Here is a 288,358-nt window from a genome sequence, read left to right as displayed (position 1 = left end):
TCTTCAGCATCTCATATGCTGTACGTAAACCACCCCGAACCCCTCGATTTGATTCCAGTCTCTCCCTACATCCAGGTTATCTCATATGCAGTATGTCAACCACCCTGAACCCCTCAATTAGATTCCAGTCTCTCCCTCGCTCCTGGTTATCTCATATGCTGTATGTCAACCACCCCCAACACTTCGATTAGATTCCAGTCTCTCCCTCGCTCCTGGTTATCTCATATGCTGTATGTAAACCACCCTGAACCCCTCGATTAGATTCCAGTCTCTCCCTCCCTCCAGGTTATCTCATATGCTGTATGTAAACCACGCCCAACCCCTCGATTAGATTCCAGTCTCTCCCTCGCTCCTGGTTATCTCATATGCTGTATATAAACCACCCTGAACCCCTCGATTTGATTGCAGTCTGTCCCTCACTCTTGGGTATCTGATATGCTGTGTGTAAAGCCTAAACCCCTCGATTAGATTCCAGTCTCTCCCTCACTCTTGGGCATCTCATATGCTGTATGTAAACCACCCTGTACCCCTCGGTTAGATTACAGTCTCTCCCTCACTCCTGGGGATCTCATATGCTGCATGGAAACCACCCTGAACCCCTCGATTAAATTCCAGTCTGCCCCTCACTCTTGGGCATCTCATATGCTGTATGTAAACCATCCCCAACCCCTCGATTAGATTTCAGTCTTTCCCTCACTCCTGGGCATCTCATATGCTGTATAAAAACCATCCCCAACCCCTCGATTAGATTTCAGTCTCTCCCTCACTCCTGGGTATCTCCTATGCTGTATAGTAGCCACCCCGAACCCCTCGGTTAGATTACAGTCTCTCCCTCACTCCTGATTATCTCATATGCTGTATATAAACCACCCTGAACCCCTCGATTTGATTGCAGTCTGTCCCTCACTCTTGGGTATCTGATATGCTGCATGTAAAGCCTAAACCCCTCAATTAGATTCCAGTCTGGAACTCACTCCTGCGGATGTGTTATTAGATCAGTGAAGTGATCCTTGTTGGATGATAGACCGAAGACAAGATAAACTAAATGGTCAAATGTTACATTGGGAGCAGGAACACAGAAAGCTGCTGTTTCATTTCTGTTCTGTTACATATCTCCAGGTTTCAGATTGGGGCTGAATTTCTGTCACAATGGGGAAAATCTCAAAAGCTGTTTACTGTCCTGCTTGAATGCATCATCATCACATGAATTCCCTTGCAAGATAGGAAATGGAGACAGCTTCTGGAAGGTGTCTGTATCTGTGTGTGTGTGTGTGATTCTATCTGTCTGTGTATGTCTGTTTGTGTGTGATTCTGTGTGCATGTTCAATGTTTTATATATTTTCAAACTGCATTGATGTTGCCAGTCTCTCTTGCTTTTCCTTATTTATTAGCTCAATGTCATCGTTTTGCTGATATAAAATGGTGGCTGTGGACAAATCTAAAATGTCTGCCTGACTGATTTGTGTCAGGAATACTTTCAGCAAGGGAGAGGGGGCAATGTGTCAAAAGCCATTTCCATTCATTGATGCTAGCAGAGATAGGGAATGGAGACAGCTCTTTGAAGGGGATTAAAATGCATATCCCAGAACCTGTTTGCAGTGAATGCGGAGAGACAATGTGACATTCCAGTAAAGTCTGCCTTACTTTCCAAGCTCCTAATATATGAGAGAAACATAATATACAAAACCTGAAAGAGCTCAGCAACTGAATTGTAGATTTGCAGCGTTTGATCAGGCTAGGCTAGGCTAGGCCTTATCCCAAATTGAAGGGTTTCTCAAATCCAACACTGACCTTCTGTGGGTTTAAATTGGGAACCCATTGACTAGATTCCAGGCTGTAAATCAATCCGGGCTATCTTTTTATTCTGTACATAACCACACTGAACACCTCGATTAAATTCCAAGCTGTAACTCACCCTGGGCTATCTGTTATTCTGGATATAAACCAGCCTGAACCCCTCAATTAGATTCCATGCCTTAACTCACTCTGGGCTGTCTGATATTTTGTATATTAACCACCCATTAATTTGATTCCACTTCATGTCATGTTAAGCTCATGTTGCCAACACAATCTCATCTCAATAATGATCAATGTATCACGGGTCCTCCTATCTGCTGGCACTACCATCATGTTAACTTACTGATGTTTACGTACATGATCAGCTGTAGCATCTGAACAATACTGTTTCAGAATTTCTCATCATTTTACACAGAAACTTTCAGCTTTTTCTATTTTTATTGCAAATCACCTTCCAGAATATTCTCTTACACCTGCCAATGTTTTCAATATAATTCACAAAACACTGACAGCAAAGTAGATGACATGATGGGATGTAGCAAACTGTTACACTCAGTACCTTCATGTTGCAATGTAATAATATCCAGTCAGAAACCTGCCCTGGGTCAGGGACAAAACCTCCCTGGGTCTGGAAGTGGGGACTGGGCAGAGAACGGGGTTTTCGTCCGTCACTGAGTTAGTTTGGAAATCTGTGCTGCACATGTACATTTCTCCACATTATATTCAGTTTCTATGTGTGTGGGTGTGTGTGTGTGATGGAGAGAGTTTAAACAGAGTTTAACTCTGCGTCTCTGCTGAGGGATTCCCTGTCCTTCAGACAATTGACTGCAACATCATAGAAAGTGTGGGTATCTGCCTGCTTCTCTCCTGTCTTTCAGAACACATGGAAACCTCCACATGCAGCAGTTGAATCCTGTCTGACTCAGCTCATTGTTGAGTTGGTCCCTCACTATTGGGCATCTTATATACTGTATGTAAATCACCCTGAACCCCTCGGTTCGATTACAGTCTCTCCCTCACTCCTGGGTATTTCATATGCAGTGTGTAAACCACCCTGAACCCTTCGATGAGATTCCAGTCTGTCCCTCACTCTTGGGTATCTCATATGCTGTATATAAACCACCCTGAACCCCTCGATTAGATTCCAGTCTCTCCCTCGGTCCTAGTTATCTCATATGCTGTATATAAACCACCCCAAAACCCTCGATTAGATTTCAGTCTCTCCCTCACTCCTGGGTATCTCTTATGCTGCATGTAAACCACCCTGAACCCCTCGATTAGATTTCAGTCTCTCCCTCACTCCTGGGTATCTCATATGCTGCAAGTAAACCATCCTGAACCCCTTGATAAGATTCCAGTCTGCCCCTCACTCTTGGGCATCTCATATGCTGTATGTAAACCACCCTGAACCCCTCGATTAGATTTCAGTCTCTCCCTCACTCTTGGGTATCTCATAGGCTGTATATAAACCATCCCGAACGCCTCCATTAGATTTCAGTCTCTCCCTCACTCCAGGTTATCTCATATGCTGTATGTAAACCACCTTGAACCCCTCGATTAGATTTCAGTCTCTCCCTCACTCCTGGGTATCTCATATGCTGTATGTAATCCACCCTGATCCCCTCGATTAGATTCCAGTCTCTCCCTCGCTCCTGGTTATCTCAAATGCTGTATGTAAACCACCCCGAACCCCTCGATTAGGTTCCAGTCTCTCCCTCACTCCTGGGTATCTCATATGCTGTATGTAAACCACCTTGAACCCCTCGATTAGATTTCAGTCTCTCCCTCACTCCTGGGTATCTCATATGCTGTATGTAATCCACCCTGATCCCCTCGATTAGATTCCAGTCTCTCCCTCGCTCCTGGTTATCTCAAATGCTGTATGTAAACCACCCCGAACCCCTCGATTATATTCCAGTCTGTCCCTCACTCTTGGGCATCTCACACGCAGTATCTAAACCACCCTAACCCTTCGATAAGATTTCAGTCTCTCCCTCATTCTTGGGTGTCACATATGCTCTTTGTAAACCACCCTGAACCCCTCGATTAGATTTCAGTCTGTCCCTCACTCCTGGGTATCTCATATGCTGTATGTTAACCACCTTGAACCCCTCGATTAGATTTCAGTCTCTCCCTCACTCCTGGGTATCTCATATGCTGTATATAAACCACTCCGAACCCCTCGATTAGATTTCAGTCTCTCCCTCACTCCTGAGTATCTCATATGCTCAAAATAAACCATCCTGAACCCCTCGATTAGATTCCAGTCTCTCCCTTACTCCTGGTTATCTCATATGCTGTATATAAACCACCCTGAAACCCTTGATTTAATTTCAGTCTGTCCCTCACTCTTGGGTATCTCATATGCTGTATGTAAACCACCCATAAACCCCCGATTAGATTCCAGTCTGTCCCTTACTCTTGGGTATCTCATATGCTGTATATAAACCACTCCGAACCCCTCGATTAGATTTCAGTCTCTCCCTCACTCCTGGGTATCTCATATGCTCTAAATAAACCACCCTGAACCCCTCGATTAGATTTCAGTCTGTCCTTCACTCTTGGGTATATGATATGCTGTATGTAAACCACTCTGAACCCCTCGATTAGATTCCAGTCTGTCCCTCACTCTTGGGCATCTCATATGCTATATATAAACCACCCCCAAACCATCGATTAGAGTTCAGTATCTCCCTCACTCCTGGGTATCTCATATGCTGTATATAAACCACCCTGAATCCCTCGATTAGATTCCAGTCTGTCCCTTACTCTTGGGCATCTCATATGCTGTATGTAAACCACCCTGAACCCCTCGGTCAGATTACAGTCTCTCCCTCGCTCCTAGTTATCTCACATGGTGTATGTAAACCAACCTGAAACCCTCGATTAGGTTCCAGTCTCTCCCTCGCTCCTGGTTATCTCATATGCTGTATATTAACCACACCGAAACCCTCGATTAGATTTTAGTCTCTCCCTCACTCCTGGGTATCTCATATGCTGTATGTAAACCACCGTGAATCCCTCGATTAGATTCCAGTCTCTCCCTCCCTCCAGGTTATCTCATATGCAGTATGTAAACCACCCTGAACCCCTCGATTAGATTCAAGTCTCTCCCTCGCTCCTGGTTATCTCATATGCTGTATGTAAACCACCCCGAACCCCTCGATTAGATTCCAGTCTCTCCCTCGCTCCTGGATATCTCATATGCTGTATATAAACCACCCCGAACCCCGCGATTAGATTTCAGTCTCTCCCTCACTCCTGGGTATCTCATATGCTGTATGTAAACCACCCTGAACCCCTCGATTAGATTTCAGTCTCTCCCTCACTCCTGGGTATCTCATATGCTGTATGTAAACCACCCTGAACCCCTCGATTAGATTCCAGTCTGCCCCTCGCTCCTGGTTATCTCAAATGCTGTATGTAAACCACTCCCAACGCCTCGATTAGATTCCAGTCTGTCCCTCACTCTTGGGCATCTCATACGCTGTATCTAAACCACCCCTAAAGCCTCGATTAGATTTCAGTCTTTCCCTCACTCCTGGGCATCTCATATGCTATATATAAATCACCCCCAACCCATCGATTAGAGTTCAGTATCTCCCTCACTCCTGGGTATCTCATATGCTCTAAATAAACCACCCTGAACTCCTCGATTAGACTCCAGTCTGTCCCTCACTCTTGGGTATCTGATATGCTGTATGTAAACCACACTGAACCCATCGGATAGAATTCAGTCTCTCCCTCACTCCTGGGTATCTCATATGCTGTATGTAAACCACCCCGAACCCCTCGATTAGATTTCAGTCTCTCCCTCACTCCTGGGTATCTCATATGCTGTATGTAAACCACCCTGAACCCCTCGATTAGATTCCAGTCTGTCCCTCACTCTTGGGCTTCTCTTATGCTGTATATAAACCACCCCCAACCCCTCGATTAGATTTCAGTATCTCCCTCACTCCTGGGTATCTCATATGCTGTATATAAACCACCCAGAACCCCTCGATTAGATTCCAGTCTGTCCCTCAGTCTTGGGTATCTCATATGCTGTATGTAAACCACCCATAAACCCTCGATTAGATTCCGGTCTGTCCCTTACTCTTGGGTATCTCATATGCTGTATATAAACCACTCCGAACCCCTCGATTAGATTTCAGTCTCTCCCTCACTCCTGGGTATCTCATATGCTCTAAATAAACCACCCTGAACCCCTCGATTAGATTCCAGTCTGTCCTTCACTCTTGGGTATCTGATATGCTGTATATAAACCACCCCCAACCCCTCGGTTAGATTACAGTCTCTCCCTCACTCCTGGGTATCTCATATGCTGTATCAAAACCCCCCCTAACCCCTCGATTAGATTTCAGTCTTTCCCTCACTCCTGGGAATCACATATGCTTTATGTAAACCACCCGGAACCCCTCGATTAGGTTCCAGTCTCTCCCTCGCTCCTGGTTATCGCATATGCTGTATATAAAGCACCTGAACCCCTCGATTTAATTCCAGTCTGTACCTCACTCTTGGGTATCTCATATGCTGTATGTAAACCACCCATAATCCCTCGATTAGATTCCAGTCTGTCCCTCACTCTTGGGTATCTCATATGCTCTAAATAAACCACCCTGAACCCCTCGATTAGATTCCAGTCTGTCCCTCACTCTTGGGTATCTGATATGCTGTATGTAAACCACCCGAACCCCTCGATTAGATTTCAGTCTGGAACGCACTCCTGCGGATGTGTTATTGGATCAGTGAAGTGATCCTTGTTGGATGTTAGACCGAAGACAAGATAAAGTAAATGGTCAAATGTTACATTGGGAGCAGGAACACAGAAAGCTGCTGTTTCATTTCTGTTCTGTTACATATCTCCAAGTTTCAGATTGGGGCTGAATTTCTGTCACAATGGGGAAAATCTCAAAAGCTGTTTACTGTCCTGCTTGAATGCATCATCATAACTTGAATTCCCTTGCAAGATAGGAAATGGAGACAGCTTCTGGAAGGTGTCTGTATCTGTGTGTGTGTGATTCTATCTGTCTGTGTATGTCTGTTTGTGTGTGATTCTGTGTGCATGTTCAATGTTTTATATATTTTCAAACTGCATTGATGTTGCCAGTCTCTCTTGCTTTTCCTTATTTATAAGCTCAATGTCATCGTTTTGCTGATATAAAATGGTGGCTGTGGACAAATTTAAAATGTCTGCCTGATTGATTTGTGTCAGGAATACTTTCAGCAAGGGAGAGGGGGCAATGTGTCAAAAGTCATTTCCATTCATTGATGCTAGCAGAGATAGGAAACGGAGACAGCTCTTTGAAGGGGATTAAAATGCATATCCCAGAACCTGTTTGCAGTGAATGCGGAGAGACAATGTGACATTACAGTAAAGTCTGCCTTACTTTCCAAGCCCCTAATACATGAGAGAAACATAATATATAAAACCTGAAAGAGCTCAGCCACTGAATTGTAGATTTGCAGCGTTTGATCAGGCTCGGCTAGGCTAGGCCTTATCCCAAATTGAAGGTTTCTCAAATCCAACACTGACCTTCTGTGGGTTTAAATTCGGAACCCATTGACTAGATTCAAGGCTGTAAATCACTCCGGGCTATCTTTTTATTCTGTACATAACCACACTGAACCCCTCGATTAAATTCCAAGCTGTAACTCACCCGGGGTTATCTGTTAGTCTGTAAATAAACCAGCCTGAACCCCTTGATTAGATTCCAGACTATAACTCACCCTGGGCTATTTGTTACTCTGCATATAAACGACTCTGAACCCCTCAATTAAATTCCATGCCTTAACTCACTTTGGGCTATCTGTTACTCTGTATATAAACCACTCTGAACCCCTCAATTAGATTCGATGCCTTAACTCACTAAAATAACTACATGTTATTTTGTCTGTTAACCACCCATTGATTTGTTTCCACTTCATGTCATGTTAAGCTCATGTTGCCAACACAATCTCATCTCAATAATGATCGATGTATCACGGGTCCTCCTATTTGCTGGCACTACCATATGTTAACTTACTGATGTTTACGTCTCTCCCTCACTCCTGGGAACCTCATATGCTGTATGTAAACCACCCCGAACCCCTCGATTAGATTTCAGTCTCTCCCTCGCTCTTGGGCATCTCATATGCTGTATGTAAACCACCCTGAACCCCTCAGTTCGATTACAGTCGCTCCCTCACTCCTGGGAACCTCTCATGCTGTATGTAAACCACCCCGAACCCCTCGATTAGATTTCAGTCTCTCCCTCGCTCCTGGGTATCTCAAATGCTGTATGTAAACAACCCTGAACCCCTCGATTAGATTCCAGTCTGTCCCTCACGCTTGGGCATCTCATATGCTGCATATAAACCACCCCCAACCCTTCGATTAGATTTCAGTATCTCCCTCACTCCTGGGTATCTCATATGCTCTAAATAAACCACCCTGAACCCCTCGATTAGATTCCAGTCTGTCCTTCACTCTTGGGTATCTGATATGCTGTATATAAACCACCCCCAACCCCTCGGTTAGATTACAGTCTCTCCCTCACTCCTGGGTATCTCATATGCTGTATCAAAACCCCCCCTAACCCCTCGATTAGATTTCAGTCTTTCCCTCACTCCTGGGTATCACATATGCTTTATGAAAAGCACCCTGAACCCCTCGATAAGGTTCCAGTCTCTCCCTCGCTCCTGGTTATCGCATATGCTGTATATAAAGCTCCTGAACCCCTCGATTTAATTCCAGTCTGTACCTCACTCTTGGGTATCTCATATGCTGTATGTAAACCACCCATAATCCCTCGATTAGATTCCAGTCTGTCCCTCACTCTTGGGTATCTCATATGCTCTAAATAAACCACCCTGAACCCCTCGATTAGATTCCAGTCTGTCCCTCACTCTTGGGTATCTGATATGCTGTATGTAAACCACCCCGAACCCCTCGATTAGATTTCAGTCTGGAACGCACTCCTGCGGATGTGTTATTGGATCAGTGAAGTGATCCTTGTTGGATGTTAGACCGAAGACAAGATAAACTAAATGGTCAAATGTTACATTGGGAGCAGGAACACAGAAAGCTGCTGTTTCATTTCTGTTCTGTTACATATCTCCAAGTTTCAGATTGGGGCTGAATTTCTGTCACAATGGGGAAAATCTCAAAAGCTGTTTACTGTCCTGCTTGAATGCATCATCATAACTTGAATTCCCTTGCAAGATAGGAAATGGAGACAGCTTCTGGAAGGTGTCTGTATCTGTGTGTGTGTGATTCTATCTGTCTGTGTATGTCTGTTTGTGTGTGATTCTGTGTGCATGTTCAATGTTTTATATATTTTCAAACTGCATTGATGTTGCCAGTCTCTCTTGCTTTTCCTTATTTATAAGCTCAATGTCATCGTTTTGCTGATATAAAATGGTGGCTGTGGACAAATTTAAAATGTCTGCCTGATTGATTTGTGTCAGGAATACTTTCAGCAAGGGAGATGGGGCAATGTGTCAAAAGCCATTTCCATTCATTGATGCTAGCAGAGATAGGAAACGGAGACAGCTCTTTGAAGGGGATTAAAATGCATATCCCAGAACCTGTTTGCAGTGAATGCGGAGAGACAATGTGACATTCCAGTAAAGTCTGCCTTACTTTCCCAGCCCCTAATATATGAGAGAAACATAATATACAAAACCTGAAAGAGCTCAGCCACTGAATTGTAGATTTGCAGCGTTTGATCAGGCTCGGCGAGGCTAGGCCTTATCCCAAATTGAAGGTTTCTGAAATCCAACACTGACCTTCTGTGGGTTTAAATTGGGAACCCATTGACTAGATTCAAGGCTGTAAATCACTCCGGGCTATCTTTTTATTCTGTACATAACCACACTGAACCCCTCGATTAAATTCCAAGCTGTAACTCACCCGGGGTTATCTGTTAGTCTGTATATAAACCAGCCTGAACCCCTTGATTAGATTCCAGTCTGTCCCTCACTCTTGGGCATCTCACATGCTGTATGTAAACCACCCCGAACCCCTCGATGAGATTTCAGTCTCTCCCTCACTCCTGGGTATCTCATATGCTGTATGTAAACCACCCTGAACCCCTCGATTAGATTCCAGTCTGTCCCTCACTCTTGGGTATCTCATATGCTGTATATCAACCACCCCGAACCCCTCGGTTAGATTGCAGTCTGTCCCTCACTCCTGGGTATCTCATATGCTGTATATGAACCACCCTGAACCCCTCGATTAGATTCCAGTCTGTCCCTCACTCTTGGGCATCTCATATGCTGTATGTAAACGACCCTGAACCCCTCGGTTAGATTACAGGCTCTCCCTCACTCATGGGTGTCTCATATGCTGTATATAAACCGCCCTGAACCCCTCGATTAGATTCCAGTCTGTCCCTCACTCTTGGGTATCTCATATGCTGTACATAAACCACCCCGAACCCCTCGGTTAGATTACAATCTCTCCCTCACATCTGGGTATCTCATATGCTGTATATAAACTACCCTGAACCCCTCGATTAGATTTCAGTCTCTCCCTCCCTCCAGGTTATCTCATATGCTGCATGTAAACCACCCATAACCCCTCGATTAGATTCCAGTCTGTCCCTCAGTCTTGGGCATCTCATATGCTGTATATAAACGACCCCTAACCCCTCGATTAGATTTCAGTCTCTCCCTCACTCTTGGGTATCACATATGCTTTATGTAACCCACCCGGAACCCCTCGATTAGATTCCAGTCTCTCCCTCGCTCCTGGTTATCTCATATGCTGTATATAAACCACCCTGAACCCCTCGATTTAATTCCAGTCTGTCCCTCACTCTTGGGTATCTCATATGCTGTATGTAAACCTCCCATAACCCCTCGATTAGATTCCAGTCTGTCCCTCACTCTTGGGTATCTCATATGCTGTATATAAACCACTCCGAACCCCTCGATTAGATTTCAGTCTCTCCCTCACTCCTGGCTATCACATATGCTCTAAATAAACCACCCTGAACCCCTCGATTAGATTCCAGTCTGTCCCTCACTCTTGGGTATCTGATATGCTGTATGTAAACCACCCCGAACCCCTCGGTTAGATTTCAGTCTCTCCCTCACTCCTGGGTATCTCATATGCTGTATGTAAACCACCCCGAACCTATCGATTAGATTTCAGTCTCTCCCTCACTCTTGGGTATCTCATATGCTGTATGAAAACCACCCTGAACCCCTCGATTAGATTCCAGTATGTCCCTCACTCTTGGGCATCTGATATGCTGTATATAAACCACCCCCAACCCCTCGATTAGATTTCAGTATCTCCCTCACTCCTGGGTATCTCATATGCTGTATATGAACCACCCTGAACCCCTCGATTAGATTCCAGTCTGTCCCTCAGTCTTGGGCATCTCATATGCTGTATGTAAACCACCCTGAACCCCTCGGTTAAATTACAGTCTCTCCCTCACTCCTGGGTGTCTCATATGTTGTATGTAAACCACCCTGAACCCTCGATTCAATTCCAGTCTGTCCCTCATTCTTGGGTATCTCATATGCTGTATATGAACCACCCCGAACCCCTCGGTTAGATTACAGTCTCTCCCTCACATCCGGGTATCTCATATGCTGTATATAAACCACCCTGAACCCCTCGATTAGATTCCAGTCTCTCCCTCCCTCCAAGTTATCTCATATGCAGTATGTAAACCACCCTGAACCCCTCAATTAGATTCCAGTCTATCCCTCACCCCTGGGTATCACATATGCTTTAAGTAAACCACCCTGAACCCCTCGATTAGGTTCCAATCAATCCCTCGCTCCTGGTTATCGCATATGCTGTATATAAAGCACCCTGAACCCCTCGATTTAATTCCAGTCTGTCCCTCACTCCTGGGTATCTCATATGCTGTATGTAAACTACCCATAAACCCTCGATTAGATTCCAGTCTGTCCCTCACTCTTGGGTATCTCATATGGGGTATATAAACCACTCCGAACCCCTCGATTAGATTTCAGTCTCTCCCTCACTCCTGGGTATCTCATATGCTCTAAATAAACCACCCTGAACCCCTCGATTAGATTCCAGTCTGTCCCTCACTCTTGGGTATCTCATATGGTGTATATCAACCACCCCGAAACCTTCGGTTAGATTACAGTCTCTCCCTCACTCCTGGGTGTCTCATATGCTGTATATAAACCACCCTGAACCCCTCGATTAGATTCCAGTCTGTCCCTCACTCTTGGGCATCTCACATGCTGTATGTAAACCACCCCGAACCCCTCGATGAGATTTCAGTCTCTCCCTCACTCCTGGGTATCTCATATGCTGTATGTAAACCACTCTGAACCCCTCGATTAGATTCCAGTCTGTCCCTCACTCTTGGGTATCTCATATGCTGTATATCAACCACCCCGAACCCCTCGGTTAGATTGCAGTCTGTCCCTCACTCCTGGGTATCTCATATGCTGTATATAAACCAGCCTGAACCCCTCGATTAGATTCCAGTCTGTCCCTCACTCTTGGGCATCTCATATGCTGTATGTAAACCACCCTGAACCCCTCGGTTAGATTACAGTCTCTCCCTCACTCCTGGGTGTCTCATATGCTGTATATAAACAACCCTGAACCCCTCGATTAGATTCTAGTCTGTCCCTCACGCTTGGGTATCTCATATGCTGTATATCAACCACCCCGAACCCCTCGGTTAGATTACAGTCTCTCCCTCGCTCCTGGGTATCTCATATCCTGTATATAAACCACCCTGAACCCCTCGATTAGAATTCAGTCTCTCCCTCACTCCTGGGTATCTCATATGCTGTATATACACCCTGAACCCCTCGATTAGATTCCAGTCTGGAACTCACTCCTGGGGATGTGTTATTGGATCAGTGAAGTGATCCTTGTTGGATGTTAGACCGAAGACAAGATAAACTAAATGGTCAAATGTTACATTGGCAGCAGGAACACAGAAAGCTGCTGTTTCATTTCTGTTCTGTTACATATCTCCAAGTTTTAGATTGGGGCTGAATTTCTGTCACAATGGGGAAAATCTCAAAAGCTGTTTACTGTCCTGCTTGAATGCATCATCATAACATGAATTCCCTTGCAAGATAGGAAATGGAGACAGCTTCTGGAAGGTGTCTGTATCTGTGTGTGTGTGATTCTATCTGTCTGTGTATGTCTGTTTGTGTGTGATTCTGTGTGCATGTTCAATGTTTTATATATTTTCAAACTGCATTGATGTTGCCAGTCTCTCTTGCTTTTCCTTATTTATAAGCTCAATGTCATCGTTTTGCTGATATAAAATGGTGGCTGTGGACAAATTTAAAATGTCTGCCTGACTGATTTGTGTCAGGAATACTTTCAGCAAGGGAGATGGGGCAATGTGTCAAAAGCCATTTCCATTCATTGATGCTAGCAGAGATAGGAAACGGAGACAGCTCTTTGAAGGGGATTAAAATGCATATCCCAGAACCTGTTTGCAGTGAATGCAGAGAGACAATGTGACATTCCAGTAAAGTCTGCCTTACTTTCCAAGCTCCTAATATATGAGAGAAACATAATATACAAAACCTGAAAGAGCTCAGCCACTGAATTGTAGATTTGCAGCGTTTAATCAGGCTAGGCTAGGCGAGGCCTTATCCCAAATTGAAGGGTTTCTCAAATCCAACACTGACCTTCTGTGGGTTTAAATTGGGAACCCATTGACTAGATTCAAGGCTGTAAATCAATCCGGGCTATCTTTTTATTCTGTACATAACCACACTGAACCCCTCGATTAAATTCCAAGCTGTAACTCACCCGGGGCTATCTGTTAGTCTGTATATAAACAGCCTGAACCCCTTGATTAGATTCAAGACTATAACTCACCTTGGGCTATCTGTTACTCTGTATATAAACCACTCTGAACCCCTCAATTAGATTCCATGCCTTAACTCACTAAAATAACTCCATGTTATTTTGTATATGAACCACCCATTGATTTGATTCCACTTCATGTCATGTTAAGCTCATGTTGCCAACACAATCTCATCTCAATAATGATCAATGTATCACGGCTCCTCCTTTCTGCTGGCACCACCATATGTTAACTTACTGATGTTTACGTCTCTCCCTCACTCTTGGGTATCTCATATGCTGTACATAAACCAGCCCGAACCCCTCGGTTAGATTACAATCTCTCCCTCACATCTGGGTATCTTATATGCTGTATATAAACTACCCTGAACCCCTCGATTAGATTTCAGTCTCTCCCTCCCTCCAGGTTATCTCATATGCAGTATGCAAACCGCCCTGAACCCCTCAATTAGATTCCAGTCTCTCCCTCACTCCTGGGTATCTCATATGCTGCATGTAAACCACCCATAACCCCTCGATTAGATTCCAGTCTGTCCCTCAGTCTTGGGCATCTCATATGCTGTATATAAACCACCCCTAACCCCTCGATTAGATTTCAGTCTCTCCCTCACTCTTGGGTATCAAATATGCTTTATGTAACCCACCCTGAACCCCTCGATTAGATTCCAGTCTCTCCCTCGCTCCTGGTTATCTCATATGCTTTATCTAAACCACCCTGAACCCCTCGATTTAATTCCAGTCTGTCCCTCACTCTTGGGTATCTCATATGCTGTATGTAAACCACCCATAACCCCTCGATTAGATTCCAGTCTGTCCCCCACTCTTGGGTATCTCATTTGCTGTATATAAACCACTCCGAACCCCTCGATTAGATTTCAGTCTCTCCCTCACTCCGGGGTATCTCATATGCTCTAAATAAACCACCCTGAACCCCTCGATTAGATTCCAGTCTGTCCCTCACTCTTGGGTATCTGATATGCTGTATGTAAACCACCCCGAACCCCTCGGTTAGATTTCAGTCTCTCCCTCACTCCTGGGTATCTCATATGCTGTAAGTAAACCACCCTGAACCCCTCGATTAGATTCCAGTCTGTCCCTCACTCTTGGGCATCTCATATGCTGTGAGAGAGAGAGAATGCGTGTGTGCAAGAGAGAGAAAATGCGTGTTAGAGAGAGAGAGAGAGATTGCGTGTGAGAGAGAGAGAGAATGCGTATGTGAGAGAGAATGCGTGTGTGCAAGAGAGAGAAAATGCGTGTTAGAGAGAGAGAGAGAGAATGCGTGTGTGAGAGAGAGAGAATGCGTATGTGAGAGAGAATGCGTGTGTGAGAGAGAATGCGTGTGTGCAAGAGAGAGAAAATGCGTGTTAGAGAGAGAGAGAGAGAATGCGTGTGAGAGAGAGAGAGAATGCGTGTGTGAGAGAGAATGCGTGTGTGAGAGAGAATGCGTGTGAGAGAGAGAAAGAGAAAATGCGTGTGAGAGAGAGAGAGAATGTGTGTGTGTGTCTGAGAGAGAATGTGTGTGTGAGAGAGAATGTGTGAGAGAGAGAATGTGTGTGTGTGAGAGAGAGAGAATGTGTGTGTGAGAGAGAATGTGTGAGAGAGAGAACGTGTGTGTGTGAGAGAGAGAGAATGTGTGTGTGAGAGAGAATGTGTGTGTGAGAGAGAATGCGTGTGTGAGAGAGAATGTGTGTGTGAGAGAGAATGTGTGTGTGTGTGAGAGAGAATGTGTGTGTGTGAGAGAGAATGTGTGTGTGAGAGAGAGAATGTGTGTGTGAGAGAGAATGTGTGAGAGAGAGAGAATGCGTGTGTGAGAGAGAGAATGTGTGTGTGCGAGATAGAATGCGTGTGCGTGTGAGAGAGAGAATGAGTGTGTGTGAGAGAGAATGCGTGTGAGAGAGAATGTGTGTGCGTGTGAGAGAGAGAATGCGTGTGTGAGAGAGAGAATGTTTGTGAGAGAGAGAGAATGTTTGTGAGAGAGAGAGAATGAGTGTGCATGTGAGAGAGAGAATGCGTGTGTGTGAGAGAGAGAATGTGTGTGTGCGAGAGAGAATGCGGGTGCGTGTGAGAGAGAGAATGAGTGTGTGTGAGAGAGAATGTGTGTATGAGAGAGAATGCGTGTGTGTGAGAGAGAGAGAATACGTGTGAGAGAGAGAGAATGAGTGTGTGAGAGAGAGAGTGTGTGTGAGAGAGAATGCGTGTGTTTCGAGAGAGAGAATGCGTGTGTGCAAGAGAGAGAATGCGTGTGTGAGAGAATGCGTGTGCGTGTGAGACAGAGAATGCGTGTGTGAGAGAGAGAGAGAGAGAATGCGTGTGCGAGAGAGAGAATGCGTGTGTGTGAGAGAGATAATGTGTGTGTGAGAGAGAGAATGTGTGTGTGTGAGAGAGAATGTGTGTGTGAGAGAGAGAATGTGTGTGTGTGTGAGAGAGAATGTGTGTGTGTGAGAGAGAATGTGTGTGTGAGAGAGAGAATGTGTGTGTGAGAGAGAATGTGTGAGAGAGAGAGAATGCGTGTGTGAGAGAGAGAATGTGTGTGTGCGAGATAGAATGCGTGTGCGTGTGAGAGAGAGAATGAGTGTGTGTGAGAGAGAATGCGTGTGAGAGAGAATGTGTGTGCGTGTGAGAGAGAGAATGCGTGTGTGAGAGAGAGAATGTTTGTGAGAGAGAGAGAATGTTTGTGAGAGAGAGAGAATGAGTGTGCATGTGAGAGAGAGAATGCGTGTGTGTGAGAGAGAGAATGTGTGTGTGCGAGAGAGAATGCGGGTGCGTGTGAGAGAGAGAATGAGTGTGTGTGAGAGAGAATGCGTGTGTGAGAGAGAATGTGTGTGTGAGAGAGAGAATGCGTGTGCGTGTGAGAGAGAGAATGAGTGTGTGTGAGAGAGAATGTGTGTATGAGAGAGAATGCGTGTGTGTGAGAGAGAGAGAATACGTGTGAGAGAGAGAGAATGAGTGTGTGAGAGAGAGTGTGTGTGAGAGAGAGTGCGTGTGTGCGAGAGAGAGAATGCGTGTGTGAGAGAGAATGTGTGTGTGAGAGAGAGAATGCGTGTGTGAGAGAGAATGTGTTTGTGAGAGAGAGAATGTGTGTGTCAGAGAGAGAATGTGTGTGTCAGAGAGAGAATGTGTGTGTGTGAGAGAGAATGCGTGTGTGAGAGAGAGAATGCGTGTGTGAGAGAGAGAATGTGTGTGAGAGAGAGAATGTGTTTGTGTGAGAGAGAGAATGTGTGTGTGAGAGAGAGAATGTGTGTGTCAGAGAGAGAATGTGTGTGTGAGAGAGAGAATGTGTGTGTGAGAGAGAATGTGTGTGTGAGAGAGAATGTGTGTGTGAGAGAGAGATTGTGTGTGTGTGAGAGAGAATGCGTGTGTGAGAGAGAATGCGTGTGTGAGAGAGAATGTGTGTGTGAGAGAGAATGCGTGTGTCAGAGAGAGAATGTGTGTGTGAGAGAGAATGTGTGTGAGAGAGAATGTGTGTGTGAGAGAGAGAATGTGTGTGTGAGAGAGAAAGCGTGTGTGTGAGAGAGAATGCGTGTGTGAGAGAGAATGTGTGTGTGAGAGAGAATGTGTGTGTCAGAGAGAGAATGTGTGTGTGAGAGAGAATGCGTGTGTGTGAGAGAGAATGTGTGTGAGAGAGAGAGAATGTGTGTGTGAGAGAGAATGCGTGAGTGAGAGAGAATGTGTGTGTGAGAGAGAATGTGTGTGTCAGAGAGAGAATGTGTGTGTGAGAGAGAATGTGTGTGTGAGAGAGAATGTGTGTGTGAGAGAGAGAATGTGTGTGTGAGAGAGAAAGCGTGTGTGAGTCAGAGAGAGAATGTGTGTGAGAGAGAGAATGCGTGTGTGGGAGAGAATGCGTGTGTGAGAGAGAATGCGTGTGTGAGAGAGAATGTATGTGTGAGAGAGAATGTGTGTGTCAGAGAGAGAATGTGTGTGTGAGAGAGAATGCGTGTGTGAGAGAGAGAATGCGTGTGTGAGAGAGAATGTGTGTGTGGGAGAGAATGTGTGTGTGAGAGAGAATGCGTGTGTGTGAGAGAGAATGCGTGTGTGAGAGAGAGAGAATGTGTGTATGAGAGAGAGAATGTGTGTGAGAGAGAGAATGTGTGTGTGAGAGAGAATGCGTGTGAGAGAGAGAGAGAATGTGTGTGAGAGAGAGAATGTGTGTGTGAGAGAGAATGCGTGTGTGAGAGAGTGAATGCGTGTGTACAAGAGAGAGAATGCGTGTGTGAGAGAGAGAGAATGCGTGTGAGAGAGAATGCGTGTGTGTGAGAGAGAGAATGTGTGTGTGAGAGAGAGAGAATGTTTGTGAGAGAGAGAATGTTTGTGAGAGAGAGAGAATGCGTGTGCGTGTGAGAGAGAGAATGAGTGTGTGTGAGAGAGAATGCGTGTGTGAGAGAGAGAGAGAGAATGCGTGTGCGAGAGAGAGGATGCGTGTGTGAGAGAGAGATAATGCGTGTGTGAGAGAGAGAATGTGTGTGAGAGAGAGAGATAATGCGTGTCTGAGAGAGAGAATGTGTGTGAGAGAGAGAGATAATGCGTGTGTGTGAGAGAGAATGCATGTGTGTGTGAGAGAGAGAGAATGCGTGTGTGACAGAGAGTGCGTGTGCGTGTGAGAGAGAGAGAATGCGTGTGTGAGAGAGAGAGAATGCGTGTCTGAGAGAGAGAATGTGTGTGTGAGAGAGAGAGAGAATGCGTGTGTGCGAGAGAGAGAATGTGTGTGTGCGAGAGAGAGAATGTGTGTTCGAGAGAATGCGTCTGTGTGAGAGAGAGAATGTGTACGTGAGAGAGAGAATGAGTGCACAAGAGAGAGAATGCGTGCGTGAGAGAGATTGAGTGTGGGAGAGAGAGAGAGAATGCGTGCGTGTGAGAGAGAGAGAATGCGTGTGTGAGAGAGAGATAATGCATGTGTGAGAGAGAGAATGTGTGTGAGAGAGAGAATGCGTGTGCATGTGAGAGAGAGAGAATGCGTGTGTGACAGAGAATGCGTGTGCGTGTGAGAGAGAGAGAATGCATGTGTAAGAGAGAGAATGCGTGTGTGAGAGAGAGAGAATGCGTGTGTGACAGAGAATGCGTGTGTGTGTGTGAGAGAGAGAATGCATGTGCGAGAGAGAGAATGCGTGTGTGAGAGAGAGAGAATGCGTGTCTGAGAGAGTGAATGCGTGTGTGAGTTGGAGAGAATGCGTGTGTGCGAGAGAGATTGCGTGTGAGAGAGAGAGAGAGAATGCGTGTGTGCGAGAGAGAGAATGTGTGTGTGCGAGAGAGAGAATGTGTGTTAGAGAGAATGCGTCTTTGAGAGAGAGAGAATGTGTTCGTGAGAGAGAGAATGAGTGCACGAGAGAGAGAATGCGTGCATGAGAGAGAGAATGAGTGTGGGAGAGAGAGAGCGAATACGTGCAAGAGAGAGAAAATGAGTGTGCAAGAGAGAATGCGTGCGTGAGAGAGAGAATGCGTGCATGAGAGAGACAATGAGTGTGCGAGAGAGAGAATGCGTGCGAGAGAGAGAACGCATGCGAGAGAGAGAATGCATGCGAGAGAGAGAGAATGAGTGTGCGAGAGAGAGAATGCGTGCATGAGAGAGAGAATGAGTGTGTGAGAGAGAGGATTCGTGTGTGTGAGAGAGAGAATGCGTGTGTGCGAGAGAGAGAATGTGTGTGTGCGAGAGAGAGAATGTGTGTTAGAGAGAATGCGTCTTTGAGAGAGAGAGAATGTGTTCGTGAGAGAGAGAATGAGTGCACGAGAGAGAGAATGCGTGCATGAGAGAGAGAATGAGTGTGGGAGAGAGAGAGCGAATACGTGCAAGAGAGAGAAAATGAGTGTGCAAGAGAGAATGCGTGCGTGAGAGAGAGAATGCGTGCATGAGAGAGACAATGAGTGTGCGAGAGAGAGAATGCGTGCGAGAGAGAGAACGCATGCGAGAGAGAGAATGCATGCGAGAGAGAGAGAATGAGTGTGCGAGAGAGAGAATGCGTGCATGAGAGAGAGAATGAGTGTGTGAGAGAGAGGATTCGTGTGTGTGAGAGAGAGAATGCGTGTGTGCGAGAGAGAATGCGTGTGTGAGAGAGAATGCGTGTGTGAGAGAGAGAGGATTCGTGTATGCGAGAGAGAATGCATGTGTGAGAGAGAGAATGAGTGTGGGAGAGAGAGAGCGAATGCCTGCGTGAGAGAGAGAATGAATGTGCAAGAGAGAATGCGTGCGTGAGAGAGAGAATGCGTGCGTGAGAGAGAGAATGAGTGTGAGAGAGAGAATGCATGCGTGAGAGAGAGAATTAGTGTGCAAGAGAGCGAATGCGTGCGTGAGAGAGAGAGAATGAGTGTGTGAGAGAGAGTGGATTAGTGTGTGAGAGAGAGAGAATGCGTGTGTGCCAGAGAGAGAGAATGCGTGTGTGTGAGAGAGAGAGAATGAGTGAGAGAGAGAACGCATGTGTGTGCGAGAATGTGTGAGAGAGAGAATGCGTGCGTGTGAAAGAGAGAATGCGTGCGAGAGAGAATGCGTGTGTGAGAGAGAGAATGCGTGTGTGTGAGAGAGAGAATGAGTGTGTGAGAGAGAGAATGCGTGCGTGAGAGAGAGAATGTGTGTGTGAGAGAGAGAATGAATGTGGGAGAGAGAGAGCAAATGTGTGCGAGAGAGAGAGAATGAGTGTTCAAGAGAGAATGCGTGCGTGAGAGAGAGAATGAGGGTGCGAGAGAGAGAATGCGTGCGAGAGAGTGAATGTGTGCGTGAGAGAGTGAATTAGTGTGCAAGAGAGCGAATGCGTGTGTGAGAGAGAGAGAATGAGTGTGCGAGAGAGAGAATGTGTGCGAGAGAGAGAATGCGTGCATGCGAGAGAGAATGAGTGCGTGAGAGAGAGAATGAGTGTGGGAGAGAGAGAGCAAATGTGTGCGAGAGAGAGAGAATGAGTGTTCAAGAGAGAATGTGTGCGTGAGAGAGAGAATGCGTGCCTGAGAGAGAGAACGAGTGTGCGAGAGAGAGAATGCGTGCGAGAGAGAGAATGTGTGTGTGAGAGAGTGAATTAGTGTGCAAGAGAGCGAATGCGTGCGTGAGAGAGAGAGAATGAGTGTGCGAGAGAGAGAATGCGTGCATGAGAGAGAGAATGAGTGTGTGAGAGAGAGAATGTATGCGTGAGAGAGAGGATGCGTCTGTGAAAGAGAGAGGATTCGTGTGTGAGAGAGAAAGAATGCGTGTGTGAGAGAGAAAGAATGCGTGTGTGCGAGAGGGCGTGCATGAGATAGTGTGTGCGCAAGAGAGAGAAAATGTGCGAATGTGAGTGAGAAAGAGAATGAGCGCCTGTGAGATATGATGTCCTCATGCATGAGAGTGTGTGTGAGTGCTAGAAAGAAAGTGTGAAAGTGAGAGAGGAAGTGTGTGTGTATGTGAAAGAGTGAGTGCATGCGAGAGTGTGTGTGCGCATGTGAGAGAGAGTGTGTGTACAAGTGAACGAGAGTGAGTGCGCACGTGAGAGAGAGGGCCTGTGTGAGAGACTTTGCAAGTGTGTGTGAGAGAGACAGTTTTGGAGAGAGAGAGAGTGAGTGTGTGAAAGTGAGCATATATGAGATGGTGAATGTGAGTGTGTGGGGGTGCGTGTGTCAGAAAGTGTGTATGCGAGTGTGTGTGTAAGGGTGTGTATAACTGAGAGAGTATGTGGAAGCGAGTGTGAGAGAGAGTGGAGAGAGAGAGAATGAATGAGTGAAAGTGTGTGTATGTCAGAGAGACAGAGAGAGAGTGTGCGCGTGTGCATGTTTGTGTGTGAGTGTGAGAGAGAGATTGTGAAAGTGCGTGTGAAAATGTTTGCAGTGTGTGAAAGGGCATGTGTGTGAGGGACTGAATGTGGTGTGTGAGGGTGTGTGTGCACACGTGTGAGAGTGTGAGGAAATGAGAGTGAGGGACAGTGTATGGTTTGTGGATCATTACTGGGACAGGGACATAAACACATGGTTTATACACAGTTACATTATGGAGGGACAGCACTGACACGGAAACTGGGCACGCCGATGGAAACACACACACCCACCCACCCACCACCCCCCCACACAGAGGCTTGGTCTCACTCTCTCTCACACACACACAGAGGCTTGGTCTCACTCTCTCTCACACACACACAGGGGTATGGTCTATCTCTCTCTCTCTCTCACACACACAGAGGCATGGTCTCACTCTCTCTCACACACACACAGAGGCATGGTCTCACTCTCTCTCTCACACACACACACAAGGCATGGTCTCACTATCTTTCTCACACAGAGACATTTCTGTGACGATACTTGAGCTCAGACCCTCACTGACTCTCCCCCCCCCAGACTAAATCTGTGCACAGTGCCCATGTCCTGTGTTGGGGTGTGTCTGTGTGCCGGTGCCTGTATGTATGTGTGTATGTCGGTCTGTCTCTGTATGTGTGAGTGTATGTCTGTCTGTGTGTGTGTGTGTGTCAGTGTCTGTGTGTGTGTCTGGGTGTGTGTGTCTCTGTGTGTATGGGGGGTGGTGAAGGCAGGGGAGCTGTGAGGGTGAAATGTGGGTGTTGAGGGGCAGGCACATGATCTATGATTTAAATTCACAAACTCTGCCAATATGTTTGAGAAAGGGAAAGGAAATAAAAGACTCAAAATCAAGTTAGAAATGGCTGGATGTAGAGCAGGGCAGGGAGAGACAGACAGAGAGAGAGAGAGAGAGAGAGACATACAGGGACAGAAAGAGAGAGACAGAGACACAGAGAAGAGAGAGACACAGGGACAGAGAGAGAAGACAGAGAGACATAGAGAGAGAGAGAGAGTGGGACACACAGGGACAGAGAGAGAGAGAGAGAGACACACACAGGAACAGAGAGAGAGAGGGACAGAGACAGAGAGAGACACACACAGAGGCAGACAGACAGGGACAGAGACAGAGATTAATTCTAGGAATCACACATACAGCAGGAAAATCCCAAGAAAACCTCAGCAAATATCCCTCTCTCCATTCCCAGCCCTGTGTGTGTGTGTGTGTCTCAGGAAGCCTACCTACAGTCAGGCTCTGAGACGCGAGTGTGGGAGTAATCTTTAATATTTTCAAACTGCACTGACACAGCTTCAATAAAAAGGGAGTTGTAGCAACTGGGAAAGATGACACTTTGTTGCCCCCGAATTAACATCTCCGTGGGCAGCCAGATCCCACCAGGCTCCTGTCCTGGGAATTAACATCTCAATCAGACAGAGCCCTCCCCAGGGAGCAGACTGACAGACAATGGGACGAGTCAGAGAGGGCAGGGGTGGGCTTCACCAACCCCTCACCCAGAATAAATGTGTGTAAGGAATTGGTCAGATTCATTCTCCAACCCTGTTCTCTCTCTGTGTGGGGAGTGAGCAGCTCTCCCTGTCTGGCTGTGACTGTGTGACAGTGTGTGTGTGTGTGTGTGTGTGTTTAATAATGTTTCCAGCCTCTGGTTAATTGCTTTCTTATGATTTGTTTGTATTTTGATGTTGCTGTGAGGTTATGAAATGCATTGGGGATGGGAGAAGGGAGTTGGTGGGATTGTGTTTAACCTGGGATCTTGCTGTGTAATTTTGCATCACACTGCTCTCGCTCCCCCCCCCACCAACTCATCTCTTCTTTTTTTTATCCCGAGGAACTTTTGTTGGGAAAGCAGGAAAGTGAAGATCCAAAATGCCTGGGGGGCCAGGAAAGCCTTGGACCAGAACAACCTCCAGAGGGCAGGTAGCACAGGCCTGAGGCCTGTTGGCCAGGCTGCAGCCCGTGAGGCCCAGGTGAGTGGGAGGTCTGTTTCTTCCCCCCCCCCCGAGGTTTCATCTCCTCTGGGGGTGGGTGGGTGGGAGCTTGGTTTGTCGGGGCCTCTGGTTAACTGGGGCCTGTCAGATCACGGGTTCGAAGCCTGGGGTTAAAGTCACCGGGGCATCGGTGACACAAACAGGTGAGACCCCCAGGATCTGGGAGAGGGGACTCCCTCGGGAGGGAACTCTAACCCAAAATATCTGACCCTCTGGAAAGAATTGTCACCCTCTCAGAGGAAAGTGGGTCATAGAGAGGGCAGGATGACCGAATTGGACACGGAGAGAAAGAGAGTGAGAGAAAGAAATGGAGAATGGTGAGAGCAAGAGAGAGGGGGGGGGGGGGGCAGTGTGAGATTGGGGAATAGCTGCAATATTGGATTCTGGGGTGACAGGAAATAATTAAACTGGAAATAAAAACCATCAGATTATCGAGCTTCTGCAGCACTGTCACTTGTGGGATCTTGCTGTGCGTCAATTGCCCTATGCTACCGTTGCAGGCAAGTGAGTGGTTTTAATCAGCTAACCCGTCATTTCAAAAACTTTTCAACATGAAAACTCAACTCATCACCCGACGTGTTTGTGTTTGGATGTTGCTGAGAAATTGCCTGTCTCACAGAGAGGGGAAAAGCTGGGATCTTGCTGTGCTATCTCCCTGTGAAAGATTTTCCTGCTCTGCCTCTTTCCTCCCAAAGGGATCTTCCTGGCCAGCTGAGGATTTGAAAAGTGAGAGGGGACAGAGAGAGTGCGACAGAGAGTGGGGACAGAGAGAGGTGTACAGAGAGCTCGGGGAGATAGAAGGCATCAGAGAGTGGGAGGACAGAGAGTTGCGGAGAGAGAGTGGGGGTACGGAGTGTGGGGACAGAGTGGGGGACAGAGAAAGGGGGTTCAGAGAGGAGGGCCACAGAGAGAGGGGGACAGATAAGACGGAGGGACAGAGAGAGGGGGACGGAGATGGGGACAGAGAGAGGGCGGACTGGGGGACAGAGAGAATGAGAGAGGGGTCAGAGAGAAAGGGGCACAGAGAGAGAGAGAGAGGGGACGGAGAGAGAGGGGACAGATAAAGAAAGAGGGGACAGAGAGCAGGGGACAAACAGAGGGGACAAAAAGAGTGGGACAGAGAGCGAGGCGGTACAATGTGAGGGTGACAGAGAGAGGGGGACTGAGAGAGAAGGTCGAGAGAGATAGGGACAGAGAGGGTCGGGGGGCACAGAGAGAGGTGGATAAAGAGAGAGAGGGGACAGGGAGAGTGGACAGAGTTGGGGACAGAGGGGGGAACTGAGAGAGGGTGACAGTGAGAGAGAGAGTACAGAGAGACGTGAGACAGAAAGAGGGGGTCGGGGAGGGCAGTGAGAAGGGGACAGAGTGATCGGGCACAGAGAGTGGCGACAGGGGGGACAGAGATGGGGTGGACAGAGAGGAGGGGGAGAGACCGGTGGGGACAGATGGAGGGGGGCAGATAGAGGGGGGCCAGAGCGAGGGGGCCAGAGAGAGGGAGGACAGAGAGAGAAGGGGATAGAAAGAGGTTTGGACAGCGGGGGGGGACAGAGAGAGGGGGACAGAGAGAGGGGGACAGAGAGAGAGGGGGGAAAGGGAGAAGGGGGACAGAGAGAGGGGGACAGAGAGAGGGGGGGCAGAGAGAGGGGGACAGAGAGAGAGGGGGAAAGGGAGAAGGGGGACAGAGAGAGGGGGACAGAGACAGGGGACAGAAAGAGGGGACAGAGATAGAGGGGGTAGAGAAAGGAGGACAGAGAAAGGGGACAGAGAGAGGAGGACGTGGTGTGTTGAGAGTGGGGTGGAGCAGAGGTGGAGACAGAGAGGGTGGACAGAGTGGAAGGTACAGAGGGGGGCCAGAGCGAGGGGGCTAGAGAGAGGGAGGACAGAGAGAGGGAGGACAGAGAGAGGGAGGACAGAGAGAGAGGGACAGAGAGAGGGGCGGGACAGAGAGGGGGGTGCAGAGAGAGGGGGAGAGAGAGAGTGGGGATAGAGAGGATTGGGACAGAGAGAGGGGACAGTGAGGGAGGGACAAAGAGAGGGGCGGGACAGAGAGAGAGTGGACAGAGGGAGGGGCGGGACAGAGAGGGGGGTGCAGAGAGAAGGGGAGAGAGAGAGTGGGGATAGAGAGGATTGGGACAGAGAGAGGGGGAGACAGAGAGTGGGGATAGAGAGGATTGGGACAGAGAGAGGGGGAGAGACAGAGTGGGGATAGAAAGGATTGGGACAGAGAGAGGGGGACAGAGAGAGGGGTGACAGAGGGAGAGGGACACAGAGAGTTGGGAGACAGAGAGGGGAGACAAAGAGAAGGGGATAGAGGGAGAGGGGGTACATAGAGAGATGGGTGACAGAGGGGGTACAGAGAGAGGGGGCAGAGAAGGGGTGAGCAGACAGGAAGGGTACAGACAGGGGGTAAAGAGAGGGGGTACAGGGAGAGGGTTAATAGAGAGGGGACATAGAGAGAGGGGGGACTGAGGGAGAGGGACAGAGAAAAGGAGGACAGTGAGAGGGGGACAGAGAGAGGGGGGACAGAGAGAGGGGGGACAGAGAGAGGGTTGGACAGCTGGGGGGGCAGAGAGAGTGGGGACAGAGAGAGGGGGCCAGAGAGAGAGCGGGCAGGACAATGGGGACACAGAGAGGGGGACAGAGAGAGAGAAGGGGGACAGAGAGAGGGGCAGGACAGAGAGGGGGGTGCAGAGAGGGAGGACAGAGAGAGGGAGGACAGAGAGAGGGAGGACAGAGAGAGGGGGGACAGAGAGAGGGGGACAGAGAGAGGGGGGACAGAGAGTGGGGGGACAGAGAGAGGGGGGACAGAGAGAGGGGGGACAGAGAGAGGGGGGACAGAGAGAGGGTTGGACAGCTGGGGGGCAGAGAGAGTGGGGACAGAGAGAGGGGGCCAGAGAGAGGGGGGACAGAGAGAGGGTTGGACAGCTGGGGGGGCAGAGAGAGTGGGGACAGATAGAGGGGGCCAGAGAGAGAGCGGGCAGGACAATGGGGACAGAGAGAGGGGGACAGAGAGAGAGAAGGGGGACAGAGAGAGGGTTGGACAGCGGTGGTGGAAGAGAGAGTGGGGACAAAGAGTGGGGGACAGACAGAGAGGGAAGTGACAGAGAGAGGGGGACAGAGAGAGGGGAACAGAGAGAGGGGAACAGAGAGAGGGTGGATAGAGAGTGAGGGGACAGAGAGCGCGGGGATGTAGAAGGGGTCAGAGAGTTGAGGGACAGATAGAGGTGGAGAGAGAGAGAGGGGACAGAGAGTGTGGACAGAGTAGGGGACAGAGAGGGGGGACAGAGCGAGAGGGGGACAGAGAGAGGAGGCGACAGTGGGAGAGGGGCAGAGAGAGGGGAACAGAGAGAAAGGGGAGTACAGAGAGATGCGGGACAGAAAGAGGGGGTCGGGGGGCAGAGAGGGGGGATAGAGTGATGGGGGAAAGGGAGAGGGGTGACAGAGGGGGGGACAGAGAGAGTGGGACAGAGAGAGGAGGGCAGAGAGAAGGGGGACAAAGCGAGGGGGACAGAGAGCGGAGGACAGAGAGAGGGAGGACAGAGAGAGGGAGGACAGAGAGAGGGAGGACAGAGAGAGGGAGGACAGAGAGAGGGAGGAGATAGAGAGGGAGGACAGAGAGAGGGAGGACAGAGAGGGAGGACAGAGAGAGGGAGGACAGAGAGAGGGAGGACAGAGAGAGGGGGGACAGAGAGAGGAAGGACAGAGAGAGGGAGGACAGAGAGGGGAACAGAGAGAGGGTGGATAGAGAGTGAGGGGACAGAGAGCGCGGGGAGATAGAAGGGGTCAGAGAGTGGGGGGACAGATAGAGGTGGAGAGAGAGAGAGAGGGGACAGAGAGTGTGGACAGAGTAGGGGACAGAGAGGGGGGACAGAGCGAGAGGGGGACAGAGAGAGGGAGGACAGAGAGAGGGAGGACAGAGAGGGGGGACAGAGAGAGGGAGGACAGAGAGAGGGAGGACATAGAGGGGGTACAGAGAGCGGAGACAGAGAGAGGGGGGACAAATAGATTGGGGACAGAGAGAGGGGGGGAGAGAGAAGAGGTCAGAGAGTGGGGACAGAGAGTTGGGGAACAGAGAAAGGGCGGACAGGGAGGGGGCGGAGCAGAGGAGGGACAGAGAGAGAGGGTACAGAGAGAGAGGGGAGGACAGAGTGAGGGGGACAGAGAGATTGAGGATGGGGTCAGAGAGCGAGAGAGGGGATGGGGGGACAGAGAGCGAGAGGGGACAGAGAGAGAGAGAGAGGGACAGAGAGAGAGGGGAGGACGGAGTGAGGGGGGACAGAGGGGGGGACAGAGAGAGATTGAGGATGGGGGCAGAGAGAGCGAGAGAGGGGATGGGGGGGACAGAGAGAGAGGGGACAGAGAGCGAGAGGGGACAGAGAGAGAGGGACAGAAAATGGGGGGACAGAGAGGGGAGATGGAGAGAGCGTGACAGAGAGAGGGGGTACAAAGAGAGGGGGACAAAGAGGGGGCAGAGAGGACAGAGAGAGGGGGGACAGAGAGAGGGGAGACAGAGAGGGGGGACAGAGAGAGGAGGACGGGGCAGAGAAGTGAGGATAGAGAGAGGGGGCAGAGAGAGGGGGCAAAGTGAGGTTAACAAAGAGAGGGGAACAGAGAGAGGGGAACAGAGAGAGGTGACAGAGAGTGGGGGGCAGAGAGCGTGGGGAGATAGAAGGGGTCAGAGAGTGGGGGGACAGAGAGGTGGAGAGAGAGAGGAGGACAGAGAGAGTGGATAGAGTAGGGGACAGAGAGAGGGGGACAGAAAGAGGGGGCCGGAGGGCAGAGAGAGGGGGGACATAGTGATGGGGACAGAGAGAGAGGGGCGACAGAGGGGGGACAGAGAGAGGGGGCAGAGATGGCGTATTAAGAGAGAAGGGGGAGAGAGAGGGGGTGCAGAGAGATGTGGGCAGAAGGGCATCAGAGAGAGGAGGCAGAGAGAGGGGGACAGAGAGGGGGGCAGAGATTGAGGGGGTAGAGAGAGGGGGACAGAGCGAGGGGTGGCAGAGAGGGGACAGAGAGAGGGAAAGAGAGGGAGGAAAAGAGAGAGGGAAGACAAGAGAGAATGGGGCAGAGGGTGCGGACAGAGAGAGGGGGTCAGAGAGAGTGAGGGACAGAGAGAGGGAGGACAGAGAGAGGGAGGACAGAGAGAGGGGGACAGAGAGAGGGGAATAGAGAGACGGAGACAGAGAGTGGGGGCAGATAGAGCGAGAGATGGGATAGAGAGAGTGGGGGGAGAGAGAGAACGGACAGAGAGAGGGGGATGGAAAGAGGGGGCAGAGAGAGGGGTACAGAGAAAGGGGTACAGACAGATGGGGACAGAGAGAGTGGTCAGAGAGAGGGAGGACAGAGAGGTGGGGGACAGAGAGAGGGGTACAGAGAGATAGGTACAGAGAAAGGGGAGCAGACAGAGGGGTACAGAGAAAGGGGTACAGAGAGACGGGGACAGAGAGAGGGAGGACAGACAGAGAGAGGGGGGACAGAGAGAGGCGGACCCAGAGGCGGGTCAGTGAGAGCGGATACAGAGATAGAGGGGGTAGGGAGAGGGGGACAGCGCGAGGGGTGTCAGAGGGGGGACAGAGAGAGGCGGACCGAGAGGCGGGTCAGTGAGAGGGGATACAGAGATTGAGGGGGTAGGGAGAGGGGGACAGCGCGAGGGGTGTCAGAGGGGGGAAAGAGAGAGGGGGACAGAGAGAAAAGGGGACAGAGGTCACGGACAGAGAGAGGGGGAAGAAGAGTGAGGGACAGAGAGAGGGGGGTGACAGAGGGGGGGAATCAGAGAGGGGGGTGACAGAGGGGGGAACAGAGAGGGGGGCAGGGGGGACAGAGTGAGGGGGACAGAGAGAGGGAGGACAGAGAGAGGGAGGACAGAGAGTGGGAGGACAGAGAGTGGGGGCAGAGAGAGCGAGAGAGGAGATAGCGAGATGGGGGGTGTGAGAGAGAACGGACAGAAAGGGAGGGGGACAGAGAGAGGGGGAGATAGAGATGGAGACAGAGAGAGGGGTACAGAGAAAGGGGAACAGAGAGAGGGGGACAGAGGGAGAGGGATACAGAGAGATGCGGGACAAAGAGAGGGGCGACGAGGGGCAGAGAGAGGGGAACAGAGAGAGTGGGGCAGAGAGAGAGGGGGAATAGAGAGAGGGATACAGAGTGGGGCCAGAGGGGGGACAGAGAGAGTGGGGGACAGAGAGGGTGGACAGGGAGATGGGGCCCAGGAGTGCAGGGACAGAGAGTGGAGGACAGAGAGATGAGGTTCAGAGAGGGGGACAGAGAGAGGGAGACAGACAAAGGGGGGACAGAGAGAAGGGCAGAGCAGAGGAGGGACAGAGAGTGGGGGACAGAGAGAGGATGTTCAGAGGGGACAAGTGCGAGAGAGGGTACAGAGAGAGAGGGGAGGACAGAGAGAGGGAGGATAGGGGTGCAGAGAGAGCGAGAGAGGGGATAGAGGGGGGACAGAGAGAGAGGGGGACAGAGAGAGAGAGGGGACAGAGAGTGAGAGAGGGACAGAAAGCGAGGGGACAGAGAGAGTGGGACAGAGAGAGGCCGTACAAAGAGAGAGGGACAGAGAGAGGGGGACGGGGGGCAGAGAAGTGGGGACAGAGACAGGGGGGCAGAGACAGGGGGGCAAAGAGAGGTTAACAAAGAGAGGGGAACAGAGAGAAGAGACAGAGAGTGGGGATAGAGAGCGCGGGGAGATAGAAGGGGTCAGAGAGTGGGGGCACAGAGTGAGGTGGAGAGAGAGAGGACAGAGAGAGTGGACAGAGTAGGGGACAAAAGGGGGGAACAAGAGAGGGGGAGAGAGAGAGGGGGCAACAGAGAGGGACAGAAAGGGGGCGTCTCGGATGGCAGAGAGAGGGGGAACATAGTGATGGGGTACAGAGAAAGGGGCAACAGAGTGGAGACAGAGAGAGGAGGCAGAGGTGGGGTGTAAAGAGAGGAGGGGGAGAGAGAGAGGGGTACAGAGAGAGGGGGACAGAGAGAAGGGGACAGAGAGAGGGGTCAGAGAGAGGGGTCAGAGAGAGAGGGGTAGAGAGAGGGGGACAGAGCGAGGGCTGCCAGAGAGGTGACAGAGAGGGGGGAGCAGAGGGAGGAAAAGAGATGGGCAAAAAGAGAGAGGGAAGACAGAGAGAAGGAGGGCAGAGGGCGCGGACAGAGAGTGAGGGACAGAGAGAGTGAGGGACAGAGAGAGGGGGGACAGAGAGAGGGGGACAGAGAGAGGGAGGACAGAGAGAGAGTGAGGGACAGAGAGAAGGGAATAGAGAGACGGGGACAGATTGGGGGGGCAGAAAGAGCGAAAGATGGGATAGAGAGAGTGGGGGGAGAGAGAGAACGGACAAAGAGAGGGGGACGGAAAGAGGGGGCAGAGAGAGGGGTACAGAGAAAGGGGAACAGACAGATGGGACACAGAGACGGGGTCAAAGAGAGGGAAGACAGAGAAAGGGGTACAGAGAGATGGGGACAGAGAGATGGGGACAGAGAGAGGGGGAACAGACAGAGAGGGGACAGACAGAGAGGGGACAGAGAGAAGGGGGACAGAGAGAAGGGGGACAGAGAGAGGGGGACCGAGAGGGGGGACAGTGAGAGGGGATACAGAGATAGAGGGGGTAGAGAGCGGGGGACATTGCGAGGGGTGTGAGAGGGGGGACAGAGAGGGGGAACAGAAAGAGGCAAAGAGAGGGGGAAGAGAGAGGGAAGACAGAGAGAAAGGGGGACAGAGAGCGGGGGGACAGAGTTAGGGAGGACAGAGAGAGGGAGGATAGAGAGAGGGGGACAGAGAGAGGGGGACAGAGAGACGGGGACAGAGAGTGGGGGCAGAGATAGCGAGAGAGGAGATAGAGAGAGTGGGGGGTGAGAGAGAGAACGGACAGAGAGGGAGGGGGACTGAGAGGGGAGACAGAGAGAGGGAGACAGAGAGAGGGAACAGAGACGGGGGTCAGAGAGACGGGGACAGAGAGATGGGAACAGAGAGAGGGGGACGGAAAGCGGGGGCAGAGAGAGGGATACAGAGAAAGGGGAACAGAGAGCGGGGAACAGAGAGCGGGGGACAGAGAGAGGGAGGACAGAGAGAGGGGGGACAGAGAGGGGGGGCAGAGAGAGGGGGGACAGAGAGACGGGAGGACAGAGAGAGGGGGACAGAGAGACGGGAGGACAGAGAGAGGGGGGACAGAAAGAGGGAGGATGGGGTGCAGAGAGAGTGAGAGAGGGGATAGAGGGGGACAGCGAGAGAGGGGGACAGAGAGAGGGGGACAGAGAGAGTGGGACAGAGAGAGGCCGTACAAAGACAGGGGGACAGAGAGAGGGGGACGGGGGCAGAGAAATGGGGACAAAGACAGGGGGGCAGAGAGAAGGGGGCAAAGAGAGGTTAACAAAGAGAGGGGAACAGAGAGACGGGAACTGAGAGAGGGGTTAGAGAGCGCGGGGAGATAGAAGGGGTCAGAGAGTGGGGGCACAGAGAGAGGTGGAGAGAGAGAGAGAGAGAGAGGGGACAGAGAGAGTGGACAGAGTAGGGGATAGAGAGGGGGAACGAGAGAGAGGGAGAGATAGAGAGGGCGACAGAGAGGGACATAAAGGGGGGTCGGAGGGCAGAGAGAGGGGGGACATAGTAATGGGGGATAGAGAGAGGGGGACATAGTAAGGGGGGACAGAGAGAGGGGGCAGAGATGGGGTGTAAAGAGAGAGGGGGAGAGAGAGGGTGGTACAGAGAGAGGGGGACAGAGAGAGGGGGACAGAGAGAGGGGGACGGGGGGGCAGAGATAGAGGGGGTAGAGAGAGGGAGACAGAGCGAGGGGTGCCAGAGAGGTGACAGAGAGTGGGGACAAAGAGAGGGGCGAAAAGAGAGAGGGAAGACAGAGAGAAGGGGGGCAGACGGCGCGGACAGAGAGAGGGGGACAGAGAGAGTGAGGGACACAGAGAGGGAAATAGAGAGATGGGGACAGAGAGTGGGGGCAGAGAGAGCGAGAGATGGGAGAGAGAGAATGAACAGAGAGGGAGGCGGGGACAGAGAGAGTGGTAGATGGTCAGCAATTCATTCATTCATTCTGCAATAATTACACTGACCCAGGGTCACGTGGGAGATTGGGGAAGGCAGAAAGAGCTGTGGGATCGTGCTGTGCTTTTGGTGCCACTGTTGTATTTTATTTCAAATTGATTGTTTTTTATTTCTCAGCGTGTTCCCCCCCCGACCCCCCCGCTCCCCCTAACCCTGGGGGTGAGCAGGAGATAGGATCCAGGAGCTGAAGCTCGGGACGACACAGAGACAGAGAGAATTAAATCACTTCTGCCGCGAGGAATCATCACACACAGAATAATCAGAAATTGTCCTGTCTCCTTGTCGTTCATTTACACACACACACGGGGACAAGAATGGTGGGGTTCAGGCTGTCTCTGGGAATTTTACCACAAGGCGGTGTGTTCTGGTCTGGACTGGGGGAGACAAAAGGGTGGGGGGATGATGTGGAGGGGGAGCTGCTGCACAGACTGATCCCATAGGTGTCACTGCCTCCGTCTCTCACTCCAGCTTCAGGGACTGAGGGAGGGGTGGACGGAGAATGGGGGTGTGAAGGGGGTCAGACAGACAGACAGACAGAGAGAAGTGAAAGAGAGCACTGACTATCCCAGTGGAAGGTTCGTTGGTTTAAAATGGATTTGAGGCCTGGGGTTAAAGGACCCGGGGCCTTGGGATTGTGACACAAACTGGTTACACCCCCAGGGTCTGGGAGGAAGGACTCCCGGAGGAGGGAATGAATACCTTAACTCTCCAAAGCCCCATTCTAATGTCAGAGTCATGTGCATAGGCCAGGGGGCTAAAATGTGAGAAATCTGAGAGACAGAAAGATCTTCGAGATGGAGACAGTGAGGCGGGGGGGGGGGGGGGGGGGGGGGGGAAACACAGAGGAAGAGATTTCTGAGATAGAGGGAGAGAGGGGAGGAACAGAGACATCTCAGAGATGGAGAGAGTAAGAGGGGGAACAGGGAGAGTGGGGGAACAGAGAGAGGGAGGGAAGAGAGAGAGAGATCTCAGATGGAGAGAGCACAAGACGGGGATCAGAGTGCGCAGGGCACAGAGAAGGAAGGGGGAAATGTTTGGAATTTGTACAACAGGAGGATTGCACCCTCTTGTCCAGGAGACAGCATCAAACCCTTAACCAGCATCAGGGACACACACCATCTGTCTGCGGTTACCCGGCTGCTCGTGGGATCTTGCTGTGTGTGTTTCAAGCGAGCATCTGGTTAAAAACTCAATGGTGATCTTTATATTTCGATGATGGAGATGCCGGTGTTGGACTGGGACAACACCAGGTTATAGTGTAACCGGATTCTCCAAAAGCTAGTGTTGTGTGATGTTTAATGTTATATATCGATATATATAGACACAGAGGGAGGGGAGGAGGGGCATGTGTGTTTTGGGGGGGCGTTTGAGGGAGGGTCCTGTTGGATTGGGGTGGGGGAGGGGAAGTCGAGGGGAAAAGCTGGGATCTTACAGTGCTATCTCCCTGTGAAAGATTTTCCTGCTCAGCCTTCCCACAAATGCCTCCCAAAGGGATCTTCCTGGCCAGCTGAGGATTTGAAAAGTGTGTGTTTGGGAGCAGGAAACCTTCAGACAAGAGCTTCCTCCAGAGGGGGGAACGCAGTCCTGAGGCCTGTATGATTGGGGAAGGCAGAGAGAGCTGTGGGATCGTGCTGTGCTTTTGGTGCCATTGTTGTATTTTATTTCAAATTGATTTGTTTTTATTTTTCAGTGTGTTTCCCCACCCACCCCCCGTAACCCTGGGGGCGAGCAGGAGATTGGTTCCTGGAGCTGGGGTGGCGGGGAAGGAAAGGCGGGGGGGGGAGGAGAGGCGTGGGGGGGAGGAGAGGCGTGGGGGGGAAAGGCGTGGGTGGGGGGGAGAAGGCTTGGTGGGGGGAGCAATGCGTGGGAGGGGGGGGAGAAGAAATGCGTGGGGCTTCCTCCAGAGGGGGGAACGCAGTCCTGAGGCCTGTATGACAGGCTGCAGCCTGTTGGGCCCAGGTGAGTTTTGTCTGTGTATGACCCCGAGGTTTAATCTCCTCTCTCTGGGGAGGGGGGCTGGCTTTTACCGGGACCTCTGGTTAACCGGGTCCTGTCGGATTGGGGCCTTGTCATTTTGGAACAGGTTTGAAGCCTGGGGCTAAGGTAACTGGGGCCTTGGGATCTGACACAAATACGTCAACCCTTGACCAGCATCACCCACGATGTGTGCGGGGTTAGATTGCTGCTTGTGGGATCTCGCTGTGCGTACGTGTTTATTAATGTTTCGAGCCTCTGGTCAACTGCCCTGCGGTGATGTCTGTGTATTTTAATGTCACTGGGATGGTCAGCAATTCATTCATTCATTCTGCAATAATGACACTGACCCAGGGTCACATGGGAGAGTGGGGAAGGCAGAGAGAGCTGTGGGATCGTGCTGTGCTTTGGTGCCATTGTTGTATTTTATTTCAAATTGATTGTGTCTTTTATTTCTCTGTGTATCCTGGGGGGGGGGAAACAAGGCGGGGGGGGGGAAACAAGGCGGGGGGAGAAACAAGGCGGGGGGGAAAACAAGGCGGGGGGGGAAACAAGGCGGCGGGGGGGGAAACAAGGCGGTGGGGGAAGAAACAAGGCAGGGGGGGAAACAAGGCGGGGGGGAACAAGGCGCGGGGGGGAAACAAGGCGGGGGGGAAACAAGGGGGGGGGAAACAAGGCGGGGGGGAAACAAGGCGGGAGGGGGAAACAAGGCGGGGGGCCCTCTTTCTGTCTTTCTCTCTGTCCCCCTCCTCTCTGTCCCCCTCTCTCTGTCCCCCCTCTCTCGCCGTTGCCCTCTCTCTATCCCCTCTCTTTCACCCCCACTCTCTCCGTTGCCCTCTCTCTGTCCCCTTCTCTCAATGCCCCGTCTCTCTCCATTGCCCTCTCTCTGTCTTCCCCTCTGTCCCCCTCCTCTCTTTCCCCCTCCTCTCTGTCCCCCTCTCTCTGTCCCCCCCCTCTCTGTTCCCCTCTCTCTGTCCCCCCCCTCTCTGTTCCCCTCTCTCTGTCCCCTTCCTCTCTGTTCCCCCTCTCTCTGTCCCCGCGCTCACTCCGTTCCCCCTCTCTGTTCCCCTCTCTCTGTCCCCCTCTCTCTCCTTTGCCCTCTCTCTGTCCCCACTCTCTATGTCCCCCCTCTCTGTCCCCGTCTCTCTGGCCCCCTCTCTCTCCGTTCCCCTTTCTCTGTCCCCCTCCTCTCTGTCCCCCTCCTGTCTGAGGCCCTCCTCTCTGTCCCCCCTCCTCTCTGTCCCCCCTCTCTCTCTGACCGCTCTCTCTGCCCCCTCTCTCTGTCCCCCCATTCACTATCCCCCTCTCTGTTCATCCTCTCTCTCTCCCCATCTCTCCCCTCCCACTCTCCCCCCACTCTCTTGCCCCCTCTCTCTCTGCCCCCTCTCTCTGACCGGCCCTCTCTCTCTGTCTCCCACTGTCTCTCCCCCTCTCTGTCCATTCTATCAATGCCCCCGTCTCTCTCTCCGTTGCCCTCTCTCTGTCCTACTCTCTGTCCCCCTCCTCTCTAACACCCTCTCTCTGTCCCCCCTCTCTCTCCGTTCTCCTCTCTCTGTCCCCCTCCCTCTGTCCCCCCTCTCTCAATGCCCCCCTCTCTGTCCCCCCTCTCTCTGCACCCCCCTCTGCCCCTCCTCTCTGTGCCCCTCTCTCTGGCCCAAAATCTCTCCGTTCCCCTCTCTCTGTCCCCCTCTCTCTGTCCCCCTCCTCTCTGTCCCCCTCCTCTCTGTCCCCCTCCACTCTGTCCCCCCGCCTCCGCTCTGCCCCCCTCTCTCTCTGCCCCCTCTCTCCGTACCCCCACTCACTGTCCCCCTCTCTGTCCACCCTCTCTCTCTTTCCCCTCTTTTTAGCCCCCTCTCTCTCCCCATCCCTTCCCTCCTTCTCTTCCCCATTCTCTTGCTCCCCTCTCTCTCTGCCCCTTCTCTCTCTGACCGCCCCTCTCTCTCTGTCCCCCTCTCTCTCTATCCCTCTCTCTCCGTTCACCTCTCTCTGTCCCCCGTCTCTCTGTCCCCCCTCTCTTTGTCCCCACTCTCTCTGTCCCACCTCTCTGTCCCCCCTCTCTCTGTGCCCCTCTCTCTGTTCACCTCTCTCTGTCCTCCCTTTGTCTGTCCCCCTCTCTCTGTCCCCTCTCTCTTCCTTCCCCTATCTCTGTACCCCCCTCTCTCTCTTCCCCTCTCTCTGTCCCCCATCCCCCTCTCTCTGCCCTATTCCTCTCTGTCCCCCCTCTCTCTGTACCCCTCTCGCTCTGTTCACCTCTCTGTCCCCCCTCTCTCTGTGCCCCTCTCGCTCTGTTCACCTCTCTGTCCTCCCTCTCTCTATCCCCCTCTCTCTGTCCCCCGTCTGTCCCGCCTCTCACTGTCCTCCCCTCTCTGTCCGCCTCTCTCCCTGTCACTTCTCTCTCTGCCCCCCTAACTCTGTCTCCACTCTCTCTCTGTCCCCCTCTCTGTAGCCCTTGCTCTGTCACCCTCCTCTCTGTTCCCACTCTCTCTGTCCTCCTCTCTCTCTGTCCTCCACTCTCTCTGTAACCCCTCTCTGTCCACCCCCTCTCTCTGTCCCCACTCTCTCTCTGTCCCCTATCTCTGTCCCCCTCTCCCTCTGCCCCCCCTCTCTGTACCCCCTGCTCTGTCACCCTCCTCTCTGTCCCCACTCTCTCTGTCACCTGCTCACTCTGTCCCTCCCTCTCCCTCTGTCCCCATCTTTCTGTCCACTCCTCTCTCTCTCCCCTCTCTCTGTCCCCCTCTCTCTGTCCCCCTCTCTCTGTCCCCCCACTCTCTGCACCCCTCTCTCTGTCCCCCTCTCTCTTCCCAATCTCTCTACCCCCTCTCTCTCCCCTATCACTCCATCCTCTCTCTTCCCCATTCTCTTGCCCCCTTCTCTGTCTGTCCACCCCGCTCTGACCCCTCTCTCTGACCGCGCCCTCTCTCTCCCGCTTCTCTCTGTCCCCCTCTCTCTTTCCCTCTCTTTCTCTGTCCCTCCATCTTTCTGTCATCACTCTCTCTGACCGCCCGCTCTGACCCCCCTCTCTTCCCCCTCTTTCTTTCCACCCTCTCTCTGTCCCCCTCTTTCTGTCCACCCATCTCTCTGTACCCTCCTCTCCCTCTGTCCCCATCTCTCTATCCACCCCCGTCTCTCTTTCCCCATCTCTCTCTTTCTCCCCTCTCTCTGGCACCCCCTCTCTCTGTCCCCACTCTCTCTCTGTCACCCTCTCTCTGTCCCCTTCTCTTTCGATCTCCCTCTCTCTCTGTCCCCCTCTCTCTCTGTCACCCCTCTCTCTTCCCCTCTGCAACCACACCCGATCCCCTCTCCCTCTGTTCCCTCCTCTCTCTGTCCTTCTTTGTCTGTCCCCCCATTCTCTGACCCCCGCTCTGTCCCCCTCTCTCTGCCCCCTCTCTCTCTGTCCCCCTCTCTCTGTGTCCTCTCTCTCTCTCTGTGTCCCCACTATCTCTCTGACCCCTCTCTCTGTCCCCCTCTCTCTCTGTCCCCACCCTCTCTCTGTCCCCTCTCTCTGTACTCCTCTCTCTGCCCCCACTGCGCCCCTCTCTGTGTGACCCCCACTCTCTCTGCATCCCCCCCAACGTCTCTCCCGCTCTCTGTCCCTCTCTCTCGTTCACCCTCTCTCTCTGCCCCTCCTTCTCTATGGCCCCCGCTCTCATTACGCCCCATCTGTCACCCTCTATCATTCCCCTTCTCTGTGCCCCCTCTCCCTCCCCCTGTCCGCCCTCTACTACGCCCCCGTCTCTCTGTCTCCTCTCTCTCACTGTCCCCACTCTCTCTGTCCCCCTCCCTCTGTCCCTCCTTCCCCCTGTACCTCCCTCTGTTACCCCTCTCTCTAAGTCCCCTCTCTGTGTACCACCTCTCTCTGTCCTCCCTCTCTCTCTGTCCGCCTCGCTCTCTCCCCTCTTCCTCTGTCCCCTCTCTCTGTCCCCTCTCTCTGTCCCCTCTCTCTGTCCCCTCTCTCTGTCCCCCTCTTCCTCTTTCCCCTCTCTCTCTGTCCCCTCTCTCTGTCTCCTCTCTCTGTCCCCCTCTTCCTCTGTCCCCCTCTCTCTCTGTCCCCCTCTCTGTCCCCCTCTCTCTGTCCTCCTCTCTCTCTGTCACCCTTCTCTCTTCCCCCTCTGCCCCCCTCACTGACCCCCTTTCCCTCTGTTCCCCCTCTCTCAGTCCCCCTCTCTCTCTGTCCCCATTCTCTCTGTCCGCCCGCTCTGTCCCCCCCTCTCTTCCCCCATCTTTCTTTCCACCCTCTATCTGTCCCCCTTTCTGTCCACCCCTCTCTCTGTCCCCTCGTCTCCCTCTGTCCCCACCTCTCTGTCAACCCCCTCTCTCTGTCCCCACTTTCTCTCTGTCCCCTATCTCTGTCCCCCCTCTCTCGCTGTCCCCCCCTCTGTACCCCCTGCTCTGTCACCCTCCTCTCTGTCTCCACTCTCTCTGTCACCTTCTCACTCTGTCCCTTCCTCTCCCTCTGTCCCCATCTCTCTGTCCAACCCTCTCTGTCTGTCCCCCTCTCTCTGTCCCCTTCTTTTCTGTCCCTCCCTCTCTCTGTCCCCACTCTCTCTGTCCGCCCCCTCTGTCCCCCCTTCTTTCTTTCCACCCTCTTTCTGTCCCCTCTTTCTGTCTACCCCTCTCTGTGTATCCCCTCTCTCTGTCCCCCCTCTCTGTCCGTTACCCTCTATCTGTGCCCCCTCTCTCCGTTGCCCTCTCTCTGTCTCCCTTCTCTATCCCCCCTCTCTGTCCCCCTCTCTCCGTTCCCCTCTCTCCGTCTCCCCCTCTCTGACCTTCTCTCTCTCCGTTCCCCTCTCTCTGTTCCCCTCTCTCTATCCCCCTCTCTCTATCCCCCTCTCTCTGTCCCCCTCTCTCTGCCCCCTCTCTCTGTCCCCCCTCTAACTTCCCCCTCTGCCCTACTTACCCCCTCTCCCTCTATTCCCTCCTCTCTCTGTCCCTTTTTCTCTCCTCCCCCTGTCCCCCCGCTCTCCGCCCCCTCTCTCTGTCCCCCTCTCTCTGTACCCCTCTCTCTGTCGCCCCCTCTGTCCCCACACTCTCTGCCCCCAACTCTCTGCTCCCCTCTCTCTCTGTCCCAATCTCTCTGTCCCTCCCTCTCTCTCTGTCCACCTCTCTGTGTACACCTCTCTCTGTCCCCTCTGCCGCCCTCTCTCTGTGAACCCCACTCTCTCTTCCCCCCCACACCCGTCTATCCCGCTCTCCCGCTCTCTGTCCCCCTCTCTCGGTCCCCCTCTCTCTCTGCCCCTCCTTCTGTCACCCCGCTCTCAGTCCACCCACTCAGTCCCCCTCTCTCATTCCCCCCTCTCTGTCCCCCAATCTCTGACCCCTGTCCCCCCTCTACTGTGCCCCCGTCTCTCTGTCTCCCCTCTCTCACTGTCCCCTCTCTCTGTCCCTCCTTCTCCCTGTACCCCCCTCTGTCACCCCTCTCTCTGTCGCCCTCTCTCTGCCCCCCTCTCTGTCCCACACTCTCTGTCCCCCCTCTCTGTCCCCTTCTCTCTCTACCACCTCTCTCTGTCCTCCCTCTCTCCGCCCTCACTGTCCCCCTCTTCCTCTGTCCCCTCTCTCTCTGTCCCCTCTCTCTGTCCCCCTCTCTGTCCTCCTATCTCTCTGTCACCCTCTCTCTCTTCCCCCTCTGCCCCTCTCGCTGATCCCCTCTCCCGCTGTTCCCTCCTCTCTCAGTCCCCCCTCTCTCTGTCCCCCAATCACTCTGCCCCCCTCTCCCTCTGCCCCCTCTCTATCCCCATCTTTCTCTGTCCCCCTCTCTCTCTGTCCCTCCTTCTCTCTGCCCCCCACTCTCAGTCTGCCCCCTCTGTACCACTCTCCCTGCTCCCCATGTCCCCCTCACTCTGTCACCCCATCTCTCTTTCTCCCTCTCTCTGACACCCCCCTCGCTGTCCCCCTCTCTCTTCCCCGCTCTCTCTGCCCCCTCTCTCAGCCCCCCTCTGTATCCCCCCCTCTGTCTCCCCGTCTCTCTGTCCCCTCTCTCTGTCCCCCACCTCTCTGTTCCCCTCTCTCTGTACCCCCTCTCTCTCTGTTCCCCTCTCTCTGTCCCCCTCTCTCTGTCTTCTCTCTTTCTGTCCCCCTCTCTCTTTGTCCCCCTTCTCTCTGTCCCCCTCTCTCTCTGTCCCATCTCTCTGTCTTCTCTCTCTCTTTCCCCCTCTCTCTGTCCCCGTCCCCTCTCTCTGTCCCCCCACGTTACCCCCTCTCAGTCCCCCTCTCTCTGTCCCCCTGTACATCTCTCTCTGCCCCCCTCTCTATAACTCCCCTTTTTCTGTCCCCACTGTGTTTTCCCCCCTCTCCCCGCTCTGTGTTCCTGTCTATCCCCTCTCTCTCTCTCTCTCCACCCCTCTCTCTGTCCCCCCTCTCTCTGTCCCCCCCTCTCTCTGTCCCCCCTCTCTCTCTGTCACACTCTCTCTTTCTGTCCCCTCTCTCTCTGCCCCCCTCTATCTGTCCTCCCTCTCTCTGTCCCACTCTCTCTGTACCCCCGTTTCCACCCTCTCCCGCATCTCTCTGCCCCCTCTCTCTGCCCGCCTCTCTCTGTCCTCCCTCTCTCTGTCCCATTCGGCGGCACGGTGGCACAGTGATCAGCACTGCTGCTTCACAGCGCCAGAAACCTTGGTTCAATTCCTGCCTCAGGCGACTGACTGTGTGGAGTTTGCATGTTCTTTGTGGGTTCCTCCGGGTGCTCCGGTTTCCTCCCACAGTCCAAAGATGTGCAGGTCAGGTGAATTGGCCATGCTAAATTGCCCGTAGTGTGAGGTAAGGGATAAATGTAGGGGTATGGGTGGGTTGCGCTTCGGCGGGTCGGTGTGGACTTGTTGGGCCGAAGGGCCTGTTTCCACACTGTAAGGAATCTAATCTAATCTAGTAATTCTCTCTGTCCCCCTCTCTTTGTTCCCACGCTCTCTGTGCCCCTCTCTCTGTGTCCCCCTCTCATACCCTCCCTCTCTGTCCTCTGTCCCCCTCTCTCTCCCGTTCTATCTGTACCTCTCTCTCCCGTTCTCTCTGACCCCTCTCTCGTTATGTCCTCCCCTATTTATCTCTCTCTCCCTTGCCACTCTCTCACTCTCGATCCACCTACCTGGGTCTCTCTTTCTCCCCACTTCCCTCTGTTTCTCTCTGAATAAATATCTCTCCCTCCTGCCCCTCCCTCCCTCTCTGACGCAGTCTGTCTCCCTGACGCTTCCCTCTCCCTCTGATCCAGAGACTGGGGAGGGGGTAGTGGTTGGTGCTGTGGCTGCATGTGGTTGGAGGGGTGGTTGTGAGATGACAGAGAGATGTAGGAGATGGGAGGAGGGGGGAAAATGGTGTAGAGACGGAATCGCGGGAGGGAGGCAGAGACGGCAGGAGAGAGAGAGAGTTCAGAGGAGGGGGAGAGGAAAGACTGGAGGCAGTTGGAGTGGGGGAGAGGAAATGGGGAATCCAGTTTGGAGTGGGGGAGTCAGAGGGAGTTAAACCCAGCTCCTGAGCTCAGGGCGCGTTGCCTTCCCCTTCCCTGAGGACCAGGACTTGGGGCTGAGTCTGTCTCTCTCCAGCTCATTTTCTCCAACAGAAAGACACACAACAACATCGGTCACTCTGCTGCCCGGCACGCTTTAATCAACATTTTTATTGTTTACAAATGGAACTGATGGATACAGTCAGTGGGATGGTGCCTTTTCTCACTGGCCCCTGAGTTGTGAGAAACATTGAAATGTTTCCCTGTAACCCCCCTGTGGGATAAGGATGGACAAACCAGCGCTACCCTCAGTCTGTTACCATAGCGACAGGCTGCTCCATCGCTGAAACACTGAACTGAAATGAGAAAATCCCGGATGGATTGATTAATGAGGGAATTTGATCGATGGATGGATTTGGGTGAAGGGATATTTCAGCACATTCTTCAGCTGCTGCCTGAACTTAGTCTGGGTCACGGCATAAATCGCGGTGTTTGTGCAGCAACTGAGGAGCTGCAGCATGAAGCCCAATTCCCCCACAAAGGAATGGAGATACACAGGGGTATCCACAATATACCACATCCGTCTCCATATAGAATACAGCATTAACGTTGACCATAACAGGATGAAATTGGCCGAGATCACGAACAGTAAAATGATGGATTTTTTTCGGTTTCTCATTTCTGTGTCAGTCTGAGCTTCCCCATTGGTGTGAGTGCGGAGTCTCCTGCGGGCTCTGCTGGTCACTACAATGTGTCTGACGGTGAGAACATTGAGCAGCAGAATCAGGAGAAATGGGACACACGGGGTTAGAATGTGGTGGAGGAACTCGATTGTGACCCAGACAATGGAGGATACAACAGCGACTGTTACATCACAAAACCAGGGGGCGTTCACCAGCCAATACCGAGCCGTGAGCATAAAATACCAGGAAATGTTCTTTAAACAGCTCAGCACAGTCACTGCTCCCAGAACCACAGCCGCCGTCTTCTCACTGCAATATTTACTTTTCAGCTTCTGGCAACAAATGGCCACAAACCGATCAAAGGTGAAAGTGACGGTGAACCAGACAGAGCAGTCAGTGGCTGCATAAAGCAGGACGGCGTGGATATTACACACGAGGACGGAGTACAGGAAATAAAACTGTTCCCGATAAACAATGGGAATGTGTCTCAGGATCAGGTCGAGGATAATGACCAGGAGATCCGCCGCTGCCATGGCCCCCAGGTAACGTCTGACACATGGAGACAATCCACAATCTTTATAAAGCAGGATGTAGATGGTCACTACGTTAACTGTGAGGAAGGAAAACAAACCCATTATCCATCAGCCTGGAGGCAAAGGGACCCGTTTGATCGGGGACCCAGTGAGATTTTCAAATGTGTCCCTGTATTCAGAGATTTATTAAAATAATCGGAGTTGGAGTAACAAATGGGAAGATCTGAATTACTGACAAAAAAGTGACATAAACCACAAGAAACCATCCCTCCCCAATCACACAGAGACACATCCATAAGGACAGATGGTTTCTAGAACATTCCCACACACTCGATCACTCGAGAGCAGACACAGTTCACTCCTTCCCAGTTCCTAATACGGAGGGTATCCTGAAGGATTCTGTCCCAGTTTCCTGAAGACAAACAGAGTTTGGGAATTTCTCTATTTTGGTCTAAATTGTGTTCGATCCTGTGTCGTGAAGAAATGTAAACACAGGGAAAACGCATTCACTGCTTTAACGGCCTGAGGGGCCTTCGGAACAGTGTCTCCTTCTACCTGGAACGGGATCTCTTCCCTCGGGATCTTATCGTTTGTTCAATTCACTGACGTCCGGCCGTTCACAAACAATGTCCGGGATAGAACGTTCCGGGGAATGTCAGTTGTAGAATGTTGGGGACAGAACGTTCCGGGGAATGTCAGTTATAGAATGTCAGGGACAGAACGTTCCGGGGAATGTCAGTTATAGAATGTTGGGGACAGAACGTTCCGGGGAATGACAGTTATAGAATGTCGGGGACAGAACGTTCCGGGGAATAACAGTTATAGAATGTTGGGGACAGAACGTTCCGGGGAATGGCAGTTATAGAATGTTGGGGACAGAACGTTCCGGGGAATGTTAGTTATAGAATGTCGGGGACAGAACGTTCCGGGGAATGACAGTTATAGAATGTCGGGGACAGAACGTTCCGGGGAATAACAGTTATAGAATGTTGGGGACAGAACGTTCCGGGGAATGGCAGTTATAGAATGTTGGGGACAGAACGTTCCGGGGAATGTTAGTTATAGAATGTCGGGGACAGAACGTTCCGGGGAATGTTAGTTATAGAATGTCGGGGACAGAACGTTCCGGGGAACCCCTTGACCTGTCCACCACCTTTCCCCCCTACCCACCCCACCAACATGATGTACTGTACCTGGCCACACTGTAACATTAATGTGGTGAGAGACGGAGGGTTCAATCACAGGAATGGGAGCTAAAGGCATTGCCAGATCAGCTGAAAGGGTTAGATATACCACATTCTCAATCCACCGCACAGAACCAGCCCAGACACCATACACCCAGAGGGGTTATCTGTTCACCGTGGAACACTGTGCAGACCAGGCCAGTGTCCTGCTCAGTACAACCCAGCAATCTGTCCAGATTCATCCATTGCACTGGTCAATACAAGCCATCAATCTGTCTAGAGTGGAACACTGCACAGACCACAGCAGTTCATTGATCTATAAACCCGGATTAGGTATCTATCCGTCACGGGGAGTTGTGCAGATCACAGCAGGGCACTAATGTGTGAACCTGAAACAAATATCCATCCAGCACGGGGAGCTGTTCAGACCACATCATTGCATTATCTATAAACCAAAACCAGATAGTCTGACCAGCACAGTGACCTGTGCAGTGATCACCTGGGAATTAATCTGTAACCCAGGAGCAGTTACCCTCCCAACATGTAGGACTGTGTACACCAAACCAGGACATTCATCTGTAACCCAGGAGCAGTTACCCTCCCAGCATGTAGGGCTGTGTACACCAAACCAGTGCATTGATCTGTAACCCAGGAGCAGTTACCCTCCCAGCATGTAGGGCTGTGTACACCAAACCAGGGCATTAATCTGTAACCCAGGAGCAGTTACCCTCTCAGCATGTAGGGCTGTGTACACCAAACCAGGGCATTGATCTGTAACCCAGGAGCAGTTACCCTCCCAGCATGTAGGGCTGTGTACACCAAACCAGGGCATTGATCTGTAACCCAGGAGCAGTTACCCTCCCAGCATGTAGGGCTGTGTACCCCAAACCAGGGCATTGATCTGTAACCCAGGAGCAGTTACCCTCCCAGCATGTAGGGCTGTGTACCCCAAACCAGGGCATTGATCTGTAACCCAGGAGCAGTTACCCTCCCAGCATGTAGGGCTGTGTACCCCAAACCAGGGCATTGATCTGTAACCCAGGAGCAGTTACCCTCCCAGCATGTAGGGCTGTGTACACCTAATCAGGGCATTCATCTGTTACCCAGGAGCAGATACCCTCCCAGCATGTAGTGCTGTGTACACCAAACCAGGGCATTGATCTGTAACCCACGAGCAGTTACCCTCCCAGCATGTAGGGCTGTGTACACCAAACCAAGGCATTTATCTGTAAACCAGGAGCAGTTACCCTCCCAGCATGTAGGGCTGTGTACACCAAACCAGGGCATTGATCTGTAACCCAGGAGCAGTTACCCTCCCAGCATGTAGGGCTGTGTACACCAAACCAAGGCATTTATCTGTAAACCAGGAGCAGTTACCCTCCCAGCATGTAGGGCTGTGTACACCAAACCAGGGCATTGATCTGTAACCCAGGAGCAGTTACCCTCCCAGCATGTAGGGCTGTGTACACCAAACCAGTGCATTGATCTGTAACCCAGGAGCAGTTACCCTCCCAGCATGTAGGGCTGTGTACACCAAACCAGGGCATTGATCTGTAACCCAGGAGCAGTTACCCTCCCAGCATGTAGGACTGTGTACACCAAACCAGGGCATTGATCTGTAACCCAGGAGCAGTTACCCTCCCAGCATGTAGGGCTGTGTACACCAAACCAGGGCATTGATCTGTAACCCACGAGCAGTTACCCTCCCAGCATGTAGGGCTGTGTACACCAAACCAGGGCATTGATCTGTACCCCAGGAGCAGTTACCCTCCCAGCATGTAGGGCTGTGTACCCCACCCCAGTGCATTGATATGTAACCCAGGAGCAGTTTCCATCCCAGAATTTCGGACTGTGTACCCCACCCCAGTACATTGATCTGTAAACCAGGAACAGTTACCTCCCAGCATGTACGACTGTGTACTCACCCCTCTGCATTCCTCAGTAACACTGTGTTAGATCCCTGCTCAGTGTGGGGAAACTTGCAGCCCATGCTGTGAGTGACAGGTTGTGCAGCTCCCACCCAATTACAGCTCCACATCTCCATTGTGCCCTGACAAGGGGTTGCTGTGGGTGTGGACACACCACAGGACTGTATACACCACCCCAGTGCATTAGTTGCCAGAGAGAAATGGGGGGGAAATCAGTTTAAATATCGATGAGCATTTGTTCTGCATCTTTGTAACTGGAATTAGTTTCAACCGAATCTATGACTCATTGGGCAGATTCTAAGAATAATTTATCTTTGTTTGACTTTCCTTGAGTATGACAGAGGGATCGTCCACATGACGCTGAGCTACTTTCCTGATGCTATCGTATCGAACTCACCTCATTAACTCCCCCCCCCCCCCCACCCCATGGTGTCACCCTCATTCAATTCCTGCCAGATTCTCCCACCCATCATGACTGGAGGTACTCACCATCGCCTGGGTGACCCTGGATACTCCGTGATCCCTGACACTGGTGCCATCTTTAAAAGGCCAATGGGCACACGGTTGAGCTTTCTCAGTAAGGAGCTGGCCTGAACAGTTTACCCCGAGCATGACAGATAAGGGGCAATTACACCACAATTAGTCGACAGGAGCACGGAGGTCCTGGTGGATGCCTAGCAATCGAGGACAAGAATCACTAATCTTCTCCGCTCTATCAGGATAAGGGTCACCGTATTCTCTCTGCTCCTTCACACTCACTGTACATCTGTTATAGCACGGACCCCCAAACAAGGTTCATGTTCCACCACTGTCACTGCTGTATGCAGCACCTTCCCCCTTTCCGTCTCTGTCTCTGTCTCTCTCTCTCTCTCCCTCCCTTCACTTTACCCCCCGCACACACATTCATAACACTGTGGACTGACTCCCTCCGGCACCTCACCTTGACCCCCTCCCCACCTGCACCAGCACTAACAGCAGGGCCACCCAAACGCACCCTCCCTCTCTCCCTCCCTTTCTCCAATTTCAGGAGAAACAGTCTGGAATAGGACAGGAAGTGCCTATCCGGGTGGTGGAATGCCCGATATCCGCTCCCCCCTCCCCCCCCCCCCCCCCATTGTGGTGAGGACCCTGGTATGAGCCGGAGAGCACTGGGCTGCCTCGTGTGGAGATTCTGAACCATCCACGTCCCACCGACCGAGTAAGGAGCAATGTTCAGTGAAGGGTAATTCTCACTTTAAACCCACTGGCAGTTCCGTTTCCCCCCAGCACAACTTAGAAGCCGTGGTCCTGATGCCATCTCCCTTTTGTGTCGAGCTGGTCCAAATGGAAACCCCACGGTCTCGGTGGACAGGAGGGTGGGCTCACAACACATCGTCACCCCCACCTCCCAGGAAGGTGACTCCTTCCTACACCTCCCCCTGTAAACAGCTCAGATACTGAAACTAATCTGTGACAATTACTGCTCTGCCCACCTGTCCTGACATCTTCAACAATCTGTGCTCATATACACCCAGCGCTCTCTGCTCCTGCAGCCCCTTTATAATGTCACAGCCTGCTTTAAACTGCCGTTCATTGTCGTTCCTACCGAAGTGTATCATCTGACACTGCTCTGCACTGATCCCCATCTGCCTTACACCTGAACACGACACCAACGTGTCACTGTCCTGTTAGAGTTCCACACTCTCCTCCATAGACTGCAGAGTTCTTCCAGGTTCGGTGCCATCTACAAACATTGAGATTGTCATAGTGTCACAATCCCCATGTAACAACTGAAATCCTGCCCCACATACACGAATGTGAGCAAGTGAAATACTGATATATTCCCATGGACAGAGTCGAATAATGACATGCTGTCAATGGAGCAACAAAAATCCTGCACACACCAGACGGAGCAAATGAAATATTGACAAACCACAGAGCAAGAGGAATCCGGATAGGTTCCACTTATCGATATTCATCAGGGTATAATGCGATGAAGTTGAAAGCGTGTACTGTACCTTTCAGAGAGGGTGAATGCCGTTCTGAACGGAGAGCTTACAAGCTCCTGTGATACGAGAGGATGGCAGACCCAGAAACATTATATTGCTATCGAGCTGGAGTCGGGTAATAAGCAGTTAAGAGAAAGGGGGTCTCAGTGTTGTGAATAGTTGATGTAAAATGTTCACTTTCAGAGAGAAAAAAATAAATTGATGTTTTTATTTACACAGTGGGATTTGGCAGACCTGTCCCTCATATTTTAACAGTTTACAAAGCAAATTGAGCATTTCTTTATGTTTAGTTTAAATTACCAGATGAGCTCAATGTTGTGTCCAAACAATTGCTGTGCGTGTATCTGTGTGTCTCTGGGTGGGGCAGGTCTGGCAGTCTCTGTGGTGCTTAAAGTGATGCAATGTCACCCTCTGCTGGCCTCCCCACGCCACTGCACAGGCATTGGCAGAGGGTGAAAACCAACAGGGATTCATTCAGAGATGGGGAGGGAGAGGGCAGCTGCTCACAGCACCATCCAAACTGATGTCTTATCCATGTACTGATCTAAATGTCCTTTAAACGTTGTAACTGTCCCTGCTTTCACCACTTCCTCTGGAAGTTCATTCCACACACAAGCCAGCTTCTGTCTAAAATATTTACCTCTCATGACTTTTGTAAATCTTTTTCCTCGCACCTTAAAATATCCCTCAATTTTGAATCCCCAACTCTAGGGAAAAGACATCAGCCCTTCAGCTTATCTGTACCCCTCATTATTTTATAAACCTCTGTAAAGGTACCCCTTAGTCTCATACTCTCCAGTGAAACGAGTCCCAGCCGACCCAGCCTCTCCTTATAGCTCACTCCCTCCTTTCCCAGCAACATACAGATTAATCTGTTTTCAACCCTCTCCATCTTAATAATATCAAGGTCAGTAATATCAAAGTGAACAGTCAAGGTGTTTTCGAAGGGTACGGGAAGTCCAAAACTAGAGGGAATAGGCTTAAGGTGAGAGGGGAAACATTTAAGAGTGACCTAAGGGGCAGCTTTTTCACCCAGAGGGTGGTGTGCCAATGGAATGAGTGGGCAGGGTGACCAGACTGGACACAGTATTCCAGAAGAGGTCTCACCAATATCCTGTACAACCACAACATGACATCCCAATTCTGATACTCAAAGGTCTGACCAATGAAGACAAGTGTGTTAAACACCTTCTTAACCACACTATCTGTATGAGATGCAAATTTTAAAGAATTAAACCTGACAGCTAGGTCTCTGTCCTACAACACTGCCAAAGACCCTACGTTTAATTGTATAGGTCCTGCTGTTGTTTGATTTACCAAATCCAATACCTCACATTAATCTAAACTGCACTCCATCTGCCACCCCTCAGCCCAGTGAGTGATATTACTGCCACCTCACCCTCCCCCTTCAATTTTAAAATGCCCATCCCCCTCTCCAGGATTCCTGCACACTCCGGCCTTGATTTTCACAAAGACCCTGAGCTTGGTTTGCCTTGTGTGGTTAGGGCGAGGAGAGAGAGATTGCTGACACAGTCAGTGAGGAGGAGAGGCTGGACAGTAATCAGCGGCCTGGTGTCATTTCATTTTAGGAAGAGGGCAGTCGCACGTTAGAGGTGGGTAAGGGTGATCGGTGTGTTGTGACCAGAAGTAAAGCTCTTCCTTCGTCTCTGGTGTTCAGTAATAAATATCTACTTGAGACCCTTCATTGGGCAGATTGTGTCAGCAGGATTTCTTTTTCTCATATTGCAGACCACAGACAATAGCAATTAAAGATGTTTATAGTTACTTTTGATGGCACAGCACATACACTCAATATCCTACAGTTGAGACAAATGTCTTGCATTTGTTTAATAATGCAAAGTGTTGTTTGTAATTCAGTAATGGTAACCTGATTATAATAAATCCACACCAAGCTGAAAGCGGGCACTAAAATATGAACCAAAATCTGGGTATGGTAGTGTGGTGGGTAGTGTCCCTGTCTCTGAGCCAGAGCTCTGGATTTGATTCCAATTCCTGAAATTGTGTGGTAGTGTTCCTACGTCTGGAATAGAAGGCCTGGATTCAAGTCCTGCCTGTTGCAGAGGTATGTCCCAGCATGTCTGAACAGACTGATGAACAAACCACAGAGGAGAATAATGTTACAACTTTATGGGTATTGCAGAGTGATGCTAGTATCCCAACCTCATTGCACAAAGGTCTAGGTGTAAAGCTCACAGAAGTGCCTCATGATACATCTGAACAAACTGAATAAAATTGACTTAGAATTGTGACTTGATGGAGAAGGAAGGGGTGTCAGTATTGAATTTCAGAATTTAGGCCCAGGATAACTGAAAGTACAGCCATTCGTGTTGATTGGGGCCATATTTCACAGCAGTAACGGTTTATAAAATCAGAATGGTCATGGATAGGGTGAGTAGTCAGGGTTTTTCCCAGGTTAGGGGCGTCTAAAACTACAGGGCATTGGCTGACAGTGAAAGGGGAACGTTTTTGAAAAGGCCTAAGGGGTACCTTTTTACGCAGAGGTTGGTGTGTGTATGGAATCAGCTGCCAGAGGAAGTAGTGGAGGCTGGTACAAATACAGCATGTAAAAGGCATCTGGATGCTGACAGACCTGCAAAGCTTTTCCAGCAATTTATGCATTTCTTTAAAAATGCATGCATTTTAAATTAGGAATTCTGAATAAATTAAACATTTCATTTTTTTAATGACGCGGGGCTACGTAAACATATTTCAAATCGGCCGAGACCATTTTCTGCTAAGAGTATGGCTTTGTGTATGACAGCAGCAATGATGCAACAACATGGAATAGGGAATGTGATGGAGACATAGTTTGGATCATGTACAAGGAGACCTCACATGGTCCAGTTTGGGAGAGGATGACATTATTGTGTGACTCAGCTCAGAGAGGGAGAAAATGTAATCTGTCCGAGAAGGAATGACCTATTGTCCTCTCTCTCCTTCATTGTTCCTCATCACAGCAATGTATACGAGCTAAAAAGAACTCTTCAGTCATCGTTACCATTCTTATTGGAACAGAATCCCTGCAATGTTGAAACAAGCCCTTCGGCCCAACAAATCCATACCAACCTTCCCAACACATTCCCCTATAGTTATCCCAGACTAATGCACCTAACCTAGAAACCCACAGACAATTTGGCATGATCAATCCATCTAACCTACACAGTTTGAGCTGTGGTAGGAAACGGGATCACCCATTAGAAGCTCACACAGACAAGGGGAGAATGTGCAAACTTCACACAGACAGTCACCCAAGGTTGGAATCGAACCCAAGCCCCTGGTGCTGTGAGGCAGCAATGCTAACCACCATGCTACCCTTTGGGTGCTCCCTGACCCGAATCCATTGGAATCTACTCACTGCCGAAAGCAAATGGAATTCAGCCAAATCCAACTCTCCCAGGTTGGAATCCCATTGCTAGAAGCTGTGTGAGTACAATATCTTTCGAAGCAGAATGACTTTTTGGAAAATCTTGCAATTTTTCCTTTTGTCATGAGTTACAATAATATCTGGGCAAAGTTCTTTCAAGTTAAAGTTGCAGAGATTTTGTTTATATATGTGTGTGTGTGTATGTGTATGTGTGTGTGTCAGTGTTTTTAGAAAAGGAAATATTGATTATATATTTTCAACACCCAAACATGCATCTTTCCATCATAGTTTGAGTAACATTGCTCTGGATCAAAAACGTGCTATTTGAGCAGATTACAAAAACTAGCTTGACTTGTTCCTAAAATTGACCCTCACCCAGTCTGAGACCGATATGATCGGCCATGACACCAACCTGGTTACATTTAACATCTGTTGTGAGCAGTGCAGGAGTGGGATGAGAAAAGCAAACAGTGACCCAAAAAGCCGGGGAACTATAGACCGGTGAGCCTGATGTCAGTGGAGGGTAAGTTGTTGGAGGGGATTCTGAGGGATAGAATTTACATACATTTGGGAAGGCAAGGGCCAATCGGGGTACACAGCGTAGCTTTCTGCATGGGAAATCATGTCTCATTAATTTGGTTAAGAGGTAACAAAGAAGATTGATGAAGGCAGTTTGGGTGACATTGTCTATATGGACCTCAGCAAGTTGTTCATTTAAAGAACAAAGAGCAAAGAAAATTTACAGCCCAGGAACAGGCCCTTCAGCCCTCCAAGCCTGAGCCGATCCAAATGTACTGTCTAAATCTGTCGGACAATTCCTAAGGATCTGATCCCTCTGCTCACTACTTACTCATGCATCTGTCCAGACGCATCTTAAATGAATCGACCGTGCCTGCCTCTACCACCTCTGCTGGCAACGCGTTCCAAATGCCCACCACCCTCTGTGTGAAGTGCTTACCGCGTGTATCCCCCTTAAACATTCCACCTCTCACTATGAAAGCACGACCTCTCGTGACTGAATCCTTCAACCTGGGAAACCGCTTGTCTCTATCCACCCTGGCTATACACTTCATGATTTTGTAAACCTCAATCAGGTCCCCCCTCAATCTCCTTATTCTCGTGAAAATAAGCCTAGCCTACTCAATCTGTCTTCATAGCTAGTATTTCATTCTGATGAGTACACTAATGAGTAAGGTTCGGTCACTTGGGATACAGAAGAAGCTAGTTACAATTGGCTTGAAGGAAGAGGGATATTTTTCAGACTGGAGGCTTGTGAGCAGCAGTGTGCTGTAAGAATCCGTACTGAGTTCACTGCATTTCATCATTTATGTAAAGGATTTAGTTGTGAATATTGAGGACAGAGTAAGTTTGCAGATTATATCAGAATGGTGGTTTAGTAGATTATCTCAGAGTACAACGATACCATAAATAGATGGGACAAAGGTGCAAGGAGTGACAGATGAAGTTTAATTTAGATAAATACGAGGTTTTGCATTTTTGGAAAGCAAATCAGGGCAGACATTATATACTTCATGGTCAGGTCCTGGGGCGTGTTGTGAAACAAAGGGGCATAGGGCTGCAGGTGCATTGTTCCTTGAAAGTGGAGTCGCAGGTAGACAGAGTGGTGCTGAACACATTTGGCACATTTGCCTTAATCAGTCAGAGCATTGAGTATAGGAGTTGTGGTGGTATGTTGTATCTGTACAGGATGTTGGTGAGGCCACTTTAAGAATACTGTGTACAACTCGGTTTTCTGCAGAAATGACTTACACATATGTTCCAGGACTGGAGGTTTGACTGCAGGGAGAGGCTGATTCCGTTGAGGTGTTTCCCCCCGGAGTGTCAGAGGTTGAGGGGTAACATTACAGATGTTTATAAAACCAGCAGGGGCATGGATATTCTGAACAGCCACGTTCTGCTCCCCAGGGTAGGGGAGTCCAGAAGAAGAGGGCATAGGTTGAAGGCGAGGGGGATTGATTTAGAAGAGACCTGAAGATAAATGTTTCACACAGAGAGTGGTGTGTGTACAGAAAGTGCTGTTCGGGGAAGTGCTGAAGGCGGTTACAATCGCACATTTAAAAAGTATCTGAAAGAGGAGGGATATTGGCCAATTGCTGGCAAATGGGACTGGATCAGATTTGATATCTGATCGGAGTGAACAGATTGGACTAACGGGTCGGTTTCCGTTCTGCATGACTCTCTTATTCTATAAGAGGGATGATGAAAAATTCTAAAAGGACCTTTCAAGTCGGAAATCTCTTCACTGGAAGTTTATCGTGCCTCTATGTTCACATTGATTGAAAGATGCTTTAGGTAAATATTTGGTAGAGAAGTGAATAACGGATAATAGGATATAGACAAAAAAGTAGGCCCCAACCTGATCAGCCACAATTTTAGTGCCTGGTGGAGAAGGGTCAAAATGTCTAATGACCCTCTCCTGCTCCTCAGTCCCATTTTCCTGTGTTCCATTCAGCCCCGCATACCTGCTGGACAGGAACAATTGGAGGCCACTTACTCCTATAACATGTTGCACTGAAACAGAGGAGACCATTTGGCCCTTGAAGACTGCCCCACATGTTTCGAGGTGATTTGGGAAATATAATTGGAAAACCCAGGCACGGGTATGAAAGAGGCCCCTCATCTCTCTTTACAGAGCTTCATTTGTTGGTCATGTTGTAGACCCAGATTCACTGTGAATACAGCCCCCATACCTCACTCAGCGATGGCTCACAAAATCCTCTGGTCTCCCTGTCTGCAATATTCAAAAACATAACATTCAGGAAAATAACACCCACTAACTTTCCAATAACAGAATGGGCGAAGATCAGATACAGGGGCAGGTCGTTCACTCCCCAAGCCTGCCTTGCCCTTCACAAAGATCATGCCTGATCTGCTCTTGGTCTCAAATCCTCTTCCATACCCAATTCTTCATAGCCTCACCTCTCTGACAGGTCAATATCCAGTACCTCCTCTTCAAATAATTTCAGTCATCTAACTCCCCGAACACTCTTGAGACGAGAAATCCTGACATTCAATCCCATCTGTTTAAAGAAAACACTTGCTGCTCCTATACCATGGCCTATTCATATGAACAAAAGAGGTTGAGACAAGGGTTCAGGTACAAATGACTGGCCCTGAGACCAAGGCAGTGGTTGCCTTCTATTGACATCAAGGAGCTTAACAAAACTGGACTTAATGGGAATCAGAGTAAACTCTCCAGTGTTTGGAGTCAAACATGGCACAAAGGAAGATGTTCATCATCTCCGTCCTGTGTCAGCTCTGTGGGAGATCCTCAGGGTAGCTTCCTCTCCACAAACAGCTTCAGCTGCTTCATCAGTGTCTACCCAGCCCCACCCTCCCCACCATAAGATCAGAATGTGGAGATGGTCACTGAAGATTCCACAATGTTCAGAACATTTTGTTGCCCGTCAGCTCCTGAGCTGGTCTGTGTCCATGAGCAGCAAGACCCAGACCCCATTGAGACTTGTGCTGTTAACGTGTCTGTAACATTCGTGTAACAGCACTGCCTGACACTGAACATTGCCACAGTGAAATAGAGTTCATTCAGCAACTCACGCTGGTTTCACAGGAATATGGGGAAGCCATTCAGCCCATTGACACTATTGGAGAAGAACAGGGACAGCCTGTTCATTGCCTCCAACCTATTACTCAGGAAGAGAAGGAGTCTAGTGTGATGGACCACACAAGAGCCCCTCGACAATATTTGAAGGCGGTAGCGTAGATTCTAATGTTTTCTTATTTTAAAGGGAATGTAAAGGGTCTGTTCCAGATGCAATGTGACAGGTCAAACTACTCGGTGTGAAGCTAAACACTATTTATTTAAACACGAAAGATAAAATGAAAGCAAAGAAAGAGGAAATTAGAATAACTTAATTCTATTGGACAAGTTTACAGAATGATTGATCGTGGAGCTATTACTAATGAACTGGCCCGATACACGAAAATCCCATAAACACAGCCCTTGGCAAAACTGAGTATTCAGTCACAGATTGCCACAAACTCAAAGATCCTAATCTGTGAGAGCTGGCCACATCCATTCAGGCTGCACTAAAATAAACACAAGGCCTCCCTATCTGTTTACTCAGTGGTCTTAACTAACCAGCTTGTTAATGATCATTCAATCTCTCTCTTGAAAGAAACCAGGACAAAATAATTCTTAAAGCTGCAGCATCATCACACTTGTCAGTACATCGACCTATTAAACAGGAACCAGGGCTAACCAGTCAGGCCCTTGGCCCTGTCCAATTGAACAAGGAAGAAGTCATTCAGTCCCTTGAGTCAATTACACAGAAACAGAACGAGGCCATTCAGCCCCTTGAGTTACTTACACATGAACAAGAGGAGGCCATTCAGCCCGTTGAGCCACTTATACAGGAACGGTAGGACGCCATTCCCACCTCAATGCACTTACACAGGGGCAGAATGAGTTAATTGATGCTGATTCTGATGAATTGCTTATGCCCAAAACGTCGATTGTCTTGCTGTGCTTTTCCAGCAATTGATGCTCTACTCTGATCTCCAGTATGGGCAGCCCTCACTGTCTCCTAATAGATGCTCTAACATGATGAACAACTGGAGCTGAGGCTGCACAGACAGGCTGCTCCATGTTGTTCCTCCTGGATCCATTGCTCATGACACACACGTGGGACTTTAACATGGTTTTCTCGCCATGAGGAGTGAGGAGGGAAGCCATATGTCTTGTGTGAAGTCTCAAGAAGGCAACTTTCATTTCCGAGAAGACAGCCTGCTGTTCTTTATGCAGGACGGAAGCTGATGGGAATGGCTACCTGTTTCAGATGAAGGGTATTGTGGCTGCTGTTGGGGATTGTGAGCAACCTGACGTTCAGTACAGGGTTCACACGCCGACTGCACATTAACTGGGGACAGTTAATCTAGGCATATAAACTATTAGGAAAGTCACGTTAGACCGATGAATGGACTCACTAAGTTCAAATAATGCTGATATTATTCATGTTGATCTTGTCTAGTGCACGTCCAGTTCCGTGTAACTTGTGTGCCTGACTCTGTCCAAGTCTATGTCCACCCTATGATCTGTCTGGCCATGCTTACGATGACCTGTATCCACTGCTCATAAATAAAGTGTTTCCCTGTACTGAGGTACACGTGGCAATACATCAAACCAATCAATCCTGGGTAAAGCATGGTATTTCTCACCCTATCAATGTCTCTTTTGCAAATAAGTGATCGCTGCCATTCCTCGTGTTTCAGCGTCACCATTTCTTCATCCCTTACATCTCTACAGGTTAAACACTTAGCTTCTTCACTCTATCCTCATGTTACCATCACCCGTGTCTGTGGTAAGGAGATCATTCCTTACAAAGGAGATCAAATCTCTAGAGAGTGCCCCAAATGCTCTCTCAGCAAGACTCTAAAACTGCAGGAAGATGGCTTTACTTATGTTCTCGAATCATCATAAAATGAAGGACAGCATACCATTGACTGTAGCCATTACCTACACAGGGTTTGATTCGGAGCAGTCAGCATAGATTTGTGAGTGGGAGATCATGCTTCCCAAATTTGTTCGAGTTCTTTGATGAAGTGACCAGGAAGGTTGATGAGGACAGAGGGGTAGATATAGTCTCTATGGATTTCAGTAAGGCCTTTGATAATGTCCCACACGGCAGGATGCTCTGGAAGTTTCCATCACGTGGAATGCTGGGGGAACTGGCCAATTGGATACACAGTTGGTTTGATGTTAGAAAGCAGAGGGTTTAGTGGAAGGATGTTTGTCAGACTGGAGGCTGGGTCCATTGTTGTTTGTTATCTATGAATTGGTTGTGAATGTACAAGTTATGATTAGTAAGTTTGCAGATGACACTAAAGTAAGTGGGAGCATGTTCAGTGAGGAAGTTTATCAGAAATTGCAGCAGGACCTCACTCAGGTGGGGAAGTGGGCCGAGAAATGGCAAATGAAATTTAATATAGATGCGTGATGTCTTACATTTTGGGAACTCAAAGCAAGGGAGGAGTTTCATGGTGAATGGGAGGATCTTCAAGGGTGTAGTGGGCAGAGAGACCTTGGGGTTCAGGTGCACGGTTCTCTGAGAGTGGAGCCACAGGTAGACAGGGCAGTGAAGAAGGCATTTGGCACATTGGCCTTCATCAGGCAGGACATGGAGTACAGAAGTTGGGAATTTATGTTGCAGTTACACAGGACTTTGGTAAGGCCGCACTTGGAGTATGATGTTCAGTTTTGTCACCTTGTTATAGGGAGGACGCTATTAAATTAGAAAGAGTGCAGAAGAAATTTTCAAGGATGTTACCAGGACCCAATCGTCTGAGTTATAGGGAGAGGTTGGACAAGCTCGGACCTTTTCTTTAGCATGTAGGAGACTGAGGGAGTCCTTATAGAGCTGTATAAAATCACGATGGTAGGGTTAATGCTCTCAGTCTTTTTCCAAGGTTTAGAGAATCGAGAACGAGAGACGATCAGTTTAAGGTTAAAGGGGAAGGACTAACAGAGAATCTGAGTGACCACTTATTTACATAAATGGCTGGTGTACGGATGAGCTGCCAGCAGATGTGGTTGGGGGGTACATTAACAACATTTCAAACGCAGTTGGATAAATATGTGAATAGGAATGGACTGGAAGGATATGGGCCAACTGCAGGGAATTGGGGTTAGCGTGGATGGACATTTACAAGCTGGAGTCGAACCCTTCAGTTAATTAAAAACAAACACCCAGAAAAGCTCGCCTCACCTCGTAATCTGTTAAAATATGAGTGACACAGATCACCGACATTCCACGACTTATACAAAAAATAACAAGTTAGTTTCTTAACTTTAATAGTGAACACTAAACAACAACTATTCACAAATACAAGCCCCTCTTTTCTTAGCTACTTACTATCTGACTCCGACTCTGTAAAAAATTCTGTTCCAACAGCCCACATATTAAACATTACAATCTCAAGACCACACAGTCTCTATCTTCCCCGCTGTGTTCACTCTTCCAGCTGCTGATCAACGTGGGTCATTTTTTATTGCAAGTCGGTTTGACATGAACATGTATCCTTGAAAGAGAGTTTTTAAGATGGCCAGTTAGCACTCCTGCTCTATAGCAGTAACTCTGCTGTTGGATGGCAGTGGCTCTCCCTCTAGTGTTCAAATGCTGGGTTTATATACTCCCCATGATACAACAATTCTCATAATTTGATTGCTTTCCAGGTGTATAAACAATAATATTCAAATTCCGTTGGCTTCTGGTATCCTGACCATTATTTAAACACTTTGGTTGTGTTTGAATTGTTGTCAAAACAGCAACCAAAACTCAGGTATCCATTTCACAGCTAACTGTGACATAAGGACAAACTGACATTTAGCTGGCATCTGTGCTGTACTTTCTATTCAACAAAACCCGTTCTGTCTTAAAGTGAGCTGACATGCTTTCTGCTTCATAAGACCTCCCTCCTTCAGAAAAAAAAACATCAGAATGAAAGGATGGCTTTGTTTCTTTTCTTCTAATTCTTAATCCCATTATTATGAAATACAAAAGTATTAATCTCAGTTATATCAATCATATTAATCTTACACACCTATATAAACTGGAATAAGTCAAATCTTATCTAAACTTTGTCCTTTAAATCCACGATAACACATCTGCTATCACATTTTAAGACCCACAGCATGTACATTTTGTAAGTTTAAAGTCGGTGTGATAAGACTCCAATGAAATGATCTCATATTCTGGTCTTTAAATACTCCAAAAAACGCGAGAGGTTTGTCGTTGTCCACAACCATCTCCGACAATTTATTTGTCACATAAACATTAAAATATTGTCAGGTCAGTGCGAAACTTAATCATCCTTTTTCAATAATGGAGAATGTTGTATTTTTCTTTCTGGTGGATATTGCGTTTTTTCGACAAGTAGCCAATTAGCCATTCAATTCCATCATCATCTTCCTGTATCAATACAACTCCAACCCCTATATCCCTAGAAGCAAATAGAATTTTGAAAGGGTTTCAAAATATTTGGTGTCGCTAAAACTGGTGCGGTGATTAATCCTGCTTTAAAATTCTCAAATGCCTCCTGGCATTGTTCTGTCCTCCACAATTATGTTTCCTTCTTTACTAAGTCCATCAGTGGTGCCAATACGCTGCTGAAGTTTGGAACAAACTTCCGATCGAATCCACTCAGTTCCAAAAATCCTCTTTCATCGAGGGTGGTCGTGTAAATTCCTCAAAGCCCTTTGTCTTTGTGTTCCATGGGGTCAACCTTCCATGTCCAATGTAATGTCCCACGAACGTCACCTCTGCCTTCGCGAATTCAGTTTTCTTTAAGTTTATTACAAAGTTTGCTTCTTGTAAATGTTCAACATGCTCTGGCAGCTGCAACTCGTGAGCTTTCAATCACTTGCTAAAAATCACTACATCATACAGATAAACCACACAATTTGTCCATCTGACCATAACTCTGTTCCTGAGTCCCTAAACCTGGCATTGAAGGGGATTCCTATCACTGGTGACAATACTAATACGTCACCCCCACAGGAAATCGTCAAAATTTCAGAGTTTTTATCTGCCACGTACTTCATTCTATACTGTGCCCTTCAGGTGTTGTTTAGCTAACTCACCTACTCCATCTAATCTCTCCCTCACCTCACATATATAATCCGAGTGTGAGATCTCTGACTTCGGTCCTGTCAATTTATATTCAATTAATTCCAAAGAACCTCTGACTTCAAATATTAACTCAAAGGAAGTAAACTGAGTAGATTTATTTGGGGCAAATAATTTTTGTCTAATGGCAAACAATTTAATGAGACACCTTCATTCCAATCATTCCGATAATCCTGACAGTATGCTGTTAATATGGTCTTCAGCGCCTGATGCTAACTTTCCAAGGGTGCCTGGGATTCAGGATGGGACATCCTTGATTTGAAGTGCTGTTTGCCTAAGCTATCCATGACTTCCTTAAACTATCCATGACTTCCTTGAACAGCTGAGCGGTAAAATGAGACCTTGGTCTGACTGTATCTCTCTGCGGAGCACACAGTGAGTAAAGAAAGCTACCAACTCCTCCACCTCCCTTTTTACCTTAACACTCCATAATAGTTAAAAATCACACAACAGGTTATAATGCAACACTTTTTATTGGAAGCACACTAGCTTTCGGAGCGACGCTCCTTCATCAGGAAATTGCACAATCACCTGATGAAGGAGCATCGCTCCGAAAGCTAGTGTTCTTCCAATTAAAACTGTTGCACTATAACCTGGTGTTGTGTGACTTTTAACTTTGTACACCCCAGTCCAACACCGGCATCTCCGAATCATGACTCCATAATAGAATTGCCTCTGGGAATCTGGTAGACACATCCATTATGGCTAGCAAATATTGGTTTCCACTTTTATTTTAAATAGGGGAGCTACACAACTAATCATAACCCACATGAAATGTTCTTCGAATGCAGGAATTGGTAACAAAGGTGCTGGCTTTAGTACTGTCTGTGACTTCCCTACCATTTAGAATGTTTGACATGTACGTCAAAGCAAAACCACGTCCGTGTGCATTCCAGGCCACTAGAAATGCCTCTGTACCTTAGCCTGAGTCTTCTGTACACCTAGGTGACCCCTTGCAGTTAGTTTATGTGCTACCCGTAACACTTTACGCTATTCCGAAAACAATGTGATGCACTTCGGCCCATTTCCCTTCTGCACTAACCTATCGGGGTCTCCATTTTAATTTTAGCATTCTATCTTTAAGTTAATAACGTTTGACAATATATTTTGATTCCTTTTTTTGTGTGTGTGCATGTGTATGTGTGTGTATATATATATATATATATATATATATATCTGTTGTAAGTCCATTAGCCTTTCAGGACTAAACACCCCTGCCTGATCCTCTGCCTGATCCTCTGCCTGTTCAGGGTTTTCTCTGCACCGTGACATTAAGCAGGGTGTCAGTTCACTGAGCATCATCTCCTTTGGCTTTTTATTTTGGTTTTCCTTCCTCCTCTAACTTATGACAGTGGAATTGCAGATTAGATTACAGATTACATTACAGTGTGTAAACAGGCGCTTCGGCCCAACAAGTCCACACCGACTCGCCGAAGCGCAACCCACCCATACCCCTACATTTACCCCTTACCTAACATTAGGGACAATTTAACATGGACAATTCACCTGACCTGCACATCTTTGGACTGTGGGAGGTAACCGGAGCACCCGGAGGAAACCCACGCAGACACGGGGAGAATGTGCAAACTCCACAAAGACAGTTGCCTGAGGCGGGAATTGAACCCTGGTCTCTGGCACTGTGAGGCAGCAGTGCTAACCACTGTGCCACCATGCCGCCCACAATCTTGTTACTATACAGTCTGGAAAAATCCTGGGTATTTTTCTTTTAACTCCCCAATTCCCTTGTTTTCCTTTTGCCTTCTCCAACACAAGGGGTGCCATGCCCAACTTGGATCCTGTTAAATCGTTCACAAGAACAAACTGTATTCCTGGAAATGACACTCTGTTACTCACTGTCACTGTTACTTCCCCAACCTTGATTTGGCATTCCAACCTGATGTTACACAAGGGAATGCTTAATTTCTAACCCCATTCCACAAATTGTCACGATCTTGATTAATACGTCAGAAAGAGTGAAAATACTTTCATCTCTCACTATTAGAGGCCGAGAGAAAGTGAGGGCTGCAGATGCTGGAGATGAGAGTTGAAAAGTGTGGGGCTGGAAAAGCATAGCCAACCAGGCAGCATCTGAGGGGCAGAAGAGTTGACTTTTCAGGCATAAATCCTTCTCAGGAAAGTGGGGGATGGGGTAACGGAGGGGGAAGGGGGCCGAGAAATAAATAGGAGGGTGGGGGTGGAGCTGGGTGTAAGATAGCTTGGAAGGCGATAGGTAGAGGCAGGTGGGGTGTGATGGTGTTAGGTCGGACAGGAGGGTGATAGGACACCTATCAGTGGGAGGACAGCTGGAACCCTCAAACGAGAACCATCATCAACGTTGACTTCACCAAATTCCAAATCTCCCCTCCACCAACCTCTCCCAGATCCAACCGTTCAACCTAGCACTGCCCTCTTGAACCGCCCTAACTGGCCAGCTTGCTTCCCACCTACCGACTCCATCCTCCTAACCGACATATCATTATTACTCCCACCTACATCTTCTTATTGCCTTCCCAGTGACCCTCCCACAGGCCCAGCTACTACCCTCGTATTTATCTTTCAGCCCCATTGTCCCCCAACCACATTCCTGACGATGGGTTTCTGCCTGATATTCGATTGTCCTGCTTTTCGGATGCTGCCAGATCTGTTGTGCTTTTCCGGAGCCTCACTTCTCAACTATTAGAGACTGAGCAGATCCCATATCTCACAAAATTATAACTTCTTGTCCTTCTCCCCCTGATCTTTCTGAGTAAACTTTATCTACAGAGGTGAATTCTTTATAGCGATCAGGTATTGACTCCATACCCCGCCCCTGCCTTGGCTGTATACTCTCCTGCAGCTCCTCGGCTCTACTTGGGGTCTCCTTTACCAGTTTCACTAATGCCACTGGGCTTAGCCTCTTCTACCACATCTTTCCCCAAAATGCCTTCCTTCAACGACCATCACAGTGTGTCCCAGCTTACTGCAGTGAAAACACCTTTTCCCTGTGCCCTTCTTAAACCATCGGCACTGTCATTTTATGTGTTACACTGCCTTATACTGAGAACACCTGAGGCCTTTCACCTCCTTTCAACCCCTTTGGGCTTCTTTTTTCACTTGTGGTAAACTATTGTGCGCTACTGTTCGCTTTGTAATGTGTGATCTTCCCTTCTCCCAATTTCTATCCCTCATAGCATGAAAATTCTCCTGGAAGCTAAATTTCATCTCATGCACCAATGCATATTTACCTGCCATTTCTGCCGCGCTTTCACTTCTTGAACTTTCTGTTCGTGCACATGAAATCTTACCATCTCTGGAAGTGAGTCTTTAAACTTCTCCAGCAGAATAATCTCCCTTCGAGCCTCACAGGTCTTATCTATTTTTAAGTCCAACACCCAACTATCAAAATGACTGTAGTTAATTATTTCAAACTTAACATAAGTCTGACCAAGTTCCGTCTCAATTTTTATGAACTTCTGTCTATGTGCTTCTGGTACCATTTCATAGCCAATCAAAATAGCCAATTTGACATTTGCATAATCTCTTGACCCCCCATCTGACAGTGCTGCACATGCCTCACCAGCTGTGCCCACCAGTTTAGTCTGAACTAGCATTACCCGCAAGTTCACTGGACACGTCATCTGCCGAGTTATTTTTTTCAAATGAAATAAAAAAGGTTTTGACATTTTTCTCACCGAAATATGGCAAAGTACTAACATAGTTGTATACATCCCGATGTTCTCCCTTCATCTCCATCCTGTTAATTTAACTTTCTTGTCTAATTCACAACTTCTAAATCTCAAATTCTCTCTCTCTTTCTTTTTCCTCTCCTCTTTTTTCTAACTCTGTTTCCGTCTCTTTCTTTATCTTCTAACTTCAGTTGCCATATTTGCAATTTAAGTTTTTTCTAACTCTATTGCACTTGTCTGTTTCTCTGATACATCAATGTGCTTGACCAACTACATTATAATTTCAGCTTTCCTTCTGTCCGTGGTTAAACCCAATTCCAACCTATTTGCTAATTCTAATAAATGTCCTGCTTCAGTCTTTCTCAACTTTCTTGGCAAATTTGGGAACCTCTTTAGTAATGTTAAGAGCCATTTCCCTCAGTTTTAATTTAAACAACCACCAGTAAACAAAATTAAACAGATTTTCCGACCGGTTTTATTTGAAGAACTAGGTCACTAATTGCAACGTGTTGGAATTTGCTGGGACATTTTGTACCCGAAATCTGTTCAAATCTACTCAAGTCCCTTATGGCAGGGCCCTGAACTGTGAAGACATCTATGTCGAGCACTTCTGTTAATTAAAACCACAAACCCAAAAAAGCTCACCTCACCTCGTAATCTGTTAATACATGAGTGACAAGGACTCCCAAATTCAACTATTAAAAGAAAAATAACAGTTTGCATGTATGCAAGTTAGGTCGCTGTGTTTGAAGGTTTGTTTTCTGATGATTCGACACTATGACTAATTAACATCATCAGTGAGAGTCTCTGCTGAAGCGCTGGTGGTATGTCGCGCATCTCTATTTATAGGTCTTGGGTTCTTAAGAAGGGTGATGTCATTTCCAGTTCTTTTGTTTTACAAGAGAAGGTAGATAGGATCTAAATTGATGTGTTTATTGACGGACTTCTGGTCAGAATGCCATTCCTCTCAGAACGTCCTTGCATGTCTTAGTATGTGCGTGCGTTGTCCCAATCAAAGTGGTGCCCTTCTTTGTCTGTATGTATGAAACATAGTGATAATGGGTCATGTCTTTTGGTGGCCAGTTGGTGTTCATGTATCCTGGTAACACGACAACAGGACAGTTTCAATGGCAGAAAAATGATTTTATACTCACTGTTTAATTAATGTGTTGTGCAAATATGTAACATTTTTCATATGTGCACAATACATTCAAAATGAACAACGGAGACACAGTTAACTGAAAGTGATGCATATGATGTATAAAATTTATAAAACATTAAAACATCATTTGATTCTCATCTAAAATGATATGTTCCCCTTCTCTCAACGTTCCCTCCTTTTCTGGAATCCTCTACTCCAATCTCTCACTCTTATCAGGATGTGTATTATAAATTCTTCCTTCTGGTGTCCCAGCTTATTTCAGTTAATTCCCTTTCTACCAGAATTCAATATATTGGCCTGTTGGGTACTTTCCAAAGCTAGTGTCTGTCACATTATTGGAGATAAAAATTCTGGCATCAGACCCAGCATTTGAACATATTGCTCTGTTGTACATGCACTGTACATAGGACCACAGCACACAGGAATTGCCAAAACATTGGGGGATGTTCATCTCCTTTCTTTCGATGATCTAGTTTTCTCATATTTCACATTTCATCATCTATGTTGTCTCGTTCTTTCTCTCTTTGTATCTAGTTAAGAAATTTACCAATTATTCTTTGCGTCCCTTCTCTCAAAGCTCCTTCTTTAGGTTTATATCTATTGCTCTCTTCTTGATGTAATGTGATTATAATTGAGCAATGTAACTAAAAAGACATTTGGAAGGAGCTGGTCACAGTCAATTGGAAGGGGAACTGAGCAGGGCAGACCATGTAACAGCAAAAGCTGGAATTTCTGGGGATATTTCGGAGGATATCAGAAATTCTCCCAAAGGAGATGAAACATACTCATGGCAGGACAAGGCAGCCATGAGTGATAAGGCATCAAACCAAAAGAAGAAACATAATATGTGGAGCTTGTTCAAGGAGCAACTATTGAGTGTCCTTGATAATTATGTACCTGTCAGGCAGGGAGGAAAGGGTCGTGCGAGGGAGCCGTGGTTTAATAAGGAATTGGAATCCCTTGTTAAATGGAAGAGGGCGGCCTATCTCAAGATGAGACGTGAAGGTTCAATTGTGGCGATTGAGAGGTATAGGGTAGCCAGGAAGGACCTGAAGAGAGAGCTAAGAGCAGCAAAGAGGGGACATGAAAGGTCCTTCGTCGGTAGGATTAGCGAAAACCCTAAGGCTTTCTATAGGTATGTTAGGAATAAAAGAATGACTAGGGTAGGAATAGGTCCAGTCAAGGATAGTAGTGGGAAGTTGCGTGTGGAGGCGGAAGAGATTGGGGAGACACTGAATGAATACTTTTCTTCAGTATTTACTCAGGAACAGGGCATTGTCGTCGATGTGAATACTGAGTCACAAATAAGTAGAATGGATGGCTTTGAGGTATGTAGAGAAGAGGTGTTGGAAATCCTGGAAAAGGTGAAAATAGATAAGTCCCCTGGGCCTGATGGCATTTATCCTAGGATTCTCTGGGAAGCAAGGGAGGAGATTGCAGAGCCATTGGCCTTGATTTTTATGTCCTCTTTGTCGACAGGAGTAGTGCCAGAAGACTGGAGGATAGCAAATGTGGTTCCCTTGTTCAAAAAGGGGAGTAGGGATAACCCTTGTAACTATAGGCCGGTGAGTCTCACTTCTGTTGTGGGCAAAGTCTTAGAGAGAATTGTAAGGGATAGGATTTATGCACATCTGGATAGGAATAATGTGATCAAGGATAGTCAGCATGGTTTTGTGAAGGGCAGGTCGTGCCTCACAAACCTTATTGAATTCTTTGAAAAGATGACGAAGGAGGTTGATGAGGGGAAAGCGGTAGATGTGGTATATATGGATTTTAGTAAGGCGTTTGATAAGGTTCCCCATGGTAGGCTACTGCAGAAAATACGGAGATATGGCATTGAGGGTGAGTTGGAGGTTTGGATTAGGAATTGGCTGGATGGAAGAAGACAGAGGGTAGTAGTTGATGGCAAAGTTTCTTCATGGAGTGCCGTCACTAGCAGTGTTCCGCAAGGATCTGTTTTGGGACCATTGCTGTTTGTCATTTTTATAAATGACCTGGAAGAGGGGTTAGAAGGTTGGGTGAGCAAGTTTGCGGATGATACGAAAGTCGGAGGAGTTGTTGACAGTGAGGAAGGATGTGGCAGGTTACAGCAGGATATAGAGAAGCTGCAGAGCTGGGCAGAAAGGTGGCAAATGGAATTCAATGTAGCTAAATGTGAGGTGATTCACTTTGGGAGGAATAACAAAAAGATGGGGTACTGGGCTAATGGTCGGATACTTGGTAGTGTGGATGAGCAGAGGGATCTTGGTGTCCATGTACACAGATCTCTGAAAGTTGCCACCCAGGTAAATAGTGCGGTGAGGAAGGCATATGGCGTACTGGCTTTTATTGGTAGAGGAATTGAGTTCCGGAGTCCTGAGGTCATGATGCAGTTGTATAAGACTCTGGTGCGGCCGCATCTGGAATATTGTGTGCAGTTTTGGTCGCCATACTATAGGAAGGATGTGGAGGCACTGGAACGGGTGCAGAGGAGGTTTACCAGGATGTTGCCTGGTATGGAAGGAAGATCGTATGAGAAAAGACTGAGACACTTGGGGCTGTTTTCATTAGAGAAAAGAAGGTTTAGGGGTGACTTGATTGAGGTGTACAAGATGATTAGTGGGTTAGATAGGGTTGACAGTGTGAACCTTTTCCCGCGTATGGAGTCGGGTATTACAAGGGGGCATAGCTTTAAATTAAGGGGGGGTAGATAGAGGACTGAAGTTAGGGGTAGGTTCTTCACTCAGCGAGTTGTAAGTTCATGGAATGCCCTGCCAGTAGCAGTGGTGGACTCTCCCTCTTTATGGGCATTTAAGCGGGCATTGGATAGGTATATGGAGGATAGTGGGTTAGTATAGGTTAGGTGGGCTTGGATCGGCGCAACATCGAAGGCCAAAGGGCCTGTACTACGCTGTATTGTTCTTTGTTCTATGTTCTATACAATGTGGTGAAGATGATTGGGAATCCAGAGAATGCATTGGCTCTGAAACTACATAAGGCTGACATCACTGACACTGCAGAGCTCTTAATCATGGTCAGGGAGAGAAAGAGAGGGAAAGGCATTCACTTTAAACACAGAAGATGGTATTACTAAGGAAAAAGATTCAGATGAATTAAACAATTGAATTAAAATCAGTTAATTGGTTTTGCAGAATGTGTCAGATTGAAGGCATGACCCGGGGATAGACCCTCAGCAGAATGAGAGTATGAAAATGGAAGTATTTCCACATCAGAAACCAGAGTAGGTCAGTGAGTACAGGGCTGATGGGTGAATGGGTCTCGATGTGAACTAAGGGACAGACAGCAGAATTGCATTGCAGGTATTGCAGCTCAAAACTGCGTATTTATGTAGTGCTGTAGACTACAGCAGCAGGAGAAGCAGAACAGCATTCAACCACAACCTGTAACATTTAGCCTCGAATAATTTCCTCAGTCTGCCATTGCCATCAATACGATCTATGTTTCAGTAATGACTGTGGGTGAACATGACTGGATCAGAACCACGTGAACCTAAACCTGACGCGAACCCATTAAAGCTACCACACTTGACTAACAGATCTGGTCGAAGCTCCGCAATCCTGTCACATTCTGTCATAAATGGTGATGAATGATTAAACAAATGACTGGAGCAAAGGGATCCACAAGTATCCCCATCCTCAGTAATCAAACAGCTCTGCACATCAGTGTAAAAGACCAGGATGTGGTAGCTGCACCAACATCAGCCAGAAGTATTGAGTTGATGAACCACCTCACCCTCGCCATGATACCCACAGAATCACAGATGCCAGTCTTCAACCAAGTCAATTTGCTGTATGTGACATGAAGAAACAGCTGAATACAGTACGTACGAAAAAGACAATGGGCCCTGACCCCATTCCTGCAATAGGACTGAAGACTTGTGCTGCACAACAAGCCGTGTCCCTGGAGAAACTGTTTCATTCCAGCTCCAACTCTGACATCGCCCTGGCAATTTGGAAAATTACTCAACTATGTCCAGTTCCTAAGAGGATTATAATTACAATCTGAGCAGTTACCTCCCCCTCAGACCCACCACGACAGTCACATTGGTGGGAGTTCTTTTTGACAGAGTTATCAAACAGCACAGAAATAACCTGCTCAGTATGATTTCAGATAGGTCCCCGTGTAGAGATGGTGCTGCTGTGGAAAGGTCACTGGATTACTAATCCAGACCAGGCTAATGCTCTGGCAGCTGGTGTAAGTTAAACACAATTGACAAAATATTAAGATGCAAAATCTGGTGTCCGTAAATAATGACCTTCAAGTCAATGTCGATTGTAACCACCAATTTGCTTCACAAATGTATTTTCAGAAAGTGAATCTCCCGTGCTTTCCTGGTCTGGCCTAAACGTGACTACAGACACACAGACATGTGGTAAACCTTTCAATGGTCTCTGATTCCGCCAACCAGGACATTCTATTGTATCAAACTGTTCCGGGGTCTAAAGGATAAAACCGAAAGAACACCCGGGCCCAGCCTCAGTATCGGAAAAGACAATGAGAAACACAGTCCTGTTGACCCTGCAGAGACCTCCTTCCTAATATCTGAGAGCTTGTGACAACATTTACAGACTACATAGAAACATCGGGAATGGAGTAGGCTGTACAACACATTGAGCCTTCCCCATTCCAGTTCATGTTCAAACATCTCCACAATGCACTATTCCCACACACTGTACACATCCCTTAATGTGTTTAACCGTGGGAAGCGATAAAGTAGGAAGTGCAGTAGTCCATTTGGTCTGTCGAGTTTCCTACCCAATTCAATATAATGATACCTGACCCTTTATTTCCATATCGTTCTCCTTCTCTCCCACCATTCCTTTACTGTCTCTACGTCCGTATTTATATTCAGTGTCTTGGCTTCCAGATTCGAGTGCATTCCCCAGGTTCACCAGACGCTGAGGGCAGACATTTATTGTCATCTCATTGCAGAATGGTCTGTCTGTACCTAATACTGTGGACCCTTGTTTTAGACACCAGAGCCTGGGGAATTATTATCCCTGCTTCCAATCCGTCTCACCCTGTCAGAGCTTTATATATCTCACTGAGATCTCCACCCATTTTCCTAAACCCCATGGAATACAGGCCCAGTCGCCCCAAACTCTGCTCCCACAACAAGCCTGTCATCACAAAGATCGGTCTGATCATCTTTCACTGCACTCCCTCAATGTCAGGTTTGTCCTTTATTAGGTACTGAGACCAAACCTGCACACAATACTGCACAGTGTTTGAGACGGGGTCTCAACAACACTCTGTACAGCTGCAGTTAGACACCCTTACTCCTGGATTCAAATCCCCCTGAAATGAAGGTCAGCACATCATTTACCTTCCTAACTGCTTTCTGCTCCTGCAATATTGCTTTCAGTGACTGGTGTACAGGGAGATCGAGATCCTTTGCAATGTTGCAGCTCCACACGTGGTTGGTCTATGTACACTGGGCAGCGTGTGAATGCCATTCCCAGTGTTGACTTCTGGCTTCAGACCTCACTGTGCTGCAGGGACCTCGGAGGTCTGCGCAGAAAGAAACAACAAAAAGGAGCATATGTCACTTTTTAGATCAACATGTTTCAAACAATCCCTTTTCAAATGAAAAGCTGCCAATCTCTTGTTCCCACCAATGGGGAACACTATCACCTCTACCCATATTGCTCTCCATCTGACACATATTTGCCCATTCACTCCACTTGCCTTAGTCACCTTAAAACTTTTTTACAACCTCCTCACCCACTCGCAATGCAATATCCTTTAGTTTTCTCAGCAGGTTATGATATATTGTATTTGATTCCCACAACCACATTTTTAATGGATATTGTGAACAGCTGGTACCCGAGCACCGATCCCTATGATACCTCAGCAACATTCCTCTGTTAAAAAAAATCTGTTTTTTCAATTTATTTATTTCGTGAATCTGGTTGTGACTGGCTGGGCCATCATTTATTGCCTGTCCCTGGTTGCCCCTTGAGAAGGTGGTGGTGAGCTGCCTTGTTGAACTGCTGCAGCCCACTGTGGATTCAGTGATAGTAACACCATTGAATGCCAAGGGACAACGGTTAGATTGTATTTTAGTGGTGATGGTCACGATGTGACAATTGTGTTACGTGAATATTACTTGCCACTTTTCAGCCTGGATACTGTCCAGATCTTGTTGCATTTGGACATGGACTGCTTCAGTATCTTAGGAGCCACAAATGTTGCTGAATATTGTGCAATCATTGGCAAACATCCCCACTTATGACCTTAGAATAGAGGCAATGTCATTGATCAAGCAGCCCTGAAGATGTTTGGGCCTAGGCCACTGCCCGAGGGACTCCAACAGACTTGCCCTGGAGCTGAGTTGACTGGCCTTTATCAACCATGACCATCTTCCTCCGTGTCAGGTATGATTCTAACCAGCGGGGAGTTTGCCCCTGATACCCATTGATTCCAGTTTTGTTTACGCCCCTTGATGCCACACTTGGTCGAAGACAACCTTGTTTTAAAGGACTGTCACTCTCACCCCACCTCTGGAATTAAGCTCTTTTGTCCATGTTTAACCAAGGTAATGAGGTCAGGAGCTGAGTGGCCCTGGGGCAGCCCAAACTGGGCGTCATTGACCAGGGTATTGCTGAGCAGGTGCAGCTTGAAAACACTGAGACATTCCACCACTTTACTGATGATCGAGAGTAGACTGATGGAGTGGTAATTGGCCGGATTGGATTTGTTCTGCTTTTTATATACAGGAGATACTTGGGGTAATTTCTCACGTAATCGGGGAAATGTAATTGTAACTGTATTGGAACAGCTTGGTGAGGGCAGTGACAAGGTCTGGAGAACAACTTTTCAGTACTATTGACAGAATGTTGTCAGAGTATGTATCCTCTGGTGTATCCAGTATCTCCAACTGAATCTGGATATCGCGTGGAGTGAATCAAATTGGCTGCTGGCTGGTAAGTGAATTGCTGAGGACCACTGGAGGAGGCTGAGGTGCATCATCCACTCAGCAGTTCTGACTGAAGATTGTTGTGAATGCACCAGCCTAATCTTATACACTGAAGTGCTGGGCTCTTCCGTCAGTAAGGATTGGGATACTCGTGGAATCTCCTCCTCCAATGACTTGTTTAATTGTCCATAACTATTCTCATCTAGAACTAGAAGGACTGCAGAGCTTAGATCTGATCCGTTGCTTGTGGGATCACTTAGTTTTGTCTATCACTTAGTGCTTATGCTGTCTGGCGCACAAGTAGTCCTGTTTGGTGACTTCATCAGGCTGACGCCTCATTGTAAGGTATGCATGGTGCTGCTCCTGCCCTCCTGCACACTCCATTGAACCAAGGTTGATCCTCTGGTTTGATGGTAATTGTTGTGAGGGGGATATGCCAGGCCATGAGGTTGTGATGGAGTACAATTCTGCTGCTATTGATGACTTGCAACACGTTATGGAAACCCAGATAGATCTGTTTGAAGTCTGTCCCAGTTAGCACGGTGATAGTGCCACCTATGCTGGTGGAGCTTATTCTCAATGTGCAGGTGTGACTTTATCTCCACAATAACTATGCAGTGGTCACTCTTAACGATAATGTCATGGACAGATACTTCTGCAACTGGCAGATTAGTAAGGCTGTGGTCAAATATGGATTTTCCCTCTTGTTGGTTCCTTCACCACCTGCCGTAGACCCAGTCTATCCGGTATATCCTTTAGGACTCGGCCAGCTCAAGCAGTAATTCTGCTGCTGAACCACTCTTTTTGTGGACATTGACATCCCCAACCCAGAGTACATTTTGTGCCTTTGCCACCCTCAGTGCTTCCTCCAGTGTTGGTCAGCTTGGAGGAGTACTGACTCATCAGTTGGGAGAGGCTGGTACATAGTAATTAGCAGGAGGTTTCCTTTCTCATGTGTAAACTAATGCCATGAGTCTTCCTGGGATACAGTTCACTGTTGTGGACTCCCAGAGCAATTCCCTTCCAACTGTATCCCACTGTGCCACCACGTCTGCTTTGTCTGTCCTGCTGGTGATATCCGGGGAAGGTGATGGGGTGTCTGGGACATAGTCATACTCACAGAATCAGACCTTAAATACCAGGTCAGGCTGTTGCTTCACGTGTCTGTTTTTTTCTATTCACTGTTTCCTGCCAGCTGTCCCATTCTAGAAACATGGCCATATATTCGCCCCAATCCACTAAGATTTGATTTTGCAAACTAGGCTGGGAGATTTATCAACATTTTTCTGAAAATCCACGTGTTTTACATCAATTGTTTCTCTTTCATTTGTCTCCCCGTCAGTTTCTCAAATATAATTCCCATTTCATAAATCTATGTTAGTGTTGTCTATGACCATTACCTTCAGTCCCAATAATTTCTCCCAAACAATTTACTTACTATATTCTGTGTTTCATGTACTATTTCGTTTTTCCACACCATACTTGGTTTTCCTGATATTGTCAGAAAGTTCTGTGAAGACAGAACTGAAGTTGTGGATTCATAGTTTTGCCATTTCCCTGTTTCCCATTCTCCATTCTCTGGTTTCAAACTGGAAAAAAATCTGCACTGTTTTCTCATACTTCTCACATTGATATCATTTGACAAGCTATAACAGTTCACTCATATAATCTTTGTGAACATTATCTTTAGAAACCCACCAATTCGTGTCTTAAGCTGCTCATCTCCTCATCATACACTCACAGGAGCATAGTCTCTATACCAACAGAAATACAGCACGATCTATATTAGTACCACTTTCCAACACCAGGCCCATAGCCTGGAATGTTATGAAACTTCCAGGTACTTTTAACGGTTGAGAGGTTAGCCGTGATAACTCCCCTCTCAGTAAGTACATTCCAGACCTCAACACCCTCTGGGTGAAAAAAAGTAATCTTTAAATCCTCTCTGAATCTCGAACCCTTCACTTTTAGATTAGATTTCTTACAGTGTGGAAACAGGCCCTTCGGCCCAATAAGTCCACACTGCCCCGCCGAAGCGCAACCCACCCATATGCCTACATTTACTCCTTACCTAACACTACGGGCAATTTAGCATGGCCAATTCACCTGACCTGCACATCTTTGACTGGAACTCCCAGAGGAAACCCACACAGGCACGGGGAGAATGTGCAAACTCCACACAGTCAGTCACCTGAGGCGGGAATTGAACCCGGTCTCTGGCGCTGTGAGGCAGCAGTGCTAACCACTGTGCCACCGTGCCGCCCACATTAAAAGTGTGCTCCCTGGTTCTTGACCCTTTGTCTAAAAGGAACAGCTGCTGTCTATCCACCCTGTCCATGCCCCTTGTTAACTTATCCTTCTGAATCACATCCCCCGCAGCCTCCTCTGCTCCAAAGTAAACAACCCGAGCTTATCCAGCCTCTCTCCATAGCTGATATGCTCCATCCCAGGGATCATCCTGGTGAATCTCCTCTGCAACCCCTCCAGTACAATCACATCCTTCCTGTAATGTGGCTCCCAGAACGACATACAGTACTCCATCATGGACTAAACCAAGCCCTGTATAGCACTTATAATCTACTCCCTGATTAATAAACGCTACACCCAAGGTTCAATTCTTAACGAGTCCATTACCCTGTTCAGTCACATTCAGGGATGTGTGGAGAAACACCCTCTGAGCTCCCTAGTGTGCTGCCAATCATTGTGTACACCCCATGTCTGGTTCCTCCTTCCAAAGTACATCACCTCATATTTATCAGGATCACATTCCATCTGCCATTGATCTGCCCATCTGATCATTCCACTTGTATCTTCCTGTAAAATCAGAACTTCCTCCTCACTGCCAACCACCCGGCCAATCTTTGTGTCAAACACAAACTTACTTATCACAACTCCCACCCCTCCACCCACCCCCCCTCCCTCTCCAGATTCACATCTATACCATTTATGAATGTTACAAATAATAAGGGACACAACACTGATCCCTGTGGTACACCAGGGGACACTGGTCTCCAGTCACACAAACAGACTTCTCCCACCACCCTCTGCCTCCTGACACTAAGACAATTTTCGTTGTAACTTGTCAAGTTATCCTTGATATTGTGAGATTTTACATTATTTTTTCAATTTTCCATGTGGAACTTTGTCAAAGGCCTTGCTGCAAAACTAAATAAGCGACCTTCTCAGACTAATTCAATCAAATTCATTAGGTGTGACTTCACTCTGATAAAGTCATAATGATTATTCCTGATCAAACCTTGCGACTCTGATTGGACTTCGATTTTCTCCTTCTCTATTTTCTCCAGTAGTTTCCCGAACAGTGATCTAATACTTGCTCATCCGTAGTTACCTTGGCAAATATCTACCACCCTTACTGTGAAGTGGAATCATATTAGCTGCTCTCCAGTCCTCTGGCACCTCCCCTGTGGTCAGATTCCAATTAAAATTTCTTCCCTTGACTCCAACAGTGTCCAGACCTGCGGATTTGTCCAATTTTATACCAGACAGAGCCTCAAACCCCTGCTCGTATTTTACATCAATGTCTTCAAGAGCTTTCCAGTCCATCTTCTTGAATTCTGTACCTGCATCCTCCTTCTCCCAAGTAAAACAGCTGTGATGTTTACATGTACCAATCTATCAATGTTCTCCAGGTTGACGCACTGATTGCCCCTTTGGTTTCTAATGGACACTAACTGTTTGCTGATTATTCTGTTCTACTTGTCCGTGTAGAATACCGTGGGATTCTCCCTAATATCGCCTGCTTGCACTTCTCCATGTCCCTCTGTTATTCAGTCCCCTCTATGTTTCTAAGTTTCTAAGTTTCACTACAATCACCTCTCATCTTTTGAAACTCGAGATCACAGACTGAGTTTCCCCATCAGACAATCTTGCCATTTTATGGATTAGTCTGGAGAATACCTTTTGCAGTTCCTCTGTAGTCAGTATATTCTATCTTAGATTGGGACTCCAAATGGTACGCAATACTCTAATTTCAGTCTCAGCAACACTCTATGCAGCTGGTGCATGACATCTTCTATATTGCAATTACATACACATGAATGTTAACCTAATTTTTCATTTCCTATTTGCAGGCGTTCTTCCTAATTCCTTTCACTTTAACTTTTCTTATGAAGTTAGTGGGAGAGTTCTTAAAAAAGACCCTCCTGAATATCCAACCATACGTTATCCATTAGCTCCTTGTTGCCTACGTCCACAAGAATCATCTTCAAACCGTTCCAAAAAATGTTTGCCACGTATGGTTTTCGTTTCATCGATGCATGATCATCCTCCCCAGTTTTCCCATTACCTTCTATATATCCAGTAACACGTTCTTTGTAATTCAGCCCAAGAGACACCCGACCGCGGATTACAAGTTTACTGATCTGTAGTTCACCACTCTCCATCTTCATCCGTTCTTAAACTGTTGGATAATATTTATAACTTTTGCCATATCCAGATTGGCTAAATATCGTTCAGGGATATATTGGAAAATAACATGAAAATTCGCAATGAAATCAATACGTCTATTGCTGCTTCCTCTGATATTCTTTATGAAGTACAACTGATCTGTCAGATTTATAAATACTCAATCCAGTTTTCTTTTCAAAGATGACCTCAACACTGATAAGAATGATCTTAAACTTTACTTACGCAAGTCCCATGGTCACTTGGTATTTCTGGGAGAATTTCTGGATATTCTATCTTGAAGATAGACACAAAGAAACTGTTTCTTTCTCCTGTGATTTCTCTGTTCTCTACAATAAATTACCCTGCCCGCACACACACTGTTCCATATTTGACCTTGTTTTTACATTAGTTTCATACACTGATGTACTTTCTTTTAGCAATCTTTATGTTTTTTTTAGCAGTCTTTATGTTTTATTAGCAGTCTTTATGTTTTTCTTTCGCAGTTTGTATGTTTTTCTTTTGTTTGCATGCTGTTTCGCTTTTTGATTTCCTTCTCTGTTTCTTGGCCATCCGTTGCTGGGTCCTACATTTCTCCGAATCCACTGGCCTACTACGACACTTGGCATTTTTCTAAGCTGCTTTCTTTGACCTAATAGGTAGTTAAAGGTGAGGCTGAAGGGGTTAGGTCGGAGAGGAGGGTGGACCAGATTGATGGGAAGGAAGATGAACACATAGGAATGTTCAAAAGGGGGGAGTGTGCTGAGTTGGAAGATTAGACTGGGATAAAGTGGAGTTAGGGGAAATGAGGAAACTGGTGAAATCTACATTAATCCCCTGTGGAGGGTCCCAAGGCAGAAGAACAACCTTTCTCCATCCATGCTTCGGGTGGTTAGGGTTTGGCGATGGAGGAGGCCCAGGACACTCATGTCCTTGGCAGAGTGGAAAGGAGAGGTAAAGTGTTTAACCACAAGGTGGTGGAGTTGGTCAATGTGGCTATCCCAGCGATGTTCTCTGAAATGATCCACGTGTGTCTCGCTAATGTGGAGAAGACCACACTGAGTTTAAAGGATGCAGTAGATGAGGCATTCTGTCTCCCTTCATCACCTATCACTTTCAACACCACCTTCATCTACCTATCGCATTCCTAGCTACCTGCCTCCTGCCACACCCCCTTCTCATTTACCGCTCAGCTCCCTTGACCCAGAAGCCTCATTCCTGATGAAAGGTTGTGCCCGACACGTCAATGCTCCTGCTCCTAGTACGTTGACTGACTGTGCTTTTCCAGCGCCACTGATCTCCAGCAGCTGCAGTGCCCACTTTCTCCTCACACCTTCAGGGTTTGCATGACTCAGATTTATAACAGTTATTTCAAATAAAACAAAAACTGTCGTGTACTCAAACCGCATAAAAGAAAAACAATGCATTGTGGTCACTGTTCCCAAAAGGTCCTTTTAAAGTAAAGTTTTCAATTAGCTTTTCTGATCATCCAACATCAATTTCTAAATAATCTGATCTCTAGCTCTGTGCTCAACAAAATGTTAATGCCAGCCATCTAACACATGCTCATGAAATCCATTTTTCCCAGCATTAGCATTCAGTTTGGTTAACACAGTTTAGATATAATGTAAACAGTACATTATTACTGCAGTAGCCACAATTGTGTATATCTCATTTTCCTGTTTTATAACCTGCCTAACATTTGTATTGCAGCTTTCACTTTGATATATAACTCCCATCAATGTTTCCTGCTCCTTGCTGTTTTTACGCTCCACCTTACAAGATTCTGTAGACTCTGAGTGACGTGGACTTTGGGGAGATTAATGGTAGAGATCATCTTGCCACATCATTTATGATCTTCTTAAGCATCATCGTGACATTTTCTCCAGATCTTCCGTTATGCTAGTGGAATAGAGAAGGACAATGATTGTTCAACAATGCTCTGTATTTCCCCCAGAGAGCTGAGACTGCTCTAACCTGGGTGGGAACCTTACAGCAGGCTGGTAAAGCATTGCTGCTGCTGTACAGGATCTTCGTGAGATCACATCTGGAGTAGTGTGTACAGATTTGGCCTCTTCGATGAAGAAAGGATCTTATTATCTTGGAAGCAGCTCAGAGATGGTCCCCTCAACTGATTCCTGCAATAAAGGAAGATCAGGTTGATCCAATAGCCATTGGAGTTTACAAAAATGAAAGAAGATCTTATTTCCACATAGATGACAGGAAGGAGTCAACAACTGAAGCGAATTACACAGATAATGGAGGAATCCATTCCGTTCTTCAGCCTGTTACACAGGAACAACAGAAGGATATTCAGGCCTTTGACCCTGTTACACCAGAATAGGACGAGGCTGTTCAGCCCCTGGAGCCTGATGTATATTTACAGGAGGAGGCCAATCAGCCCCTCGAATCTACAACACTGGCCCCAGAGTAGGCCATGCTGCACCAGTATCCTATTACACAGCAACAGGATCAGTCCATTCAGCCTCCTCAAGTCTGTAACATAGGAACTGAAAGCGGTCACACAGTGACTGGAGATTTGTTAAACTGGGATAACAGGAAGCCATTCATACCCACCGAGTCTGTTGCAAGAGAATTGGATGATAAAATCTATTTGAGACTTATTTCATGAGAAAGGAGGAGGTAATTCAGACACGTGTCTGTTGTATGGGAACAAGAGAAGACCAATCGCTCCCTTGGTCCCATCTCTGGGATACATGAGGAGACCGTTCAGTATATCCACCTATTATGGAGAAATATGAGAAGACCTATCAGCCCCTCAAAATGTTGCACAGCAACGGGAAGTTTCCATAATCCCCCACTCCTCTAACGCATCAACAGGGGGTGGTCAGTCTGGCCTTGGAGATGATAACATGGGAACGCCAGAAAGACTTCATCCCATCGATTTTGTACACAAACAGGAGGATGGGTCCAGTCAGCCACACATACCGCTTATGCAGCAAGTGGAGCACATCTGTTAAAACCCTTTTGCCAATCAAACAGGAATTCAAAGAAAACGTAAAGGTTTTAGAAAGGGAAGAACTTATAATAACTCAATACATTAGGGAGTAAAATGTAACAATAAAGTATTGTAATTTAAGGCAAATTATTAGAATCCATTGTTGTGGACATTTGCAAACGTAAACCACAATTCATCGGAGTCAACGTGGTTTTACAAAGGATAAATCATGATTGAAGTGTTTTCTTGAGTTATTTAAAGATGTGACAAACAAGGTGGATAGTGGGAATCCTGGAAATGGAATATATCTGGTCTTCGTGAAGGATTCAGATACATCGCTTCTCCAAAGCGTGCGTGGTAAGATCAGACAGCATCGGTTTAGGAGTAATTTATTGGCTTGGATGGAGGATTGGTTAACCAACAAAATGCAGTCAGATGAATTAATTGTGTCATTTTCTATTGGAAAATGCAATTTGTTGGGTGCAATAGATTTCAGTTCTCATGCTTCAACCATTTGTGATCGACATTATTACTCGGTTGACGGGATAGAAAATATTATAGCTACATTTTCAGATGACGCCCACATCGGTGGGAAATTACTTCGGAATGATGATGCAAGAGATTTAAAAACTATATGTATAGATTGGGTGAATGGGCAAACATTTGGCAATGAAAATTAAAGTGAATAAATTTGGGGTTATTCAAGTTGGCCAGCCTAATAAAAAGGCAAATTATTATCTAAATGGAGAGAAACTTCAAAGTGCTTAAGTGCAGAGGGATCTGGGTGCCTGCTTGCATATCACAGAAAACTTACTTGCGGGTACTTGAAGTCATGAGGAATGCAAGCATAACTTGAGCGTTTATTTGTAAAAGGATAGAGTAGAAAGGTTGCTGTAGCTATGCAAGGCGTTAGTGAGGCTGCAACTGGAGTACAGTTTGGGTGTCCTGCAGAATGAGGTATTTCCATTGGAGGCAATTCAGAAGAGCTTCATCAGACTGATTCCATATTTGAAGTGTTTGTCTTATGAAGAGAAATTGAGCAGTTCAGGCCTATTCTGTCGAGTTTATAAGAATGAAATGAGATCTCATTGAGGTCTGTAAAATGCTAAACGTAATTGAAAGTGTAGATGTGGAGTGGATATTTTTTCATGTGGCGCAATCTACAATAAGAGACTAGAGTTTGAGGATCGAGAGATGGCAGGAAAGTGGAAAAGAGGCCGCGATGACATCAGCCATGATTGTATTCCATGGCGGAGCAAGTTCGAAGGGTTGGATTCCTGACTGATGCTCCTTGTTCATATTCAGCTTTACGGCTGTGTTACACAGTAATAGGGGAGGATGATGTATCAAACAGGAAGCAGGCACTCCGGATAAATCAGTCTAAATCAGTTTGACAGAACGTCACCAGAGGAGTCACACAGTGACCAGTGCTGGGTCCTCAACTATTTACAATCGATATCAATGATCAGGAGGATGGAACAGATATAGAGATAATGAGTTTGGTCATGTTGCTGTGATAAGCAAGAGATTAAATTATCAAGAGAGGGTGGAGGGTCTACAGATAGATACAGAGAGGTAAATGCAATGGATAATAATTTGGCAGCTGCAATATAACATGATATAATCTGTCATTTCATTTACAGGAATAACGGAAGGCAGTATGTTACTGAAATGGAGAGGGATCACAGGGATTAATAATACTGTGTATTGGGGGGTTCACTCTGACCCGTTCAGACAGGGGAGGTTTTACTCAATCCCTGATTGTCTTCTCCTTGACGCTCCAAGTGACCCCATTGCTCTCCGTGCACATGGAATACTTTGAAGTGTTTGGTTGGTGATGGGGGATGCTGTTATCAAACGTGTATCAAGGGGATGGCCTTTATCCAAGATACATTCATTCCTTTCTACATGGAGATCTGAAGACGATGGGAATGGCTGCCTGCTTGTGAATGAAGTGGCTGTGGCTGCTGTCAGGACAGAGGTATTCACCAACATGATGTACTGTGATGGGCACGCTGCAAGATTAATACAGAGAGTGCTCCTTCAGTTCCTCTACCTCTCCCCATTGACACGGCTACTCCGCAGATGCCATGTACACCATCGGGAATCCCACTATACTGGATACACCCGGCAGCTCCCTGCTGAGGGAGAAACAATGTATTTACCTCACCATATATATCCTCCGTCATTGAATGGTTACATTGATGGCAACATACTGGGAGATGACGGATATGTCACCCAGTCTTGTTTGAAAAGTTCCAGAACATAGAAGCTGAATGAAACTGTGACCCGAACAGCCACTGGCAGCACCGTCCTTCCCCCTGGTGTGAAGCTGCAGGACGTGTTAACGGAGGTGACACCGCTCTGTGACCAGCTCCTTATTCAATCAGAGTCCCCTCACACTCTGCTACTGGGTGAAGTGGAGCTTGGGAAGCTGTTCTGGAAAATTCCGGGGTGGACGCAGCAGTTCTCTTTCCCCACACACACTCACTGCGTGGTTTCAGAGCCTCCCCTCTCTGCAACCTCTGCTCCATTTATTGTACATGTTGCAGACCCAGATGTTGTAACTCCAGTCCCCAGGCTCCATCCAAGAGTCCCCAGGGTCACCAAATCCTCATGTCTCCCTGAATGTCTGAGGCAGCTCACAGCATAACTTCCAGCAAACCATCCCCAGCTGCTGCACTAACCTTTCAATAACAGGAGTCAGTTAGAAACCCCTCGGCTACAAGTGTTGTGGACCAGACCAGATTCCCGCAAAATATTTTAAGAAGGCCGCTTAGACCCAAACCTTTCCTTATTTTGAATATAGATGGGAAGTGTGCTTGCCAGATATGTTGTGATTGGTCAAACAACTCGACATTAAGCAAAATATAATCTATTTAAATGCTTTAGTTAAAATACAATCAAAGAAAAGAACATTTCGGGATGACTTATATGTTGGAACAATTACACATACAATAGATACCATACCTTATTGGTATACACCGCTTGGCACAAAGATATATTCAAATACAGATTCTTACATTGTAGTTTTCTGATCCAGGAGAAATCAACATAAATAGAGATCTCAGAGAGAAAGGCAGCTAGGGAACATGTATTGAAACTTCCAACCATTCTGGGACCCGAACAGCTTCTGAATGCTGCAGCTAAAAACAAAACGAGTAAACCTGGTCTGGGAGAGCTGGCCACTGCCCTTCCATTGTTACCACCGTTTTAATAAAACCTAAAGGCTTTCTCAGTTATTAACTTAAACTGTTTTCAGACAGCAGTTCTGCACCTCTGCCTTTAAAAGCTTTCATTAAAAAAAAACCCGAAGAGAAAATAACCTTTTTACGGTGATAGTGTTCTCACAACTCCACTTTTAATAAAATGATCCATCAATATACACAAATGGATTCATTTTAGACCTCCTAATCTTCCACTATTAGTAGACTGGAATGAACATATATTATATTGACTCTGAGCATACAAATGTTCACAACTCGATTCGATTTCAGTCATTTTACTCCTGCCACAGAATGCCTTTTGTCTTTCTTCATCCAAGTCTCTACAACATGTCAAAACTTAGGTGTTCTCGCCCTGTCAACTTTATAATTTCAATTATCTAAATAAAAACGCTCTGGTATTTTTCTCCCTAAACTTCTCCAAAATCTTTAAGGGTCACGATCAGTGATAAAGATTTGTCTCATGTATGTTATTTGCAATTTAAATGCTGAAATGTTGAAACGCCAACGCCAAGCTCAAGGCCTCCTTCCCCATTGTGGAATAAATCTGTTGATGTTTCTACTGGACACTCCAACCACACGTTACATAATGGAGCACTTCTCATCTCTCCAATAGTCCTTCTGAATGACATAGCTCCTCATGTCTCAGCATAAAAATATTACATCCTTCTGTACCACTTTGTAATGTAACCGCTTCACCTGCTAATGCTGGCCTACGCCAGTAAACCTTACTCTCACAGGGATATGTTTTAAGAAGATCTCGCACATTCTTCTTAATCCCTCACAGAAACCAAACTTTGATTTCAGAACCCAATCATCATTATCAGCCATTTCAGCTTCTAATCTTGCCATAGTAACTCTCTGCTCTTCCACACGAGTTCTCACGGCTGCAGGAAGTGAATTGTTGAACTTCTCCAAAATTAGAGTCTCTCTCAGAGTGCCATAACTTTGCTCTGTTTTAATACCCTTCCCCACCTTTCAAAAATTACTTTGTTTGATTCTTTCAAACACAACGTACGTTTAACCAGGAATGCTCTTTTAGATTCCTGAAACACAGTCGGCTTTTGGCACAAGCTCATATGCACTTCAGATGGCTTTCTTCACGTCCTCCGATAGGGATGCAAATACCTATCAGCTTTGTTTGGATAAACTAAATCCACATGTTCTCTGGCCACTGCACTTGTTTTTCCACTTTCTGAAATGAAATTAAAAAGGCTCCCCCATCATTCTCATCAAATTTAGATAATGCCTGGATATATTTAAACAGATCCTGATCAGGCCTTTGGCTACTATAGGGTTGCTCAACCACACTATCCTCTAATGAAAATCCATACAAAATGAAGAGGAATTTAGAATAACTTAACTATTGTAAACCTTAACCGAATAATGGATACAGTACGTTCTACAAATGAACTGTTCAATCTATTAACATCACCTAAACACACCCCTTGGCAAAAATGAACATTCAGACATGCATTCTTGCATACAGTTCTCCAATCCAGGAGGAAACACCATCAAGTGAGGCTTTAGAGAGAGTAACAGCTAGGGATAATTTACTAAAACTTCCAACCCCTCTGGGACCCCAAGCACCCCGTGATTGTTACAGCTGCAAGAAAAAAACAAACTAGAAAGCCTGGTCTGTGTGAGCTGTCCATTGTTACTACTATTTATTAAAAACCCTAAAAGCCCCGTAAGTTATTTACTTGAGCCGTTTTCAGTAGGCACTTTGGCCTTTAAGACCTCTTACTAAAAAAAAATGAAAAACTAACGTTTTATTTAAAAAGTAACAGCATTGTCAGGCAATTTAGATGCCTGGTCCTTCACTCAGTGGGCTTGCTCGTGTTACTGATCGCAAGGTCACCTGAGAGGGACAACCACAGGTACAGACCAAGTTACAAGGATGTGTCTCATAACTTCTGAAACACACCTGCCCATGGACCATAACATGGAACATACCAGGAAGTGAACAACAGTTTGACACATACCACTTCAGTATTTCTGAGCTACACAATGCCAGCATTCGATACACTAGGGAGCCAAAACCCAAGGCCAGGGAAAGATACAGAGGGACAGAGAGATTCACATTAAAGACAGAAACAGACAATTAATTAACTGAAAAGATGTTGTGGAAATATGGGGAAAAAGACAGGGCAGTGGGACTAACTGGGGAAGTGAGACCTTCGAGAGTAAAATGACAAGAATGCCAACATTGAATAAAGACATTGTCAGATCAGCTGGAATGGTTTGTTACATCAAATTCTGAATCTGCTTCACCGAACATTACACACAACATAAACTGGGACAAGATGACAGCCCAGCGTGGACAGCTGTGCAGGCCATGCTAGTGTGTTGTTCAGTGAACTGCACTATCTGCCCAGCATAGAGAGTATTGCAAACTTTGCTATCATATGCTAACTTTCCTCGCATCAGATTACTGCTTGCAATGGGAAGGTTTGCTCTCTCTGTGTGTGTGCGCGATTGGCGTGGTTGAATGCGAAACTCACTGTTTGAGAAGGAACGCACATGGAGGAAACTTTTAAATACGAACAACTGGCAGGCTTTTTGTTAATCAACAGAGAGAACGAGGGAAGTTTCATGGACAGATGAGATAAAGTGTTTGAGAATATTAAAATAAAGTCATTGCCAGACACAACAGCAATATACATCGGCGTGCACATGAATGACAGATGGATGGGGGTTTGGTGTGAATTCGAATCAGATTTGCTTCGGCAGGTTTGAAGCCGGGAGCGTCAGCAGCAGATTATTGGCTTCATTAAGCCTGTATTTCATAGCTCAAGATTCAAACAGCAGATGGAATAAGCAGTGAGATATATTCTGGAGTGGTGAGTATTTCAAGTTAGAAATGGTCAGGACATGGTGTCAGGAATCAGCTCGTGGTCAAAGGGATCACCCACAGTTGTGACTTGTCTGCTTCAGCTGTAGATATTGGCCAGGGATGGGATGGAAACAGGGGAAGGAAGTGGAATTTGTAACCAGAGCAGTAGACGGTGACCTCTATACTCTTAACAGCAAAGGCAATGCTACAATGCATTGTGGTTCTCCCCTGAAACTGAATAGATCAACATAGAGACCCGGAGTAACACTGCCAGAGCAGAGAGCGAGACAGTAATTGAACGCATTCATTCATGTAGTTAGTAGTGGTCTGTAGAGTGAATATCTGGATTGAGAGATTCAACAGGAACAATAATAGTGACAGAAAGTGTAGACTACATGGAATAACAGTAATACAGTCATAACTGGTTTATAGAAACAAAATCTGGACAGTGACACTCACCAGGAACACCAATGATAGCCAGGAAGGGATAATAAAAATATTGAATAATGAGAAGAGCGTAATAGATCCGCAATGATAACGACAACCAATCAAATGCAGAAAGATGCCAAACATAATTGGATAAGCGACTGTCTATTGTTGGAACATGCCAGTCTAATGTTCTCAGATTCTGATCCATTGTTTGAATATTCCTGTCTAATGTTCTCAGATTCTGATCCATTGTTGGCACATTCCAGTCTAATGTTCTCAGATTCTGATCTCTCCTCTCCCTCTCTCTGGATCTGCTGATCCCGATCAGTGCTGTCGGTGATGCTCCCGCTCATGTTATGGAATAACACATTGAACGGACCCCATTTATCATTAAAAGATGGAAACCCTCTACTGGCATAATTAGAATCCATGGAGATTGGCATTAATCGCAGTCACTGAACAAATAGGCTCAGTTAACCTGTTCAAAACATCACTTTTCATTTATTAGGTTTGGATGGAATGGATGAGGGTTGCTGAGGGATGGATCATAAACCTTTCAATCTTTTAACTCTTTTTATTAATTTGTACGTGAGAGTATTAACAGGACACTGCAGGGGTCAATATATGTTCCACTCTGTTTATGAATGGAGGCAGTTATAAAATAACAGATCGGCCGCATCAAAAAAAGTCGGGTGGGCAAGTTTCTCGGTACCTGAACAAAAAGTACGGTACTTGTTGACCAGTGTGAGGCTACTCCTGGTGTTAATGCCCTGTTGTCAAATCCTTTCATAACCTTGAGACAGAGCATTGAGACTGCTGCTCAGGAACAGACCGAAGCAATTCTGTCCCTATGGGCCTCTTACAGAGGGATAAGAGAAGGCCATTCAGCCCATATTAGCCTAGTGCTACTTGAAAAGGTGGAAAGCTGGAATATTGGCACATTTTGCCGAAAGATTCATTCAAAACAAAGAGATGTGTCGCTGCATCTGTATAAAGTGTTACTGAGAGGGCACCTGGAGTACATTGTGTTGTTTGTGTTTCTGTAACTCCATCAGATACAGTTTAACGGCTGCTCGTAATCCACGGGTTGCTATCTCGTTTAATGTCTCGGATCTGTTACACAGGGTCAGGAGGAGGCCATGAAGCCTCTTGAGTCTATTTCAGAGGGACAAGAGGAGGTCATTTAGCCTTTTCAGTCTATTACAGAGGGACACAAGGAGCCCACTCAGCCTCTCGAGCCTGTTGCAGAGGGGCAGGAAATGTTTATTTAACATTCAAGTCTGTTTCGCATAAATGTTAGTTTCAAACTAGTTGTGGAATAGGAAAGACCTGATGTAAACATTAAAGTTCTAACTTTGAATAAGGCCAATTTTGAAAGTGTTAGGCGAGCCCTGTGAAAGGCAGATTGGAATACCCTATTCACAGGTAAAGGGATGGTTGGAAAATGCAAGGCCATCAAAACGTGATTTCAGAGAGTCCAGAGCCAACATGTTCCTATTAGTGAGAGGGGCAAGGCTGGTGGGTGCAGGGAGTGCTGGATGGCTAGATATATTGATGTTATGGTCAAGGTAAGGAAGGAGGCATATGTCAGGAAAACAGAGCTGAGATTAAGTGAATCCCGAGGGGAGTATAAGGGCAAAAAGTGTATTGTCAAGGGGGAAATTGGGCCAGAAAATTGTGGACATGAGATGGCTTCAGAAATAGTGTTAATGAGGCATTGAAGAAATTCTACAAATCCTTTACTGGCATAATATTAACTAGGGAGACAATAGGGCACCTTAACGGTCAGTAAGGCTACCTATGTGTGGAACCATAGGAGATGGAAGGGATACTAAACAAGTATTTTGCCTCATATTTAATGTAGAAGAGGTTACAAGAGCGAGAGAATGAAGAAATACATAGTGATAGCTTGAAAAGTATCTATATTACAAGGAGATGTTGGACATTTAAAAACATATAAAGGTGAACAACGCCCAGGGACCTGATCAGTTGTATCCCAGAATATTGTGGGAAGCGAGGAAAGAAATTGCTCAGCCTTTTGCTGATATATCTGTAACATTGACTTCCACAGATGAGGTGGCAAGAGACTGGAGAGTTGCTAACATAGTATCATTATTTCAGAAATTAAGGAAAAGCCAGGTAACTATAGATCGGTGAGCCTGACGTCAATAGTGACTAAATTGTTGGAGGGGATTTTGAGGGAAACGATGAATATGCATTTGGAAAGACAAGGACAGAAGAGGGTTTTGTACATTGGAGATCACGTCTCACTGACTCGGTGGAATTTTTTGAGGAAGTGATGAAGATAGTTGATGAAGGCAGGACAGTGAATGTTTTCTTTATGGAATTCAGTAAGAAAACCAAAATGTTCTACATGGTAGACTGGTTAGCAAGGTTAGACTGCCTGGAATCCAGGGAGAGCGTGCAATTTAAATCCAAACTTTTCTTGAACATCGGAGACAGGGTGTGACAGTTGGCATTTGTTCATTAACTTGAAGACCTGTGACCAGTGGCGCTGCTCGCAAACATCAATACTAGGTCCACTGCCTTTTGTTACTTATACAAATCATTTGCACTTGAGTATATGACGTATTGTCAGTAAGTTTGGAGATAATTCCAAATTTGGTGGTGTAGTCGACATGAAGAATGATCTCTCAGAATATAATGGGAACTTAGTTAGGTGAGCTGAGGAGTGGCAGATGGAGTTTATTTTAGATAAATGTGAGGTATTGCATTTTGGCAAGAAAAGTCAGGGCCAGACATATAGGTAGGGTCCTGTCAAAAGTTGCCAATCAAGGAGAACTCCATAGAAATTATAGAATCCCTACAGTTCGGAGACAGATTTTCGGCCTATCAAGGCCACACCGTCCCTCTAAACAGTATCCCACTGGACAAACCCCTACCCTATCTCTCTCAGCCTGCACTTCCCATGGGTAATGCCCGTCGCCCTCACATCCAAAGGTACTATGCACAATTTAGGATGGCCAATCTACCCTTACCCGTATATCGTTATACTGTCGGAGGGAAACATAGCACCCGAGGAAGCTCACACAGACATGGGGAGAATGTACAAACTCCACACAGCCACTCATTCAAGGATGGAATTAAACCAAGATCGCTGCGCTCTGAAGCAGCAATGCTAGCCACTGAGCTACTGTGTTCTCAGTTCCTTGAAAGTGCCGTCACAGGTAGACAGTGCAGTGAAGAAGGCACTTAGTGATCTTCCCTTTATTGGTGCGTGCTTTGAATCTAAGCAATTGCATGAAACGTTGCATCTGTACAGGACATTGGTTCGGCCACTTTTGTAATACTGCCTTTAATTCTGGTCAACCTGCTGTCGGAAAGATGTTGTCAAACTTGAAAGGGTGCAGAAGAGATTTAAAAGAATGTTGCAGGTGTTGGAGGGTTAGAGTTACAGGGAGAGTTTGAATAGGCTGGGGCTGTTTTCAAGTGTTGAGGCTGAGGGTGGACCTTAAAGAGGTACATAAAATCATGAGGGGCATAGAAAAAGTAAACAGTCAATGTATTTTCCCAGGATAGACGATTCCAAATATAGAATATAAAGGCTTAAGGTGAGAGGAGAAAGATTTTGAAAGGGACGTGAGGGACAACATTTTCACACAGAACTGCTGCGTGTATGGATTGAACAGCCCAAAGAGGTGGTGGAGGCAGGTACAGTTACACCGTTTGGATGGGTATGTGCACGGGAAGTGATTGGAGGGAGATGGGCCAACTGCTGGCTAGGGGGACGAGATAAATTTAGGATATTTGGTTGGTACAGATGACCAGACCCGTAGGATCTTCTTCCATGTTATACATCTCTGAGAGTCGATTGACTCTTGAGTGTTTAACATGGGAGCAGGAGGAGGCTATGCAGCTTCTGAAGTTTATCAGTCAGCGTGTTTGCTCAATTACTGACAGTCAAATACAAAAATACATCATTCACATTTTTATGGTGTTTTACAGAAACAGGAGAAAGGCTTTTAGTCAAGAAAAGCTGTAAAGAATGTGAAGAGGCCATTCAGGCCCTCAATTCCATTCCACATGAGCAGCAGGTGAGCACAGAGCTATTGGAGCCTGTTACTCTGGAGCAGTTGGAGGACATCAATTTTCACAAACTTGGGATCAGGAGGGAATCATTCAACTGCTTGAAACTGGGACACAGGAACAGGAGGCAGTCACTCAACTGCACGAGACTAGGTTAGACAGGGGATTACAGGGGATGATTGGAGTTGTTTGTTTCCAGGTAAAAGAATCTCGGGCAAGTGGGAGGGCTTTAAAAGTAAGAGAGCTCGAGTTCAAGGTTTCCATTTTCCTATGAGGGTGAAGGTTATGTGAGACTGGAAGAGAGAACCCTGGATGTCAAGAGATATTGAGGCTTTGACCAGAAAAAAGGAGGCGTGGCTCATGTTCAGGTAGCTCGTATCAAGGGAATCCCTGGAGTATTACAGGGGAGAGAGGAGATTAATGAAGAAGGAAATAAGCAGGACCATAAGGGGGTATGAGGTAGTCATGGCTGAGAAGATTAGAGTGAATCCAAATTCAGTATAGGAAAGATGAAGAGCAACTAGAGAGAGAATAGGATGCTTTAAAATCCAAAACCGGCATGCATGCGTAAAACCTCAAGAGATGGGTGAAGTCCTCAATTTCCTCTGTGTGTTTATCACGAAGAAAGACATGAAGATCTGTGACCTTTAGGAGGTTGGTTGTCATATCTTGGTACTGTCCATATCACAGTAGAGTTGCTGTTGGACATATTAGAACGCAGAAAGGCAGACAAATCTCTTGGTCCTGAACAGATATATCTAAGATCACTGTAAGGGGCGAGAGAAAAAGCTTAGGGACAAAGATCCCGGAAGACTGGGCGGTGGCAAATGTTGTGCCCTTATTCAAGAAAGGCTGCGAAGAAAAGCCTAGGAAATATGGACCAGTAAGCTTCACACCTGTTTTCGGTGAACCACTTGAGAAGTTTCTGAGAGATAAGATGTGCGTGCATTTGGAAAGGCAGAGTTTGACTTAGAGCAGTCAGCATGGCATTGTGCGTGGCGGATCATGCCTTACAAATTTTGTTAGAGATTTTTGAGGAAGTGACCAGGAAGGTTGATGAGAGCAGGGTTGTAGACATATTATATATGGATTTCAGTAAGGCCTTTGATAAGGTTTCACATACTAGGCCGCTCTAGAAGGCTAGATCGCATGGAATCCAAGATGAACTGTCAAATTAGACTGAGCTGCCAGTGGAAGTGGTTGAAGTGGGTACAATAACAACATTGAAAAGGCATTTGGACAAATACAATGATAGGAAAGGATTAGATGGATACAGAGCAAAGACAGGGAAATGGCAAATTGGTAGATAAGGTGCAATTACACCATGGTTTGTTGACAGAGCACGGTGGGCGTATTGGATGGGCGAGTACAGAGGGGGAACATTCCCATCCCAGAAGGTGCCACACCACCAGACCCGAGTTCAGTGCAGTATTTGAGGTCTGAAGAAATGTCCAGCAATACAGGATAAGCATCAATAACCTTCCCCGCTCTGTCAGGATAAGGGTCACCGCATTCTGTCTGCTCCCTCACAATCACTGTATATCTGTGATTGCAACTACCCCCGAACAAGGCTCGTGGTCCCCCACTCTCACTACTGCATACAACACCTTCTCTCTCTCTCTCCTTTGCAATACCTCCCACACAGTCATAGAATATTCTGGAGAATGCCGATTATAGAATGTTCCAGATAATGTTCCAAATATTTCCCATTTTTAGGAAAATGGTAGTGTGCCAGTGTGTAACACATAAGAGTTACTTGACTCACATTAATGATATTAAACCAAAAACAACTTCTAAACACGTCTCGTTATAAATACAATTTCGAGCAAAAAAACATTTTTACCCTCAGGCGTTATCTTGACTGTTTTCGGAACTGTACCACTTTCCTTATTATGCATGTTTCTCTTAAAATTTGTCTGTGACTGTTTCTGTCTGTAACAGTTACACAGACTCCCACTCAGTTGGCAGGACGGCAGGTTTTTGATGTAGAGGCAGAGCAACAGCGCAGGTTCAGTCCCTCACACTGACAAAGATTACCATGAAGGGGACAGTCTCTCAGCCTCACCCCATCACCCGAGATGTGGTGATCCTCAGGATAAACCACCATGAGTGGTCTTTCTAATGAGAGTTTTTTGGGACTGTATTCTATCAATGTTAGCATTTTAATTTTAAAAAAATATTTAAGAAGAGATTTTTAGTATTATAATAAACCAATAACAACACAACTCAACTAACTGAAAACAAAATAACATCCAATTTCATGTACATACAAAACAAATTAAAGCACTACACAGACAGAAGCAAAAAACAAAACTAAACAATAAATAATGAATAAATAATACAGCTCAGCATAACAAAAGGATAGCTCTTGTTCATCAAGAGCATTAACTGATACACATTTTTATGTACATAGTTCTTCCTCTCTGGGGGTGGGGGAGTTCAGACATCCATCGCAACAGAATATTTTTCCTAGCACGGAAAGTACAGAATGATAGAATATAACTTTTTTTCCCATATTCATCTGTGGAAAGTACCCTGGGCAGGCCCAGGGAAACAGAAACCAAGTCCATCTCCAATTCAGTCCCCAATACACACTCTATCACATCTGACACAGTGCTCCAATATAGATGAAGTCTGCAGCTGGACCACAAGCAATGAGTAAGAGTGCCTGTAGACATTCTGCATTTAGGACATGCTGAAGATAATCCCACTTTGCATTTTGAGAGACAATCTGGGGTCAGATAGACCCTACGAAGAATTTTCAACTGCATGGAATGGGTCCTATTACAGATCAAAATCCTTCGATCATTTTCACAAATGTCCTCCCATGTCTCCGAGGTGTTCTGAACCCCCAACTCTCACTAGCAGACATCACAACGCTGCACAGTCTCATCTGAGGGGACACTCTCCAACTAATGATAAAGGGTACTGACAGAAAGTGTATTCTAAGCAATAAGCGCCCTCTTCCCTTTATCGGATCTGTAAGAGTGTGGTAAAAGTGTGTTTTTCTTTAATCAAATCTCTGATCTGGGAAAAAAAACAGAAGAGATCTCAACTAGGTAGTCCATACGCACGAGTTATTTGATCAAATGATATCATTGTTTCTCCATCAAATAACACGTGGTGGCTCAGTGGTGAGCATTGTTGCCTCACAGCACCAGGGTCTCGGCTTTGGTTCTGGCCTTGGGTGACTGGCTGTGTGGAGTTAACATTCTCGCCGTGTCTGTGTGGGTTTCCTCCCACAGTACAAAAATGCGCATGTTAGATGAATTGGTGATTGATAAATCACCCATAGTGTTCAGGGATGTGTAGGTTTGGGCATTAATCAGGGTAAATATGGGATGGTAGGGGAATGCATCTGGGTGGGTTACTCTTCAGAAGGTCGAAGCGGACTTGTTGTGCCCAAGGGCTTCTATCCACACTGTAGGGATTCTACTAATTCTAAATCACTCAAGCAATGTACACCCCTTGCTGTCGACAATTTAAACCTGGAATCCATTATTCCCAGATGACAACCCAGTGTACCAATTACAGGGGTAAGAAACATGATTTTGGCTGTATTGCCCCAATCTGACGCATTGTCATTCATGCTTTAACAATATTGATAATTATTGGGTTATGACAATACTTCATAAATGTTGTCAATTTTGTTAAGAAAAACAGACTAATAAGGGTTCACTTTATCTGATAGGGTTCAATATCTCACAGTATTGAAGCCGAGTCCTCAGCAGCCCAGGCACTAACATAGGATAAAAAAGAGCTTAATTGATAGCTTTTATCTGGGCGATCTATTCCCCACAATCTGTGGGGTAGTTGCAATTTGGTTAGCTTGATAAAGAGTCGCTCATGCTGCCAAATAAAAGAGCTAAACCAGCCATTATGTCTCCTAAATACCTATGTGGGAAACATCAAAGGAAGCATTCACACGGGGTATAGTAAATGAGGAAGGACATTCTTTAATAAGAGCTATCCAACCACGCCAGGATATTGGAAGTGCCTCCCATCTTTGAAGGTTTTGTTTAATTTTGTCAAACAAATAGACATAGTTCACGTTAAATAAATGATCAAAGACGGACGTAATGAATATACTGAAATAGAGAACCTCGCCCCCCTCCACCCCCGTGACCATTTAAAAGGAAACCAGGATTTGCCCTCATCAGGAATTTCCCCAAGACCTCCCATAGACATGGCCTCCAATGTTGTAAAATTAATCATAGAGCCCGAAAAGGCAGCAAGCGAATTATTGCATTGCATCATGTGAGCTGCCGAAATTGCGGGATTTGACAAAAACATAAGACAATCTGCATACAACATAATTTTATGTGACTTTTATCCAACTTCTGGGGCAGGCATGTTGGGGTAATATTCCCAATTGTGCAGGATGCCACCGAATCTAAGATTGTTGCAGGGATGGGGAAGAGATCAACCCTCGTGTGCCATTCCTGCGGGTTAAAGAAGAAAATAAAATCCCTACTTGTGAGGTAGATCTGCCTCCAGACATCCACCAGCTCTAGTTCTAGACACAAATCCATTAATTGCTTACAATATAAAGAGGGCATTGGGGGACCTTTGGACATTCTGTCCATCGTGGGGCCATAAGACAGTCGAAATTTCCTTCTGCAATCATGTGCCATGATGCAAGATAAGTGAATTTAGAAAATGCATCTACCAGTATTTTAAAAGGGTGCACCGGGTGGCAATAAACATTTAAAATACTGTATTAATTCCCGTAGTTCAAGACTTTGCGATTATGATCTTTCCATGGGTGTTTCATACAATCTAGTAATTTAAATGGAAGATTCTTCCTATCCATTATGACTTTACCCCCACTCTTAGTATTAAAAGATGAGAAATAAACCCGATCGAACCCGCCCTGCTGTAACGTCAAATGTTTGTGTCATCAAGGTGCATCTCCTGCAATAGGACAACTCTCTCTTTTTTAAGATGAGAAAGTATATTTTTCCTCTTGACTGGCAGATGGCTCCCCTTAATGTTCCAGGGACACAATTTAAGCACATCATTATCCATAACACACTGCAGCAACATTTGAACTCCAGAGAATTTCATATCGAATGAGCATTAATGACAAAAGACTCATCGAACCTTAAATCTGTACAAACTAAAACTACTGCAACTCAAAGCTCTCAAAACTTTCCAAAGCTAAAACCATAAAAAAAGAACGAAACAAAATCCAAAGTACCAATGACACTTGATAGGGTTTTTACCCCCCACCGCCCAATGGGGACGCTGACGGCCTAGGTCTCTGTTCTACAACACTGACAAAGGCCCTGCTTTTAACTGTATAGGTCCTGCTCTTGTTTGATTTACCAAATCTAATACCTCGCATTAATCCAAACTAAACTCCATCTGCCACTCCTCAGCCCAGTGAGTGATATTACTGCCACCTCACCTTCCCCTCTCCAGGAGGCCTGCACACTCCGGCCTTGATTTTCACAAAGACCCTTGGTTTGCCTTCTGTGGTAGGGGGAGGAGGGACAGATTGCAGACACAGTCAGTGGGGAGGAGAGGCTGAACAGTAATCAGCGGCCTGGTATCACTTCATGGTTTTAGGAAGAAGGCAGTCACACGTGAGAGTTGGGTAATACTGATCGGTTTTTTGGGGCCAATATTATCGTCTTTTTCCGTCTCTGGTGTTCAGTAATGAAAATCTATTCGAGACCCTTCATTGTGCAGAGTGTGTCTGCAGGATTTCTTTCCCTAATATTGCAGACTACAGATAATAGCGATTAAAGCTGTTCATAGTTAACTTCGATGGCACAGCACGTACACCCAACAAGGTAAAAGCAATGACTTCAGATGCTGGAAACCAGATTCTGGATTAGTGGTGCTGGAGGAGCTCAGCAGTTCAGGCAGCATCCGAGGAGCAGTAAAATCATCAGGAAGTGCTTTTTGCCCGAAACGTCGATTTTACTGCACCTCGGATGCTGCCTGAACTGCTGTGCTCTTCCAGCACCACTAATCCCGTACACTCAACATCCTACAGTTAAGACAAATATTTTGCACTTGTTTAATACAAAGTGTTTTGTGTAGTTCAGTATTGGTAGCCTGATTATAATAAATCCACACCGAGCTGAAAGCTGACGCTTAAAATATGACCCAAAATCTGGATATGGTAGTGTCGTGGGTAATGTCCCTGCCTCTGAGCCAGAGGTCTGGATTTGATTCCTGAACGTGCGTGCTGGTGTTCCAAGCTCTGGACTAGAAGTTCTGGATTCAAGTCCTGCCTGTTGCAGAGGTATGTCACAGCATGTCAGAAGAGGCTGATGAGCAAACACACAGGAGAATAATGGTACAACTTCATGGATATTGCCGAGTGATGCTCGTGTCCCTATCTCCGGGCACAAAGGTCCAGGTGCAAATACCACAGAAGTGTTTCATAACGCACCTGAACAAACTGATTAAAACGGATTTAGAATTGTGGCTTGATGGAGAAGGAAGAGGTGTCAGTATTGCATTTCAGAATTTAGGCCCAGGATGACTGAAAGTACAGCCATTCGTGTTGATTGGAGTCACATTTTGCAGCAGTAAAGATTTATAAAATCAAAATGGTCATGGATAGGGTGAGTAGTCAGGGTTTTTCCCCAGATTGGGGCATACAAAACTAGAGGGCATTGGTTGAAATTGAGAGGGGAAAGGTTTTGACGAACCCACGAGCACCATTTCACGCAGAGGGTGTGCATGTGTAATGAGCTGCCAGAGGAAGTGGTGGAGGCTGGTACAAATACAGCATGTAAAAGACATCTGGATGCTGACAGACCTGCCGAGCTTTTCCAGCAATGACTGTATTTGTTGCAAAATGCATTCATTTTAACACAATATTCGGAATACATTAAACATTTTATTTTTTTAATGACGCAGCGATATATAAACATATCTTCAAATAGACCGAGACCATTTTCTGCTAAGGGTATGGCTCTGTGTATGACAGTAGCAATGATGCATCAACATGGAACAGGGAATGTGATGGAGACATAGTTTGGACAACGTACAAGGAGACCTCACATGGTCCAGTTTGGGAGAGGATGACATTATTGTGTGATTCAGCTCAGATAGAGAGAAAATGTAATCTGCCCGAGAAGGAATGGCCGATTACACTCTCTCTCCTTCATTGTTCCTCATGACAGCAATGTGTGCGAGCTAAAACAAAAAATCTACAGTCATCGTTACCATTCTTATTTTTATAGAATCCCTACAGTGTGCAAACATGCTCTTCGGCACAAAACGTCCATACCAACCTTCCCAGGCCAGCTCCCTTACATTTACTCCAACTGATGCACCTAACCTAGAAACCCCTGAACACTTCGGACAAATTATCATGACTAATCCATCTAACCAGCACAGCTTTGGACTGTGGAAGGAAACTGGAACAACCATTAGAAGGGGAGAATGTGCAACCTCTACACAAATAGTCACCCGAGTTTGGAATTGAACGCAAGTTCCTCGTGCTGTGAGGCAGCAGTGCTAACCACTGAGCCACTGTTATACCCTTGGGCGATCCCTGGCCAGAATTCATTGGAATCTCTCCACTGCCTAATGTAAAGGGATTTCAGCCAAATCCAACTGTTCCAAGATGAAATCCCATTCCTAGCAGTTTGTGTGAGTAGAATGTCTTCAGAAGCAGAATAACATTTTGAACAATCTCTCAATTGTTCCTTTTGTCATGAGTTACAATAATATATGGACAAAGCGCGTTCAACTTGAAATTGCAGAGATGTTTGTTTGTGTGTGTGTGTCAGTGTTTTTAGAAAGGGAAATATCGATTCTTTATTTGCAATTTCCAAACAGTTTGCCATTCATCTTTCCAAGATAGTTTGAGTAACATTGCTCTGGATCATAAACGTGCTTATTTTAGCAGATTAAAGAAACTAGCCTGACTTGTTGCTAAAACTGACTCTGACCCAGTCTGAGATCGATATCATCGGCCTTATCACAAACCTGGTTACATTTGACATTTGTTGTGAGCAGTGCAGCAGTGGGAATTGAAAAGGAAACATGACCCGAAAAGTCGGGGAACTTTCGACCGGTGAGCCTGATGTCAGTGGTGGGTCAGTTCTTGAAGGGGATTCTGAGGGAAAGGATTTACATACATATTTATGCCTGCTCCTTGAATGCTGCCTGACCTGCTGCGCTTTTCCAGCAACACATTTTTCAGCTCATACATTTGGGAAGGCAAGGGCTGATCGGGGTAGTCAACGTGGCTTTCTCCATGGGAAATCATGTCTCATGAACTTGATTGAGTTTTATGAAGAGGTGACAAAGAAGATTGATGAGGGCAGTTTGGTAGACATTGTCTACATGGACCTCAGTAAGGTGCTCACAACATTCCAATTGGTAGGCAGATGAGTAAGGTTCGGTCACACGAGATACGGAGGAAGCTAGTCACAATTGGCTTGAAGGAAGAGGGATATTTTTCAGACTGGAGGCTTGTGAGAAGCAGTGTGCTGTAAGAATCGGTACTGACTTCACTGCATTTCATCATTTAGGTAAAAGATTTAGATGTGAATACTGGGGCCAAAGTTAGTAAGGTTACAGATTACATCAGCAAGGTGGTGTGGTAGATTATCTCAGAGTACAACGAGACCACAATTAGATGGGACAAAATGACAAGGAGTGACAGATATAGTTAAATTTAGATAAATACGAGCTTTTGCATTTTGGGAAGGCAAATCAGGGCAGAAATTATACACTGAATTGTCAGGTCCTGTTGTGGATCAAAGGGACATAGGGCTGCCGGTACATAGTTCCTTGGAAGTGGAGTCGCAGGTAGACAGAGTAGTGCAGAACACATTTGGCACATTTGCCTTAATCAGTCTGAGTATTGAGTATAGGAGTTGTGGTGGCATGTTGCATCTGTACAGGATGTTGGTGAGGCCACTTTAAGAATACTGCGTACAACTCGGTTGTAGAACTGGAGGTTTGAGCTTCAGGGATAGGTTGATTAGGTTGAGGTGTTTCCCTCTGGAGTGTCAGAGGCTGAAGGGTGACATTATAGAGGTTTGTGGAATCATCAGAGGCATGGATATTCTGAACAGCCATGTTCTGCTCCCCAAGATAGGGGAGTCCCGAACAAGAGGGCATAGTTTGAAAATGAGAGGGCGAATAATTTAGAATGGATCTGAAGGTAAATGTTTCACACAGAGAGTGGTGTGTGTGCAGAACGTGCTGCCAGAGGAAGTGGTGAAGGCGGCTAGAATTGCACATTTAAAATGTATCTGAAAGAGGAGGGATATTGGCCAAATGCTGGCAAATAGGACTAGGTCAGATTTGATATCTGATCGGAGTGAACAGATTGGACTAACGGGTCTGTTTCCGTTCTGCATGACTGTCAGATTCTATAAGAGGGATGGCGAAAGATTCTGAAAGGACCTTTCAAGGGTGAATTCTCTTCACTGGAAGTTTATTGTGCCTCTATGTTCACATGGATTGAAAGTTGTTTAGTTAAATATTTGACAGTGAAGTGAGACACGGGTAATAGTGTACAAACAGGAAAGTGGGGCTGAGTCCACAATCTTAGACCCTGGTGGAGAAGGCTCAAAGTATCTAATGTCCCACTCCTGCTCCTCAGTCCCATGTTTCTGCATTCCATCCAGCCCCGCATACTTGCTGGACAGGAACAGTTGGAGGCCACTTACTCCTATAACCTGTTGCATAGAAACAGAGGAGACTATTCAGCCTCTCAAGACTGTCACACACGCTTTGAAGTGATTTGGGAAATGCAATTGGAAAATCCAGGCATGGGTATGAAAGACGCCCCTCATCTCTCTTTACAGAGCTTCCCCTCTCTGCAACTTATGCTTCATTTGTTGGTCATGTTTAGACTCAGATTCACTGAGAATACAGCCGCCATGCCTCACTCAGCGATGGCTCACAAAATCCTCTGGTCTCTCTGCGTGCAACATTCCAATACAGACATTCATGAAAATAACACCCACTAACTTTCCAATAACAGAATGTGCGAACATCAGAAACAGGAACCGGTCATTCACTCCCCAAGCCTGCCTTGCCCTTCACTAAGATCATGACTGATCTGCTCTCTGTCTCAAATCCTCTTTCATACCCAATTTATCATTGCCCACAACTCTCTGACAGGTCAATATCTATCTACCTCCTCTTCAAATACTTTCAGTCATTTTTTCTCCCCAACATTCTTGAGACGAGAAATCCTGACATTCAATCCCACCTGTTTGAAGAAAACACTTGCTGCTCCTATATCATGGTTTATTGATATGAACAAAAGAGGTTGAGACAAGGGTTCAGGTACAAATGACTGGCCCTGATATCAAGGCAGTGGTTGACGTCTGCTGACATCAAGGAGCTGAACAAAACTGGACTTAATGGGAATCAGAGTAAACTCTCCAGTGTTTGGAGTCAAACATGGCACAAAGGAAGATGTTCATCATCTCAGTCCTGGGTCACCTCTGTGCGAGATCCTCAGGGTAGCTTCCTCTTCACAAATAGCTTCAGCTGCTTCATCAATGTCTCCCGTCCCCACCCTCACCAACATAAGATCAGAATGTGGGGATGGTCACTGAAGATTCCACAATGTTCAGAACATTTTGTACCCCCTTCAGCTCCTGAACTGGTCTGTGTCAATGTGCAGCAAGACGCAGACTCCATTGAGACATGTGCTGTTAAATGGTCCGTAACATTCATCTACCATCACTGCCTGACACTGCACATTGCCACAGTAAAATAAGAGTTCATTCAGCACCTCACGCTGGTTTCACAGGAATATGGGGAAGCCATTCAGCCCATTGACACTATTGGAGAAGAGCACGGACAGCCCATTCAGTGCCTCCAGCATATTACTCAGGAAGAGAAGGAGTCTAGTGTGATGGACCACACCAGAGCCCCTCGAAAATATTGGAAGGCGGTAACCTAGACTCTTTTTTTTATTTTAAACGGAATATAAAGTGATTGTTCCAGATGCAATGTGACAGGTCAAACTACTCCGTGTGAAGCTAAACACCATTTATTGAAATACGAAAGATAAAATGAAAGCAAAGAAAGAGGAATTTAGAAAAATGTAGTTCTATTGGACAAGTTAACAGAATAACAAATCTAGGAACTATTACTAATTAACTGAACCAATATAGGAAAATCCCATAAACACAGCCCCTGGCAAAAAGGAAAATTCAGACACAGATTGTCACAAACATTTCTCTAATCCAGGAATTAAAAACAGCACCAAGAGAAAATTCAGAGAGAGTAGCAGCCAGGAGATAGTCACTGAAGCTTCCAACTCTGTGGAGATCCCAATAGTTTCTGATGCTACTTCGAAACCAAAACCCAGAGATCGTAATTTGTGAGAGCTGGCCACACCCATTCAGTCTGCATTAAAATTAACCCAAAACCTCCCTAGCTGTTTACTCAGTGGCCTTAACTAACCAGTTTGGTAACGATCATTCAATCTCTCTCTGAAAAGAAACCAGGACAAAAGAACCTCTCAAAGCCTGCAGCATCATCACACTTGTCAGCACATCGAGCTGTCAAACAGGAACTAGGGGTAACCCAATTAGGCCCTTGGTTCTGTCCAATCGGAAGAGGAAGAAGCCATTCAGTCCCTTGCGTCACTTACACAGGAATAGGAGGAGGCCATTCAGCCCCTGGAGTCTCTTACACGGGAACAGGGGAAGGCCATTCGGCCCCTAAAGCCACTTCCACAGCAACACGATGAGGCCATTCAGCTCCTTCAGTCTATTACACAGGAACAAAAGGAGGCCATTCATCCCTTAAGTCACTTACACAGGAACAGTACGAGGCCATTTCCCCTCAACGCACTTGCAAAGGGACAGAATGAGGTAATTGATGCTGATTCCTGATGAATGGCTTATGCCCAAAACGTGGATTCCCTTGATCCTCGGAGCTGCCTGACCTGCTGTGCTATTCCAGCAATCTACTCTCTACTACAACCTCCAGCATCAGCAGTCCTCACTGTCTCCAGATTGATACTCCAACATGATGAACAAGTGGAGCAGAGGCTGCACAGACAGACTGCTCCACGTCGTTCCTTCTGGCTCCGTAGCTCATGATACACACGTGGGACTTTAACGTGGTTTTATAGTGGCGAGGAGGGAAGCCATATGTCTTGTGTGAAGTCTCAAGAAGGCACCTTCCATTTCCAAGAAGCCAGCCTGGTGTTCTCTAAGTAGGGCGGAAGTTCGTGTCCTGTTTCAGATCGAAGGTACTGTGGCTGCTGTTGGGGATTATATGCAACCTGATGTTCAGTACGGGCTCACATGCCGACTGCACAATAACATGGGGATAGTTAATTTAGGCATATAAACTATTAGGAAAGTCACGTTAGACTGATGAATCGACTCTCTATGTTCAAATAATGCTGATCTTGCTCATGTTGATCTTGTCGAGTGCTTGTCTTGTGCAGTGTAACCTGTATGCCTTACTCTGTCGAAATCTATTTCCACACTATGATCTGTCTGGCCATGCTTACTATGATCTGCCTCCACTGCTCAGAAAGAAAGTGTTTCCTGTACTGAGGTACACGTGACAATAAATCACACCAATCAGTCCTGGGTAAAGTATGGAATTTCTCACCCTATCAATGTGTCTTTTGGAAATACACCTGCTACACCTCGTTTCAGCATCACCATTGCTTCGTATTTCACAGCTTTGCAGATTAAACTCTCAGGTTCTTCACTCTACCCTCATGATACCGCCATCTGTATCTGTGGGAAGGAGATCATTCCTTACAAAGGAGATCAAATCTGCAGAGAGTGTCCCAAAAGCTCTCTCCGCAAGGCTCTACAACAGCAGGAAGATGGCTTTACTTATGTACTCGAATCATCTTACAATGAAGGACAGCATACCATTGACTGCACCCGTTACTTACACAGGGTTTGATTCAGAGCAGTCACAGTAGACTTGTGAGTGGGCGATCATGCTCCCCAAATTTGTTAGCGTTCTTTGATAAAGTGACCAGGAAGGTTTGCGAGGACAAAGCTGTATATTTAGTCTCTATGGATTTCAGTAAGGCCTTTGATAAGATTCCACATGACAGGCTGCTCTGGAAAGTTCCATCACGTGGAATGCTGGGGGAACTGGCCAGTCGGATACACAGTTGGGTTGATGATCGGAAGCAGAGGGTTTAGTGGAAGGATGATAGTCAGACTGGAGGCTGTGTCCATTGCTGTTTGTTATCTATGATTTGGTTGAGAATGTACAAGGCATGATTAGTACGTTTGCAGACGACACTAAAATAAGTGGTAGCGTGATCAGTGAGGAAGTTGATCAGAAATTGCAGCAGGACTTTAATCAGGTGGGGAAGTGGGCCGAGAAATGGCAAATGAAATTTAATATAGATGTGTGAGGTCTTGCATTTTGGAAACTCAAATCAAGGTAGGATGGGAGGGTCTTAAGGGGTGCATTGGGCAGAGAGACCTTGGTTTTCACGGGCACGGTTCTCTCAGAGTAGAGTCACAGGTAGACAGGGCAGTGAAGAAGGCTTTTAGCACATTGGCCTTCATCAGGCAGGATATTGAGTATAGAATTTGGGAACGTAAACTACAGTTACACAGGACTTTGGTACGGCCGCACTTGGAGTATTGTGTTCAGTTTTTGTAACCTTGTTATAGGCAAGATGTTATTAAATTAGAAAGAGTGCAGAAGAAATTTACAAAGACGTTGCCAGGACCCAATGGTCTGCGTTATAGGGAGAGGTTGGACAAGCTAGGACCTTTTCGTTAAAGTGTAGGAGACTGAGGGAGTCCTTTTCGTGCTGTATAAAATCACGAGGGGTATGGCTAGGGTTAATGATCTCAGTCTTTTTTCCCAGATGTACAGAATTGAGGATTAGAGGGGATCAGTTTAAGGTTCGAGGGGAAGGAATAAAAGGGAACCTGAGGGGCCACTTCTTTACACAGAGGCTGGCACATGGATGAGCTGCCAGCAGATGTGGTTGGGGGGTGAACATTAACAACATTTCAATGCATTTGGATAAATATGTCGAGAGGAAAGGACTGGAAGGATATGGGCCAACTGCAGGGAAATGGGGCTAACGTGGATGGACATTTACAAGGTGGAGATGAACCCCTCTGTTAATTAAAACCAAACACCCAGAAAAGCTCGCCTCACTTCGTAATCTGTTAAAATATGAGTGACACAGATCTCCTGTATTCGACTATTTAAACAAAAGTTAACAAGTTTGTTTCTTAACTTTAATAGTGAACACTAAACATCAACTATTCACAAATACAAGCTACTTACTATCTGACTCCAACTCTGTAAAATATGCTGTTCCAACAGCCCACATATTAAACATTACAATCTCAAGACCACACAGTCTCTATCTTCCCCACTGTGTTCACTCTTTCAGCTGCTGATCTCCCTGGGTCATTTTTTTTATTGCAAGTACGTTTGCATGAACATGTATCGTTGATAGAGAGTGTTTGAGATGGCCAGTTAGCACTCCTGCTCTACAGCAGTGGCTCTGCTGTTGGATGGCAGTAGCTCTCCCATCAGTGTTCAAAATGCTGGATTTGTATACTCCCCATGATATAGTAATTCTCATAATTTGGTTGCTGTCCAGCTATCCAAACAATAATATTCAAATTCTGTTGGCTTCTGGTTTCCTGAGCGTTATTTAAACTCTTTGGTTGCATTTGAATGGCTGTCAAAACAGCAACCAAAACTCAGGTATCTATTTCTCAGCTAATGGTGACGTGTGGAATAGTTTGACCTTTAGCTGGCATCTGTGGCTTTAATTTCTATTCGGCAAAACCCGTTCTGTTTTAAAGTACCCTACATGTTTTTGGCTTCGTAACATCTCCCCACTTCAGGAAATAAAATGAAACAGCAGAATGAAAAGATGGCTACATTTCTTTTCCTCTAATTCTTAATCCCAATTTTATGAAATACAAAAGTATTGATCTCAGTTATATCATTCATATTAATTCTGCACACCATTATAACACTGGAATAAGGCAAATCTTACCTATACTTTTTCCTTTAAATCCGCGAAAACACACCTGCTATCACATTGTGGGAGCCGCAGCATGTACATTTTGTGAGTTTAAAGTCGGTAAGGTAAGACTCCAATGAAATAGTCTCATATTCTGCTCTTTAACTATTCCAAAAAATGCGAGAGATTTGTCATTGTCCACAACCATCTCCGACAATTTGTTTGTCATATACACATTAAAATATTGTCAGGCCAGTGTGAAACTTAATCATTCTTGTTCAATAATGGAGATTTTGTTTTTTTTTTCTGGTGGATATTGAGTTTTTTCGACAAGTAGCCAATTAGCCATTCAGTTCCATCATCATCTTTCTGTATCAATACATCTCCGAGCCCTATATCCCGAAAATCAAACACAACTTTCAAAGGGTTTCAGAATATTTGGTGCAGCTAAAACTGGTGCGGTGATTAATCCTGCTTTAAAATTCTCAAATGCCTCCTGGCATTGTTCTGTCCACCACAATACTGTGTTTTTCTTTAATAAATCCATCAGTGGTGCCCATACACTGCTGAAGTTTGGAACAAACTTCTGATAGAATCCACTCAGTTCCAAACATCGAAGCACCTCTTTCTTCGAGGATGGTCGTAGAAATTCCTCAAAGCCCTTCGTCTTTGTGTTCCATGGAGGCAACCTGCCATGGCCAATGTAATGTCCCAGGAACGTCCCCTCTGCTTTCAAGAATTCTGTTTTCTTTAAGTTTATTCCCAAGTTTGCTTTTTGTAATCGTTCAACATGCTCTGTCAACTGTAACATGGGAGCTTTCAATCACTTGCTAAAGATCACTACATCATACAGATAACCTGCACAATTTGTTCATCTGGCCACAGCTCTGTTTCCGAGTCTGAAATGTGGTGGTGCATTATTCATTCATATGAAATACTCGGTAAAGTTTTTTGTCATCTCAGGGATCTTTTAATTTGAAAGGGGGCACTAAACCTGGCTTTGAAGAGATTTCTTACCACTGGTGGCAATACTAATACGTCATCCCCACGGGAAATCTTCAAAGTTTCAGTGTTTTTATCTGCCACCTGCTTCACTCTATGTTGTGCTCTTCAGATACTGTTTAGCAAACTCACCTACTCCATCTATTCTCTCCTTCACCTCATACACATAATCCAGGTGTGAGATTTCCGACTTCGGTCCTGTCAATTTATATTTAATTAATTTCAAAGGTGCTCTCACTTCATGTACGAATATTAACTCAAAGGAAGTAAAGTGAGTAGATTTATTTGGGGCATCTCTAATTGCAAACAATTTAATGGGGCACCTTTATCCCAATCATTTGGCCAACCCTGACAGTACGCTGTTAACATAGTCTTCAGCGTCTGATGCTAACTTTCCAAGGCTCCCTGGGATTCAGGATGGGACGCCCATGATTTGAAGTGTTGTATTCCTAAGCCATCCATGACTTCCTTGAACAGTTGAGTGGTAAAATGGGACCCTTGGTCTGACTGAATCTCTCTGGGCAGTCCACAGTGAGTAAAGAAAGGTACCAACTCCTCCACCTCCCTTTTTGCCTTGACACTCCAATAATGGAATTGCCTCTGGAAATCTGGTAGACGCATCCACTATGGTCAGCAAATATTGGTTTCCACTTTTACTTTAGAAAGGGGAGCTACACAATTAATCATAACCCACGTGCAAGGTTCTTCGAATGCAGGAATTGGCAAGAAAGGTGCTGGTTTTATTAGTGCCTGTAACATACCTACCATTTGGTATGTATGTCACGTACAACAAAAATTAACAGCGTCCTTGCGCATTCCAGGCCACTAGAAATTCTTCTGTACCTTAGCCTGAGTCTTCTGTCCACCTAAGTGACCGCCTGCAGTTAGTTTATGAGCTACCCGTAACGCTGTACGTTACTGCTAACACAATCTGGTGCACATCGGCCCATTTCCCTTCTGCAGTAACCTATCGGGGTCTCCATTTTAATTTTATGGTTCTATCTTTAAGTTAATAACGTTCAACAATATATTCTGATTCCTTTTCTGCGCCTGTTCAGGTTTTTCCTGCACCGTTACATCAAACAGGGGGTCGGTTCATTGAGCATCAACCCATTTGTCTTTTTCGTTCGTTTTTCCTTCCTGCTGTAACTTCTGACAGTGGGATCTTGTTACTACACAGTCTGGAAAAATTCCTGGTTAATTTTCTTTTAACTCACCAATTCTCTAGTCTTCCTTTGGCTGCTCCACCACAAGGGGTGCCTATCGCACCTCGCCTCCTGCTAAATAGTTCCCAAGAATAAACTGTATTCCTGGAACTGACACTCTGTTACTCACTGTTACTGTTACTTCCCTTATCTTGATTTGGCATCCCATCCTGATGTTACACAAGGGAATGCTTAATTTCTGTCCCCCTTCCACAATTAACATGCTCTTGATTAACATGCCAGAAAGAGTGAAAAAAACTTTCATTTCTTACTATTAGAGGGTTAGAGAAAGTGAGGGCTGCAGATGCTGGAGATGAGAGTTGAAAAGTGTAGGGCTGGAAAAGCACAGCACTTTGGCAGCATCCGAGGTGCAGGGGCGTTGACGTTTCAGGCATAAATGCTTTTCATCAGGAAAGTGGGAGGTAGGGGAGGGGGAAGGAGTTTGAGAAATAAATGGGAGGGTAGGGGTGGAGATAGGTGAAAGGGAGCTTGGAAGGCGATAGGTAGATGCAAGCGGGGTATGATGGTGGTAGGTCGGACAGGAGGGTGATAGGACTCCTATCGGTGGTAGGACAGCTGGAACATTCAAACTGTACATCAACGTTGACTTCACCAAATTCCAAATCTCCCCTCCACCAACCTTTCCCAGATCCAACTGTTCAAACTAGCACTGCCCTCTCGGACTACCCTAACTAGCCATCTTCCTTTCCATCTATCGACTCCACCCTACCCTCCGACATATCACTATCACTCCCACCTACATCTTCTTATTGCCTTCCCAGTGACCCTCCCACCAGCTCAGCTACTACCCTCGTTTTTATCTTTCAGCCCCCTTGTCCCCCTACCATGTTCCTGACGATGGGTATCTGCCTGATATTCGATTGTCCTGCTGTTTGGATGCTGCCTGATCTGTTGTGCTTTTCCGGTGCCTCACTTCTCAACTATTAGAGACTGAGCAGATCCCGAATCTCACAAAATTCTAACTTCTTGTCCAACTCCCCCGTTCTTTCTGTGTAAACTTTATCTACAGAGGTGAATTCTTTAGAGAGATCAGGCACTGCCTCCATACCCAGCCCTTGCCTAGGCTGTGCAATTTCCTGCAGCTCCTCGGCTCCACTTGGCGTCTCCTTTACCAGTTTCACTAATGTCACTAGGCTTAGCCTCTTCTACCGCATCTTTCCCCAAAGTGTTTTCCTTTAACTCCCAGCACGGTGTGTCCCAGCTTACTGCAGTGAAAACAACTTTTTCCCTGTGCCCTTTTTAAACCACCAGCACTGTAATTTTATGTGTTCCACTCCGTTGTAGTGAGAGCACCGGAGGCCTTTCACCATCTTTCAACCCTCTTGGGCTTCTTTCTTCACCTGTGGTAAACTATTGTGAGCTACCGTTCGCTTTGTAATGTGTGATCGTCCATTCTCCAAATGTCTATCCCTCACAGGATGAAATTCCTGCCAGAAGCTAAATTTCATCACATGCCACAATGCATATTTACCTGCCATTTCTGCCGCGCTTCTCACTTCTTGAAATTTCTATTCATTCACATGAATTCTTACTATCTCTAGAAGTGAGTCTTTTAACTTCTCCAGCAGAATAATCTCCCTTCAAGCCTCACAGGTCTTATCCATTTTTAAGGCCAGTACCCACCTGTCAAAATGACTGGTTAATTCTTTCAAACTCAATATAAGTCTGACCTGGTTCCTTCTCTATTTTTCTGAACTTCTGTCTATATGCTTCTCGTACCAAATCATAACCAATCAAAATAGCCAGTTTGACATCTTGATAATCTCTTGATCCCTCATCTGACAGTGCTGCACATATCTCACCAGCTGTGCCCACCAGCTTAGTCTGAGCTAGCATTACCCACAAGTTCACTGTACACGTCATCTGCCTAGCCATTTTTTCAAATGAAATAAAAAAGATGTTGACATTTTTCTCACCGAAATATGGCAAGTTACTAACCTAGTTGTATTCATCCCTACGTTCTCCCTTCACTTCCATCCTGTTAATTTAACTTTCTTGTCTAATTCCTAACTTCTGAATTTCAAATCCCCTCTCTCTTTCTTTTTCCTCTCTTTCACTTTCGTCTCTCTCTCTCTGTTTCCGTCCCTTTATTTATCTTCTAACTCCAGTTGCCACATTTGCAATTTAAGTTTTTATAACTCTACTGCAGTTGCCTGTTTCTCTGATACATCAAAGTGCTTGACCAACTCCATTACAATTTCAACTTCTCTTTTATCCCTGGTTAAACACAATTCCAACCTATTTGCTAATTCTAAAAAATGTCCTCCTTCTGTCTTTCTAAACTTCTTGGAAAAGTTGGGAACCTCTTTAGTAATGTTTAAAGCCATTTCCCTCACTTTTCATTTAACCAACCACAAGTAACAAAATAAAACGAATCTTCCCACTGGTTTTATTTGAAGATCAAAGTCACTAATTGCAATGAGTTGGAATTTTCTGGGGCCTATTGTATCTCAAATCTGTTCACGTTGGTCCAAGTGCCAAATGGCAAGACCCCAAACTGTTATGACATCAATGTCGAACCCCTCTGTAAATTAAAACCACACGCCTAGAAAAGCTCACTTCACATCATAATCTGTAAAAACGTGAGAGACAGAGAACTCATAAATTCCACTAGGTGACATCATCAGTCAGAGTATCTGCTGAAGGTCTGGTGGTATGTCCCGCCTCTCTATTTATAGGTCTTGGTTTCTTAAAGTGGGTGATGACATTTCCGGTTATTTTAACAAGAGAATGCAGACAGTATCTAAATTGATGCGTTTATTGATGGATTTCTGGTTAGAATACCATTCCTTTAAGAAGGTCCTTGCGTGTCTTAGTATGTGTGTGTGCTTTGTCTCAGTCAAAGTGGTGACCTTCTTTGTCTGTATTTATGGAACATAGTGATAGTGCGTCATGACTTTTGGTGGCTAGTTGGTGTTCATGTATCCTCGTAACACGACAACAGGACAGTTTTAATGGTGGAAAAATGATTTTATATACACTGTTTAATCAATGTGTGTGTGCAGATTAGTAGTATTTTTCATATGTGCACAACACATTGTCAATGAACAACAGAGACACAGTTAACGAAAAATGATGCATATGATGTATAAAATTGATAAAACATTAAAACATGATTTGATCCTCTCAACGTTCCCTCCTTTTCTGGGATTCCCAATTCTAGTCTCACATTCTTACCAGGAAGTGTGCTCCAAAATCTTGATTCTGGTGTCCCAAATCATTTTAGTTAATCCCCTTTCTTCCGGGTTTTCAATGTGTTGGCCTGCTGTGTTCTTTCCAAAGCTAGTGTCTGTCATATTATTGGAGATAAATATTCTGGCATCAGACTCAGCATTTGAACATATTACTCTGTTGTGCATGCACTGTACAAAGGACCACAGCACACAGGCATTGCCAAAACATTGAGGGATGTTCATCTACTTCTTTCGATAATGTCGTTTTCTCATTTTCCACATCTCCATATCGATATCCTCTTTCTCATTGTCCCTTTGTATCTAGTTAAGAAATCCACGAATTATTCTTCGTGTCCCATCTCCCAAAACTCCTTCTTTCAGTTTATATCTAATGCTCTCTTCAAGATGTAATGTGGTTATAATTAAGCAATGTAACTACAAGGACATGCGGGTGGAGCTGGCCAGAGTTAATTGGAAGGGGAGCTGAGCAGGTAAGACCATGGAGCAGCAATGAGAGGAGGTTCGGGGGATAATTCGGAAGATAATACCAGAAATGCAACCCCAAGAAATTGAAACATACTCATGGGAGAACAAGGCAGCCATGAGTGATAAGGCATCAAACCAAAACAGATAATTTACAATGTGGTGAAGATGATTGGGAATCCAGAGAATTTATTGGCTCTGAAACTACATAATGCTGGCATCACTGACACTACAAAGCTCTTAATCATGGTCAGGGAAAGAAACAAAGGAAACACATTGACTTTAAACACAGAAGATGGTATTTCTCAAGGAAAAAGATTCAGGTGAATTAAACATTTGAATTAAGATCAGTTAAATGCTTTTGCGGATTGTGTCAGTTTGGAAGCATATCCCGGGGAGACAGACCCTCGGCAGAATGAGAGTATGAAAATGGAAGTATTTCCACATCAGAAACCAGGTTAGGTCACTGACTGCAGGACTGATGGGTGAATGGGTGTCAGTGAGAATTGGGGAACAGGCAACAGAATTGCATTGCAGGTATTGCAGCTTGAAACTGCGTATTCATGTAATGCTGTAGACCACAGCAGCGGGAGAGGCAGACCTGCATTCAACCACAATCTGTAACTTTTTGCCCAGGATAACACCTCAGTCTGTCATTACCATCAACACCATCTATGGCTCAGTGACGAGTGTGGGTGAACATGTCAGAGTCAGAACCACATGAACCTTAATCTGATGCTAACTCAAAGTTTGAATGAAGATTTGTACAAAATCCCATGCAAGGACTGCACAAAACACTACATAGGGCAAACAGGAAGACAGCTAACGATCCGCATCCATGAACACCAACTAGCCACGAAACGACACGACCAGCTATCCTTAGTAGCCACACACGAAGACGACAAGCAACATGAATTCGACTGGGACAACACTACCATTATAAGGCAAGCCAAACAAAGAACAGCCAGGGAATTCCGAGAAGCATGGCCCTCATCCACAAACTCCATCAACAAACACATCGACCTGGACCCAATATACCGGCCACTACAGTGGACAGCTGAAACTGACAACCAGAAGCGGCAGGGACAGGCCACTATAAATACCGGAGGAAACACCACAGAACCGCTTCACAGGAGGCTCCCAAGCACTGAGGATGTCACCTAAACAGGGGATGAAACGTTTGCAACAAAAATTTCGAGCTCGGCGAACAGAACCACAACAACTGATGCTAACTCATTAAAGCTACCAGACATGACCAACAAATCTGAACGAAGTCTTGCAGTCCTGTCACATTCAGTCATAAATGGTGATGGATGATTAAACAAATGACTGGAGGAGAGGGCTCCACAAACATTCCCCATCCTAAATAATGGAACAGACCTGCACATCAGTGTAAAAGAGAAGGATGTTTTATCTGCACCATCTTCTGCCAGAAGTGTTGAGTCGATGATACACCTCACCCTCATTATGATGCCCACAAAATCACAGATGGCAGTCTTCAAACAATTTGATTCGCTGCCCGTGACATGAAGAAACTGGTGAACACAGTAGATACGACACATGCAATAGGTCCTGACTCCATTCCTGCAATAGGACTGCAGACTTGTGCTGCACAACAAGCCGTGTCCCTAGGGAAGCTTTTCCATTCCAGCTCCAAGTCTGACATCTCCCTGGCAATGTGGAAAATTACTCAGCTATGTCCCGTTCCTTAAGACGGGACTAATTACAATCTGACCAATTACCACCTCCTCAGTCCCATCATGACAGTCAAATTGGTGGGAGTTCTTTTTGACAGAGATGTCAAGCAGCACAGAAGTAACCGTTCAGTGTAGTTTCCGATAGATCCCCATGTGGAGATGGTGCTGTGGAAATGTCACTGGATTATTAATCCAGACAAGGCTAATGCTCTGGCAGCGGATGGAAGTTAAAGACAATTAATAAAATATCGAGATATAAAATCTGGGGTCAGTAACAATGACCTTGAAGCCAATATGGATTGTAAACAGAATTTCCTTCTCCAATGTACTTTTAGAAAGTGAATCTCCCGTGATTTCCTGGGCTGACCTAAAAGTGACTCCAAAGACCCTGACATGTTGTAAACATTTCAATGGTCTCTGAAATTGCCAAGCAAGGGCACTCATTTATATCAAACTACTCCGAGGTCTGAAAGGATGAAACCGGACAGAACACCCGGACTCAGCATCAATGTCGGAAAAGGGAATGGGAACATAGTCATGTCGACCCTACAGAAACCTCCTTCATAACATCTGAGAGCTTGTGACAGCATTTACAGAGCTTTCCCATAGACTGCACAGAAACATCGGGAATGGAAAACACATTTAGCCTCCCCATTCTAGTTCATGGAAAAAATCTCCTCCATGCACTTACCCCACACGATATACATATCCATTAGTGTGAGTAACCTTGGGAAGCTCTTAAATAGGCGGCGCAGTAGTACGTTTGGTCCATCGAGTTTGCTAACCAATTCAATATAATGATGGTTGGCTCTTCATTTCCATACCGCACCCCTGCTCTCCCACCATTCCTTTACTGTTTCTAAATCCTTATTTATAATCAGTGTCTCGGTTTCCAGGTGCGAGTGAATTCCCCAGGTTTCCCAGTCAGTGAGTGCAGACATTTATTCTCATCTCAGTGCAGAATGACTGCCTGTTCCTAATACTGTGGCCCCTTGCTTTAGAAGTCCCAGCCAGGGGAATTATCGTCCCTGCTTCCAATCTGTCTAACCCTGTCAGAGTTTTGTATATTTCACTGAGATCTCCACTAATCTTCCTAAACCCCATGGAACACTGGCCCACTTACCCCAAACTCTGCTCCCACAACAAGCCCGTCATCCCAGAGATCAGTCTGCTCATCCTTCACTGCTCTCCATCAATGTCAGGTTTGTCCTTTATTAGGTAAGGAGACCAAAACTGCACACAATACTGCACAATGTTCAAGATGATATCTCACCAAGGCCCTGTACAGCTGCAGTAAGACACCTTTTCTCCTGGGCTCACATCCCCAAGAAATGAAGGTCAACACACCATTTACCTTCCTCACTACTTTCTGTTTCTGCAATATTACTTTCAGCGACTGGTGTACAAGGAAATGGAAATCTTTTTCTGTGTTGCAGCTCCCCACTTGGTGGGTCTGTGTACACTGGACAGCGTGCCAATGCCATGCCTAGTATTGACTTCTGGTTGCAGAACTCACTGCGGTGCATGGGCCTCAGATATTTATGCAGAAGGAAACAACAAGAAGGAACATACATCCCTTTGTGGATCAACATGTTTCAACCCATCCTTTTCAAATGGTAGGCTGCCAATTTATCATTTCCATCAAAGGGCACACTGTCACCTCTATCCACATTGTTCTCCCTCTGTCACGTATTTACCCTTTCACTCCACTTGTCTTAGTCTTCTCGGTGCTTTTATACATCCTCCTCACCCACTCACAATCCCACATCCGTTCGTGCTGTCAGCAGGCTGGGATATATTGTATCTGATTCCAGCAAACCAAATGTTTAAAGGGCATTGTGAACAGCTGGGCCCCAAGCACCGATCCCTGCGACACCTCAGCAACCTTCCTCTGTTAATTTCTATTTATTTATTTCGTGAATCTGGGTATCACTGGCGGGGCCAGCAGTTATTGCCTGTCCCTAGTTGCCCTTGAGAAGGTGGTGGTGAGCTGCCTTGTTGAACGCTGCAGTCCACCTGCTGTTGTTAACCTCCAATGCCATTAGGGAGGGAATCTCAGGATTCTGACCCAGTGACTGTGAAGGAGCAGTGAAATATTTCCAAGTCAGGATGGTGACTGGCTTGGAGGGAACCTGAAGATGATGGTATTCCCATACATCTGTCGCCCTTCTCCTTCTAGATAGACGTGGTCGTGAGTTGGGAAGATACTATCTGAGGATCTTTGGTGAATCATTTCATTGCAGCATGTAGATAGTAAAACACTGCTGCTGCTGCTGCTGCTGCTGCTGAGCGTTGATGGTGGAGCATTGTGGATGAAGGGACAGTCAAACTGGCTGCTTTGTCCTGGATGGTATAAAACTTCTTGAGTGTTGTTGGGGCTGCACTCATCAAGGCAAATTGGGAGTCTCCTATCACACTTCTGACTTATGTCGACGATGGACAGACTTTTGGAAGTCAGGATGTGAGTTACTCGCCGCAGTATTCCTAGCTTCGGACCTGCTCTTATAGTTACTGTGTTCATGTGGCGAGACCAGTGAGTTTCTGAGTAATGATTACCCACCAGGACTTTGATACTGGGGGGTTTCAGTGATAGTAACACCATTGAATGCCAAGGGGCAGGTTAGATTGTATTTTATTGGTGATGGTCATGGTCTGGCATTCCTGTGGGCTGAATATTACTTGCCACTTGTCAGCCTGGATACTCTTCAGATCTTGTCGCGTTTGAACATGGATTGCTTCAGTATCTGAGGAGCCACAAATGTTGCAGAACATTGTACAATCATTGGCGAACATCCCCACTTCTGACCTTAAAATGGAGGGAAGGTCATTGATGAAGCAGCCCTGAAGAAGTTTTCGGTCACTGCTCGAGGGACTCCTACAGATTTGGAGCTGAGTTGACTGACCTTCATCAACCATGACCACTTTCCTACGTGTCAGGTTTGAATCTAACCAGCAGGGATTTTGTCTCTGATACCCATTGATTCCAGTGTTGCTAAGGGCCCTTGATACCACACAGGGTCGTATGCAGCCTTGACCTAAAGGGCTGTCACTCTCATCCTACCTCTGGAATTCAGCTCTTTTGTCCATGTTTGAACCACAGTAATGAGGTCAGGAGCTGAGTGGCCCTGGTGGAGCCCAAACTGGGCGTCATTGACTAGGGTATTGCTGAGCAGGTTGCTGCTTAAAAGCACTGAGACCTTCCATCACTTTACTGATGATCGAGAGTAGACTGATGAAGTGGTAGTTGGCCGGATTGGATTTGTTCTGCTTTTTATATACAGGAGATACTTGGGGTAATTTTCCACGTAATCGGGGAAAGCCATTGTTGTAACTGTATTGAAACAGTTTGGCTAGGGGAGTGGCAAGTTATGGAGCGGCAAGTTATGGAGCACGAGTTTTCAGTACTATTGCCAGAATGTTGTCAGATTATGGACCCTATGGTGTATCCAGTATCTCCAAACGTTTCTGGATATCGCGTGGACTGAATCAAATTGGTTGATGACTGGTAACTGAATTGCTGAGGATCACTGGAGGAGGCTGAAGATTGTTGCGAATGGACCAGCCTTATCTTATACATTGAAGTGCTGGGCTCTTCCATCATGGAGGAAGGGGTTATTTGTGGAATCTCTTCCTCCAGTGAGTTGCTTAATTGTCCTCAACTTTTGTCGACTAGATGTGGAAGGACGGCAGAGCTTACATCTGAACCGTTGCTTGTGGGATCACTTAGCTCTGTCTATCAATCACTGCTTATGCTGTTTGGCGGACAAGTAGTCCTTTTTGGTGGCTTCACCAAGCTGACACCTCATTGTCAGGTATGCCTGGTGCTGCTCCTGACCTCCTGCACACTCCATTGAACCAATGTTCATCCTCTGGATTGATGGTAATTGTTGCGAGGGGGATATGCCAGGCCATGAGGTTATGCGGGAGTACAATTCCACTGCTTTGATGACCCACAACACCTTATGGACATCCAGATTTGAGCTGCTAGATCTGATCGAAGTCTGCCCTATTAAGCACCGTGATAGTACCACCCAAAATGGTCGAGGTTATTCTCAATATGCAGGTGTGACTTTGTCTCCACAATGACTATGCGTGGTCACTCTTACCGATACTGTCATGGACAGATACTTCTGCAACTGGCAGATTAGTAAGGCTGTGGTCAAGTATGTATTTTCCTCTTGTTGGTTCCTTCACCACCTGCCGCCAGTTATATCCTTTAGGACCCGGCCAGCTCGATCAGTAATGCTGTAGCTGAGATACTGTTGGTGGTGAACATTGAAATCCCCCGCCCAGAGTACATCTTGCGTCCGTGCTCCCCTCAGTGCTTCCTCCAAGTGTTGGTCAGCATGGAGGAGTACTGATTTATCAGTTGAGAGAGCCTGGTACATGGTAATCAGCAGGAGGTTTCCTTTCCCATGTGCAAACTAATGCCATGAGACTTCATGGGATACGGAGTCACTGTTGAGGACTCCAAGAGCAATGTCCTTCCAACTGTATCCCACTGCACAGCCACTTCTGCTGTGTCCGTCCTGCTGATGAGACAGGAGATATCTGGGGAAGGTAATGGGGAGTCTGGGACATAGTCATACTCACAGAATCATACCTTTCAGAAAATGTCAGACTGTTGCTTGACGAGTCTGTTTATTTCTATTCACTGTTTCCTGCCAGCTGTCCCATTCTAGAAACATTTATTCATATATTAGCCCCACTCAGATTTGATTTTGCAAATTGGGCTTGGAGCTTTACCAACATTTTCTAAAAATCAAAACGTTTTACATCCATTGCTTCTCTTTCATTTGTCTTCCAGTCTGTTTCTCAAACATAATTCCCATTTCATAAATCTATCTTAGTGTTGTCTATGACCATTACTTTCAGCAACAATAATGTCTGCTAAACCATTTACTTACTAAGTTTATTGTTCCATGTATTCTATCATTTTCCCACTCCAGTCTCGGTTTTCCTTGTATTGTTAGAAAGTTTTGTGAAGACAGAATTGAAGTAGTGTCTTCATAGTTCTGCCATTTCCATGTTCCCCATTCTCCATTCTCTGGTTTCAAACTGTAAGCAAACTGCACTTGTTTTCTCATATTTCTCACATTGACATAATTTAACAAGCTAATACAGTTCACTCTTATAACCCTTATGAATATAACTCTTCAGAAATCCATCAATTCCTGCCTTAAACTGCTCAATAATTGACCTTCCACACCATACACTCACAAGAACATAGACTCTGTTCCAACAGAAATACAGCACGATCTATATTAGTCCCACTTTCCTACACCAGGCCCATAGCCTGGAATGTTATGACACTTCCAATTGCTCGTCCAAGTACTTTTTAATGATCGTGAGGTGATCATTCCCCTCTCAGGAAGTAATCCCAGAATCCCACACGTCGAGGTGAATAAATGTTTAAATCCTCTCTGAACCCCAAACCCTTCACCTTAAAAGTGTGCTCCTTTGTTCTTGACCCTCTGACTAAATGGAACAGCTGCTGTCTATCCACCCTGTCCGTGTCGCTTATCATCGTATCCTTCTGATCACTGACCCCTCAGTTTCTCTGCTCCAAAGTAAAAAACCCAAGCTTATCCAGCCTCTCTCCATAGCTGATATGCTCCATCCCAGGGAACATCCTGGTGAATCACCTCTGCACCTTCTCCAGTACAATCACATCCTTCCTGGAATGTGGCTCCCGGTACAACATACAGTATTCCATTTTGGCTGAACCAAGGCCCTGTATTGCTCTTATAATCTACACCCTGATTAGGAAACGCTACACCTCAGGTCCAATTCTTAACTAGTCCATTAATCTGTCCAGGAGAAAGTGAGGAATGCAGATGCTAGAGATCAGAGCTTAAAAAATGTGTTGCTGGAAAAGCGCAGCAGGTCAGGCAGCATCAAAGGAGCAGCAGAATCAATGTTTCGGGAATAAGCCTTCTTCAGGAATCTGCCAGAAACATCCTTTGATGCTGCCTGACCAGCTGCGCTTTTCCAGCAACGCATTTTTAAATATTAACCTGTCCAGTCACATTCAGGGATGTGTGGAGAAGCACAATCTGAGCTTCCTAGTGTGCTGCCATTCATTGAGTCTTCCACTGCCCGGTTCCATCTCCCAAAGTGCATCACCTCATATTTATCAGGGTTACATGCCATTGATGTGCCCATCTGACCATTCCATCTGCATCTTCCTGTAACTTAAGGCGTTCCCTCCTCACTGCGAACCACCCAGACAATCTTTTTGTCAAACATACACTTACTTATCACACCTTCCCCACTCTCCACTTAGCCCCCGCCACATTCAGATCTATATTTTTTTATGAATAACACAAACAATAAGGAACACAACACTGATCCCTGTGGTACACCAGGGGACACTGGTCTCCAGTCACACAAACAGCCTTCTCTCACCACCTTCTATTTCCTGCTACTAAGACAATTTTCGTTGTAACTTGTCAAGTTATCCTTCATATTGCGAGATTTTACTTTATTTTCCAGTTTCCAGGTGGAAATTTGTCAAAGGCCTTCCTACAAAACTAAACAATCGACCTCCTCAAACTAATTCAATCAAATCCATTGGATGTGACTTCCTCCTGATAACGTTATGTTGATTATCCCTGATCAAACCTTGTGACTCTAATTGGAGTTCGATTTTCTCCTTCCCTGTTTTCTCCAGTAGTTTCCTTAACAGTGATCTAATACTCACTCGTCTATAGTTCCCTGGTCTATCTCTCCCACACTTATTGTGAAGTGGAATCGTATTAGCAGTTCTCCAGTTCTCTGGCACCTCCCCTATGGTCAGATTCTAATTAAAATATTCAGTCAGGGTCTTTCCTCCCTCGACCCCAACAGCCGCCTGTGATACAAATCATTCAGACATGGAGATTGGTCCAAATTTGTACAGAACAAAACCTCAAATCCCGACTCGCATTTTACATCATACTGTTCAAGAGCTTCCTAATCCATCGTCTTGAATTCTGTACCTGCCTCCTCCTTCTCCCAAGTAAAATAGATGCGAAGGTCTCATGGAACAATCCATCAATGTACTCCAGCTTGACACACGTATTGCCCCTTTGCTTTCTAATGGAACCTGACTGTTTGTTGATTATTCTGTTCTACTTGTCCGTGTAGAATATCGTGGGATTCTCCCTTATCTCGCCTCGTGTACTTGACCCTCTGTTATTCAATCCCCGTTATGTTTCTAGGTTTCACTGCAATCACCTCTCATGTTTTGACACTCGAGATCACAGGCTGAGTTTCCCTGTCAGACAATCTTGCCATTTTAGGGGTTATCTTGGATAATACCTTTTGCAGTTCCTCTGTAGTCAGTACATTCTTTCTTAGATTGGGACTCCGAACGGTACACAATACTCTAAGTATAGTCGCATGAACACTCGATACAACTGGTGCACGGCATCCTCTATCTTCCATTCACATGAATGTAAACTTGGTTTTTACTTTCCTATTTGCATATGTTCTTCCTAATACCTCTCGCTTTCACTTTTCTTATGAGCTTACTGTGTGAGTTCTTTAAAAAAGCTCATGAATCTCCAACTGTACGTTATACATTGTTTCATCATTGCCTTTGTTCACAAGAATCATCTTCAAACCATTCCAAAAATATGTTTGCCACTTCCGGTTTTCCTTTCATCGGTACATTCTCACACTCCCCAGTTATGTTATTATCTTCTATATACCGATTAGCATGTTCTTTGTAATCGAGTCCAACAGACACCCGGCTGCGGATGACAAGTTAGTTGATCTGTAGTTCACCAGTCTCCATCTTCATCTCTTCTTAAACTGTTGGATAATATTTATAACCTTTGCCTTATCCAGATTGGCTAAATGCCTTTCGGGCATGTGTTGGAAAATAAAATGACAATCCGCTTTCAATCAGCATGTCTATTGCTGCTTCCTCTGAAATTCTTGTATGAAGTACATCCAGTCTGTCAGATTAATAAATACTTAATCCAGCTTTCTTTTCAAAGATGACCCCAACACTGATAAGAATGGTTTTAGACTTTAATTACACAAGTCCCAGGGTCACTTGGTATTTCTGGAAGAATTTCTGGACATTCTTCCATGAAGATAGACACAAAGAAACTGTTTCTTTGCCCTGCAATTTCTCTGTTCTCTGCAATAAATTATCCTGAACGCACACCAACAGTTCCACATTTGACTTTGTTTTTAGTTTTGTTTCATACATTGATAGACGCTTTTTAGCAGTCTGCATGTTTTTCTTTCGTTTGCACGCTTTGTCTCTTTCTGATTTTCTTCCCAGTTTCTTGGTCATACTTTGCTGGGTCTTACATTTATCTGAATCCACTGGCTTACTGCAGCACTTGGCATTTTTCTAAGCTGTCTCCTTTCATCTAATAGGTAGATGAAGGTGGGGTTGAAAGTAATAGTCGGAGAGGAGGGTGGCCCAGATTGATAGGAAGGAAGGAACATTCAAAAGGACTGTGCTGACTTTGAAGGTTGGAGCGAGATAAGGTGGGATTAGGGGAAATGGGGAAATGGGGAAATCCACTGTGATCCCCTGTGGTTGGAGGGTCCCAAGGCAGATGAGGAGGTTTTCTTCCTCCAGTCTTCTGGTGGCTCGGGTTTGGTGATGGAGCAGGCCAAGGGCCCTCATGTCCTTGGCAGAGTGGGAAGGGGAGTTAAAGTGCTCAGCCACAATGCGATGGAGTTGTTCAATGTATGCTGTCCCAGAGATGTTCTCTGAAATGATCCACAAGTTGACCTCCTGCCTCGCCAATGTAAAGAAGACTACATTGGGTTTAATGGATGCAGTAGATGGGGCGTTCTGTCTCCCTTCATCACGTAACTCTTTCAACCCCACCTTCATCTACCTACGGCAATCCCAGTTACCTCCCCCCGCCGCACCCCCTTCTCATTTATCTCTCAGCCTCCTTGGCCCATAAGCATCATTCCTGATGAAGGGCTTATGCCCGAAACATCGATTTATCTACTCTTAGTATGCTGCCTGACTGTGCTTTTCCAGCACCACACTCTTCGACTCTGATCTCCAGCATCTATAGTCCACTTTCTCCTCACACCTTGATGGCTTGCCTGACTCAGTTTTATAACGGTTACTTCAAATACAACAAAAACTATCGTGTACTTAAACAGCATTAAAAAACAATTCATTGCGTTCACTGTTCCCAAAATGTCCTTGACAGCAAAATTTTCAATGTGCTCTTCTGATCATTCAACACCAATTCCGAAATAACCTGATCTCGAGCTCAGTGCTCAACATTATGTTCATGTAAACCATCGCACACGTGGTCATGAAATCCATTTTTCTCAGCATTAGCACTCAACTGGGTTAACACAGTTCAGATATAACATAAACAGTACATTTTTACTGCAGTACCCACAAATGTGTATAGCTCATTTCCTGTTTTATAACATCTCCAGCATTTGTATTGCAGCTTTCACTTTGATATATAACTCCCATCAACGTTTGCTCCTCCGTGCTGTTTTTGCGCTTCACTTTACTAGATTCTGTAGAATCTGAGCAATGTGGGCTCTGGGGAGATTAATGGTAGAGATCATCTTGCCACATCATTTATGATCTTCTCAAACGTTAATTTCTCCAGATCTCCAGTTATGCTGATGGAGTAGAGAAGGACAATGATCTTCCAACAATGCTCTATATTCCCCCAGAGAGCTGAGACAGCTCTAACCTGGGTGGGAACTTTACAGCAGGCTGGTAATGTGTTGCTGCTGCTATACAGGGTCTTAGTGAGATCACATCTGGAGTCGTGTGTACAGATTTAATCTCTTCAATGAAGAAAATGTTTTGTTATTTTGGAAGCAGCTCAGAGATGGTTCCCTCAACTGATTCCTGCAATGAAGGTGCTAGCTTGTAATGAAAGGATGATCAGGTTGACCCAGTAGCCATTGGAGTTTACAAAAAATAAAGATGATCTTACTTGGACATAGATGACAGGAGGAGTCAACAAGTGATGTGAATTACACAGATAGTGGAGGAACCATTCCGTTCTCCATCCTGTTACACAGGAACAACAGGAGGATATTCAGGCCTTCGACCCTGTTACACCAAAACAGGATGAGGCTATTAAGCCCCTGGAGCCTCATATACATTTACAGAAGGAGGCCAATCAACCACTCGAGCCTATAACAGTAGACCATACTGCATCAGTATACTGTTAAACAGCAACAGGATCAGTCCATTCAGCCTCCTCAAGTCTGTAACATAGGAACTGGAAGAGATCACACAGTGATTGGAGATTTGTTACGCTGGAATAACAGGAGGCCATTCAGACCCACCGAGCCTATTGCAAGGGAATTGGATAAGAATAAAAACTATCTGAGATTCCTTTCATGAGAAAGGAAAATATAATTTCGACACGTGTCTGTTGTATGGGAACAAGAGAAGACCAATCATTCCCTCGGTCCCATCTCCGGGATACATGAGGAGACCGTTCAGTGTTTCCATCTGTTATGGAGAAGTATGAGAAGCCCCATCAGCTCCTCAAAATGTTACACAGCAACAGGAAGATTCCATAATCTCCAAATCCTCTGAAGCATCAACAGGAGCAGGTCATTCTGGCCCTGGAGATGACAACATGGGAGCAACAGAAAGACGCCAGCCCATCCAATTTGTACACCAGCAGGATGATGAATCCATTCAGTCACACATGGCTCTTACACAGCAATTGATCTCTTAAATTCTTGTGCCCATTAAACAGGAATTCAAAGAAAACGTAAAGGCTTTCGAAAGGGAAGAACTTATAATAATGATATACATTAGGGACGAAAGAGTAACAACAAACTATTGTAATTTAAGGCTAATTGTTAGAGTCCATTGCTCTGGACATTTGCAAAGTTAAACCACAATCCATCAGAGTCAACATGGTTTTACGAGGGCTAAATCGTGTTTGAATTGTTTGCTTGAGTTATTTGAAGATGTCATAAACAAAGTGGAGCGTGTGAATCCTGGAGATATAACATATCTGGTCTTCCTGAAGGCATCGGATATGTCGTTTCTCCAAAGAATAAGTGGTAAGATCAGACAACATGGGTTTAGGAGTAATTTATTAGCTTGGATGGAGGATTGGTTAACCAACAAAATGGAGTCAGATGAATTAAATGTGTCATTTTCTTTTAGCAAATGCAATTTGTGGGGTGCCATTGATTTCAGTTCTCATGCCTCAACCATTTGCGATCGATGGTAGTACTGTACTGAGTTGATGGGATAGAAAATACGATGCCACATTTTCAGATGACACTAACATTGGTAGGAAATTACTTCGGAATGATGATGTAAGAGATTTTAAAACTATATGGATAGGTTGGGTGAATGGGCCAACGTTTGGCAAGGAAAATTAAAGTGAATAAATATGGGGCTATTCAAGTTGGCCAGTATAATAGAAAGACAAATTATTATCTAAATGGAGATAAACTTCAAAGTGTTTAGGTGCAGAGGGATCTGGGTGTCTGCTTGCATATCACAGAGAACCTGCCTGCGGATACTGCAAATAATGAGAAATGCAAGCATAATTTCAGTGGTGATTTATAAAAGGATAGAGTAGGAAGGTAGGGGGTGTTGGTGCAGCATGCAAGGCATTAGTGAGGCTGCAACTGGAGTACAGTTTGGGTGTCCTGCAGAATGAGGTATTTCCATTGGAGGCAATTCAGAAGAACTTCATTAGATTGATTCCATATTTGAAGTGTTTGTCTTATGAAGAGAAATTGAGCAGTTTAGGCCTATACTCTCCAGTTTATAAGAATGAAAGGAGATCTCATTGAGGCCTGTAAAATGCTAAAATTCATTGAATGTGTAGATATGGAGTGGATTTTTTTTTTCATGCGGCGCAATCTACAACAAGAGACTAGAGTTTTAGGATGGAGAGATAGCAGGAAAGTGGAACAGAGGCCGTGTTGACATCAGCCTCATCGAGGGGTTGGATTCCTCACAGATGCTCCTTGTTCTTTTTCAATCCTTCCACAGTGTTGCATAGGAATGGGAAGGAGAGTGTATCATAGAGGAGCAGGCACTCAGGATAAATCAGTCTCAATCAGTTAGACAGAACGTAACCAGTGAGGTCACAGAGTGACCAGTACTTGGTTCTCAACTATTTACAATCTATATTAATGATCAGGTGGATGGAACAGACATACAGATGCTGCGTTTGGTGATGTCGCTGTGGTAAGCAAGAGATTAAATTATCAAGAGAGGGTGGAGAGTCTGCAAATAGATTTAGAGAGGTAAAAGCAATAGATAATAGTTTGGCAGGTGGAATTTAACATGATATAATCTGTCATTTCATTTACAGGAATAATGGAAAGCAGTATGTTACTGAAATGGAGAGGGATTTTAGGACTTATTGATACTGTGTACTAAGGGGTTCACTCAAACCCGTTCAGACATGGCAGGTTTTGCACCATCCCTGATCCTCTGCTCCCAGACACTCCAAGTGACCCAATTGCTCTCCGTACACATGGAATACTTTAATGTGGTTGATTGGTGGTGGGGATGGTGTTTTGAAATGTGCATCAAGGGGAAGGCCTTTATCCAAGATATATTCATTTCTTTCTACGTGAAGACCCGATGACGATGGGAATGGCTGACTGCTTCTGAATGAAGAGGCCGTGACTGCTGCCAGGACAGTGGGTATTCACCAACATGATGTACTGTGCATGGGCACACTGTAACATTAATAGAGAGAGAGCTCCTTCAGTTCCTCTACCTCTCCCCATTGACATGGGTATTCTGCAGATGCCATGCACACCATCGTGAATACCACTATACTGGATACACCCGTCAGCTTCCTGCTCTGGGAGAAACAATCTATTTACCTCATCCACCAAATATGTCCTCCATCACCGAATGGTGACTTTGATGTTGAGATACTGGGAAATGATGGATATGTTACCTAGTCCTGCCTGGAAAGTTATGGATCATGGAAGCTGAATGAAACAGTGACCCTCACAGCCACTGGCAGCACCATCCTCCCCCTGGTGTGAAGCTGCAGGTCGTGTTGAAGGAGGTGACACCACTCTGTGACCAGCTCCTTTTTCAGTCAGGGTCCCCTCACTCTCTGCTCCTGGGTTACGTGTAGCTTGGGAAGCTATTCCTGGAATACTTGGGGTGGATACAGCAGATCCTTTCCCCACACACACACTCACTCTGTGGTTTCGGAGTTTGCCTTCTCTGCAGCCTCTGCTTCATTTGTTGTTCATGTTGCAGGCTCAGATGCTGTAAATACAGTCCCCATGCTCCATCCAGATTTGAGTCACCAAATCCTCAGGTCTCCCTGAATGTCTGAGGCAGCTCACAGCACAACCTCCAGCAAACCATCCCCAGCCCCTGCACTAAATTTTCAATAACAGGAGTCAGTCAGAAACCCCTCTGTGCAAGTGTTGTGGACCAGACCAGATCTCCGCAAAGTATTTTAAGAAGGCCGCTTAGACCCAAACCTCCTTATTTAAAACATAGATGTGAAGTGTGCGTTCCAGATATGTTGTGACTGGTCAAACCACTCGACATTAAGCAAAATATAATCTATTCAAATGCTTTAGTTAAAATACAATCAAAGAAAAGAACATTTTGGGATAGCTTATATGTTGGAACACTTACACAAACAATAGATACCGTACCTTCTTGGTTTACACCTCTTGGCACAAAGATATATTTAAATACAAATCCTTACATTGCAGTATTCTGATCCAGGGGGAAACAACATCAACATAGATCCCAGAGAGAAAAGCAGCTGGGGATCATGTATTGATACTTCCAACCCTTCGAGGATCTCCAACAGCTTCTGAATACTGCACATAAAAAGAAAACGAGAAAATCTGGTCTGGGAGAGCTGGCCACTGCCCTTCGATTGTTACCACCATTTAATGAAACCTAAAGGCCTCCTCAGTTATTTACTTAAACTGTGTGCAGACTGCAGTTCTGCATCTCTGCCTTAATAACATCCCTTCAAAAACAACCTAAGAGAACATAACCTCTTTACAGTGATAGTAAACTCACAACTCAGCTTTAATAAAATGATCCATCAAGATACAAAAATGGATTAATTTTAAACCTGCTAACCTTCCTCTATTAGTAGACTGCAATGCATATATATTTCATTGACTGTGAGCATACAAATGTTCACAACTAGATTCGATTTCAGTCATTTTACTCCTGCCACAGAATGCCTTTGTCTTTCTTCATCCAAGTCTCCACAACGTGTCAAAATTTAGGTTTTCTCGCCCTGTCAACTGTAAAAGTTCAAATTGAATGGCAGATTTGATTCTCTCCCTAAAATTCTCCAAAAAACTTTAAGGGGTCACGATCAGTGATAAAGATTTGTCTCAGGTATGTTACTGGCAATTGAAATGCTGAAATGTTGTAACGCTAACACCAAGCTCAAGGCCTCCTTCCCCATTGTGGAATAAATCTGTTGATGTTTCCACAGGACGCTCCAACCACACATTACGTAATGGAGCACTTCTCATCTCTCGAATAGTCCTTCTTTGCCTCTTAATGCTGTCACCCCTTTAACTGCTACTCCTGGCCTATGCCAATAAACTTTACTCTCACAGGGATATGTTTTAAGAAGATCTCGCACATTCTTCTCCATCTCTCACAGAAACCAGCCTTTGATTTCGGAACTCAATCATCATCATCAGCCATTTCAGCTTCTAATCTTGCCATTGTAACTCTCTGCCCTTCCACACGAGTTCTCACGATTGCAGGAAGTGAATTGTTGAACTTCTCCAAAATAAGAGTCTCTCTAACAGTGTCATAGGTTTGCTCTGTTTTTAATACCCTTCCCTACCTTTCAAAATTACTTTGTTTGATTCTTTGAAACTCAATGTGCATTTAATCATGGACGCTATTTTAGAATCCTGAAACACTGCCGGCTTCTGGCACAAGCTCATATCCACTTCAGAAGGCATTCTTCACCTCCTCCTCCTCAGACACTGCCTGCGATAGGGATGCAAATACCTATCAGCTTTGTTTGGATCAACTAAATCCACATGTTCACTGGGCACTGCATTTGTTTAGCCACTTTCTCAAATGAAATTAAAAAGGCTCCCCCAATCTTCTCATCAAATTTAGATAATGCCTGACTGTATTTAAACAGATCCCCATCAAGCCTTTGGCTACTATGGGGTTGCTCATCCTCACTATCCTCCTCATCCAGCCTATCGTCTACCTTCATCTCGACCCTATATGTCAACTTTCCTCTCTAATCACTAACTTTTGAAGTTGAATCTCTCTGCTTTTCTTCTCTCTTTTCTTTCTTTCTTCTTCATTTCCTTTTATTTTATTTCTACTTTTCATCATAATTCAAACTGTGTCAATTCCTTCTCATGTTCAAGGCGCCTCATTTGAAATTGAATTCTAGCCATTTCCAAAGACTCTGATGGCGCTTCCACCAAATGTAATTGCTGAGCTTTAGCTGTAATTATCTCTCATTTTCTCACAGACAAACGCATCCCCAACTCCAGCTTGTCTGTCAATTCCTACAGCTTTGTCTTCATTACCTTTTGTAAAACCCCCAACTTCACTTCTTCCACACCCAGAGAACTCTCAGTGACTGAAAGAATCTTTATACACAAAACAGTCTTTCAACCAACAGGATTCAACATCCGGAACCAAATACACTAACAACTACCATACGTGACCTTTGAACCCAATAGTTTCTTGGTGCATACTTTTCAGTGTCTGCATGAGCTTATTCTGGATGCTCTGGTTTTCTCCCACAGTCCAAAGATGTGCATGTGAGGTGAATTGGTCATTGTTAGTTGTTCAAAGTTTTCAGGTTTGTGTGGGTTAGGTGCCTTAGTTGGGGTAAATGTGTAATAATACGGTAATGGAATGTGTCTGGGTAGGTTACTTCTCGGAGGGTTGGTGTGGACTTGTTGGGTCGCATGGCTTGTTTGCAGACTGTAGGGATTGTAATTCTAAACCAGTTTGGTAATATTGATTTAGAACCAGACAAGAGACCCCAGTTTGCAATAGACCAACCAGACTGCCTCAAACTATTTTAAGAAGCTGGATGCCAAACTTTCCTTATTTTAAAGGTAGATGTGAAGTGGGAGTTCCAGATGTGATGCTACTAGTCAAACCACTCACCATTAAGCAAAACACAACATACTTAAAGAATCTAATGAAAATCAATACAAAATGAAGAGGAATTTAGAATAATTTAACTATTGGAAACCATAACCGAATAATGGATACGGTACCTTCTACAAATGAACTCTTCCAATATACCAACATCTCATCAACACATCTCTTGGAAAAATAGAACATTCAGATATACATTCAGACTTGCATACAGTTTTCCAATTCAGGAGGAAGCAGCATCAAGTCAGGTTTCAGAGAGAGTCGGAGCTGGGGATAAGTTACTCGGCCGTCGTTACTGCTATTTATTATAAACTCTAAAAGTGTCGTAAGTCATTTACTTGAGCCGTTTTCAGTAGGTAGTTTGGCCTTTAAGATCTCTTATTTAAAGAAAGGAGAAAATAATCTTTTTTTTCAAGTGACAGCGTTGTCACACACTTTAGATCCCTGGCCCTTTACTTGAGGGGTTTCCGCGATCGGAAGATCACATGAGAGGGACAAATACAGTTACAAGGATGTGTCTCATAACTTCTGAAACACCCCTGTCCATGGACCATCACATGGGACATACCGGGAAGTGAACAACAGCCTGACACACACCATTTCACTGTTTCTGAGCTACACAATGCCAGCACTCGATACACTAGAGAACCATAAACAAAGGCCAGGGAAAGAAACAGAGGGACAGAAAGATTCACATTAACGACAGAAAGAGACAGTTAATTAACTGAAAAGATGTTGTGGAAATATGGGGAAAAAGACATGGCAGTGGGACTAACTGGAAAAGTGAGAATCTTCGAGAGTAAACTGAAAAGAATGAGAACATTGAATAAAGGCATTGTCAGATCAGCTGGAATGGTTTGTTACATCAAATTCAGAATCTGCTTGACAGAACACCAGAAACAACATAAACTGGGACAAGATGACAGCCCAGCATGGAGAGCTGTGCAGACCATGCTAGTGTGTTGCTCAGTAAACTGCACTGTCTGTCCAGCATAAAGAGTATTCCATCTTTACTATCATATGCTAACTATACTCGCATCAAATTGCTACAATGTCGACAATGAGAAGGTCTGCTGTGTGTGTATTCATCAGAGACTGAGAGAGTGTGTGTTTGCGCGCGATTGGCGTGGTTGAATGCGAAACTCATTGCTTGAGAAGGAACGCACATGGAGGAAACTAATTTAAATAAGTACAACTGGCAGGCTTTTTGTTAATCAACAGAGAGAACGAGATACGTTTCATGGACAGATACGGTAAAGTTTGAGAATGTCAAAATAAAGGTATTGCCAGAAAAAAAAACAGCAATATACATCTGCGTGCACATGAGTGACAGACGGATGGGAGTTTGGTGTGAGTTCGAATCAGATTTACTTCGGCAGGTTTGAAGCCGGGAGCGTCAGCAGCAGATTATTGGCTTCATTAAGACTGTGGCTTCATAGCTCAAGGTTCAAACAGCAGATGGAATAAACCAGTGAGATATAGTCTGGGGTGGTGAGCATTTCAAGTCAGAAATGGTCAGGATATGGTGTCATGAATCAGCTCATGGTCAAAGGGATCTCCCACAGTTGTGACTTGTCTGCTTCAGTCGCAGATATTGGCCAGGGATGAGATGGAAACAGTGGAAGGAAGTGGAGTTTGTAACCAGAACAGTTGAGAGTGATCTCCCAGCTCTTAATTTTTAAATAACAAAGGCAATGATACAGTAAATTGCAGTTCTCCGCTGGAACAGAATAGGTCAACATAGAGAGTAACAATGCCAGCTCAGAGAGGGAGACAGTCATTGAACACATTTCTTTATGTATTTAGTAGTGGTCTGTAGAGTAAATATCTGGAATGAGAATTTCAACAGGAAAATAATAGTGACAAGAAGTGTAGACTATATAAAAGAACAGTAATACAGTCACAACCTGTTTTTAGAACAAAAAAATCTGGACGTTGACACTTACCAGGAACACCAACGATAGCCAGGAAAGGATAATAAAAGTTTTGAATAATGAGAAGAGCGTAATAGAACCGCCTAGATAATGACAACCAGTAATATGCAGAAAGACGCCAAACATAAATGTATAAACTCCTGTCTATTGTTGGAACTTGCCAGCCTAATGTTCCCATATTCTGATATATTTTTGGAACATTCTAGTCTAATGTTCTCAGATTCTGATCCATGTTTGGAACATTCCAGTCTAATGTTCTCAGATACTGATCTCTCCTCCCCCTCTCTCTGGGTCTGTTGTTCCCTATCAGTGCTGTCGGTGATGTTCCCGCTCATGTTATGGGATACCACATTTAACGGCGCCCATTTATCATTAAAAGATGGAAACACTCCACTGGGATAATTAGAATCCATGGAGATTGGCATTAAGCACAGTCACTGAACAAACACTGGGAAAATTAGCAAAGGCTACGACAACAGATGAATGGGCACCACACAACAATCAACAGACAGGAGTGTTCCCTCTCAGTTGGGGAACACTTCAGTGGTCCCAGACATTCAACCTCGGACCTTCTGGTGACCATCCTTCAAGGCGCATTTCAGGACAGGCAGCATAGAAAAGTGGCCGAGCAGAAGCTGATTACAACTTTCGGTACCCATAGGGAGGGCCTGAACTGGGGCCTTGGGTTCATGTCACATTGCAGGTGACCACCATTGTATTATATACACATACACACACACACACGTACTCCTATACACACACATACGTACGGACATATATATACGCAGATACGCACACAGACACACACACACCCTTACAGACACACACACTCTCACAGGCATCCGCTCAGAGACTTAGACCACTCTACACTCATGCACACACATATACACTCTCTCTCACTGATACTTAAGTCCCCCCACCCCAGACACACACACTCACACTCCCACACTCACACATGCACCCCTCACAGACTTCAGACACTCTACATCACTACACACACATATACACTCCCTCTCACACTCACAACCCCCAACCAAGACAAACACACACATACAAACAAAGACCCACATGCAAACATATATTTTGTGGGGTGAATTTGTACTTGCAGAGTTACATTGTACTTTGCTCAAAAACTGCATGCATTCCTGTAGAAATCTGAACTCAAAAGCTGCATGAATTCATGTAAAACTCTGTTATCTTACTTTTTAGATTAGAGTCAATCTAAAGATTATGGTATAGACAGAGAACACAGAGGCTAACAGCTTCAAAATATTGTCTAACTAACACTCGTTGTTACTGCTAACCTGAGAATGAAACTTTAAAAGAAAATGGTTTTGTGGTAGACACATGAAAGAAATGAAACTATCATGATATTCGAACAGATGAAAGACTCAACAAACAATCAAGGTATTTTTCAATGTATAATTTCAGTTACATTACACTGTAAATTTTTGAGATAAATTCTGTGCCTTACAAGTGTGTCCTCCACTATCACCCGATGAAGGAGCAACGCTCTGAAAGCTAATGTACTTCCAATTAAAACTGTCGGATGAAAACCTGGTGTTGTGTGATTTTTGACTTTGTACACCACAGGCCAACACCGGATTCTCCAAATCATGACTAAACAAACAGGCTCAGTTAACCAGTTCCACACATCATTTTTCATATCACTATAAAAGGGAACATTTACCGGGTTTGGAAGGAATGGAGGAGGGTTGCTGAGGGATAGACCAAAGATTTTTAAATGTTTTGAATCTTTTTTTAAAACTTGTATATGAGAGTATTAAAAGGCAATGCAGTGGTCTATACATGTTCCACTCTGTTTATGAAAGGACGCATTTATAAAATAACTGATCGGTTGCATAAAAAGAAGTCAGGTAGGCTAGTTTCTAGATACCTTACCCCAAAGTATAATATTTATTGACCAGTATGAGGCTGCTCCTGGTTTTAAGTGCCCTGTTATCAAATCCTTTTATAACCTTGAGACAGAGCATTGAGATTGCTGCTCAGCAACAGGCCGAAGCATTTCTGTCTCTATGGGCCTCTTACAAATGGATACGAGAAGGCCATTCAGCCCATATTAGCCTGTTGCTACTTGAAAAGGTGGAAATCTAATATATTGGCACATTTTGCCAACAGAATCATTCAAAACGAAGAGATGTGTCGCTGCAGCTGTATGAGGTGTTACTGAGAGGGCACCTGGAGTACATTGTGTTGTTTGTGTTTCTGTAACTGAGAAGGGATGGACCTCCATCAGATGCAGTTTAATGGCTGCTCATAATCCACGGGTTGCTGCGTCATTTAATGTCTCGGGTCTGTTATACAAAGACGAATGAGGAGGCCATTCATGCTTTCCAGTCTATTACATAGGGCCACGAGGAGCCCATTCAGCCTCTCGACCCTGTTTAGAGGGGCAGGAAGTGTAAATGTAACTTTCAAGTCTGTTACGCATAAATATTAGTTTTAAATTAGTTTTGGAATAGGAAAGACCTGATGTAAACATTAAGGTTCTAACTTTGAATACGGCCAACTTTGAAAGAGTTAGGCGAGCCCTGTGAAAGGCTGATTGGAATACCCTATTCACAGGTAAAGGGATGGTTGGAAAACGCAAGGCCATCAAAACTTGGTTTCAGTGAGTCCAGAGCCAACGTGTTCCCATTAGTGAGAGGATCAAGTCTGGTGGGTGCGGGGAGTGCTGGATGTCTAGATATATTGATGGTCTGATCAAGGTAAGGAAGGAGGCATATGTCAGATAAACAGAGCTGAGATCAAGTGAATCCGGAGAGGTGTGTAAGGGCAGCAAGTGTACAGTCAATGGGGATATCAGGCCAGAAAAATGTGGACAAGGGATGGCTTTAGAAATACGGTTAACGAGGCATTGAAGAAATTATACAAATCCTTTAATGTGAAAAGATTAACTAGGGAGAGAATAGGGCCCCTTTAAGATCAGTAAGGCTACCTATGTATGGAACCACAGGAGATTGGAGGGATACAAAACAAGTATTTGTCCTCAGTATTTAATGTGGAGGAGGTTACAAGAGCGAGAGAATGAAGAAATATATAGTGTTACCTTGAAAGTGTCTATATTACAAGGACGTGGTGGACATTTTAAAACACATAAAGGTGAACAAATCTCTGGGACCTGATCAGTTGCTTCCCACATATTTGTGAGAAGATAGAAGATAGATTGCTCAGCATTTTGCTGATATATTTGTAACATTGATTTCCACAGGTGAGGCATCAAAAGACTAGAGGGCTGCTAACATAGTGTTATTATTTAAGAAAGTAAGGGAAAAACAGGTAACCATAGATCGATCAGCCTGACGTCAATGGTGACTAAATCGTTGGAGGGGATTTCGAGGAAAAAGATCGATATGCATTTGGAAAGACATGGACTGAAGAGGGCTTTGTGGATCACATCCCACTGACTTGGTGGAATTTTTTGAGGAAATGATGAAGATGATTGATGAAGGCAGGACAGTGGATGTTGTCTTTATGGAATTCAGTAAGAAAAGCAAAATGTTCTGCATGGTAGACTGGTTAACAAGGTTCGACTGCCTAGAATCCAGGGCGAGCTCGCCTGTTAGATCCAAAATTTTCTTGAATATTGGAAACAGGGAGTGACAGTGGACATTTGTTCTTTAAACTTGGACGCCTGTGACCAGTGGCGTGCCGCAAAGATCAATAATGGGTCCACTGCCCTTTGTCACTTATACAATCATTTGCATTTGAGTAAATGAAGTATGGTCAGGAAGTTTGTAGATAATACCAAATTTGGTGGTGTAGTCGACAGTGAAGAATGATCTCTCAGACTATAATGGAACTTTGCTTAGGTGAGCCGAGGATTGGTAGATGGAGTTTATTTTAGTTAAATGTGAACTATTACATTTTGGCAAGACAAATCAAGGCAAGACATATAGGTAGGGTTATGACGAAAGCTGCCAATCAAGAAGAACTCCATCGAAATTATCGAATTCCTACAGTTAGGAAATAGGCTTTTCGGCCCATCGAGGCCACACCGAACCTCTAAACAGTATCCCACTGGACACCCCCGACCCTATCCCTCTGAGCTTGCATTTCCCATGGCTAATCCACCTCGCCTACACATCCCTGGGTACTTCACGCAATCTAGCATGGCCAATCTACCCTTACCTGTATATCTTTATACTGTCAGAGGAAAACATAACATCCGGAGGAAACTCATGCAGACATGGGGCGGATGTGCAAACTCCACACAGCCAATCAAGGATGGAATTAAACCCAGATCGCTGCGCTCTGAAGCAGCAATGCTAGTCAGTGAGCTGCTGTGTCATCTTGTGGTGCAGGTTCTTCGTTCCTTGACACTGCCGTCACAGGTAGATAGCGCCGTGAAAAAAGGCACTTGGTGATCTTCCCTTTTTGGTCCGTGCTTTGAGTCTAAACATTTTCACTACATGTTGCATCTGTACAGGACATTGGTTTGGCCACTTTTGTAATACTGCCTTTAATGCTGGTCTCCCTGCTGTCGGAAAGATGTTGTGAAATCTGAAAGGGTGCAGAAGTGACTTAAAATAATGTTGCAGGTGTTGGATGGTTAGAGTTACAGGGAGAGTTTGAATAGGCTGTGACTATTTTCAAGCGTTGAGGCTGAGGGGTGACCTTAAAGACGTTTATAAAAGCATGAGGGGCATAGATAAGGTAAACAGTCAACGTCTTTTACCCAGGATAGGCAAGTCCAAAATTAGAAGACAAAGGTTTAAGGTGAGAGGAGAAAGATTTAAAAAGGAACATGAGGGACAACATTTTCACACAGAGACTACTGTGTATATGGATTGAACAGCTAAAAGAGGTGGTGGAGGCAGGTAGAAGTACACCATTTAAAAGGAATTTGGATGGATACATGCATGGGAAGTGTTTAGAGGGAGATGGGCCAAGTGCTGGCAAGGGGGACGAGATTTATGTAGTATATTTGGTTGGTACGGACGACCAGACCGAAATGTATTTGAGCGTGCTGTACATCTCTGAGACTCTATTGCCTCTTGAGTGTGTAACACAGGAACAGGAGGAGGCTATTCAGCTTCTGAATTCTGTCAGTCAGCTTGTTTGTTCAATTGCTGAGAGTAAAATACAAAAATACATCATTCAAATTTTGACGGTGTTTTACAAAAACAGGAGAAAGGCTTTTAGTCAAGAGAAGCTGTAAGGAATGTGAAGAGGCCATTCAGGCCCTCAACTCCATTCCACAGGAGCAGCAAGTGAGTGCAGAGCTATTGGAACCTGTTAGTCAGTAGCAGGAGGAGGACGTCTACTTTCGCAAACCATGGATCAGGAGGCAGTCACACAGCTACTCAAGATTGGGACACAGGAACAGGATGCAGTCATTCAACTGCTTGAGACTGTGACACAGGGACAGGAGGGAGTCACTCAGAGCTCGAAACTGGGGTACAGGGAAATCTGAGGTTAGTGAGGCCCCAGCATCCTGTTGTGCAAGGACAGCAGGATGTGACTCACTCCCCTCCAGTATGGGACACTGGGAGAGAAGGGGAGTTTGCTTGGAACAAATAGAAATATATGAATAGGTTGCATTAGTGGTCCATTCAATCCTGGCCCAACATTCACTAAGACCACGGCTGATCGGATTGTGATTTCCTCATTCCATTTTACGGAGACACCCCTCTCTGCAGCCTCTGCTCCGTTTCTTGGACATGTTGCAGACTCAGATGCTGCAACGACACTCACCATGACTCATCCAGAAGGATGGGTCTAACCGGATGAGTCAGGATTTGAGGGGTCCAATGACAAGAATGAAAACACAACGTAAAGGTATTGTCAGATGTTTCGTACTCTCACATTCACAATCCAACTCGCATAACCAGCCCATCCATGACATATTCAGGATGGAGCACTGTGTCGATCCGGCTCGTGTACAGCTGTATACAACCCAGCAATGTCCAGAGTGAAACACTATGCAGCCCACACCAATGCTTGATCTATAATCCTGGACTAAATGTTCGGTGTGGGGAACTGTGCAGTCCGAACTGGTTCATTCATATCCAAACCCAGGCTGTTGCATTGTTCGATAACACTGTGTTAGATCACTGCCCAGTGTGCAGAAACAAGTAACCAATGCTGGAAGTGACAGAATGTGCAGTTCCCATCCATTTCTAGCTCCATATCTGCACTGTACCTTGACAAGGGGTGCTGCGAAAGTGAAAATCAATGTGAGGAAGAGATATAAATGGAAACAATTTAAATACCAATAGTTCTGATTAAGGCGCATATCACTCTAGTATTTAAAGTTGAAATAACTGAGATAATATCCAATGAGGTTATGTGAACGGTGCAAAGAAGTAAGAGGGGGATGGTGATGTGATAGTGGTTGCACTAGAAGCCTCCAAATAATCAAAGGAACAAGAGGAACAAATATTCAGGGAGATTGGTGAGACTTGCAGGAGCAATAGGGTTGTCATAATAGGTGATTTTAATTTTCCTAACATGGACTGGGACTTCCAGAGGGTTAGGAACTTAGATGGAACGTAATTTCTTAAGTGTGTTCAGGAAAGCTTCCACAAGCAATATAGAGAGGTTCCTATTGGGAAAGGGACAAACTCGACCTACTGTTGGGAAATAAGGTCGGATAGGTGACAGAGGTAAAGTGGGCGAGCATTTTGGGAAGAGTGACTAGAGCTGTATTTGTTTTAAAATAGTAATGGTTGGGACAAAATTGGTCCACAGAATCAAGTTCTAAATAGGGGAAAGGCGTATTTTGTTGGAGTTAGACAGGGGATTGCAGGGGATGATTGGAGTAGTTTGTTTCAAGGTAAAAGGATCCCGGGAAAGTGGGAGGGCTTCAAAAGTGAGACATGTTCCTATATGTTCCTGTGAGGATGAAGGGAAAGTGAGGCTGGAAGAGAGAACCCTGGATAACAAGAAATATTGAGGCTCTGACCAGAAAAAAAGGAGGCGTGGCTCAGGCAGCTGGGACCAAGGGAATCCCTGGAGGTACATAGGGGATACAGGAGTTTACTGAAGAAGGAAATCAGCAGGGCTAAAGTGGGGTATGAGATAACCTTGGCTGAGCAGATTAGGGTGAATCTAAATTCATTATAGTAAAGAAAAAGAACAACCAGAGAGAGAATAGGACACCTTTAAATCCAAAATGGGCACGCATGTGTAAAACCTCAAGAGATGGATGAGGTCCTCAATTTCTCCTCTGTGTTTATCATGAAGAAAGACATGAAGACCTGTGACCTTTGGGAGGTTAGTTGTGATATCTTGGTAAAGTCCATATCACAGCAGAGGTGCTGATGGACATATTAGAAATCATAAAGTCAGATAAATCTCTTTGTCCTGACCAGATATATCCAAGAGCACTGGAAGAGGCGAGAGAAGACAGTTCAGGGGCCAAGGACCCGGAAGACTGGGCGGTAACAAATGTGCCCTTATTGAAGAAGGGTTGCAAAGAAAAGCCTGGGAAAGATAGACAAGTAGGCTTCACATCTGTTTTCGGTAAACCGCTTGAGAAGCTTCTGAGATATAAGATATGCATGCATTTGGAAAGACAGAGTTTGACTTGGAGCAGTCAGCATAGCTTTGTGCGTGGTGGATCATGCCTTACAAATTTTGTTAGAGATTTTTGAGGAAGTGACCAGGAACGCTGACAAGTGCAGGGTGGTGGACATAGTCCATATGGATTTCAGTAAGGCCTTTGATAAGGTTCCACATGGTAGGTCGCTCTGGAAGGTTAGATGGCATGGACGCCAATTTAAACCTGCAAACTGGTGACACAGTTGGCTTGACGTCATGAAGCAAATGGCTATGGTGGAGGTATGCTTGTCAGACTGGAGGCCTGTGACTAGTGGAGTGCCTCAGTGGTCGGTTCTGGGCCCATTGCTGTTCGTTATCTTATACCAATGATTTGGACCAGAGTGCACAACGCAAGGTTAGTAAGTTTGCAGATGACTCTAAATTAGGAGACATCATTTACAATGAGAAACATTATCAGAAATTGCAGCAGTACCTTGGTAAGCTGAGGACGTAGGCTCAGAAATAGCAATTTGAGTTTAATACACATAAGTGTGGCGTCTTGCATTTTGGAAAGTTAAATCGAGGTAGGATTTTAATGATGAATTTGAGACCCTTAAGGAGTGTAGTGGAACAAAAGGACGTTGGAGATCAAGTGCACGGTTGTCTGAAATTTGAGTCACAAGTACGCAGGACAATGAAGAAGGTTGTTGGCTAAGTGGTCTTCATCAGCACATTGCGTATAGACGTTGGGACGTTATGTTGCAGTTGAACAGGATGTTGGTAAGGCTTCAGTTGGAGTATTGTGTTCAGTTTCGTTCACCTTGCTCTAGAAAGGATATCATTGAACTAGAAAGAGCGTGGAAAAAATTTCGAAAGATGTTTCCTGGGCTAAAGGCTCAAAGTTATAGGCAGAGGTTGGACACGTTAGAACTTATTTCTTTACAGCATAGGAAACTGAGGGAGTTCTTATAGAAGTGTAGCTCTTATAAAATCATGAGAGGCGTGCATGTGGTGAATACTTCAAATTTTTTTCCAAGGATGGGGAATCAAGGACTAGCGGACATCCATTAATGATTGGAAAGGATAAAAAATAGAAAAAAGAAACTGAGGGGCAACCTTTTTACACAGAGTGTGGTACGCATATGGACTGAGCAGCCAGTGGAAGTGATTGAGGTGGGTACAATAACAACATTGAAAAGGCATTTGGATAAATACACAGATAGGAAAGGATTAGAGGGATACAGAGCACAGGCAGGGAAATGGGGTGAGTGTTGATTGACATTTTGGTTGTGATGGACCAGCTGGACCAAATGACCAGTTACACTGGCAGTCTCGTGCAGTATGACTGTAAATGAGTGTGTTTTGGGGTGGAGACAGGGTCGGGGGGAGACTGAGAAAAAATGTCATGCAAGGATATGTTCACAGGTTTCAGAATGCTGAAATGAAGACATTTCGATCGTATCATGCAACATGGGTCAGTATTTCGAAGAATTATGAGTGAAAGGGATATTGCTGTGAGTTCAGGCGATGCAGAGTTTTGGATGAGCATTTGGTTCTGCAGCTTTGTAACTGGGAGTGAGGACAGCAGAGTCTTTGCCTCACTGGACTGAATCTGACAAAAAAACTGTCGCAGTTACATTTTCATTAAGTGTGACAGAGGGGTTGTCTGCACAAGGCCGAGCTAGTTTCCTGGTGGTATCTTACCAAACTCACTTCATTAACTACCCACCCCACTCCATAGTGTCCCCCTCATACAATGCCATCCCGATTCTCCAACCCATCATGACTGGAGGTACTCACCATCGCCGGGAGGCCCCGGATATTCTGTGATGCCTGGCACTTGTGCCATCTTAAAAAGGCCAATGGGTACACGGTTGTGCTTTCTCAATTCAGGTCTGCCCTGCACAGTTTACCTCGAGCATGGCAGCTAAGGGGAAATTACACCACGGATTGTCAACGGGGGCACAGAGGTCCTGGTAGATGGGCTAGTACAGAGGGGGACCATTCTCTTCCCAGAGGGATCACACCACCAGACCCACCAAGCATGGTCTGAACTCCTCACCCAGCTCAGTGCAGTGTGCGGTCTGAGGAAATGTCCAGCAATACAGAACAAGCATCAATAACCTTCCCCGCTCTGTCAGGATAAGGGTCACCGTATTCTCTCTGCTTCCTCACACTCACTGTATATCTGTTATAGCACCGACCCCCGAACAAGGCTCATGCTCCACCACTCTCACTACTGCATGCATCACCTTTCCTCTCTTTCTCTCTTGCCTTTCTAATGCCCCTCCACACAGTTATAAAATATTCTGGAGGATGCCAATTATGGAATGTTCCAGATAATGTTCCAACTTATTCCCACTTACAGAAAAACGGCTGTGCCCCAGTGTGTATCACGTAAAATGGTGGAGTAGAGATGTACGTTTTTCAAATCACACACAATTAAAATCCATCATCCGGATTCAGTACTTCAAATATGCTCCAACATTCAATACGTTCGGGGGTGATCCGATGGTTTTCTCAGCTCTGTGTTAGAGGAACATTCAGTCATTCAACCCCCAGGTTCCTGTTACTGAGCAGACGATTCTCAGACACTTTTTACCCCGGGTTTCTTCTAGCATGTGTTCAGAAGGCATTTCCCATGGGGACGGACTCTCCTTACAATACATTTCATCTACTTTATAAATTCATGCAACAGTCATCATGCTTTCCATAGACCAATCAAAAACATGCACTTATTTTATGGTTATCGGTATCAAACCACAATTAGTCATTCTGGTTATTTCACTCGCCTTATTGTATTCAGCCAAAGGCAGGTTCCAAAAACTTGACTCATTATAAAATGCAATTTCTGGCAGAGAACATTTTTATCCTCAGCCGTTATCATGACGTTTATCTCAAATATACCTTTTACCTTGTCATGAAAGTTTCTCTTGCGCTTTGTGACTGAATCTGTGTGTAACAGTTATACAGTTTGTGATGCAGAGGGAGGACACCAGCGCAGGTTCAATTCCCCACACTGATAGCGGTTACCATGAAGGGGACGGTCTCTCAACCTCACCCTGTCACGAGGGTGTGGTGACCCTCAGGGTGAACCACCATGAGTAGTCTTTGTAATGAGAGTTCTTCGAGACTCTATTCTATCAATTCTGGCATTTTAACTTTTTAACAAACATTTTTTTATTGAAAAAGAGTTTTTTTTTATTATATTAAACCAATAACAAAACAACTCAAATAACTGAACAAAATTACACCCATATGCATGTACATACAAAACAAGTTGAAATCTCTAAACGGACAGAAGAAAAACAAAAAATAAACAATAAATAATAAATAAATAATACGGCTCAGCATGACAAAACCATAGTTCTCGTTCTTCGAGAGCATTACACATTCATATGTTCATAATTCTTCATAAAAGATTCATGAGACAATATCGTCACGGCTATATAAAAGCCCCTTTTAGAGTAGCAGATAAGCTTGTATCGCGGTAATCCAAAAAGGATTGCCATATTTTATATAAATCTCTGCTTTTTGGTGCACCATACTAGTGAGAACGTCCAAAGGGATATTCTCCATGACAAGCTTACAACCACCCAACAGATCCGGGGGGTTTTCAGACATCCAACATAACAGAATATTTTTCCCAGCACAGGAGATATTAAACGAGTATTTTGCATCAGTATTTATTGTGGAAGACATAAAAGGTAGGGAAATAGATGGTGACACTTTGCAAAATGTCCATATTACAGAGGAGGAAGTGCTGGATGTATTAAAATGGGTAAAGGTGGATAAATACCCAAGGATGTCTTGAAACGGGTCCCCAGGGCCTGATCAGGTATACCCTAGAACTCTATGGGAAGCTAGAGAGTGATTGCTGGGCCTCTTGCTTGAGATATTTGTAACATGGAAAGTCACAGGTGAGGTGCTGGAAGACTGGATGTTGGATAACGTGGTGCCACAGTTTAAGAAGGGTGTTAAGGACACGCCAGAGGACTATAGACTAGAGAGCCTGACGTTCGTGGTGGGCAAGTTCTTGGAAGGAATCCTGAGGGACAGGATGTGCATGTATTTAGAAAGGCAGGACTGATTAGGGATAGTCAACATGGCTTTGTGCGTGAGAAATCATGTCTCACAAACTTGATTGAGTTTTTGAGGAAGTAACAAAGAGGATTGATGAGGGCAAAGGGGTAGATGTGATCTATATGGACTTTAGTAAGGGTTTCCATAAGGTTTCCCATGGGAGACTGATTAGCAAGGTTATATCTCATGGAATACAGGGAGAGCTAGCCATTTGGATACATAACTGGCTAAAAGGTAGAAGATAGAGAGTGGTGGTGGAGGGTTGTTTTTCAGACTGGAGGTCTGTGACCAGTGCAGTGCCACAAGGATCGGTGCTGGATTCACTACTTTTTGTCATTGACATAAATGGTTTGGATGTGAGCATAAGAGGTACAGTTAGTAAGTTTGCAGATGACACCAAAATTGGAGGTGTAGTGGACAGCGAAGAAGGTCACCTCAGATTACAACAGGAACTGGACCAAATTGCCAATGGGCTGAAAAGTGGCAGATGGCGTTTAATTGAGATAAATGCAATGTGCTGCATTTTGGGAAAGCAAATCTTAGCAGGACTTATACACTTAATGGTCAGGTCGCAGGGAGTGTTGCTGAACAAAGAGACCTTGGAGTGCAGGTTCATAGCTCCTTGAAAGTGGAGTCGCAGGTAGATAGGATAGTGAAGAAGGCGTTTGATATGCTTTCCTTTATTGGTCAGAGTATTGAGTACAGGAGTTTGAAGATCATGCTGCGACCGTACACGACATTGGATAGGCCACTGTTGTAATATTGCATGCAATTCTGGTCTCCTTCCTATCAGAAATATGTTGTGAAACTTGAAAGGGTTCCGAAAAGATTTACAAGGATGTTGCCAGGGTTAGAGGATTTGAGCTACAGGGAGAGGCTGAACAGGCTGGGGCTGTATTCCCTGGAGCGTCCGAGGCTGAGGGGTGACATTATAGAGGTTTATAAAATAATGATGGGCATGGATAGGGTAAATAGGTAAAGTCTTTTCCCTGGGGTCGGGGAGTCCAGAAAGAGAAGGCATAGGTTTAGGGTGAGAGGCGAAAGATATAAAAGAGACCTACGGGGCAATTATTTCACATAGAGGGTAGTACGTGTATGGAATGAGCTGCCAGGTGAGGTGGGGGAAGCTGATACAAGTGCAAAATTTAAGAGGCATTTGGATGGGTATATGAATGCGACTGCTTTGGAGGGTTATGGGCCGGGTGCTGGCAGGTGGGACTAGATTGGTTTGGGATATGTGGTCGGCATGGATGGGTTGGACCGAAGGTTTCCATGCTTTACATCTCTATGACTCTATGACTTATACTAATCTCTGTTCTTTGGTGCACCATACTGGTGAGACAGTCCAAAGGGATATTTCCATGAGGAGCTTACAAAGACCAACAGCCCCAAGGAGTTTTCAGACATCCAACACAACACAATAAGTTTCCTAGCACAAAAAGTAAGGATTTCTTTCCCCATGCATAAGGTACTCTGGGCAGGCCCAGGAAAAGAGAAACCGCGTCCATCTCCAATTTGGTCCACAAAGCCCACTCTGTCAAACCTAACACAGTGCTCCAATATATATGAAGCCTGCAGCAGGACCACATGCAATGAGCAAGAGTGCCTGTAGTCATTCTGCATTTAGGACATGCTGAAGATACTCCTACTTTGAATTTTGAGAGAATCTGACACTGGTGTCAGATTCATCCTATGAAGAATTTACAACTGCATGGAATGTGTCCTGTTACAGATCAAAATCCTTTGAGCATTTTCACAAATATTCTCCCATGTCTCCGAAGAGATCTAAACCCCCAACTCTCTCGCACAGACGTCACGAAGCTGCATAGCTTTATCTGAGGGGACATTATCCAACTGATGACAAAGGGGACTGACAGAGAGTGTATTCTTAGCAAAAAGTATCCACATCTCTGTATCGGATCTATCGGTCTCTGTTTTTTTTTTAAAATCAAATCTCTAATCTGGTAAAAACACAGAAGAAGTCTCTACTAGGTTGTGGACCCGTGTAATTTGATACCACTATCTACATTTTCCTCTACGCTGCAAATTGTTGCCCATTCCTCGAAAATCCTTGATTCTGTGGGGAAAATCCATCTGTGGGGAAGAGTGTTCCAAAGACTCTCAGCACTTTGAGAAAACAAATATAAACTTTATGATCTGAGTGTGAGAGTATTTTTTTTTTCTGTCTCCTTATCTGAGAAAGGATATAATTACATTGAAAGCAGTTCAGAGATATTTCATTTCACGTATTCCTGGGGTGAAGGGCGTATATTATGAAGGCTTGAACAGGGTACTCTTAGAATGAGAATGAAACATACAAGACCTTGATAAGTGTGGATTAGGTATATACCCGCAGGGTGTTTGTATAGGCCAAATTTGTTGTAATTGTCATAGAACCTCTGCAGTGTGGAGGCAGGACATTCCGTCCATTAAGTCTGCACTGATGCACCAAACAGCATCCTACCTGGACGTGGCCCCCTACCTTATCCATGTAACCCTACATTTCCCATAACTAACCCACCTAACCTGCACATCCCTGGGCACTATGGGCAACCACTTTAAAATACACATCTTTGGACTGTGGCAGGAAACTGGAGCACTGGGAGGAAACCCACACAGTCACGGGGAGAATGTTCAAATTCCACATAGAGGGTCGCCCGAGGTTGGAATTCAACCCAGCTCCTTGGTGATGTGAGGAAGCAGTGCCACCCACAGATCCACCATACTCCTCTGTTAGTTCTGTTAGTAACTTGTGGCTGACTAAAGAAATCGGCCTGACTTCTTATCACTGAACCTCACCCAGTCTGAGACCTTTATTATCGGCCATATCACCAACCTAGTTAACATTAAAATTTGTTGTGAGCAGTGAAGGAGTGGGAATAGAAAAGGAAATAGTGACACCCTTCATCCTCAGTCACAAATGGAGTGAGAAGAAATTCACAAAGTGGGAATTCAGTCGAGTGGAAATCCTCTTTCCCAGAAGTTTGGGATGGCTGAATCTTTATATTATATCGAGGCTGGCATCATGTGATTTTCCATAGACCGGTGAATCAGGGATAATGGTACTTGGAGAGAAAAGTGCAGCTGGGACAACAATAAGATGAGCCACGATCTCATTTACTGGTGGAGTAGTGTCAAAGGGCCGAATGGCTCACTCCTATCCCTCAGCCCTGTGTTCTGATGTTCCATTCAGCCCTTCGGACCTGCAAATTGAGGCCACTCCGATGGTTAGGTGTAGTTTTGGAAATGTACTTGGAAAATCTAGCCTGGATCAGGAAGTGAACCTCACCCCCAATCCCTGTTTCCAGGCTTCCCATCTCTGTAACTTCTGCTCCAAATTTAAGCCATGTCCCAGACCCAGATTCGCTGTGACTATAGCCCCCACACCCCACCCAGGGTAAACTCAAACAAATCCTCTGCTCATCCGAATGTAGCATTACAGAACACAACTTCCAGGAAAATGACCAGTTACTTTCCAAAAGCATAACATGTGAAATTAATAACAATAGGAACAGTAGGCTCTTGGGCCCCTCAAGCTTACCCTGTCATTTAATACGGACATGGCTGATCTACTCCAGGACTCGACTCCACTTTCTTGCCGACTCCTTGAGGAGAGTGAATGAGTTATATGTACCCGCTGGGTGTTTGTGTAGTCCAAATTTGTTGTCCCTCCACTCCTTTCCGGGTTAGGGAATTCCAGACATTCTGAGAGAAGACATCACTTTGCATCTCAGACTGAAATCGATGTTCCCTATTCGGTATCTATGTCCTCAAGTTCGGGACTCCACCCAGGAATGGTAACAACTTCTCGACATCTGCAGTGTCAACCCCTCTTTGTCTTGTATTTTTCAGCAGTACCACTCCTCATTAATTTAAACTCCAATTAATAATCGCCTCACCATTTTAGAGATTCTCATTAACACAAAACTTTCGTCCCAGAAACCCATCTTTTGAAACAACCCAGTTACTTGCTGCACCAGCATGCTGACTTTATGTTTCATACACAGGAAGACTCCAATCCCTTTGTACTGCTCCTTTTCTGGAAGTCCTCTCCATTAAATAACAGCATGCCTTTGGTTCTCAGTGTCATCCACAAATTCGGATGTATGTTGCACTCAACTCCCTCTTTCAGGCTATCAGTATAGATTGTAAATATCTGATGCCATCGGACTCATAGCTGTGGTACTCCAGCAGATACACCTTTATCATGAAGATTCATTAATCCTGACTCTCCGATTTCTATGTGCGAACCAATCATCATCCCATGTTAATACATTATCCATCATCCTACGACCTTCTGTCATGTGTAAGAACTTTTATTTTGTAATACCTTGTGGAAAATCTCTGGAAAGCCTGGTGTCTACCAGATCTCCTTTATCAAGTCTGATTGTTACATTCTCAGGCATCTCCAGAAATACTTTGCATAATTTTACAGGGCAAAGTATAATTTCTCTTTCACATAACACTCGGACCCTGCGTGAAGCCTTTCTAAATGTCCATGCTGGCCAAGTTTTCCAAATTAAGCTCGTCCCACCTGCTTTTATTTGGCCCATATGCCTCGAAATCTTTCCCATTCATATGTTTGTCCAAATGAGTTTTAAATGTTGTACCTGTACTGGCATCTACCACTCTTCATCTGACAGCTTATTCCATAACCACAACACCCTCTGTATAAAAAAGTTGCCCCTTCGTTTCTTTTAAATCTTTCCTCTTTCACCTTAAACCTATGCCTTCTATGGCGGAACTCCCCCATGCCGTTGTAAAGATCTTGGCTATTCACCCTATCCATATCTCTCATGATTTTTGAAGCTTTTACAATGTCACCACCCAACCTCCTACACTCCATCTGATTCTAATTTTAAGAACAAGCATTTAAAGATAAGCACTGCAAATTTAAACAATATTAAACATGACAGGTAAACAATACTCAGTTCAACTTCATATGGTGATTTGTTTTTCTCCATATTACAATACTAAGGCAGCATGAAATGCTTACTAGTGCCAATAAGAAGTCAAACACAGGGATTCCTTTGTCTAAAGGGGGCGATGATCTTGACAGTGAAAACGCATCCATGGTCAGATCTATATAATGCCACAGAGTCAGCATTCTCCCTCCTGGCCTCCCTATGACCTTGTGTGGTTGTATCTTCTTAATCTTGCACTCAATTGAGAGAACCCCTTTCCCACATTCACACCTTAATTTAAACACATGTTACATCATCCACTCGTTCAGCAGTGCTAAAAGCCCGTTTAGCTTTACCCCACCCTCTTTTCCCTGTCACCCATCCCCACCTTTGATAAGGGATTAAAAATCTCAGGTTCCAATCCTTTTCAGTTCTGAAGAAGTGTCACACTGGGCTTGAAACGCTAACGCTGTTTCTGTTTCTGCAGATGGTGACAGACCTGGTGAGTTTCTCCAGAAATGAATAGGTACAGAACAAATTTTCACTAAAACAAATAACTATGCATACTGGAAATAAAAATACAAAAATTGCTGGATAAACTGGGAGCTTTGAAAAGGGTCACTGGACATGAAAGTTTAACTCTGCATTCATTCCAGAAGATGCTGCAACATTTTCAGTGATTTCTTCACCATTTTCTCTTTTTGGACAATTTCCAAAGAAGGATGTCAATGATGGTCAAACATCCTGTCCAACCTGGAGCGCCGTACACTGGGGACTGAACGATAGTGCATGGTGCACAAGTTCCTAGATTCTGAAACTGCATGAGACTGGCATCACTGAAACTAGAGAGCTTTTAATCATGTCAGGGAGAAAAACAGGGAACACATTCACTTCCAATACAGAAGTTGACATTGTGGAAAAGAAACGATTTAGATTATTACCTTAAATGGATTGAGATAAAGTAACAAATTGGAGGCCTGACACCAGGGAGATGCCCTCAGCAGAATAAGAATATGAAAGTGGAAGTGTTACGGCATCAGAAACCAGGTTAGGTCACTGAATGCAGGGCTGATGCCAAGGTCGGAATCACGTGCACCTAAACCTGTTGACAAAACACACATGACTGTTTACATTCCAAACAGCAGAAATAACTTCTGATGGAGAAGGGGAAATGATCCCAAGACAAACAGATCGGATCTAAGCTCTGTTGTCCTGCTAAATCCAAGCATAAATGTCGATGGATTATTAAACAATTTACTGGAGCAGAGGACGCCACAAATATCCTCATGCTAAATATCGGAACAACTCTAAATCAGCGAAAAAAAAAGTCAAGGATATGGTGTCTGCACGACCCTCAGCCAGAGTTGTTGACTGGATGATCCAACTCACACGCATCATGATGCCCACAGACTCACAGATGCCAGTATTCAAGCGATTCGATTTGCTCTACGTGACATGAAATAACAGCTGGACACAGTAGATACGATAAAGGCAATGGGCCCTGAAACTATTCCTGCAATGGGACTGAAGACTTGTGCTGCACAACAAGCCGAGTCCCTGGGGAAGCTGTTTCATTCCAGCTCCAACTCTGACATCTCCCTGGCAATGTGGAAAATTACTCAGCTATGTCCAGTCCCCGAATAGGAGAATAATTACAATATGACCAATTGCCACCTCGAACTCCCATCACGATAGTCAAATTGGTGGGAATTATTTTTGACAGAGCTGTCAAGTAGCTTCGAAATAATCAGGTCAGTATGGTTTCCAATAGGTCTCCATGTGGAGATGATGTTGTTGTGGAAATATCATTGTATTACGAATCCAGACCAGGATAATGCTCTGGCATCTGGTGGAAGTTAAAAGTAATTAATAAAATATCGAGCCGGAAAATCTGGTGTCAGTAATAGTGATCTCGTGTCCAATGTTGATTTTAAACTTTGATCTCCTTCCCCAATGTTTTTTCAGGAAGTGAATCTCCCATGCTTTCCTAGTCTGGCCTAAAAGTGACTCCAGACGCACAGACATGTGATCAACTCTTCAATGGTCTCTGAATCGGCCAAGTAAGACACTTAATTGTATCAAAGTGATCTGACGTCTTAAAGGATAAAACCGTACTGAACAACTGGCACCAGCCTCGTTATCAGAAAATGGAACGGGAAACACAATCCTATCGATCCTGCAGAGGCCTCCTTCCTAACATTTGAGAGCTTGTGACAACATTTACAGAGCATTCCCACAGACTGCACAAAAACATTGGGAAAGGAGGAGGTCATTCAATACGTTGAGATTTCCTCATGCTAGTTCATGACCGAACATCTCCTCAATGCAATTTTCCCCATACAATGTTCATATCCCATAATATGTTTTCACATTGTGAAGTATAAACCGAGAACTGATGTAGTGCTTTCGGCCCATCAAGTTTGCTTCTCTATTCAATATACACGCGGTTCTTTGATAACGCTTGTGTATTAAATACGATTTGACTGTTTTCTTCAAAGTGAACTATCATCCCTGCTTCCAATCTGTCTCACACTGTCAGTGTTTGATATATTTCCTCGGGCTGGTGAGGGCAGAAACAGGGCGATAATGGAGTTGAACGTGTGGCTGGGGTACTGGCACAAGAAGCAAGGATTTAAATTCTTGGATCACCGGGGTATGTTTTGTGGTAAGCATAAATTATACAAGAGAGACGGTTTGCACCTTAATAGGTTGGGGACCAGCATTCTGGCAGGCAGGTTTGCTACTGCAACACAGCTGCATTTAAACTAAGTAGCGAGGGGGAGGGGACAAACTGGATGTTTAAGAAGGAAATTGAAGGGAAAGTTAGAAAAAGGGAAGTCAAGAAACACAACTGTATGAATGACGCAGAAAACTCAAAAAGGGATCATGCTGTAAGGTTGAGTGAAATAGGAGTTTTTGAGAAGGGTAAGGATAGTAACAAATTAAAAATACTATGTATGAATGCACGAAGCATTAGAAATAAGATGGATGAGCTTGAAGCTCTTTTGGAAGTTGGCAGATACGATATTGTGAGGGTAACTGAGACGTGGCTTCAAGTGGACAGGGCCTGGGAAATGAATATTCAAGGCTACACGTGCTATCGTAAGGACAGACTGACGGGCAGAGGGAGTGGGGTGGCCATGCTGGTAAGGGAGGATATTCAGTCCCTTGCGTGCGGTGCCCTAGAATCAGGGGATGGAGAGTCAGTGTGGATAGAGCTGAGAAATTCTAAGGGTAAAAAGACCCTCTTGGGAATTATCTACAGGCCCCCAAAGAGTAGTCTGGATATCGGATGTAAGTTGAATCAGGAGCTGAAATTGGCCTGTTGCAAAGATGTTACTACAGATGTTATGGGGATTTCAACATGCAGGTAGACTGGGAGAATCAGGATGGTATTGGACCTCAAGAAAGAGACATTGTGGAGTGATTCCGAAATGGATTCTTAGAACAGCAGGTGCTGGAGCCTACCAGGGAGAAGGTAATTCTAGATCTGGTATTATGCAACAAACCAGAACTGATCAGGGACCTCTTGAAGGGACCAAGTGAAGGATCCATTAGGAAGTAGTGACCATAAACTTCAATCTGCAATTTGAAAGGGAGAGGGTACAATCGGAAGTGACAATATTTCAGTTGAATAAAGGGAACTATGGAGCTATGATGGAGGAGCTGGCCAAAGTTCAATGGTGCAATACTTTAGTCGGGATGACAGTGGAGTTGCAATGGCGGATATTTCTGTGTATAATGCAGAAGTTGCAGGATCAGTTCATTCCAAAAAAGGAAGAAAGATCCCAGGAGGAGTCATGGGTGGCCGTGGCTGACGAGGGAAGTTAAGAAATATACAAAGTTAAAAGAGAAAAACTTTAAGGTAGCAAAGATAAGTGGGAAAACGGAAGACTGGGAAGGTTTTAAAGATCAACAGAGGATTACTAAGAAGGAAATACGCAGAGAAAATATGAGGTACGAAGGTAAACTGGCCAAAAATATAAAGGAGGGTAGTAAAAGTTTTTTTAGGTATGCACAAGGCAAAAAAATGGTTAAGACTAAAAGTGGGCCCTTGAAGACAGAAACAGGGGAATATATTACAGGGAACAAAAAAATGGCAGACGTATTAAATTGTTACTTCAGATCCCTGTTCACTGTGGAAGACACAATCAATCTCCCTGAGATAACAGTGGCTGAAGGACTTGAACTTAAGCGAATTTATATTTGCCAGGAATTGGTGTTGGAGAGACTGTTCGGTCTGAAGGTTGATAAGTCCCCGGGGCCTGATGGTCTACATCCCAGGGTACTGAAGGAGGTGGCTCGAGAAATCGTGAATGCGTTGGTGATTATTTTCCAGAAATTCATAGATTCGGGATCAGTTCCTGCGGATTGGAGGGTGCCTAATGTTGTACCACTTTTTAAGAAAGGTGGGAGAGAGAAAACAGGAAATTATAGACCAGTTAGTCTGACCTCAATGGTGGGAAAGGTGCTGGAGTCTATTATAAAGGACGAAATTACGACACATCTGGATAGGTCAGAGTCAGCATGGATTTATGAAGGGGAAATCTAATTTTCTGGATTTTTTTGAGGATGTAACTCTGAAGATGGACGAGGGAGATCCAGCAGATGTAATGTACCTGGACATTCAGAAAGCTTTTGATAAAGTCCCACATAGGAGGTTAGTCAGCAAAGTTAGGGCGCATGGTATTGGGGGCAAAGTACTAACTTGGATTGAAAGTTGGTTGGCTGACAGGAAACAAAGAGTAGTGATAAACAGCTCCATTTCAGTATGGCAGGCAGTGACCAGTGGGATACTGCAGGGATCGGTGCTGGGACCGCAGCTTTTTACAATTTGTATTAATGATATAGAAGATGGTATGAGTAATAACATTAGCAAATTTGCTTAGATACTAAGCTGGGTGGCAGGGTGATATGTGAGGAGGATGTTAGGAGATTACAGGGTGACCTGGACAGTTTAGGTGAGTGGTCAGATGCATGGAAGATGCAGTTTAATGTGGAAAAATGTATGGTTATCCACTTTGGTGGCAAGAACAGGAAGGCAGATTACTACCTAAATGGAATCAATTTAGGTAAAGGGGCAGTACAGTGAGATCTGGGTGTTCTTGTACACCAGTCAATGAAGGCAAGCATGCAGGTACAGCAGGTAGTGAAGAAAGCTAATAGCATGGTGGCCTCCATAACAAGAGGGATTGGGTATAGAAGCAAAGAGATTCTTCTGCAGCTGTACAGGGGCCTGGTGAGACTACATCTGGAGTATTGTGTGCAGTTCTGGTCTCCAAATTTGAGCAAAGACATTCTGGCTATTGAGGGAGTGCAGCGTAGGTTCACGGGGTCAATTCCTGGAATGGCGTAACTACCTTGTGCGGAAAGACTAGAGCGACTGGGCTTGTATACCCTTGAGTTTAGAAGACTGAGAGGGGATCTGATTGAGACATATAAGATTATTTATAAAATTATTGGACACTATGGAGACAGGAAACGTGTTTCCGCTGATGGGTGAGTGCCGAACCAGAGGACACAGCTTAAAAATATCAGGTAGACCATTTAGGACAGAGATGAGGAGAAACTTCTTCACCCAGAGAGTGGTGTCTGTGTGGAATGCTCTGCCCCAGAGGGCAGTGGAGGCCCAGTCTCTGGATTCATTTTAGAAAGAGTTGGATAGAGCTCTCAAGGCTAGAGGAATCAAGGGCTATGGAGATAAAGCATGAATAGGATACTGACTGAGGATGATCGGCCATGATCATAATGAATGGTGTTGCAGGCTCGAAAGGCAGAATGGCCTACTCCTACTCCTATTGTCTGTTGTCTATTGTCTAATGATATCTCCACTCATTTTTCTAAACCCCATAAAATACAGGCCCAGTCACCCCAAACCGCTGGTCCCTCAACAAGCCTGTCATCCCAGAGTTTAGTTTGGTCATTCTCCACTGCTCTCCTTCAATGTCCTTTACTAGGCAAGGAGACCAAAACTGCGAACAATATTGCACAATGTTCGAAATGGGGCCCCACTAAGGCTCCATACAGCTGCAGTAAATCACCCTTACTCCTGTATTCAAATCTCCGTGAAATGAAGGTGAATACACCATTTATCTGCCTACCTGCTTTCTGCTCCTACAATATTACTTTCACTGATTGGTGGACAGGGACATACAGATCGTTTTCAACGTTACAGCTCCCCACTTGTTGGGTATATATACACTGGTCAACGTGCCAATGCTATTCCTAGTATTGACTTCTGGCTTCAGAACTCACTGCCTTACATGGACTCGGAGGGCTGCGCAGAAATAAAATAAAAATGCAGCTTAAGTTCATTTATAGAGCAACATTTTTCAACCACTCCCTTTGCAAATGATAGGATGCCACTCTATTGTTCCCATCAAAGTGTACAACATCTCATCTCTCCCATTGCTCTCCATCTACCACGTACTTGCCCAGTCTCTCCACATATCTCAATCACCTTGGAATCTTTTTTACATCCTCCTCATCCACTCACAAGCTGACATCGTCTCGTACTGTCAGCAGACTAAGGAATATAGCATATGAGCCCCTCAACCAAAGATATGATGTGTATTGGGAATAGATGGATGTCAAATCTCGATAGATCCTTGTTATATCCTCAAAGTGTTCCATTCAGAAAAAAAACATGGTTCTATTCTTACTCATTCTTTCCTGCCAGCTCTCCCATTCTAAAACCATGACCATATATTTTCCCCAGTCCCACAGGATTCGAATTTGCAAAATAGGCTTGGGGCTTTATCAAAAATCTTTCTGAGTTTCCAATCGTATTGCATTGATACCTTCTCATAATTTTGTTAAAAGCTACTTTCTCAAATATGATTCCCATTTCATAAATCTCTGTTGACATTGTCTATGCACATTAATTTCACTCCAATATTTTTCTCTAAGACTGTTTAGTTGCTAATTTAGTTGGTATTCCCTTTTTCTCACGCGACTAAAGTTCTCTAGTATTTTTAGGAAGATTTTTTTTTGTTTTTTTATCTTCTGTGAAGGCATAACTGAAGTATTTGCTCCACTGATCTGCTATTTCCCTGTCCTCAATTCTCTGGTGTCAGACTGTAAGGAAGCTGCAACTTTTTCTGTTAATTTTGCCATTGACATATTTTCAGAAGATATTACAAGTTCCCTCTTACATACTTTGGTAAGATATTCTTTAGAAACCCATTAATTCTTATCTTAAGCTACTCAATGATTGACCTCCCACATCCATACAATAACAGATGCACAGTCTCTGTTCCATCAGAAATACAGTACGGTCTACACTAGGCCCACTTTCCGAACAAGACCCATACCTGTGAATCTTATGGCATAACAACTGCACAACCATGTATTTTCTAAAGAATTTGAAGTTACCATGACAACTCCCCTCTCAATCAGTGCATTCCAGAACCCACAAACTCTGGGTGAAAAACAGTCCTCAAATCCTCACTAAACCTCAAACCCTTCACTTTGAAAATGAGGCCATTTGACGAAAAGGAACAGATGCTGTCTATCCACCGTGAATCTTATCCTTCTGATTCACATCTCCCTCAGCCTTTTCTGCTCCAAAGTAAACAACCCGAGCTTGTCCAGGCTCTCTCCATAGCTGATATACTCCATCCCAGAGAACATCCTGGCGAATCTCCTCTGCACTCCCTCCAGTACAATCACATCCTTCCTGTAATGTGGCCCCCACAACTACACATAGTATTCCATCTTGGCCGAACCAAAGTTCCGCACAGCCCTTATAATCTATGCTTCGATGTATAAAGGCTGTGTTTACGCTCCCCTATGTGTTCCCAAGTTGTGCAATAACCTGTCCAGTCACATTCAGGGATGTGTGGAGAAGCACCCTCTGAGCTTCCTAGTGTGCTGTCATTCATTGAGTCCTCCCCTGTGTGGTTTCTTCTTGCAAAGTGCATTACTTCATATTTATCAGGGTTATATTCCATCTGCCATTGATCCACCCATCTGACCATTTTCTCTGTATTGATGTGACCATCTGACCATTCCATCTGTATCTTCCTGAAACATAAGGCCTTCTTCTTCACTGTCAACCACCCGGCCAATCTTCGTATCAATAACAAACTTGCTTATGACACTCCCCACCCCTCATCCATATTCACAGCTGCATCCTTTAGGATAAGGTTTAAAATCAGAAAACATCAGCTTATAGTCCAACAGGTTTATTTGGAGGTACGAGCTTTCAAAGTGCTGCATCTTCATCAGGTGGTTGTGCGCTTTGATAAAGCGCTTCGAAAGCTAGTGCCACCGAATAAACCTTTTGGAGTATAACTTGGTGTTATGCAATTTTTAGCTTTGTCCACCCCAGTCCAACACCAACACCTCTGAATCAGAAATAATAAGAGACACAACACTGATCCCTGTGGTACACCATTGGACACTAGCCTCCAATCACACAAACATCCTTCGGCTACTAGCCTCTGTCTCCTATCACTAAAGTTGATTTGGATGCAACTTGTCAAGTCACTAATGAGTCCTACCTGTTCCCTGGTTATTCTGTTCTGCTGGAGACACTTGTAGAATATCAGGACATTCTCCATAATCTTGCCTGCCAGTAGGTTTCCAAGCCCCTGTGTTAGTTAGTCTCCTCCAAGTGAAGAATTTCCTCCTTATTGCAGTCTTAACTGGCCTGTCCCAGATCCTGCCATTATTTGCCTTGAATGTGGAATAGACAGCGAGGGAAGCGTTCTGTTGATTTTCAACTTGTCATATGTTTTGTGAATTTTCTAAATTTCACTGTGACCCACCTCTCATTCTTTGAAACTCTCGAGAACACAGGCCGAGTTTCCTCTTCAGGCAATCTCACCATCTGAGAGATTAATCTGGAGAATGTCCATTGCACTTCCTCTGTGGTCAGTATATCCTTCCTGAGATTCGGTTACCAAAACTGTACACAATACTCCAGGTACAGTCCCACCAACGCGCTGTGAAACTGCTTCAAAATGTCTTTGCATCGATGTTCTGACTCTCTTATATGAAGGCGAACAAAACTTTAACTTCCCACTTCCATATATTCCTCCAAGTACCCTTCACATTCATTGCATTTACAACCTCATTTTTTGAGTTCTTATAGAAACCCTTCGGAAAATCCAATCTATGCAACTTCTACTGATTCCCCATTATCTATGCTGAAAGGAACAACTTCGAACAATTCCGAAGTTTATCAAGTATGATTTCTCTATCAGAAATGTATGCTGATTCTCTCCATTGTTGCTGTTAATTTCTAAATAGCAAAAATGCCATCCTGTGTAATAGATTCCAACAGTTTGCCTAAAAATGTCAAGCTAACTGGTGTGCAGTTAGCCACACAATGTCTTTTTCCCTTTGTAGCTGTTTGAATCCCTTCCATTCGTCGGTCGTTCTTGGATCACGTTTATCCACAACAGTCTCCGGTCTCTGCAGAATGTACAGGAAAATAAAACACAGTCATCGACAGCGCAATTAATACTACTATTGGTGATTTATTTCCGACATTTTGAGAGGACGTACATCTGTTTCGTCAGACTTAGCAATGCTCAATCCAGCTCCATGTACAAGTACTACCTTGTTTTTGATATGAATTGACTTTAGATGAGAATGTACAGGCATGATTTGTAAGTTTGAAGACGGCACTAAAACAGGCGGCATCATGGAGACTGAGGAAGGTTATCAGAAATTTCAGAAATTACAGCAGTATCTTGATCAGCTGGAGAAGTGGGCTGAGAAATAGCAAATGGATTTTAATATAGATCAGTATAAGTTCTTGCATTTTAGAAAGTCAAATCAAGTTTGGAGTTTAATCGTGAATGGTTGAGTCCTAAGGAGTGTAGTGGAACAGAGGGACCTTGGAATTCAGGTGCATGGTTCTCTGAAAGTTGATTCACAGGTACACATTGAAGAAAGCTTCTGGCACAGTGGCCTTAATTGGTTTATATCACTGAGTATCGAAATTAGGGAGTTATGTTGCAGTTATACAGGATGCTGGTGAGGCCATATTGGTAGCGTTATGTTCAGTTTTGTTCACTTTGCTACAGGAAGGATGTTATTAAATTGGAAAGAGTGCAGAAAAAAATACAATGATGTTGCCAAGGTCTCAATGGTCTGAGTTATAGAAAGAGGTTGGACAAGCTAGGACTTTTTACATTTCTGTGCATGAGGATGATGAGGGTCATATTGTAGTTTATAAGATCATGTCAGCCATGGATAGAGTGAATGCACACAGTCTTTTTTTCCCAGGGTTGGGCAATCACAGACTAGAGAGCATCAGTTTAAGGTCAGAGGGGACACAATAAAAGGGAATCTGAGGAACATTTTTTTAACTCAGGGGCTGTTATGCATGTGGAATGAGAAGTGTTTGAGGCAGATACATTGACAATATTTTAAAGGCATTTGAACAAATACATGAATAGGAAAAGATTAGAAAGATACGGGACAATGGCAGGGAAATGGGTTGAGCGTGTATGGGTATTTCGGTCGGAATGGACCAAACAGGGCTGAAGGGCCTGACTCCGTGATGTCGGACTCTATGACTCTAACAACCATTGCTTGTCTCCCACTGAATGTTATATTGTACTTTCCAAATTCACTGCAGATATCTTGAACTCTAGCCTCCAATCTTCACTGATGTTTGACTGGACGATTCAAGCTTTCTATATTATATGCAGACACCTTGTAAAATGCACCTTTTAAATGTCATTATTCCTCAAAAGCTGCTTCAGACCAAGGTTAATAATTCGTCCTTCTGACCACACAACATCAAATCCGAAATAACCTGCTCTCTCGTTTGCTTCGCAACATACTCTTCAACTCATCTCATATAAACTCACAGAACTTATTTTTCACAGCTTCAGCAGTCACTTACTTAACGCAGTTTAGATACAACTTGAGACCATTCAATAAGACTGCGGTATCCACAATACATGCCTATCTACTTTCCAGAACATATGATGCTCAGATTTTCTGCTACCGTTTTGGTGTCGATATATAATACACCAATATTTGCTTCTCCTTGCTATCTGTAAACTCTACCTCAACTGATACTGTGGAACCTGAGGGACACATCTGTGTCGTTATGAGTGACAGACTTGGACAAGACATTCAGGGAGGCTCACCTCGAAGCTGAGATGATCTGAAGAAATGTCCCACAATACTGGAAAAGCAACAATATCCTCCTCGCTCTGTTAGGATATGAGTTCCCATATACTCTCTGCTCCCTCACACTCACTGTATATCTGTTGTAGCACCTAACCCAGAACAATGTTCACGCTCTGTCTCCAAACAAGGCTCAGGCAGTACCACTCTCACTATTGAATTCAGAAACTAATAATACCATACGGATTAAAAACTGTCGACTACTCATTCCAGACACCTCACAACTCCCCCCAGCTACACCAGGACAAACAGCAGGGTCACCCATTCCCACTCGCCCTCCATCCCTTTGCCCATTCCAGGAGAAACAGCCTGGAATAGGGTAGAAAGGGCCAATCCGGGTAGTGGAGTGCCCGATATCCGTTCCCTCACTCCCCTCCCCCCTTCATGTGGGAAGGAGCCGAAACGAGCTGGAGAGGACCAGGACGCCTCGTGTGGAGAATCTGAAACATCCATGTCTTACTGACCAGTTACGGAGCAATGTTCAATGAAAGACAATTCTCAGTTTAAACCCACTGGCAGTTCCAACAACAGTCCTTTCACTTTCAAAAACAAAAACACAGATACCTCACTGCACAGAGACGCAGGCACAGAAATACACAGACGAACACACACAATACTTACAAGGAGATAGGTATACATATACGTATAAACACACAAATACATATACAGTCACATACAAATCGACATAAATACAGATAGAAACACAAGCTGAAACACAGACAGAAAGGTGTAGACACGCAAACACACAGATTACAAGCACATGGACACACACACAGACACACACACACATGCAGACACACACAAACAGAGGCATAGACACACATACACACACACAAACACTTACGTACAGATACACAGAGGCACAGACACTAGATTAGATTAGATTAGATTAGATTAGATTAGATTACAGTGTGGAAACAGGCCCTTTGGCCCAACAAGTCCACACCGACCCGCCGAAGCGAAACCCACCCATACCCCTACATTTACCCCTTACCTAACACTATGGGCAATTCAGTATGGCCAATTCACCTGACCCTGCACATCTTTTGGACTGTGGGAGGAAACCGGAGCACCCGGAGGAAACCCACGCAGACACGGGGAGAACGTGCAAACTCCACACAGTCAGTCGCCTGAGGCGGGAATTGAACCCGGGTCTCTGGCGCTGTGAGGCAGCAGTGCTAACCACTGTGCCACCGTGCCGCCCACCCATTAACCCACTAGTGTTATTAAGACATAAATCGATGTGTTTTGATTTGTAAGGGGATCAAAGATACTAGGGAGAAGGCAGAAGAATGAGGTCGAGGTACATATAAGAAATTATTGTCCGGAATTTCCGACTCGATAGGCTGAATGGCCTCAATCTGCTCATTTCCCTAATGCTCCTGCGGTCTTCTGCTATCAGGCATTCTCTTCCTGAGACAGCAGCAGAGGCTGGGTACGATACATATTTGATTGGAAAGGGACAGTGGGAATGTGGGATAGGTTTGAAGTCTGGAATGGATTATGTTCCTAATTATTCCAAATTATTCTGTTCTTTTGTCTGAAAAGAGGTAGTGATTTGTTGTTCAGTTAACACAGTTTTAGAACAAAAGTCCCACAATGAAATAAGGATGTCCCTTTCACTTTAGTGTTGTGTTACCTGTGGTGTCCTCATCCTCAAGGAGCACTGAAGAGTCAGTTATTGAAGATATTCAAGGCTGAGCACGACTCATCTTTACTGGACAGAAGTGTCAGTGCTTATTGGGAACAGACAGGAAATGGATGGGCAGACACACTCGGAGCAGCCATGAACATTCTGAATGGTGCAGCCGAATGGGCAACTCCTGCCCATCCCATGTGTTGTTCCCTCAATCCAACAGGGTTGGGGAACACACCATTCAGTAAGACAGGATCGTTACAATGACACAGGAGGAGACCATTCCGCCCCTCTAAGGAATTACACAGGAATATAGAATGAAATAATTCAGCTCGTGCAGTACACTACACAGTCCAGGAGATGGCCATTCAAACCACCTGAGTCGCTGCACAGGAACAGGGAAGCTGTCACTCACAGGAAATAGAGAGTGGAGGTAAATGGTTACTTTCAGGCTGTAACTGATGGAGTGCCTCAGAGATCCCTGTGGGGTCATTAGTGATCAATAATCTGCATCAAAAATCTGGAGGAAGGGGAGCGAGTGACTTGGAGTTCAATTAGCTCGTACACCAAGATGGTCATTCAACGTGTCGACAAATGGAGGTAGTGAGTCTGCAATGTGATACAGGCAGGGAAGGTTAGTGAGCAAACCTTCAGCAGAAATAACATAAGGTAAGTTGTCTATTTTGGTATGAAGGATGAAACAATGGTAAACAATTTGAATGGAGAGAGATTGCCGAACTTTGCGATACAGGAGGTTTCCATGTTCTTGCGACATGAATCGTATGATGTCAGTCTGCAGATGCAGCAAATGATTTGGAAGGTAAGTGGAATGATGCTGTTTTGTCAAAAGGTATCAGGATTAATCGCAGGAATGTTTTACTGCATCTGTACAGGGCACTGCTGAGACCACACCTGATGCACTGTGTGCAGGATTGATCCCCTAAACTTAATTAAAAAGATATAATTATTTTCGAAGGTTTTCAAAGAGGTTTCCCTTTACTCATTCCTCATGCAGGTCTTTTGTTATAGGGGATTATCAGTTTTGATCTTAGCTGAGAAATAGTATTGAACCATCCATGACTTTCTGAAAAGTGTATCAGCTGGATGCATATTATCTCATGTCAGGGAGACTAAAGCTAGAGAATAAACTTTAAGAAAACGTTTTGCATTGATATTAACACACATACTATGAAGACACCTACCAATATTTACAAATTACACAGATACATGGAAGCACGTCATCAAATTATAAAGTGGGGATATTTTTGCGATTGGAAGGAATTGTGTACAACAAGAGCAATGACGCACCTGCATATAATCCATAATCAGGTTTTCCAGAGAATGGTCCAGTTTGGTGGTCAGTTGACATTATTGTATGTTCCAACACAGAGAGGGAGAAAAATGTTCCCTGTCTGAGAAGGAGCAGCCGATTGATCCCTCTCTCTTACTTTGTTCCGCCAGATAGAAAAGTGTGAGATCATAAAATCCTTGCGTCATCTTTACCACTTGTGAAGGATTCCTGGTGAGGACTCTTTGGAATCTCTCCACTGCCTGAAACGAAGGGAATTCTGCCAAATCCCACTGTTCCAGAAAGAAATTCCACTACCAGTAGCTTGTGTGAGCAGAATGACTGCAAAGGCAGAATAACATTTGGGGCACTCTATCATTTTACCATTTGTTATGAATTCAACTTTCTGTGTCTCACATTTTTTCTAGAAAATGGCCTAGTCTAAGATCTAAATCATTGGCCACCTCACTTAACTGGCTATATTTAAGATGGGTGCAACCAATGGAGGAGTGGGACTGGAAAGGGACATAGTGACCCTCCAACATTTGTTGGAACACAAATAAGAAATTATCAAAGGGCTGTTCAAGTGGAAATTCCCTTCCCCAGAGGATTGTGGTGCCTAGATGTTTGCATTTATTCAAAGTTGTTTTTGTATGTAGTAAAATCGTGTACAGACAGAAACGTTCTGCTGAGACCTAAAGCACATGGAGCGGTGATAAAGTATCTAATGGCCCACTCCTGCTGCTCAGTCCTATGTTGCTATGTTCTCTTCAACCCCTCACAGCTCCTGCAAGGAGCAGATGGAGGCCACTTGCTCCAAATACCTGGTCAACAGTAACACAGAATCTCATCCAGTCCTCAAGACTGTCACACATGGTTTGGTGTAGGTTGGAAAATATTATTTGGTTTAAAAAACGCCTCTGGTCTCTTTACAGAGTGTTTCCTCTCTGCAACTTGTGGTTCATTTGTTGGTGATATTTTAGACCCAGATTCACTGTGAATACAGTCCCCATACCTCAACCAGAGATGACTCACAAAATACTTTACTCTCTCTGATTGCAACGTTCAATAAAAGAACATTCAGGAAAATTACAGCCATTAACTTTGCAATTGCTGAATATGCGGACAAAAGAAATAGGATCAGGGAATTATGATGATCAAGCCATTGCATAACATCATGGCTGATCTACAGTTGTCATCAACTCCTCTTTAATGCCCAAATACTTCACCCCTTAGCTCTCTGACAAGTCAAAAATCCATCTACGTCCTCCTGAAATGCTTTCAGTGATATAGCTCCCCTAGGTCTCCAGCCCAGATCATTCCTGACAGTGATTACCTTCTGTGAGAGGAAAACACTCCCTACACATACTCCGTCACCTATTGATATGAACAAGAGGCGAACACAGGGGCTCAGGAAAGAGCGAATGGCTTTGATATTTGACTGAGGAAGGCATCGGGACCACCTACTTATTTGAGCTGAATGTGGATCAGGTGTAACCTTCCCACTGGACAGGGTCTTTCAGAACACAATTAAAGAGTTTTGGGGTCAGTCGCCAACAATCCCCTCAGTCCCAGGACATCACTGCAGGAGATCCTCACGTTAGCCTCCTCAGCACAAACATCTTCAGCTGCTCCATCAATGTATTTCCCCATCATAAGATCGGAAGAAGGTATGATGACTGAAGATCACAGAATGTTCAGAACATTTTGACCCCATCAGCTCCTGAACCATTCCGTGTTCATGTGCAGCAAGACCCTGACAGCATTCCGGTTTGTATTGTTAAAGTGTCGGTAACATTTTATGTAACAGCACGGCCAGACACTGCACATTTTCACAGTTAAAAGAGGAGATCATTCAGCATCTCAAGCGGGTTGCACACGGATATGAGCTAGCTTCAGGAACAGGCAGAGTGACAGCACGTTCAATACTTCTGCCGATACACAGGAAGAAGAGTGGTCTGTTCAGTGCATCGAGCTCTTAAATAGGAGCATACAGAACCAATCAAACATTTAAACCTGTTCCATGAGACCAGGAGGAGGCTATTCATCCCCACGAGACAGTTATACAGGAATAAGAGGGGGTCATTGATATTCCAATATGACAAACCAATGAAATTGAGACTGCACTGATGGAGGACTCCATGATGTTAATCATGGTTCCATTGTTTGTAGAACGTATGCTGCTTTAATATAGTTTGCTGGCAATGAGGAGGGAAGCTAAATAATTTGTGCCAAGTTTCAAGGAGGTATTTTCCATCGCCGAGAAGTCACACCCATGTTCTCCATGGAAGTCAGAATCTGGTGGGAATAGTTAACTGTTTTAGCATGAATGTATTGTGGCTGCTGTAGGGATTGCGGTTAACGAGACTTTCAGTGCAGGACCATGCACCAAATTCACTGTATTATTACGGGGAGAGTTTATTCAAAGACTGGTCCTCTGTCTCTCTCATGTGTCATAGGAATTTGATGTGGAGTGAGGGGAATATTCTCAGAGGCTCTTAATCTATCGACAATGATTCAACCCGAGTAAAGAGAAGCCATGGAATTTTTCACCGTATCAGTGTCTATTTAGAACATCGTGAGTGACTGTCCCTTCCCCTCAAGTTTCAATGCAATCGCCTCTCATTCTCTCCCAACGCCAGAGATTAATCTTCACTGTCTCGTCATGGCACCACCCTCCCAGGGATTAGTCTGGTGAAAGTCCATTGCACTATCTCTGTGGCAAGGCGATCATTCCTTCTAAAAGAGAGAAAGTCTGTCCACAATATTCCAAATATTGCCTCAACAACACTCTCAGCGATGATCACAATAACTCTTTTTCCTCTTAGACATCTCCGTTTCTTTCCTGTGGCATAAAAAGACTTTCCTTCTCTCTACAATGCTGGAAAGAGTTAACACTTCTATAATGACGGTATTGTTGCTGCTCTCTATCTATCTATCTCTCTCTCTCTCTCTCTCTCCTCTCTTTCTCTCTCTGTCTCAGTTGAAATAGGGATTGGGGGTGATTGGGTGGAACGTTCTCAGAGGCTCTTAAACTATCGAGAATCATGTAATCTTAGTGAAAAAAAGCCATGGAACTTATCAGTGTCTGTTTAGAACATCATGAGTGATTGTCCACCCCCTTAAGGTTCAATGCAATCACCTCTTAATCTCTCACTGAGTTAGAGACATAGCTCTGTGACTGGGATTGAGAGTCCTGAATGATGTGTTGCCTACCTTGTGCTTGGGTTTGGGATATATCATTTGGGCTGCCGAAGAACTTGGGTTGGGCGGGAAATGATGCAGTGGTCAGGGTCCATGTAGGTACCAACGGCTAAACAAACAAATGACAGTGAAAAGAGCGACGGGTAATACAGGACTAAACTATCATCTCGAAATGCTTGCAGCATAAGGAATAAGGTAAATACGCTTGTGACTCATTCACAAATTGGCAGGTACGACATGGGCATAACAGTGATATCACTGCAAGAGGATCAGGATTAGGAGCTGAATATTCAAGGATATTCATCCTGTCGAAAAGATAGGCAGGTGGGCAGAGATAGAGTTGTTTCATTATTAAGAATGGAATTGAATCAATAATCAATAATAAGAAATGAAGTAAGGTCAGATCGTGTAGAATTTGTGTCGGTAGAATCTCGGAATCAAAAAGGTGAAAGAATGCAGTTGGAGTTATGTGCAGAGAGCTAGGGTGCAAGATACACCAGGAGCTGGAAAGATCTGTAGGAAAGTCAAAGTTACAATAATCATGTGGGATTTCATTATGCAGGTGGACTGGGAATTCAGGTTGGTAGTGGTTCGCTCGGAAAGGAATTTGTGGAATGTCTATGAGATGGCTTTTTGGAGTAGCTTGTTCAGGCGAACTAGATGAAGGAGCTTAAGGTGAAGGAATTCTTAGCAGGCAGTGATCATAATATGATAGAACTTACTCTGCAATTTCAGGTGGAGAACGTAGAATCAGTACTAACGGTATTATAGCTGAATAAAGGCAATTACAGGGACATGAAGGAGGAGCTGGGTAGGACTGACTGTGAGACGGGCCCAGCAGGAAAGACAGTGCAATAGCAATGGCAGGAGATTTTTGGAGTAATTCAGGGTACAACAGAGATTTATCCTGAAGAAAACGAGGCATGGTACAGGGAGGATCAGACAACCATAGCTGACTAGGGGAGTCAGGTATATCATAAAAGCAAAAGAGAAAGGATATAATGTGGCAAAATGCAATGGGAAACCTGAGGATTGGGAAGCTTACAAAGATAAACAGAGGGCAAACAAAATAAAATAAGGAGGGAGATCATTAAGTCTGGGGTAATATAAAGGAAGACTGTAACAGTTTCTGTCGAGATATAAAGTACAAATGAGCGGCAAAAGTGAACATTGGACTGCTGGAAAATGATACTGGAGCGATAACAGTGGGGAACGAGAAAATGGCCAAGGAACTGAAGAATTACTTCGCATCAGGCTTAACGATGGAAGACACGAGTAATACATTAAACATTCAAGCGATTGAGAGGCCGGAGCTGAGTATGTTGGCCACCACCATGGAGAACATGCTAGAAAAGAATTGAAGGTGGTTAAATAATCTTGACCAGATGGACTACATCCCAGTGTTATAAGGGAGGTAGCTGAAGAGAGAAGGGAGGCGATCGTGGTGATCTTTCAGGAATCACTACATTAAGGAACAATCTCAGAACACTGGAAACCTACTAACGTGACATCCCTCTTTAACAAGGGAGTAAGGAAAAAGACAAAAAATCCACAATGAATAGCTTAACCTCCGTCGTGGGTAAGATCCTGGAATCCATTGTGAAGGATGAGATTTCTGAATACTTGGAAGTGTTTGGTAAAATAGGGCAAAGTCACTACGGTTCATCAAGGGAAGGTTATGCTTGATAAATCTGTTGGAATCCTTTGAAGCCGAAATGATCAGGCTCGACCAAGCACAGTTATCCACCTTGTCTTCAAGAAGGTCTTGGACAAAGTTTCACACAAGAGATGACTGAGTACAATAAGGGTCCATGGTGTTCGAGGCAAAGTAGTGGCATTGTTAGAAGCTTGGCTGTCTGGCAGAAAGCAGAGAGTGGGGATGAAATGGTCCTTATCAGGAAGGCAGCCAGTGACATGCGGTGTTCCATAAGGCTCAGATTTGGAATCGTAATTTTTAATCGTAACGTTAACAATCTAGATTTGGGAATTAAGGGCACTCTGCCTAAGTTTGCAGACGATACAAAGATAGGCAAATGGACAGGTCATATTGAGGAGGCGGAGAGGCTGAAGAAGGAGTTCGACAGGTTAAGAGATCGGCAGATGCATTCCAACGTCGCAAAGTGTGAGGTCATGCACTTTGGCACGAAGAATAGAGGCATGGTCTATTTTTTTTAAATGGGGAGAAAATTCAGAAATCTGAAGTGCAAAAGGACTTGGGAGTTCTAGTGCAGGGTTCTCTCAAGGTAAGCTTGCAGGTAGAGGCAGTAGTTAGGAGTGCAATTGCATTTATTATTGATGGAATTTATTACGAGAGGAATTGAATATAAAACAGGTTGTATACGGATCTGAATAGACCACATTTGGAGTATTGTGCATAATTTTGAGCCCCATATCTCAGGAAGGATGTACTGGCCCTGGGGTATGTTCACAAGATCTTCACGAGAATGGTCGCAAATATGAAAAGCTTATTGTATGAGGCATGTTTGAGGATGCTGGGTCTGGTCCTACTAATAAAAAGCTTATCGTATGAGGCTTGTTTGAGTACTCTGGGTCTATACACGATAAAGTTTAGAAGGATGAGAGGGATTGTAACGGAAGCATGCAGAATACTGAATGACCTGGACAGAGTGGATGTTGGTAAGATGTTTCCATTGGACTAGAAGCCGAGGGCACAGCCTTAGATGAAAGGGAATACCCTTTAGAGCAGTGATAAGGAGAAATGTCTTTAACCAGAGAATGGCGAATCTTTGAAATTTGTTGCCACAGAAGGCTGTGGGGGCCAGGTCATTGAGTATATTTGGGACGGAGATAGATAAGATTTTGATTATCCAGGCGATCAAGGGTTACAAAGAGAAGGTTTGAGAATGGGATTGAGAAGCCTATCAGCGATGGTTGAATTGTGGTGCAGACTCAATGGGCTAAATGGCCTACCTTCTACTCCTATGTCTTATCGTCTTATGGTTTAAACCTCAAGGAGGCAGCTTGCATCTCCGAGAGGATGGATTCATGTTCTTCATGAAGGTCAGAAGCTGGAGGGAATAGTTAACTGTTTTAGAATGAAGGTATTGTGGCTGCTGTCAGGGTGGTGGATAATATGACATTCAGTGCAGGATCACACACCAATTGCACTGATTTAATGTGGGGAGAGTTTATTCAAAACCTGGACCTCTCCTTCCCTGTCAATTACCGTGGGGAGTGGGAGTTGGGGTGGGAGAGCGTAACGTCCTCAGAGGCACTTAAACTATCCAGAATTATGCATCCTGAGTGAAACAACAGTCATGGAATCTATCACTTTCTCATTGTCTGTTTAGAATATAATGAGTGATTGCCCATCCCCCCATTGTTCAATGCAATCACCTCGAATTCTCTCACAGCGCTACAGATCAACCTTCACTCACTCCTCATGGTGCCATTATCCCAGAGATTAATCTGGTGGAACTCCTTTTCACACTCTCTGTGGTGAGGAGATCACTTCTTATAAAGGAGAGAAAATCTATCCACAATGCCCCAAATACTGCCTTAACTACACTCAGGTTTGATCGCAATAATTCATTTCCCTCACTTAGCTGGCTCCGTTCCTTTTGTGTGAAATAGGAAATCATTCATTTACGATGCACTGTCACTGATTTGGAATATGAAGGTCTGCATCAATAAAACAAGCACCGGAGGTGCCTATTCAGATGGACATCACTCTCGGGGAGAGACACAATCACAAAGAATACATCTAAAACAGTGAATGGCCACCTACCTGAATGGAAATGAACTGCTGGAATATGGGATACAGGCAGAGGAAGGGAGATATGCTTTTGATCTGCTCTTGCGGGATCTGTGCAGACCTGATCAGGCCAGCATCTTATGCCGACATTGAATTGAGTGGCTGGTTCAGCTGTTCCACAGGACAGAAAAGAGTAAAACACAGTGCTGTGGGTTTGCAGTCACACTGAAACCTGACCAGGGAAGGATGACCAACTGCTTTCTCTAATGAGGCAAGCCGATAACAACAGGTTACAATTCTGTGGCTCTAGATTATGAACTAATGATGTGACCACCATACACTGTCATCCCATCTTTCAGTTTCTGTGCAGAGAACAAATTAAACACCTCAAGTGTAATTGTTTTGCAATGGACACGTGGTTGAAGGGACGTGAAACAGCTGTATCCGGAATAAACAAAGGCATTCAGGAATTGCATGAGGCTGAGGAGGACACTGGATGTCACGATGGTGGTACTGGAAAGGATTGGTGAGAGGGGAAGATATGGAGATGTAAACTGGGCAGGAGAAAATGAATCAAGGAGGTTGAGAACAATCTTTTCCATCCTCGCATATTGGTGAGCAACTTGTGTTGAGTAATTTGCTCGTTATAATTTCTAAGGAATGGAATCTTTGATTGAAAATGAAAATGTTGACTTGCACCTTTCCAAAGTTTACATATAATGAGCATCAATTCAGTTCAGACCATTTCACTAGACAGCTCCAGTGACTTACCAGTAGTAGCAACTATAGCAAGGATAGGATAGTAACCAGTTTGAATAACCATCAGTACATCTTCAATCCGCGATACTAATGATATCCAAGGCTGGGCAAGCCAGTAAAGACCATCGGATAAACTCCTGTCCATTGTTGGAATATTCCAGTCTACTGCTATCAGTTTCTGATCTCTCCTCACCCTCTCTCTGAAGCCGCAGATCCCTGTTACTGGTGTGGGTGATGCTCCTGATCATACGATGGGATAAAACACTGAAAGCATTCCCTTATTCATAGAAGAGGGAACCTCTCTAGGGATGCATAGGATCCATGTAGACTGACATAATCACAATCGCTGAATAAACAGCTCAGTTAATCCCTTTAAATTCAATACTATTTCATTAAAATTCAAAATAACTTTGAACATTCATGCTTTCTGGGTGTGATATGTGAGTGCGACTGAAGGAAGGAATGTTTAAGATGGAAAATTGATTGTGTGTAATCATTCCGTCTGCCTTGGATATGTAAATAATGCCAGAGGTTTAACAGACCATAAATACACTTCTCTGCTCAGACATGGAGAAACAAATCCTGTAACTACAGATCAGTCATTGCAACATCAGTAAAACATTGAGAGAATATCTTTCATTCATGATCTGATGGCAAAATGTGCCTGAGACAATGTGGTTTTATAACAAACAAACGGCATGGATATGTTAACGGGGAATTGTACGTGACAAACATAATTCAGATTGTTATTCCAGAATAAGAGAGGGCAGGTGTGGGTCATGTTGTTGATGTTATGGATGCTAAGGAACTGTGATAAAGTATCGTTTACTGGACTTCAATTACATTGCGATTATGACATTGGGGAAAAGAGAGAAGATGGCGAGGATTCGGGGACATGACTGTTCAGTCTGGGCGGAGGGACAGTGATGTTCCCCAATCACTAGCATTGGAATGTTACTCTTTATAACTCATATGAAGAACAGATTCAAGGGTACATCTACAAAGAGGAATTAGCAGAGACAATAATAATAAAATGCATTTATGCAATACAAACTACAGGGAAAAGTGATTTTCTGTACAGACGGAAATATGCACACTACAAAAAGATACGGTGGTTAAAATGCACTCCTGATATGGAGCTATATAAATTGAAATGTGGGATTACAAAACTATGGAAGTGGTGTGTGATATTTATCAATCATTATTTGATCCACAGCTGAGATCCTGATTTCCCTTCTGTCAGTGTAATAGAAAAGAAACAAACTTAACATTTTCTGTGAAACCTGAAAGAGAATGCGATGCTAATTCTAAAACTTTTCTGAACGTTGCAAACACTTTGCTGAATTCTGCAGTCGAAGAGACAGCTTGACTTTGCTGAACTTTGTATGCATTCAACCTGGCCTGGCGAGCAGGCTAATTCAGCAGAAAAGCAAAGGAAAACATAAAGACAGTTATGTCCACGGCAAGGGAGGGAGAAAATAAGAACTTGAATGTTTCCCAGCCCTTATCCTTGAGCGTGTGATAAGAAGAGCATAAAAGGAATACGTTAATTATGTTCAGGGCCCTTATACAAGGTGTGTTTGCCAAGTGTATTGGCTCCCTGCAGTGGTTAAAAATAAAGCTTTTCCTTTGCGCTTGCTCACATCTGAGTCCAGTCAGAATAATTTCCACGACAGTCAGCGATTCACCTGACTGAGATTCACTGGACCAGTCTCTCACACAGTGGGGGTTATCATTTCCTGCTGTTCTTGGCATAGTCTATTTTTTAAAAATCCACCTTCTCTATGGTACTAATCTATTGGCCGAATGCATGTTGTCAGCTGTCAGTAACCTAGTTCTGTGACATTATTGGGAATAAGTGATCTGGGATGACAGCCAGTATCAGCACACTGCTCACAGTGTATGACACCCAGACAAAGGGTTTGCAGTCCAGAGGAATTTCTAAATAAAACTTCTTACTTCTGTCTGTCCATATCTATCCATCTCATTACAGCCTTAGTTCAAACATAGAAAAAGGAGCTGAATTCCAGCCCTTGACATCATGCTACACTCTTTCAAATGTGGCATCATGGAACCCGAGCAAAAAGGGCATTTTGAGGCAAATACTCCATTATTGCTGTCATACCTGACAGGTAGGAAGATGGTCATTGTTGTTGGAGGTCAGTCATCTCTGCTCCAGAACATTTCTGCTGTAGTCCATCAGGATAATGTGTATGTAGTTTTGCTCGCTGAGTTGTAAGTTTCATTATCAGACGTTTCATCACCATACTAGGTAACATCTTCAGTGACTCTTCAGATAAAGCCTAGATCCAAGCATCTTCAACTGCTTCATCAATGACCTTCCCTCCATCATAAGTCGGACGTGGGGATATTTGACAATGACTGCACAATGTTCAGCACCATTCGCAAATGCTCAGATATGGAAGTAGTCCATGCCCAAATGCAACAAGATCTGGACCCTCACCAGGCTTGGGCTGATAAGTGGCAAGTAACATTGACATCACACAGATGCCAGACAATGAACATCACCAATAAGAAACAATATAACAACTTGGTATTCAGCAGCATTATCATCACTAAATTCCCCACTATCAATATCTTGGGGGTTATCATTGACCAGAAACTCAACTAGACTCACCACATAAATATAAGAGCAGATCACAGGCTAGGAATACTATGCGAGTAACTCACCTCCTGACTTACCAAAGCCTGTCGATCATCTACAAGGCACAAGTCAGGAATGAGATGGAATTCTCCCACTTGCCAGAATGAGCGCCGCCCGAACAACACCAAGACGTTTGACACCATCCTGGACAAAACAGTCCATTTGATTGGCATCACATCCACAAGCATTCACTCCCTCCACCACCGTCTCTCAGTAGTGGAAGTGTGTACTATCTACTGGACACACTGCAGAAATTCCCCAAAGATCCTCAGACAGCACTTTCCAATCCCACGAACACTTACGTCTAGAATGATAAGGGCTGCAGACTTATGGGAATACCCCACCACTTACAAATTCCCTTCCAAACCAATCAACATCCTGATGTGGAAATATATCGCCGTTCGTTCACTGTTGCTGGGAAAAAAACCCCTGGAATTCCCTCCTCAAAAGCATTGCGGGTCAACACACAGCAGTTGGACTGCAGCGGTTCAAGAAGGCAGCTCAGTACCACTTTCTCAAGGGGGCAACGAGGGACGGGCAAGAAATGGTGGGCCCATCCAGCAATGCCTGCGTCCAAAAAAGATTTTTAAACAATAGTTCCAAGTTGAGCTTCTCGATGGGACAGGTTATCTGATTTGAACAAGAACAGGAGAGCAGTGTTTCTTATACAGAACATTGTAGACGTTTCTGTTATTAGAAGGGTGTTCAGTGTTCGATGCCTTATTGTTGCTGTGTGCTGTGATAAATTGCATCTGTTTTGTTTAATTCAACAACACTGGCATAACAGGATAGATCCTTTGAAAATACCAGACTGAATATGACAATCATCGGAGAGACAATGTACTCCCACCAGATGAGCCTCACAGATCGCTGTGTATATTCAACGTTTAATGGACTACTGGCTGACACTGAATCCTCCCACCATCCATATCACAGGGGTTACCATTGAACAGAACGTGAAGTAAAATCAATATGCAAATACAAGGGTTACAAAAGCAGGTCAGAGACTTACAATTCTGCACTGAATAATAGACCCCACCACCTAAAGAGCATGGGATATAGTAATAGGTTTAGGCCATTCAGCCCATTCCTTCACTCTAAAACTGCCGTTTTGTCATTGTCTGAATGACTAGTGGAACTATCTTATACACACTGACTGTATCAATATTTGCAGTGATCAATCAGTTTCTATCAAATTCCAAACAACGCCAACTATAAATTCGCTGATAAAATCACCAAATCTGAAGGGATATCAAACAACGATGAGTCAGAATACAGAAAGGAGATCGAGGACTTAGTGGCATGGTGTAATGATAATAACCTCTCTCTCTAATTCGGCAATCGTTAAGAACTGATCATTGACTTCAGAAAGAAAGGAGAGGAACACGCCGTTATCTACATCAATGGTTGAGGAAGTGCAGAGCATCAACTCCCTCAGAGTGACGATAACTGACAACCTTCCCTGGTCTTCTTGCACAGGTATGACAGTCAACAAGGGTGAACAACGCCTCTTCTTCCTCAGGACGCTCAGGAAATTCAGCATGTAGTACTTCGACAGATACACCATTGAGAGCATACTATATGGGTGCATCACAGCTTCATACAGCAACGCTCTGCCCAGGCCCACAAGAAATAACAGAAGGTTGGGTGCACAGCCAATCTCCCAACCATTGACTCTATTTACATGGCTCATTGCCGCAGAAAGGCTGCCAACATCTAGAACAAAGAACATAGAACATAAAACAGTACAGCACAGAACAGGCCCTTCAGCCCACGATGTTGTGCCGACCATTGATCCTCATGTATGGAGCCTCAAATTTCTGTAACCATATGCATGTCCAGCAGTCTCTTAAATGCCCCCAATGACCTTGCTTCCACAACTGCTGCTGGCACCGCATTCCATGCTCTCACAACTCTCTGTGTAAAGAACCCGCCTCTGACATCCCCTCTATAACTTCCTCCTACCAGCTTAAAACTGTGACCCCTCGTGTTAGCCATCTCTGCTCTGGAAAATAGTCTCTGGCTATCGACTCTATCTCTGCCTCTCATTATCTTGTATAATCTGTCAGGTCCCATCTCCTCCTCCTTTTCTCCAAAGAAAAAAGTCCGAGCTCAATCAACCTCTCTTCATAAGATAAGCCCTCCAGTCCAAGCAGCATCCTGGTAAACCTCCTCTGAACCCTCTCCAAAGCACCAACATCTTTCTTATAATAGGGCAACCAGAACTGGATGCAATATTCCAAGTGTGGTCGAACCAAAGTTTTGTAGAGCTGCAACAAGATTTCAGGACTCTTAAACTCAATCCACCCGTTAATGAAAGCCAAAACACCATACACTTCCTAAACAACCCTGTCCACTTCGGTGGCCATGTTAAGTGATCTATGTACCTGCACCCCAAGATCCCTCTGTTCCTACACACTGCCAAGAATCCTATCTTTAATCCTGTACTCAGTTTTCAAATTCGACCTTCCAAAATGCATCACCTCGCATTTATCCAGGTTGAACTCCATCTGTCACCTCTCAGCCCATCTCTGCATCCTGTCAATGTCCCGCTGCAGCCTAGAACAGCCCTCTTTGCTGTTAATGACACCTCCAACCTTTGTGTCATCTGCAAACTTGCTGATCCATCCTTCAATCCACTCATCCAAGTCATTAATAAAAAATATAAACAGTAGAGGCCTAAGGAGAAAGCCCTGTGGAACACCAGTCACCACTGACTTCCAGGCAGAATATTTTCCTTCTACTACCACTCGCTGTCTTCTGTTGGCTAGCTAATTCTGTATCCAGACAGGAATGTTCCCCTGAATCCCATTCCTCCTGACCTTCTGAATGAGCCTACCATGGGGAACCTTTACAAATGAATTGCTGAAGTCCATATTCACCTCATCCACAGCTCGACCGTCATCAACCTTTCTAGTCACATCCTCAAAGAACTCGATAAGTTTTGTGAGGCATGACCTGCCCCTCACAAAGCCGTGTTGACTGCATTTAATCAAGCCATACTCTTCCAGATGGTCATAAATCCTATCCCTCAGAATCCTTTCTAACACCTTGCAGACGACGGACGTGAGAGTATCTGGTCTGTAATTGCCTGGGATTTCCCTATTTCCTTTCTTGAAGAGAGGAATTACATTTGCCTCCCTCCAGTCCTCAGGTACGACTCCGGTAGAGAGTGAGGATGCAAATATCTTCGGAAGTGGCGAAGCAATTGCATTTCTCGTTTCCTAAAGCAGCCAAGGATAAATCTAGTCCCGGCCTGGTGACTTTTCAATCTTAATATTTGACAAAATTTTCAGCACATCAGCTTCCTCTACCTCTATCCATTTCAGCATGCACACGTGCTCTTCAAAGGTTTCATTCACTACAAAGTTAGTTTCTTTCGTAAAGTCAGAAGCAAAAAACACATTTAGGGCTCCCCCCACCCCCTCCTCAGACTCCACACAAATTCCCTATGCTATCCCTGATCGGCCCTACTCTTTCTTTAACCATTCTCTTATTCCTCACGTAAGTGTAAAATGCCTTTGTGTTCTCCCTAATCCATTCTGCCTAGCCTTTCTCGTGCCCCCTCCTGGCTCTCCTCAGACCACTTTTGATCACCTTCCTCGCCTGCCTGTAATCCTTTAGAGCTGAGCTTGACCCTAGCTTCCTCCACCATACCTTCTTCCTTTTGACGAGAAGCTCCACTGCTATCGCAGATTACTGAGGGAAGGGAGACAGGAAATAGCTGGGGCATTAATAGATATCTTTGTAGCATCCTTGAACACAACTGAAGTCTCGGAGGACTGGAAAGTTGTTGTTTAAGAAGGGTAGCATAAATAATCCAGTTAATTATAGACCAGTGAGCCTGTCATCAGGGGTAGGGAAGCTGCTAGAGAACATCCTGAGGGATCGGGTCTTTTCTCATTTGGATGAAAATGGTCTTATCAGTGATACGCAAAATGGTTATGTGCAGGGAAGGTCATGTCTTACCAACTTAATCGAATTCTTTGAGGAAGTGACAAAGTTGATTGATGAGGGAGAGACTGTAGATGTCGTTTACATGGACTTCAGGAAGGCGTTTGGTAAGTTTTTCCATGGTCGGGTTATGGAGAAAGTGAAGTCACATGGTGTCCAGGGTGTGCTAGCTACATGGATAAAGAACGGGCTGGGCAACAGGGTACAGAGCGTAGTAGAGGAAGGCAGTTTCTCAAAATGAAGAACTGTGACCAGTGGTGCTCCATTAAAGATGTTTCCAGAAAGATACATGAATGGGCAGGGAGCAAAGGGATACAGACCCTTAGAAAGTAGGCGACTGATTTAGATAGAGGATCTGGATAAGCGCAGGATTTGACCGACGAATAGCCTGTTGTCCTGGAATTTTCTTAGTTCCAACATTACCAAAGACACATCACATGCCTGTAAAGATCTCCCACACCCTCTTCCATCAGGCTACAAGATACAGAAGCTTGAAAACACAGATCATCTGGTTCAGTAACGGCTTCTTCCTTGCTGTTATTAAACTGATGAATGGACTCTCTAATCTCAGATAATGCTGATCTTGTTCATGTTGAGCTCACCTAGCACATGCTCTGTACACTGTAACTTATTTGCCTCTCAGACATGTTTTACAGCCATCGTTCTGTACATCCTTGCTTACTATGATCTGCATGGACATCTTGGCACTGGTCAAAGTAAATCCTCACATCACACCCCGCCCCCCCCAGCTCCCTCAAGTGCTCACGCCTAGCTCTCTCCGGTCCTCACACCCAGCTTCTCCCAACCGCCCCCCCCAGCTCTCTGTGACCCCATCCACAGCTCCCCATGTCCTTTGTCTCTCACTCTGCCTGTTTCCCTCAGGTTTCCTTTTCCCTGCCTTCTGTTTCTTTCCCTGAACTTATTATCTTCCCTGCTCCCTCTCCATGTGACGGTTTGTTTCCTTGTTTTGTTTCCGTTCTCTCGTTGACTGACTGTCCATCTGTTCCCCTCACAGTGGTCTCCCTCTCCTTCCCTTTGTTTCTGTCTCTTTCTCCCTCGTTGTGATGGTGATAGTTTCTCTATTCGTTTGAAGCCGGTGATGGCTCATTGGTTCGATTTTGGCAATGCAATTAACTCAACTGGGTTTTGATATCGAGGACATTATTTAAAATTAATGGATAAATTTCAATTGTTGTCAAAACAGCACCCAGAACATGGGTATCCATTTAACAGTCAATTGTTACATCTAACTATTTTAGAACAACCCATCTCGCAGTGTTCCGTACACTGGCGACTGAAAACATTCTAGTCACGTGCATTATCGTTTGACATGGTAACTGCTCTGCCCAGGACCATAAGAAACTACAGACGGTTGTGTGCACACCCCAGCCCATCACGGAAGACCACCTTCCGTCATTTATACTTGTCATTGTCGCAGAAAGGCTGGCAACATCAAAGATCTCTCCCAAACCGGTAATGATCTCCCAAACCGGTAATGATCTCCAGGGAGGAAGACACAGAGGATTGAAAACATGGACCAGCATGCTCAAGAACACTTCCTTCCCTCCTATAATTAGACTGACGAATTGACATCTCTAACTTTTCAAATAATATTAATCTTGCTAATGTCGATTTTGCTTTGCTCGCCTCTTGTGAATCTGTAACCATGTATGCCTCACTCTGTGTAAGTACCCCACGATCTCTGTTTTTGTTTACTAACATGTGCCTGCACTCCTCGCAAAACAAACCTTTCCATTGTACATTTGACTAAAATAAATCAAATCAAATCAGATCAATCACGTGGACAGCATTGGCTCAAAGTCTTCTCAAAGGCAACTGTGAAAGTGAACTAATGCTGGCCCAGTGAGAGATACCCAAATCCCGTTAACAAATGTAAGAAGATGACCACACTCAGGGCATACTGACAGGGGGAATCAAATCGCTTAAAACCTGATCTTAGACAAACACAGGTTCCCCTCGCTATCTGAAAGAAACCGTCCGCGAGCTGATATGGTGTAAAGTGCAGTAGCACTAATTTATATGGGAAAAGCTTCGCCTTTCTTCGTAAAAGTGAAAATCCTCTTCGGATTTCCTTTGGTTAGCGAAACAAGGCCCGAATGTAGGTCATTCGGGAAGGGAAGTGGTGAAAGGTGGGGAATACCTGTATGTACATTGGCATGATATTCAGGAAGATGGGAATGGCGAAAAATAAATGAGGTGAATCTCACATTTTATTTCCAGCCCAGCTAATAATCATTCTCTTTGTTTCCTCTTTTTCTTCTATATCCCTCTTTCTCTATTGATTCCTCCTTCTCTTCAAAGCAAACTTCCCTGTCAATGGTATTAATCACAATCTTTTCCAGCTGCTTTCAGTTCAGAAAAGTTCCCCAGCACTTTCTGTTCGTTTCTTTGCATTGCCTTGTATACTTTCAGATTTTCAGTATCTTCCTTTATTTGATTTCACCTTCAATTTTGTTATTTCGTGGACGTTGGCATCTCTGCCAAGGGCAGCATTTGGTGACCATCACTAACTGCCCTGACTCTGAGGCCATTCCACAAGTCAATATAAAGTAAAGCCCATTGCCATGGATGTGAAGTCTCACTTAACCCAGACCAGGTAATAACATTAGATTTCTTCACCGAAGGTGATCACTGAAACAGGAAGGATTTCAGACAAAAGGTTGCTTTTATGGTTGGCTTTGTGAAATTCACTTTTATTCCAATTCTTATCAGTTTTATTGAAGTTCTGTCATCAGCTGTGGTGGAATTGAAACAAATTACTTGAAAGAATATCTTTCGTTTAATAAGCTTTGCTTCTGAATTACATCCAGCGACATTCCTATATTCATACATTGTCCTAATCATGAAGTAACGTCCGAGACAAGAACATTTTTATGTTTGAAATATTTGGAATCGGAAAAGTAGTCAGATGAGAGCTTGAAACATTAAGTCTGCATTTTACCAACGTTTAGGCAATGAATTGTTCAGCAACAGCACTGACGCAGAGAAGAAAATTGGGGATATTAGGAGCTGGTAGTGAACAGGTTTTGTGACAGAGAGTACAGAAAACATAAATCAGTTCAGGGCAAAAAGAGATTTCGAGGTTGTGCACAGTTTTGTTCTCAGATATTTGTGAGAGAGTGGTCTGCCATTCATGGATAATGAATGGAGTCTGCAATTGAAACTGAAGACAATAGTTTCTTTCTCTGACAAATAACGATAACAGAAATTGCAAGGAAGGTCAAACTTTTTTGTGGGATTAATGAACGGACAGAGGTAGAGAACACCAACAACAGCGAGAATAGGTTAGTAGCACACCCTCCACCCCGCCCAGAATAATCACCAGCACTGCCAATATCCGATATGGTAGAAATTCCTAGCAGGGGGAAATCTTGAAAAGATTAAAAAAAACCTCCTCTCCATTGTTGTAATGTTCCAGTCCGCTATTCTCAGATTCAGATCTGTCCTCTCTCTGTCTACGCAGCTGTTGATCTCTGTTACTGTTGAAATTGATGCATCTGCTCCTACGCTGTGATAGCGCACTGAATGAAGCCCTTCACCAATAGGAGAGGGAAACCCTCCAGTGACACAATTACATTGCATGGAGACTGACATTAATCATAGTCACTGAGCAACCAGTCCCAGCTTTCAATCAAGCACATTCAGTTCACAATATAACAGGACTGGACTACATGTTGGCATTGCTGGCTATTGGTCAAATCTCCCATCACCAATTGCTCTAGTGAAGGCAGTTGTGAGGGAGAGTGATGGATATTACCTTTTCGTAGGCTTGATGATCCTGCTCTGTTGTCCGTTTACTATGCTGTCACCATCTCGCTCCAAATTTCTCCACCCCCACAAAAGAAACACAATCAGGATGTTGTTACTGTGCTGTTCTCTCCTCCACGGGAACAAACGCCAGCCAACACACTGTCACTGGGCACATTTGCCCTGAACATGGACAGCATGTGTGGACTTCACTGAATGTTCCTCTCACTGCTGTAATAAGGCGACTTTGGAACTTCCATAGGGAATATGCTTCACTAACTTATTTATACAAATTGACAAACTTCTAAATGCAGTTTTATTTGCTGTCAAACCGTATATTTTTACGCATTTTGGCCTCAGTCCAAAACCAAGAGTGATAATTACAATGAACTTATTCATTAAGACTTATGAATCAATGAGTCAGGTTCGAATGAACATGACATTGGCTGGGAGATAAAACAAAATGAGGATAGTGGCTGTGGAGACTGCATGGGGAGTACAATGATATTCCCCAGTCATCATCACTCTTTCTGACCGACAGAATTAAATCTAATGCACAACAAGGAAACAGCCAACATTTGGGAGATGCAATCCTGAATGACAATGTGAACTAAACAGGATACTTTTAAATGTGATAAAGTGAACTATATTTTATATACACACCATTCAATCAATGGGAATACAGATTGAGTAGGATCACTGGACCAGAATATTAACTTTGATTTCTCGTCACAGACACTGCCATACTTCTGTGCTTGCCCTCTAAGTTCTGTTTTTTTTTGAGTTTGATCATATTGTTCATATCTGGCAGGATACTTAAAATTAAAAGCAGACGCTCATAACAAAATGTGGAGGGCTATGGGACAGTACAGCAGACCAGAGTAGAGATATAGTCGTTCCAAGCTGGAAGAGAAAATGGGCAGAGTTGCCCACCCTTTTGCTGTAAATAATTCTGTGATATGTAATCAAAGCCTTTGGAAAGGAGGTAGACAACCTAGTTCAATGAAGGTCACAGAGTGCTCCACCATCAATAATTTATTCCTGTTATCTCATGAAATTTCAGCTGCCTCTGAAATGGCTTTTCAAACAAAGTGGAGTTCCTGAGATTTACAGGATATTCAGAAAAATATTCTTTTTTCCTTTGAATCTTAAAGAAGAAACAGATTTCGGCCGTTACACACGTGTCACAGACACACCAACTATAATAAGAACAGGAAAGGACTACATTGTCCATATATAACCAAATTCAGCATGTAACCCTGTCAAGCAACATAAAATATCGTGATACGGAAGCATGAAACACAAATAAAAATGATGGAGAAGCGCAACAGATGAGGAAGTAAATGCAGAAAGAAACAGAGTTTCTTTGTTTCTCTGTTAATATCGAATATGACGCGACACTGTTCTGAAAAAGTCATATTGGAATCAAATGTTAATTCTGTGTATTTCTGCTCATAGGGTGCCAGTCCTGCTGAGTTTCCCTCTATCGATTTTTTTCGTTCTGAACTGTGACAAATTGACTGATCTGAACGCTATAAGCAAAGCTGCTATCTCAGTTGAATCTCGAGTAATTTGTAACCAAAAGAGAAAGTGCTGGAAAATCTCAGCAGGTCTGGCAGCATCTGTAAGGAGAGAAAAGAGCTGACGTTTTGAGTCTAACTGCCTCTGTGCAGGGAAATCAGAATTAAAGTTTCTAGTTCAGCGGCTCTTCCTCAGAACGGATGGTAGCCCTGAAAATGTTGATTTATATCCAGAAGAGGTTGAATAGCTGTTAATGGAGACTGTTAGTAGCTAACAATAGGGGGTGAGTAATGTAATGCTAAGTGAGTACTAGGCCTGGTGGTATGGGTAGGGGTCATTGAGGAGTTCAGTCCCTAAATTTATTGAATTTTTTTTTTAGTCTGAAGAGCTACAGGGTCCGCTCGCGGAAAATGAGGTGTTGTTCTTCCAGTTTGCGTTGAAATGCCCTGGAACACTGCAGTAAGCCTGCCACAGAGATATTGGACAGGGAACAGGATGGGGTATTAAACTGGCAGGCAACTGGAAAATCGGAATCTTTTGCATAGCTACAGCTTGTATATACTGTGAAGTGTTCACCCAGTCTACCTTTAGTTTCCCCAATGTAGAGCAGACCACAATGTGAGCAGCGAATGTAGTAGACCGGATTGTGGGAAATTGTGATAGGATACTGCTTCACCTCGGAGGTATGTTTGGCCCTTGGATAGTGAGGATAGACGAGATAAATGGGAAAGTGTAACACCTCCGGCAGAAGAAAGTGTAGTGGACCGATGGTGGGGGGTGGGGGAGATGGTGGAGGGAGATGTGGGCAGTGAATTATAAGCGGATCAGGGTGTCCTGGAGGAAATGGTCACTTCAGAAAGGCGGTAAAAGGGAGAGGAGGCAAATATGTGTCTGGTGGTGGCATCTCGCTGGAGGTGGGGGAATGCAGACTGATGATCTTCTGCATGTGAATGCTGGTGGGATGGTAGGTAACGACAGGGAGAACTCTAACGCTGTTGCAGGAGGGAGGAGGAAGGGTGAGGGTAGAAGTGCAGGAGGTGGGTCAGAACTGGTTGAGAGCCCTGTCGACAAAAGTGCTTAGGAATGCTCGGTTGAGGAAGAAGGTGGACATTTTCGAGGAAACATTTTTGAAGTTGACATCATCAGAAGCAATGCGGTTGAGAGGGTGGAACTGGAGGAATGGAATGGAGTTTTTGCAGGAAACAGGGTGTGTGGGTGCATACTCCAGGTAGCTGTGGGAGTCGGTGGTTTAATAGTGGATATCAGTGACCCGTCTATCCCCAGAAATAGAAGCAGAGATGTCGAGGAAAAAAAGGGAGGAGTCAGAGATAGACCAGGTGAAAATGAGGGAGGAGTGCAAATTGGAAACGATGAACTTTTCCAATTCTGGACAAGAGAGAGGAGGAGCAGCTATGATATCATCTATGCATCAGATAAACAGTTGTGGATGGGGTCTGGAATAGAACTGGAACAAGGAATGGTAAACGTACCCCATGAAGGAACAGTTATAACTTAAGCCCACGTGTGCATCCATGCACCCCCTCTGTATGGCAGGAGCAGGCTGAAGCAATGGGTCTGCATGGGTAGTTCTGTTTGTGGGTTTTCAGGAGGAGAAAAAAGTGAGCTCTGCTGTCAGAGGGCCATCAGCTTTGGGACTGTTATGTGGGGGCGAGTGGGTGGGAATCTCCTGATGAAATGTTGTCAGATTTAGTTAATAGAATGGCCTGATGTGCCATGGCAGGGTTATGGGACAGCAGGTGATATGTGGAGGTATCTGAGAGCTGGCACTCAGCCTCTGAAATGGAGAGGTGAGTCCACCAAACTGCAGCAGCACCACCCTTATCGGCAAAGGCTGAATGACACAGTCTGGGTTGGATCGAAGCATACAGCGTACAGTCTGGGGTGACGGGGATGCAGAGAAATTAAAACAACCAGTGTCTCATTGAAAGTTCTCAAAGAACAGATTGAGTCAAAATAAACGCCAGAGGAATGGGTCCAGGTGGAGGGAGAGTGTTGGATCTGGGGGAAGGTTTGTGGGACGGGGAATGGACTCTTGCCCAAAGAAATGGACACTGAGGAGAAGACGGTGGAAGAGAAGTTCAACATTATGTCGTTCCTGAAATTCATTAAAGTGGGGGCACAGAGGGATAAAGCCGAGATCTTTGCTGAATGCAGAACATTCAGCATTAGAGCGTGGAAGGTTAGGAGGGATGGTGAATACACGTCAGGAGGTGGGCTTTGGGGAGGGGATTGACTCAGAGCGCAGGGCATAGGTGGGGTGGCAGGTTCCAGAGGCTCATAGGTATCTCTAAGTTATTACATCTTGTGGGCCTCGTATATCTGGCGAGCACGGCGAATGAGGTGGAGAATGAAGTAGAATTGTGGAATGGTGCAGCCTTGAGCCAATGTGATGAGATGCTATTTGACAGAGAAAATGTTGATCTCAGTGGCACTGACATCGCACGACCAGTCCTCAGAAAGTAACCTGATTGAAAATAATCGGAATCGTTATCTTATTTTAATGTTCTGATTTCATTGGGGTGATACCCAACCAGCAAGGTCTTACTTTTCTGAGACTTTAGACCAAACTCTGAAAATATATGATGTTATTAATAAGACAAATCCATGCATGATTTTGGAAGGCACTAGCAAAGGCAGAGCTTATTTGTCATTCACAATAGCTCTAGGGAAGGTGTCATTGTTCATTGAGGAAATTACCAGCACAGAATTTCCTCTGATTCCCGTTAACCACAGTTTGCTGACGGTTAGTGATGCTATATGAGTCAAATATTACTTTGATGCAAGGGAAGTTACTCTGATCTCACCTCTAATGACATTGGAAAATCAGTTAAAATGGTAAAGAGCAAAATGATAGAACATGGCTTATTTGAACAATGTGGGCACTGTCCTCACAACGTTTAAGGAAAAACTGATGCATGGACGTCTATTTCTGAGGAGATGTTTGTCCTATTTGTGGTGAGGCTGTTTGATTAAGCGTTGTGACACAGAGACAGAAAAAATGTTCCACTCTCTATGGGGAACAAAACCACCCTGTTCACGGTGCATTGGACAGTGACACACACACACTATTGTCTGTTCCAATTGGACATTGGTCATCTCAATGTCATCATTCACTGATGACCAATAGCAGCACAGAAGCCAGCAGTTCTCATCACCCCAGTTGGAAATCAAACAGGGAAAGGAATGGCCAGTGGAAGTGGGAGTAACTAGGGAACTGGTGTAACTTACAGTGGGAGTGGGAGAAGAAAGATGCAAAGAGAAATCATCAGTGGAAGAGTATGTCGCAGCAGAAGGGGTAGTGTAAGGGAAGTTGGAGTGCAACAAAGAGTAGGAAGGTGGAGGAAGAATGGCTAATGGTTTTAGTGACTGGGAAAAACTTGCTTGAGCAAAACTGAGGTTGGGTGAAAATCATCGCTTTTCGGGACACCACCCATGCCCTCCACCTCCTCCATGGTTTTCGCTTCCCCTATCCCCAACGCCTTAGTTTCACCATGGATATCCAGTCCCTGTACACCCTCCATCCCCCATCACGAAGGACTCAAAGCCCTCCGCTTCTTCCTTTCCCGCCGTACCAACCAGTACCCTTCCACGGAAACCCTCCTTCGACTGACTGAACTGGTCCTCACCCTGAACAACTTCTCTTTCCAATCTTCCCACTTCCTCCAAACGAAGGGAGTAGCCATGGCACGCGCATGGGCCCCAGCTATGCCTGCCTCTTCGTAGGATATGTGGAACAGTCCATCTTCCGCAACTACACTGGCACCACCCCCCACCTTTTCCTCCGCTACATCGATGACTGCATCGGCGCCGCCGCGTGCTCCCACGAGGAGGTTGAACAGGTCATCCACTTCACCAACACCTTCCACCCCGAACTCAAATTCACCTGGACAGTCTCAGATTCCTCCCTCCCCTTCCTCGACCTGTCTATTTCTATCTCAGGCGACCGAATCAACACGAACATCTACTACAAAACGACCGACTCCCACAGCAACCTGGACTACACCTTCTCCCACCCTGACCCCTGTAAAAATGCCATCCTATTCTCCCAATTCCTTCGTCTCCGCCGCATCTGCTCCCAGGAGGACCAGTTCCAAAAACGTACAACCCAGATGGCCTCCTTCTTCAAGGACCGCAATTTCCCCCCCGACGTAGTCGACGATGCCCACCACCGCATCTTTTCCACTTCCCGCTCCTCCGCCCTTGAGCCCCGCCCCTCCAACCGCCACCAGGACAGAACCCCACTGGTCTTCACCTACCACCCCACCAATCTCCATGTACATCGCATCATCCGACGTCATTTCCGCCACCTCCAAACGGACCCCACCACCAAGGATATATTTCCCTCCCCTCCCCTATTAGCATTCCTTAAAGACCACTCCCTCCCTGACTCCCTCGTCAGATCCACACCCCCCACCAACCCAACCTCCACTCCCAGCACCTTCCCCTGCAACCGCAGGAGGTGCAAGACTTGCGCCCACTCCTCCCCCCTCACCTCCCTCCAAGGCCCCAAAGGAAACTTCGATATCCGCCACAGATTCACCTGCACCTCCACACACATCATCTATTGCATCCTCTGCACCCGATGTGGCCTCCTCTATATTGGGGAGACAGGCCACCTACTTGCGGAGCGTTTCAGAGATCACCTCTGGGACACCCGGACCAACCAACCCTACCAACCTGTGGCTCAACACTTCAACTCCCCCTCCCACTCCACCAAGGATATGCAGGTCTTTGGACTCCTCCATCGCCAGACCACAACAACACGACGGTTGGAGGAAGAGCGCCTCATCTTCCGCCTCGGAACCATCCAACCGCAAGGGATGAACTCGGATTTCACCAGTTTCCTCATTTGCCCTCCCCCACCTTGTCTCAGTCAAATCCATCGAACTCAGCACCGCCTTCCTAACCTGCAATCTTCTTCCTGACCTCTCCGCCCCCACCCCAGTCTGACCTATCACCCTCACCTTGACCTCTTTCCACCTATCGCATTTCCGACGCCCCTCCCCCAAGTCCGACCCCCCTACCTTTTATCTTAGCCTGCTGGACACACTTTCCTCATTCCTGAAGAAGGGCTTATGCCCGAAACATCGATTCTCCTGTTCCTTGGTTGCTGCCTGACCTGCTGCGGTTTTCCAGCAACACATTTTCAGCTCTGATCTCCAGCATCTGCAGACCTCACTTTCTCCTGAAAAACATCACTGTTCAGGAAAATTGGGATCTGGTTCCATTGAAAATTAAGTTTTGATGTACTTCATTTTCCAGCATTTGATTCTTGTTCAGATTGCACATTCACTCTGTATTTCTGGATCTCCATCAATTGCGGTTGACATGGTTTTTTTCCCCTGGTATGGAGTCTCAAAGATTAAATGGGTGGTTCACAGTGAGGAGGAAATGGTTAGCCTAAGGACGATATTAACAGATGATGTCTATACTAAGATTAATGGCCGATGAAGTTTAACACTGATAAATGTGAGATAATGCACATCTGAATTAACAAGACAAGTGAGTACTCAAACTGTGAAGTGCGCGGGCTAAATTTGCTCCTTTTTTCATTGCAGCAGGGAAGGTTGATGAGGAAACCTGGTACAGGTATACAAAAGCATAAGGGGGATGGAGAGGATGAACAGACGGCAGCTGTTTACCTTACTCGAAGGGTCAAAAACAAAGGGATACATACTTAAAGTGAATGGCAGGGGATTGAGAGAGGACTTGTGAGTCAGTTTTGAACGGAGAGGGTGGTACAGACATGGAATATAAAATTCCCACAGTGTGGAAATAGGCTCTTCGGCCCAACAAATCCACACTGACCCTCCAAAGAATAACCCACACAAACACGTTCCTACTATATTTACCCCTGACTAATGCGCCTAACCTACACATCCCTGAACACAATGGCGAATTAAGCATGGCCAATTCACCTAACCTGCACATCTTTGGATTGTAGGACGAAACCGAAGTAACTAGCGGAAACCACGCAGACACGGGGAGAATGTGCAAAATCCATACAGGCAGTCACCGAGACTGGAATCAATCCTGTATCCTCGCGGTCTAAGGCAGGAGTTCTAACCACTGAGCCACCGTTCTGCCCCTGGTGACATGTGTCTGGAATGCATTCCCTCGGCGGGTGATTGAGCAGATAATCTCAAAAACTTTAAAAAAAAGCCTTTGGACATGCAATTGATGGTGCAGGCTCGCATTTTCATTCAATTATTCTATGTGGTGGCAGCCATGAACACTGATATGTTCTGAAGCAATAGTTAATGGCAGTTCCTGGATTGTTCCATTGACTGTGTCAGTAAGTGAGCCTCCAGTGAAGTGCTGGTGTTATCTCCCACTTTCTACTGAAGTGTTTCGGTTTCCTTGCGTTGGTAATGTAATTTTCTGTGTCGATGATGTCATTTCCGGCCCTTTTTCTCAGAGGATGGTAGATGGAGTCAAAATTAATGTGTTTGTTGATGGAGTTCCGGTTGGAATGTCATGTTTCTAGGAATTCTTGTGCTTGTCTCTGTTTGGCCTGTCCTAGCATGGATATGCAGACCTAGTCAAAGTGGCGTATTTCCTCATCAGTAGGCAAGAAATTAGTGTTGGGGTCATGCAGTTTGTGGCTAGTTGATGTTCATATATCCTGGCGACTAGTTTTCTACTTGTTTTTCCGTTGTAGTGTTTGATACAGTTCTTGCAAGGTATGTTGTTCCTGGAGCAGAACCGAGAAAGATATAAATTTATTGCGGTGCTCAAAAGTATGAATAAACTGTCATAGTGAAAAATAATGTTCTATTAGTTGGCATTATAGCATCAAAGAATTCTAATTTCAAGGTTGTCAGTAAAAGTGCTAGGAGTGAAATAAGGAAAAGTGTCTTTATTGAGAGAATTGTTACGAATTGGAATTGACTGGCTCGGAAAGTTGTGAATGAATATTCAAAGGAGAACTGGATATATATTTGGAAATTATGAAATTAACGGGCGACAGAGAGAGGGCTGGCAAATGGGAGGTTCTTGGGAGATGTGTTTGGAGCTGATTCATACATAATAGCCAATGGCTTCCTCCTGTACTTTAATTTTTTTTTACTCTATCATGTGTCAGCTGTGAATAAAAGTCAGTATCCAATTATTTCACAGTATAAATGCTCGCAAATATCTGATTATTTGGTGCAGCATAAGCATTTAAAATGCAAGTATTGCAAGATCAGCTTCATTATGTAATCTAATTATTACTTAGAACATGAATACTTTACGTGTTGTATTCCAATTACTAAAGCAAATATATCATTGCTTTGGCACAAAACCTTTTGGAAATCTCTGACATTTCACTGACATGATAATATGTTCGTTGTTTTTTTTTCACTCTCCACATTTCATATTAATTATCATTCATTCTAAAATTGGAAGTTTTCAAGTTAATGTTCACTGAAATTTGATAAAACAATAATTTATTTAGTTTAATATTCACAGTCCATGTTGAATTATTGCCATTTTAAAATTGCTGGCAAATAGCTGAAGATCATACATTTCAGTGAGAAATTAAACTGATATATATATATATAAGTGTATAAGAACGCGAATTCTATTTGTATGTTCAATCTTCTGCTCACTCTGAATATGTAATCACTCAGAAGCCAAACACTTTAAAACTTTTGGAGTGGGTGGCACGGTGGCACAGTGTTTAGCACTGCTGCCTCACAGCGCCAGAGAACCGGGTTTAATTCCCTCCACAGGACTGTGTGGAGTTTGCACGTTCTCCCCGTGTCTGCGTGGGTTTCCTCCGGGTGCTCCGGTTTCCTCCCACAGTCCAAAAATGTGCAGGTCAGGTGCATTGGCCATGCTAAATTGCCCGTAGTGTTAGATGAAGGGGTAAATGTAGGAGAATGGGTCTGGGTGGTTACGCTTCGGCGGGTCGATGTGGACTTGTTGGGCCGAAGGGCCTGTTTCTACACTGTAAGTAATCTAATCTAAAAAACATTGCTTTGAATCCTGACATTGAATATCTAATTCTGATTACCACAAGCGTTATGTTCTTTCTTCGATAAAATAAAATATACATGCTTTATTCCTGAGTTAGAAAATCTTGACAGAAATTTACATTTTAGTTCCACAAATATAGAATCAACAGAATTGATTTAAGAGATTATCGTTCAGTTAAATGGTTATCGTTCACATCTTATTGTTGCCCAATTCATGAAATATAACAAACATCCGATTATTGTTCGGGTCAGTAAACTCAACACCTTGCAATGAGCTACGCTGAAAATTGCTTCCAATTTATCTGAAATCATTTACAGTGTTATTGGACCTCACAGCTGCCTGTGATACAGAGACACTCAGTGGCCTGTTCCAGAATCTGTGCATTGAGCTTCTAACCTGGTTCAGGGCAGTCAGTCAAACATTACTTCAAAACAAATAATTTGGAATCCACCTTGGGCAGGGGGAGAAACCAACAACAGACTATCACTGGTCTCAGTGTAGCTACAAATATTGTCCAGGTTAAATACTAATGGCTGACCAGTAACCAGATTTTGAAATTTATCTTCAGTTAGAGCCTGTCCCGGAGAGCAGACGTTTTGACATGGAGAGCCAGAATCACACCATACAAGTTACCTATGGTGATGAAGTCTGACCTGTCTCCCAGACTCCATACATCTGCATCCCGGACCAGACATGGGTGAAGACGTTAACAAGTTGACAATCTATTGCAGTGCCTTGTATCTCACAAAGAAACCTCTAAAGCCATATCCAATACATGACACCTTCACATTCTCCAGTATCAAAGTAAAATTGTACTTCTCTGTGAATGGTCAGAGATGACTACATGGATCACACAGTAGAATGTATGTGAAGTAACCAGCAGAAAACAGCATTCCACAAATCACATTAATAACTGAACTTGGTGGATTCTGTCTGGTCCAAATAACCACACTTATTATAGTGGCTTTCAGGTGTCTGTAACAATGCTCACCATAACTGGAGGTTTTGCCCTTACACCTCTCCAAAGCTTCCTGATCTCACACACATCACTCCCTCACACATTCAACAATTGATGAGAATCCACAAGCTGGGTGAAACTGGAAACATCGAACAGTGCAGCACTGTACAGGCCCTTGACGTTCTGTCGACCTTTTATCCTACTCTAAGATCAGACTAACCTACATACCTTTCACTATACTATCATTCATGTGCCTATCCATTTAAATATCCCTAATATAGCTGATTTTACTACAACTATTGGCTCTTCATTGCACACACCCACCATTGTCTGTGTAAAGAAACTACCTCTGTCATCTCCCCTAAACCTTCCTCCAATTACCTTAAAATCATACCCCCTCTAGAGAGCCATTTCCACTCTGGGAGAACGTCTCTGGCTGTCCACTCTATCTATGCCTCTCATCATCTTTTATACCGCTGTCAAGTCACGTTCCATTCTTCTTCGTTACAATGAGGAAAACACCCTAGCTCCCTCAAAGTTTCTTTGCAAGACATCTCCTCCAGTCCAGGCAGCATGTTGATAAATTTCCTCAGCATTCTCATCAAAGCTTCCACACCTTTCCTATAACGAGGCAACCAGAACTGATCATAATATTCTAAGTGTGGTCTCATCAGAGCTCCATAGAGTTGGAGCATAACCTTCCAGTTCTTAAACTTAATCCCTCGGCTAATGAACACATCAAACACCTTCTTAACAACCTTATAAATCTTGGTAGAAACTTTGTGGGAGCTGTGTAGTGGCCCATATGATCCTCCATTCCTCCACAATGTAAGAATCCTGCCTCTAACCCTGTATTCTGCATTCAACTTCAACCTTCCAAAATGAATCGTTTCCCACTTTCCAGATTGAACACCATCTGCCACTTAGCAGCTGGGTCCTATATCCTGTCAATGTCCTGTTTCAAACTATAACAGCCCTCCACGCTATCCACAATTCCACCAAACTGTGTTACATCATCAAACTTACCAATCTTCCCTTCCACTTCGTCACCCAAGTCATTTATCAAAATCACAAACAGCAGAGGTCCCAGAATCGATCCGTACGGAACACCACTGGTCACTTAATTTCACACTGAATACATCCCATTTACCACCATCCTCTGTATTCCATGGACTAGCCAATTCTGTATCCAGACAGATAGATCTCCCTGTATGCCATGCCTCCTTACTTTCTGAATGAAACTACCACGGGGAAGCTTATCAAACACCTTGTTAAAATCCATGCACTCCGCATTCACTGCTCTACCTTCTTCAGTGCGTTTAATCCCATCCTCAAAGAATTTAATAACTGTTGTGAGGTATGACCTGCCCCTCATAAAGCCATGCTGACTATTTCTAATCAAACTATAATTTTTCAGAATCCTCTCCAATACTTTGTCCAATACTGATGCAAGACAGACTGGTCTGTCATTCTCCGGACAATCCCTGTTCCCTTGCCTGAAAAAGGGAGTCACATTTGCCACCCTCCAATCAACCGACGTTTCTCAAATGGAGAGTGATGACGCAAAGATCATCGCCAAAAGCACAGAAATCTCTTTCCTCTCTTCCTGTAGTAACCTAGGGTGTTGCCTGTGTGACCGAGAGATTTATCTATCCTTATGTTTGTACTTCAATCAGTCTGTATTTCACCTCAACTTGTCTACTCTCTGTCCAACCAACTGATTGACTGCTTTCCATTTCAGGGTTCTGTACAGTGCTGCCTTCCTGAGCAAGTATGGTTCCCAATATTCTGTGTATTATGTAATGGAAAACAGGGGAATGCCTTTCTCATGAAGGGCAGATGCCAAAACTTTTACTCTGCTGTTCTTCTGATGCTGCCTGAATGGCTATGCTTTGCTCACGCCACACTTTTCGACTCTGATCACCAGGATTAATTCTCCATTACTGAGGACTGTCCTCTCTGCACAGTGAGCAGGCAATTAATCAGCAGAAACTCGTTGTATTTAGAGCTGACTGTTCAGTTCTGGAAAGCTGCATTTGACGAACACTTATACTAAAAACGAAATTACAATTCAACAAATTTTCATTCAGTCCCAGTGTTACAGTTTTGGTTCATGAATTGGACAGCTTGATAACGAGCAGTGAATGACTGAAGAACTCCGAGGTACAGAGTATTCCAGGTGATATATTCCAGGTCGGATGGGCTTTACATTAATGCTGCCAATATTATCAGACAGACAAATATGACAAGGAAACTAGATGACATGTGGAAGTGTGACATTTTTGCCATTACAGAGATGTGTTTGAGAGAGGTCATGGCTAACAACTCAATAATCTGTGGTACCAGAACTTTTGTCAGGACAGGTGAGAGGGTAAAAGAGGAGATAGTCGTGCCTTATTAATATGGAGTCAGTTACTGGCGTAAGAAGGGACGGTATCTTGAAAGGATCTTCTAATGAGGCTTGATGGTTAAAGCTCAGTCTCAAAACCATGAAGAAACACTGCTTGGGATATATTGTAGACCCCCAGATGAAGGAAAGTACAGGAGCAGGTATATAACTAAGTTACTGAGATGTGTAAAAACAATAATAGGATCATTATATTCAGGCTTTTCAATTCCGAGCATTCATTAAGGCAGTGATAACTTCTTAAGCGGGAGCAGGTGCTTTGAAATTTATTCCTAAGAGCTTATTATATCAACATAGAGCAGATGCAACAATGGGCAGTGCAGTGCTGGGCCTCACTGTGGGGAACGAATCCAGTCAGGTGTTCCAGGCAGAAGTCGGAAAGCATTATAGGGCCAGTGACCGTGATATCATACATTTTGACTTTGCTGAGGAAAAGACCCCAAAAATGTTTGAAACATAAAACCTTTTTGGATTGGGTAGACAAATTTTATGAAAAAAAATGACAGGATCTGGGCAAAGTGCAGTTGCTTCTGTGTGAAACCGTAGCAGAACAAGGTGGGACGGGGGTTGAGGGATCATTTAATTAAAATGGAATTGATGACAGTGTCAGCCCAGCATGTTAAAACGAAGATAAAATTTAGGAAAACAAGCCCAGAGAACCTCAGATGTCGACACAAATTCCGAACAGGATGAAAAAGGAAAGAGAAGCTTAAAGCAGGTTCCAAGTGAGAAGGTCAATGAAGATCCTAAAAGAATATAGCAAGTGGAGGGCTAAACTTAAAAAGTCAGTGGAAGAGCAGAAGGAGGGTTGATAAAACTTTAGCAGGTAAGATTAGCAAGAATCCAAAGTCATTTTTTTTTGGTTTATTAAGGGAAGATGATAACGTGGGAAAGAATGAAAGTGTTAGGGTCGAAGGGGACAGCCTGTTCACAGAGCCAGAGAATATGTTAAATACATTCTACGAATCGGTCTTCAGTTTGGAGAAGCAGTTTCTGGATTCAGGGAGAGTGACCGTTTGACTATTCAGCAAATTGACATAGGAACTGAGGAAGAATTGGAAGTTTATGCAAGATAGAGTGGGCAAATCATCAGATTAAAGACCACCAAGCCTCACATCAGTGAGAGGGAAATAATTACAGAAAATTCGGCCGACTGTTGAGGCTGGATCACTAAATATCTTCAAGGCTGAGACAGACAGATTTTTATGCAAGTGTTAAGGGAAATCATAGGAAAGTGGAATGGGGGATTAACAAAATAAATGTAATCTAATCGAAGGAAAAGCAGACTCAGTGAGCGGATAGACATATTGTTGCCTCGAAGTCGAATGGTGTTCATTTCCAATAGCCCTGTATTCACATGAACATCAACCTCTCTCACTATGGAGTGAGACAGTGTTTGGAATGCAATCGAGGGATTCAAGGAATTCATAAACCCGATACTAATATACAGAAAGTACAAGAGGACTGCGATAACACGGATTGCCTGTCGGGGTGAGGATTTGCATCGACACAGTCACCACGACCAGAAGGAAGACCTCAGCAAGACACCCTCCAAGGTCAAGCAGCGACCTGCACTGGGACCTGGTAGTCAGTGGCCATGTGTCAAGGAGTGCTGAAGGCCTAAACACTACATCATGTCGTGTCTCCTTCCCTGACCAAAACTATGTGTGGAGGGGTAGAGAGAATGCCGTTGTAGCGGAGTTAGTAGTAGTGCTTTAACACGAGGGGCTTCGGACAGCTCCAGCTCAGCAAAATGTACAGGGAAACTGAAATACAGTCCATTTAACTTTATTGCTACAGCAGTAGAGATGGCAGTTAGGGCAGTCGCACGTTCCTCGTGTGGGATGTGGGAGCTCATGGAGATTTCCACCGTCCCTGATGGCTACACGTGTGGGCACTGCACCCAGCTTCAGCTACTGGGAGACCGTGTTAGGGAGCTGGAGTTGGGTGGCACGGTGGCTCAGTGGTTAGCACTGCTGCCTCACAGCACTAGGGACCAGTGTTCAAATCCTGGCTCGGGCAACTGTCTGCGTGGAGTTTGCACGTTCTGCCTATATCTGCATGTGTTTCCTCTGGGTGCTCCAGTTTCCTCTCACAGTTCAAAGATGTGCAGTTTAGGTGGATTGGTCATGCTAAATTGCCCATAGTGTTAGGTGTAGGGGAGTGGGTCTGGGTGGGCTGCTCTTTGGTGGGTCAGTGTGGATTTGTTGCGCCGAAGGGCCTGTTTACACACTGTAAGTAATCTAACTTAGGATGCACTCAGGGTCATCTGAGATACTGAGAACTTCATAGATAAGTGCTTTAGTGAGGTGGCCACACCCAAGACACGCCCCTAGTTATGTTCCTTTAATGACTGTAATATTCCAGTCCATTGTTCATCGCCCTCAGTTCATTAGCTTTATCTGTCAGTCCTGTTGTATTTAAATAAACACACTTTAATCCAACAGGCGTACCTTGCTTCCTGTCATGTTCCAGGTAGAGAGTAGCTATGCAACCACCAGGAATGGCAAAGCGAGTAGGCAGAGAGTACAGAAATATCCTGTGGCCATTCCTCTCGATAACAAGTAGACCAGTTTGAATTGTTGGGGGCGATGCCCGTTCAGGGGAAAGCAGCAGTAGCCAGGTTGGTGGTACTACTACTGGCTCTGGGGCACAGCGGGAAACGGTAAAGGTAAACAGATCGTTAAAGATAGGAGGGTCGATTGTTAGAGGGACAGATCGGAGATTCTGTGGCCACAAATGGGAATCCAGGATGGTGGGTTACCTCCCTGGTGCTAGGGTCCAGGATGTCTCCAAGTGGCTGCAGAACATTCTCAAGGGGTTGGGTGAGCAGCCAGAAATCATCATGCACTTTAGCACAAATGATACCCGTAGCAACAGGGACGAGTTCCTGCAGCGTGATTTCAGAGCGCTAGGAGAAACATTAAAAAAAAACTTTGACTGTGGTAATGTCATGGGAGGGACATTACCGTCAGAGACTTGCACTGGAGGGGGCAGCAATATCTTGGGGGCCAGTTTTGATAGTGTTACAAGGGTGGGTTTAAACTAGATTGGCAGGAGGTGGTATCCTCAAGAGCAGGGAGGCATGTGCGAGGCTAGAAGGAGATACAGTAATCAGAAATAGTAAGATTAGGCTGGAAAACGACAGTGAAATGCCTTTTGGATTGAATTGCATCTATTTCAATGCAAGAAGGCCTACAGGTGAGACCGATGAACTCAGGGCGTTGATAGGTAGGTGGGAGTTCGATCTTATCGCCATTACACAAACATGGCTAAGTGATGGATAGGACTGACAGCTTAATGTGCCAGGGTACAGGTGCTTTAGGTGAGACAGAGATGGTGGAAGGAGGGGAGGGGAGTTGCATTTCTGATTAAGGGGAGTGCCACAACAGTGATCAGAGATAAAATAACTGATGGATCACCCAGTGAGGCTTTGTGGGTGGTGTTAAGAAATAGGAAGGGGGTTGGTGAGGTGATTGGGGATGTATTATAGGCCCCGAAATAGTCAACAGGAATGAGAGTAACAAATATGCAGGAAGAGGGGGGAGACCTGCAGGAGCAATAGGTTTATCATAATAGGGGATTTTAATTTTTAAATACAGACTGGAATGGACAGAGCTAAGGCATTTGATGAGATAGAATCTGATAAAAGCATCAGGAAAGTTTCCTCAAGCAGTAGACAGAGTGTCCTACTCGGGAAGGGACAAAACTCTAAATTTTCTTAGGAAATAGGGCAGGACAGGTGACTGGGTTAACAGTGGGGGAGCACTGTGGGACCAGTAACCATAGTTCTATTAATTTTCAAATAGTTATGGAGAGGGACAATACTGGTCCACAGGTTCATGTTCGAACTTGGGGCGTGGCTCAGGTCCAGGCCGCTGGAATCAAGGGAATTCCTGGAGGTATCTCAGAGATAACGGAGTTTACTGAAGAAGGAAATCAGTAGGGTGAACAGGGGCAAGAAAGAGCCTTGGCTGAGAAGATTAGGATGAATCCAAAAATCTACTTTAAATATGTTAAAAGAAAAATCAGTAACTGGATAGAAAATAGAACTCCTCAAAGACCAATGTGGACAAGTATGTGTGGAACTATTAGAGATGCGTGAAGTCCTCAATGAATATTTCTACTCTATGTTTACCGTGCAGAAAGACATGTTCACTTGAGAACTTGAGGAAGTTAGTGGTGATACCTTAGGGACAATCCATATCATAGTAGAGGAGATTTTGGACGTACTGGAATGTTTAAAAGTGGATAAATCTCACGGTCCTTACCCGATATATCCAAGAACACCTCAAGGGGCTCCAGAAGGATTTGCGGGGACTCTGGCTTATAATGTTGATCATCACTGACCACAGTGACGTCCCGGAAGTCTGGAGGATAGCAAATGCTGTGCCCGTATTCAAAAAGAATCTGAATACAAAAAGCCTTGGGACTAAAGACCAGTAAGGTTCTGAGGGATAAGATGTACTTGCATTTAGAAAGGCAAGCTTTGATTAGGAATAGTAAGTGTGGCTTTGTGCGAGGAAGTTTGTACCTGACAATTCTCTTAAAGTAATTGGATGCTGTGACGAGGGAAATTGACTTGTGTGGAGCAGTAGACTTCAAAACATGTGGTGTTGGAAAAGCGCAGCAGGTCAGGCAGCATTCGAGGGGCAGGAGAATCTATGTTTCGGACATAAGCCTTTCATTAGGAACATCCAAAACAACGATTCTCCTGTTCCTCTGATGCTGACTGACCTGCCGTGATTTCCAGTGCCACACGTTTCGACACTGATCTCCAGCAACTGCCGTGCTGACTTTCTCCATGGGCAGTAGATGTGGTCGATATGGATTTCAGTTTCAGCGGAACAGAATGAGGCTTTTCAGCCCCTGGAGCATGATAGCTAATTACAGGAGGAGGCCAATAAATCCCTTGGGCCTATAAAACTGTAACCAGATCATGCAGCACCAGTATCCAGTTACACAGCAACAGGATCAATCTATTCAGCTACTTGAATCAGTAACACAGGAAATGGAAGAGGCCACAATGTGACTGGACTATGGGGTATACTGTAATAAAACCAGGCCACATAGCTCCTCAGACCTGCCCTTCCATTCAGTAAGTCAGGGCTGATTGCACTCGGCCGCAATTTCTCTTTAATGCCCAATTCTTTGTAGCCCTCGACTCTCTGACGGGTCAAAACCCATTGAAATCCACTCGCAACCCCCAAACATTTCAGTGATGTAGCCTCCCCTAACTGTCTGGTCCCAACCATCACGGCTCCCTGAGAGAAGGAAACACTCCCCACACATATACCTTGGCCTGTTGACATGGATAGAAGATATGAACACAGCGTAAAGTGACTGGCCCTGATATCACGGCAGTATTTGATTGAGCAAGATGTCAAGGAGACTGAACAAAATTGAACTTGATGTGAATCAGTTGTAAACTCCCCACTGGTTGAATCATTCAGAACACAATGGGGCTGGTGGGCATCAATCCTCCTAGTCCCTGGATATCTCTATGGGCAATCCTCAGGGTAGCTTCTTTGGCGCAAACATCTTCAGTTGCTTCATCAATGTCTTTTACTCTGTCACACAATCAAAGGTGGGGATGTTCTTTTAAGATTATACAATGTTCAGAACAATAAGTATCCTCCTAAGGTACTAAAGTATCAAATCTGGACAACATTCAAGCTTGTGCTGTTAATGTAAAGGTAGCATTAATCAAAAGCACTGCTGGACACTAAACATTTCCACGGTTAAAAGAAAGAGGAACCCCTTCAGCAACTCTAGCTGGTTTCCCAGTAATATAAGAAAACCATTCAGCCCATCAGATCTATTGGATAACAAGAAGCGCAATGCGTTCAATCACTCCTGCCTATTACATAAGAAGACAATTTAAAAAAAGCAGGTGTTGGAATCCAAAATACACACGCAGGAAGCTGGAAGAACAGAATAAGCAAGGCAGCATCAAGACTTTGAGAAGTGAACGCCTTGGATATAACCCTTCATCAGGCTTGTGGATGGGAGTAAGGGGGTCTATACATAAAGTGGAGGGTGAGGGAGGAGGAGGCAGAGTGGCGAGGTGGGGGATAAGTGAACACAGGGGAAGGGTATCAGCGAGTTGTTGATGGGAGGACTGAATCCAGTTGGTGGCTGGACAAAAGCTTGCTCAGAGCAATGAAAGGGCGGGGACGGCTTGGAAAGGGAGTCGGGGGATTGGAAGGGAGGTTAATTGAAATTGGAGAATTCAATGTTCAGTCCCCGGGGTGTAGGCTGCACAGGTGACAGATGAGATCTTGTTCCTCCAGAATATGGTTTGGTTCATTGTGGCAATGGAGGAGGCCAAGGATGGCTATGTCGGAAAGGGATTTGGAAAGAGAATTGAAATAGAAAGTGCCTGGGAGGTCTTCCATTCCACCTAACGACCCTACATTTCAGCTCCCAACGGGATTCATCCCCCCCATCGCCCAACCAGGTTGTACCCACCACTTGTGTACCCATAGCCGGAACTCACCATCCCCCTGATCTCCCCACTCCAACCATTCCCTTCCCTCTTTATCTGCAGCTTCCCCGACCCCCCACCCAGTTCTGAAGGATAGTTATACCTGAGATGTTGACTTTCCCAGATCATAATGCTGCCTGGCTTGCTGTGTTCTTCCAACCTTCTGTTTGTCTCCTATAACTCAGGAAGATAGCGTCTCGTCCGCACAACGTTCTGGTATGCAGAAACCATGGGTTTCCCACTGAAGTCCTTCAACCTCTGCCTTCGGGCCTGGAGGAAGTCATTCAGTTCCTCGAGACACTGACACATGAACAAAAGAGGCCATTCAGCCCCTCCAAACTGTTAGACTGAAATAGGAGGATGTCATTGTTGCTGTAACACGACAAACCAATGAGGCATGGACTGCACAGACAGACGGCTCCATGTTGTTCCTCCTGGCCCCATTGCGAATGGTGGTACACACGTGCGATGTTAACGTGGTTTGCTGACCATGAAGAGGGAAAGTGATTGATGTGTGCCAAGTCCCAAGGATGCATCTTCCATCTCCGAGATGTTACGGACGAGGCTAGACCACTCAAAACGTTTAAGCAGGCAGCCCAGTGCATACCCTTGCAATTTGTTTTGGTAAGTGTACAATGAAAATTAGCCGGAGTAATTTAGCTAGGTTGACTACTAGATTTTAAAACAGACAAAAACTTTATTCATAAAATTACACAATGAAACACAAAGAACAGAATAAAGAATCACGACAGAATTCAACCTATTCAGCTAGACTTAATGATGCTGTTCCGTATATACACAAATGTCCCAGTAAGCAAACTCCCAATAAACCCAGTATGAATGGAACAAAAAATTTCAGGTTGAAGTTGAAGGTCAGAAAAGAGTCGATACTTTCCACACAACTCCCAGTTGAACTTCCCAGTTCAAGACTCAACTGAAAACTGCTCAGCTCAGCGAGTTCAGCTAAAATAGCTCACCACTCTCCATTCATTATACAGGTCACTTATAAAGCATGACCACTTTGCCCTGAAGTCTCATCATTTTCCATGTAAACAAAAGGCCTCTGAAAATACTTTTCATCTGTGTACCAAACCAGACTGATCGGAGCTTGGCCCCGTTTTATTGTACCTCTGGAAAAAAAAAACAAGAACAGAGTCTCATTGAGCCAATGAACAGCTTTTAGACAAAAAAGGGACTTGATTTGTGAAATGTCTCTCCCACCCCTTAAAAAAAAGAACCACCAGTGCTAAAAGGCGGCTGCATTTTTAACCTTTCAAACCCAGTTAGTAGTCCCAAAACTGACAGATACACTATACTAACTGGAAACATTCAAACATGCACAAACCCATGCAAATTCAGGCCGCGGTATACCCACCACCGAATACCTCCGTATCTCATTCGAGTCTCAATAACTCATCAGCTTTCACGTTTTCGCGACCTGCCACATGCACAATGGTCAGATCGAATGGCTGCAACAAGAAGCTCCATCTAAACAGTCTGGCATTTTTGTCTTTAAGTTTTTCCACAAATGTCAATGTGTTGTGATCAGTGTATACGTTTGTCTCAGGTGCATTGCTGGTAATATAAACACAGTATGGTGTAATGCCAACACCAAGTTTAAAGTCTTTTTCTCCACCGTTGAACATTTCTGTTGATAAACATTCGACTTCCCAGAAAAATACCCGATGGGTCTTTCTATTCCCTCAGCATTCTCCTGCACCAACACCGGACCGACACCCACATCAGTGGCAACAATAGCCACCTTGAAAGGCTTCGTGTAATCCATTGTAGGTAATACTGGGGGCAGTGGCTAACACAGTTTTTAGGCTGTAAAATGCCTTTTGACAGTCCTCTGTCCACTGAAAGTTCTTGCCCTTGACAATTTGATGAGTGGAGCAGCCGCACTGCTTAAAGTTTGGCACAAATTTTCAGTAAAATCCAGTCAATCCTAGGAACCGTAGTATTACATATTTCTTTTTGTCGACGGTGTGCAACATTCACGAACTACTTTTGTTTTTGTCTCATGGGGCCATTGGTCCATGTCCAACAACGTGACCCAGGAACGTGACTTGGGCTTTCTCAAATTTACTTTTAGCTAGGTTTACCACAAGCCTGCCTTGTGAAGTCAATCAAACAAGTCCGATAAATGCTGTAAATGTTCCTTTCATGAGTGACTAAAAATCTCCAGGTCATCAATGTACGCCACATAGTTGGATAATCCGGCAATGACCTTATTATCAGTCTCTGAAATGTGGCTGGATCGTTTTACATACCAAATGCCACAACTTTGAACTGATATCGTCCATTTGGCGTTATGAAAGCCAAAATTGCATTTGCTCTCTCTGACAGAGGTCCTTGCCAGTAGCCTCTGAGCAAGTTCAACTTAGAAATGCACGTAGCTTCTCCCAAACATGGAATTGGATATCCATCAGTCTTTGTAACGAAGTTGACTTTGTGATAGTCCACACATGACCGCTGGGTAACATCTGGCTTTGGCACCATGACTATACATGAGCTCCAATCACTATAACTCACTTCGATTATGCCATCTTGGAGCGTGTGCTCTACCTCCTTCTGAATCTGTGGCAACTTTAGAGGGTAATGCCTTTCAAGATGTTGCTTAATCAGAACAACATCTCCTGTGTCTACATCATGCACAATTATGTTCGTACTTCCCAGTTTGTTCTAGCATATCTCTCCACGATATCTTAATACCTCTTTCAGGTTACTATGCTTTTCTTGAGGAAGGTAACTCAATAATTTATCCCAATTTTTGACAATTTTCTCATAGTTCAATTTGATTTGAGGAATGTCCAATTCAGAATCCTCTGAACTTGGTTCTTCCTTTTGTGCTGTAATCATGAATACCTTCTCCTCTGGCTTTCCTTCCCTATCAAAATACCTGTTGAGCATATTCACTTGAAAAACTCTGTGAGATTTCTGCCTGTCTGGAGTCCGTACCAAGTAGTTCACCTCATTCAATTTCTTCCCAATTTGATTAGATACACTAAAACTTGCGTCTACAGGCTCAACTGTTACTGGAAGTGACACCAATACCGTATTCCCAATTGCAACATTGCAAACGTGTGATTACTGATCCACTTCCTGTTTCATTGTATGCTGCGATATTTTTAAATGCTGTCTACCCAACTCTCCAGCACTATTTCGGCTGCATTTCGGAATGGCAGGCAGTGACCAGTGGGGTACTGCAGGGATCTGTGCTGGGACCGCAGCTTTTTACAATATATGTTAATGATATAGAAAATTGTATCAACAATAACATTAGCAATTTTGCTGATGATACAAAGTTGGGTGGCAGGGTGAAAAGTGATAAGGATGTTAGGAGATTACAGGGTGACCTGGACAAGTTAGGTGAGTGGGTAGATGCATGGCAGATGCAGTTTAATGTGGATAAATGTATGGTTATCCACTTTGGTGGCAAGAACAGGAAGGCAGATTACTACCTCAATGGAATCAATTTGGGTAAAGGGGCAATTCAGACAGATCTGGGTGTTCTTGTACACCAGTCAATGAAGGCAAGCATGCAGGTACAGCAGGTAGTGAAGAAGGCTCATAGTATGCTGGCCTTCATGACAAGAGGAATTGAGAATAGAAGCAAAGAGGTGCTTCTGCAGCTGTACAGGGCCCTGGTGAGACCACACCTGGATTACTGTGTGCAGTTCTGGTCTCCAAATTTGAGGAAAGACATTCTGGCTATTGAGGGAGTGCAGCGTAGGTTCACGAGGTCAATTACTGGAATGACGGGATTCCTTACACTGAAAGACTGGAGCGACTGGGCTTGTATACCCTTGAGTTTAGAAGACGGAGAGGGGATCTGATTGAGACATGTAAGACTATGAAAGGATTGGACATTCTGGCAGCAGGAAACATGCTTCCGCTGATGGGTGAGTGCCGAACCAGAGGACACAGCTTAAAACTACGGGGTAGACCATTTAGGACAGAGATGAGGAGATACTTCTTCACCAAGAGAGTGGTGGCTGTGTGGAATGCTCTGCCCCAGAGGGCAGTGGAGGCCCAGTCCCTGGAGTCATTTAAGAAAGAGTTGGATAGAGCTCGCAAAGATAGTGGAATCAAGGATTATGGAGATAGGCCAGAAGAGGATACTGATTAAGGATGATCAGCCATGATCATATTGAATGGCGGTGCACGCTCGAAGGGCAGAATGGCGTACTGCTGCACCTATTGTCTATTGTCTATTGTCTATTTAATCATTCCCTAAAATTTGACACATCGTCCAATTGGGTGGTCTCTGAATTCTGACTTATTAATTTCTCCTTAATCAATGGTAATGGTCCTTATACTTCATGCCCACAAATTAATTCAAATAGTCTGAATTTGGTCGATTCATTTCGTGCGTCTCTGATCACAAATAGTTCAAAAGCAATTTCCTTATCGAAATCATCTGGATTAACCTGACCATAAACCCTCAACATGGTCTTCACTGTTTGATGCCATCTCGCTCATGCTCACTGTGATTCCAAATACTACGTAGTAGATTTGAATTGCTTTATTCCCAAGTTATCAATCACCTGCTTGAATAGTTCGATGTGAGGCTTGATCTGTCTGGATCGCTATTGGTAGTCCATACCTAGATAAAAAAAATACGTATTTGTTTCCACAACTCTTTTAGCTGTGATGCTGCACAATATGTCTGCCTCTGGAAATCTAGTCGACACATCCATTATTGTTAATAAATACTTATTCCCACTTTTTGTTTGAGGTAGGGGACCTACACAATCTATCAATATTCTTGTGTAAGGTTCCTCAAGGTCTGGAATACGTATTAAAGTTGCAGGTTTTATTACTGCCTGTGTGACATGTTTGAAATGTCTGGCAATATTCAACTACATCTTTGTGTAGTCCAGGCCAGTGAAACTATCTTTGTATTTCAGCCTGTAATGTCCTCAACCCGAAATGATCTCCAAGTGGTAGCGCATACGCCACTCGCAGCACCTCCTTTCTATACACAACAGGCAAAACAATTTGATGAATTTCTGTCCACGTCTGACCTGCTTCAATGTGTGCTGATCTCCATATCCACATTAAGACATCATTTGTTAAGTAATAACACACAGGAATGTATTCATTCTCTTTCTTGCTAAATATCTTTTGATATAAATTTTGTAACTCCTCATCTTTCAGCTGTCACTCAAGCAGTTTAGCAGAGCTAAAAATACGTTCATGTTTTCCTTCTTGCTCCTTCTCTGTTCCACTTATCTGATCAAAAAGAAACTATCGGATAACTCTACCTTTATCTGTGCCTTTATCCTGCTTAGACCTGTGCATGTGTGATCTTCTGGTCTCGCAATCAGGGGAAATTCCTGGATAAAAATTCTCAACGTCTTCAGTTGCCTGCATCTCCACTGGATTTCAACTAGAATAGGCAGCACGCCTACCAGTGAATCAGCTATATTATTTGCAAGAACATATTTTATTCCTGGAGCTGAGAGTTAGGGGTCCAGTACTCCTACCACACATTCTCCACTCTTCTCTAGTCTCTCTAGCCTCACTTTACAGAACTGAGTACTTTTTGCCTCATTATGAATTCCTGTTACCAGCACATTTTCTGACAATAGTCTCTCAAGAGTACATAAAGCCTCACCCCTCAGCTTTACAGAGTGAAAAGATCCTGTGTCAATTAATATTGGAACCTCCTTACCAATTACTCCTGGCCTACGTGAATAAACTTTACTCTTTCATGTAAGTTTTTTTATGCAGATTTGACACGTCTACTTATCATCTTGTACACTCTGAGGCAGTTGCCTAACTTCCCATATGCTTTTTGTTACGAGTCCAACGAAGCTTCCAGGCTTGTCTGGTTATCCTACAGCTGGTTTTCTCCCAGCCCACCAACACTGTGATTTTGTGCGGTCCACTTTATTACAATGAAAACACCATAGTATTTTAACTTCTTTGTCCCCCTCAAGGTTTTCTTTATTACTGTGGTAAATTATCCATATGATCTACACTGTGATCTACCTTTCCCTTAGCACGTGAGGATATCTCTTTGCTTCAATTTCTGTCCCTCAGAGACCAGAACTGGTTCTGGAAGCCAAACCAAGTTTATGGACCGGTTCATAATCATCAGCCATTTCAGCAGCTAACCTTGCTGCTTACACTCTCTGCTCTTCCACCTGAGTTTGCAAGACTTCAGGTAGTGAATTTTTGAATTCCTCCAAGTACCAACCTCTCTAAGGGCATTATAGCTTTGTTGAATTTTAAAGCTCTTATCCAACTATCGAAATTAGTCTGTTTGATCCTTACAATCAGGTGGATGGTCTACACCTGAACCTGAGGGGCACCAGTATCCTTGGGGGGAGGTTTTCTAGTGCTCTTGGGGGGGGGGGGGGTTAAACTAACTCTGCAGGGGCATGGGAACCCAGATTGTAGCTTCAGGGTGCAGGGCCTGGAGTGTAGGGAGGTTAGGAACATGGCATCAATTTCCAAGGAGGGTGCCTGTAAACAGGAAAGTGGCTTAAAGTGTGTATACTTCAATGCAAGAAGTATACGAAATAAGGTAGGTGAACTTGCAGCGTGCGTTGGTACCTGGGACTTCGATGTTGTGGCTATTACGGAGACATGGCTAGAACAGGGACAGGATTGGCTGTTACAGGTTCCAGGATTTAAATGTTTTAGTAGGGTCAGAGGTGGGGGTAAAAGAGGGGGAGGTGTGGCATTGCTTGTCAAAGATAGTATTACAGTGGTGGAAAGGACGATGGATGAGGACTTGCCATCTGAGGTAGTTTGGGCTGAGGTTAGGAATAGGAAAGGTGAGGTCACCCTGTTAGGAGTCTTTTACAGGCCTCCTAATAGTCCTAGAATCATTGAAGAAAGGATAGGGAAGGTGATTCAGGAGATGAGTGACAGTAATAGGGTGGTTGTTATGGGGGTCTTTAACTTTCCTGATATTGATTGGGAAAGCTATAGCTCAAGTTCGTTAGATGGGTCAGTGTTTGTTCAATGTGTGCAGGAGAGTTTCCTGACACAATATGTAGACAGGCCAACAAGAGGTGAGGCCATACTGGATTTGGTTCTGGGTAACGAACCAGGCCACGTGTTAGAATTAGAGGTAGGTGAGCACTTTGGGGATAGTGATCATAATTCGGTGAGTTTTACTCTCGTGATGGAGAGGGATAAGTGTGTACTACAGGGCAAGAGTTATAGCTGGGGTCAGGGAAATTATGATGCGGTGAGGCATGACTTAGGATGTGTGGCTTGGAAAAGTAGACTCCAAGGAAAGAGTGTAAATGATATGTGGAGCTTGTTCAAGGAGCAACTATTGGGTGTCCTTGATAATTATGTACCTGTCAGGCAGGGAGGAAAGGGTCGTGCAAGGGAGCCGTGGTTTAATAAGGAATTGGAATCCCTTGTTAAATGGAAGAGGGCGGCCTATCTCAAGATGAGACGTGAAGGTTCAATTGGGGCGATTGAGAGTTATAGGGTAGCCAGGAAGGACCTGAAGAGAGAGCTAAGAGCAGCAAGGAGGGGACATGAAAGGTCCTTAGTCGGTAGGATTAGGGAAAACCCTAAGGCTTTCTATAGGTATGTGAGGAATAAAAAATGACTAGGGTAGGAATAGGTCCAGTCAAGGATAGTAGTGGGAAGTTGCGTGTGGAGGCGGAAGAGATTGGGGAGACACTGAATGAATACTTTTCTTCAGTATTTACTCAGGAACAGGGCATTGTCGTCGATGTGAATACTGAGTCACAAATAAGTAGAATGGATGGCTTTGAGGTATGTAGAGAAGAGGTGTTGGAAATCCTGGAAAAGGTGAAAATAGATAAGTCCCCTGGGCCTGATGGCATTTATCCTAGGATTCTCTGGGAAGCAAGGGAGGAGATTGCAGAGCCATTGGCCTTGATTTTTATGTCCTCTTTGTCTACAGGAGTAGTGCCAGAAGACTGGAGGATAGCAAATGTGGTTCCCTTGTTCAAAAAGGGGAGTAGGGATAACACTAGTAACTATAGGCCGGTGAGTCTCACTTCTGTTGTGGGCAAAGTCTTAGAGAGAATTGTAAGGGATAGGATTTATGCACATCTGGAGAGGAATAATGTGATCAAGGATAGTCAGCATGGTTTTGTGAAGGGCAGGTCGTGCCTCACAAACCTTATTGAATTCTTTGAAAAGGTGACGAAGGAGGTTGATGAGGGGAAAGCGGTAGATGTGGTATATATGGATTTTAGTAAGGCGTTTGGTAAGGTTCCCCATGGTAGGCTACTGCAGAAAATACGGAGATATGGCATTGAGGGTGAGTTGGAGGTTTGGATTAGGAATTGGCTGGATGGAAGAAGACAGAGGGTAGTAGTTGATGGCAAAGTTTCTTCATGGAGTGCCGTCACTAGCGGTGTTCCGCAAGGATCTGTTTTGGGACCATTGCTGTTTGTCATTTTTATAAATGACCTGGAAGAGGGGTTAGAAGGTTGGGTGATCAAGTTTGTGGATGATACGAAAGTCGGAGGAGTTGTTGGCAGTGAGGAAGGATGTGGCAGGTTACAGCAGGATATAGAGAAGCTGCAGAGCTGGGCAGAAAGGTGGCAAATGGAATTCAATGTAGCTAAATGTGAGGTGATTCACTTTGGGAGGAATAACAAAAAGATGGGGTACTGGGCTAATGGTCGGATACTTGGTAGTGTGGATGAGCAGAGGGATCTTGTTGTCCATGTACACAGATCTCTGAAAGTTGCCACCCAGGTAAATAGTGCGGTGAGGAAGGCATATGGCGTACTGGCTTTTATTGGTAGAGGAATTGAGTTCCGGAGTTCTGAGGTCATGATGCAGTTGTATAAGACTCTGGTGCGGCCGCATCTGGAATATTGTGTGCAGTTTTGGTCGCCATACTATAGGAAGGTTGTGGAGGCACTGGAATGGGTGCAGAGGAGGTTTACCAGGATGTTGCCTGGTATGGAAGGAAGATCGTATGAGGAAAGACTGAGGCACTTGGGGCTGTTTTCATTAGAGAAAAGAAGGTTTAGGGAAGACTTGATTGAGGTGTACAAGATGATTAGGGGGTTAGATTTGGTTGACAGCGTGAACCTTTTCCCGCGTATGGAGTCGGGTATTACAAGGGGGCATAGCTTTAAATTAAGGGGGGATAGATATAGGACTGAAGTTAGGGGTAGGTTCTTCACTCAGCGAGTCGTGAGTTCATGGAATGCCCTGCCAGTAGCAGTGGTGGACTCTCCCTCTTTATGGGCATTTAAGCGGGCATTGGATAGGTATATGGAGGATAGTGGGTTAGTATAGGTTAGGTGGGCTTGGATCGGCGCAACATCGAGGGCCAAAGGGCCTGTACTGCGCTGTCTTCTTCTATGTTCTATGTTCTATGTTCTGTCTCAGTGTAGGTTTGACCAGGATCCCTCATTAGATTCCTGAAATGTCGCCTATACAGACAAAATGTTTTCTGTAACCTGCTCATACTCCCCAGATACGTCCTCTTATAGGGATGTGAATACCTCACCAGTCCTACCTACAAGTTTCGTTTGGATCAACAAAACCCACATTGCCTTTGGCCACAGCATTTGGTTCGCCAACTTTTCAAATGAGATGAAAAGGGCATCACATTCTTCTCATCAAATTGAGGCAACGCTTGAACATACTCAAACAAATTCTCACTAGGCTTCTGACTACTAGGGGCTTGCTCATCCTCACTCTCTGCCTAAACAAGCGTACCCTCAACAGTTATCGCCAGCCTTTTACACTGACTTTCCTTTTTAAGAGTCAGTTTTTGCTATTAAAAAGTTCTCTCTTTCTCTCTCCCCTGCTGCTTTCTTCTTTGCCATTCTTTCTTTTTACTCTCTGTTCTCCTGCTCTCTCTTCCTCCCCCCCCCCCCACCCCTCTGCATTTTTCGAAAGTCAAATGTTTCATTTTGGCTGCCCTTTCCTTACCTCTCGATGTTAACTCAAGATGTTTAATTTGCAACTGAATTCTTGCCATCTCTGATTCTGATGGTTTTTCCAGCAAGTTTAATTGACGGGCTACTGCTGAAATTATCTCTCCTTTCCTTACAGATGCAGTCAGTTCCAATTCCAGCTTGGAACTGACTGCATCTGCAAATTGGTCTTATTCACTTTTCGTAAAATTTCCAAAGTCACTGCATGCATACCCAAGGAAATGTTTGGCGACTGAAAGAGCCATTATTATTCGAAGCGTTGTCAACCCAATCAAACTAATACCCGAAATAAAGACACTAGCATCTCCCACTTGCTGTTAAAAATCCAGCAATGAGCCTGCAGTCTGTTATGGATGAGGCTAGACCACTCAAAACATTCTTAAGCAAGCAGCCCAGAGCATAACTTTGCAGTTTGTTTTGCTAATTATCCTATAAAAATTACCCAGAGTAATTTAGCTAGGGCGACTACTAGATTTTAAAACAGACAAAAACGTTATTCACAAAGTTGCACAATGAAACACAAAAAAAACAGAATAAAGAACACCTACAGAATTCAACCTATCCAGCTAGACTTAATTATGCTATTCCAAATGGACACAATAGTCCCAATAATCAAACTTCCTTGAAAAAACGTTATAATGGAATGCATGCTTCCAGGTTGAAGCTGAAGGGCAGAAAATAGGGAGCGTTTCCACAGCTCTCAGTTGAACTTCCCAGTTCAAGACTTAACTGAAAACTGGTCAGCTCAGCTCAACTCAACTCGCTCAGCTAAAAGAGCTGACAACTCCCCGTTCATTATACACGTCACTTCTAAAGCATGACAACTTTGCCATGTAGTTTAATCTGTTTACATATAAATAAAAGACCTCTGAAAATCCATTTCGCGTCTGTACCAAACCAGACTGATCGTAGCCTGGCCCCGTTTTATTGACCCTCTGAAAAACATCAAGGACAGAGTCTACTTGAGGCAATGAACTGCTTTTAGCAAGAAAGAAGGATTTGTCTGTGACAGAGAAGACAGGCTAGTTTTCCATATGGACGTCAGAAGCTGGTGGGAATGGCTAATACTATCAGAGTGTGACTAATGACAGATTTGTGAACAACATGACATTCAATGCAGGGTCACACACCAACTGTACATCCAGAAGGTGAGAGTTCATACAGAACCTGGAGCACTCTCTCAACCAACAGGGGGGCTTCATAGAGCTCTGTAAACTATCAAAGGGTGATAGAATCCTACAGCACAGAAACTGGCCCATTAGCACAAACTGGTTCATGCTGATCAAATGTCCATCCATGCTAACCCCATTTCCCTGCGCTTGGTCCATATCCTTCTAAATCTTTCCTGCCTATGTATTTGTCCATTTGTGAAGACATGTATCATGGAAAACATGTTATATCTAAAGCTATCCGTGTTTTGTTTTGGAAATAATGAGTGTTGATTCATAACACTCCAGTGTTAATGCAATCACGTTTTTTTTTCTCTTTGTAGCGTTACAGATTAAGCACTCATTTCTTTCACATTCTCCTCATGGTACCATCACCGCAGGGATTAGTCTGGTGAAACTCCATTACACCGTCTCTTTTTAGCAAGGAGATCATTGATTATAAATGAAAGAAAATACTGTCTCAAGTATACTCCACGACTGCAGGGCGGTGTCTTCACTCTTATACTTTAATCATTTTGTAATGAACGCTCCTACTCATTTATTATGCTGATTACTTGCTGAGTCATAGGGTCATAGAGATGCACAGCATGGAAACAAATCCTTCGGACAGACCCGTCCATGCCGACCAGATATCCCAACCCAATCGAGTCCCACCTGTCAGTACCCGACAGTTCTGTAGGAATTCTGTTAGTGCCTCATGATCCAGGACATCCAGCTCCTTTTTACCAAGAGCACTTCCCATCATCTCGCCTTCTCATAAATATAAAATGAGAAGGATGGCATTTTTTGCAAATCATTTATTTACCTTATGAAGCAAAGTCACACCAACAACAACATCACTGTTGCCATTGGAGTTGATGGGAGATACTGAGGATGCGATGATCTAGCTGTATTATCTCCGAATATTAATCCAGGGAATCAGGTAAGGATCCAGACATCCGGATCCAAATCCCACAATGGCAAATGTTGGAAATTGAATTCAATAAAATATCAGGAATTACGAATCAAAGGAAACAATGAAACCATTGTTGATTGTCTTATCTGGCACCCTCATGCCCTTCAGGAAAGGAAATCTACCATCTTCAGCTGGTCGGGCTTACATGTAACTCCAGACCCGCAGCAATGTGGTTAACTCTCAGTTGCAGTTTGAAATATCCAAGCCAGCCACTCAGTTATATCAAAGACTCAAAGAAATGAAACCGCATGGACCTCAGCACAGACTACTTCCAGCCCACAGACTGCAGTGGGCCAGGAAGGCAGCTCACCAAAATCTTCTCAAGGACAATGAGGAAAGGGAATTAAATACTGGGCCAGCATCCTATTAATGAATAAAGGAAGATGATCCCACTCAGGGAAGAGAGAAAAACAGATATAAATAACTGTAAACAGGGACTTTGACATATACCTTACATGGTTATGATTATCAGTATTATTGGAACAGGAGAAACATAAGCAAGGTTTAATTTCATGTTTTATTTCCATCCCAGCTGAACATCAACAATCCCTTTGCTTGCTTCTTTCTATCTATCTCTCTCTTTCTCCATCTATTCAACTCTGTCCTTCTCCCCTTCATAACAGATGTCGGTGTCACCAACATCAATCACTCTATTTCCCAACTGTGTTCAGTTCTGATGTATGGTCATAAGAATCGAATTGCCAATTCTATTTTTCTCTTGACCCGAGGGGACTGCCAAATCTGCTCTGTTTGTCTGTCACTTTCTCGTTCTTTATTGGCTCTGATCTGTTGCATCATTCTTTGCTTTATTTAACCTTTAATTTTGTTATTACTTGGAATGTCTGCATCGCTGACAGGGACAGCATTTGTTGACCTCATCAAATGTCATTTACTGCGAGGTCATTCTTTCAGGTAGTACAGAACCAAGCACATTGCTGTGGGTCGCATATCGATCTTAAGCCAGACCAGATAATAACACAAGATCTATTTACCAAAGGACATCAGTGAAATAGATAAACGTATAGACAAAATGCTGGAAATGTTACGGTTGTTATTTCCAATTCCAATTTTGTGATGGACAGAATGCCGAGACACAACTGAATTTTATTTAATTAAATTCGGTATTGTAAACAGTCTCGTTCTCAGATGTTTGTGAGGGCGGGAGTGTGGGCGGTTCTGAAATTTGAGGGTAATCAATGGAATTTGCATTTGAAACTGAAGACAATAGTTTCCGTCTTTGTCAAATATAGATAACAGAAATAGCCAAGATGCTCGCCATGGTTGAAGAGATTAATAAATGGATAGAGATGAAGAAACTTACCAGGAACACCAACAATCGCGAGTATAGGATAGTAACCCGCTTGGATAATCATCAGTGCACCACATATCCGAAATGGTAATGGTAACCAAGACCAGGAAACATAGACAAACCAACGGATAAACTCCTGTCCATTGTTGCAGCATTCCAGTCTAATGTTCTCAGATTCTGGTCCATTAATGGATCATTCCAGACTATTCTCAGATGTTTAAATCTCCCTTTTCTGTCTCTGCAGCTGCTGATCCATTTGAGCGTTGGAGTTGATGCATCTGCCGCTACAATGGCATAAACCATTGCAAGAGGCCCCTTATTAATAGGAGACGGAAAACATCCAGTGACACAACTAGGATCCATGGAGACTGGCATCAATCACAGTCACTGAACAAACAGCTCCATTTAACCCATTTCAGTATGGTTCCTTCAGTTCACAAAAACTACTGGACTGGATTGGATATTGCCACCGTTGGCTATTGATCACATCTCCCATCACCCATTGCGCTCGTGAAGTTAGGAGTGAGGAAGAATGATGCATGTTTTCTTATCGCAGGCTAGATGATTCTGCTGCGTTGTCCGTTTGTAATACTGTAACCGGCTGAACCTCCCACCACCACCACCTCATAAACCACAATCTACATGCTGTTAGCGTGCAGATCTCTCCTCGACTAGAACAGGCACCAGCCAATATATTTACAGTGGATATATTTGCACTTCAATACATAGGAAATGTGAATTTGCCTGGGTATTCAATTAATTGATCTAATAAGGCAATTTTGTATCTTCAACACTCAATGTGCTTCAGCACTTGTTTTAAAATATAAATTACCAAACACCTTAACACACTTTATTAAGCACACGTTTCTTCACTTTCTCCTCATGGTAACATCATGCCAGGGTTTAGTCTGGTGAAACCCCTTTGGACTGAATCGCTGACAAGATCATTATTTAAAAAGCTGATTCAACCTGTACACAATACACTAAACAGTCTTTCAACAAAACTCTATCATTGGGAAAGATACATTTACTCTGGTACTTTAATCATTTTGCATGATGAGTCACATATCATTTACTTCCTGCTGCGTAAAAATTCTGTTTGTGACTTATGACCAGGCACATCCAGGTCTGTTTCAACAATACAACAGCAGTTCCCAACCTCTCACTATTTAATGAACATAAATGTGAATGATGATATTTGTTGTTCATATCTGAAACATTTTATATCTTGTGAAGAGCTATTGCCCAAACTGATTCTTCTGATACCCCAAAGCCTTCACTCCAGATAATTCTATTACCCTCTTCATTCTCTCGATTATCCAACTTTTAATACATTCAATGTATTTCTCCCCTACCTACCCATGGACTCTAACATTCCCCACTCACCTGTATTCAACCATTTCAAACGTCTGCTGAAAAATCAAATACTTCATTCCCACTGGTTCTCAATTGTCGATGTCACAACGGACAACCTCCACAAAATCCAGCAGGTTTATCAAAGATCAAGATCATTTCCCCTTTCTGAATCTAGATTGACTCTACCGAATCATATCATTATTTTCCAAGGGTCTAGTTGTCACATTCCTCACAAAAGGTTACAATGTTTTTCTCACAGCTTACATCAAGCTAACCACTGTTTAATTTGCTGTTTGCTCTCTCCGTCCTGTTTTAAATAATTAGGTTTACAATTGCTGCTTTCCAGTCTGGAGGATCCTTTCCAGAATCTAACCAGCTTTGAAGAATAATCAGGAATTATTTCACTAGCTCTACTGCCACCTCCTCAATAGTCTGGGATGTAGCTCATCAGATGCAGCAATATACCAACCATAAATTCAATGAGATTTTCAAAGTCGTACCTTTTATTAATTCTAATTTCCTGCTGTTCCCCATTTTCACCAGTCACTCGGTTCTCTTGTATTTCTGGAAATTACTTTCTTAACTTTCCTCAGGGAGATGGACACAATATATTGCTCTCAGCGGACAGATGGGTTCTGTCAGCCAGTGAATATATCGGAGGACTGCACCCGGTGATGATGGATATGTTACTCACTCCTGCCTGGAAAGTTTCAGAATTAATCCAGTTTAATTCATGATGAGCATCAGCACAGTCCTGTCACTGGTGTGAGGCTACACAGTATACTGAAGGAGGGGGCACAGCTCAGTAACAACCTCAATTTTGAAACAAATTGGTTTCATACCTGACACCTGGTCCATCTTAGACAAATGTCCCGGGAAATCCCGGGAAAGATAATGCACTGTCCCGCACCTCCCTATTTATAGAGCTTCCCTTCTGTGGACCCTCATCTCTATTTGTTTACTATGGACCCAGACACTCTGTAAATGCAGTGTATAGAGTGTGGTCAGCAGACCCAGCGGCTGACGATACACACCCGAGATAATCATCCACAGAAACTCCACTGATTTTCCAATGACAGGAGCAAGTCAATTCCCCACATGGAACGTGAGCGCGCTCAGTGTTGAAAAATATTTCCACTCCTGAGTTTCTCTTCCTGGCTGAGAAAGCTGTTGCATCTCTGCACACTCCCACAGTAACTGTTTCTCTCTCCAAAGAAGCAGTTGTCTCTCTCCAAAGAAGCAGTTGACAAGGTAACATTACCTTTCTCTATATCTCAGCAACTATAAGCAACTATTAGCATTGCTAATGGATTTTATCATCACACTCACAGAAGAGAGATACAGGAACCTAACTTACTTTAATCAGGGACAAATCTAAATGGACGCAATATTCATGAATATGTGAAAATGGGGAAATGCGAGAATAACTTGCCATTTTGTTTTCCTTTCAGTTCATCATCAGCAAACCCTTTGCTCACTTTTCATTTCTTTTCCTCTCTTTTTCGGCCATTTCTCCATCCATTCAATTTTAACCTGGCCCCCACCTCTCTCTCCACCCCAACAATCCATGATACCAGGATAAATAATATTATTTCCCAGATTGCTTTCATTTGTGAAGCGGGGTCATTGGACTCAAACCGTTATCTGCATTTCTCCTGAGAGAGGCTGCCATACCTGCAAGATTCTCCAACACTTTCAGACGCTGGAGAATTTTATTTTTGATCTCTAGCACCCACCGTTCCTTGGTTGATTTTACCTTTAATGCATTTGTTTCACGGGATGCCAGCATCACTGGCAAGGGCAGCATTTGTTGTCCATCACTAATTGTCTGTGACTACCCGGCCATTAGTCAAGACAAAATGGAGCCAACAATGTTGTTGGGGGCCTGAAGTCACACTGAGTTCAGACTGGATAAGAATGTTAAGTTTCTTTAGCAAAGACTATCAGTGAAATAATAAAAATAACTCTTAACGGTTTCTGGTTTTCATGAGTGAAATTAAGTTTCATTCCAATTTTTGTCATTCGAATTTAAGCCCTGTCATCGGCTGTGGTAGGAATTTAAACACTGCCTTGGAGTCACAGACCGTGCCTCTGAATTACCCGTCTAGTTGCATAATCACTCTGATACAGAGCCCTTATTGCCAATCCGTATTCCCTAGTTCCTGGCAGAGAGAGATGGCGATAAATCAGTTTATTTACCAACAATAAAAAGGATTTTGGGGAAAAAAGCAAAAGGGAGATTGAGAGACAATTTCATGTAAGATCACAGGTTTCATAATGCTGAAATGAAGGCATTTCGACAGCATCCTACAATATGAGCCAGTATTCCCAGGATAATAGGTGAAGGGGATATTGGCGTCAATAAAGATGAGGGAGAGTTTTAGATGAACATTTGTTCTGAAACTTTGTAACTGGGTGTGGGGTCAGCAGAGTCTTCGACGCTGAATCTAACAATAGTTTGTCTCAGTAACATTCTCATTGAGTGTGACAGAGGGATTGTCTGTACGAGACTGAACTAGTTTCATGGTGCTATCTTATCGAACTCACCACATTAACTACCCACTCATAGCGTTCCTCGCATTCAATGCCACCCCAATTCTCCAACCCAATATGGCTGGAGGGACTCACCATCGCACTGATGCCCCTGGCTATTCTATGATCACTGACTCTGATGCCATCTTTCAAAGGTCAATAGGCACACTGTTGTACTTCCTCAGTTTGAAGCCATCCTGCACAGTTGACCCCGAGCATGGCAGGTAAGGGGAACTAACACCACGGTTTTTCATCAGAGGCACAAAGGTCCTAGTGGATGGGCTAGTACACGGGGGTCCATTCCCTTCCCAGAAGAGGCCTCACCAACAGCCCCACCGAGCATGGTCTGAGATCACCACCCAGCTCAGTGCAGTATCTGCGGTCTCTCTCTGTCTCTCTCTGTCTCTCTCTCTCTCTCTCTCTCTCTCTCTCTCTCTCTCTCTCTCTCTCTCTCTCTCTCTCACACACACACACACACACACACACACACACTTTGAATATGGAAAATTCCAGATATTGTTCCAAAGAATTCCCATTTTCAGGTACAGGAACTTTCAGTCATTCAACCCCCTGTGTTCCTGCAAAAATATGCACTTATTTTATATCCAATCACAGTTAGAAATTCTGGCTATTTCACTTTGTCTCTCTTTATTGTATTCAGCCAAACACTGCTTCTCAACACTTGTCGCGTTATGAAATACAATTTTGAGCAGAGAACATTTTATCCTCAGCTGTTATCTTGACCGTTATCTGAATTATATCATTTTCCTTGTTATGAAAGTTTCTCTTGGCCTTTGCCTGTTCCTGTTTCTGTCTGTAACAGTTACACTGTCTCCCACTCAGTTGGCTGGATGGCTGGTTTGTGATGCAGAGGGAGGCCAGCAGCGCAGGTTAAGTTCCCCCACGCTGACAGGGGTTACCATGAAGGGGACGCTCTCTCAATAATGGGCAATCGAGCATGGCAAATACACTCTAAGCCGCACATCTTTGTACTCTGGGAGGAATCTGGAGCATTGGGAGGGAACCCACACAGATACGTGGGGAATATTCAAACTCACCTGAGGTTGAAATTGAACCCAGCTCCTTGGTGATGTGCGGCCGCAGTGCTAACCACATATCCATCATACTCCTCAGTTAGTTCTGTTAATTACTTGTAGCTGACTGAAGAAATCCACCTGGCTTGTCCTGATAACTGAACCTGACCCAGTATTAGAACTTTATCATCGGCCATATCGTCAACCTGGTTACATTTCAAAGTTTTTGTGAGCAGTGGAGGAGTGGGACTAGAAATGGAAACAGTGACACGCTCCAACCTCAGTCAGAACTGGAGTGAAGAGATATTCACAAAGTGGGAATTAATTCAAGTGGGAATTCTCTCACGCAAAAGATTGGGAGGGCTGAATTTTCATATTATATCGAGGCTGACTTTGTCTGATTTTCCATAGACAGGTGAATTAGGAATCATTGTGAAATTAGAGAGAAGTGCAGCTGGGAAAGCAATGAGATGAGCCATGATCGTATTGACTGGTGGGAGTGTGTCAAAGTTCTGAATGGCCCAGTCGTGTCCGTTCCATTCAGCCCTTCGGTCCTGCTGTGCAGGAGCAGGTTTGAGGCCACTCTGATGGTTTGGTGTTGTTTGGCAAATGTATAGGAAAATCCAGGCTGTGTCAGGCAGTGACCCCCCTCCCCCAATCCCTCTTTTCAGGCTTCTCCTCTCTGTAACTTCTACTCCTGATGTAGGCCATGTTACAGGCCCAGATTCGCATTGAATACAGCCCCCATGCCCCACACAAAGTCAATTCAGACAAATCCTCTGCTGTCTCTGAATGCAACATTTTACATCGTGACTTCCAGGAAAATAATCAATTATTTTCCAAAAAAACATAAATAAGAACGTAAGAAATAGAAACCTGCGCTGTCATTCAATGAGAACATGGCTGATCTCCTCCACGGCTCAACTCCACTTTCCTGCTAATCCCTTGCATCCCTCAACTCGATGAAATGTCACAAACCAATCCACCCGTCTGTAAATCCAATCAGTGACCCAACTTCCACAACTCTCGGGGTTAGGAAATTCCAGCCATTCACTACATTCTGAAAGAAGACATTTCTTTACATCTCAGTTTGAAATCGATATCCCTTATTCTGTATCTACATATCTGACTTCGAGACTCTGCTCTGGTGTGGAATCACATTCTCAACACAGACCTTGTCAAGCCCCCTCTGTATCTTATCCGTTTCAGTAATGACACTCTCATTCATTTAAACCACAATGAATAATCACCTCAGCATTTTTGATGTATTCAATAATTCAATCCTTTCATCCCAGGAACCAGTCTAATTTCTGCATCAACCTGCTGACGTTTCATATACAAGAACAGTCCAATTCGTTGTACTGTTCCTTTTTTGGGAGTCCTTTCCATTTAATAACAGCTGCCTTTTGGTTGTCAGTGTCATCCTCAAATTCGAATGTATATTGCACTCAGCTCCCACCGTCAGGAGCTGAGTGCAGCTCTTGTAAGCAGCTCTTGCCATCGGACTGATATTTGTGGTACTCCAGTAGGTACATTTTTGTTCATAAAGATAGATGAATCATGACTCTCCGATTTGTAAGTGTTAACCAAGTGTCATCCCATGCTAATGCATTATCCGTCAGACTATGAGCTTCTGTCTTGTGTAAGTGGTTAGCACTGCTGCCTCACAGCACCAGAGACCCGGGTTCAATTCCCGCCTCAGGCAACTGACTGTGTGGAGTTTGCACGTTCTCCCCGTGTCTGCGTGGGTTTCCTTCGGGTGCTCCGGTTTCCTCCCACAGTCCAAAGATGTGCAGGTCAGGTGAATTGGCCATGCTAAATTGCCCATAGTGTTAGGTAAGGGGTAAAATGTAGGGGTATGGGTGGGTTGCGCTTCGGCGGGGCGGTGTGGACTTGTTGGGCCGAAGGGCCTGTTTCCACACTGTGAGTAATCTAATATAATCTAAACCTTTATTTTGTGATACCTTGTGGAAAATCCCTGGAAAGCCTCATGTCTACCAGTCCCCCTTTCTCAAGGCCGCTTGTCACATTCGCATGGATTTCCAGAAAGGTTTTGCATGATTTTACAGGCAAAATGTAGTTCTCCTTTAACAAGACCATGCTGACTCTGTGTGAAGCTTTTCTAATTGCTCTACAGTCCCGTCCATAATAACAGACTCTCACAGATTCCAAGCAATAATGGTTAGGCTAAGTGTTTCATGCGTTCAGTCTTGTTCGTTTCTTGAAAACAGGCGCCACATTGGAGGGTCTCCAGTTTCACTGGATCACTTCTTTAATCCAGAGAGCTATTGAATATTTCACACAGTGCCACCAGCCACTCTGTGACCACTTCTTTTAAAACCAGCTCTGAATTGTTGATGACCTGTTTACCCTTGGTCTTATCTGTTTGAGAATTGCCTTGTTCCTTCTGTTAGAAACAGCTCAAGATTTTCCCTACTGTTACAATTTTGCTTATGACATTGAAATATTTACAGCACCTTTACCTGTGAGGAACGATGTAAAATACAGATGTAAATTATCTGTCTGTTCCCTGTATCCAGTTCCCCAGTCACAACCTCCAAATATCCTCATATACTTTCCTGACTTCCTTTTTATCAAAGATCACACACACACACACACCTCTTTAACTCTTCTTACATACATGGAAAAGTTTGTGCTGCTTGTTTTTCTATTTCTTGCCAATTTACTTACATCACATCTTTTCTTCCCTTTTCTTCACTTTCTATATTCATGCAGTCATAGCGCATACAAGCACAATCTTTGATCCAACTTGTCCATGCCGGCCAGGTTTTCCAAACTAAACTATTCCCATCTTCTTGCATTTGGCCCATATGCCTCTAAACGGTCCCCATTCACATGTTCGTCCAAATGTCTTTCAAATGTTGGAGCTGTACTTGCATCTGCCAGTCTTTCTCTGGCAGCTCATTCCATAAACACGTCACCCTCTGTGCAAAAAACAGTTCCCTCTTACTACCTTTTAAATCTTCCCTCTTCCGCCATAAACCTATGGCTCTCTGATTTGATTTTCCTATCGTGTGGAAAAGACCTCGGCTTTTGACCCTGCCCAAGCCTCCCCTGATTTTGTAAATTACTCTAATGTCACCCCTCGACCTCCTACAAACCATCTGATACTAACTTCAACAACAAGCATTTAAAGATAAGCACTGTAAATTTGAAACAATGTTAAAAGTGACAGGTAAACAACGCTCAGCCCAAACTTCATACTGTTATTTGTTTTCTTCTTTATATTACAACACTAAAGCAGCATGAAAATCTTCCTAGTGCCAATAAGCCGACAAGCACCTGAATTCCTTTGCCTGACGGCAGTGATCTCTACAGTGAAAATGTATCTCTGGCCAGACCTATATAATACCACATGTTCAACATTCTCCTTCCTGGCCTCCATATGACCTTATGTGGTTGTGTCTTCTTTATCTTGCACTCAATAGAGAGAACCCCTTTCCCCCATTCACATCTTAATTTAAACTAATTTTATGCCATCTTCTCTTTTCGCCACTGCTAAAAGCCTGTTTATCTGTTGTCACACCCTCTTTTCCCTGTCACCTACCCCCCACCTCTAACAAGGAACTAAAATGCCCAGTTTCCGATCCTTTTCAGTTCTGAAGGGTCACACTGGACTTGAAACGCTAACTCTGTTTCTCTGTCTCTGCAGATGCTACCAGACCTGCTCAGTTTCTCCAGAAATGAATAGTCACATCACAGATTTTCATTTAAACAAATAACTATGAATACTAGAAATAAAAATGCACAAATTGCTGTAGAAAATGGGAGCTTTGTCGAAGGGTCGCTGGACACGAAAGGTGAACTCAGCTTTCACTTCACAAGATGCAGCCAGACCTCCTTAGTTTCTTCAGCATTTTCTCTAATTGAACATTTTCCAAAGACGTGTGTCGAAACTGCTGAAAAGCCCTGTCCAGCAGAGAGCACTGAACATTGGGAAGGGAACAAAAACACAAAGTGCACAAGTTCATTGGCTCTGAACCGACATAAGGCTGGCATCACTGACATGACAGAGGTCTTAATCATGGTCAGGGAGAAAAACAGAGGAAAAACCATTCACTTCAAACATAGAAGATGTTATGATGGGAAAGAAAATGATTCAGATTAATATGTTAAAGTAAAGTAACAAATTGGAGGCGTGACATCAGGGAGGGACCCTCAGCAGAATGAGATTATGAAACTGGATGTGTTTGCACTATCAGAATCCAGGTTAGGTTACTGAGTACAGGGCTTATGGGTGAATGGGTCTCGTTGTGAACTGGGGGAAAGTCGGTAGAATTGATTTGCAGATATTGCAGCTCGCACTGGGTTATCATGTTATCACAGCAGTAGCCGCAGCAGAATTGCATTCAAACACAATCCATAACTTTTCCCCCAGAGTAATGCATCGCTCTACCATTATGAAGCCGCGTGATGGTTCAGTGACGAGTTTGGGTGAACATGCCAGAGTCAGAACCATGTGTATCTAAACCTGATGACAACCCGTTAAAGCGACCGGACTTGACTGGTTACATTTTCAACAGCAGAACTGCCATCTGGTGGAGAGGGGAAATAATCCCAAGACAAACTGATATGATCGAAACTCTGCAGTCAAGCCACATGCAGTCATCAATGTCGATGGACTAATAAACAAATTACAGGAGGCGAGAGCTCCACAAATATCCCCAGCCCTGTACATCAGTGTAAAAGACAAGGATGTAGTATCTGCACCATCCTCAGCCAGAAGTGTTGAGTCGATAATCCACCTCACCCTCCTCATGATGCCCACAGAATCACAGATGCCAGTGTTCAACCAATTCGATTCGCTGCACGTGACATGAAAAACAGCTGAACCCAGTAGATATGACAAAGGCAATGGGCCCTGACACCATTCCTGCAATAGGACTGAAGTTTGTGCTGCACAACAAGCCGTGTCCCTGGGGAAGCTGTTTTATTCCAGCTATAACTCTGACATCTGCCTGGCCACGTGAAAAGTTCCTCAACTATATCCAGTCGCATGACAAGGGAATGACTACAGTCTGACCATTTACCACACCCTCAGTCCCGTCGGATAGTCGCATTGGTGGGAGTTTTTTTTTTGACAGAGCTGACAAGCAGCACAGGAATAATGTGCTCAGTGTGGTTTCTGATAGGTCCCCATGTGGAGATGGTGCTGTTGTGCAAATATCACTGGATTACTGTTCCAGACCAGGATAATTCTCTGGCAGCTGGTGGAAGTTAAAAACAATTAACAAAATATCGAGACTTAAAATCTGGTGCCAGTGATATTGACCTTGAGTCTAATGTCCATTGTAAACATCTGTTCCCTCCCCAATTTACTTTCAGGAAGTGAATCTCCCGTGCTTCCCGGTCCGGCCTACAAGTGTCTCCAGACACACAGATATGTGATAAACTCTGCAATGGTCTCTGAAACGGCCAAGCAAGACACTCAATTGTATCAAATTGCTCTGACTTCTGAAAGGACAAATCCAGACAGAACACTGGCAATGAGTTTTGGAAAAGGGAACTGGAAACACAGTCCTTTCAACCAGACAGATGCTGCCTTCCTAAAGTTTAAGTGCTTGTGACAACATTGACAGAGCTTTCCCACAGACTGCACAGAAACATCAGGAGCAGGGCATGAGACACTTTTAGCTTCCCTGTTCTAGCACATGGAGATAAGTTTACTTTTATAACCCTGGTTAATACATTCTTCAGAAACTCATCAATTCCTGTCGTATGCTGCTCAATGATTGAACGTCCAACCCATACAATCACAAAAGCACTGACTCTGTGCTGTCATAAATACAGCACGATCTACATTAGTCCCACTTTCCTATACGAGGCCCTTAGTCATGTATGTTTTGGCACTTCAAGGACACGACCATGTATTTATTAACGGTTGTGAGGTTACCTGTGCCAGCTGCCCTCTCAGGAAGTGCATTTCTGACCCCAACAGCCTCTGGATGAAAACCAATCCTCAAATCCTCACTAAACATCAAAACCTTCACTGTAAAATGGTACTCCCTTCTTCTTTGCCCTTTGACTGGAAGGAACAACTGCTGTCTATCCATCTTGTCCATGCCCCTGGTAAGCTTATCCTTCTAAAGCACGTCCCTCTCAGCCTTCCATCTGGCCTAACCAAAGTTACACATAGCTCTTATAATCTGTGCCTCCATGAATAGAGGCTATGTTTATGGTCGCTATGATTTGTCAACCTGTGCATTAACCTGTTTAATCATATTCAGAGATATTAGATTAAATTACGTACAGTGTGGAAACAGGACCTTCGGCCCAACAAGTCCACACCGACCCGCAACCCACCCATTCACCTAACACTACAGGTAATTTTGCATGGCCAATTCACCAAGCTTGCACATCTTTGGATTGTGGGGAGAAACCGAAGGAAACCCACGCAGACACGGGGAGAATGTGCAAACTCCACACATTCAGTCGCCGATGTCGGGAATTGAACCCGGGTCTTTGGCGTTGTGAGGTAGCAGTGTTAACCACGGTGCCACCGTGCCGCCCAATATGCAGAGAAGCACCCTCTGAGCTTCCTAGTGTGCTGCTATTCATTGAGTCCTCCCCTGTCTGGTTGCTTCTTCCAAAGTTCATCACCTCATATTTATCAGGGTTACATTCCATCGGCCATTGATCCACCTATTTGATCATTCCATCGGTATCTTCCTGTAATGTAAGGCCTTCCTCCTCACTGCCAACCAACCAGCCAATTTTTGTGTCAAACGCAAACTGATTTATCTCACTCATCCCAATCCCTTCCATATTCATAGCTGCATCATTTATGAATACTACAAATAATAAGGTTAAAAATCATAAAAATGCCAGTTTATAATCAGACAGTTTTATTCGGACGCACTAGCTTTCGCAGCGCTGCTTCTTCATCACGTGATTATGCTCTTCGAAAGATCGTGCCTCTAAATAAACTGTTGGACTATCATCTAGTGTTTGTAACTTTTTAAACTTTGCCCAAGCCAGTCCAACACTGGCATCTCCGAATCACAAATAATTTGGGACACAGCATTGATCCCTGTGGTACACGATTGGATACTGGTCTCCAGTCAAACAAACAGTCTTCTACCAGCAGACCTTCTGTCTCCTGCAACTAAGTTGATTCGGATGCAACTTGGCAAGTCACTAATGAGTACTACCTGTTACCTGGTTATTCTGTTCCACTTGATGTACCTGCAGAATATCTGGGGATTCTCCCTAATCTTACCCTGCCAGCAGCTTTCCATGTCACTGTGTTCGTCAGTCCCCTTCAAATGAAGAATTGCCTTCTTATTGCAGTCTGAAATGGTCCATCCTTTACCTGCCATTATTTGCCTTAAATGTAGAGCAGACAGCCAAAGAAAAATTCTGTTTATTTCCACCTTCTCATATGTTCAGTAACTTTTCTAAATTTCACTATGATCACCTCTCATTCTTTGAAACTCTAAAGAACACAGACCGAGTTTCCATATCAGGCAATCTCACCATCTGAGGGATTAATCTGGAGACTGTCCATTGCACATCCTTCGTGGTCAGTATATTTTTTCTCAGATTGGATCACCAAAACTGGACTCAATACTCTATGTACAGTTTCATTAGTAAGCTGTGAAACTGCTTCAACATGACCTTCCGACTATGTTCTGATTCATTTAAATGAAGGCGAACCTGACTTTAACTTTCCACTTCTATATATTTCTCCAATTACCATTCACATTACTTTATTTATGAATTCACTGCATGAGTTCTGATAAAAAAAAGCCTTCTGAAAATCGAAATATGCCATTTCTATGTTGCAATAAACAAGTTCAAATCGTTCTGAAGTTTGTCAAATATGAACACTCTGTCAGACTCTGTCAGTGCATACTGATTCTCTCCAATGTTGTTGTTAATTTCGAAATATCCAATATCAGACCCTATATAATAAATTCCATCAGTTTCCCTACAGATGTCAAGTTAATTGGTCTGCAGTGCTCCACTCTATCTCTTCTTCCCTTTGCAGATGCTGGAATCCCATCCATTCATCTACAATGCTTGGAACACATTTACTAACTTCCAGCCTCTGCAGAATGTACAGGAAAAAAACAGTCATCGACAGCACAATTAATGCATCTCTTCCTGATTTATTTCTAATATTTTGATACGAAGTACAACTGGATCATCAGACTTAGCAATGCTCAATCCAGCTTCAATACTACAATGCTAGCCTTCAACTACTACCTTGTTACTGATATGAATTGACTTTATATCTTTAGTTCCACAAGTTCCATGTGATCACTTAGTATTTCTCAGCGATTTTCCTCCGTGATGACAGATGCAAAGTAACTGGCTGCTTTCTTCTACATTTCCCTGTTCTCCACAATAACCTCTCCTCTCCCCATTACAAAATTCCACATTTTATCTTGCTTTTATTTTGTTTTCTTTGCAATACAGATTGTAGATTTATGTAAACTTCATGTTCTTCTTTCACAGAATCATTAAAAGCCCACAGTATGGAAAAGGTCCTTGGGCCCAACAAGTCCATCCTGCCCCTCCGAAGAGTAACCACCCAGACCCATTCCCGTCCGATTCTACATTTTGCGACTGATGCAGCTAATCTACACATCGCTGAACACTTTGGGCAAATAAGCATGGCCAATTCACCTAACGTGTAAATCTTTGGACTGTGGGAGGAATCCGGAGCACCCGGAGGAAACCCACGCAAACCTGGAGAGAATATGCAAACTCCACACAAACAAATTTCTGAGAATTCTCTGGTTTCCACAATGTCTAAAATTCTTCTGAAATCACTTCCTACGATTAATATAATCTTTAATTTATCATGTTAGCATTCATTAAGTCACTTGCCCTTTCCTTGGTGATTCTACTTAAAGAAATAGACATTTTTTTTCAGACATTGCAGTATTTCTGCAGAGCTTCTCGTCTTGACCAGGTGTATCAAAGAACACAGCAAAAGACGAGAGAAGATATTGCAGGGGTCCTGGCTGATCTTTTTGCATCATCGCTGGCCATGGGGAGGTCCTGGAAGACTAGCGGGTAGAGAACGCTGTGCCCTTGTTCAAGGAGGGCTATGAAGAAGAACCTGCGGACTGTAGACCAGTTAGCATAACAACTATGACATGTAAGTTCCTTGAGAAGGTTCTGAGAGATAACATATACATGCATTTGAAAAGACACGGTTTCATAAGGAGCAGTCAGCACAGCTTTGTGCATAGGATATCATGGCTCACAATTCTTGAGCGTTCGTTTGAAGAAGTGACCTGGAATGTTGATGAGGTTAGGGTGGTAGACGAAGTCTATCTAGATTTCAGAAAGGCCTTTGATAAGATTCCACATGATAGACTGCTCTGAAAGGTTCGATAACATGGAATCCATGGGACTCTGGCAAATTGGATATTCAATTGGCTTGATAGTAGAAAGCAGAGGCTAATACTGGAAGGATGCTTGTTGGACTTGAGGCCGGTGACTAGTGGAGTGTATCAGGAGTCGGTGCTGGGCCTATTACTGTTTGTTATCTATATCAATGATTTGGATGAGAATGTGCAAAGCATGATTAGTAATTAGGCTGATGACAATAAAATAGACAATACTGTGAACAGTGAGAAAGGTTATCAGAAATTGCAGCAGGACCTTTATCAGCTGGGGAAGTAAGCCGAGAAATGGCAAATGGAGATTAATATGTGGGATGTTGCTTTTTGAAAAGTCAAATCCAGGTTGAAATTTCCTGATGAATGTTAGACCTTGAAGGATTGTAGTGGAACAGAGGGACGTTGGTGCTCAGATCCGTGGTTCTCTGACAGTAGTTGCACGTAGACAGGGCAGTGAAAAAGGCTTTTGGCACACTGGCCTTCATCAGTCAGGGCATTGAGTATAGGCGTTCGAGAGTTATATTGCAGTTGGACAGGACGCTGATGAGGCATGCACTTGGAATATTGTGTTCGGTTTTGTTCACTTGCTATCGGAAGGATGTGATTAAATTGGAAAGAGGACATAAGAAATTTACAAGGATTTTGCCAGTACTCAATGGTCTGAGTAGTAGGGAGAGTTTGGACAGGCATTTTCCTTTAAGTGGAAGAAACTGAGGAGAAATCGTATAGAAATGTATAAGATCATGGTATGCGTCGATAAGGTGAATGCACCTATTCTTTTTCCCAGTTTTGGGAATCAAAGACTAGAGGACATTAGGTTAGAGGTGAAAGAATAAAAAGGATCCTGAGCGCCAAGTTTTTTTTTTACGTAGAGGTTGGTACACATATGGAATGAGCAGACAGCGGTTTGGTTGAGACACGTACATTCACAACATTCAAAAGGCTTTTAGACAAATACGTGGATAGGGAAGATTTAGAAGATTAAGGGCAAGGGCAGGGAAATGGAATTAACAGGATGGACATTTTGGTCAGCACGGACCACTTTGGTCCAAAGGGCCTGTATCCAAGCTGCAGGACTCCATGATTCTAATATTCTAACAACTATTTCGTGTCTACTACTCTGTGTTCAAACATTCGAGATTGTATGCAGACGCCGTGTAAAATGCAGTATATTAACGTCTCTAGTCCTCAGAGCAAAGTTATTAATGAGTCCTTCTGACCACACAACACCAAATCCAAAATAACCTGCTCTCTTGTTTGAGTCACAACATACTCTTCAACCAACCTGTTATACGCTTACGGAATTTATTTTTCACAACATTAGCAGTCACTTCGTTAATGCAGTTTAGATGCAATTTGAGATCATGTAATAATACTGCAGCACCCATAATATTTGCATCTCTAATATATAGAGCACATAACGCACAGAATTTGCACGAGAGCAAATAATACACTTATACACTAATGCTTGCTTCTCCTTCCTATTTGTAAGATCCACCCAAACTGATTCTGTGGAATGTGAGGGATAGGGTCAGTGGCGTTATTAGTGATAGACATGAACAAGACATTCGGGGAGGGTCACCTCGACGCTGACATGGTCTGAAGAAATGACCAGCATCACAGGACAAGCATCAAAATCCTCCCCACTCTGTCAGGTTAACTTTCACCATAGTCTATCTGCGCCCTCACACTCACTACCTGATACAGCACCTACTCCTTAACAAGGCTCATACCCTAACTCCAAATAAGGCTCAGGCACTACCACTCTCACTATTGAATTCAGCACCTACCACCACCACCCCACCCCCACCCTGCGTGCTCTCTCTCCCTCCACTATACTCCCAACACTAAAAACACAGCATGGATACAACACTGTGGACTGACTCCCTCCGGACACATCACCATTCCCCCTCCCCCTCCCCCTCCACCTACACCAGCACTAACAGCAGGGACACACACTCCCACCACTACTCCCTTCCCCCCTTTCTCTCATTCCAGGAGAAACGGACTGTAATAGGAGAGAAAGGGCCAAGCCAGATGGTGGAGCACCCGATATCTGATCCCACCTCCACACCCCCTTCCCAACCATGTGGGGAGGATCCTGGTATGAGCAGAGAGAACCGGGAGGTGTCGTATGGAGATTCCTCGACATCCATGTCCCTCGAACTGAGTGAAAAAAAATGTTCAGTGAATGGCAATTCGCACTTTAACCATTCTGTCTGTTCTCACACTTTTCTCCCTCCCAAAATAACAAATATCACATTGCAGAGCGATACAGACACAAAAATATTCAGAGACATATGTAACGACGCCAATATATTGACACTCACAGTATATATATGGAGGTTGACCCGCACACGAGTAGTGGCATACGGAGACATAGAAAGTCGCCCACAAATAGACACAAGCACAAGTAAAACGCGGAGGCTAATACACAGATAAACCGATGTCAGCACATAAATACACAAACACACAGACAAATGAACAAACACACACAAGTGCACATATGGACGCACAGAGACACAGACACTAGTGCATATGAAACAGAGATAGATAGGTTTTTGACGAATAAGCATGTCAAGAGTTACAGAGAGTAGTCAGGAGAATGGTGTTGAGAAATCTCTAAGCCACTATTTAATGGCATTCAGAGTCGATGGGCCGAATGTCCTAATTCTGCGTTTTTAATGCCCGTGTGGTGTCATGCTATCAGTTATTATCTTCCTGGGACACGAGCAGAGAATGAGTTTAATACATATTTGATTATAAAGAGTCAGTGGTCCTATTGGACAGGTTTAGAGGGCTGAATGGTTTATGTCTATGCCTAATTATTCTGTCCTTCTGTTTCAAAAGAGGTGGAGATTTCATGTTAGGTTAACACAGTTTAAAATAACAGGGTCCACGCTGAAATCAGGTCGCCCCTTTCACTTTAGTGTTGTACTATCTGTAGGGTCCTCATCCTCAGGGAGCAGTGAAGACTCGGTTTTTGAAAATATTCAAGGCTGAGCTCGAGTGATCTTTGCTGGACAGGAGAGTCAATATTTATTGGGAACAGGAGACGGATGGTCAAACACAATCGGTTCAGTCATGAGCATTCTGACTGGTGGGGCCGAATAGCCAACTGCTTCCCCTACCCCATGTGTTGTTCCCTCAATCCACCCTCAAGGTTGTTACAGAGACGAGCTGCTGTCCCTACGTCATGTCTTGTTCTGGTAATCCACGCTCAATGATGTTACAGAGATATACTGCTGCCCCACCCCATGTGTCGTTACCTCAAGCCACCCTTCAATGCGGTTACAGAAATATACTGCTGACCCTACCCAATGTGTTGTTCCCTCAGTCCACCTCTATGCTGTTCCATTGATATACTGCTGCCATTATCCCATGCATTGTGCCCTGCATCCACCCCTCGAAGCTGTTTACAGAGATAGGGGGCCAGTCATTATCGTTACCATGAGACTGGAGGAGACCATTCTGCCTATTTAATGAGTTATAGAGGAAAATAGAACGAATCATTTTAGCTAACTGAGTACATTTTACTGCACAGGACGCCATGTAGACAACTGAGCTGCTACACAGGAAGCTGTTGCTAACAGGAAATAGAGAGTAGAGATAAATGCTTATTTTCACATTACAAAGCTGTAAGTGGTGGAGTGCCTCAGAGATCACTATGGGATCATCAACGATCAATATCTGCATCAACGATCTGGAGGAAGGGACTGAATATATCAAAGCCCAATTAGCTTAAACACCAAGCTGGTCATCCAGTATGTCATCAAATGGAGGTCGTGTGTGATCAATGTGATATAGGCAAAGGGAGATTCGTGAGCAAACCTTCACCAGATATAGCATAATGTGAATTGTCCATTTTGGATGGAAGGATAAAACAATGGTAAACAATTTAAGTGGAGAGAGATTGCAGAACTCTGTGATACAGACAGCATTCATGATCCTGGTAAACGAATCATATGCAGTTACTCTGCACTTGATGTTAGTGATTTGGAAGCTAAGTGGAATGATTGTGTTTCTGGCAAAGGATACCAGGTTTAATCAGGAATGTTTTACTGCATCTGTACCGGTAAAAGTGAGAAGTGCAGTTGCTGGAGATCAGAGTCGAACAGTGTGAGGCTGGAAAAGCACAGCCAATCAGGCAGCATCCGAGGAGCAGGAGATTTGGCGTCACGGGTATAAGTCCTTCATCAGGACTGTGCCCAAAACATCGAGTTTCCTGTTCGTAGGGTGCTGCCTGACCTGTTGTGCTTTTCCAGCATCACATTTTACGAATCTACATCTGTACAGGGCATAGCTAAGACCACATCTGACACATTATGTGCAGTTTTGATCCCTTAAGGTAAAAAAAAAGTTTTAGAAGCTTATCAGCAATGTTTTGGTCACACTTTCCTGGAATAAAGGCCTTTTGTCCTGAAACATTAGCAGTTTTAGACTTGGATGAGAAATCATTTTGAAACATACACGATTTTGAGAAAAAATCAGCTGGATGCGTATTTTCTCTTCTCAGGGAGACAAAAACTAGGGAATAAATTTTAAGAATAAAATGTATTGATTTTAGCACAGATATTATAAAGATATCAAACGATTTTTAAAAATTAAGCATATGCGTACCAACATATCATCAAATTATAAAACAGGAATTTTCTCTTTTGCTAATGAAAGGCACTGTGTATAAGAACAGCAATGATGCACTTGCATATCGTCCATTATGATCCATTCCAGAGAATGTTCATGACGAGCGCACGCGGTCCAGTTTGGTGTTCAGTTGACATGATTGCATGTTTCAACACAGAGAGGGAGAATAATGTTCCCTGCCTGAGAAGCAGCAGCCGATTGATCCCTCTATCTTCTTTTGTTCCACCTGACAACAGTAAATTTCTGACTCACCTCTACTTGATGAGTCGTGGAGAATCCCTGATGAGAGATTCATTGGAATCTCCCTAACGTCTGAAGCAAAGGGCATTCAGTTAACTCCAACTATTCTGGGAGAAATCACATCACAAGTAGCTTGTCTGAGCAAAATGGGCGGCATTGCAGCTCAGTGGTTCGCAGTGCTAACTCACAGCACCAGGGTCCCAGGTTTGATTCCAGCCTCGGGCGACTGTCTCTGTGGAGTTTGCATATTCTCCCCGTGTCTGCGTGGGTTTCCCGGTTTCCTCACACAGGTCCAAAAATATGCAGTTCAGGTGAATTAGCCATGCTAAAATGCCCATAGTGTTTGGTGCATTGGCCAGAGGGAAATGGCACTTGGTGGGTTAATTTTCGGGGGGTCGGTGTTGACTTGTTGGGACGAAGGGCCTGTTTCCACACTGTGGGGAATCTAATCTAATAACTTCAGTGGACAGAATAACATGTGGGACAGTCTTTCGTCTATCGACTTGTTATGACTTCAACTATTATGAAACTCTGGAAAGCTTTCATGTTTCTGTTGTGTCTTAAGGTGTGTGTGTGTGTGTGTGTGTGTGTGTGTGTGTGTGTGTGTGTGTGTGTGTGTGTGTGTGTGTGTGTGTGTGTGTGTGTGTGTGTGTGTGTGTGTGTGTGTGTGTGTGTGTGTGTGTGTGTGTGTGTGTGTTTCACATTTTTCTAGAAGATGAGCCAGGCTGACATTTATATCATTAGCCATATCACTAAACTTTGAAATTTGTTGTAAACAGTGGAGCAGTGTGACTGCAAAAGGAAACACTGACCCTGCAACATTGATTGGACCACGAATGACAAACTCTAAAAGGGCTGTTCAAGTCGGAAGTGAACTTCCCCAGAGGTTTGTGGTGCCTGGATGTTTACATTTATTCAAAGTTGTGTCTGTTAAATATTTGATAGACAATTGAATGTAGGACAATAGTGCACGTACAGAAGAAGTACTGCTGTGACTACAATCAGATCAGCTACGATCTTAGTGCGTGGCAGAGCAAAGACAAAGTGCCTAATGGCGCACTCCTACTCCTCAGTCCGATGTTCCTATATTCCATTCAGCCCCTCACAGCTCCTGCACAGGATTGGATGGAGGCCACTTGCTCGAAATACCTGGTAAACGGTAATACAGGATCTCCTTCTGTTCCTTATAATTGTCACTCAGTTTGGCAGATAAATGTTAATTCAAAACCCAGGCTGGGCTCAAAAGACGCCTCTGGTCTATTTATAGAACGTCTCCTCTCTGAAACTTGTGCTTCATTTGTTGGTTATGGTGCAGACCCATATTCACTGTGAATACAGTCACCATTCCTCACCCAGAGATGACTCATAAAATGCTTTGCTCTCTGTAACTGTAACGTCTAAAAACGGAATATTCGGGAAAATTACAAACAGTAACTTTTTAATTATAGAATATGAGAACATAAGGAACAGGATCGGATGTTAATTCGGAATGTCAGGGCTGCCGTGCCATTGTATAAGATTATGGATGATCCACTGTTGTTATCAATTCTGCTTTATTTCCCAATACTTCACATCCCTCAATTCTATGTCAGGTGAAAAACCCACCGTTCTCTTCTGTAAATACTTTCAATGATCTAGCTCCCCGAACTCTCTCGACCAGATAATTCCTGACATTCACTATCCTCTGTGAGAAGGTTACAGTCCCCAACCATACACTATAACCTATTTGTATGTTCTAAAGAGGTGAATAAAGCAGCTCATGTAAGAGTGACAGACCCTGATATCAAGGCCGGAGTTGACTCAAGATGGTATAAAGAATCGTTGACTAAATTAAATTTAATAGGAATTAGCCACAATCTCTTCACTGGGGGTCAGAGGAAGATGTTCATGGTTGGGGGACATCAATCCTTTCAGTCCCGGGACATCCCTACAGGAGATCCTAAGGGTAGCGTCCTAGACACAATCATCTTCAGCTGCATCAGCAATGTCCTTCCCCATCATTACAATCGAAATGGGGATGATCACTGAAGATCACACAATGTTCAGAACATTTTCCCCCCTCAGCTCCTGAAGCAGTCTGTGTCCATGTGCAGCAAGACCCGGACAGCTATCCAGTTTGTGCCATTAAAGTATCGGTAACATTCCCGTAACAGCACGGCCAGACACTACACATTTCCACAGTTAAAAGACGAGCATCTCAAGTGGGTTACACACGATTATGAGTTAGCATTCAGCCCATCGAAACTACTGAACGGGAAGAGTCGCAGTACATTCAATACTCAAGCCTGTTACATAGGAAGAGGAGAGGTCTGGTCAGCACATCGAACTGTTAAAGCAGGAACAGGTGGAGCCAAACAGTCTCTCGAAACTGTTAGACGTGACCAGGAAGAGGCCATTCAGTCTCGCAAAGGCTTATACAGGAACAGGAGGATATCACTGATGGTCCAATATGGCAAATCACTGAAGCAGATCATGATGTTCATCGTGGTTCAATTGTCTGTGGAACATGTGCTACTTTAACGTGGTTTGCTGGCAGTGAAGAGGGAAGAGAACTGTTTTCTGTCAAGTCTCAAGGAGACATCTTGCATCTCCGAAAAGGCAGACCCACGTTCTCCGTGGGGGTCAGAAGCTGGTGGGAATAGTTAACTGTTTTAGATTGAAGGTATTGTGGCTGAGGTTGGGATTGTGGATAACATGATGTTCAGTGCAGGATCACACACCAAATGCACTGCATTTATATGTGGAGATTCTATTCAAATTCCGGATTTCCTGCTCTTCATTGATATGGGGAGTGTGGGTGGTTGGGGGGAATGTTCCCAGAGCTACTAAAAGTATCTAAAATTTCATAAACTTAGTAAATAAAGAAGCCGTGCGATGTCCCACCGTATCAGTGTCTGTTTAGAACATCATGTGAGATTGTCCATCCCCCTGAAGGTCTAATGCAATCCCATCTTATCCTCTCACAGTGCGACAGATTAATATTCACTCACTCCTCATGGTACCATCATCCCAGAGATTAGTTTGGTGGAACTTCTTTGCACTCTCTTTGTGGTCAGGAGATCATTCCTTATAAAGGAGAGAAAATCTGTGGACAATTCCCCAAATACTGCCTCAACAACACTCTCAGGGATGATCACATTAATTACTTTCCCTCACTTCACTGTCTCCATTTCTTGCTTATGGCGTAAAAAGCATCATTCTCTATATATTGCGACTGATGCGAAATTTACAACTTCCTTACAACTGTATGTCAGTGTCAATAAAACCAGCACCAGAGGTGCCTATCGAGATGGACATCACTCTCGGGGACAGACGCAATGAGATTGAATACACCGAAAATAAGGAATAGTCGCCTACCTGATGGAAACGAGCAGTAGGATTATGGGAAACAGGAAGCAGAAGGGTGTTATCTTTAATTTTGTTCTTTTTCACGAGGCATATGAAGCCCTGGTCAGACCAGCATGTTATCCCTATCTTGAACTGAGTGGCTGGTCCAGCTGTTCCAGTGGATAGTAAAGAGTAAACCACATTGTTGTGGGTTTGCAGTGACAAGGAGACCTGACCAAGGAAGGATAACCCATTTCCTTCTCTGAAGGACATAGTGCAAGCAGATGGGCTTCTGTTTATTACAAATAATGATGGTTTCTTGTAACTTCCATCAATTTGCTTCATGAGACATCAACAGATTATTATTCTGTGCCTCTTCATGGAGAGTCAATGACTTGGGCACCACGCACTATCTTCCTGTCTGACAGATTCTGTGGAGAGAACAAGTTAAACATCTCAAGTACAATTCTTTTCGCATGGACATGTGATTAGAAGTGACTTGAAACAGATGAATCCAGATTTCATAGCGGCACAAATAAAGAGGTTTATTCAGAAGTTGCACTGAGGCTGGCGATTAGACCAGGACATCACAATGGTGGTGCTGGGCAGGATTGGTGAGTGGGGAAGATATAGAAATGTAGATCTGCGCAGGGCTAGAAGGATAATGGAGTTTGAGAACAGCCTGGTTCCTTCTCGTATATCAGTGAGCTATTTATAAATAGTAAATTGCTTGATAGAATTTATCACGAAAGGAATTTTTGACTGGAAGTGAAGACACTGACTTCCCCTTTTCCAAAATTTACCTAACATGAGCAGAAACATACTTCAGCCCGGTTTAATAGACAAAGAGAATGACTTATGAGGAACACCAACTAAAGCGAGGATGGGATAGTAACCACCTTGAGTAATCCAAAGGATATCTTCGATCCGTGTTGCTAATGATATCCAAGGCTGAGAAAGGTAGTAAAGGCCTTCGGATAAACTCCTGCTTATTGTTGGAACGTTCCAGTCAAATGTTCGCAGATTCTGATCTCTCCTTCCCCTCTCTCTGGAGCTGCTGATCCCTGTTAGTGCTGTCGGTGATGCTCCTGCTCATACTATGGGATATCACATCGAACCAGTCCTTAGGTGAAGAAGAGGCTAATCCTCCAGTGACACACTTAGGATCCACAGCGACTGACATTAATCACAGTCGCTGAACAAATAGCTCCAGTTGACCCATTTCAATTAAATAGAGTTATTATTAAATTTCAAAATAACATATAAAAGTTACACATTCGGAGTGGGAGATGTGAGGGTGACTGAGGGAAGGAATGTTGGAGATGGTAAATTGATTGTGTGTTATCATTCAATCTGAATTGGATGTGGGAGTAATGACAGAGGATTGTCAGAACATAAATGCGTTTCTGTTTATAATTGGAAACATACAGTCTGCAACTAGTGATCAGTCATTACAATATAAATAAAACATTAAGACAATTTTTATAGTCGATAATCTGACAGGAAAATGTGCCTAAGACAACATGGGGTTATAATAGACAAACGGCATGGATATGTTAACAGTGAATTATCCCTGACAAATGCAATTCAGATTGTTACTCCAAGATCAGAGAGGGCAGGTGAGGGTCATGCTGTTGATTTATTAATGCCAATCAACTGTGATGAAGTGCCACTTACAGGGCTTCAATTACAATGTGGTTACAGCATTGGAGTGGAGATAGAAATCATTCAGAATTGGGGAACATGGCAGCTGAGCCGAGAGTAAGGGAACATGATATTGCCAATTCATCCGTATTAGAACGCTTCTCTTTATAAATCATTTGAAGATCAGATGCAAGTGTAACTCTACAATGAGGACTGAGGAGAGCAAATATTACGAAAGACCGGACGACTAGGAGTAGAAACTTGGCCATTCAGCCCATCCAGTCTGTTCAAACATCAATCAAAGCTGATAAATTTCTCAAACCCATTCTCCCCATAACCCTTGATCCTCTTTACAATTGAGAACCTATCCTACGCAGGCTTAAATATACTCAATGACCTGGCCTCCACAGCCTTCTGTGGCAGTGAATTCCACAGACTCACAATGCTCTGGCTGAAGAAGTTACTCGTTAACTCTGTTCCAAAAGGTCTTCGTAGTGGTCTATGTCTGTGCCTCGGATCCTAGTCTTTCCCACCAATGGACACAAGTTTCAAAACTCCACTCTGTCCAGGTCATTCACTATTCTGCACGTTTGAATTAGATTCCCCCTCTTCCTTCTAAACACCATCGTGTATCGACCCAGGCCCTCAAACGTTCTTCATATGTTAGGTTTTTCATTCCTGGGACCATTCCAGTGAACCTCGTCTGAATACGCTCCAGGACCAGTACATATCTGCTGAGACATAAAATCCAAAATTGCACACAATAATCGAAATGTGACCTGACCAGAGCTTTTTAGTGCCTTGTAAGTTCATCCCCGCTTTTAACTTCAATTCCTCTCGAAATAAATCCCTTCATTGTTTTTGCCTTCCTAACTACTGACTCAACTTGCAAGTTTACCTTGAGTGACGCCTGTACTAGGATTCCCAAGTCTCTTTGCATTTCAGACTTCTGAATTTTCTCCCCATTTAGAAAATAGTCCATGCCTCTATTCTTCGTACCAAAGTGCATGACCTCAAACTAGTGCATGTTTTACTCCATCTCCCACTGCTTTGCCCATCTCCTCACCTGTCCAAATCCTTGTGCAGCTTCTCTGTGCTACCTGTCGCTCTACATATCTTTGAATACCGGTTCCTCCGTTTGTCCTCCGTTCCATCATCTATATCATTAATGTACAATGTAAAAGGTTGTCCCAACACTGAGTCTTGCAGAACACATTATATCACCAGCTGCCATCCTAGGAAGTACCATTTTATCCCCACTACCTGATTTTTGCCAAGCAGCCAAACTTCTATCCATGCTAGCACTTTTCCTCTGTCACCATGGGCCCTTACCTTAATCAATAGTCTTCAGTGTGGAACTCGTCAAAAGCCTTCGTGAGGCCCGGGCAATAACATCCATCGGCGCTCCTGGGTCTACGCTGCTCGTTACTTTCTAAAATTTTCGAGCAGATGTGTCAGGTATGACCTCCTCTTGATGATACCATGCTGACTTTGCCTTATATTACTATACACCTCCAAATATTCAGAAATCTTATCCTTCCCGATCGGTTCCAGGACCATACCCACGACTGAGGTTAGGCTATTTGGTCTGTAATTTCCCGTCTTCTGCCTTATTCCCTTTTTAAACAGGGATTTTACATGACCGCTATTCCAGTCCTCTGGGACATTCCCTGATTCTAATGGTTCCGGAAAGGTCACCACTAACTCCTCCTCTACCACTGAGCTTTCTCCCTTAGAACACTGTGGTGTAGTCCTTCTGGTCCAGGTGATTTATCCATGTTCAGCCCATTTAGCTTTTCTATCCTGTTTGCCTTGGCGATGGGTGACAAACTGAGCTTTTCCCCTTCACATTCTTGAACTATTGGGAAATTATTCGTGTTCCCGGATATTTCTTTGTTCCCTACTACTGTCTGTCCTGTGCCATTTTCCAGCAGTCCAATGTCTACTTTTGTCTTGCCTTGGCCCTTTTTATATCTAAAGAAAATCTTACAATTTTCCTTGATTTAACTGGCAAGCTTACCCTCATATTTAATCTCTTCCTTCCATACTTATTATTTTGTTGTCCTCTGTTGGTCTTTGTGAGCTTCCAAATCGTCTGGTTTTCCTCTGTCCTTCGTCACCTTATATGCTATTATTCTGCCCCTGACTTCCTACACAAACACCTGTTGAACGGAGCCGCACTCTGAAAGCTCGTGTGCTTCCAATTAAACCTGTTGGACTATAAGCCGATGTTGTCTGTTTTTTAACCTAGTCAGCCATGGTTGCTTCATCCTCCCCTGTACCATTCTTCATTGTTCGCAGGAAGAATACCCGTTGTGTCTCCTGAATTACTCCCAGATACTCCTGCCATTCCTGTTCTACTGTTTTTCATGCTAGACCCCATCAGTCAATTCTACCCAGCTCCTCCCTCATGCCTCTGTAGTTGACTGTATACAGCTGAAATACCATTACCTCTGATTCTATCTTCTCCCTCTCAAATTGCATTATAAATGCAATCATGTTATGATTACTGCTTTCTTCGTGTTCCTTCACTTTAAGTTCTTTTAAATAATCTGCCTCATTGCAGTACACTAAACCCAGTATTGCCTGTTCCTGAGTGGGCTCCACCACAAGCTGCTCCAAAAGCCCTATCGAAGATACTCCACAAATTCTTTTTCTTGTGAACCACTACCAACCTGATTTTCCCAGTCCCCCCATATATTAAAATCTCTCATGACTACTGTACTTTGCCTTTTCTATGCATCTTTCCTATCTCCTGGCATATATTGTGCCGCAGCTCCTGACTACTTTTTGGAATCCTGAACATAACGCCATCTATGTTTCTTTAATCAACATTTTGGGATACTCTATTCGACCCACACTTATTTTAGTCCATCTGACCCTACTTTGTGTCATTCAGTCAGAACGTTATACAGTCAGAGAGATGTACAGCATGGAAACAGATCCTTCTGTCCTACTCGTCCTTGCCGATCAGATTACCCAACCTAATCTAGTTCCATTTGCCAGCAATTGACCTACAACCGTCGTATCCCTCCTATTTACATACCCATCCAGATGCCTTTTAAATATTGGAATGGGACTAGTGTCCATCACTTCCTCCCACAGTTGTTTCCATACACGCACCACCCTGTGCATGAAAAAACTTGGTCTCTTTTAAATCTTTCCCTTCTCAACCTAGACCCATGCCGTCCGGATCTCCCCCATCCCCGAGGGAAAATACTTTGTCTATTTATCCCATGCATGCCCCTTGTGATTTTCTAAACCGCTATAAGGTCACTTCTCAGTCTCTGACGTTCCAGGGCAAACAGCCCCAGCCCATTCAACTTCTCCATTTAGCTCAAAATAGTCCAATCCTTGTGAATCTTTTCTGATTACTTTCAAGTTTCACAACATTCTTCCAATAGTAAGGAGACCAGGATTCTTACGATTGATTTATTTTTATTTTTACTCCTCCCACCAATCTATCTTTTCGATAGGATGCATATCCTTGAATATTGTCATTCGTGATCCCCTCTCAGCACGTCTCTACCAATTTCAATCTGCGCTACAAGCTCATTATACTTCATTTCTTATACTATGTGCATTCAGATATAACACTTTCAGTCCCGTATTAACCGTGCCTCCTCTCAATTTCATTTGTCTGTCCAGTTAGCTTGAAGTTTAATTGTTTACATTTTCAATACACTCTGTCCTATCTGTGCCTGGGCTGGAGACTCTCCTGCATTCTGCACTCTTACGACCTCTTTGAATTCGAGTTTTCTAATTTCCCCTATAACTGAAACTCCACCCAAACCTAAAGATTTGTTGGAAGATCGGACTGCAGCCCTAGTTATGTGATTTGTTAGGACTCTGGTCCCAGAATTGTTCAGATGAAGGCCGTACCATCAGAACAGGTCCTTTCTTCCCCAATAATACAATATGCTTATGCAACAGAAAATACAGGAACAAAATGACTTGTTGTACATTCCAAAATATGGAAAGTACAAACAGATAAGATTGTTAAAATACACTTATGACCTTGAGCTGTATAAATTGAAATGTGAATTACAAAACCATGGAAGTGCTGTGCAAACGTTATCAATCATAATTTGGCCCACAGCTGAGATGTTGATTTCCCCTTTGTCAATGTTCCCCTTCACTGATATTCTCTGGTACAGTCCCACACACAGTTTTTCGGGGCTTATCAGTTCTTGCTGCTGTTTGCCCAATCTATTGAAGTTAATCCAACTTCTCCCTGGAACCAATCAATTTGTCTATTGGATTCCGTTTAACTGTCAGCAACCTAGCTCTGTGAGGTTATTGGAGATAAATGATCTGGGATGATAGCCAATATCAGCACAGTGCTCACAGGGTATGGCACCAGACAAAGGCCTTCAGTCCAGCGTAATATCGAAATAGAATTTCCATCTTCTGTCTATTTGCCTCATGGTGCCTCCTGATCTATCCAGCTTCACTCTCTTCTAACACCCGTTTCTCCCACTCAGTCAGTCGCTCCACTTTCTATCCACTCTGCTGATCTCCATTCACATTCCTTCTTTCTGTTTCATTCTCTCTCTCTCTCTCTCTCTCTCTCTCTCTCTCTGTATCTCCAATAATTCTCTCTGTTTTCGGATAGTGCAGTTGGAGAGCTTGTGGATGTAGGATGGACTAAATTGCCTCCGTCTGGGCCATATAAATGTGAAGGTCTCTGACCCACAATAAAGACTTTCAGTGCCTGGAGAAACAAGCTGGTCCTGCGAAGGACACAATACACAATCATCCATTATCTCTTCCTGTTTTCTGTCATGGAGTGTCCTATAAATATCTGTTCAAACAAAATAGACTGATATTCGAGCAGTTGGGAGGATATTTACCAGACGATAGTGAAATCAGGATTTAATAAACAGTTCCAGCATGCAAAATGTGGATTTTCCTGATAGCAGCTCTTCCCAATTAACAGCCCCTCGCTTCTGCCTGATACGGATTTGCCTTCCACCAATTTATTGACTACCTCAAGGTCCTGTCTTATTTCATGATCATAGCTCTCTCAAACCTGAGGGCATTGTGATCACTGTTTCCAAAATGATTTTCTAGTAAATGGTCAGTCAAGTGGACAGACCCATTTTCTAATACGAGGTTCAGTATGGGCCCTCCTGTAGTTGGACAAGCCCCATACCGCTGCAAATAATTTTCTTGGATGCACTTAAGAAATTCTACCCCGTCTAAGCCTCTTGATCTAAGGGGCCCCCAGTCAATATTGAGGATGTTAAAGTCACTCACGTTGGCAACTCTGTTTTTAATACACGTTTCCATTATTGGCCGACATATTTGTTCCTCAATCTCTCGGTAGCTGTTGTAGGGACTACAGTACAATCCTAACACATGCATCCATCATATCTTGAGTTCGCTTCATGTTGCCTCAGTAGATGAGTCCTCCAATACGTCCTAAGTACAGATGTAATAACCTCCCTGATTAGTAATGCAACTCCTCCGCCTCTTTTAGCTTCTCCTCTATCTAATCTAAAACAACAAAACCCTGGAAAGTTGAGTAGCCATTCCTGTCTCTTTCTCAACCAAGTCCCTATAATGTTTGCAACATCGTAGTCCTATTAAGGCTCTAAATTCATCTGTTTACCCATAATAATACTTGCATTGAAATAGATACAGTTCAGCCAAACACATCACACACTGACCTGATATTTGGTTTGAGATTCCCTGAAGTATTATCTGCTGCTATTTTCTGGTGACAGGAGATTACAAAAGACAGTCAGTGAAGCAGAAAATATTGTAGACAGAAAATTCCAGTTTCCTCCTTTGTCACTTCAATCTGTACATTGCATTACACATGATCCGATTTCGATAGAGGGCTGGATAATAATTTTACTTTAAACGACTGTCTCCAGCCTACTAACCCGGGAATCCCAATGATCCACATGTCAGAGATTGCTGCCAATTCAGGTCCATCCTGTCCTCCTTGGGTATATTCTATCGAGTCGGGAATCGCCATGATCAAAATATCAGAAGTGCTACCAGCTCTTTGGCCGTGTATTTAACTGTATTGGAGAAAGTGAGGAATGCAGATGCTGGAGATCAGAGCTGAAAACGTGTTGCTGGAAAAGCGCAGCAGGTCAGGCAGCATCCAAGGAACAGGAGAACAGGATTCCTGAAGAAGGGCTTATGCCCGAAACGTCGATTCTCCTGTTCCTTGGATGCTGCCTGACCTGATGCGCTTTTCCAGCAACACATTTTCAGCGATTTAACTGTACTACCTTCCTAATCCTAATCTCACTCGCACGTGACATATTCTAGTGTCTCCAAAATTCAAATATCTTTTCAGCACAATTCCAGCAAGGCCTTTTCTTTAAAGTGGATAGACGTGATAATAAAAACGTAAGTGTGACCTCATTAACCAAGACGATGGAGCCCACTGACTCAGTCCAATGGCCTGAGGATCTGATATCTATCACCCCCACCAAATCTGTTTGACAAGGTAGACATATGGACCATTTATTTGCAGATTGACGAGGATAAACAGAAGACTACAGAACGTCAGAGCAGATAATGTCATTCAGCCTGTTTACTCTGCTTTGCGATTAAATTGGATTGTCATTATTCTGTTCCTTTCAATGGCAGCGTCTTTACCCAGCATCCCCGGCGGGTGAGAAACTGCCCAGTGTCGTTACGTGCACAGTCCTGCAAAGGAAGTATCCAGTGGCAGGCAATGGGGTGTGGGGAGCCCCCGGGGGGGGGGGGGGGGGGGGGCAAAGGAAAGGCTGCATGGAGTAACGATGGACGGAGGGACTGAAAGAGATGGAATGAGTATCCAGGGACACTGCACTCATTCAAATGGCCGGTCAACATTCCTAAACACCCAGGGGAATCCCCGAACCACGGCTGCTTTTACAAACAACTGTCACATTTACAGCATTTCTCCATCAAATAAAAGAAAAAATACAGTAGATTGTAAAAATCCGAAACAAATACAGAGACATACTGTGGAGAGAGAAAAGAGTTTATGTTCCCCGTGCAGACACGGGAAGAATATACCAATTCCACACATACAGTTGCCAGAGATTGGAATTGAACACGAATCCCTATCACTGTGAGGCAGCATTGCTGTTTCACTGTGCTGCTCAATTATGGATAAATGCGGGTAGTATAGTTAGAGGCATAGATAATATTCTCTGCTGTGTTTCTGTTCGCCGAGCTGGGAATTTGTGTTGCAGACGTTTCGTCCCCTGTCTAGGTGACATCCTCAGTGCTTGGGAGCCGCCTGTGATGCGCTTCTGTGATCTTTCCTCCTGCATTTATAGTGGTTTGAATCTGCCGCTTCTGGTTGTCAGTTCCAGCTGTCCGCTGCAGTGGCCGGTATATTGGGTCCAGGTCGATGTGCTTATTGATTGAATCTGTGGATGAGTGCCATGCCTCTAGGAATTCCCTGGCTGTTCTCCGTTTGGGTTGTCCTATAATAGTAGTGTTGTCCCAGTCGAACTCATGTTGCTTGTCATCTGCGTGTGTGGCTACTAAGGATAGCTTGTCGTGTCGTTTCGTGTCTAGTTGGTGTTCATGGATGCCGATCGTTAGCTGTCTTCCTGTTTGTCCTATGTGGTATTTTGTGCAGTCCTTGCATGGGATCTTGTACACTACATTGGTTTTGCTCATGCTTGGTATCGGGTCCTTCGTTCTGGTGAGTTGTTGTCTGAGTGGCTGTTGGTTTGTGTACTGTTATGAGTCCTATTGGTCGCAGTAATCTGGCTGTCAGTTCAGAAATGCTCTTGATGTATGGTAGTGTGGCTCGTCCTTTGGGTTGTGGCATATCCTCGTTCCGTTGTCTTTCCCTTAGGCATCTGTTGATGAAATTGCGCGGGTATCCGTTTTTGGCGAATACATTGTATAGATGTTCTTCTTCCTCTTTTTGCAGTTCTGGTGTACTGCAGTGTGTTGTGGCCCTTTTGAATAGTGTCTTGATGCAACTTCTTTTGTGTGTGTTGGGGTGGTTGCTTTCGTAGTTCAGGACTTGGTCTGTGTGCGTGGGGCTTTCCTGTATACGTTTGTGGTGAATTATCCGTTAGGTGTTCTCTGTACCATCACATCTAGGAATGGGAGTTGGTTGTCCTTTTCTTCCTCTCTAGTGAATCGGATTCCTGTGAGTGTGGCGTTGATGATCCAGTGTGTGTTCTCTATTTCTGTGTTTTTAATGATTACAAAGGTGTCATCCACATATCTGACCCAGAGTTTGGGTTGAATTTGCGGTAAGACTGTTTGTTCAAATCTTTATATTACCACTTCTGCTTTGAGTCCAGAGATTTCGATGCATGGAATTCCTAGATGCATGGCACTCATTCACAGATTCAATCAATAAGAACATCGACCTGGACCCAATATACCTGCCATTGCAACGGACAGCTGGAACTGACAACCGGAAGCGGCAGATTCAAATTTGGAGACCAGAACTGCACACAGTACTACAGGTGTGGTCTCACCAGGGCCCTGCATAGCGACAGAAGCACCTCTTTGCTTCTATACTCAATTCCTCTTGTTATGATGCCAGCATGCTATTAGCCTTCTTCACTACCTGCTGTACCTGCATGCTTGCCTTCATTGACTGGTGTACAAGAACACCCAGATCTCTCTGTACTGCCCCTTTACCTAACTTGATTCCATTGAGGTCGTAATTTCCCTTCCTGTTCTTGGAACCAAAGTGGATAACCATACATTTATCAACATTAAACTGCATCTGCCATGCATTTGCCTACTCACCTAACTTGTCCAGGTCACCCTGTAATCTCCTAACATCCTCGTCACATTTCACCCTTCCACCCAGCTTTGTATCATCAGCAAATTTGCTAATGTTATTGCTGATACCATCTTCTATATCATTAACTTATATTGTAAAAAGCTGCGGTCCCAGCACGGATTCCTGCGGTACCCCACTGGTCAATGTCTGCCACTCCGAAATGGAGCCGTTTATCACTACCCTTTGTTTCCTATCTGCCAACCAATTTTCAATCCCCCAATACCATGCGCCCTAATTTTACTCACTAACCTCCTGTGTGGGACTTTATCAAAAGCTTTCTGAAAGTCCAGGTATACTACATCTACTGGATCTCCCTCGTCCATCTTCAGAGTTACATCCTCAAAAAATCAAGAAGATTAGTCAAGCATGATTTCCCATTCATAAATCCATGCTGACTCTGTCCTATCCTGTTCCTACTATCCAGATGTGCCGTAATTTCAACCTTTATAATAGACTCCAGCATCGTTCCCACCACTGAGGTCAGACTAACTGGTCTATACTTTCCTGGGCCCACAATGGTTGTGGGCTCTGGGTATTTCCTCGGTAAAGTTGAGAAAGACGAGACGGAATGTAATGGAAGCATAGAGTACTGAATTACCTGGACAGAGGTGACGTTGGTAAGATGTTTCCATTGAACGAGAGCTCGAGGTCAGATACTTAGATGAAAGGGAACACCTTTTAGAACAGTGATAAGGAGAAATGTATTTAACCAGAGAATGTCGAATCTTTAAAATTTATTGCCACAGAAGGCAATGGGGGCCAGGTAATTAAGTCTATTGGAGACGGCTTTAGATAGGTTCTTGATTATCCAGGGGATGAAAAATTACGAGGAGAAGGCGGGAGAATCGATTTGAGAAACCTATCAGCGATGATTGAATGATGGGCAGACTTAACAGGCTAACTGGCCTAATTTCTGCTCCTGTGTCTTATAGACGTCTCTGAGTCGATGGATTCATGTACTTCATGAATGTCAGAAGCTGATGGGAATAGTTAACTGTTTTAGAATGAAGATATTGTGGCTGCTGTCAGGGTGGTGGATAATATGACATTCAGTGCAGGATCACACAACAATTGCACTAAATTAATATGGTGATAGTTTATTCAAAACCTGGTCCTCTCCGTCTCTCTCAGTCACCTTGGGGAGTGGAGGTTGGGGTGGGTGGGCGTAACGTCCTCAGACGCACTAAAGTTATCCAGAATCATGCATCCTGAGTGAAACAGCAGACATGGAATTTATCACCTTCTCATTATCTGTTTAGAAAATAAGAAGTGATTGTCCCTCCCCCCTCAGTGTTCAATGCAATCACCTCTTATTCTCTGAAAGCACCCCAGATCAAACTTTACTCATTCCTTACGATGCCATTATCCCAGAGATTAATCTGGTGGAACTCCTTTTCACACTCTCTGTGGTAAGGAGATCACTTCTTATAAAGGAGAGAAAATCTGTCCACAATGCCCCAAATACTGCCTCAACAACGCTCTCAGGTTTGATCGCAATAAATCCTTTCCCTCACTTAGCTGGCTCCATTTCCTTCATGCGACAAAGGAAACCATTCATTTACAATCCTTTGCCACTGATGTGGAATGTAAAACATCCTTACATCTGTAGGTCAGCCTCAATAAAGCCAGCACTAGAGGTGCCTATCGAGATGGATATCACTCTCGGGGAGAGACTCAATTACAAAGAATATACCTAAAACAGTGAATGATCACCTACTTGAATGGAAATCAGCTGTTGGATTATGGGAAATAGGCAAAGGAAGGGCGCTGCCTTCACTTCTGTTCTTCCCTCACGGGATGTGTGCAGCCCTGGTCAGGCCAGCATGTTATACCGATCTTGAACTGAGTGGCTGGTTCACCTGTTCCGTAGGACAGTAAATAGTAAAACAAACTGCTGTGAATTTGCATTTAAACAGAGACCTGACCAGAGAAGTACGACCCACTGCCTTCTTAAATGTGCATTAGGCAAGCCGATATCAACAGATTATTATTCTTTGCATCTAGATTACGAGCCAATCACGTGACCACCATACACTATCTTCCCATCTTTCAGATTCTGTACAGAGAACAAGTTAAACATCTCAAGTTCAATTATTTTGCAATGGACACGTGGTAAGAAGGGACTTGAAACATGTATCCAGCATTAACAAAAGGCGCAAACAATGGTTTATTCAGGAGTTGCACTGCGGCTGAGGAGGATACTGGGACGTCTTAATGTTTGTTCTGGACAGGATTGGTATGTGGGGAGGATATGGAGATGGAAAATTTTGCAGGAGAAAATGAATCAAGATGGTTGAGAACAGTGTGTTTCATCCTCGCAAATTGGGGAGTTATTTGTAAATAATAATTTGCTAGTTATTATTTCTAATGAATGGAATCTTTGATTGGAACTGAAAAAGTTGACTTGCACCTTTCCAAAATTTACATATCATCAGTATCAATGCAGTTCAATCGACGGACTGAGTGACTTACCAGGAACACCAACTATAGCAAGAATAGGATAGTAACCAGCTTGAATAACCAGCAGTGCATCTTCAATCCGATATGCTAATGATATGCAAGGCTTTGAAAGCCAGTAAATACCATAGGATAAACTCCTGCCCATTGTTGGAACATTGCAGTCTAATGTTCTCACAGACTGATCTCTCCTCCACCTCTCTCTGGAGTTGCTGATCCCTGTTTCTGGTGTGGGTGGTGCTCCCACTCATACTATGGGATAAAAACCTGAAAGCATTCCCTTTTGATAGAACAGAGAAACTCTCTAGGGACGCTTAGGATCCATGGAGACTGACATAATCACAATCGCTGAACAAATTGCTCCAGTTAACCGATTTGAATCTGTTAACTGTTGAATCAATACTGTTTTATTCAAGTTCAAAATAACTTTGAACATTTGTGCATTCTGGATGTGATATGTGAGTGTGACTGAAGGAAGGAATGTTGAAGATGGCAGATTGATTGTGTGTAATCATCCAGTCTGCCTTGGATATGGAAGTAATGGAAGAAATAGTGTTTAACGGAGCATTAACATGCTTCTCTATTCATAAATAGAGAAATAAATCCTGTAACTACAGATTAGTCATTGCAATATCTGTAAAACATTGACAGAACATCTTTCGTCCATGACCCGATGGCAAAATGTGCCTAAGAAAACGTAGGTTATAACAAACAAATGGCAAGGATATGTTAACAGAGAATTGTACGTGACAAACACAATTCAGATTGTTATTCCAGAATCAGACAGGGCAGGTGTGGGTCATGTTGTTGATGGCATCCATGTTAACGAACTGTGATGAAGTGTCATTTAATGGCCTTCACTTACATTGTGATTATGACATTGGGGAAAGACAGAAGATGGAGAGGACTGGGTGACATGGTTGTTTAGAGTGGGTGGAGGAATGTTCTCCAGTCACCAGTATTGGAACGTTACTTTTTATAACTCATATGAAGAACAGATTCCAGGATACATTTACAATGAGGAACTGGCAGAGACAATATTAATGAAATGCATTCGTGCAATATAAAATCCAGAAACAAAATGATTTTCTGCACATAGCAATATATGCAAAGTACAAAGAGATACGGTTGTTAAAATGCACTCCTGATACTTTGCTTTTAATGCAATATAAAATCCAGAAACAAAATGATTTTCTGCACATATCAATATAGGCAAAGTACAAAGAGATAAGGTTGTTAAAATGCACTCCTGATAATGTGCTTTTCATGCAATATAACATCGAGAAACAAAATGATTTACTGCACATACCAATAAATGCAAAGTACAAAGAGATAAGGTTGTTAAAATGCATTTCTGTTACTGTGCTTTTCATGCAATATAAAATCCAGAAACAAAATGATTTTCTGCACATACCAATATATGCAAAGTACAAAGAGATAAGGTTGTTAAAATGCACTCCTGATACTTTGCTTTTAATGCAATATAAAATCCAGAAACAAAATGATTTTCTGCACATACCAATATAGGCAAAGTACAAAGAGATAAGGTTGTTAAAATGCACTCCTGATAATGTGCTTTTCATGCAATATAAAATCGAGAAACAAAATGATTTTCTGCACATACCAATAAATGCAAAGTACAAAGAGATAAGGTTGTTAAAATGCATTTCTGTTACTGTGCTTTTCGTGCAATGTAAAATCGAGAAACAAAATGATTTTCTGCACATACCAATATATGCAAAGTACAAAGAGATAAGGTTGTTAAAATGCACTTCTGATACTGTGCTATATAAATTGAAATGTGGATTACAAAACTAGGTTAGTGTGTTCAAACTTTATCAATATTTATTTCACCCACAGCTGAGGTGCTGATTTCCCCTCTGTCAGTGATCCTCCTCACTGTGATTCTCCGGCCTCTCAAACTGTGTAGTCTCTCACACAGTTTGGGGTGGGGGGTTGGGGGGGGGGTCATCATTTCCTGCTGCTGTTGGCACAGTCTATTTAAAAACTCTGCTTTCTGCATGGAACCAATCTATTGACCTAATGGGTTCTGTTTATCTGTCAGTAAATTCTGTGGTATTATTGGAAATAAATACTCTGGGATGGCAGCCAGTATCAGCACAGTGCTCACATAGTATGGCGTCCAGAGGAATTTCTAAATAAAACTTCTAATTACTGTCTGTGCATATTTATATACTCTAATGCGGTCTCCTGATCTATCTAACTTCACCATCATCTAACACATTCTCCACTCAGCCAGTCACTCCCCTTTCTATCCTCTCTCAGTTTATCTCCTTTCACTTTCTTTCTCTCTGTTTATTTCTCTCACACATCATCTATCTACACACAATCTCTCTATCTCCGTTTGTTCAGTTGGAGAGCTTGTGACTCCTCGATGGGCTGAATGGCCTCCATCTGTGCTCTAATAATTCGGAGGTTCTCTGACCCATCATAAATACTTTACGTGCCTGGACAGACACGCTGGTCTAGTGACAGGTACAGTGCACAGTCAGCCATTCTGATTTCCTGGTATTTTCCGATGGGCAGCTACCTTGAAATGTCTGTCCAAACGAAACGGATGAAATGAAATTCAAGCAGTCGAGAGGACGTTCATGATTGTGTATTTCAATCAGGATTTAATGAAGGATGAGATTACATAATAGCATAAGCAATTAATGAAAATCAGGGCAACACAAGAAATGGCAGTTGAGAACATCATGTGCTTCCATGTAGGCTTGATGGTCTTACCGATAAATTATCAATCCAGAAAATCAGTTCCTGTTCTTTGGACCCAAGTTCGAATCCCGACACTGCAGACGGTGGAAATCCAGTTCAATATCCCTGGAATTATGAATCTACCTATGAGAATGAAATCATTGCCGATTTTCAGAAAAATCCATCTGGATCACTAATATCCTTCAATGAAGGAATATTCCATCCTCACCTGGTCTGGCTGACATGCAATTCCAGACCCACAGAAATGTCATTGACTCTCAATCGCCCCCTGAAATGGTCCAGTGATTCATTCAGTTGTACCAATCGTTACAAAGTTTCAAAGAAATGAAACCGGCTGGACCACCTGGCATCAAACCCTGCACTGGAAAAATCAACATTAGAAACATCACTGTAGAACCTCCAAAGTCTTCCTTACTATCATCTAATGGGTAGTGTCAAAATTGGGACAACTGCCTTACAGACTATTCAAGCAACAGCCCGACATAGTCATACTCACGGAATCATACCTGACAGAAATAACCCAGACACCACCATCACCATCCCTGGATATGTCCTGCCTCAAAGGCAGGACCTATCCAGCAGAGGGGGCAGCTCAGTGAGGTACAGTTGATAGGTTGTTGCTCTGGGAGTCCCCAAAATTGACTCCCGAGCCAATGAAGTCCCATGGCTTCTGATTAAACATGGACAACGATGTCTCTTACTGATTACCACATAACGTAGTTCCTCATATAAATCAGTGCTCCTCAATGTTAAACAACGCTTGGAGAAAGAACTGACTGTGGCAAGGGCACAAAGTGTATTCTGGCTGGGAGATTTCAAAGTCGACCACCAAGACTGGTTCAGCAGCAGTCCTACTGATCAGGCTGGTCGGGTCCAAAAAGGACATAGCTACTAGATTGGGTCTGCAGCAGATGGTGAGGGAAAGAACAAGAGGGAAAAAATCATATATGACCTCATCTTTACCAATCTATCAACTGCGGATATATCTGTCCATAACAGTATCGGTAAAAGTCTCACGGTGACATTCAAAATAAACTCTTTTGTGTTATGTGGCACTATCACCATGCTAAATGGTACAGACTTCGAAGAGATCTAGCAACTCAAGACTGAGCGTCCATAAGACACAGTGGACCATCAATAGAACCAGAACTGTACTCAAGCACTATCTGTAATGTCACGGCCCAAAATATCCCCAACTCAGCCATTACCATCAAGCCAGAGGATCAACTCTGGTTCAATGGAGAGTGCAGGAGGGCATGCCAGGAGCAGAACCAGGAATACACAAAGATAAAATGTTAATCTGCTGAAGCTTCCAAACAGAAATACTTGCGTGCCAAATAACATAAACAGCAAGGGACAGACAGAACTGAGCTATCCCACAACGAATGCATCAGATTTAAGCTCTGCAGTCCTCTTAATCCGATCGTGGATGGTGTTAGACGATTAAACAACTCTGGAGTCTCCACAAATATTCCCATCCTCAATGATGGAAGAGCCGAGCACTTCAGTGCAAAAGGTAAGCTTTCGCAGAAATCTTCAGTCAGAAGTTTCGAGTGAATGGTCCATTTCGGCCTTCTCCCGTGGTCCCCATCATTACAGATAGCAGTCTTCAGCAAATTCGATTGACTGATGTCAAGAAACGATTGAAGGTACTGGATACTGCAAAGGCTATGGACCCTGATAGCATGCTGACAATAGTCCTGAAGAGTTGTACTCCAGTACTTCCCGCTTCCCAAGGCAAGCTGTTCCAGTAGTTACAAACCGACAATGGGGAAAAAAAACTGCTCAAGTATGTCCTGTACATAAAACGCAGGACAAATTCAACCCGGCCCAATACCGCCTCATCAATGTATTCTCCATCGTCAGTAAAGTGATGGAATTGTCATCAATCGTGTTATCAAGCAGCACCTGCTCAGAAATAACCTGCTCAGTGACTCCCCTTTTGGGTTTTGCCAGAGATACTCAGCTCCTGACCTAATCATAGCCTTGGTTCAAACATTGAAAAAGGAACTGAATTCCAGCCCTTGACATCAAGGCTGCATTCTTTCAAATGTGGCATCAAGGAACCCCAGCAAAAAGAGTATTGCGGGCCAACACTTGTTATTGGAGTCATAACTGACAGATAGGAAAACGGTCATTCTTGTTGGAGGTCAGTCATCTCAGTTCCAGAACATCTCTGCACTAGTCCCTCAGGATAATGTTAATGCAGGTTTGCTCCATGCACTGGAATGGTCATTTACAGACGTTTCATCACCATACTACGTAAAATCTTCAGTGGTCCTCCGGATGAAACCTAGGTCCAAACATCTTCAGTGGCTTCATCAATGACCTTCTCTCCATCATAAGGTCAGAATGGGGATAGTCGACGATGACTGCATAATGTTCAGCACCATTCGCAAATGCTCAGATACCGAAACAGTCCATGCCTAAAGGCAACAAGATCTGGAATATCTCCAGACTTGGGCTCACAAGTGGCAAGTATCATACGCATCACACAAATGCCAGACAATGACCATCACCAGTAAGAAACAATACAAACACTTGGTATTCAGCAGCATATTTGTCACTAAATTCCCTACCACACCACCCCACCCTCATCATTACGCTTGGGGTTACCATTGACCAGAAATTCAACTGGACTCGCCACATAAATATAAGAGCAGATCAGAGGCTAGGAATACTGCGTGAGTAACTCACTTCCTGACTTCCCAAAGCATGTTCACCATCTACAAGGCACAAGTCAGGATAGAGATGGAATACTCCCCAGTTACCTGAATGACTGCAGCCACAACGACACTAAAGAAGGTTGACACCATCCATGACAAAACAGCCCATTTGATTGGCATCACATCCACAAGCAGTCACTCCCTTCACTCCCAAAGATCAGTAGCAGCAGTGTGTACTATCTAGAAGATGCAGAAATTCTTCAGGGATCCTCAGACAGCACCTGCCAATCCTACGAGCATTTCCATCTAGAATGACAAAGGCAGCAGGCTTTTGCGAACACCACCAACTTCAAACTCCCCTGCAAAACCAGTAAACATCCTGAGTTGGAAATATATCACAATTCTTTCACTGTTGCTGGGTCAAAACCCTGTAATTCCCTCCCTCATATCATTGTGGGTCAATGCCATGCAGGTGGACATGCAGCGGTACAAGAAGGCAGCTCAGCACCACCTTCTCAAGGGGGCAACTTGGGACGGACAAGAAATGGTGGGCCCATCCAGCGATTCTCATATCCAAAAAAAATGTAACAAGTTCCAGTTGAGCACTTTGATGAGACAGGTTGTCTGATTTGAACATAAACAGGAAAGCAGTGTTTCTGATGATGAACATTTTAGACCTTTCTGTTATTAGAAAGGTGTTCAGTGTTCCATGACGTATTGTTGCTGAGCGCTGTGATAAATTGCACCTGTTTTATTAAATTCAACAATATTAGCATAGCAGGATCGATCCTTCAAAGATACCAGACTGAAAATGACAACCATCGTAGAGACAATGTACTCCTACCAGGTTAGACTCACAGATAGCAGCTTATATTCAACATATTACTGCGCTATTGGCTGGCAGTGAATTCTCCCACAGTCCATATTGTTGGGGTTACCATTGACCAGAAGGTGAAGTCAAATCAACGTACAGATACAAGGGTTACACGAGCAGGTCTGAGACTTTCAACTCTGCACTGAATAATAGATTGTATGACCATAAGGGCATGAGATATAGCTATAGATTTAGGCCAATCCGCCTATCTCTTCACTCTGAAACTGTGCCACTTTGTCATAGTCTCAGCTGACTCCCTTTATCAAGGTTGTTTGTCACATTCTCAGGAGTTCCTGATGAAGGGCTCTTGCCCGAAACATTGACCTTCATGCTCCTTGGATGCTGCCTGACCTGTTGTACTTTTCCAGCATGACTCTAACCTTGACATTCTCAGGATCTCCAGAAAAAAAAAGTATGATTTTACAGAACAAAAGTAGTTTCCCTTTCACAACAAAATGCCACTCTGGTCTTAGCTTTTCTAACTGCCCTGCAATTCCTTCATTACCAACAGGCTCTCGAAGATTCCCAGCAATAATGGTTAGGCAAAATGGTTCCTGCTTTCTGTCTCATTCGTTTCTTGAAGACAGTCGCCACATTGGAGGGTCTCCAGTTTCGCTGGAACACTCCTGTAATCCAGAGTGTTATGGAATATTTCACACAGTGCTGCTAGTCACTCTGTGACCACTTCTTTTAAAATTAACTATGAATTAGTGCTGACTTGCTATCCTTATTCTTATCTGTTAGTTTAAAACCGTGTTACTTTTGTTGCAGACAGTTCAAGAAATTCCCTCCTATTACCATTTTGTTTATACCATTTAAATGCTTACAGTATTTTCCCCATGAGGAACGATTTAAAATACTGGTGTAAGTTATTTGCCTGTTCCCTGTGGCCAGTTCCCTTGTTACACCCTCCATATGGCCTCAATGTACTTTCCCGACTGCACTTCTGCCTCAGCTCACAAACACATTTTTAAGCTTTTTTTTATACAGACGGAAAAGCTCGTGATGCTTGCTTTTATATTTCTTGCAAATTTATTACATCATATCTTTTCATACTTCTTCCTCGCTTTCTAGATTCATACGGTCATATTGTGCATATTTGGTCCAATTTGACCATGCTGGCCAGATTTTCTAAACTAAACTAGTCTCATTTGCTTGCACTTGGCCCATATGCCTCTAAACGTTTCCCATTCATATGTTTCTCCAAATGTCTGAAATATTGTAGCTGCACTTGCATCTACGACTGTTCCTCCGGCAGCTCATTCCATACTTACATCACCCTCTGTAAATAAAGTTGCCCCTTTGTCCCTTTCAAGTTTTCCCTATTTTACTTTAAAGCTATGCATCTATGTTTGAACTCCCCGATCCTGCAGAAAAGACCTTGGCTGTTCACCCGATCCATGCCTCCCATGACATTATAAACTTCGAGCATGTCACCCCTCAACCTCCTACACTCCATCTAATACTAACTTCGAGATAAAACGTTTAACAATAAGCACTTCAAATTTGAAAGAATTATAAAGATGACAGGTAAAGAAAACAGCCCAAATTTCATACTGTCAGTTTTGCTCTATGTTACAAAACTAAGGCAGCATGAAACTCTTCCTGGTGCCAATAAGAGGTCAAGCTACTGAATTCCTTATTGTGAAGGAGGTGATGATCGAGAGAGTGAAAACCTATCTCTTGATAGATCTATATAATACCACATGGTCAACATTCTCTCTCTTGTTCTCTCTGTGACCTTGTGTGGTTGTGTTTTCTTTACCTTACACTCAGTTGGAGAGAACCCCTTTCCCCCATTCACATCTTAATTTAAACCCATTTTGCATCATCTTCTCGTTCACAACTGCTAATAGCCCGTTTATCTTATGCCATGCCCTCTTTTCCAAGTCATGCATCCCCCAACTCCGGCAAGGGATTAAAAAGCCCAGTTTCCAACCTTTTTCAGTTCTGAACAAGTCACACGGACTTGTAAGGCTAACTCTGTTTCTCTGTCTCTGCAGATGCTGCCAGACCTGCTGAGTTTCTCCAGAAACGAATAGGCACAGCACAAATATTCAATTAAAGAAATAGCGAAGGATACTGGAACTAAAATCACAATAATTGCTGGAGAAACTGAGAGCTTCGTAAAAGGGTCACTGGACCCAAAAGACTAACTCTACATTCACTACAAAAGACGCCCGCAGACCTGCTTTGTTTCTTCAGCAATTTTTGAACAAGTTCCAATTTGTGAAAGCTTCTCAAACGCCCTGTCCAAAACGGAGCGTCGTACCCTGGGAACTGAACGATAATGCAAAGTGCACACATTCATTGGCTCTGAAACTGCATATGGCTGGCATCACTGACACCACAGAGCTCTTCATCGTGGTCAGGAAGAAAACCAGAGAGAAACACATTCAATTCAACCGCAGAAGATGACAGAAAGATAAAGGAGAAGATTCAGATGAAAAGTTTAAGGGTTTGAGTAATGTAACAAATTGGAAACATGACATCAAGGAGAGACCCTCAGCAGAATGAGAGTAGGAAAATGGAAGTATTTCCGCATCAGAAACCAGGTGATGTCACTGAGTTCACGTCTGATGGTTGAATGGGTCTCTATGTGAACTGGGGGACAGTCAGTAGAATTGAATTGCAGATATTGCAGCTCAAACTGGGCTATCACGTGATGCTGTAGACAACAGTAGCAAGAGAAGCAGGATTGTATTCAAACATAATCTGTATAATTTTCCCTAGGATATTCCATCAGTCTATCATTACCACCAAGCCGAGTGATGGTTCAGTGATGTGTGTAGGTGAACATGCCAAGGTCAGGACCATGTGTACCTAAAGCTGATGACAAACCATTAAAGCTACTGCATTTGAATGGTTTCATTCCAAACAGCAGAACTAACATCTGATAGAGAGAACGAAATGATCCCAAGACCAACAGATCAGATCTAAGCTCTGCAGTCCTGCCACATCCAGACATAAATGTCGGTGTACGACGAAACAACTTACTGGAGGAAAGGACTCCCGAAATATCCCCATTTTAAGTCATGTAACAGCCCTGCACATTAATGAAAAAGACAAGGATAGCGTATCTGCACCATCCTCAGCCAGAGGTGTTGAATCGATGATCCACGTCACCCTCGTCATGATGCCACAGAATCACAGATGCCAGTCTTCAACGACTTCGATTCGCTGCACTTGACATGAAGAGACAGTTGGACACGTAGATACGACAAAGGCAATGGGCCCTGACACCATTCCCACAATGGTACTGAAGACTTGTGCTGCATAACAAGCCGTGTCCCCGGGGAAGCTTTTCCATTCCAGCTCCAACTCTGACAACTCCCTGGCAATGTGGAAAATTACTCACACTGTGTCCCGTCCCCTAATAGATTAATAATTACATTCTGAACATTTAACACTCCCTCAGTGCCTTCACTATAATCACATTGGTGGGAGTTCATTTTGACAGAGCTGTCAAGTAGTACAGAAATAACCCGCTCAGTGTGGTTCCCGATAGGTTCCTACGTGGATATAGTGCTGTTGTGGAAATGTCACTGGATTACTAACCCAATATAGGATAATGCTCTGGCAGCTGCTGGAAGTTAAAACAATTAATAAAATATCGTGATCTAGAATCTGGTGATGGCAACTGTGACCTTGCATCCAATGTTGATTGTAAACATCGATCTCCTTCCCCAACGTACTTTCAGGAAGTCAATGTCCCGTGCTTTCCTGGTCTGGCCTGAAAATAACTCCAGGCACAGAGTCATGTGATAAAGTCTTCAATGGTCCCTGAGACGGCCAAGCAAGACACTCAATTGTATCACACTGCTCCAAAGTCTTAAAGGATTAAACCAGACAGAATACCCGGCACCAGCCTCGATATCAGAAAAGGGAAAGGGAATCACAGTCTTGTTGACCCTGCAGAGTCCTCCTTCCTAACATCTGAGAACTTGTGACAACATTTACAGAACATTCCCACAGGCTGCACGGAAACATCGGGAAAGGAGTAGGCCATTCAACACATTGAGCCTTCCCCATTCTAGTTCATTGAGAAAATCTCCTCGATGCAGTTTTCCCGACATAGTGTTCATATCCATTAATATGTTTAAGCATTGTGAAATATAAAATAAGAACTGTTGTAGTCCCTTCAGTCCATCAATCTTGCTCCTCGATTCAATATACAAGTAGTTCTCTGATAATGCGGGTTTATTAAACGTGATTTGACTGCAGTGCGATTCGTGAATTGTGGATCTTTTTTCTATAAAGTGAGCTCCCGCTCACTGTGACGCGACTCCTTGCCAGGCACCAGCTGAACAACAAAACCCAAATTCAGGATCCTCTGTCTGCAAAATGCACCCTCTGATTGTTCAGCTAAAACAGGAATGCAATCCGCTCTGCAAAGCCTTGAACCTGAGCCTGAAATAGGGAAGTGTTCTCTCCAATTAAAAGGAACTTTATTTCAAACCGGGGTAGAATCTTGAGGAGAAATGGAATTCCATGTTGGCATCACGTGGTCAGTCAGCCCTGCGCGCTTTGTGGTGAAGAGTTTGGTGAAAGTTAGCCAGTGACTGTATTGTGAAAGTGTTGCATTTATAGCACTATTTCATTACCATATACGATTTAAAGGTTTAATTAAACTGTGCTAGTGTGTGTGTTAGACGAACTTAAATTTTGTTTTTTACAGGTATTTTGCGGTTCGCCCATTATTCTCTTTTCCATAGACCACATCGTTAATATTGCATGATTTTCTGCAACACAGTGATGCACAGGAACACAGCTGCCACGTTATTGGAGAGCAACCTGCAATGATATCTGATCCTCTATCTTCATACCATACCCTGCTCTCTCCCTTTCCCTTTAGATTAGATTAGATTACAGTGTGGAAACAGGCCCTTCGGCCCAACAAGTCCACACCGACCCGCCGAAGCGAAACCCACCCATACCCTTACATTTACCCCTTACCTAACACTACGGGCAATTTAGTATGGCCAATTCACCTGACCCTGCATATCTTTGGTCTGTGGGAGGAAACCGGAGCACCCGGAGGAAACCCACGCAGACACGGGGAGAACGTGCAAACTCCACACAGTCAGTCGCCTGAGGCGGGAATTGAACCCGGGTCCCTGGCGCTGTGAGGCAGCAATGCTAACCACTGTGCCACCGTGCCGCCCACGGAATATAAAAATCCATTTTTATATTCCGTGACTTGGTTTCAACAGTCTGATCTGGGAGATAATTCCCCAGGTTCACCAGTCTCTGAGTCCAGACATTTATTCTCATCTCAATACAGAGTGGTCTGTCTGGACCTAATACTGTGGCCCCTTGTTTTGATGTCCCAGCCAGGGGAATTGTCACCCCGCTTCCAATCTGTCTTGTCCTGACAGAGCTTTATATATTTCACTAATATCTTCACTCATTTTCCTAAAACCCATGGAATTAAGGCCCAGCCGCCCCAGATTCTGCTCCCACAACAGCGAGCAGTCTGGTCATCTTCGCTGCTCTCCCTCAATGTCAGGTTTGTCCTTTATTAGGTAAGGAGACCAAAACTGTACATAATACTGCACAGTGTTCGAGGTGAGGTCTCACCAACGCCCTGTACAGCTGCACTAAAACACCCTTACTCCTGCATTCAAATCCCCCTGAAATGAAGGTGAATACACGATTTATCTGCCTATCTGCTTTCTGCACCTGCAATATTGCTTTCAGTGACTGGTGTACAGGGAGATCCAGATCCTTTTTCAATGTTACAGCTCCCTACTTGTTGGGTCTGTGTACACAGGTCAGCGTGCCAATGCCATTACTCGTATTGTCTTCATGATTCAGATCTCATTGCCCTACACTGACCTCAGAGGGATGCACAGAAGAAACAAAAAAACAGCTTAAGTTCCTTTATAGATCAACATTTTTCAACCAATCCCTTTTCAAATGATAGGCTCCAGTTCTGTTTTTCCCATCAAAGGTCACAATATCATATATCTCACGCCTTCCCTCCCCATTGCTCCTCATGTGCCACGTATTTGCCCAGACACTCCACTTGTCTCAATCACCTTGAAGCATTTTGACATCCTGCTCACCCACTTACAATCTGATACTGTTTAGTGCCATCTGCAAACTTGAAAATATTGTATTTTATCCACTCAATCATATATATGATGTGTGTTGGGAATAGCTGGGGCCCAAACCCCAACCCTTGTTATATCCTCCAAGCCTTCCATTCAAAAAAAAATACATTGTTTTATTTCTACTCACTGCTTCCTGCCAGCTCTCCCATTCTAAAGCCATATTAGTCCCAGACCCATAGGATTTGAATTTCCATAATAGGATTTACCAAAAATCTTTCTGAAAATGCACATATTTCATTGATTGCTTCTCCATAATTATGCTAAAGGCACTTCCTTAAATATGATTCCCATTTGATCATTCTCTGTTGACTTTTTCTGTGTTCATTACTTTCAGTTCCAATACTTCGTCTAAAACTGTTTAGTTGCTAATTTCATTTTATTCCCTTTTTCTAAACAGACTAATGTTGACTAGTTTTGATGGGAAGTTTTCTTTTTGTTTCGTTTTCTTATTTGAAGACATAACTGAAATATTTGGTCCACAGTTCTGCCTTTTCCCTGTCCTCAATTCTCTGGTATCAGACTGTAAGAAAGCTGCACCTTTTTTTCCCGTAATTTTGCCATTGACATACTTTCAGAAGATGTTATAAGTTCAATCTTAAAACCCTTGTTAATATACTCTTCAGAAACCGATCAATTCCTACCTTAAGCTACTCAATGATTGACCTTCCACAGCCATACAAACACAGAAGCACAGACTTTGTCCCATCAACAATACAGCACGGTCTACATTAGCCCCAATTTCCGACACAAAACTGTAGCCGTGAATCTTATGGCATTTCAAGTTCACAACCGTGTATTTTCTCATGGTTGTGAAGTTACTATGACAATTCTTCTCTCAGGAAGTGCATTCCCGACCCCAGCACCCTCTTTTTGAAAAACAATCCTCCATTCCTCTCCACATCTCAAATCCTTCACTTTAAAATGTGTTTCATTGTTCTTGGCCCTTTGACTAAAAGGAACAGCTGCTATCTATCCATCCTGCCCATGTCCCTCGGAATCCTATCCTTCTGAATCACGGCCCCCTCAGCCTTCTCTGCTCCAAACTAAACAGTCCGAGCTTATCCAGCCTCTCTCCACAGCTTATATGCTCCATCTCAGCGAACATCCTGGTGAATCTCCTCTGAGCCCTCTCCACTACAATCACATTCTTCCTGTAATGTGGCTCCCAGAACTACAATCAGTATTCAATCTTGGCAAAAGCAAACTTCCGCATAGCTCTTATAATCTATGCCTTGATGAATAAAGGCTATGTCTACGGTCCCCTATGCTTTCTCAAATTGTGCATTAACCAGTTTAGTCACATTCAGGGATTTGTGGAGAAGCACCCTCTGAGCTTCCTCGTGTGCTGCCATTCATTGAGTTCTCCCCTGTCCAGTTCCTTCTTCCAAAGTGCATCATTTCATATTCATCAGGGTTACATTCCATCTGCCATTGATCCACCCATCTGACCATTCTATCTGTATCTTCCTGTAACATAAGACCTTCCTCCTCACTGCCAACCACCTGGCCAATCTTTGTATCAAACACAAACTTAGTTGTCACACTACCGCCACCCCCGTCTATATTCACAGCTGCATCATTTATGAATACCACAAATAATCAGGTTAAAGATGACACGACACTAGGTTATAGTCCAACAGGTTTATTCGGAGGCACTAGCTTCGAAGAGCTGCTTCTTCATCAGGTGGTTGTGCGCTTTGAAATCTCGTGCCTCTGAATAAACCTGCTGGACTATCACCTGGTGTTATGTGATTTTTAACTTTGTCCACCCCAGGCCAACACCAACACCTCCGTATCACAAATAATAAGGGACACAATACTGATCCCTGTGATACACATTGGACACCGGTGTCCAGACACAGGAACAGCCTTCAACCACTACCCTCTGTCTCCTAACAGGAAGGTGATTTGGATGCAACTTGGCAAGTCACAAATGACTCTGACCTGTTCCTTTGTTATTCTTTTCCGCTTGACACACTTGCAGAATATCTGGGGATTCTCCCTAATCTTGCCCTACCAGCAGGTTTCTATGCCCCTGTTTTAGGCAGTTCTCATCAAGTGAAGAATTTCCTCATTATTGCTGTCTTAAATGGTCTGTCCCTGAAACTGCAATTATTTGCCTTGAATGTGGAACTGACAGCCAGGGAAACGTCCTGTTTATTTCCAACTTGGCATATGTTTTGTGAAGTTTCGAAGTTTCATTGTGACCCTCCTCTCATTCTTTCAAACTCTAAAGTACACAGGCCGAGTTTCCTCATCAGGCAATCTCGCCATCTGAGGGATTAATCTGGACAATGTCCATTGCACGTTTTTGTGGTCAGTATATTCTTTCTCAGATTGGGCCACCAACACTTTACACAATGGATGTAGGTTTGCTCTCTACATTTCCAGACGTTTCGTTATCTTACTCGGTAACATCTTCAGTGGACCTCATGCGAACGAATGCTTAAAATTCCTGCTTTCCATTTATATGTTTGGATTCCTTGGTGTTGGTGATGCTATTTCCTGTGGCGAATTCACTTCCTGTTCCTGTTCTCAGAGGGCGGTTGATGGGGTCTAAAATCTAATCGCACATCGAGTTAGACATCTGTAAGAAATACATATGGATTTTCTCCATTGTTGCTGTTAATTCCTAAATATCCAATATCACATGCTGTATAATAGATTCCAACAGTTTCCAACTTGCAGATGTCAAGTTAATTGTTCGGCTGTTCTCCAAACTATGTCCTCTTCCCTTTATAGATGCTTGAATTCCTTCCATTAATCTATAGTGCTTGGACAACGTTTGCTAACTTCCATTTATCCACAATGGCTTCCAGCCTGTGCAGAATGCACAGGAAAATGAAACACAGTCATCGACAGTGCATTAATATTTCTATTGCCAATTTATGTCAGACATTTTAATATGAAGGTTTGTCAGACTTAGCAATGCTCAATCCAGTTACATTCTCAAATACCACCTTGTTACTGATATAAGTTGACTTTATGTCTTCAGTTCCACAAGCCCTACATGATCACTTGGTATTACTGGGTGATTTTGTGGATCTTCCTCCATGAAGACAGATGCATAGTAACTGGTTATTTTCTTGGCCATTTTCCTGTCCTTCACAATAAACTCTCTCCTCTCCCGATTACCAATTTCCATATTTGACCTTGCTTTTACTTTGTTTCCTTTGAAATACAGATTGTAGATTTATGCAGTGTTTTTTCTTGTTTATTTTAGGTTTAGTGGTCCATAGTTCCCAAGTTTTTCTTTGTAGCTCTTGTTCATGTTCTATTTTTGATTTCCTTATAAATTTCATGGCCCTTGTTTCTGGATCGTGAATTTCTGAGAATTCTCAGGTTTTCACAATGACTGAAATTCTTCCGAAGCCACTTCCTATGATTAACACGTTTTCTAATTTGTGATGTTAAACAACATTGTGTTATGTTAAACAACATTTCCTTTTCTTTGGTGTTTATACCCAAAATAAATAGACATATTATTCAGACTTAGCATTATTTCTATAAATCTCCTGGTCTTGCCCAGATATATTCGGGAACACTGCAGGAGGACAGAAAAGGAATTGCGGGAGCCCTGGCTGATATTGTTGCATCATCGCTGGCCAACAGGTGAGGTCCCGGAAGACTGGAGGGTTGCGAATGCTGTGCCCTTACTCAAGAAGAGCTACAAAGAAAAACTTGGGAACTATGGACCACTAAACCTAAAATCTGTAGTAGGTAACTTACTTGAAAAGGTTCTGAGAGATAAGATATACGTGCATTAGGAAAGAGAGGGTGTGATTCGGAGCAAGATTAGAGTGGTGCTAGAAAAGGACAGCAGAGCAAGCAGCATCCGAGGAACAGGAAAATCAACGTTTTGGGAAAAAGTCTATCATCAAAGTCAGCACGGCTTTGTGCATCGGACACCATAGCTCACAAATGTGTTCGAATTCTTTGACGAAGTGACGAGCAACGTTGAGGAGGTCATGGTGGTATGCGTAGTCTATATGGATTCAAGTAAGGCCTTTAAAAAGCTTCCACATGGTGCGCTGCTCTGGAAGGTTAGATCGCATGAAATTGAGGAGGACCTGCCAAATTGGATACAAAATTGGCTTGAAGGTAGGAAGCAAGAGTAATAGTGGAAGGATGCTTGTCAGATTGGAGGCCTGGGACTAATGGGATGCATCAGGGCGATGCTGGCACCACTATGTATCACATATATCTATAATTTAGATGAGAATGTACGTGCATGATTTGTAAGTTTGAAGGTGACAATAAAATAGGCGGTTACATGGAGAATGACAAAGGTTATCAGAAATTTCAGAACTTACAGCAGTACCTTGGGGAAGTGGGCCGAGAAATGGTAAATGGATTTTAATGCAGATCAGTGTAAGTTCTTGCATTTTAGAAACTCAAGTCAATATCGGAATTTTATGGTGAATGGCTGGGTCTTAAGGAATGTAGTGGAACAGAGGGACCTTGGAATTCAGGTACATGGTTCTCTGAAAGTTGATTCAGAGGTAGACAGGGCGTTGAAGAAGACTTTTGGCACACTGGCATTCATCAGTCAGGGCACTAAGTAGCGAATTTTGGGAGCTATGCTGCAGAATACGGGGCACTGATGAGGCCATACATATAGCGTTATGTTCAGTTTTGTTAACTTTGCTATAGGAATGATGTTATTAAACTAGAATGAGTGCAGAAAAAAATTTACAAGGATGTTACCAAGGACTCAAGGCTCAGAGTTATAGGGAGAGGTTGGAAAAGCTAGGACTTTTTACTTTTGCGTGTATGAGAATGGGGAGAGGATCTTATTGAAGGGTATAAGATTATAACAGGCATGGATAGAGTGAATGCGCTCAGCCTTTACTTCCTAGGATTGGACAATCACGGACGAGAGGGCATCAGTTTAAGGTCAGAGGGGAAGAATAAAAGGGAACCTGAGGAGCAACGTTTTTACACACAGGGTGATACGCATATGGAATGAGCTGCCAGCAGAAGCCGTTCAGGTGGGTAGATTCACAATATTTAGAATGAATTTTGACAAATACAGGATAGGAAAGGATTAGAAGGATACGGGGCAGTGGCTGGGAAATGGGGTAAGTGTGAATTGACATTTTGGTCGGAATGGATCAGTTTGAGCCGAAGGGCCTATAGGACCCTATGACTCTAACAACCATTGCTTATCTCCCACTGAATGTTATTTTGTAATTTCCCAATTCACTGGAACAAACTTGACCCTCTCGGCTCCATGCTTCCATCATGTTTGACTAAAATGTACAAACATTCTATATTGTATGCAGACGCCGTGTAAAATACAACATATTAATGTCACTACTCCTCCAAAGCTGCTTCAGAACAAGGACATTGATTAGTCCTCCTGACCACACAACACCAAATCCGGAAAAAACTTGATCTCTAGTTTGGTTCAATACATACTCTTCAACCCACCTGATATACATTTAGGGAATTTATTTTTCACAGCATGAACAGTCACTTAGTTAACACAGTTAAGATGCAACTTGAGACCATCCAATAAGACTGCAGTATCCATGATATTTTCATGTCTAATTTTCAGAGCATATGACGCTCAGAATTTCTGCGACAGTTTTAGTTTCGAAAGATAATACACCAAAGTTTGCTTCTTCTTGTTATTTGTAAGCTCCCTTTAAACTGAATCTGAGGGACATGGTCTGTGGCGTTATTGGTGATAGACTTGGACAAGACATTCCGGAAGGGTCACCATGACGCTGTGATACAGGACAAGTGTCAATAACCTTATCCGCTCTGTCAGGATAAGGCTCAGCATATTCTATCTGCTTCTTCACACTCCCTGAGTCCCTGTTATAGCACGGACCCCCGAACAAGGCTCACACTCTTTTTCCAAATAAGGCTCAGGCATTTCGAAACTCACTATTGAATTCAGCAACTTTCTTCCTCACTTTCTCTGTCAACTACACACTACCCCCCACACTAATAATACTAAATTGATTTATAACTGTCGACTGACTCATTCCGAACACCTCACCATTCCACCCAGCCCCACATCCACCAGCACTAAAAGCAAGGTCACCCATTTCCACTCTCCCTCCCTCTCTCCCTTTCTCCTGTTCCAGGAGAAAATGTCTGGAATGGGACAGAAAGCGCCAAACCGGGTGGTGTTGTGCCTGATATCTGTTCCCTTACACCCCTTCTCCCCCACCATGTGGGGAGGAAGCTGACATGAGCCGGACAGAAGCAAGATGGCTCATGTGGAGCTTCGCAAATATCCACTTCCCATCAACATTCAGTTCTCACTTTAAACCCACTGTCAGTTCCAACGTCAGTCCATTCACTCCCAAACAAAAACAGATCCCTCACTGCACAGTGATGCAGACACTGAAATGCACAGACGTATTGGTAAACACCCAACATACTAACATGCACAACACGTATAAGGAGATAGGCATACGCACTCATTGCAACACACAAATACATATACAGTTGCACACAAATAGACACACACACAGATAGAAGCACAGAGGCTGATACATAGGTACACAGATGTAGACACACAAATACACAGAAAACAAGCACATGGACACACACATACGGACACACACACACACATATATATATATATATATATATATATATATATATATATATATACATACACACAGAGATACAAGCACTAGTGTCATTAAGACACAAATCGGCAGTTTTTTGGTTTATAAAGGGATCAAGGATTTTCGGGAGAAGGCAGGAGAATGAGTTTGGGGTACATACAAGAAATTATTGAATGGCATATCAGACTCGATGGGCCGAATGGCCTCATTCTGCTCCTTTTTTCATGCTCATGTGGTCTTATGCTATCAAGTATTCACTTTCCGAGATTGCTGCAGAGGCTGGGTTTGATGCATATTTGACTGGAAAGAGTCAGTGCGAACGTGGGACAGTTTTGGAGGGCAGAATGGTTTATGGTTATTCATAATTATTGTATCCTTAAGTAGGAAAAGAGGTGGTGATTTGATGTGAGGTTAGCACAGTTTTAATGTCATGGGTCCGACAATGAAGTAAAGATGACCCTTTCCATTTAGTGCTGGGCGGTCTGTGGTATCCTCATCCTCCGGGATTAGGGAAGACTCTGTTATTGAGGATATTCTAGACTGAGCTCAACTGACCTTTGCTGGACAGGAGAGTCAATGTTTATCGGGAACAGACAGGAGAGGGATGATCAGAGACAATTGGACCAGCAATGATCATTCTGAATGTGTGTTCCCTCAATCCACCACTCGAAGCTGTTACAGAGGTATACTGCTGTCCCTCCCCAATGTGTTTTTCCCTCATCCGTCTCACGGTGCCATTACAGAGATATACTGCTGCTCCGAACCCATGTGTTGTTCCTTCAATCCACCCCTCGATGCTGTTACAGGGTCGGGGACCACCCCAATCCGTCAGACAGGATCGTTACAATGAGACAGGAAGAGACCATTCTGCCCCTCTCAGAAATTACACAGGAATATAGAATGGAGTAATTCAGGTCGTTGATTACATTACACAGCCCAGGACGAGGCCATTCAACCCGCAAGAGCGGCTACACAGGAACAGGAAATATGTCGCTAGCAGGAAATAGAGAGTAGAGAGAAATGTTTACTTTCGGGCTGCAAAGCTCTAACTGATGGAGTGCCTCAGAGATCACTGTGGGGTCATCAATGACCAATAATCTGTATTAATGATCTGGAGGAAGGGGAGGGAATGGAGTGGAGCTCAATTAGCTCGTACACCAAGATGGTAATTCATTGCGTCGTCAAATTGAGATACTGAGTCTGAAATATGATTATAGACAGGGAAGGTTAGTGCGCAAACCTTCAGTAGAAATAACAGAAGGTAAATTGTCTATTTTGGCATGAACGATAAAATAATGGAAATCAATTTAAATGGAGAGAGATTGCAGAACTCTGTGATACAGGCGGTTTCCATGTTCCTGGGACATGAATCATGTGAAATCAGTCTGCAGATGCAGCAAATGATTTGGAAGGTAAGTGGAATGTTACTGTTTTTGACAAACGCTTCAGGTTTAATTGCAGGAATGTTTTACTGCATCTGTACAGGGCATTGCTGAGACCACATCTGATTCACTGTGTGCAGTTTTGATCCACTAACAATAAAATAAAAGGATATAATTATTTTTGAAATTTTCAAAGAGGTTTCCCTTTTCTCATTCCTGGGATGCCGGCCTTTGGTTATGGGGGATAATCCGTTCCGATCTTAGCCTAGAAATAGTATTGAACCACCATGACTTTCAGAAAAGTGCATAAGCTGGATGCATATTATCTCTTGTCAGGGAGACTAAAGCTAGAGAATAAATTTGAAGAAAAAGATGCATTGATATTAACACACATACTATGAAGACACCTACCAATATTTACAAATTACACAGGCACGTGTATGTCATCAAATTATAAAATGGGGACATCTTTTGAGATTGAATGGAATTGTGTACAACAAGAGCAATGATGCCCCTGCATATAATCCATAATCAGGGTTTCCAGAGAATGTTCCAGGAGAGCACACATGGTCCAGTTTGGTTTTCAGTTGACGTTATTGTATGTTTCAACACAGAGAGGGAGAAACTTGTTCCCTGCCTGAGAAGCAACAGCCGATTGATCCCTTTCTCTTACTTTGTTCCACCAGATGGCAAAGTGTCAGTCGATAAAATCCCCGAGTTATCTTTGCCATTTGTGATGGGTTCCTGGTGAGGATTCATTGGAAACTCTCATATGCCCGAAACAAAGGGAATTCATCCAAATCCAACTGTTCCAGAAAGAAATCCACAACCAGTAGCTTATTTGAACAGAATAACCTCAAAGGCAGAATAATATTTGGAGCACTCTGTCATTTTACCATTTGATATGAGTTCAACGTTCTGTGTCTTACATTTTTTTTCTAGAAAATGACCTACTCTGAGACAGATATCATTGGCCACATCATTAAACTGGTTACATTTAAGACTGGTGTCACCAGTGGAGAAGTGGGACGGAAAAAGCAACAGTGACCCTCCAACATTGGCTGGAACACAAATGAGAAATTTTCAAAGGGCTGTCCAAGTGGAAATTCCCTCCCCAGAAGTTTGTGGTGCCTGGATGTTTACATTTATTCAAACTTGTATTTATTGACATTTGACAGAAAAGTGAATGTAGAAAATGGAATACAGACAGAAAAGCGCTGGGGAGACCACAATAACATGACCCATAATCTTTGAGCATGGTGGAGTGGTTGTCTAATGGCACACTCCAACTGCTCAGTCTTATGAATCTATGTTCCATCCAACCACTCACAGCTCCTGCAAGGAGCAGTTGGAGGCCACTTGCTCCAAATACCTGATCCACAGTAACACAGCATCTCATTCAGTCCCTCAAGACTGTCACACACACGCGGTTTAGTGTGGGTTGGAAATTGCTATTTGGAAATCCAGGCTGGGTTCGAAAGACGCCTCTGGTCTCTTTGCAGAGTGTCTCCTCTCTGCAACTTGTGCTTTATTTGTTGGTCATAATACAGGCCCAGATTCACTGTGAGTACAATCCTCATATCTCATCCAGAGATGACTCACAAAATACTTAGCTCTGTCTGATTGCAACATTCAATAACAGAACGTTCAGGAAAATTACTTTGTAATTACAGAATATGAGGGCGTAAGGAACCGGATCAGCTAAGTCGGACGATCAAGCCATTGTCTACCATCATGGCTGATCTATTATTGGCATTAACTCCTTTTTAATGCCCAATTCTTCACATCCCTTAGCGTCTGACAGGTCAAAAATCCATCTACCTCCTCCTTAAATACTTTCAGTGATGTAGCTCCCATAACTCGCTAGTCCAGACAATTCCTGGCATTGATTACCCGCTGTGAGAGGAAAACATTCCCTACACATACATCGTCAACTAATTGATATGAACGAGAGGTGAACACAGGGGCTCAGCAAACAGTGAATGGCTTTGATATCAAGTGAGTATTTGACTGAGGATGGCATCAGAACCACCCACTTATTTGAGCTGAATGGAAATCAGGTGTAACCTCCCACTTGTCTGAGTCTTTCTGAGCACAAAGAAAGATGCTTGTGGTCGGTGGCCAACAGCCCTAACAGTGCCGCGATATCTCTGCATGACATCCTCAGGTTAGCCTCCTCAGCACAAACATCTTCAACTGCTATATCAATATCTTGCCCCATCATAAGATCTGAAGTAGGGATGATGACTGAAGATCACTCAATATTCAGAAATGTTGTGCCTCCTCAGCTCCTGAACCATCCTGTGTCCATGTGCACCAAAACCTGGGCAGCATTCAGTTTGTGCTGTTAAAGTGTCGGTAACATTCATGTAACAGCGCTGCCGGACATGCACATTTCCACAGTTAATAAAGGAGCTCAATCAGCATCTCAGGCTGGTTGCACACTGATATGTGGAAGCCATTGAGCCCGTGGAAACTACTGAACAAGAAGAGGGACATTCAATCCACCTGCCTATTCCACAGGAAGAGAAGGGGTCTGGTCACTACATCGAGCTGTTAAACAGGAACAGGCAGAGCCCAATCAGACCCTTAAACCTGTTCCATGAGACAAGGAGGAGGCTATTCAGCCCCACGAGATAGTTATACAGAAACAGGAGGGCGTCATTGATACCCAACATGACAAACCAATGAAACCGAGACTTCATTGATAGGGGGCTCCATGGTGTTAATCATGGTTCCATTCTTTGCAGAACGTGTGCTCCCTTAACATGGTTTGCTGGCAGTGATGAGGGAAACCAAGTATTTTGTGTAAAGTCTCAAGGAGGCATCTTCTATCTCCGAGAAGAACTCCCATGTGCTCTAAGTAGGTCAGAAGCTGCTGGGAAAAGTTAACTCTTTTATAATGAAGGTACTGTTGCTGCTGTCGGGATTATGGCTAGCATAAGATGTTCATTGCAGGATCACGCACCAATTGAGCTGTATTAACGTTGGGAGAGTTTTTTTTTCCAAACGCCTGAACCTCTCTCTCTCTCTGAATCGAAATAGGGAGTGATGGTAGTTGGGTGGAACGTTCTCAGAGGCTCATAAACTATTGAGAATCATGTAACCCGAGTGAAATAAAAAGCCATGGAATTTAACACCATAACAGTGTCTGTTTAGAACATCATAAGTGATTATACATCCCCCTTAATGTTCAATGAAATCATCTTATTCTCTCACTGAGCTTCACTCACTGTTCATGTTGCCATCATCCCAGGGATTAGTTAGGTGAGACTTGAGAGAAAGTCTATCCACAGTAACCAAATATTGCCTCAACACACTCAGGGATGATCACAATAATCCTTTTCTCTCACTTAGACATCGCCGTTTCCTTCCTGTGTTATGAAACGCCATTATTTCTCTATGCACTACGACTGACATGGAATTTATAAGTTCCTTATATCTGTACGTCAGCATCAATAAAGCCAGCACCAGAGTTGCCTATGGAGATGTGCATCACACTCGGGGAGAATTTCAATGAGATCGAATACACCTAAAAGATGTAATGATCACCTACCTGAATAGAAATGAGCTGTACAAATGCGGGAAACAGGTAGAGGAAGGGAGCTATCTTTACTTTTGTTCTTCTCTCACAATATGTATGCAGCCCTGGTCAGGGCAGCATGTTACGCCAATCTTAAACTGAATGGCTTGTTCAGTTGTTCCACAGGACAGTAAAGAGTAAAATACATTGCTAGGGGTTTGTAGTGTTACAATTCAGGATAAATTATCCTGCATAATTAAAACCAGCAACACAGAAAAAATTATCCAATGCAGTAATGTGTGATAGTTCTAGAGTCTAAGAACATTTAAATTAAAAATTATCAATTTTATTTCTTAAAGTATTCCAGAGAATAATAATCGAACGAATATTTACAACTTCTTCCTCTAACCTAACTTTGACCTTTCCCCCTCCTCAATACGAGTCCGATAAGACTCCTAATTATGATTTAAAAAATAAAACGTCTTATCTCAAAACCAGGAAGCTTTCGGTTCTTCTCCATAGTCCTGTCGTCTTTTCTTCGGGGGAATTCTACTTCACTAGTTACTAATCAATGAATATACTTTTAAAGGAGCTATTTTTCAGGCAGTCTTTGCTTGCTGGTAGCTTGGCAGCTCTGCTCTCACATGTTCAATTTTCCACGGTCTTGTACCTCCAAACTATTGGCTTTTAAGATTATCAATATATTACATTCAAACTTGATTGGAGGTAGGTCATTTGGGGTATAAATTTAAACTGTTTGGCTGAATTTGTTTTTGTCTCAAGACAATGAGCTAATCCAGTTGTTCGACCAAATGTTAAATTATATCTATTTTTCAGAAGACTTGGTGCTGTCACGTGGTTTAAAGGTGTAGTACACCCACATCTTCATCACTGAAGTCACACGGAAACCTGACTAGGGGAGGTTGATGCATTGACTTACCTAAAGGACTTCAGGCAAGCAGATGGGTTTTTATAACAAATGATAATGGTTGATTTTAAATTCCACCACTTTCCTTCACGAGATATCAACAGACTATTATTCTGTGGCTCTAGATTATGAGTCAATGACTTGACTACCATAAACTGTCTTCCTGTACGTGCAGGGAACAAGTCAAACATCCTCAAGAGCAATTATTTAGTGACGGGCATGTGATTAGAAGGCACTTGAAACTGTTGCATCCAGATTGAAAAAAGGCAAAAATCATGGTTCATTCAGAAGTTGCAATGAGCCTGCAGACGAGACTGAGATATCATGATGGTGGTTTTGGACAGGATTGGTGAGTGGGGAGGACATGGAGATGTAAATCCGTGAAGGACAAAATGGATTATGGAGTTTGAGAACATTCTGTGTCCTTCTCGCATATCAGTGAGTAATTTATAAATAGTAGTTTGATAGTTATAATTTATAAGGAAAGAATTTTTTTGTTTGGAACTGAAGACATTGACTTGCACTTTCCAAAATGTGTATATCATGAGCAGAAATTGAGTTCAACCCGGTTTAGTAGACAAATATAATGACTTACCAGGAACACCAACTATCGCAAGGATGGGATAGTAACCACCTTGAATAATCCAAAGGATATCCTGGATCCGTGATGCTAATGACATCCAAGGCTGAGAAAGCCAGTAAAGACCCGAGGATAAAATTCTGTCCATTGTTGGAACATTCCAGTCTAATGTTCTCAGATTCTGATACATTGTTGTACCATTCCAGTCTAATGTTCTCAGATTCTGATCCATTGTCGGAACATTCCAATCCATGGTCCTCAGATTATGAATCAATATTGTAACGTTCCTATCTAATGTTCTCAGATTCTGATCTCTCCTCCCGCGCTGTCTCTCGAGCTGCTGATCCCTGTTAGTGATGTCAATGATGCTCCTACTCACACTGTGTTATAGCACATTGAACAAAGCCCATTTATATTTCAACCATGGAAACTCTCCACTGCCATAATTAGGATCCACTGAGATTGATATTAATCACAGTCACTGAACAAATAACTCCAGTTAACCCCTTTGAATTCAATAATGATTTTATTAAAATTCAAAAGAACTTTTAAACTTTACACATTTGGCGTGGGATATGTGTGGGGTGTGAACAGGAAGAAATATTTGCGATGGTAGTTTGATTGAATGTAATCATTCAATCTGCCTTAGATATGGCAGTAATGTCAAAGGATTGTCAGAACTTAAACAAATTTCTCGGCTTATAAATCGAAACATATAGTCTGTAACTACTGATCAGTGATTATAATGTCCGTGAAATATGTAGAGAAGTTTTTAGTTCATAATCTGACAGAAAATTGCTTATGACAACATGAGTGATAACAGACAAATGGCATGGTATGTTAACAGAGAATATGATGTGACACACAATTCAGATGGTTATTCAAGGATCAGAGAGGGCAGGTAAGGGTCATGCTGTTAATGTTATCGATGTCAATCAACTTTATTGAAGTAAATTTCACTGGATGTCAATTGCAGTGTGATTATAATATTGGGGCATGGCTGCTGAGAGTGGAGGGAGGGAATATGATATTTACCAGCCATCAGTATTGGAATTTTATTCTTCATAAATCATATGAAGATCAAATTCAAGGGTACATCTCCAATATGGAATGAGGAGAGCCAATATTAACCACAAAACCTGAAGACATTGGAACAGAAATTTGGCCATTAGACCCATTGAGCCTGCTCCACCATTCCATGATGGCTGTTAAGCTTCTCAACCCCATTCTCACACTTTCTACCTGTCACCCTTGATCCCCTTTACAGTCAAGAATCTATCTGTCTCACTCCTAAATATACTCAATGACCTGGACTCTGCAGCCCTCTGTAGCAGTGGATTCCATAGATTCACCGCTGTCTGGCTGAAGAGGTATCTCCTTATCTTTGTTCGAAAAGATCTTCTCTTTCCACTGTCCCCTCGGGTACTAGTCTCTCCGACATTGGATACATCTTCCCAAAATCCCCTCTCTCCCAGGTCATTTCGTGTTCTGTAAGTATCAATTAGACCTCCTAACATCCTTTTGAATTCTACCAAATACAGACCCAGAGCCCTCAAATATTTTTTATATGTTAAGCTTTTATTTCCTGGCACCATTCTCGTGAATCTCTTTGGAAAACGCTCCAGGACCAGTGCATCCTTCCTGAGATATGGAAAGCAAAACTGCGCACAATAATCCAAATGTGGCATGACCAAAGTCTTGTAGAGCCTTAGAAGTACATCCCTGCTTTTACATTTAAGCCTTCTTGAAATAAGTACCTTCATTGTATTTGCCTGCCTAACTGCTGACAAACTGCAAGTTAACCTTTCAAGACTCCTGGACTAAACTCCCTAGTCTTTTTGCCCTTCAGACTTCTGAATTTGCTCGCTATTTAGAGAATATGCCATTCCTCTATTCATCCTGGCAAAATGCTTTCCCACACCTTCCTACATTGTACTGCCACTTCTTTGCTCACTCTCCAAACCTGTGAAAGTCCTTCAGCAGGTAAAAGTGAGGACCGCAGAGGCTGGAGATCAGAGTCAAAAAGTGTGGTCATAGAAAAACACAGCCTGTCAGGCAGCATCCGATGAGCAGGAGAATCGACGTTTCAGGCATACAGCCATCATCAGGAATGTGAGGTGGGCTGAAGGGGGCAGAGAGATAAATGAGGGGAGGGGGGTGGCGCTGGGAGGAAGGTAGCTTGGAAGGCGACAGCTAGATGAAGGTGGGTGATGATAGTGATAGGTCAGAGTGGAAGGTGGATTTGATACTTGGGAAGGTAGATGGACAGGTAGGATATTCAAGAGGGCGGTGCTGAGTTGGAGGGTTAGATCTGGGATAAGGTGGAGGGAGGGGAGATAAGAAAACTGGTGAAATTGTCCTTGATACCGTGTGTTTGGCGGGTCCCAAGGCAGAAGATGATGCGTTCTTCCTCCAGAAGTCAGGTGGCTAGAATTTGGCAGTGGAGGAGGCCAAAAGCTTGCAGGGCTTTGGCGGAGTGGGAGGGGGAGTTGAAATATTCGGCCAAAGGGAAGTGGGGTTGTTGGGTTTATGGGTCCAAGAGTGTTTCCTGAACCGTTCTGTAAGTTGACATCCTGTCTCGCCAATGTATAGGAGACAGGAGCAATGGACTGACTAGAAGAGGTGTTTGGATGCACAGGATGTTCACTGTTTGATGTGGTAGGATCCTTTGGGGCCTTGGGTGGAGGTGAGGAGGGAGGTGCTGGCACAGATTTCATATCTCTTGCAGCGTCAAGGGATGGTGTTGGGAGTGGAAGGTGGCTTGTTGGGGACGTGTGGACCTAACGAGGGAGTTTTGAGGGAATGGTCTCAGCAGTATGATGATAGGGGTGGGGAGCGAAGTATATCTCTGGTGTTGGGTCTGACTGTTGGTGGCAGAAATGGCGGAGGATGATGCATTGTATCCTGAGGTTGGTGGGATGGAAGGCGAACACCAGAGAGGTTCTAATTTGTTGTCGTTGGAAGGGTGGAGTGCAAGGGCGGAGGTTTGGGAAGTTGAGGAGATGCGCGAGAGCACCCTCCTGCAGCCGAACCACCTCTTCAATGCTACCTGTCCCTCTATCTATCTTTGCACTGTTCGAAAGCTAAGCCAGAATGCCCTCAGTTCCTTCATATAGATAATGAATGCACAAAGTGAAAAGTTGTGGTCCCAACACTGAGTTTTGTGGAACAAAAACTTGTCACTGGTTGCCATCCTGAGAAGAACACTTTTATCTCCACTCTATGCTTTCTCTCAGGCCGCCAAACTTCTATCCATGCTTCCCTCTTATACTGCGTGCATTCAGATATAACCCCTTCAATCTTGTATGAACAGTTCCTCTTCTCATTGTTATTTGTTTGTCCAGTGTGCTTGAAGTCTGATTGCTTGCACTTTCCATACACTCTGTCTTATTTGCGTCTGTGCTGGAGATGTTAATAACCTCTCCCGAGCTCTGTACATTTACCTCCTCTTTTCTAATTAAACCTTATAACGGACCCCCCACCCTGCCAACACACACACACTCCTAATCAGTTTCGACCTCTGTCTACAGCCGTAGTTAGGATTCAATCGGACTCTGGTCCCAACACAAAATAAAGGGACAAAAAACAAGCTTTTCTGTACATACCAAAACATGAAAACAACAAAGATGCAAGTTTGTTAAAATACACTTACGATGTGGAGTTATATGAATTGAAATGTGATTTTAAACAACACAGACGGGGTTTTCAACCTTTATCAGTCATTATTTGACCCACAGCTGAGATGCTGATCTCCCCCCTGTCTGTGATCCCCCTCACTGAGAATCTCTCGCCCTGTCTCTCACACCGTGTCTGGAGGGACTACAAGTTTCTGTTGGCCCAGAATATTTAAATTAATTCACCTTCTCCCTGGAACTAATCCATTGTTCTTTTGGATCCTGTTCAGCGTCAGCAACCCGGTTCTGTGATATTATTATTAAGTGATCTGGGATGACAGCATAGTGCTCACAGGGTACGACACCAGACAAAGGGCCTGCAGTCTGTGGGAGTTTCTAAATGAAATTTCTGTGTATTTCTCCTCATGCTGTCTTCTGATATAACTTCAGACTCGTCTGACACCTCTTGCTCTCACTCACTCTGCGGCTCAGTTTTCTCTCCATTCCTTTTATATCTCTTCACTTCCTTTTTTTCTCTATTAATTTTTCTCTCTCTCACGCACACACGCACAGACACACACATTCTGTTCTCTCTGTTGACAAATTGTGCTGTTGGAGAGCTCGTCGGTGTACAATGGGCTAAATGGCCTCCTTCAGTGCTCTATCAATCCTGAAGTTCTCTGACACACAATAAAGACTTCAGGTACCTGGAGAGACAAGCTGATCCTGCGAAGGACACAGTGCAGAATCATCCTTTATCTCTTCCTGTTGTCTGATATGCAGCGGCCTTGAAATATCAGTTAAAAAAAGATAGAAATTCGAGCAGTTGGGAGAACGTTCACGAGATGACTTTGCTGTCAGGATATAACAAGCAGTTCCCACGTACAAAATTGGATTTGACTGAGAGCAGCTCCTCCCAATTGACACGTCCTAGCTCTGTCTGATATTGATGTAATTTGCCTTCCGCCAATTCAGTAGATTCCCACAGGTCCTGACATATCCGTGTTCATAGCTATCTTAAATCTGAAGGAACGGTGACCACTGTTTCTAAAATTATGTCCCACTGAAAGGTCAGTCACCTGGCCAGGCTCAATAGCCAATATGAGGTCCAGTATGGTTCTTCCTATCGTTGAACTATCCACATACCGCTGCAGTTAACAAATTCTGCCCCGTCTAAGCCCCTTGCTCTAATGGACTTCCAGTCATTATTGGGGATATTAAAGTCACTCATTATGACCACTCTTTTTTTAACACACCTTTCCTTGATCGACATACATATCTGTTCCTCAATCCCTCCGTGGCTGTTGGAGGGATTATAGTAATGCAGTGCTTGCATTCATTTTATTTTTGAGCTTGACCCATATTGCTGCAGTGGATGGTCCCTCCTGTATGTCCCGTTCACGTGCAGATGTAGCATTCTCCCTGATCAGTAAAATAACTCGTCCACCTGTTTTAGCTTCTTCTCTATCTCGCCGAAACCAATGAACCCCTGGATACTTTGAACGGCCAATCCTTTCCCTCTCTCAACCAAGTCTCTGTAAAACCGCAACATCATAGTCCCATGTATGGATTCAGGCTCCCAGTTCATACTCCATACCCATAACAATTCTTGCATTGAAATAAATACTCTTCAGCCAAACTCCATCAGATCCTGACCTGATATTTGGTTTGAGTTTCCCTGATGTAAATTCTCCTCATCTAATCTCTGGTAACATAAGATTACAAAGGACTATCAGTAAAGCAGAAAATATTGTAAACAGACAATTTCAGTTACCTCCCTTGTCCCTTCAATCTGTACATTGCATCACACACTGTCCAATTCCATTAAACTGCTGGATAATTATTCTGCTTCAAACAACAGTCTCCAGCCTCTCAATGCACATTCTTCACCTCTCTCTGGACCCATTGGATTGACTGTTTTCTGATCCCTCTCTCAACCAAATCTCTGTAATATTTATATCATAGTTATATATACTCATCTATCTTGCCTGTCATACTGCTCACATTAAAGTCAGCATACTTCAGACTTCTAGTCCCATTGTGTTCACTCCCCTCTGCCAGTTTGTTGTTGGTCTGAGTTGTACTGGGATTAGTCTCCAACTCCTCTTCAGTCACTGTGCTTGTGGATGCATTGCTCCTTGCTCCCACCGCCGCACAAGTTTAAACCGTCCTGAGTGACGATAGCAAACCTGCCTGCCAGGAGATTGCTGACAGTTCACGTCCATCCCGTCCTTCTTGTGTATTTCATACTGACCCAGGAATCCCAATGACCCACATATCGGAGATTGCTGCCAGTTCAGATGCATCCTGTCCTTCTTGTGTATATCCTACCGACCCTGGAATGCCAATGATCCACATATTAGAAGGGCTGCCGACCCTACCAGCTCTTTGGTCATGTTTTTAACTGTACTACCTTCCTATTCCTAACCTCACTGGCACGTGGCATAATTTAGTCTTTCCAACATTCAAAAATCCTTTCAGCACAACTCCGGCAAGACCTTTTCCTTGAAATGGATAGACTTGACAATAAAAACTTAGTGTGATCTCATTAACCAGGAAAGTGGAGCCCAATGAATTACTCGCAATGACCATAGGATCTGTTATCTATCACCTTCACCAAACCTGTGTGACAAGGTATACATATGGAGCATCTATTTGTAGATGGACGAGAATAAACAGAATTAGTCCAAAAGACCAGAAAATGTCAGAACAGATGGCTGCCAATCAGCCTGTTTACTCTGCTTTGCTGTTCAATTGGATTTTAGCTATTCTGTTCCTTTTAATGGCAGAGACTTTGCCTCGCATCCCTAGCGGGTCAGAAAGTGCCCAGTGTCTTTGTGCGTTCCATGCGTAGGGAGCATCCAGTGCCAGGCGATGGGGTGTGGGGAATCCTGGAGTGGCTCGATGAAAGGCTGCATGCAGTGACAGATGGACTCAGGGATTGAGAGAGACAGCGCAGGTAATCAGAGGCATGCACTCACATAAGTAACTGGGGAGCCCGAGCATCACTGCCACTTTTACAATAAACCCGTCATATTTGCAGCAATTCTCCTCAAATACAAGTAAATATACTGCAGATGGCAGAAACCTGAAACAAACATAGAAACATACTGTGAAGAGAGAAAAGAGTTAATTCTCCCAATGCAGACACGGGGAGATTGTAAAGAAAACTCCACAAAGACAGGGTCCAGAGATTGGAATTATTCTTATTTGAATGAAAATAGGCTTATCAGTGATAGGCAACATGGTTTTGTGCAGAGAAGGTCATGTCTTACCAAATCAATAGACTTCTTTGAGGAAGTGACAAAGTTGATTGATGAGGGAGGCACTGTAGATGTCATGTTCGTGGACTTCAGGAAGACGCTTGGTATGTTTCCCCATGGTCGGGGTATGTCGAAAGTGAAGTCACATGGTGCGCGAGCTGGTGGATAAAGAACTGGCTGGGCAACAGGAGGCAGAGCATAGTCTGGAGAGGGAGTTTCTCAAAATGGAGAACTGTGAGCAGTGCTTTATTTTAAGATGTTTCTGGAAAGATACATGAATGGGTTGGGAACAAAGGGATACAGATCCTTAGAAAATTGGAGACAAGCTGAGATGGAGGATTTGGATCGTCACAGGCTTGTACCACCGAATGGCCTGTTTCTGTGCTGGAATGTTCTTTGTTACAACATTATCAATGACCCATCAGATCCCAGTAATGGTCTCCTCCAACCTCTTCCATCAGTCTAAAAGGTACAGAAGCTTGACAACACTGAGCAGCTGGTTCAGGAACAGCTTCTTCCTGACTGTTATTAGACTGATGAGTGCACTCTCTTATCTCAGAAAATGCTGATCTTGTTCCTGTTGATCTCGCCTCGCACACGCCCTGTGCATCGTAACCTGCATGGCTCTCAAACATATTTTATAGCCATTGTTCTCTACATCATTGTTTACTATGCTTTGCCTATATATCTTGGTACAGGTCAAAGTAAATCCTCACCTCCCTTCCCCCAGTTCCTCCAGTGCTCACTCCCAGCTGTCTCTGGTCCTCACCCCCAGAACCTCCCATTCCCCACCTCCAGCACACTGTGACCCAATCCCTAACTCCCTGGGTGCTTTGTATCTCACTATTTCTCTCACACTGTCTGTATCCGTGTTTTCCTTTTCTCTGTCTTCTGTTTCGTTCCCAGAACTTACTATCTCCCCTTCTCCCTGTTCTTATGACTGTTTGTTTCTTGTTTTGTTTCATTTCTCTGTTTTACTGACTGTCCTTCTGTTTCCCTCGCTATGTTTTCTCTCTCTCCTTATACGTGTCTGTCTCTTTCTCCCTTGTTGTGATGGTGATGGCTTCTGTATTCTTTTGAAGCATGTGATGGCTCTTTGGGTTGGATGTTGGCAATACAATAAATTTAATTGTGCTTTGGTATCTTGGTCATAATTTACATTTATTGGTTAAACTTCAATTGTTGTCAAAACAGCAACCAGAACTTGGATATCCATTTAACAACCAATTGTTACACCTAAATATTTTGGAACTGTCTTCACCCAGTGCTCTGCATACTGGCAACTGAAAACATTCTATTCACGTGCATAATAGTGTGACGGTAACTGCTTTTCCCAGGACCATAAGAATCTGCAGACGGTTGTGTGCACAGCACAGACTATCATGGAAGACAATCTTCCATCCCTTTAGACTTCTCATTGTCAGCGAAAGGCTGGCAACATCAAATATCTCTCCAAAACCGGTCATGATCTCCAACAACCTCTTCCAAAAGGGAGGAGATACAGAGGCTTGAAAACATGGATCAGCATGCTCAGGAACACCTTCGTCCCTACCGTAATTACACTGACGAATTGACATCTCTTAATTTTCAAATAATATTAATCTTTCTAACGTCGATCTTGCTTTGCACAGCTCCCATGCAGCTGTCACCTTGCATGCCTCACTCTGTCGAAGTGCCATTGAGGCTCAAGGTCTTCTCAAGGGCAATCAAATAAGTGAACTAATGCTGGCCCAGCCAGCGATACCTATATCCCATTAATAAATATAAGAAAATGACGACACTCAGGGAAGACAGACAGTTGGGATCAAATCGCTTTAAACATGATCTTAGGTACACACAGGTTTCCCTCAGTAACTGAAAGTAATCTGATATGGCGTAAAGCGAAGTAGCATTAATTTATGTGGGAAAAATTCACCTTTCTTCGTAAAAGTGAAAATCCTCTTCAGATTTCTTTTGGGTAGCGAAAACAGGACCTGACGGAGGTTTTTCGGAAAGGGAAGTGGCAAAAAGCACACGTTTGAATAGCGGGCGATACATGTACTGACATGGGCATGATATTCAGGAAGATGGGATAAATGAGATGAATCTCACATTTTATTTCCATCCCAGCTGATCATCATTCCCTTTGTTTGCTCTTTTTCTTCTATCTCGATCTCTATCGATTCAAATCATTCCTCCTCCCCTTCAAAGCAGATGTCCGTGTCACCAGCATTATTTACACTATTTTCCAGCTGCTTTCAGTTCATAAAAGGTCCCCACTACTTTCTGTTCTTTTCTTGGCATTTTTTATGCAATTTCAGATCTCCAGCATCTTTCTTTATTTGGTTTAACCTTCAAATTTGTTATTCCATGGGAAGTCGGCATCTCTGCCAAGCATTTGTTAATCATCACTAATTGTCCTACTGTGAGGCCATTCCACCAGCCAATGTAAAGTCTGAAGTCACACTTAGACCAGACCGGGTAGTAACATTAAATTTATTTACCGAAGGTCATCAGTGAAACATGAAGATTTTCAGACAAAATGTGCGTTTTATGGTTGTTTTTCGTGAAATTCACTTTTATTCCAATTCTTATCATTTATATTGAAGTTCTGCCATCAGCTGTGGTAGGACTTGAAACAAATTGCTTGAAACAATATCTTTCGTTTGATAAGCTTTGCTCCTGAATTACAACCAGCGACATTCCGACTCTGATACATTGTCCTAATCATGAAGTAACGTCCGAGACAAGAACAATTTTGTGACTGAAATACTTTTAACTGGACAGGTTGCCAGAAGAGAGCTTGAAACATAAAGTCTGAATTTTACCAACGTGCAGACAATGGTTTGTTCAGCCACAACATTGACGCAGAGATGGAGATTGGGGATATTATAAACTGGTAGTGGACAGGGTTGGTGACAGTGAGAACATGAGACATAAATCAGTTCAGGGCAAAAAGGGATCCCGAGGTTGTCCACAGTGTTGTTCTCAGATGTCTATAAGGGACTGGTCTGCAATTCAGATGAATGGAGACTGCAATTGGAATTGCAGATAAAAGTTTCTTTGACAAATATAGATAACAGAAATTGCAATGAAGTTCAAAATTGTTTATGGGATTAATGAATGGACAGAAGTAGAGAACACCGACAATAGCGAGAATAGATTAGTAACACACCCTCCACCCCGGCCAAAATAATAATCAGCACCGTTAATATCCGATATGGTAGAAATTCCCAAGAGAGGGAAATGTTGAAAAGACCCAAGGAAAGCCTCCTCTCCATTGGTGTAATTATCGAATCCATTATCCACAAATTCGGATCTGTCCTCTCCACGTCTGTGCAGCTGCTGATCTCTGTTACTGTTGGAGCTGATGCATCAACTCCTACACTGGGATAGCGAACTGAGTGAAGCCCCTCACCAATAGGAGAGGGAAACCCTCCAGCGACACAGTTGCAATGCATGGAGACTGACATCAATCACAGTCCCTGAGCAAACAGTTCTAGCTTTCAACACAGCACATTCAGTTCACAATATAACTGGCCTGGACCGGGTGCTGACATCGTTGACTATTGGTCACATCTCCCATCACCAATTCCTCAAGTGACGTGAGTTGTGAGGGAGAATGATGGATGTTTTCTTATTGCAGGCTCGGTGACTCTGCTCTCTTGTACGTTTGCAATGCTGTAACCATCTTTCCCCGAATTCCTGCCCCTCAAAAAAAAGAAACACAATCAGGATGTTGTTACTGTGCTGATCTCTCCTCCACGGGAACAAACGCCAGCCAACACCCTGTCACTGGGCACAGTTGCCCTGAACATATACAGGAAGTGTGAACTTCTCTGAATGTTCCTCTCCCTGCTCTAATACGGAAAAGTTGGCACTTCCATGCAGAATATGCTTCAGTAACTTATTTATACAAATTGACAAACAGCCTAATGCAGTTTTATTTGCTGTGAAGCAATAATTTTTACGCTTTTTCCCCTCAGTCCAAAACCAAAAGTGATAAGTACAATGGACTTATTGATTAAGAATTATGAATTAATGAGTCAGGTTCGCATGAAAATAACATTGGCTGGGAGATAGGGCGGAATGGGGGCAGTAGCTCTGGAGACTACATGGGGAGTACAATGGTATTCCCCAATCATCATCACTCTTTCTGACATATAGAATTAAATATAATGCCCAACAAGGAATCAGCCAACGTTTGGGAGACGCAATGCTGAATGACAATGTGAGCTGAACAGGAAAATTTTAAATGTGATAAAGTGAACTATATTTTTATTTGCACATAATTTAATCATTTGGAATACAGATTGAGTCGGGTCACCGCACCTGAAACATTAACTTTGATTTCTCTTCACAGATACTGCTGAACTTTACCTCCAACGTCTGTTTTTGATTGCGATTGATCATACTGTTCATATCTGGCAGAAAACTTACAATTAAAAGCAGATACGTGTCACGAAATGTGCAGGGCTATGGGGCCAATGATAGTAGAGCTATTAGATTGCTTACAATGTGGAAACAGGCCCTTTGACCCAATAGGTCCACACCCATTCCCCTACAACTAACACTACAGACAATGTAGCATGGCCAATTCACCTAACCTGCACATTTTTGCGACTGTGGGAGGAAACAAGAGCACCCGGTGGCAACCCACGCAGACACCAGAGGAATGTGCAAACTCCACAACAGAGTCGCCTGAGGCGGGAATGGAACCTGGGTTTCTGTCGCATGAAAGCAGCAGTGCTAACCACGGTGCTACCATGCCGTATCGCACTGCCCAACATGGAAGAAACAATATGCTGAGTTTTCACCACCTTTGCTGTAATAATTCTATGTTACACATTTAAAGCTTTTGGAGAGTGCGGAGACAAGCTTGTTCAGTGAAGGACACAGAGTATTCCATCATCAATAATTTATCCCTATTATTTCATGCAGTTCAGCTGCCTCTGAAATGTATTTTCAAAGAAAATTGATTTCCTGAGATTTACGGGATGTTCAGATTTTTTTTTTACTTTGTATCATCAAGAAGAAACAGATTTCGCCCATAATTCAGGTGTCACAGACACACCAACTGTAATAGGAATAGGAAATAACCACATTTTCCAAGTATAACCAAGTGCAATATGTCGACCTGTCAAGCAACATGAAATATAGAGATAATGGAAACATGAAATAAAAACAGAAAATGCTGGAGAAACGAAAAAGATGAGGAAGCATTTGGAGAGCAACAGAATTAACATATGTAATATGATGTGACACTGTTCTGAAAAGTCCTATTAGAATTAAAGGTTAATTTTTTGCATCTCTGCTCAGATGTTGCCAGATCTACTGAGTTTCATTCCAGCTCTTTTGGTTTATTTCTTCTTTCTGAACTGTGACAAAGTGTCTGATCTGAATTATAGCAGCAAAGCTGTTATCTCAGTTGAATCTCGAGTGATTTGTTATGGACATTAAATGAGAAATTACAAAGTTCCTATGCTTGACAGGGCTCTAAATATCGATGACGTATTGCATTGTGAGAACTCGCGATGAAAATGTTGAAACAAAACGGAAGTTGCTGTAAATGCTCAGCAGGTCTGGCAGCGTCTGTGCAGAGAAATCAGATATTGGCCAGGGAGCAGGATGGGCTGTTAAACTGGCAGGCAACTGAAAGCTCAGAGTCATTTGCAGCGGTCCAACTTGGATGTTCTGTGAAGCGGTCACCCAGTCTACCCTTCATTTCCCCAATGTAGAGGAGACCACATTGTGAGCAGTGCATGTAGTAGACCGGATTGTGGGAATTGTTGGTAAGGTGCTGCTTCCCCTCGAAGGTATAGTTGGTCCCTTCGATACTGATGAGGAGGGAGGTAAATGGGAATGTGTCACTCCTCCGGCAGGGGAAAGTGAAGTGGACCTGTGGTGGAAGTGAATAAAGAGTAGGGAATACTCCCTCTAGAAGGTGGACAAGGGAAGAGAGGTGAATATGTGCAGGTGGGGAGATCTCGCTGGATGTGGGGGAAATGCGAGCTGCTGATCCTCTGCATGTTAATGCTGCTGGGATAGTAGACAAGGACAAGGGAAACTCCGTTGCTCGAGGGAAGGGGAGGGGTAGGCTAGAAGTGCAGGAGATGGGTCAGACTCGATTGAGGACCCTGTTGAGGAAAGTAAGGAAGGAGCCAGAGATCGACCAGGTGAAAGTGATGGAGGGGTTCAAATTCCAAGCGAAATCGATGAACTTTTCCAATTCCGGACAAGAGAGAGATGCAGCAGCGATTATATCATCTATGTATCGGACAAAGAGTTGTGGATGGGTGCTGGAGGAGAATTGGAACAGGGAATGGCCGACGTACCCCAAGAAGAAACAGGCATAACTGGAGCCCACGTGTGTATCTATGCACGTCATCTGTGTGGCAGGAGCAGGATGAAATCAATGGGTCTGCCCAGGCAGTTCTGTTTGTGAATTTTGTTTTGCTGGGGAGATAGAAGCGAGATCTGTTATCAGAGGAACATCAACTTGGAGCAGTTGGGGGGAGGGATGAGTGGGGCAGGAATCTTCAGATGAAATATGGTCAGTTATCATAGTTGATACAATGGCCTGATGTGCCATGGTAGGATCATGGTGCAGGGGGAGATTAGAGGAGTTATCTGAGAGTGGGCGTTCAACCTCTGCAATTTCGAAATCAGTCCACCAGACTTATCGGGACAGGTTGAGTAACACAGTCAGGGTTGTAGTTAAGCACATGCAGTGGAGGCTGTTCGGACAGTGACAGGTTGGATTTGGTGAGGAGAGTGCAGAGAAATTAAGAAAACCAATGCCATGTGGAGATTTCTCATTGAACCGATTTAGTTCATGTAAAGGCCAGAGGGACGGGTCCAGGTGGAGGGAGAGTGTTGCAGCTGGGTAACGGGTATATGGGACAGGGAGAGGAATCTTGCCGAACGAAATGGGCACTGAGGCGAAGACAGCAGAAGAGCTCAACTGAATGTCATGCCTAAAATTCATTAAAGTGGGGGCATAGATAGGCAAAGTTCAGATATTTGCTAAGTACAGAACATTCAGCATCAGAGAGTGGAAGTTAAGGAGGGGTTGTGAATAAACGACAGAAGGTGGTGGTTGGGGAGGGCAGAGAGTCAGAGGGCAGGTATGGGAGGGAAGGAAGGTTCCAGAGGGTCAAGGGCATCTCCACGTTGTTGCAAATTGTGTGCCCAGTACATCTGGTTAGCACGACGAATAAGCCCGTGATTAAATTAGAATTGTGGAGTGGTGCAGCTTTGAGACAATATGATACGATGCTTCTGGACAGAGAAAACGTTGATCTCAGTGGTACTGATATCGCACGATCAGTCCTCAGAAAGCAACTGACTGAAAATAATTGGGAAGGTAATCTTATTGCAACGTCCTGATTTCACTGCATTGACACTCAAGCAGCAAGGTCTTACTTTTTGGAGACTTTAGACCAATCTGAAAACATAATATACCTTGATGTTATTAACAGGACAAATGTATCCATGGTTTTTGAAGGCACTAGCAAGGGCAGAGTCATTCCCAATAGCTCTGGGGAAAGTGTCATTGTTCAGTGAGGAAATAAGCAACGCAGATTTTCCTGTGATTCCCATTGACTACAGTCTACTCAGGATCCCTGATGTCACATGAGTCAAATACTACTTTGATGCAACGCAGGTTACTCTGACCTCACCTCAACTGACATTGGAAAATCAGTTAAATGAATAAAGAACAAAAGGATAGTTCACGGCCTGTTTGCACAATGTGCTCACTCTCCTCACAATGTTTAAGGGAAAACTGATGCATGGATTTCTGATTCTGAGGAGAGGTTTGTCCTATTTGTGATGAGGCTTTTTGGTTAAATGCTGTGACAGAGAGACAGAAAGACACTCCACTCTGTACCATGAGGAACAAAACCAGCCTGTTCACGGTGCATCAGACAATGACAGAAACACACTATTGTCTGTTCCTATTGGACATTGATCATCTCAATCTCATCATTGACTGATGACAAATAGCAGCCCAGAAACCAGCGGCTCCCATCATCCCAGTTGGAAAGCAAAAAGGGGAAGGGATGGCCAGTGAAAGTGGGAGTAACTGGGGAATTGGTGTAACTTACAGTGGGAGTAGCAGAAGAAGAATGTGAAGGGAGATCATCAGTGGACGAGAATGTAGCAGCAGAAGGGGTAGTGCAAGGGGAGTAGGAATGTAAGAAAAAAGTAGGACGGAAGAGGAAGAATGGCAGATGACGTTAGAGTGATAGGGAAAAGCTTGTTTTTGAGGAAGTGAGATTGGATGAGAAAACATCACTACAAGAAAATCGGGATCTGGATTCCATTTAAAATGTAGAAAGGATTCCTTGTACTTTCTCTTCTACCACTTGATTCTTGTTCAGGTTGGACATGTACTATATACTTCTATATCACCATCAAGTGCAGACGACATGTTTCTTTCTCCCCTACTGTGGTGATTCAATATTTTTGATTTGTTTAAAGTATATATTTGCTTCCAATTCAAGGTGGATATGAGAATATGATTTGATCTTCTGCAGTTTGCCCCTAACATAGAACTTCATGGAATATCTATCCTCATCACATTCGCTGATTTAAACGAGCAATGAATGTTTGTCCATGTCCATCCTGCAGATTAAAAATTTATTCAGCTCTAGCTATTGCAGGGAATGTTACAAAGAACAGTGCCACGCAAAATGCTAATGTTCTATTGCAAGGTGCCAAACACTAGTTTATCCTAAATTATTTACAATGCCTATAAATAAAACATGCAGAGGGGCAGAGTGTAAAAGGTGAATTCAACTCTGTGTCGAAAATGCTATTTGGGGCTCCCTCATAAAATGTGTTAACTACATCACTCAAATTCACCAAAATAGGAAAAACAAGAGACTGGAATTGTCAAGTCATCCTCTGACTAACATCTGGAGAACAGGAAGGAAATCACGGTTTGTTGTGATATTCAGAAATGACGATTGTGAGAATGTGGAAGGTGGGGAGCAGTGAGATGATGACCAA

Source organism: Chiloscyllium plagiosum, unplaced genomic scaffold (genome assembly GCF_037043375.1).
Source record: "Chiloscyllium plagiosum isolate Xiang-an unplaced genomic scaffold, Cpla_swu_hap1 HiC_scaffold_18, whole genome shotgun sequence".
NCBI lineage: Eukaryota > Metazoa > Chordata > Chondrichthyes > Orectolobiformes > Hemiscylliidae > Chiloscyllium > Chiloscyllium plagiosum.
The sequence above is the reverse complement of the archived record's forward strand: the minus strand, read 5'-3'. Positions refer to the sequence as shown.